Below are 288,358 nucleotides of genomic sequence, written 5' to 3' on the forward strand. Positions count from 1 at the left end.
ACGTGGCAGCACAACCGGAAGTACGTATACACTATTGTGCGACGAGTCGCATACACAATAATGCGACTACCACATAGCCGCATGACAACCTTTAGCTGCGTACACAAAAGTGCGTCTTGACTGTGTGCAAAACTGTGACTCAGCCGCGTGCTCAATACTGCGGCACCCCTCTAAACATACGGTTCTATCAATATAGGAAAACAAACTTTTTCCTCTCATGTCCCTGGATTCTAGTCAGCGTCCCTGGCTCACACATTAAACGGGTAGCGATTTCTCAGCACCGAGCGGTTGCAGGTAAACCCTGTATGTTGCCACTCCACCCTTTGGTGAGATATCGATAACCGTATGTAACGTGTGAGTAGGTAAGTGACTTCACTATGTGCCCCCAACTAAGGATATTGAATTAGAACCTCTATACACTCCTGCCTATACCTTCTAATATCCTGCCTATACCTTCTAATATCCCGCGTATAAACCTCTAAGGATGACGCTATTTTGCGTGCACAGTCATATAGTAAATAAAGACTCCAGACCTTTTACCTGTGGTTCCAAAGCACAAAGTGATATTTCAAGTAAAAGTACAGTCAGTTACACGCTATAATCTAAGTACAATTTAGCGCAAAGAATTATACAGACCCAAGTACAGTTATACATACGCAGCGCTTCTGGACCAGATGTAGGCATCAGCAAGAAACCCCTGTCAATCAGCATTCAGCAAGACGACTCATACTGGGGTCACAACACACACGTTTAGACTCTCACAGAAACAGACAACACAATAGAGAGGCTTGTCGCTGATGCCATTGGTTCCCAGGAGGAAGCATCTGTTGCAGAGCATTTAACAGGTTGATTCAAATAGACACAGTCCAGCCTCTAACAACTGGTTGTCTCTTGTTTCCTGCCTCATACACATCCTAACAGTTTGGATCTTCACACTGACTATATGAAAATGCTGTTGAAAGAGTGCAGATCAGTATAATATCATACATGACTTACTTATGTATTAAACCTTAGCTACCAAATAACCTTTATTTCTCAGCAATTATAATAAATGAACAAACTTGAATCTTATACTTTAAAGCCTCTGAGACCTTTTATGTGAATATGTACTGTGTAAGTATTTGGGGTTTGATATAAAGACGCTAGTTAACTTGGGGCAGATGCGTGCGCATGAAGCTAATAAACAGCGTTTTCATACAGGATCTTATGCATTCGCTAATATGCAACTAGTTAACAGCGCAATTATGCGTATTAACGTGTGTATGAGAAATGGTGAAAGATGCAATCGCATGATGCGAATAGTAATATCGCCATATGTACTTAAGTGTGAGTTTACCTAAAATGGCGCTTGGGCGGCCATTCGCAACATGGCGTATTGCGACCTCGTTTTCTAAAATGGCGTCTTGTGGCCAGTCGCAAGATGACTTCTTTACGATCTAATCTTAAACTGATCTTGTCTCAGCCAATTATCCAGCTTCGACATTGGTTAGAACTTAAATGTCTACAATTTACCATTTTTGTACCTTTTTTTTTTTTTCTTTCAAAAATTGAATGATCCAAGTGCCGCTAAATTCGCTGCCAGTATGGAAACCTGTTAAACACTATATGACTTAGCCAGTATGCTCGAAAGAAGCTCAACCTCAGTCGAATTTGTTGGCTATACGTAATTTTGTTTTCTTCTTTTTGAGCCAATTCACCATTGCCCTGTAAGATACTTAGGCCCTCATTCAGAGGCGGTCGGAGGATGCAAGCGGTTGCTCAGAAACTGGGCGGCTGCTTGCATCCTGACCGCCCGCCTGTTTCGGTCGTTAGGCTGTGGGTTTACACCCACAGCTCTAACGACCGCTCGGGTGATGGTCGCGATGGTCAGAGACCATCGCGACCATCGGGGCTTACGACGAGACCCTAGGGTAGGGTCTCACTTGTCGTAAGCCCCAGAGAGCTTCTGGCTCTGTCAGAGCCAGAAGCTCTCCACTGACATCACTAGTGATGTCAGTGGGGCCTCCCCCATACGGCAGGCATTCCCATGGGAACGCCTTCGTTTGGGCTGTCACCCCCCCCCCCCGGCCCGCCTTCCAAATGGGGCGAGCTGTCAATCAACATCGGCAGCTCGCCCCCTTTGGAAAGAGACCCGCTACGACCGGCGCTGTCGGTCATAGCGGGTCTCACGCATGCGCACGAGGGAGCCGACTCCCTCGTGCGCATGCGCACTGGCCAAACATCGAGGCGGCCGTGCGGTCGTAGACCGTACGGCCGCCTCTGAATAAGGTCCTTAGTGCAGTACTGCTCCACAGTCAGGTATGAGGTACATTCTGGATTTGTTTGAACTCTCTACGATCTTAACATGTGTTTTCAGAGAAGTCCGTTCCAGCAGATAATATGTCAAAGGCCGTTCATTCTTCCCCGTTACCGCTTTCCCAGCTGCATGTACGGCTGTATCCCCTTTATTCATCCATGTATGATGAGACTGTTCATAAAGCCACAATAAAAGGTATTAGTCCCTCCAATGCTGAACGACCACACACATCATACAGCAGGAGATAATCTCTGCTGTCTGGTAACTCTCAGCTTAGCAGAGAGGGAGGGCACGGGAGGTAGTGGGGTTTCAGAATTCACCTGGGCCTCAAACAGATCTGGGAATAAAAGCAGTTGCCTAATCCAATTGAACTGGGATGAAAAGGGAAGGCGGTTTCCGGAGAGACGTGGAAATGGTGCTCTTGAGGCCAGACGGGCGCATTGGCTGAGCTTAGATAAACTTTGCACATCTGGATTTCTAGTGTTTGTGAAGCACAGTTCGGAGAATAGGAAGACAGATGCTACAAACACACTTTAATTCTCCATTATATCAGTCGCTACAGCATCTTCTGTGCTTTTATCGCAAGGGTAAAATATGTCTCCGTGAAAGCAAAACACATCTTACATGAGGCCGCCAACTTCACAAAACAGCTCCCGGAGGGATTGCTGCGGGGGAGAGGGAGGCGGAGGGAAGCGGTAACGACCTCCTCAGCTACAATAACTTGCAGAGCTATAAACATAAGGACGGTGGCAGGTAGACTGCTCATTTGCTTCTATTCCCTCACGGAGATTCCAATAAGGGGTTCAATCATCACGTCGCACAAGGTTGCAATACAAAATTATTTTTCAGGGCAATTTACAAAAGTCTCTTGGCTGGACAGTGCCTCTGATCAAAACAGAGTGTCCCAGCGAAGATTAAACCCTAACTCCAGCACTTTACTGCTGGGCACGGGACTGGCTTGCCGAATGCGCAGCTACCGTGCCGCACATGTGCAAGTGTGAGGTGCCAACTAAAGGGTCGAGCAGAGCCGGAACCCGGCAGCTGCTTCCTGAGACCGACACTGCTGCTTCATGTTCCCTGCATGTGCCGGCTCTCTCTGCGCTAAGAGCCAACTGCGTGAACATCAGCATAGCGTGCAATGCTGACTCAGCTGTGCCTCTTTTGGCTAGATCAGGACAGGTATTGCACATATTGTATAGAAGCGCTAACAACTATGGCTGCCAGCTACAGGTAGGCGGAGAATGCCGCTGAGGAGGGGGATCGTCTCTGGACCTCACTGGAGAAGTAATGTTGAATACCAGTGCCATATTAGTAACACTGCGATACTAAACTAAATGTGCCGGTGGTATTTAGGTTCGTTGTTAAATGGGACCCTTTCACTCTCTCTTTTTAATCTTTTGATACATCTCCCTCTAAAAGAGCGCCTCATTTCAAACTCATTGGGTGGGATGTACTAAAGGCAAAGATGCGGTAAAACTCCTGGCATTTTCGGGGGGTTTTACTGCATTCCCTGAATGTACTAAGCACCTGCTTCGTCCCGATAGGTAACACCACCTTCAGGTGGCGTTACCTAATAGAAGCCTATGGGTTTCTTATCAGTTATCGAGACGCTCCAGGCTGGGAGGGATCCAATTGGATGCCTCCCATGAGCCACCACGGCCAGCGGCCGCCAGAGTAACTTCTTGGTGTTAAATCCAGAAGTCCCTCTGATGGGCAGCATCGCAAATGACAGCTCTTATCGGGAGAGCTGTCCTTTGCGAAATTCTTGGTACATACCGTTTTAATGAACAGTGGAATGTACCTGAAGTGGGAGGATGTACCGCACCGCTAATTCGGTGCATAGTACATCCCGCCCAGTGACAGTTGTAGACAGAGTTGTCTGTACTTGTACTGTGTTGACTAAGGGGCTTATACATTTCAATTTGCCAACTGCCCCCAAAAAATGAAGATTCCATATTGACGCAAAACACGGCAACAATTAAAAAAAATATATTTTTTTACTCAGGGCTATAGATCAGTCTGCAGTCACAGGCTCCAATAGGCCACACATGTGCACAACGGATAAGTGGTCAGCTCCAGCCGCTTAATGTACTGTAAGAGTGTGCGTGGGGGGAGATAAGAAAAAGGTAGCTGGGACCATGCAACACCTAACATTAAAGCTCACTATGTGGCTGCAATACCATCCCATCTCCATCAATGGTTGTGATTTATTGTATTTATTTTTTTCCCAGGGAGATGCTGTGTTGCCTTCTGCTGGAGCAAATGGGGTCCTCTTTTCCTCCCAGAACCCACTGCAGGTTCTCACAGGGACTAGGATCACCAGACGGACTGCTCCAATCATTGGGGCAGGCTCGGCTCTAGTTTAGTTGTCAGGAAAGGGTGGGGGGCTTGACTCTAATTCACCCAATTTAGGATAACAGTAATGGCAAAAATGTGCTAAAGCTTGGGAGAGGCAGACAATGGTCCATATATGGGGCTAGATCCCGTGTGCTTGTATCAGCATACTAATTTCAAATCCTTTGATTGAGAGTTCGTAATATCTCCAACACTTTTTTTTTAATTTATATAACGATTTGTAATTAAGACCACACCACGATGTGAAGATTTCCTGCCATTAAGTCACGTCTCAGCTGTGAAACTTCTCCAAGTGATGAGCTCCCATGAAGTTTTCTCCATCCTGTATGCGGATGTTCTCCTGTTACATATCCCTGATACCCTCTCTCTCCCTTAGGCTTAAATGGGAAGGGGATTTGGCACAGGTAGGAGTGGTATACTACACTAAGCAGTGCTAAAGGCGACATATCATGTGCCAGGTGCCGAAGTGAGGAGTGGGTTCCGGAATTCTGGTAACATGCGGTGGAGGGTATCCGTCATAGTGGAGTGGCGGCCCGCTCATCTATCCTAAAACCCTTTTTGGTATATCCCTTGATCTCTCTTCAGATAATTCTGTATCACAATAGCTTTATAACCCAAAGTGATGGTAGCTAGAACTCAGATGGCCACTGGTTACCCCAGTTTTCATGAATGGGTGGCACTGGTGAATGGCCAGGATAGTTATACACTATTCACACACATGATCAGAATGTGTGTCCAAACATAAAAAAACACAAAACAAAATTATAATCTGGTCCCACTGGACGATGATATCATCATCATCATCAACAGTCTACTGTCCCTACCTGGAAATATATTTGGATATGGGCAGAATATTATTCCTTATATCCTCCCCCCCCCCCTTGTTCCTTGTGGTGTGACTCAGAATGCCATAGGCCACGTTTGCATCTCACCAGGATTCCTGTTGATCTTTATTATTCGCTTGAGCAACCTGCGAGTCTCCTCCAGCTGTGGCCGGTTGAAGAACACAAAAAAAAATACAAAATTAAAATTTAAAATAGTTGCCCAAAAGATATTCTCTACTGCCGTCTCCTATAGTGATGGGACAATCGCGTCAGCAGTCCATGCTCGCCTTTGTTGTTTGACAATTTTCTGAATCCGCACTTTTCCAATTCATGCAAGAACTGCAGCGCAAACTGGCGCCGTCCAACTCTGGCATCTCCCTCCCCTTCCCGGTCAGAGTTGCTGAGAAGTTACCGTTTGGTTGGATCAAAGTTTGGATCTGTTCAATACACCCAAAATATCTAAAGAATTGATTGTTGGGCAACATGCAGATCTTCCTGTGTTTTATCGCCATCATTACCCCCCCAAAGACACTGACAGTAAGCAAAAACCTAAAAAAAAAAAAAAACTAAAAAAAACATCAAAAACAAAAATTTATAATAATGATGATATGAAAATTATATTATTTAAAAAAAAAAATAATCTTGCAAAAATAAAGGATGTGAAGATAATTATTGAATGATCGCTCTCCTGCATGCGACGGTTGGCATCTACAGTCTCGCACAGCGAAATCTTAACTAATTTGGAATTAAAATGAAATTAAAAATATAAAACAAAAGCCAAATAGCTCTTTTCCGATCAGAGCTTTCATCTGCCGACTTTGTTCTGGCGCTATACAGCTCCTTTGTTAGTTTCTTGGTGTGTAATTAACATTAAACCTCATCTTAACATTAACTATCTGAGAGAGGAAATAGATTTAATGGAATTATAATTCAGTTGTACTAGAAATATTGTGAAAAAAAGGAAATAACAGCCAATTCCATATGTAGAAAAATAAATTAAAAAGTATTTTAAGGGTCATGAATGCCAGATTTTTAATTTACTGTGTGCAGCCAGCAGCAGAACAACGTGTCATGTACCCAAAGTCTAACAATCTATTCCTAACTAGAGGTGAATATATTTTTTTCGTCCTTAAGCTGCCATCTGTGTTTGGCATTGATGGGGAAACATCGATGGGCATCGCTGCTGTGGGTCACAGGAAGGCAGCGGACGAATAAGGGAAGGGGAGGAGGCAAAGTGATGCAATGGGGGTGGGGTGAAGCACTATGCGAGGGGGAGGGGGAAAAGCTGCCATCGACCATCAGTGGCAAACCATTAATTGTAGGAAACCAATGTAGGTCATCGGCCATTCTTAACATGATGTGAGTAGGGGGATGGAGGCAGCAGAAAAGCTAAAGACTTATACTCTGTGCTGCTGAGGGACTCTGCTCCTTCCACTATATATCAGGAGATGAGTGATGTGTGAGGACAGGGCTGCATGTGACAAGGGCACTGACATGATGTGAGTAGGGGAACGGAGGCAGCAGGAAGCCACAGATAGTTATATAGTGGAAGGAGCAGGGTCCCCATCAGCACTGAGTATATCAGGACAGGTTTTATTTTATTTAAAACTTGCAATATTAAAATAGATAAAAAAATAGAATATACAAATCACAAATTATAAGCAATTATAAATTCCATCATATAACAAAAAAAAATACATAAATAAACCAATTCCATCAACTAAACCCATCACCTATATACAATCCACTACCTCCAAGGGAAAACTAAGCAAGGATTTAAAGATACTATTTACATCACACAAACTTATCTATACTCAACTACAAATACCCTTCACCACTATCGAACACCCACAGGTAGATGTATGCAAACCTTTCCATCAAAAAAACCATCATCAAAATCTACGGGGGAGTGAAAGAAGAAAATAACACACAGCTGGACATAGAAAAGACTGTCTACTACCCACTCAAGGGGGCTTCAACTGGCCGAACCAACGAGACCAGCTGACAGCATCCAGCCTTTTCATATCCAGATCCATCAACCTCTTCACAAGGGAGGATCCATGTTTACAAGTTATGAAAAGCAAGACATTTTTTACTTTTACCTTGTGCATAAAAACCAAAAGCCACAATCCCCCCCAAAAAACTCAACCCTGCAACTCAGCCCCCCAACATCTTCCATAATCAGGATGCCATCTTGGGAATCCATCCCCCAACAATCTTTGGGTAACACTTCCCCAGTATCCAAGTGTACAGGGTCAGGGGGCTTTGCCATGAAACATCCCCTGGCACTTGGTACCTCCCTTCACCCCATCCTCTTGTCCACTAGGACCTATAACAGACCCTTGCGACAAGTCCACAATATCTTCCTCTGTTTCCACCTTCTGCGTTTCCTCCACCACCCTCTACCGTCCCCTCCTCAATAATACAACTTTCTATAAGCTCTGTCCCTACTGGATCACAGGCAAAGCCCTCCTGCTCTTCCCCCTGAGAACCTTCCACAACTTCCCACAAAAACCCTTCCTTTTCCTTGCAAGTTTGCACTCTTTCCCACCCTCCTTGCTTTCCCGATACCACTCGCCGAGACCAATCTTCATTCATCCCCTATTCTCATCACTGCCCCCTCCTCTGATGGAAAGGCATCAAACCTGTTTGACAACACGATATGATCTTCCTCACTTTTTTTTTTTCCCCCGTCCCCTTTTACCTTTTGAAACGACAATTCCTCCTCTTTCCTACTCTGCAACACCTCCTCCACAATCACCTCTACCTTTTCCCGAGAAACGCTTTCCTATACCTTCTTACCATATGCCTCACCGGACCCTTCTCTACATTATGATTTGCCGTTGGGCATCTACTGTACGGATGCCCCTCCTTTCCACACAGGTTACATCTTACAGTACAGCAGACTTTAGATACATGGCCTACTTTTCCACACAAGAAACGTTTGACAGTATTACAATCAGAACTTCGATGCCTAAAATCTCCACACTTGAAACATGTCCTCGCTGCCCAGGATAAGAACACTGTACCCTATCTCGTCCTATATAGGCAGCCGAGGGAACATGTACAAGTCCAGCCTCCAAATGTCATAATTTTATCTATACTTCCCACGCCCTACCCCAGACTACATCACAGAATCTTTTTAACCAGAATACAATGTCCTCCAACGTTAACGACTTGTTCCTGACCAAGATCGTTGCTTTGACCTTATCTTGTTGAGTAACTAAGTTCGCTATTTACTTGTTCTAAGGGTCTGAATTTCTATATGCCTGCCACTTCACCCAGAATGCCTTCAGACCTTGGTACGTTAGGAAGCTCAAATCATATTCTGGGGTCCGCACTGGGTGAATGCAGGCGGCATATAGATCCACAGCACTAAAACCAAAGTCGAACACCATTTTCAAAAACAGCTTTTCATGTGATGTCCTGGGGATGGTCCTTGGCTGGAATTTTTTGGGGTGTCTTGCTTCTCGGACGTGAACCCCTTAATGTTAGGGACGCCAGTATAGAGGAGCCTTAACGATTGGCCTGGTGCTTATTCATATATTTGCAAATGTATGTAACTAATACCTCTGAATATCTATCATCATGTAGGATTTAAGTATTTTTGATTTTGCTACAGTGTGCTGGGGGGCAAAACCCTTTTTTTGTGTTCAGTGTAAACCCCGCCATTTACAAGCACCTGTGGTATGTCATTAAGCTGATTTGAGCAACTACCATATTTTTTGTTACTAGCTAATTGAAGACTGGCTCCCATCCCCTATGTAACCCCTCCCTTTCCACCATAAGCTCAGTCTAATGTTTTATAAAAGCCTGGAGGAGAGCCATGGAAAGAACTGAGAAACCAGAGAACAACAGGTGTCCAATATGAAAACCAAACAAGGGAGGGACCTTGACATCCCCCAGATGGACTCCAAGGAATAGATTTTATGGCATCTGGGTGATGTCTTACATCTGGGTGATATACCAAACCAATTAAGGGAGGGGAGGGGAGTGTCGGAACCAACCACTCTAACAATTTTCTGCCCAACACTGGAATCCCTTGCACCGAATGTATGAAAGCAGTCAAAATATTGTGAAAGTGTGTACAGATTGACCAGGCACCATGCCGTACAGCCCAAGAGGCTCCGACAGCATGCGTCGAGTGAGCCCGAATTGAGGCCGGAACAGTCACATGAGGACAAATACGCCTGCCTAATAGCAGAAGTGACTCATCTAGCGATGGACCCTTTGGAGTCACGCCAGCCTCTTTTTGGTGCATCAATCAACACAAAACAGGGAATCTATACACCTCAAAGACGCACTACGGTCCAAGTAAATGTGTAACGCACGTACTATATCCGACAGTGCTAAGGAAGAAGCATCACTAGTCACTGAATCCAAGCGAAGAGCTGGAAGGACAATAGCTTGGTTAATGTGGAAAGCCGATACCACCTTTGGCAGAAAGGAAGGTTTGGTGCGTATCACTACCCTATACTCATGAAAAATGATTAGCAGAGCTTATCAGGAGAGAGCCACTATATCAGACACCCTTCTGGCTGAGGTAATTGCCAACAGGAAAACCACCTTCACAGTGAGAGATCGGAATTCTACAGACTCCAAAAGCTCGAATGGTGCCTCCAGAACTAAATTCAAGTCCCAAGGAGGAAGCGGTGGGACATAAGGAGCTTGAATGCGAAGAACCCCCTGCAAGAAAGTTTGAACTTCTGGAAAGGTGGCCAATTTCCTTAGAAACAGGATCGATGAGACCGAAATTTGTCCCTTAAGAGAGAACAATCTCAGACCCTAAACCAACCCCTCTTGAAGAAAAGACAACAGACGAGACACTCTGAACCTTTCCGGTTTGAACTGGTCTTCACACCAAGAAATATATATCTGCCATATCCGATGATAAATCTGGAAAGTAACTGTTTTTTCCTGTATACAACACATGCAATGCCTCTATCTTACAATCTTTATGCGTCGCACATCACATTATCACTGTAGCTACTATATATAAGTATTGCGCCACATTAATCTCCCTTTTATTGTAAATTAAAATGCATTAAAACAGATACTCTGAAAACTCCTTGGTCCTCAGAATTTTGGAATCAAGAAGCATGCAGTCAAAGCCAAGCAACGCAAATTGGAGTGACGGCATGAACCCTGAAGCAACAGATCTGGACGCAGAGGTAGACAATACAGAACGTCTGCCAACATGGTCCAAAGAGTTGTGTACCAATGACGGGAATGGGCAGTCTGGAGCCACCAGAATGATCGCCCGTGCCACCTGTCGAATCCGCAGAATTACCTTGGTAACATTACCAGAGGAGGAAAGATGTAACCCAGCTGGAACAACCAAGGTGCTGTCATGGCATCCACCAGAGATGCCCGGGGATCCAGGGACCGAGATCTGTACCTTGGAAGCTTCTTTTTTAGACGAGAGGCCATAAGATCTATGTCTGAAGATCCCCATCTGGCAACTATTTCTGCAAACACCTCCTGATTTAATTCCCATTCCCCTGGGTGCACACTGTGGCGACTTAAGAAGTCCACCTCCCAGTTGTCCATCCCTGGAATTTAAACTGCTGAAATAGCCGGAACCCAATTTTCTGCCCAATGAAGGACGTGAGAAACTTCCCTCATTGCTAGCCAGCTGCGTGTGCCACCCTGCTTGTTTATGCAAGCAACTGCTAGGGCATTGTCTAATTCGTACTGGTAAATTCTTTAGATATACATTGATTCAGGATCAATGCTATCGAAATGCCCTCAGTTCCAGTATATTGATAGGAAGGACGGTCTCCTGGACATACCAAAGACCCTGTAAGTGCGTGTCCAGAACCACCGACCCCCAGCCTGTTAGGCTGGCATCTGTGGTGACAATGGTCCAGTCTTTTACTGACAATTGGCAACCTTTGTTCAGATTTGCATCCTGCAACCACCACCGGAGAGACCGCCGAGTCTGCGGTGATAATCTGTATATCGGATTTATTTGAGGGTCTGGTTTTACCCATCGATGAAGCAATTGGTTCTGTAGAGGTCGGGCGTGAAATCTGGCAAAAGGAAAAGCTACAAATGAAGCTACCATTTTCCCCATTATCTGCATAGCCCTTAGAACCGAGATACGAGACATCTGTAAAATGGTCCTTATTCGGAATTACAGATCCTCAATCTTTGCCTGCGGCAGTAACACTGACACTGAGTGTCGAAGAGAAGACCCCAAAATACCATCCTCTGAGATGGAATGAAATTTGATTTGGGACAGTTAATGATCCAGCCGAATCTCTGGAGCATGCCTAAGGTAATCTGTAGATGTTGTCGCAATATAGCTATTGAGGGAGCCCTTGGCAACAAATCGTCCAGATAAGCCAACACATTTATCCTCCCACTCCTGAGTAGGGAGATCATGTGTGCCATAAGCTTTGTAAAGACTCTGGGAGCGGTGGCCAAACCTAATGGCAGAGCCTAGAACTGAAAATGCTGATGTCCCACTGCAAACTGCAGAAGATGCTGATGACCCCTCCATATAGGAATATGGAGATAGGCATCCTTGATATCTATGGAAGCCAGAAAATCCTCTCTCCAACAAACGACTAACCTTATTGACTCCATCTTGAATTTCCCCAATTGAATATACTGTAAGCATTTAACTCCCTGAGGTTGAGAATGGGTCGGAATGACCCGTATGGTTTGTATACTAAGAAAATATTGGAGTAGTACCCCAGGCCTTCCTGTAGTACAGGAACAGGAATTAAATTACTCTGGAGTTGGAAACCGAAGAAATTGCCTGCATGAGAGCTGCCTTTTTGCAACAATCCACAGGGAAAGGAGTAGAAAATAATCTTTTTGGAACAGGATCCCCCAGATCCAAAATGTAACCCCTGGTGACTATTCGACTTACCCAAAAATTTGGATTGAAAAGAATCCAATTTTCCCGGAACTTGAGTAAGCGACCTCCTACCAGAGGACGAGTCCCAGTCCCGTGACAGTCATGTGGATCTACCTGTTGGTTTAGCAGCAAACAGACTGGTGCCGTGGCCACCCCGTCCCCTAAAAGTCCCTCTTCGAAGACCCCTATGCACACCATGGAAAGCCTTAAGGCTTCCTTTGCCTTCATTCAGAAATGAACGAAACCTAGGAGTTTTTGTTTTAGGTGTAGCTACAGGAAGACTTTCCTCCTGTAACCTGAAATAATTTTGGTTAACTCTGGACCAAACAAACAAAGACCTTCCTTTCAAAAGGCAATGCCTATAAAGCATGTTTTGATTCTACGTATGCCTTCCATGTTCTAAGCCATAGCCGAACATCTGTCAGAGACAGCGAAGGCTGAAATATGAGACTGTACCTGATTAGTATCTAATAAAGCACCACCTATATAGGTTAGAGCTTACGAAATCTGATCATTTAAAGAGTTAGCTTCAGATTCAACTCATTTGAAAACCAGTAATCATCTGATTTATCCAGGGATCGATAGCATTTATCACCCTGGCGCTGGCCAGAATAGGGCGCAGCGAGACTCCTGACAAGGTGAATAAAGATTTCAGAACAGCCTCATTCTTTCTATCCATAGTATCTTTAAGAGTTACAGACTAAGTTGTGGAAATAACCGGTATTCCTGACCAACCTAGTAATAGGAGCATCCACCATGTTTGGTATCCTCTTCCGAAAAAGGATAAAGACCCTTCCATTTTTTCGGAATAAGATATTTTGAATCAGGTTTTAACCAGGCTTCTATTAATATTTCCTCAAAATGAGAAAATTCTGGGAAAATCTAAACATGTTTCTTCTTACGTTTAAAGAAAGAAACTGCACTAGTCTCTGGCATAGCTGCCTCCTGTAACTGCAGTGTTTCCCTGACGGCATCGATCAACAAATAAACTCCTGAATCTGGCTGGGAGTCACCCTCCCAGTTTGAGGTGTCCTCCCAGTCATAATCCAATTCCCCTTTATCCTGGGAAGAGGCAGTTGAAGCCTCTTCTCCAGGAAAATATACAGATTAATATGAACGTCTTTTAACGGCTGTGGCATCGGCAGACCGTCCCATAACTTGGGCCCATGTGGGCTCTACCGAGGGATCAGCCAATGGAAGAGCTTGAGCACAGGGTATCGTATAATTTTCCTGAAAGTGACGTAATTCACCTATGGCGTCCGCCACAGACCCAGCAGGCATCACAAACTCTTCAGCCGAACATCCTGGTGATGGATTTCCCTGCGAATAACCAGCACAGAGTGACCCTGGGTCCGTACCCTTTGGCATTTTTTTCTCACAATTTTATACAAGAATAAACAGTGATTTGTTTTCTTAGAACCCTTGTCTGGCTTATCCATACTGAGAAAGAAAGACAAATCTACTCCAAACAGATAGCTACCTAAATTCCCATAGAAAAAGTGTAGCCCTGAATGAACAGAAAAGACAGAGGTAAATGAAGACTCTTATTCACCTATATGTTTAAATGCAAAAAAAAATCCAGGCCCTTAAAGACCAAGTTCTCTGCCAATAAACCAAAGGTAAAATAAAATGTCACACACACCCCTTTATATTACTGCACTATCAGAGAAAACAGTGCAGCAAATATGCTTATCTATAAGCCCAGACTACCAAGTTAAATACTGAATAGTAATAATCCCAGTTTTCTGCTTGCCTAGCTTGTCAGCTTCCATCCCCCGGTGCCTGCTGCGAGTTCTACACAGACTTCAGCTGCCGTGGCTTTGCAGCAGCTTACATTTAAATCAAAATAAATACCTGGGGGAGTGGAGGCGTGGCCGGCTGCAGGGTCTTGCTAATTCAGGACACCTGTAATCATAGCCTCTGCCGTCTGCAGCCTGATGACGTCACCGCTGCTCGACTACACGCGCAGCGGCGTCTACTCACTGCAGTCACCCATTCAAATGACGTCACCCGCTGCAGGTGCATCGGCGCCCAATTGCCTCCGGCCACTTGTTCCCTTAGTCTCCGGCGATCCCCGGAAACTATTGTGTGGCCTGCATGTGCAGCGGTGTCCTGGAACCCAGCAAGGCCCCTCTCTATTATAAAGGCAGCAGCATGTTGCTGCTTCTGTAACCCTTCCAGCCCCGAGGATTGAAGCAGTGTGGTGCGGAGCAGCCCCTGGATGTGAGAGACAAGCCGGCTCTGCAGTATCTGTGAGTAATAAAAAGCCCTGGCCAATCTGCTCAAAAGCAGTGTGCTGGGAAGCAGATGAGAGCAGGGAAGCACCCACCACTATACATAACCCGGATGTAAGGCATCCCCCCGGATGGATTAAAAAGGAAAAAAAAAAATTACATTGTAGATGGCATGAGGCCTGCAGGCAGCGGTAAGGGCATCTCTGCTGAAGGAGGGAACAGTGCTGTTCTATCAACACGAAAGTGTACTAATTTGTTACTCTTCCCTTTTAAATCCCCTCCCTTCCTGAACCATGGGTTTACAGATAAAAGTTTCTATTCAAGTATATAGTGCAGTTTCAGGAGCGGCTTACTGAACATTAGCCGAGGCTGGAATCTGCCGTGCAGACCATACTGTATGCAGTTAGTGCTGGCTCAGTAAAGATAGAGAGAGGCAGGCAGGCTGTGCGATGGAAGAAGCTACAGTAGTTACACTGTATATACAGCAATACATCTTCTCTTCCACTGCAGGGGAGTGGGTGCGAGGGTCGGTGGTTAGAAATAAAAATAGCTCAACAAATAATAAAATAGGAGGTGTGTGCAATATAGTATTAATTCAATTCAAACCCACTAACTAATTAGCTGTGTACTTTGCTGGGGACTAGGAATTCAGTATATAGATAATAAATGAAGTGTATATTATATATGTATATTCTATATATATTCCAACAGAGTCTGACATCACTAGAGCCACACAAGCGGAAGGATTTACAGCTACGGTGACAAATACTCCCCCCCCCCCCCCTTCTTCCGTCCCCTTTTCATTCACCTGGGAAACACACGGGCAAGACTCTTGCACCATATACTAATTTCTCAGAAGGTAACCACAATGCCAAACCTCCGTACATTAGCACTGACTGGGTCATTTACTGGTCTACAGCACTAAGATAAAAGGCATGACTACAACAGTAGCAGGAGGTGCACTTCCCCCATTAAAGCCTCCAATCAGTTATGTCATTCACTCAAAAGGGGTCAATTTCATTAGCCGCCAGGAAATGCTGCCAAATGCTACACTTAAGTTAGCTCCGAACTTGCAGAATTTTTGTTTGCAGCCCCATAGGTGAGATCTGGTACGAGCGGAGATGGCATCACTGGGTGTTTCCACACCGTGGCAGCGGCAATTTGCTTAGTTCGCTCCTAATTTAATGGATCCCCAAAGTCTCCTCAGTGGAAAGTAGTTTTCAGAGCTGTTTGCGGAGTGCATTAGGGATACAATATCAGCATCCATCAAATTTGTTTGTGTTACTCAAGTCCATATGCGTTTCTTCACTGGGAAACTGGGACTACTAATGAAGTCCGTAAATATTACATAATATATATATTATATAATTGTACATATATCTATATATTATATAATTGTACATATATCTATATATATATCTATATATACACACACACACAGACAGATTATGCTTAATACTGCTAATAGAATATTCAAATACTTAAAACAATAATGGTTGTAGTTTTGGTGGTTATTAAGTTATTTAGTGAAAGACATTGAGAGTTATTTATCAAAAGTGATATTTCAAAATCTAAGATTTTCTGTGTTTGCCAGTGATTTTTAAAATATTTTGTAAATAAATGTGAAATTTTAAAAACTGTTGATTGATTTGACCAGCAATCACCATTTGATTACAAAATCAACAATTACAATTCTCAGATTAGAACAGGGTATAGGTGTAAAATCATGTGACCAGAACAAAAACTACCCCGGACAAGTGCCATGGTCTCTCTAATTTTATTTAAAAAGAACTTTTTACAATCTCGCTTTTCATCATACATCTGGATCACATTTGCACTGAGATTTTTTTTTTCATCTTTTAAGTTATCATTTTTTACAATATACAAAAAACATACTGTACCAAAAAAAATTGCAGTCCTAAATTTAAAGTATAAGTAGTTCAAACTCAGAATCCCACAGCAGTGAAATGGTTAACCGATCTTCGAATTTACAATGTGTGCAATTGATGGTTTGTTATAGGACATAAAACTATGCTTTAGGTTGAAGCTGTGATTATAAAAAAAAAATTATTATTTTTTTTTAAAATAATTAGACAATTTATAAGGCTGAACACTGCAGATAACGGTTATCGTGGGGTCAAAATGGCACTTTTTCTGAGACATGAATACAATCAAAATGATGGAACGTTATCATGAAAGGTCAGGTTACTTGGAAGAGGAATCTAGTAATACATTCATAAAGAGGAGCAACATAAATCTACGCACCTAAAAACAGACTAGGATCCTTTAATTTTTAAGGATTAATTTAAATCAAATCATTAATTTGCACCCAGTTCGGTTGTAGATGGCAAACTTTCCAATGGAACCAAATAAGCCGCTAGCTAGATTAAATTAAATCTCTATTGAAGATTTAAACAAGATATTCTGCAGAGCCAGTATGAATAAGTGGTCTTAAAAATAAATAAAAATTAATAAATACAAAACCACCACCCTTCCAAAAAGCAGAATAGTTTCAGTTACAACTCATAAGTGTAGCTAATTATGACATAAAAAATTTAGTGTATCTAAATTGACAATTTATGACAGAAAATTATTTAAATAAAAAAGAAAAAACTGTTTTCACTAAATTTTATTTTGCAGTCTTAAAAAACATTCTGGAAATCTTTAACCGCACCCGATATTTTGGGATTCCTGCGACAGGTGCTTTAGATGCTTGTGAATAAAATAACAGACATGAGGTATGTAAAACTATAGTAGCGTAATAAATACAAGCGCCACAACATATTTTCATCTACGGTAAAGGTGAAGCTGGTAAGAAAATCGCTTACACACAGAGTTACTGTACAGGCGCCTAAATAAACTGCAAAAAATACAAGATATTTAATTGTATATTAATAATAATTAAACTATTGATACATCTTGGCTTTCTCAAAGCCTACTTTCTTAATCTATATTTACAGTTGCCTTTTTGAAAAAGAATATATTTTATATATTTGGGGTAAACTGGCTAAGAACATACAGTAAGTAGGCTGGTGATTTGAAAGGAATTATATATATATATATATATATTTTTTTTTTTTTGCCTATACATTATGTAAAACTTACAACTCACTGGTTGTGCCTATTGCCTCTATATGTGCCATCTGCTTACGATATTAGGATTCCCCTACACCATGCAAATGTGTGGTCATATCTAACCAATACTTATTGCAATTAAAATTAACCATAGGTTCCACTCCGCAACACCAGGAGTTAACGTGCAGAGCACGAATATGAAGAGATCATTGCTAATAAGCCCAGATGTGTGTCAATGTTTTATGGACGGTAACAGGCAAGGTAACGTAAGAGATAAGGGTATGTACGAACATCCAAAAGGTCTCATTCGTACACATTTATGAATATTTCAAGGTACCTTTTAAGAGTGGATCAAATTGCGTTATAGGATTAGTGTCCCTTATTATTACTATCAGGGTTCGACGCATTCCATGATGAAGAGATAGTTGACACTCATTTAGTGTCAGCGAGTTAAGCAGCTCGCTTGCCGACACCAGCCTAGTAAAATGAATTAGCAATGGGTGGGAGCAGCCACATCCTATGAATGTGATCTTCAGTAAACAAGTCTAGCTAGAACTGAAATAAGTAACATACTGACGTCAGTTAGAATTGGAACTGGCAGTGGGTTCTCTCATTATTCTAATTTAAAAAAATAATGCAACTGGATAGGAAACAAGTCAGTGTTGGGGAGAACAGCCGTAGGGCAGTGCCCACCAGACAATAAATCTGTCAATAACCATCAACTTGTATATAAAGTGCTTTGCTGCAAATATACAAAATTACGTGAGAAAATAAGTTCTCGCTATTCCAGTATATACAACATCTTTAATGGGACTATATGTTGTGTTATTTACAGCGCTGAATTACATCCAAATTATACGCACTTTTATAATATATTTACATGACGCAGTAGATAAACAAATCTCCTTTGGGCCCCCGGTTTTACTCTAGCACAAACTACTAAGCAAACAAAACCTCAGATACTATAAGTTTTCACAGTTACCTGGGCACTATCAGACGCACAGCTCGGCCATGATAGCAATGCTTAGAAAGGCTATAAGAACACAAACTAAAACAAAATGAGGAATACAGTCCATTATTATAACATAGCCGTGTGTGTAATATAGAAGCTAAACAACGTTTGAAACTGGTCATGCAACCGTAACGTCAGTCCGCCGTACACCTTAGCAATGAACGGGTTACTTATAGCACAGAGTTGCTCTGGAAGGAAGCTTCCAGCCATTTCTGCTCAAGGTCATTCGAGGGACATAATAAAACGCACAAAAATTACAGCGCCATTGTTACACGGATTTCTCTCTTTGGAAGCGTTCCAAATTCCACAGCCGAACAAGGAGGTTAATGCTCCACCGTTACAAAATGATGCAGCATCTTAATTACATTCTAGAGAAGACGCCGCGCTCGGCAGTCATATTGGATTTAGGCATGAGAAGACGCAGGTAGCTGGAGAGGTCAGCGAGCGGCTGAACTTAATTTTTGTGCAATAGAGACATCCAGCTCGGCAAGGCGGAAGGGGAATTCTAATTTACTGACCCGCGAGGCACCAAGTGTCGTAACATCATGGCTGGAGATTGGTGGTTGTCACGGGAATGACAGGACGGGACACAAAGACGCATTGGAGAGATGCTACAATGTGACAAACACGATTTCTCCTCTTGGTTTTAATCATACGTGGGTTTATAAAAGCAAATGGCAAATCATAAATCATGTGCAAATCTTGACATATGAAATGGCTCTTGGGGGAACACAAGACGAGGAATTAAACAGAAGAGTCTCTGGCTTTCGGGATACTTGCCAGACGTATAACTCTGATTAGCACGACTCCGGTGGGGAAAGTCGGTGAAAGAAAAACACTCGCTGGAAGAAAACTTTATAGAAGTTCATCGGCAGTGTCAGGAGAAGAGTACACACATTATACAACCAATAAGACAGTTACAAAATAACAAACGTGCGGGGAATCCAGTATGTAACAATATGCCGGAACCCACTGAGTCTGGGCTGAAAAGCAAACGTTCGGGCGACGTACAGTATTTCCCGGTACACCTGTAAGTGAACGATGGAGCTTAGAGGAATTAACATCAGATGCAAAACATTACTAAACATAGGGAGCCGTGTCGATGGAAGAGTGTAAAAGTTCAAATTGACCTTGTACTACCCTCCCTGTCTGTCACATGCTGCCAGATTTAATCATTACATCGAAAAATCCATCCAAACTGAGCCACCTTCAAATTTACCATCTCAATTAATATGGCACAGATTTTAATGTAAATGTCCTGGAAATTACAACATGAAAATAAATTCTCAATTTGTCATGTATTATATATATGGAACCAGCTGGTTATCTCATTATATATATTTATTTATATGATAACCAGCTGGTTATAAATATATATATATATATCTATATATATATATATATATATACATACATATACATACACACACACACCAGCTGGCTCAATGTCATAACTAGATTGTATAGAGCTGATTTGTATTCGGATTGTTTAGGGATCACACGTTCTCCCCACTTCCTTCAGACATAACATCAATGCTTAGATGACAAGTAAACATCACAGTGCACCTCATATTACATTTTATGGGTTTCTCATGCCAATTAAAACCATATATTGTATATAAAAACAATAAGCCTCATCTGATGAGACCAAGACATAACAGGAGGGAGATGTACTAATGCCGGGTGCACACGAGAAGATATGTCGTCCGATCCGTCATCCATCCAGCACCTAACTCATTTTTCAAGCACAGCCTGTGACATGGCAGTTAGGAGCTGATTGGCTGGTATTTTATCTCTGTTCACTTTATCCCTATTAAAGGCTTAGTGCATATATCTGTTGCCAGTCAGATTGGTGCCATTTGGAAATATTGCATTATAATATAGTTATTTGTGAATACAACCAATATCTCCCCACCTCTTTCACTGCGCATTCGGAAAGACAAGTTGGCCCCTTTAGACTAAGTGCATATGTATCCAGCCCTTTTTACTTACACAGAAATTAGAGTCTACGCATGATATTAAGGATCGGGGCTACGCATCAGTGGCCAAAGACAAGTTACACAAAAATCTCCTGCAAAAGGCTAATTAGCGCTCCGTTCTGCAGTCCCCATTTTTCAAAGGCCATTGCAGCCTGACCCCTATGCACCAAGCTCCAAACAGTGTAGCTTTTTTGGTGCAGCTGCCATCCTGCGATCCCCCTCCTCCAAAAACACCTCTATAGCTATAAAGCGGCTCCATACCTCCAGTAAGGGGACCTCCAGTGAAAGCTCTGAGAGAGCGACACTGCGGGTAGGCGTAGTGTCAGAAACTGTGGAAAAGCCTTTTCGAAAATGACTCCTCCGATGTGCCGGGATGCAAGTCACAGGGACAGCGCTTTTTCCAAACGATGTTGATTGATAATTTGCGGCACTGCCATCACTAATACATAGCCCCCCCAAGGGTGGTACCAAAGAGTGGGGGTGGAGTAAGGGGTCAAGGGGTTTCTGAAAACAATAACAATTTGTATCACATTTATTGCTGTGTTTGCTCACTGATCTGAGGTACAGAACAAACGTCCGCTGTGTAGAGGTAGCAAGTTTGTCAAGTATTGGTAAGATCGGCGGAGTGGCCCATAGCCGGTAGCGAGACGAGAGCCTGATGCTCTGGGGCTAAACACCTGCCATGCTACTACAACAACATAACTAAGCAGCGGAAGAGACTCTTCCCAATGGGCAGCCTTCAACCGCAATGCCATGTTTCTTTCCCCCCTTGAACCTGTGGTCCTATTATCACGTTATAGTAAGAATGCCTAAAAAACAAGTCACGCAAGCATTATATTTTTTTTGTTCTTGCATGTATGAAAACCCCCAGAGAGGCTATAATAATACTATTATCAATCAGTAGTAGCCTATAAAACACAGAAGCAATGACTGCTATAAGATTGTTACCATCACTGACACACACTTAGAGCACTGAATCTGGGGGGGGTTCTTGCCGGTCACGGACGGTTCCCAGGCACGGCGGTTAGAAGTTGTTGTACTTCTGTAGTGTTTTGCAGGACGTTTAATAAACATAAAAATTAAAGTAGAGCGCACGCTTTTATTAAGTCAAAGCTCCCAATGCATGCGCTCCACAGAAACATTTTCCCTTGCCTTCTGGCTTTAAGTTTTAAAAAAAAATATATATATATATTACAATCTAGCAGCATTATAGGGTTAAACATTTATGCAGAGATATACAGTATAGAAACACAAAACGTGCTTCTGTCTGCTTGCCGAACGCCGTTGTGCATAATGAAGGAGCAACGCAAAGTCAGTAAGGCATGCTGGGACTTGTAGTGTCAAGACACAATGCGCACCGCCGATCGAGTCTCCGAGCCGCAATGAGACGGAGCTCGCTGGCAGATCATCAGAACAAGGAGCCCATTTGTCATTATTGTGAGCGTTTAGCACTCAGGTCTCTGACATTGCTGAATAATTTACACTTGTAATCGCTTCTTTTTAAATGAATGAGCACAAGTGACCGGCAGTGAGAACAGCAATATACAACTTTATTACTGGCTACCAAGTCACGCTCTAACAGTCATATTCTTGTCATCTGTTGTAGGACTAGTAATACCAGCATGCCCTGCCAATCCTGTGCTAAAGGAACACGGAATGAGCTGCAGTCTTCTATAGTCTGAATTGAATATTCAGTCATGGCGTACTCAAATTTAGATGATATCTATTTTAGCTGAAGTCTTTTACATGAATTTATACTTTGCAGGAAGACAAACACATAACTGACAGCTGGGGCAAGGTGGAAAAAAAATACACAAAAGAGGCCGATTCAAACTAAAACCTTCCCATTTACACTTCAAAACTCCCTGTGCCAAAGTCACAGCGGGGGTGAATTTGCTCACGGATACCTCCAGGATAATGGCTCTCGCTCCCTTCACTCTCGGAACGTGAGGTTCATTACAGTGAGAGATATTTACAGAATCAGGGGGCTTGAAAAAGTCATACAAAAAAAAAAATGTGCATTTTCAAAGTTACCATTTCAAAGCGCTCTCTGCAATTTGCCAGCTGGAAAGGAAGGCGGCATTGTGTGTGCAGATTACAGCTCAAGACGAGACATGGCCAAACCCCGGCATTACGGAAACCGAGATCTCTCTAATAAATCCAGTATTCGTCTCACCCACTGGGTCAAAAAGACAAGCGTTTAGTTGAAAAATAATGCACAGCTTCATTCACTTGCCCAATCCTAGAATGGGGGCTGAAGCCTGATTTTTCATAAATCTGTAACTGACTTGCGGTCTCCTAGGTAACAGCAATTTTCTATCCAGATCAGTGGGCTAAGCTTTGAATGGACAAGGTCATTCTTTGCTTTTTATGACTGCTGACACATTTTGGCCTTGTATAACATAGGTGATGATTTTTTTTTTTAACAGTCTAACCGCCGGATTAGTTTACTTTTAAAAGTAAAACATTTTTTTTTTGCAGAAAATCATACCCAGCATTTCGTAGTGATGGGGTTTGTAGCCGCATTTCAGAAAGGCAAAAATGTGATCCTGTTACAGCTGTTGATGAACTGTAAATCCAAGCAAGCAGAACTATGTAATTCAACTATGTTAGACCGTGTGCTCATTATACCAGGTATGTCTATAAAATAACGAGACTGTGATTCCACCTAGTAAACAAAGCAGTCAGAACCGGTAACTTTAGGATAGTGGTGACGAGAGAGAGAGAGAGAGAGAGAGAGAGAGAGGATCAGGCTTTAGGACAGTGGTGACGAGAGAGAGAGAGAGAGAGGGGATCAGGCTTTAGGATAGTGATGGAGAGAGAGAGAGGGGATCAGGCTTTAGGATAGTGATGAAGAGAGAGAGAGAGAGAGAGAGAGAGAGAGAGAGGGGATCAGGCTTTAGGATAGTGATGAAGAGAGAGAGAGAGAGGGGATTAGGCTTTAGGATAGTGATGAAGAGAGAGAGAGAGAGAGAGAGAGAGAGAGAGAGAGAGAGAGAGAGAGGGGATCAGGCTTTAGGATAGTGATGAAGAGAGAGAGAGAGAGAGAGAGAGAGAGAGAGAGAGAGAGAGAGAGAGAGAGAGAGAGAGAGAGGGGATCAGGCTTTAGGATAGTGATGAAGAGAGAGAGAGAGAGGGGATCAGGCTTTAGGATAGTGATGAAGAGAGAGAGAGAGAGAGAGAGAGAGGGGATCAGGCTTTAGGATAGTGATGAAGAGAGAGAGAGAGAGAGAGAGAGAGAGAGAGAGAGAGAGAGAGGATCAGGCTTTAGGATAGTGGTGGAGAGAGAGAGAGAGAGAGAGGATCAGGCTTTAGGATAGTGGTGACGAGAGAGGGTCAGGCTTTAGGATAGTGATGGAGAGAGAGAGAGGGGATCAGGCTTTAGGATAGTGATGAAGAGAGAGAGAGAGAGGGGATCAGGCTTTAGGATAGTGATGGAGAGAGAGAGAGAGAGAGAGAGAGAGAGAGAGAGAGAGAGAGGATCAGGCTTTAGGATAGTGATGAAGAGAGAGAGAGAGAGAGAGGGGGGATCAGGCTTTAGGATAGTGGTGGGGAGAGAGAGAGAGAGAGAGAGAGGATCAGGCTTTAGGATAGTGGTGGAGAGAGAGAGAGAGAGAGAGAGAGGGGATCAGGCTTTAGGATAGTGGCGACGACAGAGAGAGGATCAGGCTTTAGGATAGTGATGAAGAGAGAGAGAGAGAGAGAGAGAGAGAGAGGATCAGGCTTTAGGATAGTGGTGGAGAGAGAGAGAGGATCAGGCTTTAGGATAGTGGTGACGAGAGAGGGTCAGGCTTTAGGATAGTGATGGAGAGAGAGAGAGGGGATCAGGCTTTAGGATAGTGATGAAGAGAGAGAGAGAGAGGGGATCAGGCTTTAGGATAGTGATGGAGAGAGAGAGAGAGAGAGAGAGAGAGAGAGAGAGAGGATCAGGCTTTAGGATAGTGATGAAGAGAGAGAGAGAGAGAGAGGGGGGATCAGGCTTTAGGATAGTGGTGGGGAGAGAGAGAGAGAGAGAGAGAGGATCAGGCTTTAGGATAGTGGTGGAGAGAGAGAGAGAGAGAGAGAGAGGGGATCAGGCTTTAGGATAGTGGCGACGACAGAGAGAGGATCAGGCTTTAGGATAGTGGTGGAGAGAGAGAGAGAGAGGATCAGGCTTTAGGATAGTGGTAGAGAGAGAGAGAGAGAGAGGGTTTAGGGGCATTATAAGAAGAGAATTACTGTAGGTAGGGAGCAACGGGAAGATTAACAGACAGCAGAGAGAACGTAGGGGGTGGGGTCCAATTCACTGGCAAAGTTATAACACAAGACGAGGTTTAATCAATGAAAAACAGATAAAATATAATGGGCTCTGCCTAGAGCGAAACTCTCGGAACCAGGGTAGTTTTTATCTCAGATTCCACTTTATAAATGTGAATCGTATAACATGTCTCTTTATCTTACCGATTACTACTGAACAGCACGGACATGATATAAACAAAGCAGATCTACGAGGGCACCGCCGCATTGGTCCAGACATTCAGCGGCCATTCTGAATCTTCGACATTAGTGTTTCATACTAAGACAGCCAGATGGGGTGCACACGTATGAACACACGCATGGTCAGGGGCTGAAATACACTACGTTACAGGTTTTTTTAGGGAGGTCATAGGGATCACCGATGTAGAGCGAAGGTGTCGCCGCGCCCAGAGCCCTGAACTGCTCTAGCAGAGCAATTCCGGCTGACAGGTGAGGAAACGATCGGAGCAAGTGCGTGAGCCGGGACTAGAATGTGATTTCAGATACAGGCCGTTACAGGCAGGAGCGTTACATAGGATGATCAACCGCCGTATAGGCTGGGCGCGCAGAAAGCAGGGTGCAGATTAGCGCTTAAAATGAGTACATACTGTACAGTAATCTGTGAGAAATAGCCAAGTCCTAGCTGGCCGGTGAGATCGTCGCACAGTGCGCACACAGCACTGGGGCTGACCGCTGTTCCAAAACCCCCATGGGCTCTGCTACCAAGAAGAGCGCCTGTCTGGAGAAGCCGTTATCGTACCACAAACACCCCGGTGCATATGCAATCGGGCCAACATGACGCAATTAAAAACGGCAGCTCAACAATCTGTAGGGACTTTTATCATTCTGATGAGACGATAATTGAGTAGCAGAGTAAACTGCAAAATCGGATGTTCATGGGATCGCTTCGGCTCTCAAACAAACGAGTCTCTCGGTCATCGGTCAGGTGTGTCCCTAGCTTTAGACAAGTGAAGGGAATATCGTGGGAGATTGCAGGGGTCATAAACAGGCGGGAGGAGGAAAGGACATGATTATTCATTTCTCATTTTATTAGTAAAGGGGAACTCCAGATACAAACATGGCTACAGTGAACAACAAGTGCTGGGAGCGTACTATATAAATAGTTTAAGCTGAGCCATGTACATTATATAGCTAAACGCAGGTTTCACAATTCTGACCCTCAGTGACCACTAGCCGGGAGCCATAGCTCCTACTCGCAGGCGCTAACTATTCTCAGCTATAATAAAACAGGGACCAGGAACACGATTCATCATCGCTGCACACCAGGGCTGGAGGGAGAATGCTATGGAAGAGAGGTAAAACCCGGAGACTCCGTATTTGCATTGCAGACGGTGGCAGTAAAGCAGCATAATGGCTGATGACAAATGAACGACAGACTGAGGGCATCAATTCTCAGAGACAACGTTCTCATCAGACCATAAACAACCACATGCCAGTTTTGGCACATAAGGAGTAACACTTTAGGATCGGAGTCTGGAGTCGCACAGAACCAACAGCTAGACCCACATTTAGTAAAGTGCATATTCATAGTCAGACATGTATGTTCCCTCATTGGCCATATTCAATTAGCGGTGAAAACTGCTGTTTTTCACACACACACACCCCCCCCCAAAAAAGGCAAAAACGGCAAACAGGCGGAAAAAAAAAAAGTCAGTTTCCGCCGCTAATTGAATACAGCCCTAAGATGGTTATAGACATGGCTGCCATATTGTGGGGAAAACCAATGGCTACCTGCACAGATGCCAGATGCTGGGCTAAAGTTATAGGGCTTCTGTAGACTCCATATTAATAACATATCCCCCCCCCCTTCGCCCTGACTACCCCACCCCTACCGGGATGTAGTCAAGAGACTGGCGGCTGCGAGGGACCGCCGTTCTCTATGCCGACGCTGAAATCCCAACAAGGGAGTTAAGATAGGCGTCAAAATACCGACTCCTATCTTAATCCCGACGCCGGAATCCAGGAGGACAAGTGCCCGAACCAGGTAAGTCTGGGGCGCCCGTCCTGTTCGCCGCATGGGGGGGGTTGTTTAGGTTTAGGGCAGTTAGCGGGGTTAGCGTTAGGTTTTGGGGGGGGAGGTTAGGAGGGGGACTTAGGTTCAGGAACTAACGGGGAGTGTTAGGTTCAGGGAGGGTTAGGCTACAAGAAAGGATGGTTAGGGTTGGGTTTAAGTATACTTACCAGACTCCAGTCGGGATACCAACACACTGTCGGTATTTTCACAGGAGGAATCACGATAACCGGTATTACATAACGATTCCCCCCCTACCTACATCAAACGTCATCTGGAGCACAAATGCAACCTTGGCCCACTCATCCTTTAGCGAGTAATAATTTTCCATCCGAGATATACAATGGATACATCGCCTATCATGACTGTAGAGCCGTTTTCTTTCAAATACAATAACACATACAAAATAATTCATTTTAATGACTACGTGCATTACATCGGTGAATTTAAAAGTATTTGGACATGTTATTAGAAGCTTTGTTTTCCAGCCGATGGCGAATTAAAAAATACAGCCTCCCCAGCAGACCAGGCGCGATTTGCCGGTCCAATGAGCACAAAAATAAATTTATTTAAAAGGGAACACAAAGTGTCATCTTAGGTTAGCACCTTGTCATAAACCACCCTTTTTATCTATATGTCTACAGGTATTCTTCCCTCTGGGTCTATTGCTTGGATAGCAAATTATTACTGGAAGGCTGTGTGAACAAGTAGAATGAGGATGGCGCTTTAACACTGAGACGTTCACCACGAATACTAGCGCTGCTTCTAACACCGACTGTACTCAAGTCCCGACCACGCAGTGGGGCTCAGCCGGTAGCTGAAGCACACAGGGATAAATCCCAGCTGCGCCTACAGGAAGAACATGTGCGATAACGTTCCAACTTTTTAAGTGCACGCCAAAAATGAAAGTTTGTCACTGAAGCTCAATGCTAAATTGTCATCAGTTTTTTTTCTGCTCATATGCCGGACGACTGTTCCCAATAATCCCAATGAATTACGTTCTGATCCAGCATACAAAAACTTTACCCCGAAAAGGCCTTCAATTAGGATAGGTAATGTGTATTTAAATTATCCGAAGCAATCTCGGTTATTGAATCACGACTGTTCAGTGCCCCGCAGTATAAAATCTCCTATAGAGTCACTTCAAGTTCTGCTGGTGTCGAAGCCGATTCTACTTCAGGGGCGGTTGCCCACAGGCTGATTGCAGCAGGCGAACGCATTCCCTTCTGTTGTCAGCGTTGCGCAATAGCCGGACGCAAGCTCTTCATCAATAAAGGACCCAGCCCTGGGGTGGGGTGGAGGCTCTTATTTTACGAAGTACATCCTGCACCATTTCTCCCGGGGTTGGTGCACAAATGGAGGTACTGAAGAGATGATGGACCATAGACCTGAGCAATGGGTTGGTGCGGCTGCGTACAGTTTCTTTGCAGAGAAAATAAGTTAAGATTTATTTTTTTTCATCCAGTCCTTGTCGAGAAATTTACACGATGAAACATACATAAAAAAAAACAAAAACAAAACTGCAATGTCCGTAAAAGGGATCCTCCGGTAAAGTGAATAAAACCATGCAGATGTGGCAAGAGGTTAGGAAGCCCACTGAAGCCTCTCCATTCATAGGATAGATCCCTCCAGCATAGCAATATTCAAATCCCTAGAGTCCGCAAGCCCAACGTCAAATACAGGTTCCAGGCTGTGCCGGCAGCTGCTGTTTCCGGTTTCGGACGGCTCCCGATTTCTCTTTGTACGCTAATGGCATCTGTTGTGATATGTCCACCAAAGCGCTGGCCACTGCTAGTCCTAAGAGAGGGAAGACACGCCGTAACACAGGCTATGTTACACAGAGATGCCTGGGGATTAGATCATTACCCTAAGCCAGTGTTTCCAAACTCCAGTCCTCAGGGACTGCTAACAGTGCATGTTTTCCAGATTTCGTAGTTGATAGACAGGTATATTTTTAATTGCTGGCTGACACATTCCAGAAGATCAAAAGGTGGTGCTAATTATTTCAGTTGACATACTGATGAGAGGTGTAAAACATGCACTGTTAGAGGGGGGTCCCTGAGGACTAGAGTTGGGAAATACTGTTCCAAACATATGTGTGCACAGCCGATTGGTTCCTACAGGCACAGGGAGCAGCCAGTCAGTGAGACTGTGCACAGCACAGATATACACCAGCCAATCAGTGAGACTGTGCACAACAAAGATATACATCAGCCAATCAGTGAGACTGTGCACAGCACAGAAAAACATCAGCCAGTCTCACTGATTGGCTGGTGTATATCTTTGCTGTGCACAGTATCACTGATTGGCTGATGTAGGTCTGTGCTGTGTACTTCCCCAGTGCACAGTCTCACTGATAGGCTGATGTATATCTTTACTGTGCACAGTCTCACTGATTAGCTGATGTATGTCCATGCTGTGCACAGTCTTACTGCTTGGCTGGTGTAGGTCTGTGCAGTGCAGTATCACTGTCTGATGTAGGTCTGTGCTGTGTACTTCTCCAGTGCACAGTCTCACTGATTGGCTGATGTATGTCCGTGCTGTACTCAGTCTCACTGATTGGCTTATGTTTTTCTGTGCTGTACACAATCAGTGAGACTGAGTACAGCACGGACATACATCAGCCAATCAGGGAGACTGTACACAGCATGGACATACATCAACCAATCAGGGAGACTGTACACAGCATGGACATACAGCAGCCAATCAGGGAGACTGTACACAGCATGGACATACGGCAGCCAATCAGGGAGACTGTACACAGCATGGATATGCATCAACCAATCAGGGAGACTGTACACAGCATGGACATACAGCAGCCAATCAGGGAGACTGTACACAGCATGGACATACGGCAGCCAATCAGGGAGACTGTACACAGCATGGACATGCATCAACCAATCAGGGAGACTGTACACAGCATGGACATGCATCAACCAATCAGGGAGACTGTACACAGCATGGACATACAGCAGCCAATCAGTGAGACTGTACACAGCATGGACATACGGCAGCCAATCAGGGAGACTGTACACAGCATGGACATACATCAACCAATCAGGGAGACTGTACACAGCATGGACATACAGCAGCCAATTAGGGAGACTGTACACAGCATGGACATACATCAACCAATCAGGGAGACTGTGGACAGCATGGACATACATCATCCAATCAGGGAGACTGTACACAGCATGGACATACAGCAGCCAATCAGGGAGACTGTACACAGCATGGACATACATCATCCAATCAGGGAGACTGTACACAGCATGGACATACAGCAGCCAATCAGGGAGACTGTACACAGCATGGACATACAGCAGCAATGGTGTTATCTGCTCATACAGGAGCCATTACCTTGAGGTCATAATAAACTGACTTTTTAAAGCACAACTTTAGGTAATTAAAATATTTGAAACAGTTAAACGTCTACAGCGGTGGTTCTGAGATGGACGCCTGACTTCTATATAGGTAAGACCAACGCGGGAAAGCAAATGTGGCAACACACACATGATGCTAAAGATATAAGTATATTTACTAGGTGTGTATTCAGAGTCTGCTGCAAATGATGCACAGATCAGTAACAGAGCTGCATCTCATCTACATAACACACTGCTGAAACCATGCAAATTCTGATGATCTTTCCTGAATATGGTGCCACTAAGTGTCTGTAGTACCGGAGAGCAATAATCACGTTATACAATTATATCAAAGATTAAAATCAGGTCATATAAAAGGGGGCAAATCTGACAATAAGATATTAGATAGTAGGTGCAGTGACTGTTAGAACCAGCGGCCCTCTGTGAGCGGACTTGGTGACTGTGAGCGGACTTGGTGACTGTGAGCGGACTTGGTGACTGTGAGCGGACTTGGTGACTGTGAGCGGACTTGGTGACTGTGAGCGGACTTGGTGACTGTGAGCGGACTTGGTGACTGTGAGCGGACTTGGTGACTGTGAGCGGACTTGGTGACTGTGAGCGGACTTGGTGACTGTGAGCGGACTGGAGACAGGTCTAGTGCAGGGAGAGAGAAGGAGGAGGGCCCTGCTCGTGAGGACTTACAACAAAAACATTCATGACTTACCAGATTGCCCTGGAGGAGGAATGCCGCCAACACCACGTGGTAGCCGTACGAATATAGATAGGACCGCTGCTTTGTTACCGCAACACGGCTCCAAGGCGATCGGCTTAGGAACACACTAAACAAAAACAAACAAACAACGGTTATTGGAATATGAGAACTGCAAGTTGTCTATATACAACAGAGGCAAACTGGGGATCACTGGCTGGGGGGGGACAACATGTTGCAGCCGAGGAGCATGTTCCAGGGGTGGTCAAATAAGCGGGCCCTCCGGCTGCTGTTGAACTACAAATCCCAGCATGCCTTGCAACAGTTTTAGCATGGCCAAATAGAAAAACTGTGGCAGGGCATGCTGGGATGTGTAGTTCTACAACACTTATTGCCCAGCCCTATTTTTGACAGTCCCAGGTTACCGACGTCTAAGGGACAGGTATGTATGATATGTGCTGCATAGGAAGCCTTAGAAAAGGGAACCTTTAAAAGTGCAGCGCAAACTAACAGCGCACAGAGAGTAACATACTTAAAAATAAAGAATAATAAAGTCACTACTTCTTTATTAAATATATATATTTTTTTATTATTTTAGCTACAGTGCATCCGGAAAGTATTCACAGCGCTTCACTTTTTTTTTCCACATTTTGTTATGTTACAGCCTTATTCCAAAATGGAATAAATTAATTTTTGTCCTCAAAATTCTACACACAATACCCCATACATTGATCTTTTGTTAAATATCTCTGATCCGGAAAGCGACTACAATCTATAGCTGCCCTCTGTTATAGTGCTACATTTCTGCTGGCACATATATATTCAGTTTTACCTTTTTATTTAACATTTAGTGCATCTAAACCTTTCTGCCCATCAGCATGCATGTCATAGCTGCTCAAATAATACTCAGACGTGTACCCTAAATCCGCAGATCTCCTGCCGGGCGCGCACCCCCCCACCTCGCTGCAATTAATAGCGAGTAAATTGCAACATTGTTGTGTGGGCAGAAACCAAACAGGCGCCATTAAACCATTTAAAGGCTTATTGGAAAAGCAAATGTCAGGCCGATAAATCAGGGGTCGCAGTATTTATGTCTTCCATTACGCCGACATAATTCTGCTAATGAATTTATGGCCAGCGCCATGCAAATGAGTGTTTTATAACCCGGCGGAAGCATAAAGTGGAGCTGGGAATCGCTTGACGTAGCGTTTCTCATTTTACGGCATCCCACGGACACACCAGAGCTCTACATACGCTAAGCTTTATTGGGCACTCAATCTTCTCCCTGTGTAGTATAGGGGCCCTTTTTTTGGGCGATTAAATCGCAGATGTTCACTTATTACTCACTGTTATTCTACAGAAAAGAAACATTAAAGCAAACATAAGTAAACAAACCAAAAAAAAATAGACACGACATGTAAACACAATACAGGACAGAGGGCCTGATTCAGAGCCGATCGTAAGCGCCCGCTCGTTCGCTCCGAGCGCATACGTATGGGTCGTAATACGCATGCGCCAGTCAGTGCGGTCGGAAAACGTGTGTTCGCAAAATAGCGAATGCCTGCTAATTTGAGTGACAGGATGAGGCGTTTATGGGTGGTAACAGGGGAAGGTGCTTGAAAACGGGGAGTGGAGATCCGAACGCAGGCGTGCCAAACGGTCAAAACGGGCGTTTTAAGGGTGTGCATAATTAACAAAGCAGCGTCATCGACCACGTCACTTGGTTGTTTCTTAGCCTGAACTGTTCGCATGATTGCGTTAGGAAAATCCAACCACAAGCACTGCGAGCAGTTCATACGCCTTTCGATGTACTCGATTAATCTAATAAATAGCGGAGATGACGTAGGATGCGAGCGGCCAGGGGGCGTCTTTACAAAATAGCGAGCGCATGTTTCGTTCGCTCGCTCAGACATAGAGGCATCAACAGACCGCAAAGAGCGAGCGCTCAATTTAAATAGCCGGCCCCTTTTTCTGAACGAGCGAGCGCAAATAGCGTCCGGATCTGAATCAACTCCAGAGCCCTCTGAATGAGCACTTTGTAGGTGTGGAATATATTTTGCAAATAAATTGCTTTACGGAGAGAAGTGCTTCTGCCCTTGTTGTGTGTTTTGTTGATGGGGCAGAATTCTGTATGATTATCAACCAATCGGGTAGCGCGTGGCTCCGGGATGCCAGTATTAGGACCGTGCGGCTCAGCCCTAATAGGACCGTGCGGCTCACCTAATAACTAATCTGAGAGCGATACAACAAGGTACAAGGGGAAAACTTTTTATTTCAGCCTTTATGTAATGATTGAACTGAAGTCAGTAAGTTTGGAAGTACAGTAGAGAGACGATGAAAACCAGGGACCCCTGGGTAGATGGATGCCTGCAGTGGTTGGTGTCTGGCACCCTCGTGTCTTATGCATATAGCTGAAGGAACTAGAATTAGATCATGATAGACCATGCAAAATAAATCAAATTCGGAATATAATGAATTGAACAGTTGACTGTTGCCAACATCACTCACATTCAAAGCTCTTCCTGTCGTTACACATGTACAGATATCTCCGCATACATCTGTACTGAAAATCGCGCAAAAAAGTCCCGCGCCACAGACTTTGCGATTTAGCAGCACCGTGCGACTCTGCATCTTTACACCATGTCCTTTAGCAACCAAAATACTAACCTTATGTTCCGGATATGCTATAAACCAAATTTGTATGCGACTAGGAGAAAATTTAGGAAAAAGTACGAAAGCATGGGTATCTCTACCCATGGCGGAGAGTCTACGTTGTGCCGGTTGTATCACGTAGGAACAGAAAGGCACATCTGTAGGTATAGCGTAAAACAGGCAGGCTGCGCTTTGCTCTTTCCTGCTCCCCTTAGAGTCCTCTGCCTGTACCCCCCTATTCAGCTCTGCTACAGTATGTTGTAACTAAGGGGACTGATTCAGAGCCGTTCGCAAAAAGCGAGCGCTCGCTCTGAATCAGGGCGGCCGCTTTTAGTTTTAAAAAATCCGGCCTCCTGGTCGCTCGCTAAGCTGTGGGTGACCACCCACAGCTTTAGCGAGCGGCCAGGTGATGGGCGCGACATGGGGCTTGCGACGAGACCCTTGTGGTAGGGTTTCATCTTCCGCAAGCCCCAGTGAGCTTCCGGCTCTAATAGAGCCGGAAGCTCACTACTGACATCACTCCGCGCCTCGCGTGCGCAATACACAACCATCGACCCGCTTGCGAGCGGGTCTGAATGAGGCTTTAACACTACTGCCTGCTCCTACTTTACAGTTTCAGGCTGCTACAAGACCCAGCACACAACACAGTAATACAGCCATACAGATGTGTCAGTGTCCTCACTTGTATTTGCTGCAGTTGCGCCAAACAGCCCCCCCCTTGGTGCACCAGGTCCCGTGAAACTCTGCTAGTGCCGGGCGTCTTTTTGTGCCGAAAATGCCTGCAAGTCACAATGCGATGCGACAGACGCACCAGGAGACTGTGCTGATTAATAGGATACGTGACACTTGTATATCTGTGTGTGACTGAGTCTGTCAATAAGTGCGCAAATTGCTACAACGCAGCGTCCGCAGCTTGCTTCCACGCCAAGTTCCGTTTACAGTCTCAGCTGCACACAGATATAAAATGTCACATATCACATTAATCAGCAGCCTCCTCGTGCTTCCTAGCCGCGACGCATTGCGAAAGACATTTTCAGCAAAAAAACCCCCACAAAACACGCCCAATGCACGGGACCTGGGAGCGCACTCCCACCAGGCATATCACGCTGCGTGGCGTATGGAGGCTAGATGAGAACATATCTGTATTTTACTACAGGGCTGTCCGAGCCAACATTCAGGCTTGGTACACACTAGGAGAACCGCCAATGCAATGCCCGTGGTATGGGCTGAACGATATATCGGCTGGGTGGCACACAGACTGCGGTATGCTGTGAACGACCGACCGTTATATATAGTTCACCTGCACCATGCACCTTCCTGGTGTCGGCAGCTGGGTCGCTTCGACGAACCACCCTGATGTCTGCGCAAGGGAGTGCACATAGTGTATCCACACTAGATTATCCGGACGATAAATCGGTCCAATCCGGCCTATTGTCCGAGAAACCTTCCATTGTGTACCCAGCACTACAGATGTTGCAGAGCCTCTCTGGCTGTTGGATAATGAACAATTTAAACAAACAGGTGCCTCGCAGCTTGTGAAATGTCCCCCTCCCCTCCAGACACCCCCCCGCCTGGCACCCCAACCCCCACCTCAAGAACTGTGATTTAGGGTGGTCAACTAGCTCTAAATAGTTTGCCCGATACAGTCTGATGACTTCTGCAAAACATCCGACTCAGAAACTAGGACAAGTCCCCAAAATATCTATTCAGAACTAACTTCCTGGACATCGGCCATTCTCAGAGGACCACTAGAGCAAATACAAATGACCTAGAAAAGGCAGCAGTAACAAGCATGAGACGTTATGTACAAGTTTCCATGCCTTGATGAAACTTGCAATGGTTGACATTTGTAGTTGAGGGCTAGTTATTATGCCGTACTATCTGCGATGTTCTGCAAAGGGTAAGGAAACGTAGCTCACTGCTCTGGCACTCAGCGGGCTTACAGACAGGAAGTCTGCTGTGCATGGGAAAGACACAGACTCTAATCATCTGCTCTCCTTTTCTATCCTCCTAAGATTCAACTATATTAAAAACGGATAACATGAAAAGCGGAGGGGAATAAAAAGCGCTCGTCATTAAAAACCAGAAATGCCGGCTGCGTCCCCAGCGGAGGGGGGGCTTTATTGTAGTCATCACTCGCATTTCCCACAATTACCAACGATAAGGAACGGAATTCATTTCCCAGTGTGGGCCACCGTTCCCCAGATAACCTTCCCGTGATTTAACCCATTGGAGATAATTACTGCAGATTACACCGCTGCACATTTCCAGCAAAAAAAAAAAAGTTAATTAAAAAAATAACAAAACAAAACAAATCTATTGGCGAATCAATGCGGAGACATCGGCTGGTCTCAGAGGTGCATCGTGCTACCCCGGAGGTTTTTCCTCAGAAAAGGTCTAGTGCAATCTGCGTGTCTGCAGATGAAGATAGAACCGGGCTTTTATTCCTCCAGGTCTGCCAGCAGCGCACGTGACGTCTCGCCGCCGTTCAGGAGAAACGGCCATTACAGATTAGATTTTTTTCTTTTTCCAAGTTAATGTTTTGCTGCCAGTCTCCAAAATCAGGACAGCTGGAAGGTACGATATATACATATATTTGTATTCAGCCGCTACCTCCCTGTAATACATCACCCATACCGCGCTCCCCTAAATACATCTCTCTACCGCAGCCTTTTAGCCCTGTAACTCATTTCCGCTCCCGCAGCCTGCACTGTAATTCATGTACCCCTCTGTCTCCCCAGTAACTTCTCCCCCCCCCTACAATGACCTATTCATCTCTCACTGTGATTCAGTACATCTCAGCCCCTGCTGACCTTATAGAGCTGGCAGACATAGAAGGGGGGGGGGGGGGGGATCTACGGTCATGTGATCCCACTGATGACGCTGCTGGTCACTACTCTACAGTGCCTGCGATTGGGAGAATGGCGCTGCGTGGTGATGTCATAGCGCAGCCTACCACTGACTGAGCAGCAGTAAGAGGTGTATAGTTATGATCACATAACTATACAGACTGAGACCCCATCCCCTCGGCTGCTCCACTACTGCGCAGTGTGAGACATTGCAGGGGAGGGTGTGCAAAAATGTGCTTAAATAAATAACCACCACTCCTCTTCCCCGCTGTCAGCCAATGAGGAAGGGGAAAGAATGAAATAAAAACACTGAATGAGTGACATCATGTGCATTAGATGCCCCTAAACGTTGTCGCTCAAGGAGGCTATCTTGGTAGTGCTGGGTCAGCTCAGTAACCTTTATTGCACCCTACCAGACTGTGCAGACTATACAGCAGTGTTATGTGTGGAGTACAACAAATACAGAAGCCCATGGTGACTTACATACCTTATACCGCTCTGCAGAAAAACTCTGTGCTATACCCAAATTGCAGGCGAGTAACGCATCCGTTATAGCAGTACTTCTTAAACTGTGTGTCACTACAGCTTATTGCATCACAAGTTGGTCCCTGCTGTGTCACACTTCATGACGGTGGTCTGGGTCCAGCAGGACGTGCTCTGGGGAGGAGTGTGTGCTTTCCCTCTCCCCAACCTGCTCCAGGATGCACTCCAGCCAATCAGCAGAGCAAGGGGAGGAGAGTGTGCTTTCCCTCTCTCCAACCTGCTCCAGGATGCACTCCAGCCAATCAGCAGAGCAAGGGGAGGAGAGTGTGCTTTCCCTCTCTCCAACCTGCTCCAGGATGCACTCCAGCCAATCAGCAGAGCAAGGGGAGGAGTGTGCTTTCCCTCTCTCCAACCTGCTCCAGGATGCACTCCAGCCAATCAGCAGAGCAAGGGGAGGAGTGTGCTTTCCCTCTCTCCAACCTGCTCCAGGATGCACTCCAGCCAATCAGCAGAGCAAGGGGAGGAGTGTGCTTTCGATCTCCCCAACCTGCTCCAGGATGCACTCCAGCCAATCAGCAGAGCAAGGGGAGGAGTGTGCTTTCCCTCTCCCCAACCTGCTCCAGGATGCACTCCAGCCAATCAGCAGAGCAAGGGGAGGAGAGTGTGCTTTCCCTCTCTCCAACCTGCTCCAGGATGCACTCCAGCCAATCAGCAGAGCAAGGGGAGGAGTGTGCTTTCCCTCTCTCCAACCTGCTCCAGGATGCACTCCAGCCAATCAGCAGAGCAAGGGGAGGAGTGTGCTTTCCCTCTCCCCAACCTGCTCCAGGATGCACTCCTCCATGCTCTAGGACATGCTCTGGCCAAGCAGCAGAGCAAGGGGAGGAGACTGTCCCTTCCCCGCTGACCCCCCTGCTCCCCTGGATAAAGTGTGGACTTGTCAAAACAAAGTACCATCCATACCCTGTCTGCCTGCAGCATTAGAGAGGAGCCGGGAGCAGACAGAAGCCGCAGCAGTGCAAACGTCTCACTATCATGACGTCTGTACGTAGAGGAGCCGGATGCAGGCAGCCGCAGACTCAGTAGTATAGGAGACTAAAGCTAGGTACTCACTATACGATGTATCGTACGATATAGCGCTCTGACGCAGATCGGAACGATATATCGTACACATAATATAATTTGTGCGCTCAATCCGTCGTACATAGCATCTTCCCATCTGCTGTGCAATGAACACTGCGGTGCCGTTACATGACACATGGCGCCGTCATACACCGGACCGTGCAGCGTACACAGAGGGTGTGCTTGTGGCTGCTGCCAGGTAAATGCTATTGCCCAGTTTCCTTTTGCCGGTTCCAATGCCCTAGATAAAGCAAAACTGCAGTAGAACAGAATTCACTTGGCCACAACCAAGACGAGGTAAAATAAATAAATAAATCTAGCAAATACCCGATGTCAGCAATGTTCCTGATCTGTGGTATTACTCTGATAATAGATACAAATGCACAGAAGAGAAAAAAAAACACGCACAAAAAAGGATTTTGCAATGACAATAGAAGAAATATGAAAGCGTAGGAGGACACCTGCTGTGCGGAAGAACGGCAAAAGCAGACGGATTATTACAGAGAGCAGTTTCATATGGCTGACTTGGGGCCTGACGGCATTCTCATGTTTTATTTCCACTGACGTTCTATGGAAAATCCCGGGAACAGAGCCGCGCGCTGGATTAGTAACATCCGAAGAAGTCAAACCCACCATATACTGGTGACAGCCCGGCTTCCGACCAAGCGCCAGCGCCAAACTGTGGCGAGATTGATGGATTGTTCATAAACATTCATTATAAATCGTTTCAGATTTCAGAAACGGAAACTAAACCCATATCACGCTCAACTCTGGCGTGTCATCAGCTGTGGAACTACAAGTCCAAGCAGGAACTGCCAGCTAGAGGCCATACATAGCGGTATGATGGGACTCGTAGGTCAACATCAGCCACCGCAGGTTGTAGTAAAGTCCATGGTCTGACAGGCAGCAATTCAATTGGGCAGAGGGCTTATTTCACAATTGCGTTCAACGATGGGACGAGAAGCAAAGGAAGGAAAAAAAAAACGATGAATCTAAGCTAATCTTTTGTGAATTTGATCCAATGTTTTACGTTCATCACTTATTTTTCTACGGGCCCCCCCCCCCCACTTTACTGACCACAACCACTGCAAGATGTAATTCATCAAATAACTGGTTACCGGCACAATGCCGAAACCTAACACCCGTATAGGACAGCGCATGAAATGGGCTTATTATCTGGACACGAGATTTATTCTAGTGCCGATTATATTAACGGGAGGGAAGAAAAATAAATTGCCCAATAAGCTTCACAGTCAAGTCAGCAAAATTCTCTATATCACACTAGTATTTAATAAGAGGCTGTTGCCATTTCTCTCTCTAAACCAGAGCCTTAAAGGCACACATTATATTCCTGCGCTGAGATATTTACTCCATAATGTCTCAGTCTGTTTCATTTGTCTGATAATAATGTTGCCGGCAATCTTCAGTAACAATGCTCCAGTGTCTGCACAGCTGGGAAGGTTAGGAAAAGGGAAACCGTTCTGCAATGTGGCAGGTACATGGACAGGGGAGATTCTAAATATATTTAACCCATTCAGCAAAATAGTCACCTGCATTTAGCCACAAAATTTAGCAAACTGCCTGTGAATTTTGGCCTCAAGGCTAGACTCAACCGCACCGAAGAGCGTTATGCAATGACGGCCGGCCCTCCCAGCACTATACATGGGCCCGTATTCAATTTGAGGCGAAAAGCCGTTTCCGCGTGTTTTTGGTGAAAACTTTTCACCGATGACGTCATTTTCGCCCGTTTTGATTTTACCCAGCATTCAATTTGAAAGATTTTCCTCCTAGGCGGAAAGTCAATGCAACGTAATAGGCGGAGAAGTTTCGCCTATGAATGGAAGGCGGAAAAAGGTGCAGAATTGGGGTGCAATGTTGCGGGAACGCCCCGAAAACCCTTAGACAGTCCCCCAAAGGTAAACTGTGTCAAAAAATTTTTCAGAAACACCCCAAAAATATAACTTTGAATTTGGGGACAAAAAAAAAAAAAAAATATTGGTGGACAAAGTTAAAAACTACCGAACTTGACTCTGGGGTGTCCCCAAGTATGCCCCAGGTGTTTTTTGGATTGCAGGTGCTTGCGGAAGGTGGATTTTTAAAAAAAATTTCAACTTCACTTTAGCAACTTTTAAATATGCTGTCCCCCATTTTCAAGTACCCCAAATTTTCTGGGATAACTTATTTTCAAGAAAAAATACTCCTGAATACTATTCTGCACCACGTATAGAAAAACGCTATTTAGCAGCTATTGAGCCCGTTTAAAAACACCAAATACCTTCAGCAAGCCAAATCGGGGGGTACCATAGGGAACCCCCATGTCAGAGCATCTTTTGGGGGGTGTCAGACTGATTTCCCCAAATCTGACAGTACTTTCCAAGTTTTGCCGGGTCCCATTTTCACGTACTTCCATATTGAATACGGGGTAAAGCGGGCACGGCCGCGATACTTTTCCGCCTACAATAGGCTTGATGTAGGCAAAAAGTCTGTGAGGCGGAAAAGTATCGCGGATCCGCTCTAATTGAATACGACTCAGTCTGAAAACTCCACAAACACACTGTAGAGTGGTAAAACGAACATCAAATTCACAGTATGACTACCCCTGTCCTGCCCTCCTCCAGCTGGCTCATTCTACGACATACAGTAACACTTAGCCCTAGACGAACCAAACTGCAGCCACGGCACAGCAAATACCCCCGCCCCCGCACGGCTGAGCGCTACACAAGCAAATCTCGCTCCTATAGCTCTGCCCTTTCGCCTGCCAAGCAAATACACTCCACCCCCTCTGCTAACCAAAGCCGCCTGCACCCCCTCATCCTCTCTCACTTACAGAACACAAGTTTGCCACCTACTCCAAAGACAAAACTGGCACCATTCCAAAAATGTTTCTTCAAGCCAAAAACCACATACAACCCAGCTGCTCCTACAGCCTCCGATGTGCAGACAGTGCATGATGTCCAGTAACCAAAGGTGGCGTCTGATAATCTCACCCTACATCCTGCCCCCCTCAATCCGATTCCCTCCCAAATTCTCTGCCCCTTCGCCTCACTGCACACCCGCCTCTGGCTCACTTTTTCCACCAGTCTCTCCCCATTGGTACATTACTATCCTCATTTTAAACACACACACTCATCAATTATAAAGACCCCCATCTCTCCTCCTGACTTTCAGGCCCACCATCACCGTATTTCTCTCCTACCAAACTACCTGAGTGAATACATCCACCTCCCTTCTCTTTCCTCTTCAGTCCTCCCCCGTTCTCTATAACCACTGCACGGAGACTGCGCTCGTAGCGATGCCGCTTCCTCATTGGCCGACAATGGGGAATGGGGCGTGTTCTTTATGATCAAACACCTTCTGCTTTGCTCCCGCCTCTGCCCCAAGTTTCTGGTCTTGCAAAGCAGGTGGGGAGAGGATGGGACAGGGTGGGGGTGTCACTCTTGCTATGTGACCATGCACATCACGCTGCAGTGCCAAGCACGGCAGCATGAGAGAGGCACACTCACCCCAATGTTAGTGAATTTCTGGGCTAAATAGATAAAAAGGATCAGGTAGTTGGACAGTGTACCCATGTGGCCAAGACAGAGTAAGTAACAGTGGGCAGTGGGGTGAGGAGGACACAGCCTGAAGGTCTAGGGTGCCCAGTACAAGCCTTATTTCCCTGAGTGTCATATCCATGGGCTCTTCATAACGGTTTGCCTCCCATCTTCCCCAGCCAAGGTCTTGCCAGAGGCTCTCCTCTGCATTACGTGGCCAAAGCACCGGAGCTTTAACGTCCGATATGGCCTGCGGTTGTACAGCCTGGATTCTCATTGTCCGAGGCCTGAACAGCCTCCTCCAGCCTTTCACTAAGGAGCATCGGTCGGTCTTCTCCAAGCCCGATGATCAAAGTTCTACCATCATCTTTGTGATAGTCACAGACAGGACAACGCAACCGGGACGTGTGATCCCTCATCAGCATTTTATTCCAGGATTCCTATGGTCTTTACTCCTGTTTTTCATGAGCTTATTTACCTTCTATATAAAGTTTTAAGATCACAAAAGACAAATCCGGACACTTGACAATGCATTCACCTGAACCCTATACATTTATAGGTGTGCGCCATCAGAGAAACAGCCTCATATTAATAATAGGTCCTAGTTATCTGTAATACAAGCTATAAGGGTTAGGCATAACCCACGCTGCACATGGGACATTGCCCCTAGTCAGGGAGAGTTATTATGGGTCTCTCAGGTCATCCGCATCTCTATGTACTGGCTGCAGTAGATCTTAATGTTCTGTATTACACCATATTACCCTCATCAGCCTGCCTGTGACATGAGACAGACCAGGACCAGGAAGCGTGCTGCAGTGCCGAACACAGGACACCAGCATGTGCAGTGCACATACACACACATGTACACAGAGTAACAAGCGTGACACGCGTGGACAAGCAGGAGCCTCTCACCTTTACACTCCCACCAATCAGATCGGGCGGCTCCTCGTCTGTTTCCAAAGCAACGTTTACGGAGGCAAAAGGTCGGCTCGCCATCTGCTGCATCTCCCGGATTAGTTGCTGATAAAGAGACAGTGGAGATATATGGTTATTCAATACAGATACAGATATTACATGGGGGAAAGTGGAGGGACGGATAGGGTAGGATGAACAGAAATACAATAAAAATATTCGGCAAGAATAGGCTCAAGAAATAATGAAATTTTTTTTTAAACAAAAAGGTATTTGGTGAATTAACTTCGTTTAATATACAACTGCATTTTATAGGATCGTCAGACGACTATGTGCTGATGGAAAATACGGCTCATTCTAGGATTCCCCTCCTCACATCATGTCACTGCCCCGGTCACATGCATCCCTGTCCTCACTAACACATCACTCATCTCATGATATACTCTGTGCTGCTGGGAGACCCCGCTCCTCCCACTATATAACTCTCAGCCTGTGGCTTCCTGCTGCCTCCATTCCCCTCCTCACATCCTGTCACTGCCCCTGTCACATGCAGCCCTATCCTCACTAACACATCACTCATCTCCTGATATACTCTGTGCTGCTGGGGACCCTGCTCCTCCCACTATATAACTCTCAGTCTGTGGCTTCCTATAACAGTACATGTAGATTATACACCTACATTAGAATACAATTATACACAGTGCAGTGAACATTTTGGCAGACACAGATGACTGACAGGTAGCTTATCCAAAGATGACATGAATGCACACACACAGGCTTCCCTGGCACCTATATAACGTGTCGCTGCCTGGCACGGGAAAGAATCCCCTGTTTGCAAAGCACTGAAGAATTCTGAAGTCCAGTTTAGCAGTGCAGCGGCTCTGAGCCACCTGGCATGCTACATCATAGAAGCCCCAGTCAGATTCATTTACTGATGAGTCTCAGACACGACCCCATGTTGTGTCCACTAGTGATCATGGGTCATGGTAAGAACAGTACAGTATTGTTATATGGTATCACATGTAGTTCTCAGCATGAAGCTTATATGTGGGGTTCTGCACATAACACCTCACCACGAGGAGTTACAGATATAATGCCGCACTCTCTTTTGAACAAACGCCCCTTAAAAAGAGGAGTCACTTATTACACAGAAAACAAATGTGTGTATACAGGTGGTATACATAGACTGGACGGCACAGTCACGACGGGAGCAATCTCCGACATAGCGAGTACACTAGTATAATGCAGACAGACCAGGAATGAAGGAAATTCAGACATCAGAGCACAGAACACACAAGTTACAGCTTCATTCAGACACTACAAGTAAAAACAAAATGAATAATTCAGTAAATGCACAATAAAAGCTGAGCGAGCTAGAAATTGTACAGTAAAAGTTTAATGCAGACCTGGCAGAGGCCACCAGCCCAGTGCGGGGTGTACGGAGTGTAGGAGAGGGGTGAAGGCGAGCTCAGTGCCACAGGCAGGGTGGTACATAGCCCAACACAAAACTCCTAAAGTATTAAAAATGCGGAAGGGCGCGAGCCGATCGCCTGCATACAGATCACACAGCAGGGTTAGGTCTATTTAATGTAATAATTCCAGGTACAGTGCAATGCATACCTCCCAACATTTACATACACCCCCATAGGCATGGCTCTGACCAGACACGGCGGTAACTGTACCCACAGGCGAACCTCTCCTGGTGAGAACACTTTACCAATGTCACAAACTTGTATATTTTGTATTTTTTCGCTGGCTGAAAATAAAAACAATAAATAAAAGGTTCTGAAGCATCGGAGCACTTCACCTAAGTGATAGCTGCGAGGAGCAGCGCAGGACACAGGCCGCTGCGTGCTGGGGGACAATTGCTGCACAAACAACCTGCAATCACGTTCACAAGTGGCTAATCACTCCACAGCCAGAGCGCGCGGTGTCCCCCCAAAGTGCTCACCTCGCCCCCCCCCCCTCCCTCACCTCTGATGTACATGAAAATCAGCAGTGTGAGGAGAAAATAAAAACCAATTGTCCAAATAGTTGTTCATGTCCTTTAGAAAGGAAAAATAATCCACAGAGAGACATTTTCTGGGGCGCTGTAATGATTTCAGAGAGGCACTTCTGCCTCGTGCCTCGGTAATGTCACTAGTGCACAGTGAATTGTGAGGTGCTGGATATTGGGTTACTGCAAAAAAAATAAAAAAAATTGTGGAAAGAAAAGAATGAGCTATCCTGTCATCCATAAACCGTGCCGGCAGCAAGCAAGCTATTCATTTATCAGTAAGCTCCAGGGTCCGCTTTAACAAGGCACTTATTCTGTGGACGGACTAATGCTCATGGGAACGCAGCCTACTCGCCGAGCACGGACACATCATAAAAACGGCTACAGAGCTGCACAGGAGGGGCCACTGGGTGCTAGTGGATAGATAGGCTGCACAAGAGACAGATATATATATATATATACACACACACACACACACACACACACACACACACGTGTATGGATATATGCAACACTTGTATATCGCCACCGAGTCTGTATAAGAAGCACAACAGACCTTGGCGTGGAACAAAACCATGGCCGGAGCATCGTGGTACTTCATATACAGTTACAGACTCCAGTAGCGCACGCAGGGGGGGGTTTCTGAGTAACCAACCCTCCCCTCTCTCTGACAGACTCAAGTGCAGGCAACGTGTTCTTAAGCCCCGCCCCCCTCGTGCCAGTTTTGCCACGATTCGCTGGTCAATATGGAGGAGGCGGAGCCAATTACGCAATTTAATTAAATTCAAGTAATTTGGCCCCTCCCAATTGACCCACGAATCACAGCAATTGCCGCGAGGGGGCGGGGTTTAAGAACATGGTGCCAGCCTACTAGATCCTATCCCTATCAGATCTGCTGCAAGGTAAGCTTTCTGTAGTGTGTGTGTGTGTGTGTGTGTGTGTGTGTGTGTGTGTGTGTGTGTGTGTGTGTGTGTGTGTGAGTGACTGTGTAAGGTATGTGTGACTGCAGCAATAGTGTATATGGACACATCTGTATACGCTTCTATGACATAACTATTTCGGCTCATCATTACGCAGCATCTAACATCATAAACTGCCAGCATTATTCACAATGAACATTACATCACTGACATTTAGCATGTCCTCTTGCCTGGTTTTTCCTGATTGCCTGTAATGGTGTAGCTCTGACATTTCATGGTCATGTCATGTACAGCGTGCCATGTAACCTGTCTGCCATCAGTGCCTCACACATCATGCTTACAGCGCCAAACACAACCGGCATCGAGACCGCAATAAAAACTTTTGTTCAACACACCATTTGGATGGGAATCGCCTATCAGATTTAATAAGGGAGCCACAACTGAGGACGATCTGTTTGACATCACTGAACTGTCATTAATAAGCGATGGGATTATTTTATTCTTGCAAAGTTTAATGACGGCAATGAGCCGAGAGGCTGCAAATGTCTGCGGTTTAGGAGGTGGAGGATGAATCTAGTACATTATAAACGATGGCGCCCAGAAAGGCATTGCCAAACCTGGCTGCGCAACTGGCGCGTATCCGTAATAGTGCAAATTCTGCAGAGAAGGACGACAGGGGTCTTCACTATAGCTTCGTTTTCGGAGCTACCAACATTCCCTGGGTGTCCATGACGAACGGGGAATGCAACTACTGACAAAAACAGAAAAAAGTTAAGCAACATTTGCCCACTTAGGCTGTACATGCGTGTCCCTGGCGCCAGTGTTGCCAGCGACCAGCAGGTGACAGGATAAAGGATGCATTAGAAGACGTTGCAGTGCAGGAGTCATTTGATCAATCAGTGACTGGCACGGCATCTGAAAGTTACACGGTGAGGATTGCAAATTGCCCCCAATGTCTTCACTTCAAATTAGAAACCATTTCCAGGCAGCGCGGACCAGGATATAAATCATTCCATCCTCCTATAAATACTTCTGATCATTGTCTGACTGACGGGTACGGACAACACTACGAGCGGAGGTGCAGGAAATAATCGCTGGGACATAAGATACAGTAAACAGTATTAAAAGTTGTTTTTTTAAAGAAAATCACGATGACGTAGCCGGAGCACACCATTTATTATTACGTTACAAAGCTATTTTCTATGAAAAAGGATGAATAATGTTATGGTATAACAACATTGACCTGTCATTGAGGTGTGCAAATAAGGAATGAATGCGGCTGTCTGCGGAAAGCATTTCCTCTATAGTCACTGTGAGGAGCACTAAGGGGAGGAATGTCAGGGGCAGTGTTCCCAGAATGAGGAAAGCATTTCCTCTATAGTCACTGTGAGGAGCACTAAGGGGAGGAATGTCAGAGGTAGTGTGCTCAGAATGAGGAGAGCATTTCCTCTATATTCACTGTGAGAAACACTAAGGGGAGGAATGTCAGGGGCAGTGTGCTCAGAATGAGAAAAGCATTTCCTCTATAGTCACTGTGAGGAGCACTAAGGGGAGGAATGTCAGGGGCAGTGTGCTCAGAATGAGAAAAGCATTTCCTCTATAGTCACTGTGAGGAGCACTAAGGGGAGGAATGTCAGGGGCAGTGTGCTCAGAAAGAGGAAAGCATTTCCTCTATAGTCACTGTGAGGAGCACTAAGGGGAGAAATGTCAGGGGCAGTGTGCTCAGAATGAGGAGAGCATTTCCTCTATATTCACTGTGAGAAACACTAAGGGGAGGAATGTCAGGGGCAGTGTGCTCAGAATGAGAAAAGCATTTCCTCTATAGTCACTGTGAGGAGCACTAAGGGGAGGAATGTCAGGGGCAGTGTGCTCAGAATGAGAAAAGCATTTCCTCTATAGTCACTGTGAGGAGCACTAAGGGGAGGAATGTCAGGGGCAGTGTGCTCAGAAAGAGGAAAGCATTTCCTCTATAGTCACTGTGAGGAGCACTAAGGGGAGAAATGTCAGGGGCAGTGTTCCCAGAATGAGGAGGGCATTTCCTCTATAGTCACTGTGAGGAGCACTAAAGGGAGGAATGTCAGGGGCAGTGTGCTCAGAATGAGGAGGGCATTTCCTCTATAGTCACTGTGAGGAGCACTAAGGGGAGGAATGTCAGGGGTAGTGTGCTCAGAATGAGGAGGGCATTTCCTCTATAGTCACTGTGAGGAGCACTAAAGGGAGGAATGTCAGGGGCAGTGTGCTCAGAATGAGGAGGGCATTTCCTCTATAGGCACTGTGAGGAGCACTAAGGGGAGGAATGTCAGGGGCAGTGTGCTCAGAATGAGGAAAGCATTTCCTCTATAGTCACTGTGAGGAGCACTAAGGGGAGGAATGTCAGGGGCAGTGTGCTCAGAATGAGGAAAGCATTTCCTCTATAGTCACTGTGAGGAGCACTAAGGGGAGGAATGTCAGGGGCAGTGTGCTCAGAATGAGGAGGGCATTTCCTCTATAGTCACTGTGAGGAGCACTAAGGGGTGGAATGTCAGGGGCAGTGTGCTCAGAATGAGAAAAGCATTTCCTCTATAGTCATTGTGAGGAGCACTAAGGGGAGGAATGTCAGGGGCCGTGTGCTCAGAATGAGGAGAGCATTTCCTCTATAGTCACTGTGAGGAGCACTAAGGGGAGGAATGTCAGGGGCAGTCTGCTCAGAATTAGGAGAGCATTTCCTCTATAGTCACTGTGAGGAGCACTAAGGGGAAGAATGTCAGAGGCAGTGTGCCCAGAATGAGGAAAGCATTTCCTCTATAGTCACTGTGAGGAGCACTAAGGAGAGGAATGTCAGGGGCAGTGTGCTCAGAATAAGGAGAGCATTTCCTCTATAGTCACTGTGAGGAGCACTAAGGAGAGGAATGTCAGGGGCAGTGTGATCAGAATGAGGAAAGCATTTCCTCTATGTCACTGTGAGGAGCACTAAGGAGAGGAATGTCAGGGGCAGTGTGCCCAGAATGAGGAAAGCATTTCCTCTATAATCACTGTGAGGAGCAGTGCAGAGGAGGAATGTCAGGGGCAGTGTGCTCAGAATGAGGAAAGCATTTCCTCTATGTCACTGTGAGGAGCACTAAGGAGAGGAATGTCAGGGGCAGTGTGCCCAGAATGAGGAAAGCATTTCCTCTATAATCACTGTGAGGAGCAGTGCAGAGGAGGAATGTCAGGGGCAGTGTGCTCAGAATGAGGAAAGCATTTCCTCTATAGGCACTGTGAGGAGGACTAAGGGGAGGAATGTCAGTGGCAGTGTGCTCAGAATGAGGAAGGCATTTCCTCTATAGTCACTGTGAGGAGCACTAAGGGGTGGAATGTCAGAGGTAGTGTGCTCAGAATGAGGAAAGCATTTCCTCTATAGTCACTGTGAGGAGCACTAAGGGGAGGAATGTCAGGGGCAGTGAGCTCAGAATGAGGAAAGCATTTCCTCTATAGTCACTGTGAGGAGCACTAAGGGGAGGAATGTCAGGGGCAGTGTGCTCAGAATGAGGAGAGCATTTCCTCTATAGTCACTGTGAGGAGCACTAAGGGGAGGAATGTCAGAGGTAGTGTGCTCAGAATGAGGAAAGCATTTCCTCTATAGTCACTGTGAGGAGCACTAAGGGGAGGAATGTCAGGGGCAGTGTGCTCAGAATGAGGAAAGCATTTCCTCTATAGTCACTGTGAGGAGCACTAAGGGGAGGAATGTCAGGGGCAGTGTGCTCAGAATGAGGAAAGCATTTCCTCTATAGTCACTGTGAGGAGCACTAAGGAGAGGAATGTCAGGGGCAGTGTGCTCAGAATGAGGAAAGCATTTCCTCTATAGTCACTGTGAGGAGCACTAAGGAGAGGAATGTCAGGGGCAGTGTGCTCAGAATGAGGAGAGCATTTCCTCTATAGTCACTGTGAGGAGCACTAAGGGGAGGAATGTCAGGGGCAGTGTGCTCAGAATGAGGAGGGCATTTCCTCTATAGGCACTGTGAGGAGTAGTGCAGAGGGGGAATGCCATGGGCAGTGTGTGCGGAAAGACAGGGGCGGATGGTAAAGGTAGTTTATTTTATTACAGATCCATTGCTCCAAATTATTGAGCACACTCTATATGGACATTCCGGACACTAGTTCAGTCCCCGCTGCAGACACCAGAGAGCGCAGGCAGCCATGAGCGAGTAGTGATATCATGGAGGCACAACGCACTCCTGGCGAAACACCATGTACAGAATACGGCTGCCTCCACGATGGGTAAGCGTCCCACATGTACATAGATGCATGCCGTTTATAATCGTGGCCTGAGCACAGCAATGCTCAATGGTCATTATTATAACAATTACATTTTAGTGAAATACTTAACAATAAAACCCTTTAGAACATACATAGAAAGGCAACTGGGACAGAAGCAATGCATGGGCCTGAACGGCATAGTGCAGTGCCACACAGACTTGCTGTACAATATGGCCAAGCACAAGAGACATAAGCAAGTGAACCAATGACACAGACACTACCGGCAGATGAGGAGACAGAAAACCGAGACTACTACCAGGAAGACCTTATTGTATTTACTGCCTCCCCACTTCATCACTCATGGTGTGTTACCTACTGTACAACAATCATTAGGACTTGAGATAAAAAAATAACTTCTATGCAAACACACACACACAAGGTTCAGAGCAGCACAGAGTATATCAGGAGATGAGTGATGTGTCAGTGAGGACAGGGCTGCATGTGACAGGGGCAGTGACATGATGTGAGGAGGGGAATGGAGGCAGCAGGAAGTCACAGACAGTTATATAGTGGAAGGAGCAGGGTCTCCCAGCAGCACAGAGTATATCAGGAGATGAGTGATGTGTCAGTGAGAGCAGGGCTGCATGTGACAGGGGCAGTGACATGATGTGAGGAGGGGAATGGAGGCAGCAGGAAGTCAGACAGTTATATAGTGTAAGGAGCAGGGTCTCCCAGCTGCACAGAGTAATGCTGCTAGCCTCTTGGCACACTGATGCTGGAAGATTGTGGTGTTACTTTGGAGTGGTACATATGGGAGTGCTAGGCGTTAACGCAGACGACAAATATAAAAAAACATTGCTGTGGAAAGCGGGTGACCACTGAGCCTATCATTTATTTATTACCCAAGAGCGAGGGAAAAAAACAAACAAGAACACAACAAATTTTGCAGCAACAGATCAATTTACAGATAGAGATGTCACAGGGCAAAGTGTGCTTCATACATAGGGACCTGAGGAGCTCTCCGGCTGGGGCCCTTTGGTAGCACATTGTCCATGTATATCTAACAATTACACGTGTGTGTGTGTGTGTGTGTGTGTGTGTGTGTGTGTGTGTGCGCGCTCAGCAGCGCCCTTCTACACATCTCTGCCAGCATCAAAGCTCAGGGATCGCCAACACACATACCAGAGCCCCTAATGCCTGGCACAGCCCTGGGATTCCTCAAGCCCGGCCTCCAGAATTAGGTGTGTCTGTACTAAGCCTTGGAGTGATACAAAGTATCAACCAATCAGCTCCTGTCATTTTTCAAACACAGCATGTGACATGAAAGTTAGGAGCTGATTGGCTGGTACAAGGCTAAGTGCATAGGTCCTTTAGTCTCCAAATGATTTATGGAGGGAGGGGATTGAACATTAGAGACATGCCCTGGAGAGGCCAGCAGTGTAATGGCTGCTACAGGTGGGAGCTGCCGCCTTGCTAAAGATGATAACCTAGCCCATAAAGGAGTACCGTTCTCACTGGGGGCCACAGCTATCAGCAGCGTCTAAAGATGCGGCTTCCATCCTGTGTGCTGCCTGTAACCGCCAGCGAGTTGGCAAACAGGAGCAATTCTCACCATTTAGTGATTCTAAACCTTTTATTTTATTTGGCTGTTATTTGCAAAAATACAAAACCTGTATTTGTTACTATAGCACTGTCCAGCTTCTATTATCAGGTTTAGACATAAGTGAAAGTTACTAACAAGTGCCCAATATTACAGCGTACTCCCCTTTTAAACGCAGTAATGCCAACAACGTAAACAGAGGTCACTATATTCTACTGTAACAGTAAGATCAGCCATTGTGTAGCATATGATAATGTCACAGTAAGGGGTACCCGGTGATACACAACAGCAGTCGGCTTGGCTATGTAGGAAGGTAGCTAAGAGTTGCCGTCGGTGGGGAGTTGCTGGAGAGGTTACAGGAGGCAGCACCCGTACACATCTGCATTAACTGTAGGTGAGGTGCATTAAACGGAACATGAAAGAAGTATAGAAACACGCGATGCAGGCGACTGTTAAAGAAAATTAGAACCTGTAACAGGTTTTCGGACACGTCACGGTGAGACGCTGTAGAACTATGTCCCGCTGTAACTAGCACATGATGTACTGTGTTACAGCGCACATCTCGTACCCATCGCTCAGACCATATCCCTGAATGCTCGCTGCTGAGGCCAGGCTGATTTACAGCCCGGCCTTACTTCCAACAGGCTGACGTACTCCGAAGCTTCAAAACTTTATTAAAAAATCCAAAATGAGTGATGGCGGCCTTAAAATGTAAACTCCAATCTCCTCCATACGGCACGCCTGCGGACTGATGGGGGCTTCGCTCGAGGTCTAACTGCACAGCTGATTACAGCTAAGCATCTGTCGCTAAGGCTGCACGCCCTGACACACGAGAGAGAGAGAGAGAGAGAGAGAGAGAGAGAGAGAGAGAGAGAGAACATGAAATACCTCGACGAGGTCCTCTCCCTTCCCTGCAGGGGAGCACGAGGCAAAGGGCATCAATTAAACCGCACAAGGATGGGGAAGCTGGTCAGTATAGTGCAAGTCTCGCTGCTCCTAACCAGCTCACTAAACGACACCGTCACTTTACAATGCCGTTTCACATGAAAGCACCTGGAGCAGTCTCGCTGTGCACATCAATGAGCATTTAGCCCGGAACATCTAGGACAAATGCTTCAGAACATCTTTACCGATCACTAAAGGATACACGGGCTTTAGTCCCCACGACAAGCAGAGGTGCGAGACAGCCTAATATAGTCTGCGGCGCTCCCATGCTGGTTATCAGCGTCTCCCAACTGACAGTGCTGAAGTGCACACTCTATAACATAACAGTACAGGGGCAGTACAGTGGCCCAACGCTAACCTAGCTGCCTCACAACACCAAGGATCCAAGGTTCGATACCCAACAAGGCCATGTCTGTGTGGAGTTTGTAGGTTCTCCCCACGCTTGTGTGTGGGTTTCCTTCTACAATCCAAAATCATACTGGGAGGTTAAATGGGTTTTGAGAAAAATAAATAAATAATCATCCTAGCGTGCATGTACATGGGATAGGGAATACAGATTGTAAGCTCCACAGGGGCAGGGACTGATGTGAACGACTAACTATTCCCTGCAAAGTGCTGTGGAATGTGTGCGCTATATAAATAACTTACTAAAGATATGACTGACGCATTTATATTACAGACACCAATTGTGCCTGTATCCCTTTAACAACGCGTGTGTCTATATAGGATTGTCTGTGTTTCGTCATCTATTCTGTTTCAGGCTAAGCACAGCAGAGCGCGGCAGCAGCGTAGGGCTTCTCTGGTCAGTGACATGCATCTGAACACATTTCTCTAAACCCACACTTACATATATACGCATGCTTATTAATATAACCTTCTGGAAACTAATACAAAAGTACTTAGACAAGCCATCCAGCTAATACACTATTCAGTATCTACTTACAGCTTGCCATGCATAGATCAACACTGCCATCTAGTGGCTGGCTCCAAATAGAGATTTTTTTTCGGATTTCCAGCATAAAACGAAAGAAAAATTTCCCTTTCCCCATTAAAGTAATTAAGAATAATTAAAAAATGAATAGGAAAGCGTGTGAATGTTTCTCGAGTGTACCGCAGTGAAGGCGAGAAAAAAAAAAAAAAATTGTTTCCCCCCCCGAGTTTGTCACTTCAAAGTCTTGGAGACGCTGAAAGCACCCAGCATAGTCCATTGTGTACAATGACCCTCTGTATGTATTGTCAGCGTACAGCAGATACAAAAGGAAGCTCGCTGTCCCTTACAGGAACAGATGAAGGGTCAGCTAACTGTCAGCTTTCATACTTCTGAATACCGTCAATAGAGGACTGTACAGCTCATAGATCACCAGTGCTCTGCTGCAGGAACCTTACCGTGCTGTGATCTATGAGAATTAACCCTTCGTGAAACACATGGCGGCTGGCGTTACAGAGATGGAGAAGTAGTTCACTTATTATACTGTGGGTTACTTAGCTCAGTGATGAATACATGTCATTTACAGTCCCTGCAGCCATAAAGCACAGCTTATTTTAGATCCTTTGAGTTATAACGCCCACATGACCCAGGATCTGTAAGGACTGAGTCAGGGGATGCACTGCCAGGGGTGAGAGCTGGTGAAGAGAGGAGACAAGTAGAGAGATGGTAAGAACTTACCTTTGTTATCTATGTTTCTACAGGGTCCAGAGGAAACCTTGGGTTATAGGTGATGACAGACATTTGGGCACCATGCAGTTAATTTTTTTCTCCCAAGATGTAATGGGGCCACCCTCAGATACGTAGCAAGCCAAAGGCCGGAGGAGGATAGAAGAAAGAAGAAAGTCTGGAAAACACTAGAATCACATTCTCGCACAGAAGGAGACGGAAAACCGGTGACCAGAGCAAAGCCCATCTGAAGCACAGGCGTGTCAGGTCGGATACCCTGTGGACCTCGAAAAAAAGAGATAACAAAAGGTAAGTTCTTACCATATCCCTACTTTTCTACTTCAGGGTCCATAGAAGGTCCACAGGAAACCCTGGGGATTCATAAAGCAGTACCCTCAAGGGTGGGGATGCTCCTGTGCAGAAAGGAGAATCCAACCGCCCGAAGGAAGCATCCTGAGTGGCAAAGGTATCAAAGGCATAATACCTCAAAAAGGTCTTGATAGAAGACCACGTGGCCGCCTTACAAAGCTGTACAGCCGATTCACCACGACTAGCTGCCCACGAAGGGCCTACAGACCGAGTAGAATGAGCAGTAACAGAGGGCGGGACTGGAAGGCACTCATGAATGTAAACCTCAGAGATAGTCATGCAAAACCATCTAGCCAAAGTTTGTTTATTGGCTGGCCATCGTCTCTTGTGGAAACCATAAGGTACAAACTAGGAGTCCGATTTCCGAAGAGAACTGGTACAATCCACATAAATCCTGAGGGCACGTACCACATCCAGAGAGGCATCCCCTGCCTAGAGGTATAGGGAGTTAAAGGCAGGCACAATAATTTCTCATTAATGTGGAAACTAGAGACCACCTTAGGAAGGAGCCCAGGGCGAGTTCGAAGCACTGCCCTGTCCCTGTGAAAAACTAGAAATGGGGAACGACAAGAGAGCCCCTAAATCAGAAACTCTTCTGGTGGAAGCAATGGCCAGAAGAAAAATAGTCTTGGCAGTAAGCCATTTGATATCCACTGAGCCCAGTGGCTCAAATGGAGGGCTCTGGAGAGCCTTAAGGACAACAGCCAAATCCCAAGGCGCTACAGGAAGGACAAAGGGAGGCTGGATACGAAGGACCCCCTGCAGAAAAGTGTGGATGTCAGGAAGAGGAGCAATCATTCGCTGGAACCACACTGAAAGGGCTGAGATATGGACCTTCAGCAAGGCGGAGACCAAGGTCTAAACCCGCTTGCAGGAAAGGCAACACTCTAGGTATCCTAAACAGCTAGGGGTCACAACTTTTTGGATGACACCATTCAAAATAGGTATGCCACACCCTGTGGTAAATTCTAGCAGATGCAGAATTACGTGCTCTGAGCATGGTGTTAACCACAGAGCCAGAAAACCCCTTGGACCTTAAGAGGGATGTCTCAAGAGCCACGCCATCCAAGACAAATAACCCAGATCTGGGTAGAGGCAAGGACCGCGAGATGACAGGTCCGGACGCTGAGGCAACAGCCATGGAGTGTCGATGGAGAAACTCCGAAGATCTGAGTACCATGGACATCGGGGCCACGCTGGAGCCACCAGCAGGACCATGCCTCCCTCTTGTTTGAACTTCCGCATTACTCAAGAAAGGAGGGAGATTGGAGGAAACGGGTACACAAGCTGGAAAGTCCACTTGACTGACAGAGCATCCACCAAGAGAGCTCTTGAGTCTCTTGTCCTTGACCCATACTGAAGCAGCTTGCGATTTAGTCAAGAGGCCATGAGGTCTACGTCTGGAAGGCCCCACCTGTCCACTAGGAGTTGAAACACTTCTTGGTGAAGTGACAATTCCCCTTGATGCATGTCATGATGGCTGAGTAAGTCAGCTTCCAAATTCAGCACTCCTAGAATGAACACCGCCGATATGGCTGGTAGATGGCCTTACGCCCATGTCAGAATGCACCTCTCTGACTGAGTTTCTCCTTGACGGTTTAGACATTGTCTAACTGTACTTGCACAGGTTTTCCGTGAAGCAACAGCCTGGCTTGCTGCAGAGCCCTGAAGACTACCCGCAGTTCCAATATATTGATTGGAAGCGCATATTACTCTGCGATCCACCTCCCCTGAAAGGAGTGTTGACCCGTCACTGCACCCGAGCCCCGAAGTCTGGCATCCGTCGTCGGAAGGACCCAGTCCGAGATCCAAAAGGGAAGCGCCTTGGTGAGTTGAGCCGTCTGTAGCCACCAGGTCAGAAATAGGCGTACCTCCGGAGAGAGCACCATCATTTGAGTCCGTATATGATGTGGAAATGCGTCCCACTTGGAGAGAATCAATAGCTGCAGAGTCCGGAAATTAAACTGGGCATATTCCACCATGTCGAATGTCGACACCATGGATCCCAGTAACTGCATTGCTGAGTGGATTGACACTCGGCGATTGTGAAGGCATCTGCATACACGCGTCTGCAAAGTGGGGATCTTTTCGGCTGTCAGAAAAATCCTTTGCTGTTGTGAATCCAACAGCACTCCCAGATGGAGCACCCTTTGAGACGGAATCAGTGAGAAATTCTTCCAGTTGACCAACCACCCGTGTACCTGAAGCACACCTATCGTTAGCTTCCTGGTGGTGGTGAAGGACATCTGGAGACCCTGCTAGCAGTAAGAGGTCATCAAGGTATGGTAACAGGTGGATCCCCTGCAGCCGCAGATAGGCTGCCATTACTGCCATGACCTTTGTAAACACCCGAAGTGCAGTTGGAAGGCCAAACGGTAGCGTCTGAAACTGGAAATGTTGTTGTGACACAGCAAACCTGAGAAAACTTTGGTGAGTTGAAGTATTGGAATATGCAGGTATGCATCCTGGATATCCAGAGACTCCATAGAATCCCCAGGTTCCATAGCCAGTATAACTGAGCATAGGGTCTCCATTATGAACCTGGGTACCCTGAGGAATTTGTTCAGTGACCTGATACTGAGAATAGGACAGTGAGAACCATTTGGCTTCTGGACTAGAAAAAGGCTTGAATACTACCCTGTTCCTTTTTGGGACATTGGGACCGGTCCATTGACTCCTGCATGCAGCATGGATTGCCCCACCTGTTGAAAAGCCAAAACCTTGTCCGCATTTTTCGGGAAGCCCTGTGCAAAAGAATTGATGGGGAGGCCTTACCCCACAGAGACCACTTCCCTCACCCAGGAATCCGTGGTAGTTTGACAACAGTGCTGGGCGAACTGAAGAAGTCGGCCTCCCACCCTGGGGTCCCCCAGGAGGAAGCCCGTCCAGTCAAGTGGAGGGCTTGTCATAAGGTTTGGCAGCCGGATGTCTGGTACTCCAAGGCTGCTTTTTAGGCCTGGCAGGTTTATTGACGGTGGATGGCCTGGAAAAGGACTGAGTTCTAGATATACCTGGGGCCCGATAAGTCCAAAAGGACGGAGTCCGAGCCCCTGAAGAAGCTGGAGCCGAAGGTAGACAAGCCGACTTAGCTGCTGCTAAGGTATTCACGATCTTGTCCAAATCAGGGCCAAACAAGATTTACCATCATAAGGCAAACATTCCAACCCCTTCTTGGATTCCACATCAGCTCTCCAAGAACGGAGCCACAGAGAGCAGCGAGCCGCAAAGGCCGCCGAAGAAACCCTGGCATTTAGTTGGCCAATATCCAAAGCTGCCTCATTTATATAGGTAGCAGAATCTCCAAGATTTCCCACCAGATTCAGCTGTTCCCTGGTAGCATCAGAGGCTAAGGATGTTTCAAGGCTGTTAACCCAACATTCCATGGCCCGAGCCACCCAGCAAATGGCCATAGCTGGTCTGCACACAGCCTCCGAAAGGGAATAAACAGATTTAATGCATACCTCTACCTTCCTATCTGTGACATCCTTCAGGGACGACATGGAAGGTATAGGAAGCGTTGCGCTTCTTACCAAGCACGTGACATTGGAATCCACCACTGGTGGAGTCTTCCATTTGGAAAAGTAATTCTCAGCAAAACGGGTAAGCAGAGACTAGACGCTTCTGCGGTCGCAGAGTCAGACTCATCCAGAACGAATCCATCATCAGATGACACATCATCAACCCATATAGTAGATTGGGACGATAGCAAGACCCTTTTAGCTGGTCTGCGGATAGGTGCGTCCTGCTGGCATATCTCAGTCGCACCCTGCAATATAGCAGGATTAACCCACTGAGGGGGCAACTGCTGTGATGGTATAGGAGGTTGTAGCAGATTTTGCGCTGGCAAAAGGGGCTGTTGTTGAAAACTGAACTGTGGACACATAGGAGGGCCTGCTAAACGCCCTGCAATGATTGTTAGAGCTTTTGCAAAGCACTCCCATGGCAGCTCCTGCTGAACAGCAGAAGCCTCAATACGACCCGGAGCAGTGTAACACCGGAAACATAAATCCTCAAAGGCTATGTCCCCTGCCCCTAACACCGCTGTACATTTTTACAGAGCAGTTTAATAAGTGTTATCTTGGTCATATCTCTCTCACTGCCAGACATAGTAAAGAGGATCACTTAACAGAAACTGAGGGCGGGATGTAATAGAGATAGAGTCTGCCGAAGGTGCAGGATGCAGACTGATCTCGATCGTTTTTTTAAAGTTGCAGTCATTTACAAGGCAGCGCCAGTTCGGTATACCCCAGGTGTTTTTTTGATTGCAAGTAGTTGCGGCAGGTGTAATTTTCACGTCTTTTAAAACTTTATATTAGCAACTTTAAAATATGCTAGCACCCATTTTCATGTACCCCAAATTTGACGGGACTACTTATTTTACCAAAAAAAACCTGCTAAATGCCATTCTTCATCACCTTCTTAAAAACGCAAAACAGCCCCTATTGAGACCGTTTAAAGACCCCATACCTTTAGCAGTGCTATTCGGGGGTACCCATAGTAAACCCCCATGTCAGAGTATCTTTTGGGAGGTGTCAGGCTCATTTCCCCAAAAATGACAGACTTTTCGCCGATTTGGAATTGAATACGGGAAATAAGCGGGGACGCGCGGGATAACTTTTCGACGGCAAAACCTCCGATGTCGGCGAAAAGTCCGGCCACGGACTGTTCGCTCCAAATTGAATACGGGCCATAGCGTCTAGTAGGAGAAAAGTGCTACATACACTGACCACCAACCAGACGAGAGGTATGTAGGGGGACCCGTACTCCGCACTGCCTGTGGAGATCAACGAGACGCAGCCAGGAGAATGACAGTCGAAAAACTCACGGGGAGGTGGAGCCGGAAACAAGCTGTCACAGATCAAGCCAGGCCACAGTGGAAAGGCGTGTCCAGCAGCGGGGAGGAGCCAGCTGTTAGGGGAAAGCAGCCTCCTCTGGCCAGCGTTTAACCCCTGGGACGCTGGAGTGTTCCGCAGAACTCCAGTCCCAAGTGGCTTAGTGTGGATGCAGGACTCAGTGCCTGGCCACACTTGCTGTCATCCCCAGGGTGTCCCCCCCAACCCTGGAGGAAAAAGACTGCGTCTCGGCGCGCAGCACCACGGTGCATGTCACTTACCTGCGTCCAGCTGCAGTCTAGGAATCCAGCGGGGTCCCTGCTAGCCAAGACCCCTGAGGCCTGCCAAGAGGCACGGATCAGTACCAGCGGGGTGGTGATGATGTGGCTGTGCAAACTTTCCACTGGACTGTTCACGCTGACCGCACTTAGAAAAAAATTGACATTTTCAGGGCTGTTAGTAACAGCCCCACTGCAATACAGTGACCAGACTCCCGCCGGGCACCAAAAGAAACCGAGGAGCCTCCAGCCCGGGGGCGGGGTATAGAGGGAGAGCCCATTGCATCCTGGGAGAAGAAATTTAACTGCATGGTGCCCGGATGCCTTCGCCATCACCTATACCCCAAGGTTTCCTGTGGACCTTCTATGGACTCATTATCGTCGTGGTAGCTGATGCTGTATCCTCCCCCAAAACACAATGAAGTATGTTGGTGCATAACACAAATGTCAGGTGTAAAATTATATAGGTTGGGGCAGAACACAAAGTAAAAGTCATATACTCATTCATGTGAATTCACTGATCAAGGCATAATTCCACCACAACGGGTATGTGCCCACCAGTCAAATTCACCATTCAAAGCAAAGGCAACGTTTTAGGATAAAGTTCCTTTATAGCGACTTGTTCCTCCAAAAGCCTCTACATGGGTGGCTGCTCCTTTGGTTCTACAGATCACTTACGCCTACACTGGCAAACACTGGGTGGCGTGATGTGGCAAGAGGGCATACTAGACCACCCACAATGACAGACCTAGAGGTAACGTTACAAGGAGGAGAAAAGGTGGATTTTTTATATCAGTTGCTGGTAAGTGATGTCTGATATTACACTTTGTTTTGCAAACAGATTCACCATCATTGCCCGTATTCAATTAGATGTGAAAAGTCGAGATCTACGAAAAAGTATCGCCGATTGCGACTTTTTTTCGCCTATCGGAAAAGTATCGCCGTATTCAATTCCATCCGCTTTTCGCATACGCGAAAACGCAATGCAATGTAATAGGCGAAAAAGATTAGCCTCTGAATAGGTGGAGAAAACAAAGTGCAAAATCGCTATTTTGGGGTGCAAAGGGGGGGAAACTACTCATCACCCTTGGGATAGCCCCCCAAAGGGTAACTGCGTCAAAAAAAAACCCCTCTAAAAAAAAAAAACCTCTAAAAAAAAAAAAAAAACCTATATATATAAAAAAAAAAAAAAAAAGTGAGGAACACCCCCAAAAAGCACTTTGAAAAAGGTGGTGAAAAAGTGCAAGTGCAAAGTGGGGGTACAAACTTAAAAAGTAGCAAAATAGACTTTTGGGGGGTCTGCAAGTAGGGGTGAGGTGCGTTTTTACATCTTTACTTTAGCGACTTTAAACCATGCTTGCACCCATTTTCAAGTATCGCAAATTTGACCGGACTACTAATTTCCACTCCCAAAAAATGCTTAATACTATTCTTCACCACTGTGCAAAGACACTAATTAGAAGAAATTGATACACCTTTAGTACCCCAAATAGCTTTATTAGGGCTATTCAGGGGCATGTACATTGATCCCCAATGTTAGTGCATCTTTTAAAGGGGGTGTCAGGCTGATTCCCCCAATTCTGCATTCGGCGGGTTAAGTTTTCACGTGTTTTGGAATTGAATACAGCAAATAGCGGGGCTGCGCACGATAAGTTTCCGCGGCTAAAACACGCGATATGGGTGAAAAGTCCAGCATTCGAAAAAGTATCGCGGGTGCGAAACTAATTAAATACAGGCCTATGTTTGGAAAGGGAACATTAAGTAGCAGTGACCCCTGTGCATGGAAAACATTTTGCTGCAAAACTCTGGAATAAGAACTGTGGAACACGTGCAAGTCCTTACATCACTCATGTCCAGCACAGATTTCTTATTGGGACACTGAAATTGCCTGGTGCAAATCAGTGGCTATGCAGCTGTTTAACTTGCAGGACATGCTGGGAACAGTAGTTCTACAAGACCTGCCAAGCCACAGGCTAGTGCCTCTGTAATATGGAGTCTTCTTTTATGGACATCTGCAATGTACAGCTCTCATTGGCAGTGTGTGCTGGGAGGGAGGTTATAGCTGTGCCTGGACGTAGATCTGGAGGTTTGTAGTTGGGCACAGAGACACCGTGCAGTATAAGAGAGATCAGCAGCGATATTCCAGCAGCAGCAGCACCTCTAAGACCATGTGCAGATGATAACAAGGCCCAGCCATTGCCGTGATCTTACATAAACTCTTTGTTTTCAGCTCTATGGATTAAGCCGCTGGGTAATTTAGCACAAGTGACATTTTACTTTTAAACTTGCTAAATGTCTTGACTTTGCTCGGGGCCCTGTGCGGCATTTGGAAGCCACCTACAGGCCCGCGATACTCAGTACAGCAGCAACTTGAATGTGACTTTGGGAAGATTTAGGAACAAGAACTGATGAGCCGTGCATGGAGGGAGGAGGTGCGTTCTGTACAGATCCTGGAAATCTACTATGTAATGTTATCCCTATAGAAACCACCACTTCATCACCACCAGAGATCCCGCAATCCAATGAGCGGGGTGATATTACCCAGCCACGGGGTATACCTGCACCTTTCCCAGCTTAGTCCACCCCCCTCCCTTAGTTCTCAGCTTATACACTATGGCACTGAACTCCATCTGACCGAAACGCAAGCAAACTATTTACTAGCCTTTGTATAGTGCCAACTTAGTACATAGCACTCCACAGAGAAAGCCATTAGCATTCTCCCAGCACAGCTGTACCTGGACAAGCCAACACCAAGCTACCAGTATATTAATCCAGACAGTGGAAGGAAACTGGGGCCCGGGTGGAGATGCAGAAAGAATCTCCACATGGGTGGTGCCCTAGTCAGAATCAAACCTGTGAATCCAGCACTGCAATGCTAACCACTGTGCAAGGAACGCCTAATTACACAATACCCGTAATGTGCATCCATCATTGGATCAGTCTAAGGCCTTTGACTGAGTAAACCATGAGTACCTTTGGGCCCTACTGAAATGGTATGGTCTTCCAGAGCGGGTGGTGAATTGGTTGCAGACTATTTATTGTCGGGCCGGAAGCTTCCCACTTGTGAACGGTTGGGTGGGTCTCACTTTTGGTGTGGGCTCTGGTGTCTGTCAGGGATATCCCCTGAGCCCCCCCAATTAAATGTTTTCGTAATCGATGCCTTCATCAGAAGGGTAGAGGGTGGAACTGTGAGGGGGTTGCAGCTGAGCCCAGAGTCCCCACTGAGGGTGGTGGCCTGTGTGGATGATATCACGGTGGTTCTGTCTTCACAGGCAGAGGCTCATGATGTGGAACATCTCATCTGTGAATACTCTGAGGCCTCATGCTCCAGGGTAAATCGTGAGAAGTGTGAAGTTTTCTGGATGGGGGAGGAAAGTGATGACTTCTGCCTTCCGGACAGCTTCCCTCAGGTCAGTCAGCAAATCAAAATCCTAGGCATCAAATTTGACCATGGTGATTACACCTCTCTAAATTGGGATAAAAAGCTGGAAGATGCGGTCATAAAGGTAGAGAGCTTGGAAAAGATGGAAGTTATCTTTGAGGGAAAAGGTTGACCTGTTCAAAACTTACCAGATTCCTATTTTTTTTTGTAGGTTAGTTATGTGTGCTTTTTGCCTCAATCTATGTGGTCCAGGTTGAAATCCTTGTTCTTCCTGCTGTTGTGGGGGAATAAAATCAATATATATCACCTACAGACGAGGAAGACGGGGGTTTAGGCATGGTAAACCCTGTCTTTTTTTCTAACAGCCTTTTTAAAATTTCACGTTGGGAGTATGTTTTTAGATACTCCCCCTTAGTGGGTAGAGGGATTGAGATTGTGGGCGTCTCCCTTCCTCAGTTTGTGAATAGAGGGAGGCCAAGCGAGAAGGTTTTGGATTCGGCATGGTTACCTCCCGATCTACAGCATCCAGAGCTTGAAGGTGATAAGGCAATATGGTGTGGAAGTGGGTGAAGTCAAAAACTTTTCCAGAAGGGAGTTAGGGGAAGCAAATTTTGCGGATCCACTTCCATGTCCCGCTGTCACTGAGGGACTGTCTAGACGATGTCACTTCGGCACGGTTAACTCTGTTAAATTCCCAGAGGATACCGCAGAAGTTTATAGATATAGCCTGGCTCTCTTTTCATGGAAAGCTTTATGTTGGAGGGAACCACAGGTGGAGGAATGCCAGTGATCATGGTTGCCCACAGGAGGAGTGTCCAGGGGTGGAGGAGACGATGGACCATTTCCTGCTTGTGTCTCCCTTTAATGTAAAAATTTATGACGAGGTATCAAGGGACATTGGTATCCCGTGCCTTTAGGCTCTCAGTTACCCTGAGTGGGCTTATGGGGCAGTCAGAAGGTACAGTGGATTTAATTTGAGTACGATTTATTTAGTTAGTTTAGCGGTTAGATTTCACACAAGAAATGCACGGTGTCATGTTACCATAAGGAAAAGGTCCTCCCTTGTGAAGAGGTGGTGGGTTTAATTCTACAAGAGGTGAAGAGGATGATGGATCTGGATAAGAAAAGGCTGAATGCTGTCAGCTGGTCTCGTTGGTGGGGTGAAGTCCCCTTGTTTGCATACATCTACCAGTAGGTGTTAGATAGTGGTGAAGGGTAATGGTAGGTTAAGTTTAGATAGGTTTGTGTGGGAGGTAGATAGTTTAGGGGTGTCTTTAAACCATTGCTTAGTTTTCCCTTGGAGGGAGTGGATTGTATAGGCGGTAGGTTCAGCTATTTGTATTAGTTTCTTTTTCTGGGGAATTAATATGATTAAATATTAAGGTTACATATGCTTTTTTGGTTATGTATATTTATTCTATTTTCTGTATTTAGTTATATTTTATGTTGCAATTTTTAAATAAAATTAACCATGTCCTGATATACTCTGTGCTGCTGGGGGACCCTGCTCCTTCCACTATATAACTCTCAGTCTGTGACTTCCTGCTGCCTCCATTCCCCTCCTCACATCATGTCCCTGTCACATGCAGCCCTGTCCTCACTGACACATTATTATTATAATTTATTTATATGGCGCCACAAATATTCCGCAGCGCCTTACAAAGTACATAAACAAGTTGTAGACAAGCGACTTACAGAACAATACAATACAGGACATGGATAATGCCATATTGCTACATTAGTGACCATAACACCCAGATAAGCAACAGAACATAAGCAACCAAGTGTTAGGTGCCCTAGTGCTGAGTAAGAAGCAGATGAAACTAAAGTAGGGAGAAGCACAAGAGGGTAGAGAGCCCTGCTCGTAAGAACTTACAGTCTAAAAGGGAGGGTAAGACAAACAGGGGTGACACAGATGGGGTAGATGGGGAGGAAGGAGCATGTAGCATGGAGTTAGAATGATAGCTGGAAGGCTTTGATTAAGTAGTGTGTCTTGAGAGCCCGTTTGAAAGATTGCAAAGAGGTGGAGAGTCTAATGGGGAGTGGGAGAGAGTTCCAGAGGTGGGGAGCAGAGCGGGCAAAATCTTGGAGGCGGGAGTGGGAGGAAGTAATCAGCTGGCATGAAAGGCGGCATGCATTAGTTGAGCGAAGAGGGCGGAGAGGAGAGTGAAGGGAGATGAGATCAGAGATGTACAGTATATGGGGGAAGATTGGGTGAGGGCTTTGTGAGCGAGCGTGAGAACCTTAAATTGGGTTCTAAAAGGGAAGAGGAGCCAGTGGAGGGCTTGTAGGAGAGGGGAGGCAGATGTAGAGTGTTTGGAGAGGAAGAAAGGCCGTGCAGCAGCATTAAGGATGGACTGGAGAGGAGAGAGATGGGATTTGGGGAGGCCAGATAGGAGGAGGTTACAGTAGTCCAATCTGGAGATGACCAGTGAGTGTATGAGGGTTTTTGCAGCATCCTGTGTGAGATAGGGTCTGATCTTAGAAATATTTTTGAGATGGAAACGACAGGACTGTGAGAGGTTCTGGATATGTGGTTTGAAGGAGAGGGGTGAGTCCAGGATAGCTCCAAGACAGCGCACCTTGGGACTAGATGAGATAGTGGGAGGTGAGGTTATGTGGGAGGGTGGGAAGTCGATCAGCTCCATCTTAGACATATATTAAAGTTTAAGAAATCGCTGGGACATCCAGGAAGAGATAGCAGAGAGACAGTTGGAGATACGAGTCAGAAGAGAGGGGGAGAGATCAGGGGAGGAAAGGTAGATTTGAGTATCATCAGCATAGAGATGATAATGGAGGTCAAAAGAGCTGATGAGTTCACCTGGAGAGGAAGTATAGAGGGAGAATAGGAGAGGTCCAAGAACAGAACCTTGGGGAACACCTACTGTAAGAGGCTGTGGGGGGGAAGTGGAGAAAGATTGGTCAGAGAGGTAGGATGACAGCCAGGAGAGGGCAGTGTCACGTAGACCAAGGGAGTGAAGGATATTCAGCAGGAGATTGTGATCCACAGTGTCAAAAGCAGGAGAGAGATCAAGGAGAATGAGAAGAGAGTAGTGGCCCTTTGATTTGGCAGCAAGGAGGTCGTTGTTGACTTTCGTGAGGGCAGTTTCAGTGGAGTGGAGAGAGCGGAAGCCAGACTGAAAAGGGTCAAGGAGGGAGTGGTAGGAAAGAAAAGCGGTAAGGCGTTTGTAGACAATCCGCTCAAGGAGTTTGTAAACAAAAGGGAGGAGAGAGAAGGGTCGGTAGTTAGAAAGAAGGTTAGGATCAAGGGTAGGTTTTTTAAGAATGGGGGAGACAAGGGCATTCTTGAATGCAGAAGGAACAAGTGCCTGATGAGAGGGAGAGGTTAATGAGGTGGGCAAGATGGGAGCAGGCAGAAGGAGAGAGAAAGCGGAGGAGGCGGGAGGGGATAGGATCAAGGGGTGAGGTGGAAGGAGGGGAGAACTGGATGAGGGCCATGACTTCCTCTCCAGATACAGGGGAGAAGGATGTTAGAGTTGGTACAGTTGATGGGGAGGGGTTATCTGGGAAAGGAGGAGGTGGAGAACTGGAGGACTGGTTGGATATGATGTCCTGACGTATGGAATCAATTTTAGATGTAAAGTAGGTAGCAAAGTCAAGGCCAGAGAGTAAGGAGGGGAGACGAGGAGGGGGTGGGCGAAGGAGGGAGCAAAAAGTGGTGAAGAGACGCTGGGGATTAGAGGACTGAGAGGAGATGAGGATCTTGAAATATGACTGTTTAGAGAGGGAGAGAGCAGCACTATAGGATGAGAGCATGAATTTGAAATGGAGAAAATCTGCCTTAGAGCGTGATCTTCTCCACTGTCGCTCGGCGGTTCGTGAACACTTTTGCAGGTATCTGGTGCATTGGGAATGCCAGGGTTGAGGAGTAGATCTGCGAGTGTGAGTAGCGATCGCCGGAGCAACAGAGTCCAGAGCAGAAGGGAAGCACTGTATAGGGAAGTGGCTTGGTCAACGCATAGCAGAGAGGTTAGGAGAAAGAAGTGAGTTAAGCAGGGAAGAAAAGGAAGCTGTGTCAATAGCGTCAATGTTACGCTTAGTGATGGTGGCTTTTGGAGGTAGAGAAGGGGAAGGAGAGAGGGACAGGTTAAAAGAGAGAAGGTGATTGTCAGAAAGTCGGACAGGGGAATTGGAGTGATCAGAAATATCACATCAGTGAGTGAAAACCAGATTAAGCAAATGGCCAGTCACATGGGGGGGTGAGGAGGTCCATTGGGAGAGACCAAGTGAGGATGTGAGGGTGAGGAGTTTGGAGGCAGAGGATTCTGTGGGGATATCAATTGGAATATTGAAGTCACCTAGGAGAATAGAGGGAAGGTCTGAGGAGAGAAAGTGAGGGAGCCAGGAAGCAAAGTTGTCAAGGAACTTGGAGGGAGGGCCAGGGGGACGGTAAATGACAGCTACTCGGAGGTGTACTGGGTGGAAGAGGCGTAAAGCGTGGACTGCAAATGTAGAGAATGTAACGGACGGTTCAGGGGGAATGGGTTGGTATGAGTAACCAGGGGATGGAAGGACCCCAACACCACCACCATGGCAACCCCCAGGTCGTGGGGTGTGGGAAAAGGTGAGGCCCCCAGAGGAGAGAGCTGCAGAAGAAGTGGTGTCAGAGGGTAAAATCCAGGTTTCAGTAATAGGAGATTCAGGGAGTTGGAGATGAAAAGGTCATGGGTTGGGACTAGTTTATTACAGACTGACCTGGCATTCCAGAGGGCACAGGATAGAGAGACATAGTTTGTTGTAGAGATTTGAATGAGATTATCAGGGTTGCTGTAGCGTGGAGGTGAGATTGATTTGGGGGACTGAGCTGAATAGAGTGTAGCGATGGTGCGGTCTCCAGTGCTAGAAGGGGAGCCAGCAGAAGGTGGGCATGAAGGGAGCTTAATGATATGTGGATGGATGTGGGGTGAAGGGACATGGAGAGGGGGGTGGGAGGAGGGATTAGCAGTGAGGTAGAAGGACCCCGGTGGAGTATAAGAGAATGAAAGTGGAGTAATGGGAGAAGATGGGGAGGAAGGTAAACAGAGGAGAGGAGATAAGGGGAAGAGGAAGTGGAGGAGACAAGGGGGAAAGGATAAAGGTGGAAGCAAGGGGCAGAACAAAAGATTAGGTAGACACTGAGTGAAGGTGGGAGTTGAAGAAAACATGGTAATGGTAAGGATGATGTAACTAGGGGAAGAAAAAGGTGAAAGTAGGAATGAAGAAAGAATGTCAGAGCAGATTTCCAGAAATGTAAGTAAGAGTTCAGTGTGGGAAAAGTGTGTATGTAAAACAAAAGTTTATTATTGAGTATAATAAAAGTGGAGATTTGGTGGGAGCAGAAATTAAATAATTAAGTAGACGGTGGTTGGAGCTAGATGATATAAGACTTAGAAAAAGAGCTAAGGTAAAAGTACATTATCATAGAGGTAAACTGACATTAACACATCTAAGTATGCATTAGGATTATGTGTAAAGCACAGAGCCAGCACAAATAGTAGCAAGGGAGGCACCAGGTTTATGCAGCCACCAAACAGGGAGTTCAGTGATGAATGTCCTGGTTTTGTAGTCCACAGGATCTAGTAGTATGGAGACTGAACTCACAATAGTTCATCCCACTTTGTCCAAGTAATGTTTGGGTTGTTGTTTGATTGTAGGTTGGTGGGTTTCCCTCTGTTTCACTTCTGTGTAACGCTGATATAACGCCAATAATCGATTTAAAATGTAATTGGTACTTTTAAATCAGGCACTTCTAAGATAGGGCTGTCCAGCCTTCTAATGAACCTTACATAGAAGACCTGGCATGTGAGGCCACTGATTACTAACTACCCCCAAAACACTCACACTAATAATGCCAGCAATAAATTAACTTAAACAAGTACCACATACCATTAAGCCAACATCTGGGTCTATATGTCTAGAAGCGAACAAAGAAAAGTAAAAAAAAAAAAAAAACTATATTCAAAACCATCAGCTACAGATATAGTATGCAGGGAAAAACTGCTTCATTTAACTACTCCTTTGAACAATTAACCTAGAAGTAATGTTATCACTCATCACATCAGTCATCTCCTGATATACTCTGTACTGCTGGGGACCCTGCTCCTTCCAATATATAACTCAGTCTGTGGCTTCCTGCTGCCTCCATTCCCCTCCTCACATCATGTCGCTGCCCCCGTCACATGCAGCCCTGTCCTCACTGACACATCACTCATCTCCTGATATACTCTGTGCTGCTGGGGGACCCTGCTCCTTCCACTATATAACAATCAGTCTGTGACTTCCTGCTGCCTCCATTCCTCTCCTCACATCATGTCACTGCCCCTGTCACATGCAGCCCTGTCCTCACTGACACATCACTCATCTCCTGATATACTCTGTGCTGCTGGGGGACCCTGCTCCTTCCACTATATAACAATCAGTCTGTGGCTTCCTGCTGCCTCCATTCCCCTCCTCACATCATGTCGCTGCCCCCGTCACATGCAGCCCCGTCCTCACTGACACATCACTCATCTCCTGATATACTCTGTGCTGCTGGGGGACCCTGCTCCTTCCACTATATAACAATCAGTCTGTGACTTCCTGCTGCCTCCATTCCTCTCCTCACATCATGTCACTGCCCCTGTCACATGCAGCCTTGTCCTCACTGACATCATGCTACTAGTGTATATACTGAGTGCATCAGTCCCATCAGGCTCCGCTTCTGAAATAGTCTGTGCTGCAGTGAGCATTCCAATGATCTGACCAGGTTGCTCCATCCCCGACCACTTCGAAGCGGAGGACATCCTTGATGAGCAAGAGATGAAGACTGAATGCAATAAGTGCCCAAACCCTGGTCAAAATGTGCCTTAAAAATGTCCTCAATAGGGGAAAATAAAAACCAGTGTTGATCTGTTGGGAGAGCGCTAGAACGTTCACATACACTGCCTCAGCCACCAAAGACGGACAATTAAACCTTTATATCAATTAAAGTCTTACATAAAACACCCCTAACACCAGGTGTATTCTGCATATAACAGTGCAAGATAGTATTCATCCCATTATAGGTCACACTGCGAGAATGCCAGCATGGTGTAAGCGATGTACTGTATATAATTCCTTCCATTTCGCCACCAGCGTATGTTACGTAAAGAGGACAATGGAGCCCAGTATATACGTGAGGGACGAGTGTTTCCTTCGGATTTAATTTTCTCTGTTTTTTTTTTCTATTAAAGCGTCTTGGCTTATTGCAGTAGCCATTTACCACACTGACAGCTTTACAGATAACGCCACTTAGAAAGTAACCGTCATTAGTGGCACAGTCCCTGTGTCGCGCCAGCACGGCGTGTCCCACTTACGGTTACCCTTCCTAAATCTGCTCCTAGGCCACAATGGGTGTCGAGGAAAAAAAAAAAAAAAATGTATTTAAGTCTCTCTTTACCTCTGCTACATTAAACTTGGTCTACTGGAATGCACTTCCACTAGAAAATCAGATAATTAATAAAATTACAGGACAACTAAGGAGCAGCGAGAAATTGGACGTCAACGATAAAAATCTTCTACGTAAACTGAAATTCTCACTTTTATGAAAGAAAAAAAAACCACCCAAACAACTACAAACAGAAACGCACCTAAATGTTTTATTGGGACCAATATTGATTAAAGCGTGTTATGGGACCAATCTATTATTCATGTCATCTTTATAGCACTAGATCCAGATTCTGGCTCAAGTAAGAGTCTTTAACTGGTCTGTTACTGAAACACGATGAATTATTTGTGATATGATTAAGTCCCCGTGACACAGTAAGTCATTAAGAGCCCCAATTAAGAAGCTTCTTATTGAGCTGAATTGTAGAGGAGAAAATAGTGGAACGTTATGAAATGTGGCGCTTAATACGACGCCCATAAATGGCAATGAATAGGAAAACACCCTAAAATAAATCCTAATAACTACCAGCGTACGGCAGAAACTTCCGAGATCATTTATCAGGGCGAGAGAGAGAGAAGACGGGGCTCACACAGACACACAATTCAATAAAAACCATCGGTGGACCAGATATAACCTGCGGCACGGCTGCGGGCTGCACCGATATTCTGGCTATCGGTTAGTGCCTCATGCCTCAGTGATGTAATTGGGCCGCAGTGAACGGATAGGCTGCATTCTGAAGACTCCGCTCACAAAACGTTAAAAAAAAAAATTTCCTTTAAAAAAAATGTGTTTAGGTTCGTGTTTGAAAATGCCAAAAACATTTTCAAAAATGGAATGAGGCACGGGAAATAGTGGGTGTTATAGAAGCATAAATTGCCCGTAGATGGGATTGGGATCGGAGAGAGGTAGATCTGGAAAGCGACACGTGATGGAGTCAAGGTCAGCGTGACATTTCATTCACCTTAACGGCCATTTAACGGTTTGTATTTAGAGAACGGCCCAGGGCAGCTGAGGACTCGAGAACTCCTTCAGAAAATGATGCATTTCCTTATGTGTGGTTCTATTTTATAGAAATAAACTACAGGTAGATGCGATTGGGTAGAAGTAGATCTGCTAAGGGCCCAGGGACTGTGCAGAAGAAAAACTAGCAGGGCACCGGGTCAGAAGGCGCTATAGGCAGCAGGCACATCCTGACAGCTCATCGTCGCGGCATATAGACTGAAAGTCAGACTTATAGTGAAGGGGCAGTTGGCTTTAGATAAGACTGGTGCACTGATTCAGTGACATTACTTCCAGCTGTGACACAGACCACAGCCCTTGAGAAGTGGCCCTTCTGACGCGAGACGTCTGCGATCAGAGATCCAATCCCACAGACGTCCCTGTATCTCCACCCATCTCGCTCCAAGACTCCATGTGTGTGCTGGCTATTGTGTTTATGGAAATCACCACATTAGAAGAACCCCACCATTATTCATCTCATTCACCAAGAGCTTCGGGTCACATCTAGTCATGCTCACAAGAGGTTATGTGACCAAAATCAGATTAACATGACCATTTGCGGTTGTAGAAGGTTCATGGAACTCATTGCTTTACCAACACGAGCAGTGATTCAGCAGAACAAGCCAAGGGGCAGATCTCTGACAAGGCTGACGCCAGTCTGCAGGTACACAAATAGATGGGAGGTACCTATGGAAGCTGAGGTCCTATAATGGGCAGTGACTGGTACTGCTGGAGTCCTATATTGTGTTGTGATGGGTACTGCTAGAAGTTGGAGTCCTAAACAGAGTAGTGACAGTACTGATGGAAGCTGGAGTCCTATACTGGGCACTGCTAGAGTCCTCTATTGGGCACTGCTGGAAGCTGGAGTCCTATACTGGGCAGTGATGTGCACTGATGGAAGCTGCAGTCCTATACTGGGCAGTGACGGGCACTGCTGGAGTCCTATATTGGATAGTGACGGGCACTGCTGGAAGCTGGAGTCATATACTGGGCAGTGACGGACGCTGCTGGAGTCCTATATTGGATAGTGACGGGCACTGCTGGAAGCTGGAGTCATATACTGGGCAGTGACAGGCACTGCTGGAAGTTGGAGTCCTATACTGGGCACTGCTGGAAGCTGGAGTCCTATACTGGGCAGTGACAGGCACTGCTGGAAGTTGGAGTCCTATACTGGGCACTGCTGGAGTCCTCTATTGGGCACTGCTGGAAGCTGGAGTCCTATACTGGGCAGCGATGGGCACTGCTGAAGTCCTCTATTGGATAGTGATGGGCACTGCTGGAAGCTGGAGACCTATACTGGGCAGTGACTGGCACTGCTGGACTCCTATATTGGATAGTGATACTGGGCAGTAATGGTACTTCTAGGCGTTTGATTTCAGTAGTTCCATCACAGAATGCGACCTGCTCTCTGCGCTTCATAAAAACTTAAAAATGCTGCCCCCAGCGTTTTATTATTGATCTCTGCTATTATATCAAGAGGCAGATGAATTAAATCATTTATTTCAATGGAAACATGTGTTGCAGATAGACCTTCACTGGTCTACATGGTGGCGATAGGGTTAGCAGCAATACAGACTGGGTTGCAAGGGACTGTGAATAGCAGCATTGCAGGAAAATAGAACCATCACGTAGAGAAGACAGACTATCACATAGCAAGTTTTAGCAGGCTGTAAGCTCGAGGGGTAAGGCAGCTTGTACACCTGCTGTATCAATGTACAGTATACTGTACATTATCACCCACTCACTATACTGCACAGCTTGTACAATAAGTGTCTTTATTCAATTATGAATGCTAGAGACCCTGTAAAGCACAAACACAACTAAACCAGACTTTTCTACTAATAAATCATAGAAAATGCTTCCAATTCTGCAATATCATCTATTCAGCTCAGCAAGGACAAAAGAAAAAAAAAAAAAAAGGTATATAAACAAAACTAATAAGAATGGAGAAATAAGGCCAGAAAAAAAGTCTCCCCAGATCAGGGCAGTCTCTGGGGAACACACCGGGAAGCAGGTCATCATACGTGTGGCGGGGAATTGGGCCCTGTAATTGTCTATATACATGCACGGTCACATTCACACCCAGGGACAGCGGAAGCTGCTTTCTGCAAGACACGCACAGTGCTCCCCCACGCCACATGGCCTGTTATCCCGGCAGTAATGAGGCCACTGTGACAGCGAGGGAGAGGACTGCCGGCTCTCCTGTGCCATAAACACAGCCGACAACACCGAGAGGCAAACGACACTGACAATGTGGGAAAATAAAGCAGCATTTAGTGCAGAGGGAGAGCAATACCGTATGGTGGCAGGACATTAGACAGGACAGCCAGATGTCATTATATGGAGCATGAGAGCTGTATAAAGCACACATCCTCTGCTATCAAGGTAACGGATTATACCTCTAAGGACACCGCACAAGCCGTAAGCACCACTTCCCCTTTCCCAAATTGTGCTTACATCATGGTCAGTGTCCAAATGAATTTACCATCAGTCTCTATTAAATCCTGACAATCGCTTGTCTTTTTAGGCTCATATAAAAAGGCGCCTTAATTCATTAATCAAAATGTTTAACATATGCTAGAACTGAATACACAGGGTTGCATGAATAGGCCGATGCCATTATTAAGCTGCATACACACGGAACCATCTGTACCACCAACGACGTGAAAGATATCAGTGAAGGCCTCTTGCCCCATCTCTGCACAGGCTCCTGCCCCATCTCTGCACAGGCTCCTGCCCCATCTCTGCACAGGCTCCTGCCCCATCTCTGCACAGGCTCCTGCCCCATCTCTGCACAGGCTCCTGCCCCATCTCTGCACAGGCTCCTGCCCCATCTCTGCACAGGCTCCTGCCCCATCTCTGCACAGGCTCCTGCCCCATCTCTGCACAGGCTCCTGCCACATCTCTGCACAGGCTCCTGCCACATCTCTGCACAGGCTCCTGCCACATCTCTGCACAGGCTCCTGCCACATCTCTGCACAGGCAAAGTGGACAATATCGTGCAAGTTGGCCTGTATGTACGGACGATCATAGATATCGTTATAGCGGGAATGTGCATCGTTGGTCGTTCACTGCATAAAACTGAACGATATATCGTTGAACGATATAGTTATCGTTCAGAGGTATCGTACAGTGTGTACACACCTTTACTAGTTAGACTTTGCCGCTGTTTACGGATAACGAGGAGGATACTGCGCGTGCCTTCCCTGTTTTACTGGCTGTACATGTCCCGCGTAGTGAAAGGACACTGCACTGTATCTGCCATAACTACAAATGTCTGTAAACAGGACACGAGCTTGCACTTATACACACAGCAAGGTTTAATACAGTCTACCAGGATCCGGTAACTACACACAGAGTTTAAATGCATTTTAGCCTTTGTAAAGAAAGCTCTATCATTGTATCATTGTAAGGAAAGCACTAGCATTGCACCATTGTAAGGAAAGCACTAGCATTGCACCATTGTAAGGAAAGCACTAGCATTGCACCATTGTAAGGAAAGCACTATCATAGCATCATTGTAAGGAAAGCACTATCATAGCATCATTGTAAGGAAAGCACTATCATAGCATCATTGTAAGGAAAGCACTATCATAGCATCATTGTAAGGAAAGCACTATCATAGCATCATTGTAAGGAAAGCACTATCATAGCATCATTGTAAGGAAAGCACTAGCATTGTATCATTGTAAGGAAAGCACTATCATAGCAGCATTGTAAGGAAAGCACTATCATAGCAGCATTGTAAGGAAAGCACTATCATAGCAGCATTGTAAGGAAAGCACTATCATAGCAGCATTGTAAGGAAAGCACTATCATAGCATCATTGTAAGGAAAGCACTATCATAGCATCATTGTAAGGAAAGCACTATCATTGCATAATTGTAAGGAAAGCACTATCATAGCATCATTGTAAGGAAAGCACTATCATAGCATCATTGTAAGGAAAGCACTATCATAGCATCATTGTAAGGAAAGCACTATCATAGCATCATTGTAAGGAAAGCACTATCATAGCATCATTGTAAGGAAAGCACTATCATAGCATCATTGTAAGGAAAGCACTAGCATTGTATGATTGTAAGGAAAGCACTATCATAGCATCATTGTAAGGAAAGTACTATCATAGCATCATTGTAAGGAAAGCACTATCATAGCATCATTGTAAGGAAAGCACCATCATAGCAGCATTGTAAGGAAAACACTATCATAGCATCATTGTAAGGAAAGCACTATCATAGCAGCATTGTAAGGAAAGCACTAGCATAGCATCCTTGTAAGGAAAGCACTATCATAGCAGCATTGTAAGGAAAGCACTAGCATAGCATCCTTGTAAGGAAAGCACTATCATTGCATAATTGTAAGGAAAGCACTATCATAGCATCATTGTAAGGAAAGCACTATCATAGCATCATTGCAAGGAAAGCACTATCATAGCATCATTGTAAGGAAAGCACTATCATAGCATCATTGTAAGGAAAGCACTATCATAGCATCATTGTAAGGAAAGCACTATCATAGCATCATTGTAAGGAAAGCACTAGCATTGTATCATTGTAAGGAAAGCACTATCATAGCAGCATTGTAAGGAAAGCACTATCATAGCAGCATTGTAAGGAAAGCACTATCATAGCAGCATTGTAAGGAAAGCACTATCATTGTATCATTGTAAGGAAAGCACTATCATAGCATCATTGTAAGGAAAGCACTATCATAGCATCATTGTAAGGAAAGCACTATCATTGCATAATTGTAAGGAAAGCACTATCATAGCATCATTGTAAGGAAAGCACTATCATAGCATCATTGTAAGGAAAGCACTATCATAGCATCATTGTAAGGAAAGCACTATCATAGCATCATTGTAAGGAAAGCACTATCATAGCATCATTGTAAGGAAAGCACCATCATAGCAGCATTGTAAGGAAAACACTATCATAGCATCATTGTAAGGAAAGCACTATCATAGCAGCATTGTAAGGAAAGCACTAGCATAGCATCCTTGTAAGGAAAGCACTATCATAGCATCATTGTAAGGAAAGCACTCACAATGCACCATTGTAAGGAAAGCACTATCATAGCAGCATTGTAAGGAAAGCACTCACAATGCACCATTGTAAGGAAAGCACTAGCATTGTATCATTGTAAGGAAAGCACTAGCAATGCACCATTGTAAGGAAAGCACTAGCATTGTATGATTGTAAGGAAAGAGCTCTCATAGCATCATTGCAAGGAAAGCACTAGCATTGTATAGTGTTCCTGCTAGGCTGTTTTAGTGGGGAGCTGTGCCCGGCCCGATTTTAATGGTGCAAAATGCACCCTTGCCTTTTAGCGACACCCCGCTAAAACAGCATGCCCTTTGCCTTCCTCACTTGCGGGCCACAGTGTCACGCGGGTGAGAAAAGTTGCGGTGACTGACCATCGCCAGGTGAATTGATGCTGTGCACCAAAGCACCCTGCCCTGTCCGCAAGTCTAGTGCAAAGACTAATTGTATCATTTTAGGGAAAGCCCTTTCATTGTAATGCTGACATACACTATACAATTATCTGTCCAATCTGGCTGGTTGGAATGAAAATCTGGTAGTATAAAGGAGCAAATGACAATCGATCATATGATTTTAAACGCTGGAAAACAGCTCCTATGTGCAGCATCACACCTGTAACTTATTTCACTAGCAGGGGTTATGGGTCTATGTACTAATAATTGTAGCAAAAAGATTGCAAATGACTTGTAACAGCAACCCTTTGAGAAAACAGTCACATGACGGAGAAACGCGTCAGGAACTTATAATTAATACCCATCTAGTGCTCGACTTTTACATTGCCTCCAGTTGGATTGCTTGTATTCCTGTTTGAGGGCAATGGCATAGCTGACATTTCTTCAAGGTGTGCGGCACCATCCCTGGAAGCTCCCGCTATTCATATCTGCAGTGGGACAGGGGAGCTGGATTTCTGTATTGCACCTAGCCAAGAGACAACAGACAGCGGACGGCTGTCACCGGACCAGTCTTACTCCCCAGGGTCCGTGTGGGAATTGTGAGCTGGGTAATTATGCCGGGTCTATGAAATCTATATAAATACTGGCATGTCATACTAGCAGCATCTTGTCACACCTGGTTTTTGCTGTTACAAGCCATTTGCAATCTTTCTGCTACAATTTTTTGCAGACCACACAGACATTGTATCAAGTTTAAAGATCAGCTCATTATTGCTACAACTGCTTACAAGCTAAAGAGACATTTCATCAAACAGTATGATCAGCTTGACACGGCTAAAGATATCAATTAACTGTAGCCCTTATTTTGTTTGAATCTATAAATGGACACAATCGTCTAGAACTGGTGAAACAATCTTTACTACCAGTTTTTGGCTATTTCATTGAACATATTTATTATTCACTTTATGTGATGGTTGTAATTTGTTTTGTATCCAATATATGTTGTTTTATTTTTTAATAAATGTATGTTTTATAACTTTATTAGGTGCACCCTTAAGTGATTGAAATTTAACTTATTTATATGGTTTATGTCAATAGCTGGTTAGAGTTATTTAGTGGGTAGCTGCTTTACGTTTATTCATATACAGTATATAGGTGGAGTCTCCCATATCCAAAATGCTTGGCACCAGGGGTATTTTGGATATCGGAATATTCTGTATTTTGGAATGTTTGCATAAAATAATGAAATATATTGGGAATGGGACCCGAATCTAAACACAGAATGCATTTATGTTTTATATACACCTTATACACACAGCCTATTTTATACTATATTTTTAATTATTTTGTGCATCAAATAAAGTTTGTGTACATACATGAAATTCATTTATGTTTCATATACACCTTATACACACAGCCTGAAGGTTATTTTATACTATATTTTTAATAATTTGTGCTTTAAACAAAGTTTGTGTACATTGAACCATCAGAAAGCAAAAGGTTTTACTTTCTCAGTCATGCTAAATATATTCCATATTTTGCAATATTTGGATATGGGAGACTCAACCTATATATCTATACAGGGCCATAGCTAGGGTAGTGCGGCCGGTGCCATCGCACAGGGCACCACAGGTCAGGGGGCACTGTTTGGGCCTGTCACATTTTTGTTTATTATCATTCTTGCTTGTAGCTTCCTCTTATTTCATCCCCAGCATCTCCTGGCCTCTCCTATCTCTTCCACATAAGGCCATTCCCCTTTTTTGGGTGCATTATGTCCCTCTGAAAAATGAGGGGGGCATCAAAGCTCTTTCTGGCATTGGGCACCAAAAAGTCTAGTTTGTGTGTGTGGGTGTTTTTTTTTTCTTGTTCTCTTCCTATATAATAAAATATATATATATATATATATATATATATATATATATATATATGTGCGCACAGTGTCAGCTTCTGGAGCAGGCCGGGGGCCGCGGGGGAGAGAGATTGAAAGATCTCTCTCCTACCCCTGGAGCCTCCATAGGCTTACAGTCATTTACATCATTTGAAGATGGTGTAAAACTACTGGTGCTAAGCTCCAAGCAGCTTTGAGTTTTGGATTTTGGTACATAGGGGTAAGATCGTAGTTCTCATTGATAGTAATGGGGGCTGCAGTCTGAAGTGCTCTTTTCTGTGATATCTCCTGCATTGTGCCATTAGTACATAGAAATGGTACATTACAATTATTCAGACACTGCAGTTTCTGCATCATTTTATGTAAAAACACAGCTTGATACATAGGCCCCATAGTCTTAATTATGTTTTGTCCTTGGTCTGTGTGTGTGTTAAGCAGTCAGGCCGTCACCTCTTTGTCAGTTATAGCTTCATGCCTTGGTGTACGCATGCTGATCTGAGCGCCTGGTGAATACTCTGTACTGCTGGTATCCTGAATCTGTGTGTGCATTCCAGTTTGATCCATGATCTCCTGCTCCCTGCATCACCTTACTTAATATTGAAATTGTGTCATTTGTTTGCAGTTGCTATTATCCAGCTACCTGTTGGTACAGCTTCTGCTGTTATTGTCAAAATCCACAAGTTTCATTAAACAGTCTCTCACTGTACTCAGGTGTTATTCTACTATTCCAGCATTAACCCTGTGATCACCTGATTATTGTATAAACCTCTACTATACAGAGTTTAAGACCTGACGACATCTCAGTACTGGTGAGACCATATCTCTATGGGAAAAGGGCAGTTGTTACAGGCAGAAGACCTCTGTAGTGTAGTTTTAGAGGGTTTATGCAATTGATTCAGGTGCATCATAACAGTATCATTGTAAGGAAAGCACCATCATTGTATCAATGTAAGGAAAGCACCATCACTGTAAGGAAAGCACCATCACTGTATCAATGTAAGGAAAGCACCATCATTGTAAGGAAAGCACCACCATTGTAAGGAAAGCACCATCATTGTATCATTGTAAGGAAAGCACCATCATTGCATCATTGTAAGGAAAGCACCATCATTGTATCATTGTAAGGAAAGCACCATCATTGTATCATTGTAAGGAAAGCACCATCATTGTATCATTGTAAGGAAAGTACAATCATTGTATCATTGGAAGGAAAGCACAATCATTGTAAGGAAAAGCACAATCATTGTAAGGATAGACCCATCATTGTAAGGAAAGAACCACCATTGTAACATTGTAAGGAAAGCACAATCATTGTAAGGATAGACCCATCATTGTAACATTGTAAGGAAAGTACAATCATTGTATCATTGTAAGGAAAGTACAATCATTGTATCATTGGAAGGAAAGCACAATCATTGTAAGGAAAAGCACAATCATTGTAAGGATAGACCCATCATTGTAAGGATAGACCCATCATTGTAAGGATAGACCCATCATTGTAAGGATAGACCCATCATTGTAAGGAAAGACCCATCATTGTATCATGGTAAGGAAAAGCACAATCATGGTAAGGAAAAGCACAATCATTGTAATGATAGACCCATCATTGTATCATTGTAATGATAGACCCATCATTGTATCATTGTCATGATAGACCCATCATTGTATCATTGTAATGATAGACCCATCATTGTATCATTGTAATGATAGACCCATCATTGTATGGAAAGACCCATCATTGTAAGGAATAAGAAAAGAAGGATCATTGTAAGGAAAGCACAATCATTGTACTGAAAAAGCGGATGGCTATAGTATTGATTTATTATCACAAATGTAAAATAATTACAATAAAACTTTGCTATAAACAACCATAATCATACACAGCATAGCCAACCTTCAAAATTATATATATATATATATATATATATATATGTATATATATATATATACACACACATACATACATATACACACACACACACACACACACACACATACACACTAGTGAAAGATTGTATAATACATAGTATACAGTATTTAATGTACATAATGTGTATATACTATATCACTACTGGCTGCTCTAACTCTGTGCATGGTCTGATCCGATAACTGTTGGAATAGTCATTTACAGAATACTGGCAGTAAGAGTCTTCGTTATGGAGGCTATTATGGATATTAGTTACTGTGGATATTAGTTACTGTGGATATTATGGAAATATTGAGTACATCATTTGAGGGTATTTGTCATAAACAGGTCTGCTAAATATTGTGGAACAACCCCAGTGTGATAGCAGCCTGAAAAATGGCTGTTAATCTCCTCTACCCAGAAGTGTAGGGCACCCCAGTTCACACACTGCACGTCTGTAGGACCTAAAGAGTAGTATTTTGGCGAATGTCATGTCCAATACAAGCGGTGGTATCAGTTGATCTTGTTATAAGTTGGCTGTGATGATAAAATTCTTGCCTGTAAGATTTTTGAAGTGGACGCTCTGGGCGACCTGTAAGGGTTCCACCACATTGATGTCTTCGAGGCCGGCCTCTAGGCATGTTTGGTGTATACAAAGCATGGAGAAGTAAATCATGAAATAACACAGCAGTCAGTGTTTGAGGTCCCCGCAAGGAACGCTGATATATGGGGCTGCAATTAACGGTCACAGTTTCCAGAGCAGATCACATGTTCCAGGTCACCCAGCACAGGGAGAGGTCACCAATGGTCACATTCTCCAGGGCACAATGGTGAAGCATTCTAAATGGCGGATGGACTTTTTTCAGACTGTGGGAATATACAGAATTATGGCATAACATACCTTGGATAATTATTTTTCTTCACAGGATCTCCCTTGGGGGGGAAGGGGGGGGGGGGGTTTAGTTCTTTGGATCAAATCCAATGCACCGAACAGCAAAGCTTTGGAGCTCCTAGCATGCACTAGTCCTCCTCCCTTAATACCCCGACCCAGCCACGGGCAATCAGTTTGGTAGCAAGCCTAACGGCAAGAGACGGAGAGTGGAGAAGGAAGAAAAATTGCACAAGAAACACTCAACATACGAGGAGGGAATCTGTGAAAAAAGGCTGAAGAACAGATGACCAGGTGCGTCAGGGTGGGTGCCCTGTGGACCCTAAGGCCCTCAAAGAAAAAGAATTATCCAAGGTATGTTATACCATAATTCTGTATTTCTTTTACGGGTTCCATAGGGTCCACAGGATCTACCTTGGGGACGTCCTAAAGCAGTTCCCTTACGGGTGGGGACGCTCCTGCGTAGAGAGGAGAATCCGCCACCCAAAGGAAGCATCCTGGGAGGCAAACGTATCAAAAGCATAGAACTTGATAAAAAGTATTAATGGAAGACCAAGTGGCTGCCTTGCAAAGCTGTTCAGCCGAGGCGCCATGTCTTACCACCCACAAAGGTCCAACACAGAGTGGAATGTGCTGTCACCTTGTTAGGAACAGGGAGATCAACCTGTGTATAAACGTGAGAAATAGTAATACGAAGCCAGCAAGCCAACGTCTGTTTGTTCACTGGCCAACCTCTTTTGTGAAATCCATATAACACAAAGAGAGAATCTGATTTTCCTGATGGAACTGGTCCGATCCACGTAAATACGAAGCGCTTGAACCACATCCAAGGAGGCTTCACCTGTAGGACAGGTCTGAAGACGTGAAGGCCGGGACTACAATTTCCTCATTTATATGGAAACGGGAAACCGTTGGGAGGTAGCCCGTCTTAGTATGGAGGACAGCTCTATTTGGATGAAAGATCAAATATGGAGAACGACATGACAATGCTGCCAAGTCAGAAACTCTGCGAACTGAAGAGATGGCGAGAAGAAAAAGTGTCTTCGCAGTCAGCCATCTCAATTCCACCTTATCCAAGGGTTCAAAGGGATGCGACTGCAGTGCCCTGAGAACCAAAGACAAATCCTACGGTGCCACCGGTGGGAGAAACGGAGGTTGCAGCCGCAAAACCCCCTGTAAGAATGTTCTAACATCTGGCAGAGGAGCAATCTTGCGCTGGAACCAAACTGTCAAAGCTGAAATTTGGACTCTCGGGGTAGCCAGACGAAGGCCTAAATCTAATCCAGCCTGAAAAAAAAAGTATTCTTGATACCTTGAAAACTTTAGGATGCGTGCAGAAGCAGGCTTCCTTGCTCTCGGCATCGTCTGAATCACAGAAGCAGAGAAAACCCAGGTCTTTAAGACGGATGACTCAAGAGCCATGCCGTCAAAGCCAGCCGAGGTAAATCCTAGTAAAGCCAGAGACCCTGCATTAGCAAATCCTTTTTTAAGAGGCAGCGGAAGTGGACTGTCTACAGATAGAAGTGTCAGATCGGAGAACCAATGCCTCCTGGGCCAGGCAGGGGCTATTAGTATGATCCTGCCTCCCTCCTGCTTGAACTTTCTGACGAGACTTGAGAGGAGGGAGATTGGAGGAAACAGGTATGCCAATCTGAAGTTCAATCTCACCACCAGAGCGTCCACGAAGGCAGCTGAGGAGTCCTTTGTTCTGGACTGGTACCTGGGGATTTGGTGGTTGTGACGAGATGCCATGAGATCTACATCCAGTAACCCCCACCTGTCCACCAGGAGTTGAATCACCTCCGGATGAAGAGCCCATTCTCCGGCGTGTATGTCCTGGCAACTTAGGAAGTCCGCCTCCCAGTTGGGAACACCTGAAATAAATATTGCTGAGATTGCTGGAAGTGGTCCTCTGCCCACAGCTGAATCTTTGCCACTTCCCTCGTGGCTGCCGGACTTAGTGTGCCTCCTTTATTATTTATGTAGGTCACTCCTGTCGCATTGTCGGACTGAACCTGGACAGGTCTGCCCTGAAGAAGGTCCTGTGCCAGATTGAGTGCTTTGTGCACTGCTCGAAGCTCCAATATATTTATTGGAGATGACTTTCCTGGTCCGTCCATCTTCCCTGAACGGTGTGATGACCAGTCACTGCTCCCCATCATCACAGACTTGCGTCCGTGGTGAGGAGTACCGATTCTGGGATCCATAACGGACGACCCTTGTCTAAATGAGTTGTCTCCAACCACCAAGCAAGGGAGAGCCTAACCTCCGGTGAGATGCGACTCATCTGATACTTTATCCGATGATACTGACCATCCCACTGGGCCAGGATCCACAGCTGTAGAGACCTGGAGTGGAACTCGGTATATGCCACCATGTCGAATGTGGCTACCATGGAGCATAGCCAAGTGAAGTGACACTGTTTGCTTGCAAAGTGAGTAGATTTTAGCACTACAGTCTTGTGTGCACAATCTTGTCCTCTGGAAGAAGAATCCTCTGTCCCAGAGAGTCCAGCAGTGCCCCCAAGTGCACCATCTGCTGAGTTGGAGAAATAAAATACTTTCTCCAATTGATTACCCAGCCGTGCTCCTGTAGACAGACAATTGTCATCTGTAGAGGACATCATAACATCTTCTGAGCTTATGTCACTATAAGGTTGTCTAAATATGGCAGTATCCTGACTCCTTGTTTTCTGAGATGCGCCATCATGACTGCCATTATCTTGGTAAACACCTGATGGGCTGTAGCCAGACCGAAGGGTAGAGCCTGGAATTGGTCATGTTGCTGATCCACCGCGAACCTGAGAAAGGCCTAGTGGGATCTTGCAATTGGGACATGCAGATAAGCATCCTGTATGTCCAGTGAGACCATTAAGTCTCCAGGCTCCATCGCCAGCATAATTGACCATAGAGTTTCCATACGGAATTTGGGCACATGGATGAATCTGTTGAGAGACTTCAGATTCAGGATAGGGCGGTGAGACCTATTGGGTTTTTGAATCAAAAATAAAATTTGAGTAATAACCCCTTCCCTGTTGCGTCACAGAAACAGAGACTATGACGCCTGACCTCAGAAGTGCCCCAATAGACTCCCAGTAGGCCGAAGCTCTGACCGGGTTTGCATGAAGGTTTGTAGCAACAAACCTCTGAGGGGGATGTCTTAGGAATGTGATGGCATAACCCTGAGAGACCAGCTCCCGCACCTAGGCATCTGTAGTGGTTTGCTGCCAGGCCTGGAAGAACTGTAAAAGTCGGCCTCCAACCCTGACATCCTCCAGGGGGAGGCCCACCCCATCAGACAGTAGGCTTACCGTCTGGCTTGGAAGCCGGGCGTTTAGTAGACAAAGGTTTCTTGAGCTGCGGTTTCCTGTGGGACTGACTCTGTCCGGCCGAGGACTGTTTCTTTGTCCTACCCTGTGGACGAAAGGACCGAGATGACGACTGCCTCCTAGAGGTAGACATAGATGGCAATTCCGCAGACTTCGGTTTTGCTAAGGAAGTCATTATGTCATCCAATCCTGGCCCAAACAGTACCTTCCCTGCAAAAGGCAAAGATTCCAGAGCCTTCTTGGACACTGGGTCCACCTTAGAGGTCTTTAGCCAAAGAGTTCTTCGGGCTGCAATTGAGTTAGCAGAGACCCTAGAATCCAGAATGCTTGCATCAATTCCCGCTTCCCCCATATACATAGCTGCTTCCCGCATCTGGACGAGTAGAGACTGCTGTTCTCTGGTTGGATCAGCTATAGTATCCTGCAGAGATTTCATCCACTCCTCCATAGCCTTGGCCACCCAAGCTACAGCCATAGCTGGCCTAGTAATAGCTCCAAATAGAAAACTGGATAATCACTTGAAATCAATGTTTTCACTATCTGTAACCTCTTTTTAAAGAGGATGCTGCAGGAATGGGCAACTTAGCGCTCCCGATTAATCTTGTCACATGATCATCTATTGTTGGGGAAATTTCCCATTTATTACACACTCCTGGTGCAAATGAGTACCAAGAGGTTATATTCCTTGTGGCATGAAAATGCTTACCAGGAGTACACCATGGCTCAGACATGAGATTCAACAGCTGCCCAGACTGAGGGAAATAATCATTAGTCACTGCCTGACGCCTAAAGTTTGGCTCCTTAGATGCCAATGACACCTCCTCTTCCTCCATACTGAGGACAGATCTTACCACTTTTACTAGAAAGGGAACATCCACCAGGGACTGATGGTCCTCTTTCACTGAGACAGACCCAGAACTCTAAATATCAGAGTCTGATGAGGAGGTCGAGTCAGACTCCTGAGGCAACACAGGACGAGAACCTCTTTTAGGCCCCTGTTTTTTTTAACAACCACTGGTCTAGCCACCTGCGGAGAGGCTGAAGATGGCAGTATATTCTGACAAGAGTGAGCAGCCAAATTACCCCAACAGGGATTCATGGGGGGGATATACATAGGATGATGTACCTCCGTGGCTTTGCCTATTAAATAGGACAAAACCTCAAGCGTAATGGCCAGCCAAGGGGACTCCGGTGCTGGTGCACCAGATATATTGGATAGCGGTTTGCAACAGTTATTACACAACCCATACTGGTTAACATTCTGGTCCGATTAGCCTGCAGAACAGGACTTACAGGAAATAAACACTGGATGGCTCTCATCCTCACCTTTACCTTCAGACATGACAATGTATAAATGGTATAAGGTATACAATATCAATTCAATGTGACTTTGTATTAATGAAACATCCCACACACCTTCAGAGGGATGAGGAGAAACACAGTGATAGATGTACCCGACAGTTTAAAAAAAATAGGCAGTGTACACACAGCAGCTAGCACACAGTCACATACAATGCATAAATACGCATATCTGCTAAAGCAAAATGACTGAATGCCTGTGGCTGGGTATATAGGGAGGAGGACCAGTGCATGCTGGGAGCTCCAAAGCTTTGCTGTTTGGTGCACTGAATGCCATCCAACTACATACCCCCCCTTCCCTTCCCCAAGGTAGATCCTGTGGATCCTATGGAAATCGAAGAAGAAAATGTGTATATACTATATGAATATACTAGCTACACTAACCCTGTACATGGTCTGATTCACTGACTGTCAGAATAATAATGTATATATATTATACTAGATAAATTCGGTTTCACCCAGGTAGACCTTACCATTTCCATCTCATCACTCCAATAACACATTAATCCTTTACCTCTATAATAATGCATCACTACTATAGGAAGACATTACCTTCCCTCACCTACTAACACAATCCACTCCCTCACCTCTGTAGTAAGTATTCCCTCCCTCGCCCGTATTGCTGTCCCTCACCTGTGTAGAAATACAATCCCTCCCTCACACCTGTATTAACACAATACCCCCCACCTCTGGAGTAACACATTCCCCTCCCTCACATCTGTAGTAAGACATTACCCCTGCTCAACCCTGTAGAACACATTCACCTCCTTTGCCTGTATTGTAAAGTATTACCCCTGCTCACCCCTGTAGTAACAAAGCCCCCTCCCTCATCTCCGTAGTAACACATTTAACAATACCCTTCTTCACCTGTGTAGTAACCATTCCCTCCCTCACCTGTGTAGAAATACAATCCCTCCCTCACACCTGTAGTAACACATTACCCTACCCCACCTCTGGAGTAACACATTACCCCCCCACCCCACCTCTGGAGTAACACATTCCCCTCCCTCACCTCTGTAGTAACACATTCCCCTCCCTCACCTCTGTAGTAACACATAAGCTCAACCCTGTAGAACAGGGGTGGCCAACCAGTTGGAGGAAAAGAGACAAAAAACATATGCAGTCAAGTGAAAAAGCCGATAGCATGCGCATGCGGCAGGCGCGCGTGCAAAAAATGGGGCATGGCCTGTCACATGGCCACGCCCCATTTTTGTGCGCACGCCTTTGGTATGACATTTGCAGGAGCATGACCTTGTTTTAGTCATGCTGGCGGCGAGCCCAGGGCATTGAAGATACACATTTTACATAATCTTCCCAATATACATTTTTCACTGTTGACGTGAAAGAAAAAGCCAGAGCAACATAGAAAACATTGAAATAGCCACGTTCACATAAGCCACAGAAACAAGCCAGATCCACATAAATGACATATGGAAAGCCAGAACCACATAAAATACATTGAGAATGCCAGTGCCCATTATGCTGTGCCCCCTGTAGTTGTGCCCCATATGCAGTGCCCTCCTGTAGTTGTGCCCATTAAGCAATGCCCCCAGTAGTTGTGGCCATTATGCAATGCCCCTGTAGCTGTGCCCATTAAGCAATGCACCCATTAGTTGTGGCCCTTATGCAATGCCCCATGTAGCTGTGCCCATTAAGCAATGCATCCAGCAGTTGTGCCCCTTCTGCATTGTCCCTTGTAGCTGTGCCCCCTAAGGAAGTGCCCCCAGCACTAGCTCCCCCTCCCCGCCCACATCCCTATGAAGAAACTTACCTTCATGCTGGCACCGCTCCACGCCATCAGGGATCCCGAGTCCCGCCCTCACTACTTCTGCCGCCTGCTGGATCTAACTGGATCCAGCAGACGCAGGGGCTCCACACATCGTGGGTGACGTCACCCGCGCACTGCATTACTGGGAACGCTGGCCTCTGAAGCGATCAGAGGCTTCTTTAATCTCTGATGGCTTCAGAGACAAGTATTCTCAGTACCAATGGGGTCTGCCGAGCCCCAAGCTTGGGAGCCGAATTAGAAGCTCACCTCTGTAGTAACATTCCCCGTCTCACCTCTGTAGTAACACATTCCCCTCCCTCACCTCTGTACTAACACATTTTCCTTTCTCAGCTCTGTAGTAACACATGCCCTTCCCTCACTATACAAATAGTGGAGCCACACCAACTGCCAGTGATGTTTGGCAGCACTTGGGGTGACAGTTGGTGTTTGACTCATCGTGGCTGTAGCAGGGTTAATATTCAGGTCAGACAGGACAATGCACGGGGGGAGGAAACATTTCAGCACTTTTCACCCCCTTAGGAGTCGAATTTCGAAAATCCCCTCTTAGTGGGCACCTACGTCATGGAAGGAATGTACTCCCAGACTTTCATGTTTCTAGGTCTAGGGCAGGGATGGGGAAGCTCAGGTCCTGGGGCCGTATAAGGCCCGCGGAATCATTTGGTCTGGCACTCTGAGCTCTTTTATGCTAGCCTCATCTGGCTAGCAGGGGGTCTAGAATGGCACCCTGCAGCCAGAATCTATACAGCAATGTCGTCCAGAGCGTCCTTAGGACGCTTCAGACAGTCACACCACTGCCCTTACAGCTCATGGTCTGATTCCCTGACTGTGGGTATAATAATGTGTATATACTATATCAGTACTGGCTGCTGTAACCCTGTGCATGGTCTGATTCCCTGACTGTGGGTATAATAATGTGTATATACTAGATCAGTACTAGCTGCTGTAACCCTGTGCATGGTCTGATTCCCTGACTGTGGGTATAATAATGTGTATATACTAGATCAGTACTAGCTGCTGTAACCCTGTGCATGGTCTGATTCCCTGACTGTGGGAATAATAATACTATATTAGTACTGGCTGTTGTAACCCTGTGCATGGTCTGATTCCCTGGCTGTTGTAACCCTGTGCATGGTCTGATTCCCTGACTGTGAGAATAATAATGTGTATATACTATATCAGTACTGGCTGCTGTAACCCTGTGCATGGTCTGATTCCCTGACTGTGAGAATAATAATGTGTATATACTATATCAGTACTGGCTGCTGTAACCCTGTGCATGGTCTGATTCCCTGACTGTGGGAATAATAATGTGTATATACTATATCAGTACTGGCTGCTGTAACCCTGTGCATGGTCTGATTCCCTGACTGTGGGTATAATAATGTGTATATACTAGATCAGTACTAGCTGCTGTAACCCTGTGCATGGTCTGATTCCCTGACTGTGGGAATAATAATACTATATTAGTACTGGCTGTTGTAACCCTGTGCATGGTCTGATTCCCTGGCTGTTGTAACCCTGTGCATGGTCTGATTCCCTGACTGTGAGAATAATAATGTGTATATACTATATCAGTACTGGCTGCTGTAACCCTGTGCATGGTCTGATTCCCTGACTGTGAGAATAATAATGTGTATATACTATATCAGTACTGGCTGCTGTAACCCTGTGCATGGTCTGATTCCCTGACTGTGGGAATAATAATGTGTATATACTATATCAGTACTGGCTGCTGTAACCCTGTGCATGGTCTGATTCCCTGACTGTGGGTATAATAATGTGTATATACTATATCAGTACTGGCTGCTGTAACCCTGTGCATGGTCTGATTCCCTGACTGTGGGTATAATAATGTGTATATACTAGATCAGTACTAGCTGCTGTAACCCTGTGCATGGTCTGATTCCCTGACTGTGGGTATAATAATGTGTATATACTAGATCAGTACTAGCTGCTGTAACCCTGTGCATGGTCTGATTCCCTGACTGTGGGAATAATAATACTATATTAGTACTGGCTGTTGTAACCCTGTGCATGGTCTGATTCCCTGGCTGTTGTAACCCTGTGCATGGTCTGATTCCCTGACTGTGAGAATAATAATGTGTATATACTATATCAGTACTGGCTGCTGTAACCCTGTGCATGGTCTGATTCCCTGACTGTGAGAATAATAATGTGTATATACTATATCAGTACTGGCTGCTGTAACCCTGTGCATGGTCTGATTCCCTGACTGTGGGAATAATAATGTGTATATACTATATCAGTACTGGCTGCTGTAACCCTGTGCATGGTCTGATTCCCTGACTGTGGGTATAATAATGTGTATATACTAGATCAGTACTAGCTGCTGTAACCCTGTGCATGGTCTGATTCCCTGACTGTGGGAATAATAATACTATATTAGTACTGGCTGTTGTAACCCTGTGCATGGTCTGATTCCCTGGCTGTTGTAACCCTGTGCATGGTCTGATTCCCTGACTGTGAGAATAATAATGTGTATATACTATATCAGTACTGGCTGCTGTAACCCTGTGCATGGTCTGATTCCCTGACTGTGAGAATAATAATGTGTATATACTATATCAGTACTGGCTGCTGTAACCCTGTGCATGGTCTGATTCCCTGACTGTGGGAATAATAATGTGTATATACTATATCAGTACTGGCTGCTGTAACCCTGTGCATGGTCTGATTCCCTGACTGTGGGTATAATAATGTGTATATACTATATCAGTACTGGCTGCTGTAACCCTGTGCATGGTCTGATTCTTTGATCAAAAAATACATGAAAAAATAAATACAAATAAAACACTGTACTTGGGAAACAAATGATAATGGAATTTAAGGAGTTAATCCAGCAATAATTACAGTATCTCTACCAAGAATGGCGCCCTGCGGGTCATATTCTCATATCAGTGCCGCCAAACAGAGCTCCCATATAGTCACCACCTCTATGTACTAAATGATTGAAGAATAGTACAAAATTAGTAGCCTATCCAGCCACAATAACAAAGACACAAAGCCGTATGTATAAAGCCTTGTGTCATACAGTGGCGTGTGTGAGAGGCGCCACACAGGTGCTGTGAGACAGCCTATGTAGCTCCAGTATAAGCATACAGTAAATACTCTGGCGTATATTTGGTCATCTCTAACCCGAAACCGAAATGTAACGCACCTCTCTTCTCCTTGAAGCCCAACAGCTCTGTTTGATTTTCCAAACTACGGCAGCAACAAGAAGCAGAGAGAGGAAACAACTGCAAAAGAAATAAAACATGTGAGAAAGTAATATACACAGCTCAAATCACAATTACTAGTGGTCGTATTTACATGCAACCACAAGGTGGCAGCAAACAGCTGAGAATGAAGGAGACAAACCGTATACACTGTGCATGTGTCTGGTTGGGGAGGAGGGGGGTTGGTGGGGGAGTACGGATGCCCTGTGCCCGGGAATCTGCCCTGCGTACCTGAAGAATGTGACAAAGAACTGTACCAAGTCCATAAAGTTGCTGTGCTGAGAAAAGGCGATCTGCAAGAGAAGAGGGCACAATTAATACACCCCACAGCACAAAGCGGCCTCAGGGCCAACACGTAACTAATAAAGATCCATGTGCAGATGGAGCAGGCTTGGTTGTACCAGGACTCATCCATAAAGTCGGCACATGCAGCCCCCTGGCTACAGTACAATAAACCATTGCAGGACGTCCTTGCCTATTGCACTACAGTTACAACAATATTACTTCTGTGTATAGTAAATAATATATATGACGTTTGGTATGGAAAACACCTGAAGTGATAACTTAGCACGCATGCGGCGGTAACAATGACCTATGTTTGGGCCAGCAGAGACATTATATTTCCCAGGGATGGTATGGCAAACTCATACGCACCACATACACATGGGCTAATGTATCAAGCAGTGAAAAGAGCAGTGTGTCTTTTCACTTGGATAGGGGTCTTGGATGGGGTCCTGCCCCGCCTTCGATAGATTAACAACGTGGTGGTGGGCTCAGGGAGTTCGGCGCTCCGGCGGCGTTCCCACCGGCTCCGGACACTGGGCGCCGCCATATTGGTTTTGGTCAGCTGATCGTGAGCCTCCACTGTTGGACCGTACACGCGGTACGATAACATATCAGATTTCAACGATAACGATCCTATTGTTATAGTTAAAATCTGGCAGTTTATAAGCCCAGCTAACGACCGTACGATGGACGATGCGCGTCCACGTATGGTAGTTCACAACGAACTACCGTCGTCTGTGCAAGCAGGCAGACCTGATCGATATCGACCAGGTTAGCCGGTTTACGATAGCAGTGGGGGGGGGGGGTCTGCTGCATGTGGTGGATGCTCGATCCAGTCTGATCGTTGCTGTCGTAGCGTGTTGTACGCAGCATTATCCAGGCCTGTGTCCATCCGACCGCAGCAGCCAATCTCTGTGAGACCCAGAGTATGAGTCCTGCACTGACAGCAGTAGGTGCCTGAGCTCTGCTCCTGGCTAATTATTCTTCGACTTCAGAGTATACGCGCACAAAATATATACACAGTGTCCCTCCTTAAAACCCCACCGTAACGCCAGCACTGCTCACGGGATGCCATCTGGATGTCTACAGTCACTATAATGACCGTGACACGTCTACCCAGTCGCCTTGAAGGCTAAACGTCAGCCTAGACGCCTTCCAGACCCCCCCCCCCCCGCCGACCCAGATGCCTCTGAGGCCCCCACGTCAGAGCACACGTTTGGGTGTTAACAGCACCTCCACTATAACTACTGCTTTGCTTCAGTCTACTTCTCATATTTAAATTATGCTTAGCAAAGCAGAGGGAGGGACGTAATAGTTAGCATATAAAGCAAAGTGTAACAGCAGGATCCAGACACTGTGGAACATATTCAGACGTAAACACAATTTGCAGCTTTTTTTTGTCTGCCACGTGCATTGGTGTGTGTACAGATGTATCCATACACATCTCTGCTGCAGTCACGCCAAAAAGCCCCTCTCGGCGCAGCAGTTCCCGAGCACACAGATATACAGGTGTCACATATCACATTAATCAGCGCAGTCTCCCATATACAGACTCAGGAGCACACAGATATACAGGTGTCACATATCACATTACTCAGCACAGTCTCCTATATACAGACTCAGGAGCACACAGATATACAGGTGTCACATATCACATTACTCAGCGCAGTCTCCTATATACAGACTCAGGTGCACACAGATATACAGGTGTCACATATCACATTACTCAGCGCAGTCTCCTATATACAGACTCATGAGCACACAGATATACAGGTGTCACATATCACATTACTCAGCGCAGTCTCCCATATACAGACTCAGGAGCACACAGATATACAGGTGTCACATATCACATTACTCAACGCAGTCTCCTATATACCGACTCAGGAGCACACAGATATACAGGTGTCACATATCACATTACTCAGCGCAGTCTCCTATATACCGACTCAGGAGCACACAGATATACAGGTGTCACATATCACATTACTCAGCACAGTCTCCCATATACAGACTCAGGAGCACACAGATATACAGGGGTCACATATCACATTACTCAGCGCAGTCTCCCATATACAGACTCAGGAGCACACAGATATACAGGTGTCACATATCACATTACTCAGCGCAGTCTACCATATACAGACTCAGGAGCACACAGATATACAGGTATCACATATCACATTACTCAGCACAACCTCCCATATACAGACTCAGGAGCACACAGATATACAGGTGTCACATATCACATTACTCAGCACAGTCTCCTATATACAGACTCAGGAGCACACAGATATACAGGTGTCACATATCACATTACTCAGCGCAGTCTCCCATATACAGACTCAGGAGCACACAGATATACAGGTGTCACATATCACATTACTCAGCGCAGTCTCCCATATACAGACTCAGGAGCACACAGATATACAAGTGTCACATATCACATTACTCAGCACAGTCTCCCATATACAGACTCAGGAGCACACAGATATACAGGTGTCACATATCACATTACTCAGCGCAGTCTGCTGGTGCGTCCTAGTCAGCAAATTACAAAAAAAAAAAAAAAAGACGCCCACCGCTAGCAGTTGCATGGAACCTGGCGGCTCACTCACGCCAGGCCAGTCGCGCTGTGCGGTGTATTGAGGATGCAACTATATGTGCATGTGTTTTGTGCATACGCCGGTACCAGAAGCAGGAGTGAAATGGTTGTTGTGCAGACAGGAGCAGGGGATGTGCAGACGCAGACAAAATACAGTAAGGGACTATAAAACAAAATATAGATACCCATGTGGGCAAACACAACAGCTGCAACTGTATTTTTAAAAGTTAATTTTCTAGTATATTGAACACGTTTCAAACAAAGTATGGTTCAAGCTCTGTTGGGGGAAGTAGTATGTATACAGTGCTCTCCCCAGAAAAAAATTCCAGCTGGGTGGCATCAAGAAGTAGCCGGGTGGGAGCTATCGCAATAATAAAATAATTTAAACCCTGACCGTATAATGATTTAAACTTGAAATAACATTTTATATATTAAAAATCTCATCTTCTTCTTCTTAGAGGCCCAGTCGTCTGCAGCTTTTTCATAATCAAAGTCTGTAGGATCTGGTCCCTTTAGAGAAATCAGCATCAGGTTATTTAGCGATGGCATCACATAATTATTTTTTTATACAGCTCCCAGATACAGCACCCCCACTTGCAGGCTCCACAGATACAGCGCCCCCACTTGCAGGCTCCACAGATACAGCGCCCCCACTTGCAGGCTCCACAGATACAGCGCCCCCACTTGCAGGCTCCACAGATACAGCGCCCCCACTTGCAGGCTCCACAGATACAGCGCCCCCACTTGCAGGCTCCACAGATACAGCGCCCCCACTTGGAGGCTCCACAGATACAGCGCCCCCACTTGCAGGCTCCACAGATACAGTGCCCCCACTTGCAGGCTCCACAGATACAGCGCCCCCTCTTGCAGGCTCCACAAATACAGTGCCCCCACTTGGAGGCTCCACAAATAGTGCCCCCACTTGCAGGCTCCACAAATACAGCGCCCCCACTTGCAGGCTCCACAAATACAGTGGGGCAAAAAAGTATTTGGACAGCCACCGATTGTGCAAATTGTTGCACTTTCAAAGATGAGAGAGGTGTGTACTTTCCACCATAGGTACGCTTTAACTGTGCGAGACAGAATCAGAACAAACAATTCCGGAAACCACATTGTATGATTTTAAACAATTTGTATATTCTTTCGGAAAAAAAATATTTGGACAATCAAAAAGTTTAACTCAATACTTTGTAATTGCCAACGGAGGTTACTTTACAGAGGTCAAACGTTTCCTGTAGTTCTTGACCAGGTTTGCACACACTGCAGCAGGTATTTTAGCCCACTCTTCAATGCAGATCTTCTCTAGATGTGTCATGTTTTGGGGCTGTCGCCGGGCAACACAGATTTTCTATTGGGTTGAGGTCTGGAGACTGGCTAGGATAATCCAGGACCTTGAAATGCTTCTTGCGGAGCCACTTTTTAGTTGCCCGGGCGGTGTGTTTGAGGTCATTGTCATGCTGGAAGACCCAGCCACGTTGCATATTCAATGCTATTACTGAGGGAAGGAGGTTTTTCCACAAAATGTCACGATACATGGCCCCATTCATCCTCTCCATAATACGGATCAGTTGTCCTTTCCCCTTTGCACCTGTTCCCTTTGCAGAAGAGTATCCCCAAAGCATGATGTTTCCACCCCCATGCTTCACAGTGGGTATGGTGTTTTTGGGATGCACTCATCATTCTTCTCCCTCCAAACACAGCGTGTGGAGTTTAGACCAAAAAGTAAAATTTTGGTCTCATCTGACCACATGACATTCTCCCAATCCTCCTCTGGATCATCCAGACGGTCACGGGCAAACTTTAGTTGGGCCTGGACATGTGCTGGCTTAAGCAGGAGGACCTTTCGGGCGCTGCAGGATTTGAATCCATGATGACGTACTGTGTCACTAATGGTAACCTTTGTGACTGTGGTCCCAGCTCTCATGAGGTCATTGACCAGGTCCCCCCATGTAGTTCTAGGCTGGTCCCTCACTGTTCTCAAGATCATTCATACCCCACAAGGTGAGATCTTGCATGGAGCCCTTGGTCAAGGGAGATTGTCAGTGACCTTGTATTTCTTCCATTTTTTAATAATTGCGCCAACAGTTGATCTCTTCTCACCAAGCTGCTTGCCTATTGTCGAGTAGCTCATCCCAGCCTTGTGCAGGTCTACAATTTTGTCCCTGGTGTCCTTAGACAGCTCTCTGGTCTTGGCCATGGTGGAGAGGTTGCAGTCTGACTGTTTGAGGGTGTAGCCAGGTGTCTTTTATACAGTTAACCAGTTCAAACAGGTGCCATTAATACAGGTAACGAGCTTCCAAAAGAAGAAGTAATAGGTCTGTGAAAGCCAGAATTCTTGCTGGTTGGTAGGTGTCCAAATATTTATTTTCCGCAAGAATATACAAATAAAATGTTTAAAAATCATACAATGTGATTTCCAGAACTTTTGGTTCTGATTCTGTCTCTCACAGTTGAAGAGTACCTATGATGGAAATTACAGACCTCTCTCCTTTTAAAGTGCAACAACTTGCACAATTGGTGGCTGGCCAAATACTTTTTTGCCCCACTGTAATGTGCCCACAGATTTTTTTTCCAGCTCCTACACAAGACTGAGTGGGCACAGGACTACTCTCTTTAATGTGTTCAGGCAACTGTTTCCATCCAAACAGCACGCCCTTGCTTTTATACAGGGGGAGGGATCTCTACCCTCCAGCCTGACACCACCCTGTACTGTGACGGGCCAGAGCTGCACCATCCAGCACTCCCCCAACCCTCCACTGCCCCAATGCGCCACATCCCGTCGCCCAGAACCCTCACTAACTTGTCCTTATTGCCGGCGGACACAGATACCAGACTGACTGGGAGCTTCCGATAGGAAAAACATGTGAAGTCAGCGCATTTGGGGTTTGAGGATGGGGGGGGAGGGGGAGGGGAGGACTGCCGGATGGTGGGTTGTTTCTTGCCGGGTGGTGTACCCGCAAAAAAACAGCCTGGGGAGAACACCGACGTGTATTCTAAAGTGTTACCAAAAAACAGATGATAATTCTATAGGTGTCTCTTTCACATTTCAGATTCCCAGCCTTCTCTAAACGCACAGCGAAACTGCGCACTCTGGTGCCGCATCTGACACGCGTGACAGGGAGGGAGCCGCAGCTATAAAGTTGCACAGGTGACCAACTCCGACTAGGTTTCAAAAAAAAAAAAAAAAAAGGGGACATTTTTGTGAACTCATTGCGCAATTCAAATTTGCTTTCAACTCTGAATACGACCGTGTACTTGAAGGTAGAGAGACTGCACACCGCTCTTAGGCCCAGACATCTATGGTGTAAGAAAACCGTGTAGTAGACGAGGAAGAGGAAAAAGACTGGGAAATCCTCTTCACTGCGACACTGGTGGAATCGACTAGAATTAGCTGTGTGACTGTACAGGGAGGAGAGCGTGTGACGCAACTCGCTATAATGACGCCATCTGCCCTGATCTCAGCCACAGGATCCCCGCGTTCATCTGCACCGAATGCTTACACACAGCAGACAGAACGGTGGCGGGTGTATCTGTCCCTGATGCTGGAACACTGTTACCACTATGCGCAGAGATCACACAGATGATCAGCGATAACCCGCTGTGCAAGCAAATGTAGCAGGGCACGCAGTGGTCCTTTAACCCAGAAAATCATTAATCATAATTTATAATCTCTATAATCTGCGTTAATGTGCTTGCTGAGGCTGAACTGGAGTGCAATCTGCCAGCGCATGGAACCACATTCCAGGCCAAAACTTGCAAACTACCAAGTCTTACATGACAGCGCCCCCCACTGATGGACACACATCAAGTTGATTTGAATGTTAGCTCTTACGAGCAGGGCCTCTACCCTCTTGTGCTTCTCCTTACTTTACTTTCACCTACTTCTTACCCCCCACCAGGGCACCTAACACTTGGTTGCTTAAGCTCTGTTGCTTATCTGGGTGTTATGGTCACTAATGTAGCAATATATATTATCCATGTCCTTGTCCTGTATTGTACTGTAAGTCAGTTGTCAAATTATTTGTTTATGTACTCTGTAAGGTGCGGCGGAACACTTGTGGCGCCATATAAATCAAGGATAATAATAATTTGTACAAATGAAAAACTAATTTGATGACACACCTGAAGATTCTGCTCGTCTTAGAACATACAGGAGTATATGATATGGACAAGCAGTGATGTATGAATGGGAAACTTTTTTTTTTTTTTTTTTTTTTTTTTTTTTTAAAGGCACAACACTATCACATTTGCCGATAAAAAAAACTTGCTGCGTCAAAGTTGCCCAAATCGGGCCACTTTCAGGATATTCGCACAATGTGCTGATTGATTCTGCTGATGTAGGAAAACAAGAGATATGGTAAGAACTTACCTTTGTTATCTCTGTTTCTACGAAGTCCATAGGGTCCACAGGGTTGACCTTGGGGTATAGGTTGGGAACCAAATCCGGGCACCACGCAGTTAAAGCTTTTAGCTCCCAGGATGCACTTGGGTCCACTCTCCCTATAACCCCACCCCCAGCCAGAGGCACCTCAGTTTGTAAGTAGCCAAAGGCCGGAGGAGGAGAAAAAAAGAGAGAAAACTGGAACACTCGATAACCATACTCACAGAAATGGGAGACGGAAAACCGGTGACCAGTCACACAGCCCATTTGAAGCCAGGTGCGTCAGGGCGGGCGCCCTGTGGACCCTATGGACTTCGTAGAAACAGAGATAACAAAGGTAAGTTCTTACCATATCTCTTGTTTTCTACTTCAGGGTCCATAGGGGGTCCACAGGGTTGACCTTGGGGATGTCCCAAAGCAGTTCAACCAAGGGAGGGGACGCTCCTGTGCTGAGAGGAGAATCCGCCGCCAAAAAGGAAGCATCCTGAGAGGCAAAGGAAAACAATGCCTAGAACCTTAAAAAGGTGTAGACAGAAGACCAGGTGGCCACCTAGCAAGGCAAACCAGCCAAGGTGCCACCGCGAGCCACCCACGAGGGTTACATGGCCCGAGAAAAAAAACAAGCAGCAACAACAGAAAGGCCTACCCATGGGTAGGCCCCTGAAGAAGACATACGAGGCCGTCCAGCCAACATATGGCCATAGGCCGGCCATCCTTTCCTGTTAAAACCAGAAATCTCAGACCACCAATAAGGAGTCCGATTTCCGTCAGGAACTTGAATGGATCACATAAATCCACAGAGGCCGGACCACAGTCAATGAGGCCACACCAGCCGAGAGGACTGGGGACTGAATGGCCGCACCATAAGTTCCAGAATAATATGGAACCTGAAAATCACTAAGATGAAACACAGGGTGAGAGCAACTCACACCCTAACAAGATGCCCTCCAGAAGAGGGAGCCACATGAGAACGCTCCCAATTCCGACACTCACCTGGTTGATATAAACTCCCTGATAGAAAGAGAGAAAGCCAAAGCAATAGACCATGTAATGGCTATTACAACCAGCGGTTCCATTAACTTTCCCCGGAGTTAACGAAGAACCACTACTAACTCACAAGGAGACCCTAGGGAGGACAAATGGAGGCATAATCCAGAGAACACTCCAAAGGATGAACTGGATATCAGAGCGGAGCAATTCCATAACCTAATCATACTGACAGTGTAGAGATCTGCACTGTCAGGAAGGCCAGGCCGAGGGAGAAACCCAAGCCAGCCGGAAGGAATGCCAGAAAATCTGGAAATCCTGGACACCAGAGGATCGTATTGATAGGTATAATACCATAAGAATTATGGCTGCCACAGATTGTGGTAGGTCCCAGCAAAAGCTGATCCATGTGCTCCAATCATTCCAACGATGACAAAGCCATGGAAGCCGTAAGACCACTATAGGGACGTAGTCAAAGACAAACGACCCAGGTCCAAGGCAAACCCCAGGACCCTGAGACAACAGGTCTGGGTAGCGAAGCATCAGGAATGGAGTATCGATGGAGAGACTCCGAAAAACCAAGTACCCCTGACATCTGGGGCAATCAGGAGCCACCAGCAGGAAAGCATCTCTGTCTCTATTGAAACACTTCCCTCGAGGAAGAATGGAGACTGGAGAACACAGGTACGCAAATTGGAAGAACCCCTTCACCGACAAAGAGTCACTGAAGGTTGCTTCAGAATCCCCAGAGTTGGACTGTAACACCATAGTGTGATAGAGTCAGAAGGCCATGAGTGTCACCTCAGGAGGGCCCCCCCCCCTGCTCACCAGGAGATGAAACCTCTCTTGGGGAAGAGACTAGTCCCCGGGATGCACGTCGTAACGGCTGAGGACTCCCGCTTCCCAATGGAGAGCACCCGAAATGAACACTGTCGAGATGGTCGGGAGGAGACCCTCAGACAATTCCCGAATGTATGACATACCTGACATTGCCACCCAACGAACAGTATTGCTAAAAAGGAAGCCACTGTTCTGACCCTGTCGGACTGAACTTTTTCAGGTTCACCTGGAAACAAGGGCTATGCCAGAGTGAAGCCCAAGACAGGCTAAAGTTCCAACAAGTTAATTGACAGGGTGGAATCGACAGACATCCAATTGCACTGAAATGGATGCGAACCAGACACTGTCCTTAGCAAAGAATACCCTGGACGAGATGGCCATAGTCACCCGAAAAGGGACCGACTTGCCTCCGGGGAGAGCATCATCGTTTGAACAGTGATCCGACAGAAAAAACTCGTTCCATCTGTAGATAAGCCAATTATGGAAAGGCCTGGAATGGAACTGAGCCCATTCCACCCTTCCAAAGGCAGACACTGAATAGTGGACCATGCATCCCAGAGTGTAAAGACATATGGCGACTGCGCAGACATCCATGTACTCCTAATGGAAGAGTGGAGATGCCGTCTTAAGCCAGAAGAATTCTCAGATTTTGAGAATCCAGCAGGGCTCCTAGGTGAAGAATACCCAGAGAGGGATGCAGGGAGGACTTTTTCCCCATTGATTAAACGTCTGCACCCTGAAGAACCCACAGTCAACCAGACCCGGCTGTAAAGTACCCCGGTGATCCTGCTAAGAGCAGGAGGCCATCCAGGTACAGGAGCATTGGGATATACTGAACAGAAGAACTGTCAGAAAATCCCAAATGCTGGTAAACCCCTGTGGGGCTGAGATCAGTCCCAACAGGCAGAGCCCGAAAAATCGTAAGTGCTGTGATACAGCAAACCTCAGTCCATGCTGAGGTAAGGTCTCTGTAAGTACCCGTAGGCACGCGTCCTGTATATCCAGTGATACCATAAAGTCCCCGGGTTCCAAACATAGTATGATGGAGCATAGGGATTGCTTCCTGAACCCAGGTAGCTTTAGGAACTGGTTCGGGGAATTGAGACAGAGAATAGGCCAAAGAGGACCATTCAGCCACCGCACCAGAAAGAAAGCAGAACAACCAGTCCCTCGCTGAGAAAGTGGGGATGGCCCAATTAGCTCCGCTTACCGCAACAACTGTATAGCTTTCTGGATTTGTAAGGCCCTGTTCCGAATAAGGGCCTGCGTACCATCACATGGAAATAGGCCGCCTGAGCAAAGAGAGGGCGTACCCTCCTACCCACGTAGCCGCGGCAACTAGACACTAGTACCGGGCAAACTGAGAAATCGCCATCTCCCAGTGGTAGGCCTGTCTCGTCAGGCTGACGATATATCCGTTGGTTCAGAAGCAGGATCGGCTGGCAGTCCAGGCCTGCTCGGAACTGGATATGTCAGCCCTTGTAAAGGCCGACAGTCTATGAAAAAACAGACCTTTAGGCTGACCCAGAGGACAAAAAGACTTAATAGTCTGAGGCCCCGTAGTGAGCATAGCTGACGGCGGGAAATTTGTACTGCCACTGTCAAGGTCAGATATACCCTATAGATGGTATCTGCACCTCTGCATTCCCAGAGCGCAGCCATAGGGTATTACGGAGGATACCGTCGCAGCCGGAACTCTGAAAGTTTGGAGCTGGTATCCAATATAGGCATGTCCACCTATGACAACTGCATATATTACGTGAGCGACCAAATACACTTGAACCCCAGACGTGTTGGAGGGGAAAAACATTACAAATACATCAGCTCAGTATGCAATAGTATTACCCATCCTACCATGGCTATAGCATGGTTGGTTAACAACCCCTGAAAGCGAGTATACTGATTTCAGGCAGAGTTACCACCTACGGATCAGAAGAATCCGACCACGCAGGAATGGGATGCGTAGTAACGTCTGTAATCCGACGAGTAACACGCCCATCCACCCCAGGAGGGGCTCATGATGACCCTCAGGGAATTTGGGACAGGAGACCAAACACTGTTGTAATACCTCATATCTGGCAACAGCCAGAGTCCCGCCCTGCGATCCACCCGCTAGTCAGCAACAGGGACCCAGAATGCACGTAATACTGAGGGTGTATGATACAGGTGCAGGTCAACATTCACTCTAACCAGAATGGACCTGCTACCAGCCTGAAAGCAGGGATAATAATACTTGAGATAGGCTTCCCCCCCGTGTAAGAGGGAAAGAGCCCAAAACAGTATCCAGTTCACGGTAGAGCCAAGTGGGAAGTAACCACAGGGCGTCAACCACGCCAATTTGCGTTTCATAGAAAAACGACTTCCACCCAGGGTGGCTGTTGTGGTAATCCCTGCAAGGGGCATGACAGACTATTGTGGCACCAGGGGGAATTCATATACTCGAAAAAACCCCTGTAGGGAGCGGTAGTCTGTGTCACAGGGGAAGAGTGCAAGAAACTGCGAGATACCCTGAGATGAAAAGGGCAGTATGGTGAAGTAACCCCAAGTGAGGTACAACAATGGGGCCCGCCCGGCGATCCGCAATTAAGAGGATCCCGAGAAAACAAACAGCCCAAGGGGGTCGTGAAAGGGACCGGCACCCGATGACGCCACATACAGAACCCTTTAAGAGTTAAATCCTCCGCACTAACACCTGCAGCACATGGCTTGCAGGATAGTAAAAATGGGTGCAGTATAACGCTCTATCTCCTGGTCAGACATATCTGACCAAGCCTTGTGATCAAGCAGCGCTATACTGGTCCTGACTGAAACTAAAAATTAGCTGCAGGGACCCATTTTCAGCGTATGCAACACACAGTTCCACTCAAAATATGGCAACGTGCAGCACGCAACAGTATGTGACAAACCTCACAAATATTAACAAGTATATAAATGTGAGGTCTCAGAACCACCCCAAGTACAGCTGTATTAGGGCAGATAAGGAAAGGGATAGATATACACTGACAGGTGAGAGAATAAAGTACAGTCAGCACTAGCATAAGTCACATACAATGCAGATATACACATATATACATAAACATGTCATATAATATACTGCACTATTACACTGCATGCAACTTACCCAGATTCAGTGTCTGGGAAGGCTACAGCGCTGTGTACACTGACCTAATGGTGAGGTACGCAGGGGGACTGGACTCACTGCCATCTCCAGAGATTTCTGCTGCACCACAGAGAAAATGGCCGCTGGAGACCTCAGAAGAAGCGTGGCCCGCGGAGGAAGCAGCTCAGCGACGCCAGACTATAGATACTGAAAGGCGCGCTGAGCTGAGGGGAGGAGCCGCTGTAACAGGGAAGGCTGTCTCCCCTGGCCGGCTATTAACCCCCGGGACGCCGGCTCCCTGCACCGAACACTAAGTCCCTGGTGGTCTAGTGGACACACGGGGTATGGGGGGCCCGCCGCCACTGCCGGCGCCTCCGGACTGTCCCCAGAGACCGGAGGCACAGGACTGCATTTCAAATGCGCGGATCACCGCAAGCGGTGACCCGCGCCTTACCTGCTCCCCGTGAATCCGGCAGCAGTCCTGGGCGCCCGCAGAGTCCGGCTAGTACAGACTCTGGGGTCCCGCTGAGATCCCCAGATCTGTACTGGCGTCTCAGCGCCAGCGGGGTGACGGAGCGGCAGCTTAGACGTCCTATGGACAGTCTGACGCTGCCGCTCTGAAGAATCCAAAGGAAAAATAAAAAACTCTGTCCTTCAGAAAAAATAAAGCTTAGGGGCTGCTAATCAGCTCCCCACTGCACTAAACGGTGACCCGACTCCGGCCGGGCACAACTTAAACTGAGGTGCCTCTGGCTGGGGGTGGGGTTATAGGGAGAGTGGACCCAAGTGCATCCTGGGAGCTAAAAGCTTTAACTGCGTGGTGCCCGGATTTGGTTCCCAACCTATACCCCAAGGTCAACCCTGTGGACCCCCTATGGACCCTGAAGTAGAAATTAGGGATCACCTCTTAATGGCTCTCTCTCTCTTTCTCTCTGCGATCATACAGTCTGGTAGAGACTTTCCACAAAAATAAAAAAAGAAAATTAGGATGAAGTAGGCAGAACACTCTCTAATCATATGAGAATTCCGAGAAATCTGGAGAAAGGGACCGGGACCATTGCAGAGGCATCTACATCCCTCAGTACTAAGTGACCTACGCTGTACAGATGTGGACTGGGGGCCTGACTCAGACCCGCTCTCAAGCAGGTCAATGGTGGGGTAATGAGCATATGCGCAAGCCCCGGAGCGAGAGAGAAATTCTCTCGCTACGATACTCACTACAAAAGGGGCGGCTGACGGTGTTGATAGACAGCTCACCCAGTTTTGTATGCGGGGGAGTGGCTACACAAACGCAGGCGTTCCCGAAGGAGCGCCTGCCGTTTGTGGGAGGCACCACTGACATCACCAGTGATGTCAGTGGAGAGCTTCCTGCTCTGTTAGAGCAGGAAGCTCTCTGGGGCTTGCGACAGATGAGACCCTACCACGAGGGTCTCGTCGCAAGCCCCGATGGTCGCGATCATCGCCTGGCCGCCCGCAAAAGCTGTGGGTGGTCACCCACAGCTTAGCGAGCGGCCAGGAGGCCCGGAATAAAAATAAAAAAAAAGCACTGATTCAGGGCGAGCGCTCTTAGACAGCGTCCGGCTCTGAATCAGGCCCTGTGTACGAAGCTACTGCCACGCGGTCTAGATCACCACCCCCCCCTCAACTTATGTTGATGCACAAAGGGCTACTGCGAGATCAACTGGGACATTGAGTGAGTTACAGAAGTCAGTAGAAGAAATAGACCATAATCTACATTTCTACATTGCCCATTATACAATCTCTAAGCTAGGGTACACACTTGAACAACGGTGCAAAACAGCGGCAAAATGTAACAATATATCGCATTGCCGTAAACACTTCACGACCCTCCGTACAATATATAGTTACATGTAACACCGCGTCATCTGTAGAATCGTCCAATCTGCCGTGCAGCGCATCAGATGGGACAATGCAATGAACGGCGGGTGAAAGCGTGCTAATTGGTTGTGAAGAACCCCCAGACTGAAAGAAAAAAGAAAATCGTTCTTGCCGGCAAAACGTTTGTGGAAGGACTTTTTGTTCCAGATGCTTAGGTGCTGTGTGCGTCATCGCTCTAGAGCAGAGGTTCTCAAACTCGGTCCTCAGGGCCCCACACAGGTCACAATTTCCAGGTCACCGGGCAGGCGCACAGGTGTACCCATTACTCACTGACACATTTCAAAAAGATCCACAGATGGAGCTAATAATTTCACTTGTGATTCTTTGAGGAGACCTGGAAAACATGCACCGGTTGGGGTCCTGAGGACTGAGTTTGAGAACCTGCGCTCTAGAGCCTAGGCAAAAATCCTTTTGGGGGGGCAGAAGATGAACATGCGTCTCAAAGTTTAAAAAAAAAACCATGTGAAAACATTCTCCGAGGGGCACAGATCCGCTGTGACCGCCGGCAATGCTGACCACAAACATGGCAAACACAAAGGCAGCAACGAGGAATTCTCTATATCATTAGACACACTAGAAAGAGAGTAAGAAACTCAACGCAAATCTCATAACACGTGAGACCACGGAGTGAAACCTGGCAGAGGACCAGGGCCGGACAGGGAAGGTGAGAGAGGATCCGTTGCTAGGTGATCGCTAATCCTTCTACCAGAAATGGTCACCGTTCAGCCGGATCCACAAAGACCCTTTTGTCTGCCTCCGAGAGGAAAGCGCGGGGAAGCCTGGCATACAAATTGCAGGCGGCATTTATGTTCCCTGCAGACATCGTTAATCTCCGCCATGTAGCCGATCTGTGAATGAGTTAATGCTGTTAAATGAACACAAACAGTGCATTTTCTATTCACATAAGTACAGAAGCATCCGGCCTGGGTTGTATACTGTATCACATATGGTCTTTCACCACAAACTCACAGCAATTACATTTCCCCGTCTGGGTACGTCTCACCAACTTGTTAAACAATTGGACGACTGAACTTCTAAACAAACCGAACTTCTATAAATCACTGTTAAGGTGCGTATCCACTAGAGGAGAAAAATGAGTGATTGAACGATTACGGCATCGTAATCGTTCAATCGCTCATAAATCGTGCAGTAAAATGCCGGCAACGACCAGCGATGCGCGTTCCCGTTGAACCTTGTCGCCATTAGTCATCGCCTGAACACGCAGGCCAATCTGTCCATGACGACAGGTTGTGCGTGTTCGGGGATGAGGGAGTGAGGGAGTGTGGGCACATTACCCACTGCACAGGATGAACGATTGCACGGTTACAATGTTGCAATCGTACAGTCGTTCCACTCTCGTGTAGTGAATACGCACCTTTACAGTCTGCCAATGAGCACAAACCAGCCATCTAAAAAGGATACAATATAGCTCTGTATGGTCTCAAAATTAGTCTAAAATGCTCATTGGATTTGCAAATAGACCACCAAACCCCGACGTGGCCAAAGGTCTGAGGTGCTGCACTTCTGACACTCAGCAGAGACCACATGAACAGGAGCACACAGAAGGTACAGTATGCGTCAGCAACAGTACGGCCGGTCTGCGCCATATGGCACATTACATAACCGATGCATTAGCAGCTCACGGTTTATGTATTTTAACATATTGCAAACAAAACTGAGCTTGAAAAACAAATTCCCCTCTCTGTGCGGAATGAATTAGAATTCGGGTTACAATTGGCTTGGAGCCACCCGATTCCTACACTAAAATTTGGGTGCGACTTATTTAATGCAATTAAGCATCGTTTTCAACCGGTATTTCTACCTCTGGAGTAGCTGGAACCGTGGGCTAACCCCAGAATACTGACTGGTAGCTTTATACAGTACCTGTTAGGCCAGCTCATCCACTTTGATGGGGTGTTGCTATATGAAGGTTATAGTATTAGGTGAGGCTTGAAGACTAACCGAGGACAAGTGACAGATTGCTCCAAACATGGATCTTAACCTGCTGAATGCCCTGGTAATCACAGTAATCTCTGTACGGGCAGTTTAAACGTCGAGGGCACCGGTCACCTATACAAAAAGGGGATGCTGTTATTCTGTGGGCTGAGCCACGAGCAGTGACCGCAGCGCCTGCAATACTAGCGGTCACCGATAGTAAGAGCACCATCATTATAGTAACAGGAGACTGGGTGTACACAGAGCAGCGTGACGGAATGGGCCAGGTACACTGTTCCATCACATTACTTGCACAGGCTGGTGTGAGTGCACGCCATCCCTAGTAGCAATCCAGACGTACACACATGTACAACGCTGCATGCCGGCAAATATATGCACGATGTATCAAGTGCTGCCGTACAGGGGAAACATTCACCAATTTACATCCAACCATATTTCAAACCCAATGCATGCAAGCTCCATCTTCCTACACACCTGGGCTCCTCTCCCGGGCGCGGGTCAGCAGGTGCACACAGGCCGCAGCTCAGTAAACCTATCAGAAATGACGGCCACTCAACTTTATATTAAAGCTTTATGTATAAGTGCTGCATGTAACTAGGAGAAATACAAAAATATGTCCGGTGCGTTCGCGTTATATGGTCCCGGATATCTAGGAGCACTTACTGTGACTGTAACAAAGTGCTCTTTCATGTATATGTATAAACGTCTCTTCTAAAGCCTCTCAGCACAGGCTACATCACCTCCATCCAGGCCAGCACCGGGAGTAAAGGACGATTGCAGCGGGTGGCACACGTCTCATAAACCTCTCATATGTAACATTAAAGGGGAAATATTATATCAGCGCAGTGCGCACACTTTCAGCAGCAATTCCTGTAACCAGCGAAATAAAGACACGACGTGACGCACAGGGCGAAAACCCAGCACCAATGCAGGAGCTCGTGCTGTGCCCAGTAGCTGGGGCGGCCAGGTTTCCAATCACAGGTTGCAGGGCTGGTCCTACTGTATTCACAGCTAAAAGCGCCAGCTTTACATTATTCCAGCACGGAGAAGAACGATGTTATCTGGAAGTCTGTGAATAAGCCTATACGACGCTAATCTACTACTTATTGCTGAACGGCTAATCCTCACAGGCACAGCGAGCGACCCCAATTTTATCCAATACATTCATTTTATCCGCAACGAATCCTGCCCAAAACTACTATTTGTACTGCTTGAAAAACTGCAACCTGCCGCTACAAATAACTACACAAAAAACAACAACGCAAGTAGAGAAAACTAAACAATAAACCTCCTCAGACTGAAATGGATTTTGACTACACCTTCCAAAGCCCCAGAAGTGATAACTGGTAAAACTGGTTTCTCCCACACGTGTCGCTCTGCCGAGGAAAGTCAGACGACACTGAGGCAGCGAGAGTTCAAGTGTTGCATATCTCCCACGGGACAGTCCCCCCCCCCCCCAATCGCCGCAATGGCGAAAGGTGCGATAAAAGTGCAACAGACATTACCTCTAGTGAGAAGTCACGCCGCTGTAGCTGCTGTAACACGCTCTTCTGAGAAAACACTCACAGACCCACAAGCAAACCCCCCCCCCTTCCAAAATAAAAAGTCCTTTTCATTCCATAGGCATCCAGAACGCAGCTTTCCAAAAATTCCACATTGTGAGAGCAGGAAGCACTTCAGAGAGGGGAAAAAATATCACCGATCACTGCCAAAAATAAGGCAGGAATAGCTGGGGAGGAAGCATCTGCTTCATGTTTGAAAGTATCACTTACACGCTCTGTTACAAGTCACGGCTGCCCTCCTCCTCCCTCTTCCCTTGTATCCAACAGGAGCTCTGCCAGTCTGCCGGCCCTGGAAAGCGGCGTGTAATTGCATAAATCTGGGAGCAATTATTTACACTAATAAACTTAACTGATTGAAAACAAATTCATTTGCATTCCTGCTTATCCTTCCCCCTTCCTATCGCTGCCTTCTGCCAGCCGCAGAAACTGGGGGACAGAACCCGCTCTTGACGGGTCCCTTGCAACAAATGAAACGTGCAAAGTGACAGCTAAGTGACAACTGCCAAAACAGGAACCCCCCCCTCCTCTCACCCCAGCGGCCCTCCCTATAGATTAACGGAGCTTGTCGAGTCAGTGTTCCTGCCGATCCAGGTAGGGCGAGGTATAGGGTGAGTAATACTATGATATCATCATGTTTATTTCAATTATGCTACACAAGGGACACCTGGCTTTTAGGTCTCTTGGAATTCTCATAACCGCTGTAATAATGTAGCGCCCACACAGGGTAATTAGCCGAAGTTCCATTATGAAAAATATAACTGACAGGTTATTTAGGACGACTATTTTTGGTACCAATTTTACGGTTTATTCTGTTTTAATAAATTATTCAGTTTATAGTATTTTCTCCTGTTGCCTCTTTTTTTTTTTTTGTAAAATCGCACACATTACATTTTCCATATTAATTTATACAGATGTGTCTTCGTACATCTAGCCTCAACGCATCGCACGGCGCGACTTGCCTGGTGTGAGTGAGATATTCTGCTAGCGTCAGGCGCGCCCACACACACAAGATCTCGCATGCAGCCAGAACCCTACAGAAGCCACCGCAGGTTAGTACACATAGCGGAAAGCAACGCTGCCAATATGTGAAAAATACCACGATAAGTCACAAAAATGCACTTATTTTTTCATAACATCTGAAAGGAATCGTTAGGCAATGGCTTTTCTCTACGTTATCTGCTATCATACATACCAAGGTTCCTTGTGTCAAATAGTGCTGGTTATAGTGCACTTTAAGCACTTACCAGCTCTAATTACATCTCCCCCCTTAGTAACATGGACACGGCCAGAGCTGGCTGCTTACTGCTGTTATTATTGATGCTCGGTCAGGAAACAGGAGCAGGTCTGTCAGAGCCCAGCGCCTGTACAAATAACAGAGCAGGCTGCTTCCTCTCTCTGGAAACAAGGTATTTACTCCCCACGATCCTGCAGCTATGCGGTTAGCACAGAGCTGACATTCAGGGGCTGCACAGCCCAGGCTGTGTGCTCCGGCTGGAAGTAGGAATTTGTGGGACTATAAAAATAAAAAAAAACATCCTAAAACATATAGCCTGCCCCCAAACCACTTCAGGGGTATTTATAGAAAAGCAGGGACACGGACAGGGGAAGGTCCTACTCCCCCCTAGCTCAGGCATAGGGCTCCATTCATAGACCGGAGCAGGGAAGAGGGGGAGACACTGTGCGAGGATACACGGCAAACGGCTCTGACTGGGGAAGTGTCGCACACATCCTGGGCTTCCTGTTTATCAGTCCCTGGACTTTGTGGGATCGGTGTCACTGTCCCATAATCAGACAATCATTACGCTGGCCACACACAGGCTGATTCTGCGGCTTGATCAGAATGCCAGGATCAGCAGCCAACTGAGGCGATACTGTATGAGCAGCTTCATGTCCCACAAGCTTTGCTGGTGCAGTCACAAGATAATGGTCATCATTGGAGCGTATATATACCAAAGTGCACAAAAGACTATTTGATTGGTCGCAATTTGGATTGCCTGATATTGGCTCATCATGCACGGCCTACAATGCAGAAATCGTGATGTGAGGGCAGCTCAGTAAAAAGTCTAGGAAGGTTAGAGAAACCCACCAATGCTTGGTACAGATTATGCAATAATCAGGCCAAACAAACGAATATTGCACAGTGGTGTGTACACAGCACCCATGGGCGATTATCAGATCTGCTCATCTGGCCTGCTGCACGACACTGGTCGGAAACTATGAGCAATTGTTGCGCGCATTTTGAAGCGTGTAGATCTGCCTCACATAGTTCACTTAAAAGCGTAGTCTTTGACGACCTTTAGGACATACCACCGTTCAGATAATTCATTGGCGTGAGCACAGGAAATAGGATGTTATTAAGTTCATCTCTACGCTCAGAAAATCGTGGATCGGGAGTAAAATCTTCCAGGTGTGTACTGAGCTTAATTAGCGACCACGTTTGATGGATGACCCTGAAAAACTGACAAGTGCTGGGAACATAAAGCACATTCGCTCCACTTCTCTGTGAGGCAGATGAGAACCACGGAACGCACTTTTCATTTATGCTGCTTGAGTAACAAAAACAGAATAGTAATACGAGGCGATCATAAAAAAAAAAAAAAAAAGAAGCATTGCCATTTTTATTACCTACCTTCCAGTGCTTGTAACCACTGAGAGGAAAATTCAATTAACTGCGCACTTTACCACGCGGCAAAGCCAGCTGCATGCACCTATAGAGGGTGCAAACAGAAATGGACTCAAGTGCTGACTCGGGGTCGGTTGCGAGCCCGCTAATGGAATAGTCCCAGGCACTTTACCCTGGGGCTGAAGCTGCACGGTAATGCCAGTTCTTAATTAAATTCTCCCAAGTTGTTTTTAAGCTGTGCAGCATGAGGCTCTTATCTCAGCATAAAGCCCAAGTTTCAGTAATTACTAATGACACATGGGTGGCGTTACCAATTTTGGGACCCGTGAAGAATTGGACAAGTGTGACAACTGCGTGTTAGCAAAGAGATCAGGTGTTACACACTTGAGTCACCTTATTCTAACTATACACAATATAATGATGTAATATAGCCTCATATACACGAGAGATAATAGCGACCTCCCTGTTCTTAATATGCAAGTCACATTTACCATATAAAATAGAATTACATACAAACATCTGTTTTTCCCTTTAAAAATGAGTGGGAATCTTCTTTCCTGCCGCAGAGGGAATGGAACCACCACTTCATACCATATAGCTCCAGGGGGCACTTACAGACAGAACGCCAAGCTGCGGCGGCGATCTGTAGCTCGCTGTGAGGTCAGTTTGTGATTAATCCATGTTGCAGTTTTCACAATACTGACAGGAGACGTGTCACACGCGCTGGGAGAAATGACAGACAGGCTACAGGCTGAAGGGGGAAGAGGGATGTAACCTTATTACCCGAGGTGGAGTTTCGTTATCATAGATCTGGTGGTGGACGAATGATGCTCCATGAGGTGGCTGAGAATTGGCAAAGGTGATCAGGAAATGTTGCGGCTACAGATGGCGGTCGGGGAGAGGGGTTAAAGCACGGTTGGGTGGCGTCTTGCTTTTTGAATACTGACATTCATGGGGCAGAAATGGCACCAGAGCATCAGCCACAGGTAGCCAGTATATAACCAGGCAGAGAGAACGCCGGGAGCCTGTCACTGTACATAAATCGCAATTCTTACATAGCACTCAACTGTTCAGAGGTGGTTATAAAACACTGTATATATATATATATATATATATGTAAAATACACATTTTACCCTCATGTCCCTTTAAGAAGGAATGGAAAAAAGCATTACTAAGCATGTACAGTATTGCACTAATGTTTTATAAAACCAGACTGTAAGAACAGAGCGACAGTAGGTGACAGGTTCCCTCAGCAGATTGCCTGGGTAAGGTTGCGGTGCTGAGAGGCGTGGTGCCAGCTAGAAGGGGCATTAGAACACTTTGTTATGTACAATGCGTGTCCCGGAACGGTCATTCCTGCTCGGCTTCTTCTGGGTCCATGGACGTCTGGCGATTAGTTTAACAAGGAGATTTGTTACCAACAAGGCACTAGGGCTCAGTGCGCTATGCTCTCACAATTGCCCTATCTACCAACGTTTATCAGGGATTTAAATTGCTGTCTAGACCTTTGTAGAAATAACCCGTCAATGTGAGAAAGCATCCCGCTTCCCTCCATATAACACAGAACACCCTTTATTAGTCAACAATATTCAAGTCCAAATAAAACTGCTTATACACAAGACTAAGAAAATTATAAAGTGGGCAAGGCATAACCCCAAATGTTTCCTTCCCGAGGCACTGCCCACATCAACAGCTGAGGTGCGTTGGGGGCATAAAACGGGCAGCTCTGAGTGTGATCTGGGTTAATCAGGGATGGGATTAAATAGCACCAACTCCAATCATGTAATCGTGTTGGGTAAATATGGAGCACCGGAAGTTATAACCACCCAGAAACAGGTGACTGTGGCAGGGTGACCGCGCTTCCCAAACTAGGTGCCACGGGGCACTTGCAGGGGTGCTATGAAGTGATGGTCCAGGACTAGAGTGTTACACATAAGCACAATTAATATATATAACATTTAATATTCTTGTTGCTGAATTTCTCGATAAGAAACTTGTGCTGAAAAGCTAGTGCGCCGTGATACAAGAACGTTTGGGTACCGCTGGCGTAAGCAGCATTTGGAGATGGGGAAACAGGCAATGAGGATGGCGCAATCTCTCGGCAGTTACCTGAATCTTTATGGGCCAGGTGAAGTTACTGACGTACACAAAGAAAGTGATGTTGGGATTATTGTGGAAATCGAACTTCTCATTGGAGAAGGTGTCCTTGAACTCCTTGATGTTGGTCCTGGAGATGAGGGGGACCTCCTCACCTGTCTGTGTCCCGGCTGCGAGGAAGGTGGAACAAAGCCGTTGGAATAGACAGCAAAACAGATGCAAACACACTAATAGCAGTAACATACAGTACAAAACACCAAGGGGGTATATTTACTAAAGTGAGGGTTTTTTTTTTTTTTTTTTTTTGCAGCAGTGGAGATGTTGCCCATAGCAACTAATCAGATTCTAGCTATCTTCTAGAACAGACCTGTGGCTCTCCAGCTGTTGTGAAACTACAAGTGCCATCATTCCCTGTCACAGTTTGAGCATACCCCAACAGCAAAACTGTGGCAAGGCATGCTGGGACTTGTAGTTTTTCAACAGCTGGAGAGCCACAGGTTGGCCTGGCCTGTTCTAGAAAGTGCTAGTTAAATGTTAAGTAGAATCTGATTGGTTGCCATGGGCAACATCTCCACTTCTAAAAACGCTCACTTTAGTAAATACACCCCCAAGAGTCTGCTGCACATCACCAGTAAATACCATTACCAAGTCACACACTTTATACGGCAGTCTGGCCTCACCAATATCACTTGCTCAGTTTGGCCTTGTACAGAGCGATGTCTATGCTGCATAGGTCACCTATCTGCACGGGATATGAATAAAGCTATAGGGCAACCTGTCTCCTCTTCATATTCTGGACCTTCCTACCTGATCACACCACAAGAGACACATTAATTGCCCTCCTGTTCCTGGGCTACACTCATGTACTGCGGTAACGGCAAAGACTGGCATGTAGGGAATAACGTAAGACACGGGGTGCAGGGCTGGGGCAGGAAGCGGAACGTGTAATCTATACTGTCCTGGCGTTCTGAGCGGGGATATCCCAGCAAAAAATACCGCCAGCCTCATGGGCACCGCGGGTACCCAAAACCACTCGTTAATTCTGGATAAAAAAAAATATGGGTAATGCGCCTTTACTGGTATACCTGGCGAAGAGCAAGTATTTGTACACTATCTACAAGCCCAAGGGCCCGATTCAGCAAGGAACGCACAGGAGAGAACGCACGCACTTGGCCGACGTTGTTGCATGCGAGCATGTAGGCGCGATCGGCAAATGGTACGCAGAGTGCACGCAGTGTGTACGCAGACCCTTCTGAAAATTATTGACAGGTAGTGCCGTTTGTGGGTGGCGACGGGGGATGGTCAGGCGAATGCAGGCGTTGTAACGCCGGTATAGGGGCGTGCATAATTAAAGCAGTGCGGCGGCATACGCAGACATACCGTAAGCTGTACACAGAAAGCGGGAAAAATCCTGCGGCAGGTCAGGTCACCCACTAATATGCTAATGGTTCCGATGGTTCTCGATGTTACCGATGTTTACGCTATCTGGCGTGCTGATCAGGCTGTGAGTAAAGGGAGGTGGGCGGCTTAGTATGAGGCTGGGCGGCTGCATCTTGTGCTGCGGTCTCCGTGCGTGTGGATTGATTAGCATATCCTCGCAGCGGACGGCTGCGTGCGTTCCTTGCTGAATCAGGTCCCAAGACCCCACAATAATGTGATAGCCATTCTCAAATGAAACAGACGTTGCATATATAAGAGATACTAGCTCAAAAAAAAAAAAAACATCTTCAAATAATATTTTACATATAGTAGTAAAAAAAACAAGGCACGAGGAGATGTGGTCATGGAGTAAGCAGAAGTAGGTATACTGGCCATGGCACAGCACATAATTATAGGTAGGCACGCTGATGTGGTAACTCATGAGGAGCGGGCAGCCATGTTATCTGTAATGTAACCATAGGGTCATTCCAGGCCAAATCATCACAGCTTACACCCCGACCAGCTCAGATATTCGGGACATTTGGTAGGATGGTAGACGGCATAAAGTAACTTTCATATGTAACATGTTAGCCCTCAGTGATACACAGTGTTCATGCTACAGGGCTGCAAACCTAATGAAAATATAAAAATGTACGCTGGCATGGTCAACTAAAATGAATCATAACTTTGCTACTAATTGTGGTAGACCTTTCATGTTGGTCTTGTTTTGAAGCTAAGGGACCATAGTTTTCATAAAAAAATTTTTATATTTAAATATAGACTCTTACAGTTCAAGGTCACATGATGTGACCTTTGCTCTTGAATAGCTAAAAAAAAAAAAAAGTATGTTTAATCTTTTTGCACATAAAGTATGTTATACACTTAAATACAACCTGTCTTTGGTCTAAGGGTGCGTACACACTAGACGATTTGCTCCATGAGCGACATTGTCTAGTGTGTCCCCGGCAGGGGTGTGCTCAGTACCGTTAACGACACTGCGCACAAACATTGAACGATATCAGGAACGATATCGGTCAGTACCGGGCTCCCTCCCTCATTCCCGAACATACAACAACCTGACCGTCGTCAGTTTGGCCTGTATGTTCGGGCGATGAACAACAAAGACCAACGACCTTCGGGATATCGTTATGGTGTCTAAAATATCGCCCAGCGTGTATGCACCTTTAGTTTCATTTTGGGAAGCCTTTGGGAACCGGAGTGCACCGGGTGCCGGAATGCAGGGGGTGAAAAAGGACTGACTCGTGGTGGCTTGGGGGCTGCAGATTTAGGTCCTTACTGGTCCTCTAGCGTCTGTCTCCTCCTTGACGGCGGCCATTTTTGGATGGCCGTTTTCAGCAGATTCCATGCGGACTAGCGTCTGTTTGGTCAGCGCAATACAAACAGCGTTCCCAGAAGTGGCGGGAGAAGATGCTGAAAGCTGCATCTTCTCCCATAAAACCCCACGGCAACGAGCATGGAACCCCCACGGCAACGAGCATGGAACCCCCACGGCAACGAGCATGGAACCCCCACGGCAACGAGCATGGAACCCCCACGGCAACGAGCAGGTAATTTTAAAGTAATTAAAAGCCTTACTGTGGGGCATAAAATGGTGTTGGGCACTTTGGTAATAGGCATTACAGTGTGTGGCATAATGTGTAATGGGCATTATGGTGTGTGGAATAATGTAAGTCACTATACCAGGGACGTCTGAGCAGTGGACTGCCTTATGGAGTAGCAAGGACAAAATCCAGGTACGGGAAGGGAGCGCGCGCAAAATTGCTGCCTTGCACCGGGTGACTGGTTTCTGCCCTGTATTAAGAACCCTTTCTACTTCAGGGTCCATAGGGGGTCCACAGGGTTGACCTTGGGGTTATAGCTGGAACAGGATCCATGGGCACCACACAGTTAAGCTTTTAGCTCCCAGGATGCACTTGGGTCCTCCTCTATACCCCGCCCCCGAGCCACAGGCACCTCAGTGTAAGCTGGTGCCCGGCCGGAGTCGGTCACCGCGCAGGGGGGCTGCAGGAGCAGCCCCCAGAAGCTTTTATTTTAAGTTAGATTTTATTTATTTTAATCTCTTTTTACTACAGACGGCAGCGAAGGGCTGTCTGTACAGACGCCCACGCTGCCGCTCTGATCCCCGACTGGCGCCGCGACGCCAGTACTGATCTGGGGATCGCGGCGGGAGGGCAGAGTCCATACTAGCCGGACTCTGTCTACCTCCCAGGACTGCTGCCGGAGTCGCCGGGGATGCAGGTAAGCCGTGCGTCGCTGGCTAGCGGCGGCGCGCGGAATGCCTTAAATGCAGTCCTTTAGCCTCCGGTCCTGGGGACAGACCGGGGGCTGCTGGCAGTGGCGGCGGGCCCCCCCCATAACCCGTGGGACCACTAGACCACCAGGGATAAAGGGGCAAGCGGGAAGCCAGCATCCCTGGGGTTATGGCCAGCCAGGGGAGGAAGCCTTCCCTGTCAGCGGCTCCTCCCCTCAGCTCAGCGCGCCTTTCAGCACGCAGTCTGGCGTCGCTGAGCTGCAGATTACTCGGCCACTCCTCCTCTGAGGTCTCCAGCGGCCATTTTCTCACAGTGGCAGCGCAGATCTCTCAGGGAGCACGCGGACCGGTCCCCCTGTGTACCTCTCCCCTGATTAAGGACAGCGTACACAGCACTATAGCCCTCCCAGACACTGAAACTGGGCAGGTTGATTGTAGTGTAAAGGTGCAGTGAGTATTACTTCTGCATGGTATGTGACTTTTGCTAGTGCTGCCTGTCTGTGCTTATTTTCCGCTTACTGTCAGCTTATACCTGTCCCTTTCCTTCTCCTACAAGCCCTACAGGTGTGTGGGGGAGGGGCGTTTCTACTGACCTCACTTATATAGATCACGTATTTGTGAGGTCCGTCACATACAGTTGTGTGCTACTCAGTGCCATATTGTGGGCTGTTGTTCAGCACACCGGTGAGTGCGTTTTACTTCTACCCTGGTGCCAGATATATAATATATTCTGTTATGTCAGACGAGGAGGTTGAGCGCTCAGTGGCTCCGATGTTGGCCTCCTGCGGACGCTGTTCTGCAGGAGTGGATAGGGAGGATTTGTCACAGGAGGGTCTGTGTAGTCGGTGCCAGGTGGCTCCTGGCCCATCCAGACCTTCTCTGACGCAGGAACCACCGTGGGCGATGTTTTCTCAAGTGCTGGTGTCTATTGCGGACCGTCTATCGGTCCCGACTGCTCTCCCTACTAGGGCGTTACCCCAGCCGACCATCCCCCATTCCCCGGGTGTCCCGCAGTTATTGCGGAGTCCTCCTGGGTCTCAGTCGGTGGGTCCCTATGCGGGGTTGCCTATGTATATACAGGCTTCCCCTGTGCCGCAGCAGCCTGTGGTACCTTTTCAGGCCCCTATGGTGACTCCTCCACCCTGGGTGGATGTGCTCTCCAACTCAGTACAAAATTTGGCGGCCGCTTCCTCGGTTTTTCAGTCAATGTTGCAGACTGACATGCCTTCTAGGGTTTCAAAACGCTCACTCATGGCACGGGCTGCTCAGGTATCGGACTCAGAGGGTTCCTCAGATGATGGGGAGGTCCCTGATGACACTGACTCGGACGCCTCGGTCCAGGAAATGGATACCAAGTCGTCCATTAATGTGCGAGCACTGGTTAGGGCGGTGCGAGCTATTCTTCTTATAGAGGATGAGGCACCGGTTCCTAAGTCGAAGTTTCCTAGTTTCAAAAAAACTAGGGTGGCTTCTGCGGTGTTTCCCCTGTCGGATCAGTTGACGGATCATATGGCGGTAGCTTGGCAGGCGCCCAGTAAGAGATTCCTTCCTCAGAAGCGGTTGGCTTCTAATTATCCCTTCCCTGAGGCACATTGTAAAAAATGGGAAACTCCACCGGCGGTGGATTCCCATGTCACCCGTTTAACTCGGGGCGCTACTTTACCATTACCGTCGATATCCTCGCTGAAGGATCCCACGGACAGGAAAGTTGAGACTTGTTTAAAGTCTATTTACTCCCTCTCCGGGGCGGTGGCCCGACCATCCATGGCCATCTCCTGGGTGGCCAAGGCCATTGAGGGGTGGGCCAATGCATTGGAAGATACCTTCTCGGATGACGCTCCGGATGTCCAGCGGGCGTTGTTGGGACAGATGAGGGACGCTGCTTCTTACATTGGAGAAGCTTCTTTAGATGCTAGTCTGCTGACTTCGCGGGTATCGGCTGCAGCGGTGTCTGCCCGCCGATCCTTATGGTTGCGGTCCTGGAGAGCGGACTCGGATTCAAAGAAGGGCCTGGAGGCCTTACCTTTCAATGGGGAATTACTATTTGGTCCGGACTTGGACAAAATAGTGGACACCCTGGCTAAATCCAAGTCAGCCTTCCTCCCTTCGGCTGCACTGCCTGCTAAGGTTCGGAGTTCGGCTTTTCGTTCCTTTCGGGTTCAGGGGAAGGCGAAAGGTCAGTCCTTCCCGAGACAATCTGCGAGTAAGACTGCCTCTAAGCCCAAGAAGCAAGCCTGGAGTGCACGGCGCCCTTCTTCCAAGCAGGAAGATAAACCTGCGGCCTGATGGGACGGGCCTCCCTCTGGGGGACCTCAGAGTGGGAGGCCGACTTCTTCTATTTGCCCAGTGCTGGCACAATACCACCACGGATGCCTGGGTTCGAGAAGTGGTCTCCCAGGGGTACGCCCTGTCTTTTCGGTACAGACCACCCCACCAGTTTTTCTGCACGAGTCCTTCTCAGGACAAGACCAAGGCGTTACGGATTCAGGAGGCTATAGAGTCCTTGCTGAAAGCAGGGGTCATTGTTCCCGTTCCTCAATCACAACGAGGGACGGGGTATTATTCGTCTCTGTTTCTGGTGCAGAAACCCAATGGTTCTCATCGCCCTATCCTCAACTTGAAGTCTCTGAACAAATTCCTCAGGGTTCCCAAGTTCAGGATGGAGACGTTACGTTCCATCATTCTGGCGATGGAACCGGGGGATTACATGGTGTCCCTGGATATCCAGGACGCCTACCTCCATGTTCCGATAGCACCTTCGCACCAGCGGTATCTGAGGTTCGCTATCCTTCAACACCACTATCAGTTCCGGGCGCGACCCTTTGGTCTCTCCACGGCGCCGAGGGTGTTCACGAAGATTATGGCGGTCATGGCCGCACATCTTCGGAACCAGAATGTACGGCTGCTACCGTATCTGGACGACCTCCTGTTGCTGGCGAGCTCCCCAGAGGTACTGCTTCAACATCTCCACCTGACGATCGCTTGCCTGCAAGCACACGGGTGGTTGATAAATTGGAAAAAGTCCTCCCTGATTCCATCACAGCGGATGGTTCATTTGGGAGCCCTGCTGGATTCGCATCAGCAAAGGATCTTCCTGACTCCGGAGAAGGTCACCTCCCTACAGCTGCGGATACGCAGTTGCCTGAGCAGTTGCCGCCTGTCGGTCCATTCGGCAATGAGAGTTCTGGGGTCCATGGTGTCGACATTCGACATGGTGGAATTTGCCCAGTTCCATTCCCGGCCCCTGCAGGGGCTGATTCTATCGGAATGGAACGGGTTACCTCACCGGATCCGCTCTCAGGTGCTGGTGTTGTCTCCGGACGTTCGGCAAACTTTGGCTTGGTGGCTTCAGACAGCTCATCTGGTCGAGGGGCGCCCATTTTGGATCCCGGACTGGGTCCTGCTCACGACGGATGCCAGTCTCCGGGGTTGGGGGCAGTGACCGGCTCATTGTCTCTCCAGGGTCGTTGGTCTGCGGAAGAAACTCTTCTTCCCATCAACATCCTGGAACTGAGGGCTGTATACAGGGCCCTGCAGTCGTCCGGTCTCGCTCTTCACGGAAGGGCGGTACAGGTGCAGTCCGACAACGCCACCACGGTGGCGTATATCAACCACCAAGGAGGAACTCGCAGTCGGGCAGCGATGTCGGAGGTGTCTCGCATCCTGACTTGGGCGGAGGGTCACATTCCAGCGATCTCGGCGGTCTTCATCCCTGGAGTCCTCAATTGGGAAGCGGACTTCCTCAGCCGTCACGACGTGCATCCCGGGGAATGGTGGCTTCACCCAGAGGTGTTTCAGCTACTCGTGGACAGGTGGGGACTGCCGGAGCTGGACTTGATGGCCTCCCGTCACAATCACAAGTTGCCCGTTTACGCGTCAAGGACAAGAGACGCAGGCGCAAGTCTGGTGGACGCGCTGTCGGTGCAATGGACGTTTCACCTGGCGTATCTGTTTCCTCCGATATCCCTACTTCCTCGGGTTCTGCGGAAATTCAAGCAGGACGGCGGCATGCTCGTGCTGGTAGCTCCGGCGTGGCCCAGACGTCCTTGGTACTCCGATCTCAGGAGCCTCTCCATTGACGCTCCGTACCTTCTTCCTCAGCGTCGGGACCTGTTGTCTCAAGGGCCCTGTCTTTACCCGGATCTGGGTCGGCAGTCTTTGACGGCGTGGCTCTTGAGATAGCCGTCTTGAGGTCTCGGGGCTTCTCCAGTTCGGTTATTGGTACCATGCTCAGGGCACGCAAGCCTGCTTCCGCACGGATTTATCACAGGGTGTGGCACACTTACTTTCAGTGGTGTGAGTCCAGAAATTATGATCCTCAGGTGTTCCGAGTTTCTAGGGTCTTGGAATTTCTTCAATCAGGATTGGACCTCGGCTTACGCCTTGCATCTCTGAAGGTTCAGGTTTCCGCCTTGTCTGTGTGGTTTCAACGGCGGATTGCAATGCTGCCGGATGTTCACACCTTTTTCCAAGGTGTTCTCAGGATCCAGCCTCCCTTTGTGCCTCCTGTGGCTCCTTGGGACTTGGCGGTGGTTCTACGGGTCCTGCAGGGTCCTCCGTTTGAGCCTCTTGAGTCGGTGGAGCTCAAGTGGCTGACATTTAAGACCGTTTTTCTCCTGGCAATTGCTTCGGCCAGGAGGGTGTCTGAATTGGGGGCGCTTTCCTGTCGCCCTCCTTTCCTGATTTTTCACCAGGACAGAGCGGTGCTCCGCACTCGTCCTGAGTTTTTGCCCAAAGTGGTCTCGAAGTTCCATATTAATCAGGAACTTGTTGTGCCAGCTTTTCAGTCCCCTGATGTTTCAGCTGGTGAGACTTCCTTAGATGTGGTCCGGGCACTTAGAATTTATGTGGACCGGACGGCTTCGGTTAGGAAGTCTGATTCCTTGTTTCTCCTCTTTGGTTTTCACAAGAGGGGTTGGCCTGCCAACAAACAAACGTTAGCCCGTTGGCTTCGTTCCGTTATTTGTGAAGCTTATGCACAGGAGGGTTTACCTGTGCCAGCCTCTGTTAAGGCTCATTCCACTCGTTCTGTGGGTCCCTCTTGGGCTGCTAGACGTGGCGCTTCTGCTGTTCAGCTGTGTAAGGCGGCCACTTGGTCTTCTATTCAAACGTTTTTGAGGTTCTATGCGTTTGACACCTTTGCCTCTCAGGATGCATCCTTTGGGCACCGGGTGCTCCTTTCAGCACAGGAGCGTCCCCGCCCTTAGTTGAACTGCTTTGGGACATCCCCAAGGTCAACCCTGTGGACCCCCTATGGACCCTGAAGTAGAAAACAAGAGATATGGTAAGAACTTACCTTTGTTATCTCTGTTTCTACGAAGTCCATAGGGTCCACAGGGCACCCGCCCTGACGCACCTGGCTTCAAATGGGCTGTGTGGCTGGTCACCGGTTTTCCGTCTCACATTGCTGTGTGTATGGTTTCTTGTGTGTTCCAGTCTTCCTTCTCTCTGTTCCATATTCTCCTCCGGCCTAGGATGCTTACCAACTGAGGTGCCTGTGGCTCGGGGGCGGGGTATAGAGGAGGACCCAAGTGCATCCTGGGAGCTAAAAGCTTAACTGTGTGGTGCCCATGGATCCTGTTCCAGCTATAACCCCAAGGTCAACCCTGTGGACCCTATGGACTTCGTAGAAACAGAGATAACAAAGATAAGTTCTTACCATATCTCTTGTTTTTTGCACTAACCATGTAACAGGCAAGTTCAGACTTGTCTTATAGCGTCTCTCTCTGTGTTCTAGGGATAACCATCAATGGTACAATAACAATCTATGGTGAACCATCGATAGTTTGCACCAGTCTGGCTGCAGTTTCTGCATTGAGAACTAGTGATACAAGACATGCTTACCCATGAAGGGGGCTGCCAGGTCAGTATAGCAGCAGGGGAGGGGGCATGGAGCAGCATAGGGGGTGTGGCTGAGGATATTACCCGGCATTAGAAGCAAAGCGCGGGGAGGGGCGTGACCACTCAATTGCATCATTATGACCCCGCCACCACTACACAGAATACCGCCATTGTGAAGCAGGGGGCAGGGCCATGATGATGCGATTCAGCCGGCCGGTAGCCTTGCCAGCTTTTCCGGGGGGCCGGGAGCCCCACCCAATTTTCGGGAGGCTCTCAGCTGTTTCGGAGAGTAGGAAAGGAAGATACAAGGGACTAAGACAGTTTATCTCAGAGATTCCCAAAGTCAGTCCTCAGGGCACCCTAACAGTCCAGGTTTTAAGGATATCCATGCCAGACCAAAAGTGACTTAATTAGTACCTCAGTCAGTTTGATTTAACCACCTGTGCTCAGCCATGGATATCTCTCAAACCTGAACTGTTGGGGTGCCTTGATGACCGTGATTGGGAACCTCTGGTTTATCTAATGCAGATTATCAGTGAATAGTGGTAGTTTGATCAAGAGCGTGACAAATGGATAAGTAGTACATTAGGACTCAGTGCTGTAACCCATTTGATATTAAAAGGACATAGCAGAAGTAGAAAACAATTAAGGAAGGTGCTACAGAAAACAATTAAGGAAGGTGCTACCACGGATGATTAGAATACAGCCACGTGTCAGTAGTGATCAAATGATTTGTGATCACTGTAGGAAACAGATTAAAAGGGATTCTTTAACTGCTGATCAAGCCCATCAATAGATGAGGAAAGTGACACAGAAGTGACAACATGCAGGACTGAATCAGAAAAGAAAGTGTAAGCAGTGTGGGAGCATCACCAGGAAAAGAATGAAAGAAAAAAAAACTATTGCAAAAGGAAAGATGTAAAAATGGCAAAAGTTATAAATAAGGATATATTCCATATTCCATCTGAGGAACCTGCGCCTGATCATTGTTTTCTATTGCTGCTGTGTCCTGTAATATCAAATGGGTTACAGCACTGAGTCTTAATGTACTTATTATCCATTTTCCACCCTCTTGATCAAACTACCACTATACACTGATACACTGTCTTAGGGCCTGATTCAGCAAGGATCGCAATTGCAAAGCTGCACGCAGGCCTATGCTCTAGTGTGTGGGGCAGGCCTATGCTCTAGTGTGTGGGGCAGGCCTATGCTCTAGTGTGTGGGGCAGGCCTATGCTCTAGTGTGTGGGGCAGGCCTATGCTCTAGTGTGTGGGGCAGGCCTATGCTCTAGTGTGTGGGGCAGGCCTATGCTCTAGTGTGTGGGGCAGGCCTATGCTCTAGTGTGTGGGGCAGGCCTATGCTCTAGTGTGTGGGGCAGGCCTATGCTCTAGTGTGTGGGGCAGGCCTATGCTCTAGTGTGTGGGGCAGGTATATACTGTAGTGTGTAGTGCAGGTATATACTGTAGTGTGTAGGGCAGGCATATACTGTAGTGTGTAGTGCAGGTATATAGTGTAGTGCAGGTATATACTGTAGTGTGTAGTGCAGGTATATAGTGTAGTGCAGGTATATACTGTAGTGTGTAGTGCAGGTATATACTGTAGTGTGTAGTGCAGGTATATAGTGTAGTGCAGGTATATACTGTAGTGTGTAGTGCACGCAGGCAGCTCTGCAATTGCGATCCTTGCAAAAATGCAAATGCAGGTGGTGTATGACACCGGAGGTCACAGGCTGGATTCACCATCTCGATCATCAGTGGTCGATGGTGCAGGGTGACTGGACAATTGAGTAAGCCTCATCTTACTCCGGCTGGCCGGCTTGCGAGCCCAGAAGACTGCCTAAGTCCACGCAGTCTCTGGGCTGGCCACTCCCGGAAAATGGGGCGGACACGCCCGTATACGGGAACGCCGTCCACCCCCGCACCGTCCCTTAAATGCCTCTGCCTGTCGTGCACTGCTGAATCAAGCCCTTAGTCCCTTGTATCAGTAGTTCTCAATGCAGAATCTGTAGCCAGACTGAGAAGAACACCGTAAGGATGGCTATCGACCATCAATAGTTTACAAATATCGATGGTTTACTACCAATGCTCAATGGTTTTACCATCGATGGCAGAGAGCCAACTCTTTTCTGCCATCGATGGTAAAGTGGAACCCGATGGTTTTTTTTTCTGCTCATGACAGAGCTTAACCCCGCCACCTGGCTGTCTGCTGAGCCCTGCCACCTAAGCCCCACCCCCTGTTTTTTGATTAGCCCGCAGCTTGCTAGGCACCCGGGAGCCATCGAGTGGTGCAAAGCATCGATGGTTCACCATAGATAGTTATTGCACCATCGATTGTTACCACAGATGGTGCCATCGATGGCGACCATTGATGGAAAACTATGGCTGGCCATCCCTAGAACACAGACAGAGACACTACAAGACAAGTCTGAACTTAGGGCCTGATTCAGCAATGAACGTACAGGAGAGAGCGCACACATTTGGCCGATGTTTTTGCACCGCGCAAACTAGCCAGTGCGATCAGGTTATGGCACGCAGACCCTTCTGATACTGATTGACAGGTAGTGTCGTTTGTGGGTGGTCAGTGAGGCGGCATACACAGTCATACCGTAAGCTGTACACAGGAAGCGGACAAATTCCTGCGGCTGGTCAGGCTAAACACTATTATGCTAATGTGTCCGATGGTTCTCCATGTTACCGATGTTTACGCTATCTTGCGTGCTGATCAGGCTGCGAGTAAAGAGAGATGGGCGGCTTAATATCGCGCTGGGTCTTGTGCTGCTGTCTGATTAGCGGGTGCGAGCGTCTGCTAATGTGCGTTCCTTGCTGAATCAGGTCCTTAGTGCAAAAAGGGTTCAACTGCCGTACTTAATATTTTATTTTTACTCCTGTTGTTCCCAAAGGCTTCCCAAAATGAAGCTTATAGCAAAGAGATTGTATTTACGTGCAGAACATACTTTATGTACAAAAAAAAAATTAAACATACTTTTTTAGATATTCAAGGTCAAAGGTCACATCATGTGACCTTGAATTGTAGAAGTCAATATTTCAATATAAAACTTTTTTATGAAAACTATGGTCCCTTAGCTTCAAGACAAGACCAACATGAAAGTTCTGCCACAATTAGAAGCAAAGTTATGATTCATTTAGTTGACCCTGCAAGCGTAATTTTTTACATTTTTTGTCATGTTTGCAGCCCTGTGGCATGAACACCGTGTATCACTGAGGGCTAAAATGTTACGTATGAAAGTTACTTTATGCCGTCTACCATCCTACCAAATGTCCTCGAAAATCTGAGATGGTCGAGTTGAAGTGTGACTTTTTTTTTGTGACGGTTTGGTACAGAACGACCCCCATGGTGATCACCACCCTGAAGCATTGTGGGAAATGTATTCTGTGACGGCGCACGCCGGAGGTTTCTCTCAGGGCCGGCGTGTGTCACAAACAGCCCAGGGACCATTTGCTCTGCCTCTCAACTTACGAGGGGACGAAGACCTTAACGTGCCTCAGAGAACTCACCGGTCCCGTGGGCCAAGTGTTGGTACAGCCTACAAAATGTCAGCCGCCACTGCCTGGCACGATGTATTAGGTGGCAGAATCTCACTGGAAGAATGTCTGAACAGTCTAGCGAGAGATCTGTCATTTAGGGAATTATGGCATTTGGCAGAACCGCCATAGTGATCTTTAATAAAAAAAAAAAAAAAACACATCTGCCAATGTTCACAACTCAGAAATGTCCTTCTCTAAATCGTCCATGCGGTCCTTTACATAGCTGGTCCTTCCTGTGGTGTTTTTGTCATGTTATAAATAATTACTATTCTTACACAAACCCCCATGGATTTGTGAATGAGGTATACCTATTTGAAAGAAATCTGCGCAACTGATCTCTGCCTGCTGGGGGCGCTGTGGTCTCGGGAAAGCCTGCCTAGTGCCAAGGTGGCCGTCCAGATTCATTATGGACAAATATATAGCTGTGCAGAGAATATGCCTTATATACCCATAGGCTTTACTATGCATTTACGTAGCCCGCCAGCTGCTTCCTCCAAATCAGGCGACAGCAGCCTGTGACTGTGCAGCTAATAGAATCTTTGTAAGAGATGCTGGGACTTGTAGTGGGGGGGGGGGGGGTATTCAAGCTGCTCTTCCTCCATCATCTCACAGATCCTACTGAGGGGCCATATGAAATGCATTCAATGTGGACTGTACTCAATGGAAATCTTGGGAGCCTAGCCATTGCAGCAACATAAACGACAATGAGGGGTTTTCTATATAATATATACGGCCATTGGCAGAGGATATAGAGAAAGGGACAACTGGAAAGATAGTGAGACAAAATGGCCGCTCTGCCCCACGAATGATGGAAATACAGGCGTGTCCTATTTCTACCCTCACCAGACACTAAACCAGATCTGAGCATCACTTTACCCCTCACACAGCCATCTACTAAATACGGAGCCCATGAAAAATATTAAACCCCAGTACAGCTGAAAATAAAGAGCGTTATCCCTACTTTTTTGGCCAGTCTGTTTAAAATGTAAATATCTAATCCGCATCAACATTTAACAAATGAAAACCCATCATACCTGCAAAGCTGGCCGCCCATGTTATATTCAGGTTGAAGTTCTTTGAGGCATTAATGAACATGTCCAGGTCTCGGTTTTGCTGGGAAGAGAAAACAAACTTAAATATAATATATTTATATATAGGTTTTGTTTTATTTTTTTCAGGGTATGACCCCCTTTCTCAAGCCCACACCAAGATTTTGTTTATTGCTTGGTGCGGGCACCTCTACCAAATACACCCATTATTCTTATGGAAAGTCTCCGTGTGCCAGTCTTCTTGGATGTGTGTATAACAAATTAGATATATATATATTATACACACAAATACATACAGTGGAGAGAGGTTTTCTGCAGCTCAAAAGCCATTTCCAGATTCTTTTAGCTCAACTCCGCCAAGCTACTCATTTACGGGTTCCTGTAACTGTTGTGTAACTACAACTCCCAGCACGCTCCGCTAGATACTGAAGAGCCACAACTTGGCTTTGTATGCGCAGAAGAGAACGCAAAAGCCGACGAACGTGCAAAAACAAGCGTACCGACATCGCGTCTACCCCAGATGAATTCGCTATGCCGCACTGGATTAAGGAGCCAGCATCTGACCTCCGAGGGGCAGCTAGAGTCCTATTTTCTGACTGACACCATTGGGGATAGTGTTAGAAAACCAGTGCAGAGCTTTAATGGGACCAGTCACCTGAAAAGTGATTTAAAAATAAAAATGCAATACTGAAATATTTGGCCAGAGCGACCGGGCATCGCGCTGTACAGTCAGCATTACTGACATTCCTGGTACACGGGCACCGCTGCCCAGATACGCCACAATGCGGCTTCCAGCTCAAACCACACTTTGTAGCCGTATTTCCGGCTGTGTAACACGGGAATACAAATTTCCTTCACACATGGAAAATTACTGAGCACTAAAAGGAGAAGAAAAAAAAAAAAAACACCACACACCCTATTTCCTCCAGGGAAACAAAGACGATACTGTACTGGGGTCACCAGAGATGGAAAATATGAGGCATTAGGAGAGAAAAACAGAACTCCGTCTTGTGCTGGAGGTCTCTCATGCAGATCACTTCTCTGGTGCACAGATATTAGACAGAGTATATACACAGCGGGGAGGTTTTATTTTGCTTTGGAGAGCTGCAGACTCCCCAGGAATGAGAATGGACACGAGCCAATCTCTTACAATAGGGCTCATCCTCTCCGGCCTTAGTCTATAATCAGCTCAGAGATTCTCATTGGCTTCTATAGGCAGTGAGATCACAAGAAGGGGCGGAGCTCGTCTACTTTGAAAATCCAGCATTACATCTACGAGTCGTATTCAATTAGAGCGGATCCGCGATACTTTTCTGCCTCCCAGACGTTTTGCCTACATCGCGTCTTTTGTAGGCGGGAAAGTATCGTGGTCGTGCCCGCTTTGCCCCGTATTCAATATGGAAGTGCCCGGCGAAACTTGAACAGGCGGAAAGTACTGTCAGATTTGGGGAAATCAGCCCCCAAAAGATGCTCTGACATGGGGGTTCCCTATGGTACCCCCCGATTTGGCTTGCTGAAGGTATTTGGTGTTTTTAAACGGGCTCAATAGCTGCTAAATAGGGTTTTTCTATAAGTGGTGCAGAATAGTATTCAGGAGTATTTTTTCCAGAAAATAACTGATCCCAGCAAATTTGGGGTACTTGAAAATGGGGGTCAGCATATTTAAAAGTTGCTAAAGTGAAGTTGAAAAAATTGTGAAACATCCACCTGCCGCAAACACCTGCAATCAAAAAAACACCTGGGATATACTTGGGGACCCCCCTAGAGGCAAGTTCGCTAGTTTTTAACTTTGTACCCCAACATTTTTTTTACGCCCCCAAATTCAGTAATTTTTTGGGTTGTTCTTAAGTGTTTTAAAAAAAATTTTTTGACACAGATTACCTTTGGGGGACTGTCTGAAAGCTGCACGGGAAGTTCCCACAACGTTGCACCCCAAAACCCCAATTCTGAACTTTTTTCCGCCTCCCATTCATAGGCGAAAAACTTTTCCGCCTATTACATTGCATTTACTTTCTGCCTCGGCGGAAAGTCTTTCAAATTGAATACGGAGTAAAACCAAAACACGCGAAAACAGCTTTTCGCTTCAAATTGAATACGGGCCTATATTGTACTTCCATCAAATCCTTTCCTCCAAATTCACTGGAGGAGGGAACACTGGACCATGGGGTGTAGAATCTACTCTGGAAATTTACTTTAAAATATTAAGGGGTCTAGTTACTAAGCAGTGTTAGGAGACAGAGTGAAAAGTGATAAGGTACCAGCCAATCAGCTCCTAACTGCCATCTCACAGGCTGTGTTTGAAAAATGACAGTTGGGAGCTGATTGGCTGGCACCTTATCACTTTCTTATCACTTTTCACTCTGTCTCCTAACACTGTTTAGTACATAGACCCCTCAATGTGTTTTGGTCCCCACACTCTCCTATATCCCCCACCCTGCAGGAAACCCCAGATATTTCTCTAGAATTAGCTTCACAGGTCGGAATCAAGAGAGAAACCAACCAAAATAAAAAGAGAAACGTTTAAAATTGGTAACCATTTAATAGAGCGTAGATAGGTGCGTGCTCAGGATTAAGAGAAATGGATTTTATGTACAGACGTATCCTTATACTATTGTCGCAGTTGCGCCAAACACTTAATGTCATGCCAAGTCCAGTGCCACTCGGCTCGCGCTAAGAGTTTGCTTTTCAGCCGGAAAAAGATGTCTTAGTCGCAATACTAAGCGCCAAAACCGCTTAACAAGACTGCGCTGATTTGAGATAGGCAACGCTAGTACATCTGTGTGAGAAAGGGTCCGAATCTGTATACAAAGTGCTACGATGCAGGAGCCACAAGCTTTCAGGGCCCCCATACGCTAGCAATGGATTGTCGCCTTCCTGCGATACAGAGCTGCCGGGTTTTAGGATCGGCGATATCCAACATGTCGGATTTCACAGATTTGCCGATCACGATCAAAATAGGATTAAATTGGTGAAATTTACCGTGTGTGAATTCACCGATCCTCCGTCGGTATTCCAACTGATGAGTTTCCAATCCGATCGCAGGATCGTGCAACGTGTGGCCTAATGTATGGGCCCCTTCACCCACGCTAAGCCGTTGTGCTTCACCTGCGACTTGCAACATATTTAAAACTAATTCCTGTGCAGTTAAAGTCGCAGCCCGGCGTGTCTGGCATAGATTAAGTGGCGTTTTGCTGCGTCTCCTGTCCGATAAAGATGCAAATTTAAAAAAAAAAAAGCCGTTCCACTATGCAGTTTACTTGCGCCAGGCTTCTCGCGGCTAGGTGTTTGAGGACACAGCTACAAGTCTAAAAAATCCAGTTCTACCATTATCCACCTAGGGGACACTGGACCATGGGGATGTCCCAAACCTGTCCCTTTCAGGGGGGTACATGACGCCTTCCAGTTCAAACAGGTGCAAAAACACTAAACCCGTAATCTTTGTTACAGTATGTAACTAAAGTTTTACTAAACTCTAATGTCTTTGGGACTGGTTCAGAGCTGCACACTACGCCAATGTCAGACCTAGTGGAGCGACTTTTCACTATTGCGCATGCGTGTAAGTCACACCTCGCAAGCGTCCCCATTGTGTCCATGCAGAGGCACAGTTCTAGTTTCAGGAGCACGCACGTAAGAAGCATATTGAAAATGCATTGTGCGTTACTGGGCAGTGACCGGGAGGTCGCTTAGTTTACGCACGAAGATGGTCCGTGATATGGGTGTGTTATTGGATTGTTGCAGGCATGACGGTGAAACGCGTTGCATACAAAGAAGTAAGACTGCACACATGGGAGGCCATGTTTAAACGACAAAAACTGCAGCTAATGGTGTGACCTATGGGGATATCATCTAAGGATGCACCATGCGGTATTACAGCCGAGCGCTGACAGTGGGCGTGTCAGTCCTTGCACATCGGGACGCACGGATGAACCCAGGGAAAGGCCTTTGTAGCGGCATTTGCATAAAGTCGCAGCCGGTTCAATGAGGAAAACCTATGGAGGAGCAGCACAAGCCGCATGGCTTTCAATGTTGTAACCATCTTCCCAAGGTCTTTCCCACAGAAGAGGAGGAACGTCGTCCTGAGAGCCTATAGACACCTTACTGGCCACAAGTCTATCTGGTCTCCTGGAAGAGACGCTCTACCGAGTACAGGAAACGCAGCCTTTTATGGCCAGTACAAAAATCCCTTTTCTTCTCCAGCAAAATAGCAGAAGAGAACACGGAGGTGGAGAAAGCCATTCACTATAGCCAAAGGCAGCGTCCACCGATATACACACATTTACCCTCGAGATTTTGTTCAAAGAATGCAAGGCGGACAAAGGGCCAAATAGAGAGGCACACGCAATGCCGATTGTTCACGTGGCGGAGCGATTATTTGCAACTGTGCATGCATGAAAACCCCTACGGGTTACACAAATTCTATTGCGCTCGGGAGAGACGTGATCGGATATTAAGCAGCAGAATGATAGGCGCTCCTGGGTGGTGACTGGGAGGTGGCCTAAAGAGAACGCAAATAAAAAATACGTTCCATGGGCGTGTAATAGGAGTGTTAGCATTCTCAGACGTAGAGCCACAGAGGCCATGTGTAGCTGGATCTGCGGTAGGGCTGGAGCACGCGATGGTGGTGTGTAATAAATCACCGGCGGTGTTACAGCGTACAGATACTGGGTGTCTCAGGGCTTGTGCATTCAGGTGCAATCTAGTACACAAGGGGGAGGCTGATACTACTATTTTTATATTATCGCGCTGCAACTCCGCAAAACCATGCAGTGTTGCTCAACTGCAAACAGGCCCCAAGTCTGTACCCTAAACCTGTCCATGAAGAGCCTGGAACTGGCACACAGACCATACCCTCCCAATCACAGTCCAAAGCCATTTGGATATAAAACTGAGAATTCCCATGAAGTGTCAGGTAAAAAAGGACAGGAAAACACCAGCAGAAAGACTGTGGGCCTGCTTCAGAGCAGGACGCTCTGACCAGAGCGCTCGTTCTGAATCAGGGCCCTCCTACCTAAAATTGGAGCGGCCTCCTGGTCGCTCGCATTGCTGTGGGTGACCACCCACAGCATTATGCGAGCGGCCAAAAAGATGGTCGTGATGGTCAAGACCATCACGACCATCGGGCTTGCGACGAGACCCTGCGGTAGGGTCTCGCTGCCGCAAGCCCAGGAGTGCTTTTGGCTCTATCAGAGCCAAAAGCACTCCCACCGACATCACTAGTGATGTCAGTGGGGCCGGCCCCAGACGGTAGGCGTTCCCATGGGAACGCCTCCGTCTGGGCAGCAACGCCCCCGGCACGCCCACCAGTGAGGTAAGCTTCATGCGTACAAAGGCCTAGCTTTGGGTGCCCTGTGTCTCCTGAAGGGAAAGGCCTCAAAGGCTGGGGGAACAAAGTTAAGAGCCAACAGAGGACACTGGCACGGGACAGCAATACAAGACCCCCATCCTCTCCTCCTTAGAAAAGACCTATGTATTCTCTGGCTAAGACGACCTGCAGGGCCCAGGAAAAAAAACCCAATTCCCTGCTGTCCCTGAGGGTTTGAGTGAGGGCAGGAAATGAGATGGAACTGCCCAGCCCATCAAGCAGCGGCGTGGATGAAGAGGCTGTTGCCTGGCTGAGGTTCCATGAGTGGTGTCCTCCAAAACTCTTCACCTACTTTTACGTGGCAAGAAAACATTTTTGAAGGGCGATATAATAAGTAGGAGCAGAGCTTGGGACTGGAAACCTGATCCCCATCATCTAGGTCTCCTATAACACTGAAGCAGAAGGTGCAAACTTCTCACCCCGCTTCCCTGTGTTCATCGCCTCTACAGAGTGCCATTATTCTGTAACGTGAATATAGACCGTTTTCTTATATCTGATACAGGATTTAGCATTTGTATTACTCCCAGCATGTGCTTAACATCCCTCTAAATGAAGGGGACACATCTCCCAGGTCTGAAGTATCCACTCTCCTAACGCGAGATTGACCAGTCACTGCTATAGGGAAAGCCAGTGGTTCCACCAGTCGCTGTACGGTTACACTCAGGTCACATTACTACAATGCAGTTATTACGTGCTGGCTTGGATGCAGAAGTTGATATAATTGTGTATCTTGCTGATGTGAATAAAGCCCCCCCCCCCCCTCCTTTCCCAGCTGTGAGAGCAGAGAATGGATAACAAAGCCTGGAAAAGACGCTCGTACCCCCGAACAAAGTCAGCATTTCTACAGAGCAGCCAGTGGTATGAATACAGAACGTTATGACTTATATTTAGCTTATATAAAACTCCAGCAGTTATTATTAGATACGACTTTCTGTGGTGCACAATTAGCAGTTACACGGAGAGAAAGAAAGGCTGAACTATGAATAAGACTAACAGAATGAAGAAGAAGACGCGACTTTGCTGATAAGACCCAAACTAAAAAGGAGTCATCAGAGTTCATCCCCATAGCATAACACTTCATCTGAGGCTTTATAGGGAGACATCTACTGGCTGCTGATAGGCACTGCACAAGGAAAGCCATAGAAGTGTACAGGACATACAGCAGAATCCGTACGGTGCAGTGTCAGCAGATGGGAAATGGTACAGGGGCTTTTGTGGACTCTGGAAACGCAATGTACAGGCTTCCTGGCTGTAACAATCATCAACTCTATTATACGGATGACATTATGAAATCACAAATAGCAAGGTGGCTGGTTCAGTATTCCCAGTAACGCAGGTCAATAAGGAAGAGGATGATGACACCAAACACAGACCCTCCTCCAGTTTATGTACTAGATGTAGGACAGACTGAGGATCATCAGTCCTGGTGTATACACAATATATGTCAGATGATCTGCTGCTGACCCACGCAGTATAACCCTATAGGGAGGAAAGAAACTACTGGGAGATGGGGAGGGAGAGCAGGCTGCACGCACAGCGCCGCTCGTCAGCGCACTGACAATGTGGGGTGGTCAATAACAGGATTTTGGTACTTACCGATAAATTCCTTTCTCCGATTCCACAGGGGACACTGGAGTCTCATTACAGTGGGGGTATAGATGTGTGCTAAACGGGAGCTGGCACTTTCAGAATTTAGAAGTGAGAGTAGCTCCTCCCCATCTATACCCCCCCTCCAAGCCCAATCTTAGACAACTGTGCCTGAGGAGAGCTGGAATAGATAACTGTAAAGGAGGAGGAGAAACAAGTACACAACTAAACAGACAAACACATTTTGCGTGCAAAAGACAAAATGAAGAAAAGAGTCAGTTAACAGTAAAATGACAAAGAACAGCACCGGGTGGGCGTCCAGTGTCCCCTGTGGAATCGGAGTAAGGGATTTATCGGTAAGTACCAAAATCCTGTTTTCTCCTTCATCCACTAGGGGGACACTGGAGTCTCATTACAGTGGGGACGTCCCAGAGCTCCCATCCCGGGCGGGAGATCGCCGAGAACCCTGCAGAGCCTCACGGCCAAACCGCGAGACACCGGCCGCAAAGAGTCAAAACAATAAAGTTTGACAATGGTATGTTGGCCTGATCAAGAGGGCGCGCCACAAATCAGAGCCATAGAAAACGCTTCGGCCAGCCGCCTAGGGAGAACCCTCCAAACGAGTGGAATGCGCCCTAATGGAAACAAGAGGCTTCTGAAATTAGGCCATAAGGCCTGTCTGATGATCCGACTAATGCAGCGTGCAATAGCCTCCTGCGTTATCGACTAATGAAGACGAGCCAAATCATACCGGACCAACAGAAAAACCATCTACTTGAGAGATGCCGTCCTTCTACATAGATGATGACTCCGACCACATCCAGGGAACTAGAGGATGGAGAATCCTCCAGAAACAGGAAACACAATAGGCTGAACAGAGACATCACCTAAAGAAAGAACAAGTAAGAAGGACAATGGGAGAGAACCCAAAGTTCTAAAAAACGTCTGGCAGAAAACCAGGACTAAAAGAATAACCACTTGTACAAAATAAGAACAAACAATCTACAATCTGTAACGGATCAAACAGAGAACAGACTAAGAAAAAAAAAAAAGAACTAAATCCAATCTCCACGGAGTCGTGGGAGGAATAAATAGTGGTTTTAACGTGATAACCCCCTGGCGGAAAGTGTGAACCTTCGGAAGCAAAACCAAATTCCTCTGAAAGAAAAGAGAGAGTGCTTAGAACCAGACTGTCTGAAAACCCAGACAAAGGACCACCGAGAACCTGCCTTCAGGAAAAAGAGGAGCCTAAACACCTTGAACTATGTAGCAGGCAAGCCCCGACCTTCACACCAAACACCTACACCTTTCCGATGCAGTGGAAGAGCTGTGAATGAAAGTCCTTCCTAGCTCGGAGCAAGGAAGGAACCAACACAGAAGGAATTCCCTTCAATCTCTGGATAGCCCTTGCAACAGCCACATCATTTTCCAGCAACAGAAGGGTCCCTAGATCGGCTATCAGTAGTAGACGTAGGATGGAGACACCCCGTCCCTCGGGGCCAATGTTTGGTCGAGTCCTGAAGCCATGAGGTCGACCTGCTGAAGACCCTACCTGTTAACCAGCTGTTGGATCGCTTGTGGGATGAGCGCCCGTTCTCCTGGATGAACCTGATAACTAAGGTATTCAGTCTGCCATACTTCCCGTCTTGGGAATAATATTGCTAAAATCACCCTACAAATTTCAGTGTCTAAAGCAGAGAACAGTTTTGCCTCCTTCATGGTCTCTTAGTTTAACCGCCTTGAATTCCAAGCTGTTTATCAGCAATATTGCTTGCAGAGAAGTCCAGCAGCCCTAGGGGTGTCTCCCTAAAGTTACTGCCCTTCTGACAGACTCACTGTGTGAGGAGGAGAATACTGGCCTTCCAACTGGTGAAAAAGTCAACCACCAGAAAGGAACGTTCTAAGTTCTGGGGCCCAACCTCACTCGTTGGTGAAGGAAAAGAGTGATCCTGACCACTGAGCGAGAAGGCCCAATTAAACCAAAGTGGAAAGGATCATATGGAATGGTCTGAAATTATTAATCTTGAGGAGTCAGATGCAGAGGCGCACCGACCTAAGTCGTGTGGAGTTAGACGCACGAACTGTGAAATGGAGGTCACCTTTTCCAGAAGAAGGAAGCCCTTCTAGGCCATATGTGCAAATATTACCACACATGGAAACCTCTAAGTTGGTTGCCGATGATACCTTGGAAAATTCATCCTTAATGTATGAGAAAACTGTGGGTTAACAATCTACTTTTAACAACTCAGTCCTGGAAGGCACATCCAGGAGGAGATAATCTAGATAAGAGACAATAGTCACTTCATGAGCCCGAAGGAAGACTGCCAAGGAGAACCATTATCACTGCCATTACGTAGGCGAATACGCTGGGAGCCGTGGAAAGGCACTGTGCATCCTGAAATGTAGTCAGAAGATCCAAATGTAGAAAAGTGGTAAACTTCTGTGAAAAACAGTGTTTGTAGGTCAAACTTATGCCCCTGGATAATGAGGTCCCAAACCCAAACATCCAGGCAAGAATATACCCACACTGTAAAGAGAACACGTGCTCTCACCCTGTGGTCCCCTAAGTGAGAGGGAACCCATGCGGCAGAGGGTCTGGTAGAGGGCTTAAAGACCTGGGCCCTGATTCAGACCCACTCGCGAGCGGCTGTCCGCTCGCAAGTGGGTCGATGGTCTGTGGGTCGAGGGAGCTCCATCGTGCGCATGCGCGAGACGCGACGAGCGAAGGACTTTCCTTCGCTCGTAGTGTCTGATCAAAGGGGGCGTGCTGTCGATGTTGATTGACAGCACGCCCCCTTTGGTGGGCGTGCCGGCCAGACGGAGGCGTTCCCAAGGGAACGCCTACCGTCAGAAGCCGGCCCCACTGACATCACTAGTGAGCACTAGTGATGTCAGTGGGAGTGATTTTGGCTCTGATAGAGCCAAAATCACTCCTGGCCTTGCGGTTGAGAAACTCAACCGCAGGCTTCTGCTCGCAGTGGCGATGGTCGCGATGGTCAAGACCATCGTGACCATCATCCTGCACGCTCGTATATTCTGTGGGTGGTGACCCACAGCTATACGAGCGTCCAGGAGGACGCTCCATATTTATGGAGGTGGGCCCTGATTCAGAGCGAGCGCTCTGGTCAGAGCGTCCGGCTCTGAATCAGAGCCCTGGTAAGTAGCAGTCGTTGCGCTCTGGAACTGCAAGAAATGGAAAATCCTATTGTGGAACAGCTTCCAAGTCTTCTTAGGGCCCGAAAGACCTAAATAACGATAACGGAAAGCCGAACAGCTGCGAGAATATTGTCTCAGACTTAGCCGACTGTAGTAGCTGCAGCAGAATACCTAAAAAAAAAAAAGGGGGATTACGGACCTCTAGTGAAGCCCTGTCAAGATAAGTAGCCGACCATCCAATATGTTCTGCTAAAGAGATGATGGAGATAGTGTCTAGACCTTTTTAGGCTACAATAGCTCCATCAACTCAGCAGCCCACTAAAGCAGGGAGCCGCTATTGTGTATAAGGACCTTAGGATGTGTCTCTATTTGGAGCATATACGCCCCATGATACACTTCCACCTCTGATAGAAGTACTATGGACAACAGTCTCCTAGAGACCTGTCGTAAAATCCCCAATCCAGACCTCTGGAGAGGGACTGGTAACCCCTCAGTTGCTGCAATAAACAACGCTAATAGGAATTATTTTCTCCTGGACCGGGATCTGGACCCGGGATATCTTATACAGTGAATGATTGCATTAGGCTGCTGAGCCACAGCAGCCCAGCCCTGATAATATTTATAATGTTAAAGTGACAGCATATCCGACAAGTGCCTGTGCCTATATGCAAAAGGCGCTACAAAGTCCTTGCTTTGTGTACATCCGGCACCATCCAAAGACGCTGATATAATCACCTGGTGCCCTATAGAGGCACCATCCAAAGACCCTGATATAATAACCTGGTGCTCTATAGAGGCATCATAGAACACCAGCCCTGTGGCAGCCCCAGTGTATTGAGTCACTGCGCTAGGAGATATTGAGTTGCTGGTTTCCTGACCGGGAATCGAACTCGGCCCCGCGTTGTGAGGACGTGATGGGAAAGAAACCCGGGCTGAGCGGAGTTGCTAAACGGTTAAGCTACGGCTCAATATAATCGAATTGAAAATGTGGCATCCACAAACGGGAACCTAAAACATACGTCTGTATATTTTAGAACTGCACATCTGGAGACTGCCATCTCTTTTGGAGAAGCCTCCAACTGAGCAGTGATTTACAGTTATGTGCTAAAGAGTAGCAATGCTAACCCTAACTCTACAGCACCTGGTAATCCCAGGCGGTCTTTGGGCCTGATTCAGAGCCGGACGCTCTGACAGAGCGCTCGCTCTGAATCAGGGCCGTCCCTCTGTTTTTTTTAGAGCGGCCTCCTGGCCTCTCGCATAGCTGAGGGTGACCACCCACAGCTATAGCGAGCGGCCAGGAAGATGGTCGCGATGGTCAAGACCATCGGCCTTGCGACGAGACTCTTGTGGTAGGGTCTCGTCTGCCACAAGCCCTAGAGTGCTTTCGGCTCTAACAGAGCCGAAAGCTCTACCACTGACAACGCCTCCGTCTGGCCAGCCACGCCCCCAGCCCGCCCACCAAAGGGGGCGTGCTGTCACTCAACATCGACAGCACACCCCCTTTGGTACGAGACCAGGAGCGACGGTTTGCCCGTCGCTATCCGGGTCTCGCGCATGCGCACGACGGAGCCGGCTCCGTCGTGCGCATGCGCACTGGGCCACCATCGACCCGCTTGCGAGTGCATAGCGCTCACGAGCGGGTCTGAATCAGGCCCTCTGTTCAGGGTGGTGTGGTCGAAGACCCCCACCATGCAAGTAGCCCTTCAAGTAGTGGAGATGCCGGGTACAGAACCCGAGGACCCCAAAATTGGAGCCGTTATAACCCGCGTCGTACAAGACGGCGAATCTGACATCACTGCCCCTGTTTTACAGTTAGGGTTCTTTGTGACTTTAAGGACACCATAGCGTTCCTATTAGTCATGATACATACAGACCCCACATAAACAACAGTAAAGTGTAGTGATACAAGGTCAAAAAATGAAGCCCACGCAAGCACAGGGAGAATATACAAACTCTACACAGTTAGGGTCATAGTGGGAATCGAACCCATGACCTCAGTGCTGTGAGGCAGTAATGCTAACCATTACACCGTCTCTGCTGCCCTTCCAATAGCGCTCCTAGCAGTGCTAGAGAACGCTAGGCATGTAAGTAAGCCTGCTCTATTACTCCCCTGCCCCGCCCAACCCCCACTGGCTACTAACAGTATCCGGTTAGGCAATCAGCCATGAAAATGACACGCAACTGTAGCGACATTGCAGAAGAAAAGCCTGGTACCAGCACAGGCTTAGTACATGTAGCAGACTTTAATTATGGCCACCTGCAGTCCTGAGGGAAGCACCGATAGCTGCTTGAATTAGCCTCCGGAGCTAGGCTCCGCCTCCGCTACGGCGCCAAAACTGCGCGCCTGTCCGCATGACTAGCTACTGCTAGTGTTATCTGAGCACAGGATTTCACATAGAGTGCACTGTGTGTTTGTACTGGCTGCTCCTTAATAGGAACAGTCCTGCAATACTGGGAATGTTAACCTGGAAAAACCCCTTAGACGGGGAACCAGATACACTCCCTTGCTGTTCTGCGTGATTAATGCTCGCTGCACGCAGCGGTATGCGGGGCCCCCAAAAGAAGACTGGATAGTCTAAACTGCAGCAGCGTCAGTATGTAATGGCCGCCGGCTGTTAGCTCCATGAGAAGCGGCTGGGAGCAAGGAGCAGATGTTAGTTATAGGCTCCGCCCCCCCCACTATGGCGCTCGTTGTTACAGACAACGGCTATGGACTGCCGCTGCCTAGTTAACACTGCACTTTCTGTTCCTGGCCACCCCGCTAATCGGGAGGCCAGGATTATATTCACAACTCTGCCGAGGCTGCCGGTGGCAGTGAGGCTAATTGGGGGACCGCGACGTGCAGCGCGTCCTACCCCGGAAACAGTGGTCTCCATACCCGAGGACCCCAGCGTGAGCTGCAAGCAGCTGCGATAGGATCCCCCCGGCAGCTCCATCGTCGCAGACAGGCAGGGGGCAGTCAGCTGCCTGTCATCTCCTCAAAGCTTGTAATCGGCATCTTCTTTTTCTTAAAATTAAAATATGTCCTGAGGAGAAGTCAAAAGTATGACCAGCTCCCTTGGGCACATTACTAAGACTGGGCTTGGAGGGGGGTATAGATGGGGAGGAGCTACTCTCACTTCTAAATTCTTAAAAGTGCCAGCTCCCGGTTAGCACACATCTATACCCCCCACTGTAATGAGACTCCAGTGTCCCCTAGTGGATGAAGGAGAAAAATTAAATCTCTGTATTGCCCCCAAACATGTAATCAAACCGTGGAGAATAAAGGGTATATTGGTAGGCTGGTCAGGAACACCATGAGGAAAGATCAGGACGGATACTATAGTGATCATTAATCTAGAAGCTACACATCTGTATGCATGTGGTCACAAAAGCAGTGCCATTATGCTCAAACAGGACCAGACAAGCCGAGCAACAGCTCCGGTCACAATGAGGAAAACTAATCATCTGTCACACATAAAAAGTTACTAACACAATTAACTACAGTACAGTGTACCCCCACGCACCACAGAATGTACATCCCTGCACTTCATGCACCCACACCCCAGTGTGTACATGGTCACACTGCACCACCACACACACACACACACACACCAGAGCTCATATACTGGCACTGTAACCGACCCCCCACCACCACCACCCACTGGCATATCCACATTGCACGGCAACACCCAGAGTGTAACACACGCTCTCCCCCGGCACCCAGTCATAGGTGGGGGGCTGGGGGAGACCTGTAATGTGCACATATAGACACCGCTGTAACTCACCTCCTCAGGATTGGCCACAAAGTTGATAGCTGTGTAGTATCGATCGTCCTCTTGGGACAGGCTGAAGGTGAACTGGTAATCTATCAGCAGCGTGTCTGTACAAGGGAACACTGTATATCAGCACAGGACACACAGTAGGGTTCACAAGACATGGGACACATTCATATACAGACCTTAATAACAATCATGCTTGCTTAAAGGATTACTGTGATATTATAGGCACACAAGACCCCCCCCCATATGGAGAGCGATATATAATACATGATGTAAGGAGTGATATATATAACATGATATCATTATATCAGGGACACAAGCCCCTAGTGTAATACATTATGTAAGGAGTGATATATATGTAACATTATATAACATATCAGGGACACAAGCCCCCACATATAGAGTAGTGTAATACATGATATAAGGAGTGATATATATGTAACATTATATCATGGATACAAGCTCACACATATAGAGAGAGTAGTGTAATACATGATGTAAGGAGTGATATATATGTAACATTATATCATGGATACAAGCTCACACATATAGAGAGAGTAGTGTAATACATGATGTAAGGAGTGATATATATGTAACATTATATCATGGATACAAGCTCACACATATAGAGAGAGTAGTGTAATACATGATGTAAGGAGTGATATATATGTATTATTATATTAGAGACACAAGCCCCCACATAGAGTGTATATGATGTAAGGAGCAATAGATTATCGGAAATTAGTCCTGTTAATTGTTAATCTTATCGTGATAGGAGCCAGTCCCGGAGGTGTGTTAAGTTGCCCATCCACTAGCAGACATGAAAAAGACTGACGATTACGACATTGTAACCGTGCAGTGGTTTATCAGTCTGATGAGCCTGCACTGAACGAGCAGTCATTCAGTGCAGGCTCATCAATCATCTGCAAACAAGCTCAACCTGACGTTATCGTCAGGTTGTCCAGCATGTTTGCCCGATGATCGATGTCTAAACGCTAGCAGGAGCGCGCATCGCTGGTCGTTTTAGACAACAATTTGCAAACGATTAATGAACGATTTACAAACGATAACGATATAGTTATCGTTAAATCGCTCAACTTAATCGTCTAGTGAATGGGCACCTTTAGACCAAATCATCAGTCCCCACATGTGCGAGCAAGGAGTACCGGGAGGGATCTGTCTGAAAAAACTGCAGAATGAAGCCCGTAGGCTGCAATGAATACAGAAGGCATAAGCTACCAGGCCAAGCTCAGGATTTCTTTGCTTGGTATATTTTACAATTAAGGGGCTGGTTTTGCAATCTCAGATATCTGCTGCAGTCCCCCGTACATACATTCTGGTGTTGTTTAATATTTGCAGTTACCTCCCAAAACACCAGATATCCCGCATATATTTTTTGATAAATACACCCCTAAAACATCTTCACTGCAGGGTGGGCATATGTAGAAGTGAGTACCAAAAGTGCTCTAGGAGTCTCTCTGCACCACAGGTCCAGTGTCCTCCAAGAGGATGGAAAATAAATACTACAATGCTTTCCTCTACATCAGTCTACATTTTTCATGTATTGTAGTGCCCTCTTCTAACCTGCAGATGTCACTGTTGCACCTGCATTTGGATGACTACAGCCATAGCCAAATGTTTTGAGAATGACACAAGTATTGGTTTTCACCAAGTCTGCTGCTTCAGGTTTTATGATGGCAATTTGCATATAATCCAGAATGTCATGAAGAGTGACCAGATGAATTGCAATTGATTGCAAAGTCCCTCTTTGCCATGACAATGAACTCAATCCCAAAAACAACATTTCCACTGCATTTCAGCCCTGCCACAAAAGGACCAGCTGACATCATGGATTCTCTCCTTAACACAGGTGAGTGTGTTTTGACAAGGACAAGGCTGGAGATCACTCTGTCATGCTGATTGAGTTGGAACAGACTGGAAGCTTTAAAAGGAGTGTGGAGCTTGAAATCATTGTTCTTCCTCTGTTAACCATGGTTACCAAGGATATTGCTGCTAGTAAGATTGCACCTAAATCAACCATTTATCGGATCATCAAGAACTTCAAGGTGAGAGGTTCAATAGTTGTGAAAAAGGCTACAGTGCACCCAAGAACGTCCAGCAAGCGCCAGGACAATCTCCTAAAGTTGATTCAGCTGCGGGAGGGGGGCACCACCAGTGCAGAGCTTGCTCAGGAATGGCAGCAGGCAGGTGTGAGTGCATCTTCACGCACAGTGAGGCGAAGACTTTTGGAGGATGGCCTGGTGTCAAGAAGGGCAGCAAAGAAGCCACTTCTCTCCAGGAAAAACATCAGGGACAGACTGATATTCTGCAAAAGGTACAGAGATTGGACTGCTGAGGACTGGGGTAAAGTTATTTTCTCTGATGAATCCCCTTTCAGATAGTTTGGAGCACCGGGAAAAACGCTTGTCCGGAGAAGGAAAGGTGGGAGCTACCATCAGTCCTGTGTCATGCCAACAGTAAAGCATCCTGAGACCATTCATGTGTGGGGTTGCTTCTCAGCCAAGGGAGTGGGCTCACTCACAATTTTGCCTAAGAACACAGCCATGAATAAAGAATGGTACCAAAACATCCTCCAAGAGCAACGTCTCCCAACCATCAAGAACAGTTTGGTGATGAACAATGCCTTTTCCAGCATGATGGCGCACCTTGCCATAAGGCAAAAGTGATAACCAAGTGGCTCGGGGAACAAAACATCGAAATTTTGGGTCCATGGCCAGGAAACTCCCCAGACCTTAACCCCATTGAGAACTTGTGAACAATCCTCAAGAGGTGGGTGTACAAACAAAAACCCACAAATTCTGATAAACTCCAAGCATTGATTAGGCAAGAATGGGCGGCCATCAGTCTGTATATGGCCCAGAAGGTGAGTGACAGCATGCCAGGGCGCATTGCAGAGGTCTTGAAAAAGAAGGGTCAACACTGAAAATATTGACTCTTTGCATAAACTTAATGTATTTGTCAATAAAAGCCTCTGACACTTATGAAATGCTGTAATGTTACCTCAGTATGCCATAGTAACATCTGACACTTATGTAATGCTGTAATGTTACTTCAGTATACCATAGTAACATCTGACACTTATGTAATGCTGTAATGTTACCTCAGTATGCCATAGTAACATCTGACACTTATGAAATGCTGTAATGTTACCTCAGTATGCCATAGTAACATCTGACATTTATGTAATGCTGTAATGTTACCTCAGTATGCCATAGTAACATCTGACATTTATGTAATGCTGTAATGTTACCTCAGTATACCATAGTAACATCTGACACTTATGTAATGCTGTAATGTTACTTCAGTATACCATAGTAACATCTGACAAAAAGGTCTAAAAACACTGAAACAGCTTACTTTGTGAAAACCAAAACTTGTGGCATTCTCAAAACTTTTGGCCATGGCTGTAGTTTGAATCATACACGGCAGTGACAATGATAACACCCATAGGCCACATGTCCATAGGAGCCAGGAATGTACGGCTATCCATCTCTCAGTACAGCATATGGTCACAGCTAGGTACACAAGCTATGACTGAGATCTGGTGACCACCATGTACTGAACACTAAACCTCTCTAGAACGGCAGAGGAACACGTGACGTTTTACATAGCGCTGCACTCACAGTAGCAGGTTCCTTTCAGAGGGTTTCCCTGATATCGGTTTTCCACTTCACACCTGGAAAGTATAATGAAAAAAAGTGAAGCGTCAATAAAAAGCACAAAGTCCAGGCTTATATAAAAATACATCGCAACACATAGCAAACAGTTGCGTATTATGGGCCTTATTCCTAATTACCCGAAACTACGAATGCACCAGCATCTAGCGATAATTTACTGCGCACGTGTCCTGTGCTGCGCACGCACCTTTGCAAACGTACGTATAATTCAGAGCCGCGCGCATCTCAGGCGTTTCATCTGCGGCCGTTAAACGGGCGGATTTTGATGGTAACTGGATGGCAGTATTTTGAATGCACACAAGAGAACGGTCTCATGGATGTATCGGAAGCGTGCAGCCGTAGTTCCTCACTGTTCCTGGACGCCAAATTCAGCCGGATCCCCCACACCTAGCATGGGGGTAAGTGCCAAGCGCCTTTAATAATAATGATGACACGCCGCTGTCGTGCATTGCAGAGGGCGTCAAAGTGCCACTGCATAGTTACGTCTGCATTATGGTGCGTACACACGGTACGATCAGTCAGCGAGGACGATATCGCTGACTGATCGCCCTGCACCTTCCCGATGTGCTGGATGATCATTAACGTTCATTCAGCACACCACCAACGGGCCAGCAACCCGCGATCAACGATCGCAGGCCCCTATGTAACCTGGTCAATATCGACCAGGTTGGCCTGCATGCACGGGCAATGGTCGATATCGTTATCAACCACAGGTGCCCGCGCATCGCTGGTCGTTGGGCACCAAAAAAATGAACGATCTGAATAATAACGATCGATATAGGTCGATAGTTATTGTTCATATCGTGCATTTCTATCGTACCTACGCACGATGAGAATGTGTGCATAGTAACATTGGCGCCCTGTTTGCCATTTATGAGCAGCGGCCGGCAGAAGACGAGTTTGCATTACATACCACACAGAATAAGGCCCTATATGCATTACGCTTAGGATGTATTTCTTCTACGTTAGAATGCAGATTGTAGGGCGATATTTACAACTGAACTTGCATCGCGGATTCGCATTTACGAAGTCTACTCCAATTGCCCTTTAGTACATTTAGGTGAAACGACAATAATGTGTGGGAAACACCATTTTTCACTTTATTTTAGTAAAAATAATGTTATAGCTGCATACACACACACAACGATTTTGTTACCAACGATTTTCTGAACGATTTTCTGTCAGATGATCTGTCAGATTTTTTTAAAGTGTAATGAACGATTTTTTGAACTACAAACGATTTTTGCATATTCCCTTACTGAAAATCGTTGAGTTGGTCAGTCTGACTGAACTACAAACGTTAACGCGCATGAACGATAATCGTTCATTGTTTTAACTCAGAAAGTGAACAATTTTTACAAAATCGTTGTGTGTGTGTATGCACCTTATTAAATAGAGCCCTAAATGCTAAAATGTTTTTAGGTTACCCAATTCAAAACAATAGAAGACTGCCCTCTAGTGACCAAAACATACTGAAAAAAAAGTAGTAGGACGACACTTAAGGTGCACACACACAACGATTTAGTAAATAAACGATTTTAGTAAACGATTTTCGTTCATTTTTTCAAGGGAAAAATGAACGAAAATCGTTCAAAAAAATCGTTCATTACATTTAGTAAATGAACGACTTTAGTAAACTACAAACGATTTTTGCATATTCCCTTACTGAAAATCGTTGAGTTGGTCAGTCTGACTGAACTACAAACGTGAAACGCGCATGAACGATAATCGTTGATTGTTTTAACTAAATACAGTGAGTGATTTTTTTCAACGACTGAACGATATCGTTAACGATAATCGTTCAAAAAATCGTGTGTGTATGCACCTTTCCAAATAATTTGTGGGGAAACTGAGGACTATGGGCCTGATTCAGAGCCGCTCGTAAGTGGCCGCTTGTTCGCTTCGAGCGATGTTCGCACAACTGCGCGTGCGTATGGGTCGTAATGCGCATGCGCCAACCAGTCATTGCGGTTGGAAATCGAGTGCTCGCAAAACAGCGAGTGCCTGCTAATTTGAGTGACAGGATGAGGCGTTTGTGGGTGGTAACAGGGGAAGGTGTTTGAAAACGGGGAGTGGAGATCCGAACGCAGGCGTGCCAAGCGGTCAAAACTTTTTTTAAGGGTGTGCATAATTAACAAAGCAGCGTCATCGACCACGTCACTTGGTTGTTTCTTAGCCTGAACTGTTCGCATGATTGCGGTAGGAAAATCCAACCACAAGCACTGCGAGCAGTTCATACGCCTTATGATGTACTCGATTAATCTAATAAATAGCGTAGGATGCGAACGGCCAGGGGGCGTCTTTACAAAATAGCGAGCGCATGTTTCGTTCGCTCGCTCAGACAGAGGCGTCAACAGACCGCAAAGAGCGAGGGCTCAATTTAAATATCCGGCCCCTTTATCTGAACGAGCGAGCGCAAATAGCGTCCGGCTCTGAATCAGGCCCTATGCTTGCTGTGCTCTAAGGAAAGCTCCACAAAAGCAATGGATCAGTAATTTGGACCCCAATGATTGCTCCCTATAGTATCCGTTCTATAATCAGTAAGCCATATATAAAAGCTGGTGATGTAGTGCACACTATCGCGGCTGTCAGCTATGTATCGGTGGCAGAACCAGCAGAGGAAGGTGATTATAGCTTCCGGCTGCTGTCTTAGGACCTCTATAATGACTGGTTTGTGTTTCATGTGCCCAACGCCTCTCGCCAACCCATGCGGAATCCGCCACCGATAGCTGCGCGGAGATGCCAGTCGCTAAATGGCGGCTTTATAATTGATGGCCGTCTCACAGAAACTGCCTGTACTATACCCACCACCAGATACAATTGTTATTCAGCTACCCTCTGTGTCGTCCCGCAGGCTGAAGGCTCACCCCTCCAATGTACAGCGCTGCATAATATGTTAGTACAATATAAATAAGGAACGATCTGAGACTCACAGCTGACACTCTTCGCCTTTGATCCCTTTCGTGGTACAGAAGCACTTGCCGCTGTTGGTGTTGCACATGGACGCGTGGCCGTTACATTTGCAGGCTGTTTGAAAAGAAAAGTCAACATCATAGTAATAACAACAGATAAACACCAGGCGCTGTTTCCAAACAATGCTGCCATGGCGTACGTCACAGATCCCAAATCACAGACGTAACTAACAGCAACCAATCAGATGCTCGTTTTGATCAGTCCAGAAAGCACGACTAAAGAAAGTCATTATACGATTGGCTGCTATGGGTTACAGGGCATGTGGGATAATTCAAAATATTTCCATTACAGAGACAGAAGCAAACAGAACCGGACCTCAAAAAGAACGGGGCGGACTGGATGCTGTCAGTCTAAATCCCGACGTTCCAAGCCTGACACGGGACTTAAGATAGGCGTCGAAATACCGACACCTCTCTGAATCTCGACGCCGGAATCTAGACAGCCGCCATTCCCAACAAGGTAAGCTGAAGGTGGAAAAGGAACAGGATGATGGTAGTCATACGTTTAATGCAGTGGTTCCCAGACAGGCCAGCGTATAAATTTTTTTTTGAACGGGTGGGGAGCTTGCACTGTGACGCAACGGGCAGCGAATCCTGAGGCTCCGTGTTACTGAATGGGGTCTTGCAACGCCATACGCTGGGGGGAGATCAGAGAGAAAGGGTCTGATCTTAGGAGCGGTACTGCAGAACTTCGCTGACGATCACAACTAAATGGTAAAGGAGGGACATGGAGAGGGGCAAAGCGAGAGACAGGCAGAGGGGGGGCAAAGCGAGAGTCAGGCAGAGGGGGGGCAAAGCGAGAGTCAGGCAGAGGGGGGGCAAAGCGAGAGACAGGCAGAGGGGGGGCAAAGCGAGAGACAGGCAGAGGGGGGGCAAAGCGAGAGACAGGCAGAGGGGGGGCAAAGCGAGAGACAGGCAGAGGGGGGGCAAAGCGAGAGACAGGCAGAGGGGGGGCAAAGCGAGAGACAGGCAGAGGGGGGGCAAAGCGAGAGACAGGCAGAGGGGGGGCAAAGCGAGAGACAGGCAGAGGGGGGGCAAAGCGAGAGACAGGCAGAGGGGGCAAAGCGAGAGACAGGCAGAGGGGGCAAAGCGAGAGACAGGCAGAGGGGGCAAAGCGAGAGACAGGCAGAGGGGGCAAAGCGAGAGACAGGCAGAGGGGGCAAAGAGCAACGGGTAAGAATAGCAGTTTTTTTTACGTAACTTATTATAGATGTAGCCACGCTCATCGCATCCCGGGATGGATGGCGCGACTAGTGGGCCCGCATCTATGGCATAGACTTCAATGCGGTGAACGCATGCCGCGTCTAATCGAAGCTCGCCTAGAACCACACGATACTTGCCCATGCACGGCAACAATGCAGGTGGCTACAACTGTACGTCATTTTGACCCAACTATCTATAAAATACAGAACTGCTCAGTAATTATTTGGGCTATGGGGGTGCCCTGAAAAATTATGGAGACCACAATGGTTCCTTCAAACTGAGAAAGTTTGGAAACCACTGGTTTAAATGTCAAGTTCTCTATCTTCCCAGACAGCCAGTTCACGCAATCTGCTTCCTGGGACAGACGGATACAAAACAAACTTGTCCGACATGGAGCTTAGAAAGGGATAACCAAAAATATATACTGCTCCTTATCTATGTAACAGTTACACAGGGACCTTCAAAGTAAAGCAGGTATCAGGCCACACGAGTGTCCTGTAGATGGGAGTCCTCCTATACAAGTGGCTGTAAAGCCGATGAGGCCTAATACTCATTACCAGAGTTGCTCACACTGGATATAAGCATTGATGGAGAGAACGGTCATTATACTAGCGGCTGTCCCCGGAACGGTCTGTTTGTTCCCCCCTCCCTTTCCCTGTGGCAGTTCCTCCTCCACTTACCTTTACCGACAATCCCCATAGTCTTCAGATGCCGCTCTGCTTCTGTCCAGTCACTAGCAGAGCATTTTTAGCCAGTGACGTGCACCAACACGTGCCGGACAATCACAGACTTTTTTGGGGTACCGCGCCCCTCACTTTGACTAAGTATTAGGGACCTCCAGTAAACAGAGACGCTGTGAAGTGGCCTGGAAGCTCAGCCATATTTTTGCAAATAAATGCAACGGAGATCTCCGAGTTACTTACCACCATGTAGTTTTTCACATCTTATAGCTGATAATCTGAGTGCTGGAGTCCACCCTTTTGCTGTTACTTGCACCAACACTGCCTGTGAGGTTTGATGTACGGGTGGCACGCCCGGCGGGTAACAACTGCGAGCAGCATGTGCGTGCGCCATGCTTGCAAGGTCGGACACCAATGCGATAACCTAATGTTATTCAGCGGTCACCTTATTATATAGATTTGTAAAGTCACAGGATCCAGGATACACATGAGAATGCAACAGTCACCGCTGGATACAGAGTGTCAGGAGATGTAACTACTTACGCTGACACGATCCCCCATTGGTCGGGTCGCCGTAGAAGCCGGAGATGCAGGTGTCGCAGTTCTTTCCGGAGGTCAGGTTCTCACACTTCTCACATACGCTTTCGTTGATACACTTGCTGTGTCCGTTACACTGGCAGGCTACAAACACAACAACCAATGACAACGGCATAAAAAGAAGACACTGTGCAAACAAAGTATATTCATAAAGACAGCGTTTCCATGTATTCCACAGACACTAGCGTCTTCAATGCCAGCAAACACCAAGTATTTTATGGTTTGCTTTGTTTTTTGTTTATTTTTTTTAACACCCATTTTACATTAATTCACAACACTTTATACCTTGTGTATTCAGGGGATCTCCTGTGATTTACAGTGTGTTGTACCTAAAATTACAGCAAGGATGTGTATTCCCACCAAAGTAGCGTTATTGGGAAGATGGGAAGAGACTGCTTTTAGTAAAGGGGGGTAATTAAAAGCAGAATGCCGCTTACTTTAGAAAAGTAATTCATGGGGATCAATAACTTAAGATATTGTGTAAAAAGTACATATAATATTTATTAACAAACCAAAAAAAGAAAACTACTAAAAAAAAAAAAAAAAAAAAAAAAATCAACATAATCCCAGCAGCCACTTTATTGAGTCTGCTGGTTTAATGTACATATCTAATGAGTCAAGCATGCAGACATGGTCAAGAGGTCCAGTTGTTGGTTAGAACAAACACCACAATGGGGAAGAAATATGATCTAAGTTACACAGACTGTGGTGCTAGACCGGGTAAGTATTTCAAAAACTGCTGATCTTCTGGGATTTACATACATACCAGTCTAGTGTTTATAGAGAATAATGTGCAAAGAAAATTATTTTAAAAAAAAACATACAGAGATCATCAGTTCTGTGGGCAAAGCGCTTTCTTAATGAGGTAGGTCAGTGGCTAGACTAACAGGAAGGTAACAGTAACTGAAATAACCATTAGTTACAACAGTGGTGGTACACATCTGTGCACATGTTGAAAAAAAATTAACTACAGCAACAGAAGGATACACGGGTTACCACCTTGTCGGCAACTTTATACCAATGGCGCATAGTTCAAATGCCGCAGACAACCTGGGTATTGCAGCTGACAGTCTTCTAATGGCTATTTCCAGCAGTATAATCTCACAAAGCAATTCAGTTAGTTCTAGGGGAAACTATAGAACCAACCCAGTACTAGGAGGATGGCCACAGAGAGTATAATGAAGTTTGTGGGTTCTCTGCGTGTTTGTGAGGATAACGTAAAACAAGAGGGAAACCCACACAGTCCAAAGACCTATTGGAACGGTAATTTGGATGTGGAGATAAATATACCCCTGTGAGTGTGTCCATGTGACTGGGAATTTAGACTGAGCCCCATGGGGACAGGGGTCATTGTGATCAGATATTCTCCAAAACGGCTTCATAATATCACGTTGTAAAAAATATCTGGTAATAAAGTATTTGGTAAAGTCATGGCACAAGAACGTAATGGCAGCACCACCAAATTCCCACTTTATGGAAGATTAGCACCATCTCTGTATAAAAAAAAAATTACTAAATCCAGCATAATTTGGTATTTTCATTTTGTTTAAATTTACATATTGTCAAATATGGAAGTGTTTTGTTTTTTTTAATGGCTTTGAAATGAAACAAACAAGATGTGCTTTAACTGCAGACTTTCAGATTTAATTTGAAGGTAATTACATCCAAATCAGGTGAACGGTGTAGGAATTACAACGGTTTCTATATGTGCCAACCACTTTTTAAGGGGCCAAAAGTAATGGGACAAACTAAACAATCCAAAATCTAATTTTCACTTTTTAATACTTTGTAGCAAATCCTTTGCAGGCAATTACAGCCTGAAGTGTGGAACGCATAGACATCACCAGACGCTGGGTTTCATCCCTGGTGATGCTCTGCCAGGCCTCTACTGCAAATGTCTTCAGTTCCTGCTTGTTCTTGGGGCATTTTCCCTTCAGTTTTGTCTTCATCAAGTGAAATGCATGCTCAATCGGATTCAGGTCAGGGGATTGACTTGGCCATTGCATAACATTCCACTTTTTAGCCTTAAAAACTCTTTGGTTGCTTTTGCAGTATGCTTCGGGTCATTGTCCATCTGTGAAGCGCCGTCCAATGAGTTCTGAAGCATTTGACTGAATATGAGCATATAATATTGCCCGAAACACTTCAGAATTAATTCTGCTGCTTTTGTCAGCAGTCACATCATCAATAAATACAAGGGAACCAGTTCCATTGGCAGCCATACATGCCCACGCCATGACACTACCACCACCATGCTTCACTGATGAGGTGGTATGTTTTGGATCATGAGCGGTTCCTTTCCTTCTCCATACTCTTCTCTTCCCATCACTCTGGTACAAGTTGATCTTTGTCTCATCTGTCCATAGGATGTTGTTCCAGAACTGTTATGGCTTTTTTAGATGTTGTTTGGCAAACTCTAATCTGGTCTTCCTGTTTTTGTGGCTCACCAATGGTTTACATCTTGTGGTGAACCCTCTATATTCACTCTTGTGAAGTCTTCTCTTGATTGTTGACTTTGACACATATACATCTACCTGCTGGAGAGTGTTCTTGATTTGGCCAACTGTTGTGAGGGGGTTTTTCTTCACCAGGGAAATAATTCTTCGGTCATCCACCAGTTGTTTTCCGTGGTCTTCCGGGTCTTTTGGTGTTGCTGAGCTTTCCGGTGCATTCTTTCTTTTTAAGAATGTTGATGACAGAAAAAAGAAAATTGCCCCCCAGCACACTGCAGATAAATCAAAAATACTTGAATCCAACATGATAATAGAAATTCAGAGGTATTGGTTTACATCCTTGGCTGGAATTTTTTGGGGTGCCTTGTTTCTCGGACGTGAACCCCTTAATGTTAGGGACGCTGGTATAGAGGAGCCTTGACGTTGGCCCAGCGCTTATTCATATATTTGAAAATGTATGTAAACCAATACCTCTGAATTTCTATCATCATGTAGGATTCAAGTATTTTTGATTTATCTGCAGTGTGCTGGGGGGCAATTTTCTTTTTTCTGTGTTCAGTGTAAACCCCGCCCTTTACAAGCACCTGTAGTATATCATTAAGCTGACTGAGCAACTGCCATATTTTTTGCTTGCAGTTTTTAGGAATGTTCCAAACAGTTGATTTGGCCACACCTAATGTTTTTGCTATCTCTCTGATGGGTTTGTTTTGATTTTTCAGCCTGATGATGGCTTGCTTCACTGATAGTGACAGCTCTTTGGATCTCATATTGAGAGTCGACAGCAAATGATTCCAAATGCAAATGTCACACCTAGAATCAACTCCAGACCTTTTACCTGCTTAATGGATAATGAAATAACGAGGGAATAGCCCACACCTGTCCATGAAATAGCTTTTGAGTTGATAACCCCATTACTTTTGGCACCTTAAAAAGTGGGAGGCACATATAGAAACAGTTGTAATTCCTACACCGTTCACCCGATTTGGATGTAATTACCCTCAAATTAAATCTGAAAGTCTGCAGGTAAAGCACATCTTGTTTGTTTCATTTCAAAGCCATTGTGGTGGTGAATAGAGGCCAAAATATGAAAATTCTGTCAATGTCCCAATATTTATGCACCTGACTGTATATATTTTAATGTATTTACTCTATCCTGCTATGTGCAATTTCTGAGGACTATATACTGCCTAGAAAATATATATATGCTCGTATTACCTAATATATATGGTTCTAGTTTACGTGGGCCCAGATGGCGCCTATGGGTCCACATTGCATTATCCGCATGGTCTGTGATAGCAGTGGTCTATACATTTTTGTTATTTATATGACTTTTATACTCTCTATATATACTATTTGAGATGATTACTATTATGTGTTTTATCGGGAATTACGATATATTCTATATTTGCTGATATCATTATATTGTCATTTGTTGTATGTTTGTATTTTTTTTGTTTCTCCCATACATTTAATTACATTCTAAAAAGAAATATTGGTTTTTAAATGACCTCCAGAGACCATGATATACTCAGCAAGTTGCGTTATGAAATGAGAAGGGTCTTTTACAAGGAGAACGTGACAAGTGTGCAGCTTATCTAGAGCTCCTGTACCTGGACACATGATAAAAGACCAGGTGTAATTGTTGTCTGCTGGGCACAGGCTGTCATCCAGGACTGGCTCTGAGAAGTTGTTCTTGGCAGGCCCGGATGCACTCGGCACTTTCATCGGTCCTCGGAATGAGGCCTCCATGCACAGCCCCTTCCCCGTATTACTGGGGTCCGTACACCAGCCACATCCAGGCTGCTCCAGGCACTTAGCACAGGTGCGGTACCCAGAGCAGTTTTCAGCTGCAGGCACAAGAAACACTGGAAGTAAATAGCAGCCTGCGATCACTATCCCAATAAAGGGGAATACTGAGCAGTTGTACAGACCGGGAAGGGATATCTACAGTCTGTAGTGGCTGTGCAGTGGGGGGTATTAGCAAAGCCAGTGACGGGGGGGGCAGATAAAGGAAGCCAGCTATAATGATTCTCTGGACAGCACAGTCTGTCCACTGTGGCATAGTAGTACATTACTAGTAATGGAAACCCCATTCCTCTCAGCATGGATTAACACTACACACATCCTTTCAGTGCCATCGTCACAATATTTACAGTGATAACTGTCCAGGTCTATCACTGGGTTGGGTATGAAATTCTGGCTGTCGGGATGCCGCTGTTCAGCATACAGAAAGCGGTACCCCGACAGCCAGAATCCCGACACCCATAGTGACGGTGAGGACTATTGCAATCCCTACCCTAACCCCTACCCTAGTGCCTAAGCCTAACCACCTCCCCCCCCAGTGCCTAAACCTAACCCCCCCCCAGTGCCTAAACCTAACCCCCCCCAGTGCCTAAACCTAACCTCCCCCCCCTAGTGCCTAAACCTAACCTCCCCCCCCAGTGCCTAAACCTAACCTCCCCCCCCAGTGCCTAAACCTAACCTCCGCACCCTAGTGCCTAAACCTAACCTCCGCACCCTAGTGCCTAAACCTAACCTCCGCACCCTAGTGCCTAAACCTAACCTCCGCACCCTAGTGCCTAAACCTAACCTCCGCACCCTAGTGCCTAAACCTAACCTCCGCACCCTAGTGCCTAAACCTAACCTCCCCCCCTAGTGCCTAAACCTAACCCCCCCCCCCCTAGTGCCCAAACCTAACCCCCCCCCTAGTGCCCAAACCTAACCCCCCCTAGTGCCCAAGTCTAACACCACCCCCTCCCCATACCCTAAACCTAACCTCACCCCCCTAGTGCCTAAACCTAACCTAACCCCCCTAGTGCCTAAACTCACTACCCAGTGCCTAAACCTCCCCCTAATGATTAACCCTAACACCGCTACCTAAACCTAACCTCACCCTAACACCCCAATACTTACCTTCGGGATGACAGCGGTAGGGATACTGGTGCCGGGATCCAGACCTGACCGGATTTCGGCGCCAGTATTCAAACAATCGGCATCCCTCACGCCGCGATGCCGACTACATCCCCTATCACCACCATAAATATTACACCTTGAGACACTACCATAGCTGATGTGCTGTATAACACACACGTTATAAAGTACAGATGAGAAATTCATTGCAACCTAAGGGTACTTCATTTCTATACATCCCAGCTGTGTAACCTTATGTCTTTATACACAATCAGGGGAAACTCCTTCTATGCTTCCACAATCTGCCTGCATACAGGCCACGGTGTCATCCAGTAGAGCAGCGACCAGCAGAACGCAGGAAGGAGAGGATTGCGGCCAGCACGGCTGGTGTAGTGGTTAGCATTTCTGCACTCCACTGGGGCAGGGACAGACGTGAATGGGCAAATATTCTATGTAAAGCACTGCGGGATAGGTATGCGCTATATTAATAACTGGTGAAACCTATATTGGTGCCGGAGTAGATGACCTACGTACGTGGGCAGTTGCTCATTGTGTACCACTCCATACACTGTCCATACGGGAAAGAGGCCACGTAAGCGTTGGAGTCCACGCACTGCTTCATGTTGCTACACCACATGCACTCGGAGCTGGCGCTGGTACACTCGGCGCACTGCGACCTGGAGGCACACGGGGTGCGACACTGCTTTGCGCTTTGATTGGCTGCAGGTCAGAAAAGATTAGATCAGTAATAAACACAGAACACAAACATGGACCAAACACTAAAACGTCACCATGTCTAATATCAATAATTACACAACTGTAACAATCTGCACCCGCCAGAGACCTTCTCCTACTGGTATGGCTTCTAGCTGGGATCATGGATACGGAATGGGATTGAAATGCCGGCGGCTACAGCCGACAGCGGCACGTTAATATCCTAAGCCCCCCCCCCCTCCCCGCACCCTAAACCTACCAGGGGGATGCCTAACACTAAAATCCACCCGTGGATACCACCCCCCCCACTTCCCCTAGCCTAACCCTAAATCCCCCCAGGGTGAACTAAACGTAACCCTCCCCCCCACACACCCAAGAGGACGGGCTCCGTGGACTCGTTCGGGCCCACGGCGTCCCGGATTCCGGCGACGAAGTTATGATAGGCGGCGGTATCTCGACGCCCATCATGAATCCCTAGTCGACCTTTGGACTTTGATCTACTTTGAAAGCGAAAAACCCTTTTGTGATCTACCGAGCCCGAAAAAGGGGGCATGGAATGCGAAAAAGGGGCTTGAGCTCACAGCAAGGGGCGTGGGATCTGTCCTCCCAAAATTACACAGTATCCCAAATTCAAATTATGCCACACAGTAACACAATCTTATTCACATTACACCACATAGTAGTGCCCCTAATACACAATGCCCACAGTAGTGCCCCTTATGCAGTGCCTCCTGTAGTAGTGCCCCTTATGAAGTGCCCCCTGTAGTAGTGCCCCCTGCCGGTGCAGAACAGCCCCCCCAACAAAGCAGAACTTACATGGCTTAACGCTGGGCACCACTCCAAGCTGTCAGGGCTCCCGCTGCCTAGATCAAACTGGATCCGTCAGGCATGCAGACTCCTCACATTGCGGGTGACGCGCAATGCATCACTGGGAACGCTGGCCTCTGAAACGATCAGAGGCTTCTACAGCTCCACGAGCTACCGGTAGATCGCGATCAACGTTTTGGCCAGGGCAGATGTACAATGTCTAAGGACATTCACAAAAAGCTCTGGTTCCCACTGCAGGATGTGGCCCTATGTTACCAATCACACAGCTCTGGTTCCCACTCCAGCATGTGGCCCTATGTTACTGATCACCCATCACACAGCTCTGGTTCCCACTCCAGCATGTGGCCCTATGTTACTGATCACACAGCCCTGGTTCCCACTCCAGCATGTGGCCCTATGTTACTGATCGCACAGCCCTGGTTCCCACTCCAGCATGTGGCCCTATGTTACCAATCACCCATCACACAGCTCTGGTTCCCTCTCCTGCATGTGGCCCTATGTTACCGATCACCCATCACACAGCTCTGGTTCCCACTCCAGCATGTGGCCCTATGTTACTGATCACACAGCTCTGGTTCCCTCTCCTGCATGTGGCCCTATGTTACTGATCACCCATCACACAGCTCTGGTTCCCACTCCAGCATGTGGCCCTATGTTACTGGTCACCCATCACACAGCTCTGGTTCCCACTCCAGCATGTGGCCCTATGTTACTGATCACACAGCCCTGGTTCCCACTCCAGCATGTGGCCCTATGTTACTGATCACCCATCACACAGCTCTGGTTCCCACTCCAGCATGTGGCCCTATGTTACTGATCACACATCACACAACTCTGGTTCCCACTCCAGCATGGGGCCCTATGTTACTGATTACACAGCTCTGGTTCCCACTCCAGCATGTGGCCCTATGTTACTGATCACACAGCTCTGGTTCCCTCTCCTGCATGTGGACCTATGTTACTGATCACCCATCACACAGCTCTGGTTCCCAACTCCAGCATGTGGCCCTATGTTATTGATCACACATCACACAGCTCTGGTTCCCACTCCAGCATGTGGCCCTATGTTACCAATCACACAGCCCTGGTTCCCACTCCAGCATGTGGCCCTATGTTACAGATCACACAACTCTGGTTCCCACTCCAGCATGTGGCCCTATGTTACTGATCTCACACCTCTGGTTCCCACTCCAGCATGTGGACCTATGTTACTGATCACACAGCCCTGGTTCCCACTCCAGCACATGGCCCTATGTTACTGATCACACAGCTCTGGTTCCCACTCCAGCATGTGGCCCTATGTTACTGATCACCCATCACACAGCTCTGGTTCCCTCTCCTGCATGTGGCCCTATGTTACAGATCACACAGCTCTGGTTCCCACTCCAGCATGTGGCCCTATGTTACTGATCACCCATCACACAGTTCTGGTTCCCACTCCAGCATGTGGCCCTATGTTACAGATCACACAACTCAGGTTCCCACTCCAGCATGTGGCCCTATGTTATTGATCACACAGCTCTGGTTCCCACTCCAGCACATGGCCCTATGTTACTGATCACACAACTCTGGTTCCCACTCCAGCACGTGGCCCTATGTTACTGATCACAATGCTCACCTGGTCGTTCACAAACGCTGCCATTGATCAGGTGGATGCACGATGCAGCTTTCAGACCAACAGTGGACGGCTCAGCCAGATACCCGCAGAACCCAGCGCCACTAGGCTCTCCGGGCTGCCACTGCAGGGTGGTGTTAGTAAAAGGCGACATGTCTTCCCAACACCAGTAGGAAACGTTGATTTTTCTGAGTCCAACCCAAGGGGTGAGTTCCGTCTTTGGCTGTAAGACAATGGGAGAGAGAGGTGAAGAAGTGCACTAATACCGCGTAATATGGCGCAGGGAGGCGATGCTGGTGTAACCTGCTACCTGCATGGTCTGCAGCTGCTTCACCACAAAGTCCGCCTTCTTCTGGGTAGTGAGCGAGGCCAGCACAGCGTTCTGACTGCGGCAGGCCAACTTGGAGTTGTCGTAATGCTCCTTAGTGTTAACGATCTTCAGGCAGGAACTGTCCACTAGTTGCCAGTTTGCTCCACAAATGTTATCTGGGGGGGTAATTAGAAATGTAAGAGAACCTCACGGGTATGTACAATGCAAGAGAGGAGAATGCTTATGCCCTCAAACTATTGCCGCTGTCACGCCAAACAGCCCTTCTCAGCGCGCCAGGTCCCATGCGACTGTATTCGCAGAGCGTCTTTTTTACACGACTAAGATGCACATTCGAGCGTAAAAGACGCTACACCGCTCGACACAGCTCACGCTCGCCGCATGGCGTATTGAGGCTGGGTGCAAGAGGACACACCTGCATGTCCGTATTAGAAAGAGCAGGACTAGATAAGATCTATGGAGACCAAATGCTAGGACAGTCATTGAAAAGCGGGTTACCTGGGAGCCCAATGCACTCCTGATTGCGGGGCTCCCACTGGCAGTTCTGATCCATGGCACAGCTCTTACAACTCGTCTTCTTGTTACAGTAAAACCCGTAGTTGTTCTTGGGGCATTGCTCGTATTCGGTGATCGCTCCCTGCCAACAGAACATGCATTAGGTACATAGCCCAGGTTACCATGACGCTGTACGTAAGAGACCCCCTTTCTATTCTCCTGATTGTGCGGCCCCATGCTCACTGACCTGGCTCCCTGTGCAGTTGGTGCCCAGCGATATGCACTGGTCGTTACACCACCGACAGCCGTTTGAGTTCTCAGCGCAGCTGAAGCAGTCGGTGTACTGATCACACTTACTATCACTGTCGGGAGCTGTACAAAAAGATTGTTACAATATACAGATTACCGCTTTCAATCATTCACAAAAGGAAACCATGTGGAAGAATAAAAGGTGCACATAACAGGCAGCTGGGGCTTACACAATTATGGGGCACGTTCAGAAACGTCAAACTTCCAGGAGAACTCCATGCAATTATTAGTTTTTCCCCAAATCCACCCCCTCCCCCCACATATTCCCCACCAACTAGGGCAGTGGTAGCCAACCCTGATCCTCGAGAACTTGTTTTCCAGGTTTCCTCACTGAATTAAGTGATATAATTAGCTACACCTGTGGATCTTTTCAAATGTGTTGGTGAGTAAGGACTACACCTATGCACCTGCTGGGTGGTCTGGAAACCGTGAACTGTTACTAGCTCTCGAGGACAGAGGTTGGCTACCCCTGAACTAGGGCATGTGAAACCAGCGTAATCCCACACGCATTTTCTAAACATTTTGGGCACATTTGCCAAACAGATAAACAATAAGCACAAGGGAGCAACTATGTAACTGCAGGGGGTCCTGGCAAACACGAGAAGAGGAAAAAAGCATTTTTTTTAAAAAAACCTATTAAACATTAAGCCGTTTTCTCCAGCAAATCCTCATCAGCCGTCATCAAGATGAATAAAAGGCGATTTCATAACATTTTAAAAGCCTACAAGTCTTATCAAGGAGAATAGGGTTCTGGGAAATGGCATTTACGGGGACACGATATGGGCTCGCTGCTCTGTCACCAATGATGGTAAAAGTAGCGGGATTTAAACTCAGCGCAAGCCTGTGAATGCTCAGAACATAAGTGATATACTGAAAGGGCGGCTGCATTATTTATATGATACATAATCGTATTACCCAGAAGCCTCTTCTCAGGGACATTTGTACATAGTAGCTGGAAGCTTGTTTCAGCTAAACTGACCAGCATGACAAGTATCTCATGTCTTAAGTCTCTATCGTAAGATGCTGGAGGGGAGAGAGAGTTTCGAGAGAATCCACCAGATTTATCACTAAGTAAATGCAGCAAATAATAAAATACCAAAAAATTTAAAAATGTAAAAAAAACTAGCAAGAAAAGTGAACGCCATAAAGTGCTGCAAGATTTGCCATGATTATTGCTGGCAGGGAGCAGAATAGAGACAGTAGCAGCCGCAATGGCGTAACTACCGTAAGTGCAGGTGGTGCGGCTGCTATGGGGCCAACCAGGGCCCTCCCCCTGCCTCGGCACCCTCATCGACTTACCTGCTCAGTGGTTGCGCCCCCCTCCATGGTTGCGTCCTCACGGTCAGCTCCGCCTCTCCTCATTGACCGATACTAGGAGGAGGTGTGGCCGCCTCTTGCCACAGCATCAGTCAGTGAGGAGAAATGGAGCTGACCGGGAGAGCAGGTGGGCCAGCCCTGCACAGCGCGACCATTGAGCAGGTAAGTCGAGGAGAGGGGAGTGAGGAGGGTGCGAAAAGGGGGCCGCGGACCGAAGGGGAGGCCGGGGACCCAAGAAAACTTTGCTATGGGGCCCGCTCTAGGTCTAGTTACGCCCCTGAGCAGCACTGTTTTGGGGCGTCCTGAGAAATCTCTCTAATGGTCTGTATGCTTCCAGTGCCTACTGCTCAACCTCCCCTCTAAACCCACAGTCTGCAGTGTCCCCCAGACAGGACAAAAGGAATAAATTCCAGCTGCGGTCATATAAACCAGTTGACAAAAAGAGTATTACTCCTCTCACATGTTCTACGTGGCACTAAACATTGAAAACTCGTTCTAAAATGGTCAAAGACATTTAAAGTTTAGTCTCATCAGCAGTTTATGGCTCTGGTCAAACAGCGATTTGGCCTGAACTCTTGAGCCAATGTGCCCATTCAGGCCGTCCATATGTGAAGGCAAATCTGCGGGGCAAATCCAGGCATTGTGCTAGTAAGTGGGTTGATCTAATGCTAAAAGATCAGGAAGGACAGAGTGTAGCATGGACTATACACGGCACGTACACTGGATGATGGTACAGAAGTGTGCGCTCTCTTTCCGCTGCTCCGGAGTGGCATGTCCCCACGACAAGCACTGGGAATCGCCGCTGTCCCAGACGCATCGGATTCCTGGCCCGGCTGCCAGGCAGGAGCTGTTACTGGTAAAAGCTTCGCAGCTCTTGGAGGTGAACATCAGGATGTCGCTGAGCAGGAGACTGTTGAACCCTCCAAACACAAACATTGTGCTAAAAGAGAAGAGAAAGGTTAATCTATAAGGTGCGGCTGGATTTATGTGCCCTGCTAGCTGAGTAAGACAAGACTACACCAGCACTCGTCTACCAAACACAAGAGGTAAGCAGGCCATTCCGGCTCAAGGCAGGAAATATCTGTAGTCAGGATAAAGAACAGATATCATGCACGCGCAAAGCTGCGCTGTCACAAGGCCATGTCCAATTATTGTGAGCACACCTTTCATGACATTTGCAGGAGCAGGACTTTGTGTCACACCCCTGTAGTAGTGCCCTTTATGCAATGAACCCTTACGCAGTGCCCGCTGTAGTTGTGCCACTATGCAGTGCTTCCTGTAATTGTGCCACTTCTGCAGTGCTTCCTATGGTAGAGCCCCTTATGCAGTGCCCCCTATGGTAGTGCCTCTTATGCAGCGCTTCCTGTGGTAGTGCCCCTCGTGCAGTGCCCCCTGTAGTTGTGCCCCTCATGCAGTGCCCCCTGTAGTTGTGCCCCTCATGCAGTGCCCCCTGTAGTTGTGCCCCTCATGCAGTGCCCCCCGTAGTTGTGCCCCCAGTACTTACCTGACCACGCCGGGCATCGATGGCTCCACGCTGTCAGGGCTCCCGCTGATTGGATCTAACTGTATCCAGCAGGTGCGCAGGCTCCTCACATCGCGGGTGACGTCATGAAGTCACCCGCGCGCTGCGTCACTGGGAACGCCGGCTTCTTTAGCCTCTGATCGCTTCAGAGGCCAGCGTTCACAGTTGCAGTGGTGTAACAACGCCCCCGGCTCCCCCGTTAATCCCCCCTTGGGAATATAGCCCCATGCTGCACTATTAGAGGTGGACCCCATGCTGTGTGACGTCCTGCTATAGTGAGCAGTCTACTGCTGAATGTGGATAATTCGGGGGGAACTAATTGCTCTTTGTACCCCGACTTTCCCACTAATAGTCCAGCTAACAACAGTGTTGGTTTAAAATTTACATGGGGGGAGGGGGCCAAAATGCTTTTCTCTTTTTACATTTTATATACACACTGACCAGTCATAATATTAAAGCCAGCTGCCTGATAATGTGTAGGTCCCCCCTTGTGCTGACAATACAGCTCTGACCCGGCGAGGTACGGACCTCTGACGGTGTCCTGTGGTATCTGGCACCTAGACATAAGGTCCTGTACAGTACTTGGTCTGCAACAAGCTGCGATGCCCGGTGTGTTCTGAAACCGGTCATAGTCATCATTAACTTTTTCACCAACTAGTGATACAGTAACTATTCTGTAGGATAGGACCACTCCCCATGCACACGCATGACCCTGTCGCCGGTTGTCCTTCCTTGGACCACTTTTGGCAGGTACTAACCACTGCATACCGGGGAACACACCACAAGACCTGCCGATTTGGAGATTCTCTGGCCCAATCCCCTAGCCACCAAAATTTGGCCCTTGTCAAAGTTACTCAGATCCCTACGCTTCCCCATTTTTTCCTGTTTCCAACACATCAACTTCAAGAACTTGCGGCCTACTATATCCCACCCCTTGACAGGTGCCACCGTAATGAGATAATCCATGTTATTCACTTCACTTGTCAGCGGTTTTAATATTACGGTTAATCTGTGTATATAGAGTGATACATATACCCTTGATAAAAGGTTTGAAATTAAACCGAAACGCAATGTATTGATGTTACCAAATCACGCTGCGAGTGCCGGCCATTGAGGTTGAGAAATGTATACACCCACACACATAGCCGACTGTTTGGTGATTACATCCGACAATTTGGGGAAATATTCATAGGAAATTCGCTGGGATTTGTCGCGACTTATAAGTTGCTGCAAATTGGAATTACTGTATATTATAAAAGATACAATGTGATGATTATTAGACAATTATATGAAGTGGTGTGCCTATCTGGGGAAGGGAAGTGTGAGGAATAGACGCCGGCTGAGCACACTATAAATTCAATCAAATTAAAAAAAAATAGGGATTAAATGGAGCGCAGAACAAAAAAAAAGAAAAAAAAAGTGTATTGAAGTCTATTCTCCCTGAATCACATTCAATCCCCAAAAACACCAGTGTCTTCTTATTAGTACAATGTGATTTATTATTATTATGACATCAAAGTAATTAACAGCATATAATAATGTTTATTAAATAACATATGTAAAGCATGCAGGTAATGGGGAAATGTGCAGCCTGACACTGAGGCTGGGGAACCAGCCTGTGGGCCGTATTCAAATAACCGGGAAAACGGCTGTTTTTTGGCCAAAAAAAGGCGATATTTTCGTCAAGAAAACATGCAAAAACGCAATTGGAGAAAAAAAACTGAAGAACACTTTTCTCCATCCCAGACCAGACGAAAAAGAGACGCAAAATCTCTATTTTTGGCTAAAAATGTGGGGATTTCTTTCAGAACCCTTTGGACACCCCCCTCCCCCCTAATGATAAATTACCCCAAAAAAATATTTCGTAAGTTGCGAACTTTGGCAAAAAAACGACCGCACAAATTTTGGGTAATAAAAACAAAAACCGTTAAAAATGGTTTTAATGTATTGGGTCTGATTTCTCCGGGGGCTCCATGGAAATGAGTTTTAAACATCGCACGCGGTTGCAGCTGGCGGTTCTTTACAGTTTTTAAAATGGCGTTTTTAAGACACGAAAATATACTTGCACCCATTTTAAAGTACCCCCAATTTACGTGGAACACTAATTTCCTGGAAAAAAAAATAGCTTTGTATCATTTTCAAAGTGTTTTATTTTTTTCACCCAAAATTGCGCAGTCGTTTTTCGTCAAAGTGCGCAACTTACGATTATTTTTTTAGGATAATTTATCATTAGGGGTGGGGGGTGTCCAAAGGGTTCTGAAAAAAATCCCCACATTTTTAGCCAAAAATAGGGATTTTGGAATTTTTTTCGCCTGGTCTGGGATGGAGAAAACTTATCTCCAGTTTTTATTTTGCCAATTGAGTTTTTGCCTGTTTTTTTGACGAAAATATCGCCATTTTCGCAGCTAATTGAATACGGCCCTATATGGCCTAAGAGCACTTGGGGGATATTACAAGCTAAGGGTGGGTCACAGATCTGTGTCAATAAAACACACGGAAGTGATCGTAGAAGACCTTTATGAATGGTCCTTTACCACACCCCGACCAATCTTTAAACAAAATGACAACGGAAATCAGATGAAAGAGCAGCATTATCTCAGGTTTTACCTGTTTCTTAGGACTGCGGTGTGGCCGAAACGATTAACGTCATGATGTAGGGTGGGAGGAGGCAGCATATACCAATTGTTACAGGCTAAACAGGAAACAGAAAGAGACAGACATTATACAACTGCAAAAGCCCTGACTTTAACTAACAGGAACATATTAGACGTCAGAGAATTCAATGTGGCCTCAGGCATCCCAGTTAGGTCCCCGCTGCCTAAACCTAACCTCCCCCCTAGTGCCTAAACCTAACCCTAACCCCCTTAGTGCTAAACCTCCAACGCTAACCCTTCCCCTGGTGCCTCACCCCCAACGCTAACCCTCCCCCTGGTGCCTCACCCCCAACGCTAACCCTCCCCCTGGTGCCTCACCCCCAACGCTAACCCTCCCCCTGGTGCCTCACCCCTAACGCTAACGCTCCCCCTGGTGCCTCACCCCCAACGCTAACCCTCCCCCTGGTGCCTCACCCCCCAACGCTAACCCTCCCCCTGGTGCCTAACCCTTAACGCTAACCCTCCCCCTAAGCCCAGTATTTACAGTCGGGATGAAGGCGCCAGGATTCCGACAGGCGTTGGGATTCCGGCGCCGGCATTCTATGCGCCGGAATCCTGTCGGGATTATGACCGGATCTCCCCCCTCATGTGGTATCCTATACAAATGCCGGGGCGGTGTGCGAGGGGTGTGTCATGGGCTCAGCAATGCCCCACTTTTGGGCCTGTGTTGGCCAAATAAACAGCGTGATAGCAACAAATGCGCTGTGTTCATTACAATTATATCTTTCTTCTTCAGGGTCCATAGAGCTCCACAGGGGAGACAATTGGGTGTAGGTGGGACCTGGAGGACCGGACACCAACAGCAAAGCTTTTCAATCCCAGGATGCCCCGGTCCTTCCCCCTATACCCCCTCCCACAGCCTGGTTGATGTCCAGCAGGAGCTAAGTCACCGTTTTAAAAGAGGGCTGCTTTTATGCAGCCCGAGCTTATTTTAATGATTAATTTATTTTCATTTATCTACTATGAGCATCAGCACGAGACAGTCCATGGGACGTCTGCACTGCTGCTCCATCACCCCTCCGCGGTGCCGTGACACCAGTCCTCGGCTAGGTACTGGCGGGGCTATGAGGGCGACCTAGCTAGCAGAGGCTCCCGGGACCCCAGCCGGGACTCAAGGGGACAGGCAAGGCGGATCACTGCTCGCGAGGACCAACGCGTATGCGCAGTCTTACCTCCGGGTCTTGAGAGACAGACCGAAGGCGCTGACGTGGACACAGGTTCGTCCGGAACTCCACTAGACCACCAGGGCATTAATAGCACTGGCGCAGGGCATTTGTAAGGCCAGGGGACCTGGTGGTTAAAATCAGCATAGGGGAGAAGGCGCTTTTCCCTGCGGCCCCTCCCCCAGCTCAGGGCGCCATTCCACTGCGGTCTTTCTGCTCCTCCCTCACCCTCCGCCCCCTCTGAGACTCACAGCAGCCATTTTCTGCATTCAGGTCTCCAGGAACGCAGGGTCCAGTCTCCCTGTATACCTCTCCCAAGGGCCAGGTTATACAGCGCTATAGCCTACCAGCCACTGCGGTCTGTGTAGTTGATATTAGTGCCCACTGCAGTTATATTGTATATTCTGCAATGTGCTAGCGCTGCTGTCGGTTTTGTTTTTCATATGACTGTCAGCTTATACCTTTCCCTTTCTTCTGCTATAACCCTGGCATACTAAGGTTCATTGTACCTCACATCTCCATATATGTGTGAGGGTTATCACATACCACATACAGGGCCGGATTAACAATGGGGCGGGTGGAGCTACAGCTCCAGGCCTCCCATTGAAAATAGGCCCACGCAGATTGCATTGCAGTGCAGGCAAGAAAAAATATTTTTTTTTTCTTTCCTGACACTACCAACTAACAGCCCAGGCTACTCACCTAACAGCCGCCAGAACAGCTTAGCTTAGCCCATTCTGACCCCCTCCTCTTGGACGATCCAGCCGAAGCCCCGCCCACACTCGGCAGATGAAGCCCCGCCCACCTTTGGTCCGCCGAAGCCCCGCCCCCTGTTCCTTCCTGCTCTCAACCAATCGCCTAGCTGAAGAGGGAAGGAAGCTCAGCCCAGCTTGTCCGTTTATACAGGTCAGTGTGAACATATTATACATGTATATGTTACATATACATGTGTATCCTGTATATGTACATATACATATGTGTGCATATATATATATATATATACACATATATACATATGAATCCAAAGTACAGGGAGAAAGTGCAGCATTCACTGAGTGAAGTATAGTACAAACGCAGGGGAGCCCTGACAAAGTAATCCTTGCACCACCTACAAGGTTACTTGTATATCAGCCCAGCTTGTCCGTTTATACAGGTCAGTGTGAATATATACATGTGTGTACTGTATATGTACATATACATATGTGTGTATATATTTATGTATATATATATGCATATTATATATAAAAAAATAATTAATAATTGTTTTCCATTAATAATTATTAGTTTTATTAATGTCGTTATTTTCTCTTTTGGGGTTTTATTTGAGTGCGCCATATTATATGTTCACATTTATTTAATATGGTGATTGGGCCATTTGTGTATCTTTGTCTTATATGTTAGTCTGTTTGCCAAGTTTTTGGTGCCTGTCAGACACTCACACTGTTAAGGTGCGTACACACTACACGATATGCTCCCTGAGCGATATCGTGTAGTGTGTCCCTGGCAGGCTGTGCTCAATCTCGTTCATGACATTGAGCACAGCCGCTGAACGATATCATTAACGATATCGTTCAGCGCCGGGCTCTCTCCCCCATTCCCCGACATGCAGCAACCTGACGACATCATCAGATTGTGCTGCATGTTCAGGCGATGGACAATGTTGGAAACGACCAGCGGGAGTGCGCATCGCTGGTCGTTTCCGACATAAAAGTGCACGATTACTGAGCGACTGCACGATTACGATGTTGTAATCGTGCAGTCGCTCAGTAATATCGCCCAGTGTGTACCCACCATTAGATCTTGTCTATGTTTACCTATGTTGATTACTATGGCAACACCTATAACATTTATGTCAACGCCTATAACATTGATGTTCCATTGACTGAAACAAACGTGATGTATGTGAGTCACGTGCTTCAAGCTATTGGTCCTTGTTTGATGGCCGTGATCACATTGCATCGTGTCCGGCCCCCAGGAGACACACTGGCATTGGCCCCTTTGCAGCGTGTTTCTCCCTCTGGGCGGACCTATTATGCCTGACCATGTGTCCGGCTGGTTAGATGGAACTCTCTGGGATTCCGGGACGCGGCGGCCAGCATGTAGTCTGGCCCCCCAGTGACAGGTGAGATCTATGTATGTTTGTTTGATTTGGCGTCACACTCCCTATTTAACACCATGCTTTTACACTTAAGGGGCCTATCCATTAGGTGACTTAAAAACTGAACGACTAGCGTTCAGTCCTTCAGGTCGCCTAGGTGCGGTGCCCGCACTGAACGGCGTTCACTGAACGTCATTCAGTGCAGGAGACCGACCTCCTATCTGAGAACATTCCGAACCTGACGATCATCGTCAGGTTGACGGGCATGTTCCACAGATAGTCGGCGTCGGCAGGGACCCAGCGTGCACGCACATCGCTGGTCCTTGCCGGCTTATCCATTAGATGATTTTCTGAGCGAAGCGACCAAAACCTCCTGGTTTTGGTCGGATTATTCAAAAAGTCTTCTGATGGATAGGCCCATTTACTCTGTGCTCATGATGAAGGTGGTTTGCCACTGAAACGCCTGTTGGGCTCTTGATTGAATATATACATATGGTCACCAGGCACTGATAAGTATAACAGGAATCTACTGCATAGCAGATGTGACGTGCATTTGTGTATAACCCGATTAAGCATGGCTGTGTTTTAATACATTCCATTTTACATGCATTAAGTTAAAGGTGTGCTGGTCTCGTTTTTTGATCCCTTGGGATTGAATATGATATATGCTACAATATGTGACCTCAGCATCCGCTAATTCTATTAAGTGTGTGCGGTTCTTCTTTGTGGATTTTTACACAAATATGCGTGTGTGTATGTATATATATATATATATATATATATATATATATATATATATACATATATACACACGCACATATCTATATATATACACACATATCTCTCTCTCTATATATATATATATATATATATATATATATACACACACACACACACACACATCTATATATATATACACACATATATATATATATATATATATACACATTAAATTAGGTGTGTGTGTATATATACAGTATATATATATATTTTTATATATAGTGCGTGTATATATATTTATATGTGTGTGTATGTATATATGTATATATATATGTGTGTATATATATATATATATATATATATCATATACACACAGTGGTAAATAGGGAGGGTACAGGAGCTTGAGGCACAGTTAAGTGGACTGAAGCGGGTATGGTGTGATATGTCAACATTCATCATGTTGATAGGAGATTGTCAACATGGTCATAATGTTGAAGTTATTCATGTCAGTGATAGAATGTCGACATATCATCCCTGTTGGCCCAGTGCTGTCTAACCTGCTCCTGACGGCTGCAGTGACTCTAGTGCGGCTTCTGGGTCCCAGCGGTCATGACCTCTGCTGCTCTAGCCTTCCTGTGAGAATTCCCCCCTAACCCTAATGCCTACCCCTACCTTATAGGTCTTTACCTTAACCTCCTCCCCCCCGCAGTCTAAAGGCGTGTATCCTCTAGACGATATGCTCCATGAGCAATATCGTCTAGTGTTTCCCCAACAGTGATGTGCTCAATGTCATTAATGACATTGAGCACCCACACTGAACGATATATTGTTCAGTGACGTCACCCTCTCTCATCCCCGTACTTGCAGAACCTGACAATATCGTCAGGTTGCCCTGTAAGTACGGGCAATGATAGATGTCGGCAGCGAACATGGGGTGCCTAACCACCCCATGTAGCCTAATCCTAACCTCCTCCACCCGTAGCCTAACCCTAACCTTCCCCTAGTGCCTAACCCCTGATGTCGACATATTCATGTTAACATAATGAATGTTGACATTATGACTGTCAACATATCTCACCACACCTGCTTCGGCCCCCTTAAGTGTGCCTCAAATTCCTGTACCCTCCCAATTTACGTGTGTGTGTGTGTGGGTATGGGTATGTGTAAATCTGTTTAAGTTTTCAACGCTTCAGAACTTGTATTCATTCTTACATCAGGATTACTGAGAGGACGAATACAAGTTCTGAATTGTTGATAACTTAAATGGATTTTTAGTGTGTTTTATACAATTCGTCCAGAGTGCCTGCCGCCCATTCGACTGCTACATGTTCCCTCCCTTCACAGGCAGAGGTAATTAGGAGGGCACCAGACGCCATAGCACTATACTTTGCACAGGAGTGCCAGCCTACACATAGGCGTACCAGGACCGGCTCCGGAGCGCCCTGTGACGGCCCTGTGATGACGTCATGCTGTCGCGCAAAGGTACTGAGGCCACCGGCACCTGGAAATGCAGCACTGCATTGAGCTCTCCTAAGAGAACGCTGCACAGGCTACACCCCTATGTAAACCCCAACCACACTGCACTGGGCATGACCCCACATTACCAGTCACACTGCTATGGCACTTGTCACACCCCTTGCAGCGGCACACAATAGGCCCATCATAAATTTCAGCTCCAGGCCCATGTGTACATTAATCTGGCACTGACCACATATCGCTGTTGCGCACTACATTGTGCCATATTACACATACATCTGGGTTGCTCACTGAACGGTGTCAGATTGTGTTACATTATTCTTGCAGATATGTCTGGCAGAGGTAAGAATGAATGACAGCCTGCTCCTGGTGTCTTGTAAGTCCTGCTCAGCAGGCTTAGCTTCAGAATTCCTCATTCAGGATGGTCTTTGTGCATCGTGTTATACTGCCCCGGGCCCATTAGCCCCAGTGTCCTCTCCTCAGGACCCACCCTGGGCTACTTTTTCACAGGTACTGGCAAAAATTGTGGACCAGCTAATGGTCCCTGTGGTAGCTCCCCCCTATGGGATGGCCACAGCAGGTACTCAATGCAAATCCTTTGCCTCCCCCATGGGTAGATGTACTTTCTACCTCAGGGCAGAGTCTGGCGGCTACCTACTAAGCGTGCTGTGTTATGTTCCCAGTCCTCCCAGCTATCAGATTCTGAGTTATCATCTGGGGTGGCAGAAGATGCAGACCTCTCTCACTCTGACTCCCCTTCGGGAGATGAGGAACCCCCCTCTAAATTGAATATTCCTGCACTTATAAGAGCTGTAAAATCTATTCTTCAAATAGAAGAGACAGAACCCGCTACTAAGGCAAAAACAGCCATCTTTTACACGACAAAAGATCATTTTACCAGAATTTCCTCACTCTGATCATCTATCTGAGCATATGAGTGAGGCGTGGAATATGCCCAGTAAAAGACTTCATCTGCCTAAGCGTTTAAGCTCCTTTTACCCTCATCCAGCTACTGATTGCACTAAATGGGAAGTTCCCCCAGCAGTGGATTCCCATGTGACACGTTTAGTCAAAAATGCTATCTTACCCAACCTTACTGCAACCTCCTTGAAGGAGACTATGGATAGAAGGATGTAAGCTTGTCTAAAATCTATATACTGTACTCTCTTATAGGCTAAGAACATTGAGAGTTGAGACATTTCCCTCTGATGCTTCGAGGGAACAACTGTCCTACATATCTCACATTAGAGATGCAGCCTCCTATTTGGGTGAAGCCTCCAAGGCATCTGCCACGTCTGTAGTAGCCCGCTGTATTGTTTGGCTTAAAGAAAGAAACTAAAACTAGTCTCTGGAAAAGCTGTTTCCTGTAGATGCAAAGTCTCCCTGACCGCAACAATTAACAGAGAAACTCCTGAATCAGAATGGGAGTCATCCTCCCAGTTTGAGGTGTCTTCCCAGTCACAATCCAATTCCCCTTCTTCCTGGGAAGAGGTAGCTGAAGCCTATTCTCCAGGAAAATCCACAGAGGGATGTCCTGAACATCTCTTAGCGGCTGTGGACCCTGCGGACGTTACCATTTTATTTAGGGACATTGCCATCTGCGCGAGACATCGTCCCATATCCTGGGCCCATCTATGCTCTCCTGAGGGATCAGACAAAGTAAAACTTTGAGCCTAGGGTATCATATAATTTGCCCGAGAGTGACGTAATTCACCTATGGCCTCAACCATAGACCTGGCCCAATCAGGCATCACCGACTGTTCAGCTGAACCTCCCGGTAATGAATCTCCCTGTGAACAACCAGCACAGAGTGACCCTGGGTCCGTACCTTTTGGTAATTTTTTCTCACGTTTTATACAAGTATAAACAGTGACTGATCCCTGTTTTTTTGGAACCCTTGTCTGGCTTATCCATACTGACAAAGAAAGACTAGACAAGTCTAACCAATACAGCTAGCTATCTAAATTCCTATGGAGAAAGTGTAGCACCGATTGAATAGCTAAAAAACCAAAGAGAGGCTAATTAAGACTAATTCACCCATCTGTTAAATGCAAAAAAACTCAGACTCCTAGAAGTCCCTATTCTTTGCAAAAAAAAACAAAGGCAAACAAATCTTAGTACACCCCTGTATGTTACTGCCTAAATTCCCAAGAAATAGTGCAGTAAATGGTGCTTAAATATACATCACAATACTATAAGCCCAACAAAGACCACCAGGTAATACCATAAGTAATAATCCTAGTTAACTGCTCATCTGTTAGGACACAGCCATCCCCCTGTATCTACTGTGAGCAAGCAGAACTTCAGCCGCTCTCATCAGCTGTATTGCTCTGTATTGCGGCTCTGAAGTGTGAGCTGAAGCAACTGAAATACCTGGGCACACCGTCAGCTTCCTGCTTCACTCAGGACACCTGATGTAATCCTAACCTCCGGCGTTCTCTGGAGACTATCCGTGGCCCGGAATGATGACGTCACCAACTGCGCACCCGAAGCGGCGCCGCATTCTGGAAACGATCAAGCCCCTATCTCCAACAAAACCCGGCAGCACGTTGCTGCCCTGTAATCCCCTCCGGCGATCCTCTAAGGGAACAGTCAGGGGGTGCTGTAGAAGCCCCTGGAGAGGTGTGAGACACGTTACCCTACAGTGCATGTGAGTAACAACATACCCGGCCGCTCTGCTCAAAAGCAGCGTTCCGGGAAGCCGTACAATAGAGGCAACAAGGTCTTTTACATATATCTGTATAAAGCTTACCTTCTCTTTGCCAGCGGCCCCCTCAGATGTGTGCCTGGTATGGAGAGAGACCCAGCGAATATGTAGTTTGGTGACTCTCTCAGGGGCCGTCTTTAGAGTGGGATACAGGGTTCACACAAACCTCTATTCTATAACTCCCACTCTGCTAGTGCTGGTCGCCTGTTGCCAGGAACTAAGCACCCAAACAAAAAACTTTAAAAAAAAAGAAATTAAACCTAACTAAAAGCTAGGACCTAGCCAGTGCCTTACTCCAAGGCACTAAACACAAGACTGAGCTTATGGTGGAAGGGAAAGGTTTATATAGGGGGTGGAAGCCAGTTTCAATTAGCTAGCTTCCGACTCCACACCTCACTACGCATAACCCAGAAGTAATGGCATCCAGTTCATCCGCCTGGTTACAACCCTCCTTCTAGCACTTCCTCAGAAGAAACCCACGCACACAGCTGTAAAGAGACTATTCTTTTAAAAGGCAGAACCATCTTTAAAATAAAAAAATGGCTACTCTACTCAAAAAAATAGATGAGAACTGTTGATTAGAACAAAATCGCTGCTCATTATATTCCTCCCCCACGTCTCCAAAACTGGAACTTCCATAGGGCTTATTATTATTATTTCCCATATATCCGGAAAGGACGGCCACGTCCGTGACGGCACTCACCAATGTCGTAAGCCATGAAGTCTTTAGAGAAGCACTTTGCCCCGTGGCTCATTGACGTGTCGTTGTGGGTGTTACCTCCAAACACCAGCATGGTGCCGCTGATGATCACCGCAGTGTGCAGGTAGCGGAAGAACCGGCTGTCTTTTAGGATTCTCCTGCGTGATAGAAACATGAAGCAGATTACTCCAAAGATAGATGTAAAGTAGATGACGGAACTGTATCAGGCAGCGAGAGGAATTTTTTGACATCATGTAATGGGTTTGCTGTATTAGGTTTCCGGGCAAAATGTTGACAATCACTAGGTCGGCAAACGTTGTGCTGACATGTTCGCAATGCAGACACTGACCATGGCGACATTCAGCACGTCAACACTGATGTAATGTCGACATTGCTGAAATGTTGATACTGTGTTTTTAGTTATAACCCTAACAGTAACCCTAATGCACATGTCGACATTTTGGCAGTGCCGACATTTCATGTGTCAACAATATCGACAGCTCTTTTGTGTTGACTTATGAATGTCAACAGGGTGACCGCATCACAATTACCAGGAATCAGCAGTCATCACCCAAACGCTCGTAATCAATGGGTGATTCTACTGGACACTAGGCCTGATTCGGAGGTGCGAGCTAACGGCTCGCAACGCCGATGTTCACGTAGTTAATAAATTTGCTACTGCGCATGCACAAAATATTTTGATAACCTCTATGGCGCATGTGCTACCCTGAGTGTATGCACAATTGTGCTACTGCGTATGGATTCGTTGGTATCAGAAATGGCGAGCTCCTGGGTGTTGGCTTGATGTGAACGCAAATAAAATCATTGCGTGGATGTGTTATGTGAGTGTCTCAGGGGAGTCAGTGAAAGCGGCTGTGATGAATCCCCCTCGCCTAAAGAATGATCTGGTTCAATCTGCAGAATTCTCTCTCAGTACTTGGTGATTGTACTTAGCTACCAGCTTATACTATCACTGCAGAATTCTCTCTCAGTACTTGGTGATTGTACTTAGCTACCAGCTTATACTTTCGTTTGACACATGCGGCTTTTCCTATTAAACACAGAGAACCTGTCCTTACCACTTGCGCGTGTCCACCTCGTACTTGTACAGGTCATCTGCGAGTCGATACTTGTTGGCTGTGAAGGCTTTGTAGCCACCGTGGATATAGATAGACCTGGTATATTCATCGTACACACTGCTATGGCCATAACCTCCTTGTACCAGTGCTCCTTGGGTCTCAACAATATCCCAGTTGTTGGTGTCTAGAGGTAAAGAGGAAATGCACTTTTACGGTCTCCTCGTGAACAGAACACATGGAACAGATCAGGCTGCCTTAGCTTTTTTTTCCCATTTTCTGTGATCTGTGTGTTGAGGTAAGTGGACAAGGCTATCTCCTATAAATGAAAGACTGGGAAAAACCAGGGACAGGCTAGGAAAAAAAAAAAAACAGAAATAGCTAAGGCTGGGTACATATTAGGTCGAAGGGGCGGTGTTTTGCCGACCACCTGATGATTGTTCAGTGCATATACACTTACCAATTGTCCGCCCGAACTGTAGGGCTTGGCAACACAACTGGGCGGGCATTTAAATTTGCCTGCCTAGTTGAGCTGCCACTCACCGCCGGGTCCCTGCAGCATGTGTACGGGCGATGTATCAAATATATCTGTAGATATATCAGCCATCTGCTGTACTGCACAGACAATGTGATATGTCTGAACAACGTCATTCATAGACATATCGGTGGTACAAACCCAAAGACGCGTTCGCGATATATGTCGGCGGTTTGATTGAACAGCTGATATATCACCCAGTGTGTACCCTGTTTCAGAGAAAGGAGGGATTACAACCTTTGGCAAAATATTGTTAATTTGATTATTTTTATGACCATTTGAGGATGTACAGAATGAACGTAGTAAAATATTTATTAAGCAATGGTCAAAACAGCACTAGAAACAATGCTAATAGTAAAATTCATGGATATCAAATCGAAAACACACAAGATGAGTACATAAAAAAAATCTATATTCGACAGCTGACGTGCAAAACTAGCAAAAAACATACATATATGAACTTATTTGTAGCTTATATGAATATGCGAAGATTGGACACCTGGGTACTCGGATAATTTTGTAGTTTTGATAAATCAGAAGGGTCCGGTGGAAAAAAATTGTCCAGCAAATTATGTTACCGGCCGGCTTTAGGCAGCGATGGTGAGGATTCTAACTAGCGATGGTTCCAGGCTGCCTGGGAGTCCAACGCAAATAATAACTTTATAATCCAGGTGTCAGCTCCTATAACGGAAAAGTCGATAACATACAGATACGTCCTTCATACGGTAAGGAGGCCCGGAACAATGAAAGCGCTCTATGAGTGATATCGTCTAGTGTTGGCCCTGCAGTGCTGTGTTCAATGCGTTTAACGATATCGCTCAATGACGTCACCCTCCCTCATTCCCGTACTTGCAGAACCTGATGATATCGTCAGGTTGCCCTGCAAGTACGGGCCAATGAAAGATGTAGTCAGCCGCAGTGCGCATCACTGGTCGTTGATGGCATACACACTGAACGATATTGCAGACGATATCGTTCACATCATCCAATTTATCGTCTAGTGAATACGCGCCTTCAGTTACATTGCCGATACAGTGAAAAGTGAGTGTACTAGAAACACTAGGCTGCAAATTTAACCGCGCAGGAATTGGCGTTACACGTGTACTAAGTTGCAGATGAAACGCCACAGGACTAGCCGGGAGGAAATTCCGAGGCTGCTCCTATCGGAGCCCTTTTTGCACAGATTCAGATTGCGTTGGACACAGAACTACAGAAGCTGTAAGCCCCAGTGTGGTCCGTCTATGCTAACGATGCAGTTTTGTTGTTTTATTTATGCGAATAAGAGGCACATTTTGAGCAAAAAAAGACGCTTGACGTGGGTAAGATCGGGACCTGGCGCTATTTGGCATAACTGAAGCCACAGTATAAAAGGACACATCTGAAGGGTCACCAAAAAGCAGCTATAAAAGTCTCCCCATGGTTGTTGGGCTCCCAGTCATAGCAGCCTTTGTAGCAAAAAACATGGTGCAGATTGACCCCTGCTCTACACTGATGAGCACCACGCAGGAAGAACAAGTCTGTCTGTTGGTGGGACTGTGCCATGGAAATCTGACTCACCAGTATGAGACGTGGGTTTATTTACAAAGCATCGGGTTGTAAAACCTGGCGCTTCTGAAAGTGTTTATGCCCGATATTTAAAAGGGCAATGCATTTACTAGTAAGACACAGCCAGCAAGACGCAGGAAGTAAACACATTACCCTTTTAAATATCAGGCATAAATAAAATACCAGAAGCGCCAGGTTTTCCCAACACAAAGCTTTGTAAATAACCCCACAGGATCTACTTACACAGCAGTAATGAACGTTTCGCCACCTACCTAAGTTATATTGCTGAATGCTGCTGATGTAGCCAAAGAGGGGACAGTGGCCAAAGAAGACCAGCATGACCGTACTGCTGTCATTCAGCGTGACGATGTGCGCGGAGTGGCCCACCACGGCGTACTGTTCTCTGGCCTTTGGGATGATGTGAACCCAGGACTCATTCTGGACATGAAACACCCACAGCTGGTTGGTGACGTTCCCGCTGGCATCTAGCTTCCCCCCGTACATGTACATCTTGTCCTAGGAGGAAGAAGGTTTAGCTTTCACTTGTCCATGTAGAAGGCACTGGATTGTATTATGTGCCGGGGTGCTGACCATAGCTGCCTGGCATGGTTTACTTCGGCAAGCACGCACAGCTAGGCCCCCTCCCCCCTAGGCAGGCACGCACAGCGAGGCCCCCTCCCCCCTAGGCAGGCACGCACAGCGAGGCCCCCTCCCCCCTAGGCAGGCACGCACAGCGAGGCCCCCTCCCCCCCCTAGGCAGGCACGCACAGCGAGGCCCCCTCCCCCCTAGGCAGGCACGCACAGCGAGGCCCCCTCCCCCCTAGGCAGGCACGCACAGCGAGGCCCCCTCCCCCCTAGGCAGGCACGCACAGCGAGGCCCCCTCCCCCCTAGGCAGGCACGCACAGCGAGGCCCCCTCCCCCCTAGGCAGGCACCCACAGCGAGGCCCCCTCCCCCCTAGGCAGGCACCCACAGCGAGGCCCCCTCCCCCCTAGACAGGCACTCACAGCGAAGCCCCCTCCCCCCTAGGCAGGCACTCACAGCGAAGCCCCCTCCCCCCTAGGCAGGCACTCACAGCGAAGCGAAGCCCCCTCCCCCATAGGCAGGCACGCACAGCGAAGCCCCCTCCCCCATTGGCAGGTACGCACAGCGAGGCCCCCTCCCCCCTAGGCAGGCACGCAGAGCAAAGCCCCCTCTCCCCAAAGGCAGGCACAGCGAGGCCCCCTTACATTACATAAGGTAATGCATCTGTTCATGAAAAAGAAATGTCACCAATTTGGAGCGTGCTCCATGTAACGTATGAAACGATCACAGACAATTCATCCTGACCCTCTGACATCTTTGGATGAATGGGCATGTCAGATTATCCCCAAATTATAGAAGTACACATCACAGTCATCGCAAGACATTAATAATGCCATAGCAACCCGCAGACGCTCTCAGCAGTCACAGCAGAAGACTTCCCACCACTGCAGGCGTCACCTTGTATAGCGCCAGAGAATGTCCGTATCGTACAGCGACATCATTCACCGAGCTCTTCAATGGGAGCCACTCACGGGTGTCCAGGTTATACCTGTAAAAAGTACAATCCAGTTACGATGAATATCACATTGCAGGCGGCACAGTCATAAATGTAGCTATGGAGAGAGTCGCATATAATATTCAATTTGCACAAACTTCCTTCTCTCAAGACTCAGTGTCTGATTCCAAGTTACAGTAAGCGCGAGCCAGTGACTGTGCACACCGGTAACACCATGCTGTACTGCAGGTGGAGCAGAGACCTATAGGGGAGGAGCGTGTCCAAAATCAGATCTAAATTACAGTGTAAGAATAAAGCTGTCCAGCATTTGATTGCTGCATGCAACAGCAGCCAGGATTTACCCTGCAGGCCAAAATAAATGTATGTACAGTATTTGCACCCCTTGCATTGCTGCACCGTTAGTCCAGGTGCACAGTTACCTGCTCTCTCAATCTGTTTCCAACTTAGAGCCGTAATCAATTTGAGCCGAGTTGCGATACTTTTTCGCGTCCCGGACGTTTCGCCACTTCGCCTGTTTTGTAGGCGGAAAAGTATCGCAGAGGTGCCCGCTTTACCCCGTATTCAATTTGAAAGTACGCGAAAACCGGGACCTGGCGAAACTTGAACAGGTGGAAAGTACTGTCAAGCTTTGGGGAAATCAGCCTGACATCCCTCAAAAGATGCTGACATAGGGGTTCCCTATGGTACCCCCCCGATTTGGATTGCTGAAGGTATTTGGTGTTTTTAAACGGACTCAATAGCTGCTAAATAGCGTTTTTCTGTACATGGTGCAGAATAGTATTCAGGAGGTTTTTTTGCAAAAAATAACTTATCCCAGCAAATTTGGGGTACTTGAAAATGGGGGTCAGCATATTTAAAAGTTGCTAAAGTGAATTTGAAAAAATCGTGAAAAATCCACCTGCTGCAAGCACCTGCAATCCAAAAAACACCTGGGGCATACTTGGGGACCCCCCCAGAGTCAAGTTCGCTAGTTTTTATCTTTGTCCCCCAACATTTTTTTCTTCGCCCCCATATTCAAAGTGATTTTTTGGGGTGTTCTAAAGTGTTTTTTTTTATTATTATTTTGATGCAATTTACCTTTGGGGGACTGTATGAAGGCTGCAGGGGGGTTCCCGCAACATTGCACCCCAAAACCCCAATTCTGCACTATTTTCCGCCTGCTATTCATAGGCAAAACTTTTCCGCCTATTACATTGCATTGACTTTCTGCCTAGGCGGAAAGTCTTTCAAATTGAATACAGGGTAAAAGCAAAACAGGCGAAAATGACATCATCGGCGAAATAGCTTCGTGGATCCGGACTTTTCGCCTCAAATTGAATACGGGCCTCAGAATCAGGCCCTCGGATGGAAATAGTAAATCCACAAATACACTTCATCAAAGCTACCAGCGACACAATGGTGTGTGACAGTGTGTAAGAACAAACGTGGCTGACAGACTCCTGGCGTAATATAATAGGATAACTAAAGCTGCCCTATACAAGACATAGTACAACACAGTAAAGTAAATAGGGACGTACTGGGGCGTATAATGTAAAGATGGTGTTTAATCTCGCTGGTCACCTGCTGAAAGAGACCGATATACACTAATCCCACCACAGCGACTTCATTCATTTCCAGGAACAGCAACAAAGCGATTTGTGACCGATGCACATGGCAGACATACGGCATCGGCCCTCCGTGTGGCCCAGTCACTGTCTGCGGCCCCCTCCCGGAGTCGTGGTCACAGTGACCGAGCAGAGCCTGGATCTGGTGCATCACACGACGGCTCGTCACCATGCAACTTCCTGCGGAGCATGTGCGGCTTTGGTGACGCGATTTAATAACAATCCAGAATCAGGAGGAATTAATGTATGCTACATGGTTTGTTGGAGTGACACCGTACCTAAATAAGGTGTACAGGGAGAAGATCTCAGGGTCACTGCTCTAAATCGTGTTGTAGTTCTGGAGTTCCTGCGTATAAATTAAGTTGTCTTTCAGTCTTTGTCCAGCAAGTTTGGCGAATGAATGTTATTTCTCACAGCCCTTGACAATACAGTCTCTTCACATTAGTGATGGGAGCCTCACTGCTCTGTGCTGCTGGGGACCCTGCTCCTCCCACTATATACAGTCAGGTGCATAAATATTGGGACATTGACAGAATTTTCATATTTTGGCCTCTATTCACCACCACAATGGCTTTGAAATGAAACAAACAAGATGTGCTTCCAAATGCAAATGTCACACCTAGAATCAAATCCGAACCTTTTACCTGCTTAATTGATAATGAAATAACGAGGGAATAGCCCACACCTGTCCATGGAATAGCTTTTGAGTTGATAGTCCCATTACTTTTGGCCCCTTAAAAAGTGGGAGGCACATATAGAAACCGTTGTAATTCCTACACCGTTCACCTGATTTGGATGTAATAACCCTCAAATTAAATCTGAAAGTCTGCAGTTAAAGCACATCTTGTTTGTTTCATTTCAAAGCCATTGTGGTGGTGAATAGAGGCCAAAATATGAAAATTCTGTCAATGTCCCTTATTTATGCACCTGACTAACTCGCAGTCTGTGACTTCCTGCTGCCTCTGTTACCCTCCTCACATCATGTCACTGCCCCTGTCATATGCAGCCCTGTACTCACTAACACATCACTCATCTCCTGATATACTCTGCGCTGTTGGGGGACCCTGCTCCTTACACTATATAACTCTGTCTGTGGCTTCCTGCTGCATCCACCCCCCCTCTCACCCCCAAATCAGGTCACATGCAGCCCTGTCCTCACTTACAGCCATAAGTTTTGATAATGACAAGTATTCTCAGCATGCCAGGGCGAATTGCAGAGGTCTTGAAAAAAAGTGTCAACACTGCAAATATTGACTCTTTGCATAAACGTAACGTAATTGTCAATAAAACCCTTAGATGTTATGGTATACAGCATTTAATAAGTGTCAGACAGAAAGGTCTAAAAACACTGAAGCAGCAAACTTTGCGAAAACCAATACTTATGTCATTCTCAAAACTTTTGGCCATGGCTCTACACGTCACTCATCTCCTGATATACTCTGTGCTGCTGGGGGACCCTGCTCCTTCCACTATATAACTCTCAGTCTGTGACTTCCTGCTGCCTCCATTCCCCTCCTCACATCATGTCACTGCCCGTCACACGTAAGCTCTGTCCTCACTGACACATCACTCATATCCTGATATACTCTGTGCTGCTGGGGGACCCTGCTCCTTCCACTATATAACTCTCAGTCTGTGACTTCCTGCTGCCTCCATTCCCCTCCTCACATCATGTCACTGCCCGTCACACGTAAGCTCTGTCCTCACTGACACATCACTCATATCCTGATATACTCTGTGCTGCTGGGGGACCCTGCTCCTCCCACTATATAACTCTCAGTCTGTGGCTTCCTGCTGCCTCCATTCCCCTCCTCACATCATGTCACTGCCCGTCACACGTAAGCTCTGTCCTCACTGACACATCACTCATATCCTGATATACTCTGTGCTGCTGGGGGACCCTGCTCCTTCCACTATATAACTCTCAGTCTGTGGCTTCCTGCTGCCTCCATTCCCCTCCTCACATCATGTCACTGCCCGTCACACGTAAGCTCTGTCCTCACTGACACATCACTCATATCCTGATATACTCTGTGCTGCTGGGGGACCCTGCTCCTCCCACTATATAACTCTCAGTCTGTGACTTCCTGCTGCCTCCATTCCCCTCCTCACATCATGTCACTGCCCGTCACACGTAAGCTCTGTCCTCACTGACACATCACTCATATCCTGATATACTCTGTGCTGCTGGGGGACCCTGCTCCTCCCACTATATAACTCTCAGTCTGTGACTTCCTGCTGCCTCCATTCCCCTCCTCACATCATGTCACTGCCCGTCACACGTAAGCTCTGTCCTCACTGACACATCACTCATATCCTGATATACTCTGTGCTGCTGGGGGACCCTGCTCCTCCCACTATATAACTCTCAGTCTGTGACTTCCTGCTGCCTCCATTCCCCTCCTCACATCATGTCACTGCCCGTCACACGTAAGCTCTGTCCTCACTGACACATCACTCATATCCTGATATACTCTGTGCTGCTGGGGGACCCTGCTCCTCCCACTATATAACTCTCAGTCTGTGACTTCCTGCTGCCTCCATTCCCCTCCTCACATCATGTCACTGCCCCTGTCACACGTAAGCTCTGTCCTCACTGACACATCACTCATATCCTGATATACTCTGTGCTGCTGGGGGACCCTGCTCCTCCCACTATATAACTCTCAGTCTGTGACTTCCTGCTGCCTCCATTCCCCTCCTCACATCATGTCACTGCCCGTCACACGTAAGCTCTGTCCTCACTGACACATCACTCATATCCTGATATACTCTGTGCTGCTGGGGGACCCTGCTCCTCCCACTATATAACTCTCAGTCTGTGACTTCCTGCTGCCTCCATTCCCCTCCTCACATCATGTCACTGCCCGTCACACGTAAGCTCTGTCCTCACTGACACATCACTCATATCCTGATATACTCTGTGCTGCTGGGGGACCCTGCTCCTCCCACTATATAACTCTCAGTCTGTGACTTCCTGCTGCCTCCATTCCCCTCCTCACATCATGTCACTGCCCGTCACACGTAAGCTCTGTCCTCACTGACACATCACTCATATCCTGATATACTCTGTGCTGCTGGGGGACCCTGCTCCTCCCACTATATAACTCTCAGTCTGTGACTTCCTGCTGCCTCCATTCCCCTCCTCACATCATGTCACTGCCCGTCACACGTAAGCTCTGTCCTCACTGACACATCACTCATATCCTGATATACTCTGTGCTGCTGGGGGACCCTGCTCCTCCCACTATATAACTCTCAGTCTGTGGCTTCCTGCTGCCTCCATTCCCCTCCTCACATCATGTCACTGCCCGTCACACGTAAGCTCTGTCCTCACTGACACATCACTCATATCCTGATATACTCTGTGCTGCTGGGGGACCCTGCTCCTTCCACTATATAATGCTTAGTCTATGGCTTCCTGCTGCCTCCACCCCAAAATCATTTCTCATTGAGCCCTGTCCTCGCTTACAAATCACGCTATGAACAAGTCTCTGCTTCCCTCATGACCAGTACACTTATTCCATGTGCAGCTGTGGCCACATCAATGACCTGATTAGCTCATAAACCGGTTACACTGAGACAAAGACTGAATACAAAAGCAGCTCAGATCCTAGTCAAACGCACCTTAAAAGTGAACGTTAAGAAAACTAAGATTGTAATAATATCACCCTAGAACTAACTAACGTTCTCAAGGAGTCTGGTGCCCCTGAGATGGCAGGAGGACTTCAAATGTGGCGTAGAGAACTTGGCACCCATTCATCTAGGTGATAAATTACCTGACACCGCTCCCTACCACACACACACAATCTCTCGCTGCCCTTAGGCACTATGCCAGTCCCTGGGGGCGATATTAAAGGCATATCATGGCTACTCGGAGGAAAAGTCAAAAGAGACATTGGAGTAAACATCCGTATGTGATAACAAATAGGGTTCTCACGCCATAACCATCTTGTAATCGGAATGGTCGAACATGTAGCCGCCAACCATCCACATGACATCGTCCAGCATGACGGCTTTGTGAGAGGCTCTGGGCAGCTTGGGCTCGGAGAACTCTTCCCGCATCCAAAACGTCTCGTTTGTGGGGTCTGGAAACGAGCAGCCGGGACCTGAAAAACAACAAACAAAAAGTTGTTAAAAGGATGAATATTGAAAAGTAAAAAATCTGACTGGTTCCTGTATTTGGGTGCTGTGGTCAGGTGACCCAGACTGCATGACCAACACGGCGGAAACAGGATCACGCTGGGTACACACTCAGCGACACGCCAATGCCACGCCAGATGATGCAGACGAATGATGTATCTGGCAGGCGGTGCACACTGCACGATCTGTTGAACGACTGCCCGATATATCGTACAACGGCACCATTGATCTTTCCGGCGTCAGCAGCTGGGTCGCTCCATCGGCAAAGCATGCATGTCGATGGAACGTCCCTGATAAACGACCCGCGGGAGTGTGAATCGTGGGTACACAGTAGACAACGCCCTCAATATGTCTGCCCAATCCGCAGGATTGGACGATATATCATTTAGCGTGTACCCGGCTTCAACTTCCCATGGTCCTGGATCTTCAAGGAGACAGGTCAGCAATAGGCGGCTAATGTAAACTGCATAGGTAGTTATTGTTGTACAATGTACATTTAAATGTCTACATCTTTAATAACACAGACAGTTGTGGTGCCCGGGGGAAGTGTCCGGATGCCTCAGCACCAAGTTAAGCCCTGGCACCCAGGAAATGTTTTAAAAGCAATTCAAATGTTTTAATTAGGCTACATTTTTTTTTGGGTGGCACTGCAGAAACCAGAGTAGAAAGAAGATAAAGCCTGGCGCTGTGCACCAGTTGTACAAAAGTATTTTTTAAACGTATTGAATTTTAGGTAATATTTGACATGATACTCTGCAGAGGCGCCTCGTGTTCCCGGAAGCTGTAGCTAAACCAGGCATTTGGAGGCTTATCCGATGGCGTATCATCAGGCCCAACATTAAATCAGTGTCGCGATTAAGCTGGGTACACCCTGGGAGCTATAACGCAAGCGTGTCAACGGGGTGTGTACCCCCGATATATCTGAACGATGGCGGTCGCAAACACATCACAATGGTTGTGCAGCACAGCAGATGGCTGATAGATCAGCAGATATAATCAATGCATATGCTGGTTTGTACAGGCGACCTGTCAACCGCCCACACACACGCTGCAAGGACCCGGCGGGAAGTGACAGTGTAACTGGGGGCCCAGTTGTGCTGTCAGGCCCGACACTTGATTGGTAAGTGTATAGGTACTTACCAATCATCAGATAGTTTGTTACAACGCCTACCCATGACCAGGAAAGCCATCTCTATATGTTACACCCACCTTAGAGTTAGCTTAGACTATTCACTGTCTTCTCAAGGACTGTCGTAGTGGCTCTGTAACTTTCCTCACCTACGATTGGAGGATTTGCTGAAAGCCCATATACGCTCCTGCAAATTGTTACATTCTACAATGTATACGAAAAGTCCTTAAATACTCTGCACAGAACTTCCTCATCACCCCACAGCGCATCGTAATAGATGCAAAGACCCCATTGGCTGATTTATACCATCGTGTCTGGAAATGACCCTGGATTCAAAGTTTCTGGCTGCAGGTTAAGACCTATGCAGAGGCTTCCTTGGGTCACCTTCCTGCACTCACACCCGAGTTTGGCTATTTGTGGGATTCTCCCTGCTCATCCCAGTATCACCCCTGGGAGGTAGAAGCTTGCCGATGTCTATGGGTGTTGCGGTGCGCAAGGCCATTCTTCAAATGTGGAATCACTCAGCCTCCCCCGTCCTATTTTTAAGGCCAAACTATTTTATCTTTTTCAAAATTAATAGGGTGAAAGTGGCTCTTGATGAGGAATCTAAAACAGCCATTTTTTGATATGTGGGAGAGCTATACGGACACCCTATCTACAGAAATAAAAGGATCAAATGCAAAAGGTAGTTTACATTATACCCCACGGTATCCGCACCGTGTGGTGGCTGGCGATCCTCCTATTTTACTTTAATATGTGTTTGTGGCTCTATGTAACAATGCAGAGGGACTTCCCAGGGGCGGCTGAGAGAAGTAACGAGAGACGAGAATTTCTTTATTGTTGTATTTGTTATTTATATATACTATTACATTATTTTTCTGCTCCCTGTCCGTGACATTTTGTTCCATGTGTCATTTATAGAGCTAATGTTCAAATTGTCCATTTTGAATATTGACGACCGATATTGTATTTCCGTATCCATTACTCTTTTACTACACGTGATACCTCAAAAACAAAAATAAACGAAAAGAAAGCGGCTGATTGGCGGTCTGACAGACACAGGCAATCACATGCTAATTAAACGTTACATCTGAGGAAATCCTTTGGCCTCAAAAAATGCAGGGGCGGGGGTCCTCTGCGACTACTGTGTGTGAGATTAGTGAGGAAACAGAGCACAGGTAAGCTCTAAATTGCATTTTGTAGTTCATGAGAAAAAGCGCCAAAGTAGTTCACGTGCGGCGTCCCAAAGAAAGTACATGCGGCGTCCCAAAGAAGTTGCATACGGCGTCCGTACTTCCTGATGATAAGCTTGACATTGCGATCTCAGCCCAGACAAATACGAAGCACGTGTCTGCCCATTTATACCTAGTGTGCTATTCCATGTGCAAGTATTCTAAAGATGAACTCGGATTGCTGCCAACTGGAGTTTAAACCTAAATCTGGAAGGCATTGATTCTCATGCTAAATATTAGGAGTGAATAGATGTAAAAACATCCAGATCGATTTACATTAAGGATTTATGAACTGATCTGGATGGGCAGCAGGGCTGGATTACTCCCTGCCAATGTGTGTAGTAACACTGTGCAAAAAGGAGCTATGGGAGCCCACGTGTACTCTAGTATCATCTAGATACGCCACCCCGTACCAAAGTGCATCATCTGCGTTCCTAGAGAGTCATTTTCAGGACTGATCATTGATCCCTATACCGAAAGTGTAAGGAACCTGGTGGCAGCATTAGACCGCATTGTCACAGATACACCACTGTACGCTAGTACTAGAAGAAGTCTACTGCTAATGAATGAGGATTAGAGATTTTGAGCCATATTCAATTAGAGACGAAAACACATTTTCACTTGTTTTTTTGCGAAAAAATTCGCCAAATTCAATTCCAAGACAATTTCGCCTAAGCGGAAACAATTCTCCAAAAAAGATTCTCCAATCAATAGCTGGTGAAAAGAAGTGCAAAATCTTTATTTTAGGGTGCAAACATGGGGAAACAACTCAGACCCCTTGGGACAGCCCCCCAAAAGGACAAGTCTGCATAAAAACAGAAACAAAAACCTAAGAACACCCCAAAAAAAAGACGTCATTTTTGGGGTGAAAATTTAAAAAGTGGGGGGATAAACATAAAAAGTAGTGAAATAGACTTCTTGGGGGTCCCCAAGTATGGGTCAGGTGTTTTTGGGATTGCAGGTGCATGTAGCCGGTGGATTTTTCACGTTTTTTAAAAGTTCACTTTAGAGACATAATAATATGCTAGCACCCATTTTCAAGTACTCCAAATATGACAGGACTACTTATTCTCACCAAAAAATACAGCTTTATGCCATTCTTCATCACTTTTTTCTAGACGCTAATAGCAAGCAATTTACACAACTTAAGTACCCCAAATAGCTTTATTAGGGTTATTAGTACACATCTATATTGATTCCCTATGTTAATGTATTTTTTCTGGGGTACAGACTGATTTCCCCAATTCTTTCAGTACTTTTCGCCTGTTCCGCATTCGCCTATTTCCGTTTTCGCCCTGTTTTGTAATTGAATTAGGCGAAAAGCGGGGACGAGCACGGAATAAATTTGTCTCTGAAACAGGCGGATGAAGCGAAAAGTCGGACAGGCGAAAACTTCGCCTCTAATTGAATTCCCCTCATAGGCAGGGGGGGGGGGGGGGGGGAGAAAGACGGGAGGGGGCACAGATATGAAACCACCAAGTAATAATGTCCTCCTTATTACTATGGTTACTAGCGCTCTTTGTGATGTGTACTGATGGTAGATTACTGGGTAAGAGACATTTACCACCAGCCGGTGATCCCTGCCCAGCACCTATGACCTGTAATATATGTAGCCCCCAGGTTGCAATATAGCGGGAGGGGGGGTGCATTACATGCTGCCTTTACCTTTTTTTTGCTACAAACTGTATGAAGGACTATACAGTAAGAGGGTTCAAAATAACCTGGAGAGAGCGGTGTAAAATAAATAGCTAGTTTTAGTACCAGCACCCATTAGGTCTGATACGGTTTATAATCCATAAAGAGAAACAAATAAACTGTGTACCCGCGGCTGCGCTACATTGACGACGGCGTATACCGGCCAGGTCGCATACAGTTTATTATTCATCACACAAAATCATTTCCGCGTCTTTGTTGCCTTAGTCTATGGATAATGAAACGTGTAGACTGCGCAGCGGATGGCGATAACCTGATCACTGTAAAACCATAATGATGTCCAGGAATGTTTTCCCATTATAAAGAAAGGCCCTGCCATATTGCCCTGTCATTACTTATCAGCACCGACACAGTGTCATTGATTTACGGCTGTACAAGAGATCACATCTTCTCAGCCAACTCGAACATAACCTGAAAATCTCTGAACAGACTCCAATAAGAAGAAAAAAGATTAACAAATATAACAGACAGCTATACAGTAATAAAAGCTCAATCTGATTGTATAAAGAAGAGACAAGATTATTTAATCTCCTGGGAGGAGAAAATGAGCATTACTGGGGGACTCACCCTGCCAGCCCGCGTTGCAGATGCAGGCCTTGGTGCCATCCGTACTGCAGTTCCCACGCTCGGGATACCCACAGTTGTCCAAGCAGTACGGGATGTCACATGACTCCCCCTTCCAGTGCTGGGAGCAGTTGCAGTGCATACGGTTATCGTTCCCCAACACGCATATCCCTCGCCCTGAGCAGTTGTTGGGGCACGTGTCAGTGCTGCAAGACAAATGTGCATTTTTGTAAAACGGATGTCAAAAAAGCAGTTGGTTGCAAATTCGCAATTAGGAAAGAAAAAAGAAAAAGGTCAAAATAGAATACACCTAATTGTACTAAACAAACACGAGTGACAGGATCCTCACATCACTATTCGGTGCTGTTAGAGGAGCCTGCACATTGCCCTATAACTATCAGCTTACATTCTCCCATCATGCACTGTCCGTCACCCACAGCTACCAATCGGGCTACTTAACTACGAGTATAGTTCACAAAATGAAAGTAAAAACACCCAATTGGTTACTATGAGCTGTACCATATTTCTATCAGGTACCTGTGGAACAGTGTTTATACACGTGCACCAACACAACACAAGTATAGATTATTCTGCCGCATGAACAGTCCTTAAACAGGACACTGAAAAATAATACAGATGTGTTAGCAAATCCATTAACTAAACTTTCCCCGACATCCATTGGGAACGTGGGATTACATAGAAGGATTACAACAGGTGCTTTGGCTGCTTTAAATCCAAAACCTCAAGCTCCTCAGTTCTGAGACGTGCACCCACATGTGGCCCGGGCATCGATTGTATTGTATGCAGCATTTTCTGCACATTCGTTTTCCAATTTCACCCAAATATGGATTTTACACTAATCATTTACTTTCATTTCATTTCATTTCAAGTTCTCTTAAGTTCCTATATGCTGTACGAAATCTATGAACATGTAGCATACATTAGGAACTATATTATCTGAACAATACTGGAGAAAAGTATATAGGCAACGGCAATATCATCGTAAGACCCCAAGCCTGAGATGTGTGAGGCCGGTGAGGCACAGTTACCTGTAGCTGATGTTAAACCCAGTCAGGTTGTAGGCCGCGTCACTGAAGAAGTGTAACAGCGCAAACCTAGACGTAATGGCCACTTCCGGTACAGAGTCGTTGCTCTCTCTCTCCGGGACAATAAGTCCGCTGAAAACAAGTTACACAATTATGTCAGTGACGCGGAGATAATCACAGCAGATCACTTACGGTTCACAAAATAAGTTGCGTGGGCAGCGCTCTTTTCTCAGCTACTATGTTTGTGATCAGAGACGCTCTGGGCTGTAAGGAAGAGGGGCAACACACAAGGAGGCAGGAGAAAAATAGAACAATTGGGGCTGACATTACTGCTACAGGACAAGAGGACAATTACTGTAACCCCCCTTCCCCGCCACAAGCCTTACCTCACCTGCAAGCAGGGAATGGTAAAGGGAACATCCCTAGTATTACACACCACACGCGTGTGCTCGGCATCACTGATGGGCCACGGTCGACGGAACATTCTGCTCATAGCCAATCAGTGACCAACAGCATAACAGCGCATGATATTAGGACCATTACCTATATACAAGAGGCGAGTAGATGGGGTAAGAGGATGGAGGAGGAAATAGATCCTTAGTGTACTCCTGGGCAGCTCTAATACTACAGGCAGTGAGGGGGGGGGGGCTTTTACATGCTGTGCGTCCCTGCCCTCTGAAGTCTCAAATGACGTTCTACTGCTCTGCCACAGTGACCTGTGAAAGGGAGAGAGCGTGGAGTTCCGGTGTCACTGCGCGCCGAGTCCCGCTACGCTGGTCAGCTGTGCGTGTTGATGGTTCCCGGGGAGACGGCTGCAGACTGTTGGGAGTATTGTCACGGTGGTGTAGTACATAAACACACATGTATATTTTTGAATACATATATATATATATATATATACATATATATATATATATATATATATATATATATACACACACACATATATATATATATATATATATACACATATACATATGCATTTGCTCAGGATGAAGAAAGAGTGCGTGCCTTCACTCATACATGGCCGTATAGTAAATCAGGACGCTTTAAATTCTATTCGGTTTAAAACAATTTGACATGGGAAGTTTACAGTATTTATGGGTGAAGTGAACAAGTGGCAATTTGCTTCTCTAGGGCAGAAAATGACTGCTTGTTTATCTCATTAAATAATAATCTTGCAAATGAGGAATATAGATCAAGGGTCACACAGCGACAACCTGCAAGAGGTGAGACACTTTGTATTACATCATGGAACCTTACTCACAGAGATTGTGTGACCACTAACACTATCAGCTGCCTTAATGCCTTATCCAATACTGGATAATGAGCCTAACAACCAATTATGTCTGTAAAGGCCTGTACAACAGATAACCGTTCAGTTTTATTGTAATATATGGACAATAAACTCCCAGCATTGCTCTCTAATCACTGTATACGCCTTTAATAATTGGGAACGAATTATTGCTGGCTGCTCCCACTCCCGTTGCCTCACGCTGACTAGATCTAACTAGATCCAGAAGGCGCGCGGGTAGGCTCCTCACGTCGCGGGTGACATCATGACGTCACCCGCGCAGTGCATCACAGGGAACGCTTGCCTCTGAAGCGATCGGAGGCTTCTTTAGCCTCCGGTCACTTCAGAGGCCATCGTTCCACAGCGGGGGTCAGCGCCGAGTGATGCGCCCGCAGAAAACAGCCTGGGGAGAACACTGAACAGCAATGTAAATTGAATAGCTCCGGGAACTCCTTCCCTGGCCTAGTCAGCATCATGCTGAACGGAATCGCCACCTTAGAGCTTACAGTGTGCTGGGATAATACTGTAACTACACCTAATGTTTTTAAACTAGAAAACCTCCCTCAGTAAATGAGACAAACCCTTTTTTATTTGATACAAGACCAGGTGAGATCTGGTCTTTAGCTTCCTCCTGACAACTATAAAATAGTTTATATCTTGTGCACCGTCTTAGTCATTATCTGGCGGGACGTCGCTCCCTCATATATATGGTGGCCCAGGGTGCATAGGAGAGAAGGGGAGAGCCCTAAGCTCCTCTTACTCCAGGGGCAGCTGCCCCTCTTCATTTACCCCCCTGCCAGACGCACTCTCCCAAAAAGTATTTTCTCCAATGAGGTCTCCCCTGGAGTGTGGTGCGCAGCAGGTTACATTTAACAAGAGACTCCACTAGGTGCTGGCTGGTATCCCCCGGTACAAGGAGGACGGGCAGAGAGGAGCTCAGTGCAGCCGCTGCCTTGTAATACAGGGAGAGTGTGGAGGGGGCTCCTTGCTGTACGACGTGGGGGTCTTTGCATTAGCTTCAGACTCTCTCATTGGGCATGTACATATTCCAATTTTGGAATAAACAAACTGCTCACCCCTACCTACAGTATAGCACTGTTACCTGAGGAGTCAGAGAGCAGGCAACAGCAGCACAGGAGATGTAGTTACCAGACCGGTGGACGGCATGCCGGCGGTCTGATTACAGGCGGTGGAAGCCTGACACAGGACTAAAGATAAGCGTTAAAATACTGACATATATCTTAATCCCCGACGCCGGAATACAGACGGATGCCAGCCTGAACGAGGGAGCAAGGGAGGAGTGTTAGGTTTAGGTAGCATAGCAGGGTTAGCACCAAGGTTTTTTTTTTTTTTCTTTGATTTTTTTTTGGTGGGGAGGGGGGGCAAGGTTGGTGTTAGGCACCTCTAGTTGGAGGGGGGGGGTTAGGTTTAGGCACGAAGGGGGGAGACTTAAGTTTAGGCATTAATGGGGAGGGTTGGGCTACAAGAAGGGAGGGTTAGATGGGGAAGAGGGGGGGGGGGGGGGAAGTATACCGACCAGTAAGATGTCCCTTCTCCGCCAGGAGCAAAGGAAGATTTTGTCTTTTACTTTTTAAAAGGGACAGGAAAGGGAACCTGAAATGTCTCATTTAATAGTTGTCTGGCAAATCGTTCCAAGGTTATTAATAGTGCTTACAGTGACAGGTGAATCCAGGTCTATATTGGAGTAGCTGAAAACCTGCTACCTTTGCTAGTTCATGGCCTTAAACCGGCAATAAAAGGAGACGCTCGGCGTAGAGTTCAGTTCCGTTCACAACAGATCAAAGTGATGTAAACGCAGGCTGCAATATTCCGCACATATACAACCTGGTCTAACTAATCACCCAGCATCAGGTCATGGCAGCAAGCCGGAGACCGCCATAATTACACCATCGTTCTGCCTCGCTGGCTGCTCAATAATATACAGAGCTAAGTTCTAAGCTGACTGAGCAGCAGGGCTGGACGCTGGACAGTCTCAGAAATCCTACAGAACAAGCTGCAGAGGACGTCTCTCTGTAACAGGCTGCAATGCACCTTTATTACTATAAGGGGACGCTCCAGGGTAACCGGCACAGGCAGCCGATACACGAATGTGTGTGAGGGCAGCCAGCGTGGTAGGAGAGGAATCGGACAAATCATTTTCTACACGTGAAGAAACGCTGTTTGACAGCCGCTGAGGGGGGGCAGTAGCTGAAGCAATCACTGACCTCCGCACCTCTAACCAGTGACAACCTGAATAAGGTGTGCCAGGCCAGGCACACCAGGAGATGGCACAGGCCTGCATTACACCGCCGCAGGATACATGGAGGAGACTCAGAGGTTTTCTAGAGCGATGACTGCCAGAGACATACCAGAGGTTGGTTGGCAGGGGCTAAAGCGCACTGCCGAAACCATCATAATATAGACTACAGATAATGTTGACAGCCAGCACACAGGAATCGCCACTTAAAACACGGAAGCCACGCAATAAACCTTATAGCCCTCACGCTAGATGGGCCGGCCAATAGAAAAGCCACGTCCTATATAAGCTGGTCCTGCGTCCAATTAGGGGGAAGCACTGGGACAAAGTAAATAGGCCTTACTGGTTTATCTATCAAGCAACGAAATGCGTGAAGGGATGGACCAGTGTGGAAATGGACCAGTGGAGATGCCCATAGCAACCAATTAACTTCTACCTATTTTATAAACTGTACTTGCTACTTCAAAGCCGATTGGTTGCTAGGGGCAACTTCTCCACGCATTTCACTTTTTGATACATAAGCCCCTTAGTCGGTTAGTGTAAAATGAGCATTACATTAGCTTTCAAGTCCAGGATCGAGTCAACTAGATTAAGGCAAAATTATTTAAAGGTTACGCAACAGCCAGCAGGACCGCGTGAGTTAACTCGGTAGCCAATTACTACTCTCTGCCAATGAAAGTTGCCAGTAGAAATAACTGGCTGTAAAATGCGCAGAGCGAGCCCCATAGAAGGGACTGTCCCATGTAAATCGGGATAGTTGGGAGGCATGGTTTCAGTTACTGGGGGCATCTGTCCCCGCGCTCTCATTTCCACTGACTGTCGCTAGCATTGCTAACAAAGACCAGATAAAAGTTCAATATATTCAATTAAAACAACAATCTTAATTTGTGGCGATATATCCACTGCAATGACCTACGCAGAGCTACAGGGGAATTCTACGGCTTATAAAAATGTACCTAAATGCAATTTCCTCTGATTCTGCATAAGAAATGAGAACAAACAGCGTTCTCTCTGCCTAATCTCATCTGCTGCATGGTCTGATCAGGGAGACTGCTGACATGAGCCCTCTCTCTCCCCCTTCTATAATGAGAGCCTCACGCCACATTATAAGAGACACTTGTGTTAAGGATTTGCAGAATTAATATGACGGATGTAATCAGGTGCATAGAAGCAGGGGCTGAGTGAGCAGATCGGAGGCTGTAAACACAGTCCTAAGGACCTAAGCTCCATCACTAGTTTTTAGGTATAGGTTTTATAAACTTCTGTTCTCTAATCAGGAATGCAACAACGCTGCGCTACAAAAGCCTGATCGACACTCAGTCAGATCAGCACCAGTACCAAGATCAGCACCAGTACCAAGATCGAGGATTCCAGTAACCAGGGAGCCCATAGATCGAGGGGTCCCGTGACCAGGAGGCCCATCTAGTTTTCAGGGAATGAGCACTCACCCAAACAGCACCGCTCTCTAAAGTCAATGGCTGGCGGAGGGCTGGAGGGCAATGTACAATTAGTTTGGAAAGCAGACCATGGAGCCAACTGGCCTCCAGAAGTGACGTGCACCTGCAGTTACCCTGGTGCGGGATATAGAGGCTCTGTATGGGATCCTTTAGTAATAAAGTGGGGCAATAAAACAAAAGCCGTGGTGACAAACATAACCGATGACATGCTACTAACAAGACAAGTTTCCAGGGTGTGGAAACCCTTCTGCTTTTCCAATTGCAATAACCAGCGCTGAATGCTTAAAAAAAAAAAAATACTCTACGTATGTTTGAGCAATCAAATGTTAGTGAAACCCAGGAACAGGACATTAAGTTCATGTGGACTAGCAGTTCTAGATTAATCTGATGCAAAGCCACGCTTGCATCGTCATAATGAACTCTGGGATAGCAGAAATAAAAGCCAGCCGTTGACAGCCATTATAAACTGGGTAAAGACCTCTGGTCGCAGCTTCATACACGGGCAGGCACTGCGACTCAACCTGATCACCGAGGGATTGCATCTCTGCGCGACCAAGTTGGACAGAAACGGAAAATACATAGCAGCGTCTTACTCAAAACGAACAGTGAGGTCCTATGGGACCAAACTAGTGAGACAACGGATGACTGGTCAGTCAATCTACAGCGATTGGCTGACCAGATTTTCCGCCTGGTCGCTTTAGTGTATAGAGCAATTTTTGCCGAGTGGTTCTTAACCGGGAACCCAAAAGACATTGATGGTCTACTCGGTAAGATGATGCTTTTACATGACGTATTGGTGTCTTGTAGTCTGAGATCCCCCATGGATGGAGACACTTACAGCTGGGCCTACCTGTACTGAGGCTGATCGCAGATTCTGATTACTTCTACCTAGTCATGACAACTTCAAACAGAGGGTTAGACCTTCAATATTTGTTTGGTGGTTCTCCTGACCCATTTAGATATCCCAATATAAACAACATGGCACTTGTTAAAGTAACACCGTCCTTAATGATCTAATAGATCATGCAAACGGAATGTGTCAGTGGTAGGAAATGGGTTTGCTGGAAGAGATACAATTTAGCTCTATAGGAGAACTTGTGCAGCAGTATGTACTAAATGTAACCTGGGGGCGGCTGTATAAAGCAATGAAAAAAAAAGGAGAGGAGTAGTGGACCAGTGGAGAAATTTCCCATAGCAACCAACCAGCTTATACCCATTTCAAAGAATGTACTTGAAAAATGCTTCCGCAAAGCTGATTGGTTGCCACGGGCAACTTCTCTGTTTTCACTGTCTCCTACATCAACTCCCGAGATTCATAACGGTTCAGAAAGCGGACAGAACCAACAACACAGAGAAGGCATTCATGCGCGCCAGCAGCGGAGAGGTGCGCTTACCTGAAAGCAGCGACCAGTGGAGCGTAGATCGAGTCTCCATCGTACACATACAGGTGATCCCAGCTGCATTCTGTAGCAAAGTGGTTGAAGCTGAGACGTAGCCCAGTGCCCCCACTAGAGAGAGAGAGAGACATTGTTATTCTGAGTGGTTACCTGTTTATAAACAAACTTTGGCCAATACTGTGTACTTATTCCCCAGCTGTATATACAGTCTCCCATATCCAAAATGCTTGGGACCAGGGGTATTTTGGATATCGGAATATTCCGTATGTTGGAATATATGCATACCATTATGAGATAGCTTGGGAATGGGACCTAAATCTAAGCACAGAATGCTTTTGTGTGTTATATACACCTTATACACACAGCCTACAGGTAATTTTATACAATATTTGTAATAATTTTGTGCATCAAAAAAAGTGTGTGTACATACATAAAATTAATGTTTCATATACACCTTATACACAAAGCCTGTAGGTTACGTTTATACTATATTTTTAATAATGTTGTGCCTTAAACAAAGTTTGTGTACATCATAAGTTTCACCATCTCCGTCATGCTAAAAATATTCCGTATTTCGGAATATTTGGATATGGGAGACTCAACCTGTATATTAATAGTCTGATCTGTAGATATCCCTCATATAGGGATCCGATAAGTCTCAAGTAACCTGTTCAACCATCCACTGCATTACATGGAGAGCCGGGACATGTAGGGAGGGCAAGGGACATGTAGGGAGGGCCAAGGGAGAGCCAGGGCATGTAGACAGCAGTTCCGTTTCTGGTTACGATTAGGCATTTTTCAGATGGTGACTTCTGGATTTTTAGACAGAGACTTCTGGTTACAGTTAGGCTTTTGCAGCAGGTGACCTCTGGTTACAGTTAGGCTTTTGCAGCAGGTGACCTCTGGTTACAGTTAGGCTTTTGCAGCAGGTGACCTCTGGTTACAGTTAGGCTTTTGCAGCAGGTGACCTCTGGTTACAGTTAGACTTTTGCAGCAGGTGACCTCTGGTTACAGTTAGGCATTCTTCAAACAGTGATTTCTGGGATGCGGTTAGGCGTACTTCAGATGATGAGTTTTGGTTACGGTTAGGTACACTTCCGTGTGTAAGTTCTGGTTACGGTTACACAGTGACTTCTACTGTGTGGTCACTTCAGATGGTGACTTCTAGAGGTGCGGTTGAAGGAAACTTTTCTTTCTAATAACGCTACCATGATGGTCGTGTTCGTTTACCGAGCACCAAAACTCAGCTCCTTCTCCTTCTCAGGATTCTGCTTCGTATATGTAACAGTACCATCAGGGATATTTCTGGGTTTTCCACATTCTCCGTTACTCTAGACATAGCCAAGTGTGTAGATGAAAGTCACTGGTCTTTATTTTAAATATCCTCCGTCTACATAGAGGAGCCCATGGTTGTGCAGTGCTGCTGAGAGGTGTGATGGGTCACATTACTCAGCTAGGAAGGGTCTTCAACTCTTTATTTATGACCTGTCAGTCAATAGAGTTAAAATTGTTTTATTCCCTAACATTTGAATGAAGCAAAAAGTAATTGTGCAGGTCACAGCTACATATGCAACGCTCAGAGACGGTGTTGTCGCCCTTTGTACTTAATGGCTCAGTGAAAAGAAAAAAACGTATGCACACAGCTGAATGCGTGTAATAGAAGTCACACATATACACACACACACACACACACACACACACACACACACACACACACACACACACACACACACACACGTCACTACAGAAGAGCTCCCCCTGCTGGTGTATTTGCTGCAAGTCCCCTGGAACGTGACTAAGGAGCACAGCATTGGGCAAGCACTGGCATCACAAAGTCAACAACAAATAAAGTATTTGTTCAAAGTCTAAAAGGTGACCAGAAATGAAAGTGAATGACTTCCCCAGTGATTAACAGGTTTGTTAGGGTGTAATTGGCCTGTAATATAAGCTGGGTGCATTAAATGGAGCATGACAAACACAAATTTACACGCCAGGGACAGAATAAAAGTTTTGAGCTGTGTGATCTTATAGGGTAACAGGCTACTGGAGAAATGGGTACTTGCCAACTTTACTACTGTTTATTCTGTGTAAAGGACATATCACCTGGGTAGACTGCAATCGGGGATACAGAAATGATTCATATACTGCATGCAATCTCTGGGCCTTATGTTAGATTGGTTACAGTCAGCCAAGGCTTAAACCCTTCTAGGAAATAACTGCTCTGCTTTAACATTTAAGATATTTATCGAAGTTTGGAGAGAGATAAAATTGTGAGAGATAAAGTATCTACCAATCAGCTCCTAACTGCATTTTTTTTTTTCTTTTTAATCATTTTTTATTTAATTTAAATCTGATTTTTTTTCTTTTTAATCATTTTTTTTTTTATTTAAATCTGATTTTTTTTTTTTTTTTTTAATTTAAATTGGATTTTTATAAAAACTATCAAGGAAACAAATAAACCAAGTAAAAACAATAAAACAAAGTTCTTTTAAAATACTTTAACTTTAATATATTTAATTTAAATGACTTGATAGTGTCACCATGAATCTTGGTATGGCACAGCAAACTGCACACAAATCACACAAACTGCAAAAAGAAAGAAACAGCAATGATGTTAAAAGTTACAATAGTTGGTAATTGCCTTGCCTGATTTGTAAATCTGAATAAGCCTACACATTACGTTTATTGAACGTCTTAAAAAGAAACAATAACGTTTGCCAACTTTGTCAGCACCCAAGTGGTTTCTCAGTTTTGACTGCACCAAACCAAAAATGTTCAAAATATTCCTTCTACTGAAGCTGATGATGCTGCAGTGGTTAGCAATTGCTCTACTGCTATCATGATATTTTCATTACCGCTACACTTTCTGAACCAATGTGCATTTTCCACCAATCTATTGGTGCCACTGTTGACACAACATTGTGGTCAACACAAGAGGTCATTAAACGGGGTTGCTTTTTCTTGGAACTCGGCTAGTGTTGATAGACGGGTATTTGAATGTTGATATTTTCTTTGCCAAACGTAAGAGCTTCTAACTTTTCTTCTGCAGTTAAACAACTACCACAGTGACGTGGGTCCATCAAATAAGCGAGAAAATGTGCAGGTCCCAAATGCTTGATTATAACGGTCCAAAAATTTCTTCATGCTTGGTTTGTCCAGATTTACTTCCTTCAAACTATCCTCTAATTCTTAACACAATAGCCATAGATACAGACCTTTTATTAGTAGAGCAGGTAATCAAAAAGGTGAAAGGACTATGGTCCATATTGCGCAGTATGCCAATTACCAGTAACAGCTTGGTAAAAACATGGATGTAGACTCTAACTCTAAGTATAATGTGTATTGAATTCTTGAAACACGACTGTCAAAAATTTTAAATTATCAAAGTTAATTTTAACAATAAACACCTTTATTTTTTGTAATTTTTTTTTTTTTAAACCATGTGATTTAAATCATGATTTAAAGCGTGATTAAAATAAAGTTTATTTAAATCAGCACACTCTGGCGTAGATCTACTATGGGGTCTATTTACTAAGCATTGGATGGAGATAAAGTGAACAGAGTTAAAGTAGCGGCCAACCAAACACAGCCTGTGATATGGCAGTTAGGAGCTGATTGGCTGGTACTTTGTCCGTTCGCTTTGTCTGCAATCCAATGCTTTGTAAATAGACCCCTAAGTCTTGGAGAGAGATAAAGTGGACGGAGATATAGTACCCACCAATCAGCTCCTAACTGTAATTTTTCAAACAAAAGTGACAATTACTATCTGATTGGTTGGTACGTTATCCCTCTTCAAGGATTAGTACATAGATCCCTCAATCTGTAAAATAAGTTAGAAGCTGATTGGTTAGTACTTTACCTCTCACAATTGTTTCTCTCTCCAAGCTTTGATAAATCCCCCCCTAATTCCTGATATATCAGCTAGAAGTACATCAGTTATAAACCCTAAACTTTACTACAAAGCACGAATAAGAAGACTTCATAATATATATGTAAATGGTAGACAGGTAATGTAATATCCCTTAGTTCCGCATTTATAAAACTTTGGTTTCAAAAGTATATGGGTGCTCAAATATCAAAAAAATGTTCCAATCCTCACAAAAAATTACCAGGATTGCAGATCATTATGTCCTTATAAATAGAATAAATGTGAATAAATTTATTTTCTCATACTAATATAGTGACATACACCTTTGTAAGCATCTAGAAATGAAGGCAAACATCCTACCCCTATCTCACTAACGAGAGTGTCCTTTCTTCTAGTCACAAAGGATGAGCAGTGCAACCAGCGCTGTCTACAGAATAAAAACTGCTGTGATCTTCGCTGTATATAGCTACTATAAAGCAGCAATAGCATATAGAATTATTATTAATAAAAGGACTGTGAAAACCAGCTCTGCATTGTACTCATGGCTAAATGGGACAAAGCATGTCTGCTGGCAGATGGAAACACTTTGTGGGAAAAGCGTCTTGTCGGTGAGAAGGTTGAGGGGGTTAAAGCCTCAAACTTCATTTGTAATTCAATACACTGTCCTGTTCCTACTAATGAGCAAATCAAAATCCACCCGTACATATTTCTAGGCAGACTAAAAAAAAAAAAAAAAACAGACTTTATACGATGATTACCTTCCATTAATCAGCCACGTGCATTTTGTTTTATATTTATAATTCCCTGGTCCATCGGTCACAAATCCGCTTGTACCCGTCAACCTGAAAATAGATAGATATTAACAATAATCTGGAGCAAGGTTCTATATTTGCACAAAAAAAAACCAAATAACACTTTACTAAAAAGGTGTAACTACTTCTGTACGACCAAGAGGTTAGAAAGAAAAAAAAAGCAGCAAAAAAAAAGCAGATGAACAGGCATACAACAGTCAAACATACACACGAAAAACATGCATTAGTAACTATCAATTGTAATTAGGAAAGACTAAATACAAAGAAGAAAAAAAAACTTGGGCAGCTTAGCAGGACACAATAGCTGCAATTCAACTCAGAGCAATGATGAACAGCCCCAGGAGGGAGTTAACTTCAGTGGGATGTTTGGTCCGACTAAAGGATTTCTTCTCGCACCCCCCTGGGGGTGCAAGGAGAAATCCGACAAAAGTGCCACACTAACAGCCTCGCGGTCGGCACTTTAGTCGGAGAAAGCCGGTTCTCGCGACTACACACCCAGGTTATGTCGTGAGAACCAGCATTCCCTCCCGTGGCTATTCAGCATCGAGCCAAATTGAATCACCGCCATTGCCCACCACCAATACATAATTTAATAGCGTTCCCCTTAGGCTATTTTAGCGGGGCTCCTGTGCCCTGCCCTATTTCTAAAGGACAAAAAGCACCCTGCCCTCCGGCGCTGCACCCAGCCTGCGGGGGTGCCATCTCCACCCTCTGGGCGCTGTGTCCCACGGTTGTAGAAAACTGCGGTGTAGTGGTCATCGCGGGTGAATGGATGCAGGGCACATGAGCCCAGCATCCATTCACACTGATAGCAGCGCTTGTGTGCAGCCCGGGATGGCCGTAAGTGCCAGGCACTCCTCCAAGAGCGACGAAATGGGGACGCGTCTTAAAGACAATTCCCCAATAGAGCACATCCGTCAGCTAACCACTAACCTCGCTTCCCATTCTTACCCATAGCCACTAAACCCGCTTCCCATTCTTACCCATAGCACACTAACCCCGCTTCCCATTCTTACCCATAGCCACTAACCCCGCTTCCCATTCTTACCCATAGCACACTAACCCCGCTTCCCATTCTTACCCATAGCCACTAACCCCGCTTCCCATTCTTACCCATAGCCACTAACCCCGCTTCCCATTCTTACCCATAGCCACTAACCCCGCTTCCCATTCTTACCCAAAGCCACTAACCCTGCTTCCCATTCTTACCCATAGCCACTAACCCCCGCTTCCCATTCTTACCCATAGCCACTAACCTCGCTTCCCATAATTACCTGTAGCCACTAACTGCGCCTCCCGTGATCGCGCCAAGTATAAAAAATTGTGGGTCCTGGGGACCCCTCACAAAAATCGGGGGGCTACTTCACAGTTTCTGGGTCCCATCACATATTACGGGGGGTGGGGGTGAGGGCAGACAGCAGTTGGGACAGTTCTGGGGCCAGATAGCAGTTGGGGTAGAGGGGGTTAAGGGCAAGCAGTACTTGGGGTAGAGCTGGGGGTAAAGGCAGAGAAAATTCAAATCACCTATGAAATATCCTGATATCCCAAGATCATCCTGCACAGCAGGAAGGACATGCACGCAACACCAATGGCGCTCACTGCCACCATGGAGACTGGACAGACCTGCAGACGACAGCCCTAGGAAAGAGTAGTGGAGCGCAGACTTTGACTGACCAGATATAGGTTTTAAGAAGATTAGCTTATATTTAAAAACATGTTTAATTCATATGAAATGAGAAGCTGTAGTTTAACTGTGAATTCACAGTAAACTCAGTCAAAAGATAAAACACACACAAAAAAAAACAATTCAAAATAAATGAAAATAAAAACCTATACAATTCACAACATGTAATAGAGATCAATCTAATTCAGAATAAATGCAGAGACTTTGTTGCTTGCGGCGTGTAACGCTGGCTACTTCCTGGTGTGACGTCAGGGGGCGTGGCTTAATGGGTTTCTCGGCCAGGTGCCGTTTCGTCAGAAGCCTTTCTGCTACTAACTGAAGGCATACTAACCAATGGGCTGTTGGACTTGCTTGCTTGTGAATGCTAATTAAGCTGGACAGTATTTAGCAGGACTTTTTCACTGCTAATCCTGGTTGACAGAATTTCATTACTGCATTTATTCTGAATTAGATTGATCTGTATTACATGTTGTGAATTGTATAGGTTTTTATTTTCATTTATTTTTCATTCTTTTTTTGTGTGTATATATCTTTTGACCGAGTTTACTGTGAATTCACAGTTAAACTACAGGGTTTTTTAACATTTCATATGAATTACACATCTTTTAAATATAAACTAATCTTTTTAAAACATATCTTGTCAGTCGAAGTCAGCGCTACACTACCCTTTCCTAGCTTTTGTGCATATGGGAAAGATTTCTGGACTGCACAACCTGACTATATATATATATATATATATATAATGGGAGGTGCTACCTGATGAGACTAATTGCAGGCACAGAAACAGACAAATCTCAGGTGCACAACTCCAAATTATTAATGATATATATAAATGCAATAAAATTTTGCAATCAATAGAGGTTTTTAGCATAATCATGGCCAAGGTTATGGGCCTACCCACCATATCCAGGTAACCTCTTTCGGGTAGGTCCCTAACATACTAAGGTTCAAATCCAGAGCGCAGGACCCCCCAAAACCGGCCCAGCCAAGCCGACCCAGGGCACCACCATAGTAAGAAAAGTGCAGTGTAAAGCGATAGTAATATTAATAATTTGGAGTTGTGCACCTGAGATTTGTCTGTTTCTGTGCCTGCAATTAGTCTCATCAGGTAGCACCTCCCATCATATATATAGTCAGGTTGTGCAGTCCAGAAATCTTTCCCATATACTCCATTTAATGTGCTTTATTGCACTTCTGAGGGAAAGGAGACGCCCTCATTCTGGACTAGCACCCTACCTTATTGGTTTAAAAGCATGGAGTCTGGTAATGTATATGCACACTGTATTAGGCACAATTCTAGGTAAGTCCTACAAGTTATATACTGTAGTGCAATTTTGGTTCATTTTTGGGGCGTGGGTCCCCCTGGATTGCATTGGTTGATCTGTTTCAGGGCACCGCATTATAACACATTTTCCTTTATAACACATTTTAACCCTTCACTGTGTGTCTAATATATATGTACTTCACTTTTTTATTTTCATTCTTTATATGCAGCTGCTCCTAACTATCTCTTTACACTGCACTTTTCTTACTATGGTGGTGCCCTGGGGCGGCTTGGCTGGGCCGGTTTTGGGGGTCCTGCGCTCTGGATTTGAACCTTAGTATGTTAGGGACCTACCCGAAAGAGGTTACCTGGATATGGTGGGTAGGCCCATAACCTTGGCCATGATTATGCTAAAAACCACTATTGATTGCAACATTTTATTGCATTTATATATATTAATAATAATTTGGAGTTGTGCACCTGAGATTTGTCTGTTTCTGTGCCTAGCTTTTGTGTATCATTTTTTTTTTTAGGAGGGTCAGCTCCTCCGAGTGGTAGCGAGTGAACTTTATATACATACACCTTATCAAATCGTATCATATCTTTATAGTGCCAAATAGGTATCTCTCCTCTTGTTCACATTTTTTTTTTAAAAGACGACAGGTAAGTAGTACAGATGTCTGGGATTAAGGCAAGGCTAACACAGCATGTGCAGAGCGCATATTACTAGTCTATCTGATAAATCCACTATGGCAGGGTGCACGTCCCACCAATGGCTCCCACTGCTGTGATAGACGGACAGGGCAAGTTTGCCGTCATTGCAGAAAAGGAATAGGCTGCAGCACTGGCCACGCTAACTAATGACCCAGTAAATGACTGGTCGAATACTAGTCCCTTATTTTTGCCAATAAGCGGTATCTCCTGCAAGGTGCCGTCCTGTAACTGGCAGTATAATGCATCATGCCATAGAGGTGCAGGCAGCAATACTAAGGGAGATGAGCGCATGACAGCAATGACCACACTGATGGCTGCACACCTTAATCTCAAAGAAAGAAGACCTTATATAGTTGCTGGATGTTATCATTACATCAGTAGATATATGTAAATATATATGTATACGTCAAACGTGTTCACCCTGTCATTGTTCCACTACGGCCCTAACTGTGTGGAGTTTGGATATTCTCCCTGTGCTTGCGTGGGTTTCCTCCGGGTGCTCCGGTTTCCTCCCACACTCCAAAAATATACTGGTAGGTTAACTGGCTCCTAACAAAATTACCCCTAGTGTGTATGTGTGTGAGCATGTGGTAGGGAATATAGATTGTAAGCTCCACTGGGGCAGGGACGGATGTGAATGGCCAACTATTCTCTGTACAGCGCTGACGGAATATGTGTGCGCTACATAAATAACTTGTAATAAATAAATAATTGTTATGGAACTGCAAGTCCTAGAATGCCCTGCCTAGGTCTATTCCAGGTCTTCACTGAACACAATGGGCTCATTCTATCCTGCGCGATGTGAAAAGCTCCGGGAATCAGCTCCCGGAGCTATTCAATACACCGTGCAGCAAACCCCGACTAAGGATTTCTTCTCCCACCCCTCTGGGGATGCGTGCAGAAATCCGACAAAAATCCCGTCGCGAGGCTGTTTTCTGCCCTTAGCACCGGGAAAACAGCATCGCGCCGAGAGGTTAGGTCTGGGAATGCCCGTTCTCGCGCCTAAACACTCTGTTAAAGGAGCGAGAACGAGCCTTCCCCGACCTAACTTCGCACAGAATTGAATAGCTCCGGGAGCTATCTCCCGGCGCTATTTACATCGCGGGCTATTGAATCGAGCCCAATGAGGAAGCTGCAGATCTGGCAGTCATAAGTACGAGCTCCCTGTTCCCCCTGCAGGCTCTCTCATGGGCTGATACAATCCCGTGGGAGGCCCCTGCGGCTCCCCACTGTCACCTACCATCTCTCCGGGTTGCTACGTTGGTTGCTGCCCCTGACTGACTAGGAGCTTTACGTGAGTCCGAGCAGCAGATTTCGCGAGTGGAGACGCTGAGGGATGTCACTGGGCTGGCAGCTACGGCGCACACACACAGCGCGTCCCTACAGGACCCGGTCAGTTTTAAAAACCGCGTCCCTTAGTGCCTATAGCACGTAGATATGTGCTATAGCGCATATTTCGCGATCACTGCATAAATGTAAGAGGGCCCTGATGGCAAGCTTACAATCTATAGGGAAATAGGTAGTGACACACAAGGATAGGGTGCTACATATTGCATATTTGTCCATCCAGATTGCAGTGGTTCTTGGTGGGCTGTATGATCCGGTCACACAGGGATGTTGGCTTAAGGTTGGGATGATGTCCAAGTGAATAAAGATAAAAATGTGTGAGGTTGCGTGTGGACTGTAATGGAGCGTACACACGGTACGATTTTAACGAACGATAACGTTCATATCGTTCACTTTTTTGCAGTCACCAACCTGACATCGACCAACGATGCGCGTTCCCGCATGGACGATAACGATATCTATGGTCTTCCGTACATGCAGGCCAACTTGGACGATTTCAACACGATTGGCATGCTAAGAGATGACTTCACTGATATATCCATCATAGAAATCCATCAGTGTGTACAACCAAAATCGTTTGCCCTGCACTACAGAAAGTTGAAGGGAAATCTATCAGCGATATCGTTGGTTGTGTAGGTTGTACCATGTGTATGCACCATAAGAAGGGATGTAATTAGATAGGGAATCCACAAAGATTATGTGGGCGGTTCTGGAATCTGATAAGCTTGTCTGAAGGGGCGAGTTTTCTGGGAACGCTTGAAAGTTTGGAGACTAGCGCAGAGTCTTACTGTGCGCATGGAAGGGTAGGTAATTCACTTTCATTTGTGGGACCAAATTAAGAAAATGTGCCAGGGAGTTCAGGTAGGGAATTGAGCAGGTCTCTGGATGAGGAAGAGCATACCATTTCATTTCAGATACTATCAATCTTGTCCTTGAAATAGAAAGCAAGAATTTGTGCACTAATAGTAGCAGGTGGGTTAGGTGAGGGAGGGGTAGGGTTAGAGGCTTGGGCAGAAATGAGAGATTGGAAAGGTTTGTGTGGCAGTGTCCAGAGCATTACTATAAAAGAGTGGTAGACAGTCTTATACAGTCAGGTCCATAAATATTGGGACATTGACAGAATTTTCAGATTTTGGCCTCTATTCACCACCACAATGGCTTTGAAATGAAACAAACAAGATGTGCTTTAACTGCAGACTTTCAGATTTAATTTGAGGGTAATTACATCCAAATCAGGTGAACGGTGTAGGAATTACAACAGTTTCAATATGTGCCTCCCACTTTTTAAGGGGCCAAAAGTAATGGGACTATCAACTCAAAAGCTATTTCATGGACAGGTGTGGGCTATTCCCTCGTTATTTCATTATCAATTAAGCAGATAAAAGGTCTGGAGTTTATTCTAGGTGTGACATTTGCATTTGGAATCAGTTGCTGTCAACTCTCAATATGAGATCCAAAGAGCTGTCACCATCAGTGAAGCAAGCCATCATTAGGCTGAAAAATCCAAACAAACCCATCAGAGAGATAGCAAAAACATTAGGTGTGGCCAAATCAACTGTTTGGAACATTCTTAAAAAGAAAGAACGTACCGGAGAGCTCAGCAACAACAAAAGACCAGGAAGACCACGGAAAACAACTGTGGTGGATGACAGAAGAATTATTTCCCTGGTGAAGAAAAACCCCTTCACAATAGTTGGCCAAATCAAGAACACTCTCCAGGAGGTAGATTTATATGTGTCAAAGTCAACAATCAAGAGAAGACTTCACAAGAGTGAATACAGAGGGTTCACCACAAGATGCAAACCATTGGTGAGCCCCAAAAATAGGAAGACCAGATTAGAGTTTGCCAAACAACATCTAAAAAAGCCATTACAGTTCTGGAACAACATCCTATTGATAGATGAGACAAAGAACAACTTGTACCAGAGTGATGGGAAGAGAAGAGAAGGAAAGGAACTGCTCATGATCCAAAACATACCACCTCATCAGTGAAGCATGGTGGTGGTAGTGTCATGGCATGGGCATGTATGGCTGCCAATGGAACTGGTTCCCTTGTATTTATTGATGATGTGACTGCTGACAAAAGCAGCAGAATGAATTCTGAAGTGTTTCGAGCATTATATGCTCCTATTCAGTCAAATGCTTCAGAACTCATTGGACGGCGCTTCACAGTGTAGATGGACAATGACCCGAAGCATACTGCAAAAGCAACCAAAGAGTTTTTGAAGGCTAAAAAGTGGAATGTTATGCAATGGCCAAGTCAATCCCCTGACCTGAATCCGATTGAGCATGCATTTCACTTGATGAAGACAAAACTGAAGGGAAAATGCCCCAAGAACAAGCAGGAACTGAAGACATTTGCAGTAGAGGCCTGGCAGAGCATCACCAGGGATGAAACCCAGCGTCTGGTGATGTCTATGCGTTCCAGACTTCAGGCTGTAATTGCCTGCAAAGGATTTGCAACAAAGTATTAAAAAGTGAAAGTTAGATTTAGGATTGTTTACTTTGTCCCATTACTTTTGGCCCCTTAAAAAGTAGGAGGCACATATAGAAACCGTTGTAATTCCTAAACCGTTCACCTGATTTGGATGTAATTACCCTCAAATTAAATCTGTAAGTCTGCAGTTAAATCACATCTTGTTTGATTCATTTCAAAGCCATTGTGGTGGTGAATAGAGGCCAAAATATGAAAATTCTGTCAATGTCCCAATATTTATGGACCTGACTGTATGTGCGGAAGTCACTTGAAGTACGAAATTCCCATACTACCTTGAAACTACTAACCCCGCTGCTTCCCATAGTTACCCGTAACCACTATCCCCGCTTCCCATACTTACCCGTAACCACTAACCCCGCTTCCCATACTTATAAGCACACTTACATACACACTTATCTCTACAAAGACTAAGGGAAGTATTCAAGTAGCCCCAAACATTGTTCGGGTGCTAATGGATCCCCCGGGGGTATCCAATTAGCCCCCAAGTCTGCCCAACGCCGGCACTTATCTGGGATTTTTTTTTTTCGGGACCTGATGTGTCCCAAAAAATAATCCACGATAAGTGCTGTTTTTTCACCCCTGAAATGGTGAAGACACATAGGATCTGTGTTTTGGGGTGAAATATCCTATTATTTCGGAGAAATAATAGGGTAGGGTGAGAAAAAAAAAATCATCGAAAAACGGGGATAATCTGCTAAAAATCTAATTTTTTTTGCTGATCGCGTCCAATTGGATACTCCCCTAAGCAAGATCATTGCATGTACATAACAGGAACAGAACCATTACAACACATATATTGGATTAACTCATCTAAATAAATACCATAAAAACACCCCACAAACGCGCACATAATGACACTGCCTCCTCCCACTAATAAAGCCAAAAGGGGGTCCTGCCGCTGTTTGCTGCTGCGGAGCACTAAACACCCCCCCCCCCCCCCCCAACAGCCACCATCTGGAACATTACTCGGGCACTAGCGCCAAGAAAATGACGTTTCCCCTCCAGTGTGTCAGAAACTAACCGGGCCCACGTGTACCCCGTCCTCTGACTGGCTGATGTAAAGGTTCTTTAGGTCTTCTGACAGCTGGAATTTGCCGCAAAACAGATCACTGTAAGCACAGACTGTAGATATCCCAAATGTATGTGAAATATAAAAGACTCAGCAGGTGGTCAGAGCATCCACTACACTTCTGTCAATAATGGAGGTAATTTAATTCCCGGCGCAGGGATGCATCTCCCAGTGCCCGGAGCTATCCAATTGTTCGCATTGTGCCTTGCACTTAAGTCAGGAGATGCAGTTTATGGCGACTAATGTCCGGGGTTGCGATTAACTGCATTTTCCCACTTATGTGCTGGGTGCGATGCTGTGACCGCACGCGAAGCTGCCCCGAGGCACTAGTTATGTCTGATTTGTGCTCGCACCTCAAGAGGGTGCGAACAGAAGTTCTCCAGTCGCGGATTTACAGCGCGGCCAATTGAAAAGCTCCGGCCACTCACCCCAGCGCTGGGAATTAAATTGCCCCCATTGTACAATCATTTTAGAACCCTTTCAGTGTTTTTCAACCTTATTTTTTAAATGTTGTCTAGGTTTCACCTGTATAAAAAAAAACACATCCGTGTTCTGCAGCATAAACCACCAATTGATACGGAACGTGTTATAGTATCACCTCTACGGATCAGTCCAGGTAAAAGTACTACAAAAGCGGACAGTGAACTTGTACTCCACGCAGCGATTTAAAGGTCACCCGTGATCTGGCAGGTGATGTTACACACAGGCGGGAGACAGTGATGGTTTTCCTGAGTGAGGTAACTTTAGTACACAGTCTCAGGCAATCAGCGGGGAACATAATAGTTACTCACAGAATAGACATTTAACATCCTAATTGGCCTGAGGGACGAGTCAGCGCACTATCTACCCATCCGATGCACTGCGCGTGCCCTGCATACAGGAGAGAACCTGCGTCTATGTACTTAAAGGATGAGGATTAAAAGAGATTACTAATTAAGGAGGTCACCATGACTACCAGCATAGGCATTGCTGGGACTTCCAGTACCTCAGCATACCGCGAGAAACAGGTAGCCTACAAGCAAGGTGGGAGGTGCTCCGTGTGCTCACTGACCCCTAAAATGGTTGTAATAACATTTATGTCCGGCTACAAAGATCACAGATCGGGACTATAAGACCAGGGAATGTACTGAACCCTGATAAATAGGTTAAAGGTCACAGGATGAGCGGACATCAGCCTCCAACCATAATTGCTGAGGAGGCCAATGTGGCTTCTTTCACCATAGTCACTATTATTATCACTAGTACTTAAAGCTGCCCCCTCAACGTCCCCTCATATATATCACACCAATTATCCTGCTGCATCGATAATACAGGAACATAGGGGGTCATTCAGACCCACTCGAGAGCGGCAGTACGCTCGCAAGTGGGTCGATGGTCCCCACTGCGCATGCGCACGACGGAGAGAGCTCCGTCGTGCGTATGCGCGAGACCCTGCGAGCGAAGGACTTTCCATCGCTCCGGGTCTCGCACCAAAGGGGGCGTGCTGTCGATGTTGATTGACAGCACGCCCCCTTTGGTGGGCGTGCCGGGGGCGTGTCTGCTAGACGGAGGCGTTCCTATGGGAACGCCTACCGTCTGAAGCCGGCCCCACTGACATCACTAGTGATGTCAGTGGGAGTGATTTTGGCTCTGATAGAGCCAAAATCACTCCTGGCCTTGCGGTTGAGAAACCCGACCACAGGGTTTCACTCACAAGTCCGATGGTCGCGATGGTCAAGACCATTGCGACCATCTTGGTGGACGCTCGTATATGCTGTGGGTGGTGACCCACAGCTATACGAGCGTCCAGGAGGATGCTCCATTTTAATGGAGGTGGGCCCTGATTCAGAGCCGGACGCTCTGGTCAGAGCGTCCGGCTCTGAATCAGGGCCATAGTGTACAGTATGGGAGAGAAGACAGGAGAGGATAGCAGGGACCATCCACATTGTAAAAAAGAGGCTTATGCACATACATTCCCATGCTGCTAGAACCATTTCCAATAAAAGAACAACAACATATACTGAAAACGCAGAAAAATATCACAAGCCCAAAGAACCTGCGAGTATTGTGGACACGATGGACTATACCGACCACAGTAGCACAGATTGTCAGGTCACAATGCACCAATAACATATATAGCCATAGTGTTCATTCTAGCACCCTGCACCTGTCACAACCAGTGCAGTTCATTTTTCCTGCCTGGGAGGTCACTCCCTGTTCTGGTGCTTCTACCACACTCAGCTGATGCAACAAACTGCTGAGATACAGACCACAGTGCGCGAGAAGCACCAGAGCAGAGCACAACACCCCAGGCAGGAAAGAGGAACTGACAAGTGCAGGGTGCTAGAATGGACACTATTAAAGCAGATAGTAGTACGGTTACCGGTGAGCTACAATGATATACCAGCAGCTAGTAGTACAATGATTCCCTCCAAGCTGTAGTTATGTACCAAAAATATCATTACATGTGGGGTTACTAGGGAATCTGCATTAAACACCAGATCTAACCTGCTCCCTATTTCCAAGTTATTAGTGCGGTAAAAGTACAATGCAAGTCCTGCCTAAACCCCACAGAGGTAAAGTTACTCGATAACAACACTTTCCTGGGATTTGCGTACTAGCGGTGATGCCAGAGGCTCTGTGTGCAACCCGCAGAGCACACACACATAGTGAAAGCAGTATGAGGGAGGGAGCTGCAGATTAACCTCACAGACATGTCTGGAATGTTTACTAGAGAGCCGGAGGCTGCACATGGCAGAGAAGAAAGAGAGAGAGAAACAACTGGGTTAAAAAAGTAAACAAAAAAGAGAATTCACGTCTCAGTAATCTGCCACACCTACCGAGTCTAGGCCAATACTACTACACACAGATGCCATGCTGGGAATCATTGCACAAGTCTGACACTACACCCTACAGCAATGAAGGTGCTCATCTCCTCTACCCTCACTATTATGGGTTAGTGTCATCAACACAGCTCTCGCCTTAAGGCAGTGGTTCCCAAACTGCGCGCCGTGGCACCCTGGGGCGCCTCGGGACACTTGCAGGGGGAGCCTCAGGTTGGAGGTCCAGCAACACATCAAATTTTTTATGGTGAATGTAATGTAAATATGTGTACAAACAAAAGCGCAAACCTGTCATCTACTACATAACTGACCCTAATGGTGCATACACACCGTCAGATATGTCAGATGAATAAAAAAATTAATGAAAATTGTCCAAAACTGACTGCAAACACATCAGATGTCAGATATCGTTATCTGACAAACAGGAACGCGCATCGTTCATCATTCATTGTTGCCCACATGTCAGATTTTTCTTTCAGATATGAACCATTTTTAAAATCGTTATCGTTCAGATCTGAAGAGATATCTGACCGTGTGTATGCGCCATTAGGATGACAGGTCAGCACAATTTACTTCGCACTAAAAAAAAATCAGAATTTCTCAATAACAAACTTTTGGCTTAGGAGAGCCGTGAAAACAATACTGATAATCTAGGGCGCCACGATAGATATATATATATATACACATATCAATGTGCAGTCAAGTTCTGGGTGCCGTCACTGCAAAAGTACCTCTTCAACAGAGATAGATAGATAGATAGATAGATAGATAGATAGATAGATAGATAGATAGATAGATAGATAGATAGATAGATAGATAGATAGATAGATATCGCACACACACACACACACAAGTATTGCAGTCTTTATAATAATCAAAATGGCGGGTGCTTGGTCATAACATCTGGACGAAACGGAAATAAATACCAGCACACCAGTGTAAGTATAGTTGCAAATAATTCATATATTGTACATGTTGGCAAAAAAAAAGCAGCATCCAAAATACACCTGCAGTCACATATTACTAAAGAGCAATGCACAAAAAAAAAAAAAAAAAAGATACTAGGGGCCGTATTCAATTTGAGGCGTTAAGTCCGGATCCGCGGTAATTTACCGTCGATGACGTCATTATCGCCCGTTTTGGTTTTACCCCGTATTCAATTTAAAAGACTTTCCGCCTAGGCGGAAAGTCAATGCAATGTAATAGGCGGTAAAGTTTCGCCTATGAATGGGAGGCGCTAAAAAGTGCAGAATTGGGGTTTTGGGGTGCAACGTTGCGGGAACCCCCGTGCAGCTTTCAGACAGTCCCCCAAAGGTAAACTGTCATAAATTTTTGAAAAAACACTTAAGGGCACCCCAAAAATTAACTTTGAATTTGGGGTAAAAAAAAAAATTGGGGGGACAAAGTTAAAAACTAGCGAACTGGACACGATTTTTTTAAGTCACTTTAGCAAGTTTAAAATATACTGAACCCCATTTTCAAGTATCCCAAATTTGATAGTGTTACCCTAAAAAAACTTCTAAATGCTCTTCTGCATCACCTTATTCAAAGCCGCATTTATGCGCCTGCCGCAGCTATTAGAGACCCCGACTTCCTTCAGGAGTTAAAAATGGGGGTACCCATAGTGATCCCCTGTATCTACACATCTTTAGGGGGGTCCCTTGAATGTTTCCTGAAAATTCCCGTTTTGTTTATCCTGTAAAAAAAACGGGGGAAAAATTTACAAAAAAAAAATGACATAAGGTTCCCCCCCCCAAAAGCCAAACCAGCCCCAGGCTTGACAGCCAGTGGTGGTTTCTAAAAATATGGGGAACAAAATGTGTAGAGTTCCACCGTATTTTAGAAACCAACCCAAGGCTGCAGGGACCAGTTCTGGTTTTAAATACAGGTGGAAAAAAAAACGTGGGGATCCCCCTATATTTACGACCAGCACCAGACCCAAACGACTGGGGTCTAAGGCAACAGTCCAGAGACCCAATCACCGGGGCTCCAGGTCCAAAGCATTAGCACCCCCAAATCAGTCAGACTCGGGTGGCTCTGGCCTAGTTTAATTGTGTGTATATTATTTGCAAACATCGATAATTAAAAAAAAAAAAGTATAGAAATCCTGCAAATAAACCTCAGGCTTGTGCCAGGGACTGGCATGGAAAGACGGGCGGCTTAACATCCGATTTTCCTAAAAAGTCGGACACAAGCAATTGGGTCATTTAAGGGGACTATGGCAGCGGTCAGCCAGGCTGATGATTTTAGGCCAGGGGTCCTAACTCACTTTTAATCCAAAGCGCTTAAAGGTGTGTACACACTGGGCGATAAAGTGGACGACTGAACGATAACGATAACGATTCATTTTTAAGCCCAAAAAGATGAACGATGACGACGACGCGCGTTCCCGCGGGTCGTTCGTCATCATCGTTCATCGGGCTGACATGCAGGCCAACCTGACGATCTCGTCAGGTTGCTGCATGTCAGGGAATGGGGGAGAGAGCCCGGCGCTGAACGATATCGTTAATGATATCGTTCAGCGGCTGTGCTCAATGTCATGAACGACATTGAGCACAGCCTGCCGGGGACACACTAGACGATATCGCTCAGGGAGCATATCGTCTAGTGTGTATGCACCTATACTATGTTCATTTAAATGTAATGAACGATTTTTTAGAAGTACAAACGATTTTTGCATATTCCCTTACTGAAAATCGTTGAGTTGACAAGTCTGACTGAACTACAAACTACAAACGTGAACGCGCATGAACGATAATCGTTCATCATTTGACTCAGAAAGTGAACGATTTTTTCAAACGATTATCGTTAAACGATATCGTTTAACGATAAACGTTCAAAAAATCGTTGTGTGTGTATGCAGCTTAAGTGTAACAATCTTCACAAATATCTGAGCTTCTCATTAATAAAGTAAACATTTATCTACACGTAGACATGGAACATCACTATGAAATATAAATCTATTAAGGAGATAATTGAGTTCAACACTAGATCTACCTTGATGCACTCATCATACATTTGTACAGAGACTTTGGCAAATATAAAGGATAAAATAAATTGCTTTGGTGCATGCGTCCCCTTCCTAAAATACCATAATGGCCGTGTGCTATGAAGCCAGGACTATAAGCCCTTATGTTGGATGCTGGAGTCAGCAGAACATAACAGCCACCACCGGGAGACAGGACACAGGCAGGGCAGATGACTAGGAGAGAACACATGGTACTGACGTCAGCACAGCACGGGGAGACTGGGCACCTGCACTAAGGCATCAGAGGTTCTCCTCCCCTCATCAACATTGCTATGCTCATATATATTACCGCACAAATGGGCCATAATCATAATGCAAGAGATTTATAGCAGTAATAAAGCAATAAAATAAACTGGATGTAATAACTTTGTATCACATAGATTTGTATTTATTGCCACAATCTTCCTGTATCTGTGTGACTGGTGTCCCCCATCACTACCTGATGCAGTCAGGATGGCCCTGCTCCTTACACTATATATAATACACAGCTCCCTGTATCTGTGTGACTGGTGCCCCCATCACTACCTGATGCTGTCAGGATGACCCTGCTCCTTACACTATATATAATGCACAGCTTCCTGTATCTGTGTCACTGGTGTCCCCCCATCACTACCTGATGCTGTCAGGATGACCCTGCTCCTTACACTATATATAATACACAGCTCCCTGTATCTGTGTGACTGGTGTCCCCCCATCACTACCTGATGCAGTCAGGATGACCCTGCTCCTTACACTATATATAATGCACAGCTCCCTGTATCTGTGTCACTGGTGTCCCCCCATCACTACCTGATACAGTCAGGATGACCCTGCTCCTTACACTATATATAATACACAGCTCCCTGTATCTGTGTCACTGGTGTCCCCCCATCACTGCCTGATACAGTCAGGATGACCCTGCTCCTTACACTATATATAATACACAGCTCCCTGTATCTGTGTGACTGGTGTCCCCCCATCACTACCTGATGCAGTCAGGATGACCCTGCTCCTTACACTATATATAATGCACAGCTCCCTGTATCTGTGTCACTGGTGTCCCCCCATCACTACCTGATACAGTCAGGATGACCCTGCTCCTTACACTATATATAATACACAGCTCCCTGTATCTGTGTCACTGGTGTCCCCCATCACTACCTGATGCAGTCAGGATGACCCTGCTCCTTACACTATATATAATGCACAGCTTCCTGTATCTGTGTGACTGGTGACCTCCCCATCACTATCTGATACAGTCAGGATGACCCTGCTCCTTACACTATATATAATGCACAGCTTCCTGTATCTGTGTCAATGGTGCCCCCATCACTACCTGATGCTGTCAGGATGACCCTGCTCCTTACACTATATATAATGCACAGCTTCCTGTATCTGTGTGACTGGTGACCTCCCCATCACTACCTGATACAGCCAGGATGACCCTGCTCCTTACACTATATATAATGCACAGCTTCCTGTATCTGTGTGACTGGTGACCTCCATCACTACCTGATACAGTCAGGATGACCCTGCTCCTTACACTATATATAATGCACAGCTTCCTGTATCTGTGTGACTGGTGACCTCCCCATCACTATCTGATACAGTCAGGATGACCCTGCTCCTTACACTATATATAATGCACAGCTCCCTGTATCTGTGTCACTGGTGTCCCCCATCACTACCTGATGCTGTCAGGATGACCCTGCTCCTTACACTATATATAATGCACAGCTCCCTGTATCTGTGTCACTGGTGTCCCCCATCACTACCTGATGCTGTCAGGATGACCCTGCTCCTTACACTATATATAATACACAGCTTCCTGTATCTGTGTCACTGGTGTCCCCATCACTATCTGATGCAGTCAGGATGACCCTGCTCCTTACACTATATATAATACACAGCTTCTTGTATCTGTGTGACTGGTGCCCCCACCACTACCTGATGCAGTCAGGATGACCCTGCTCCTTACACTATATATAATACACAGCTTCTTGTATCTGTGTGACTGGTGTCCCCACCACTACCTGATGCAGTCAGGATGACCCTGCTCCTTACACTATATATAATACACAGCTTCTTGTATCTGTGTGACTGGTGTCCCCCCATCACTATCTGATACAGTCAGGATGACCCTGCTCCTTACACTATATATAATACACAGCTTCTTGTATCTGTGTGACTGGTGCCCCCACCACTACCTGATGCAGTCAGGATGACCCTGCTCCTTACACTATATATAATACACAGCTCCCTGTATCTGTGTCACTGGTGTCCCCCCATCACTACCTGATGCAGTCAGGATGACCCTGCTCCTTACACTATATATAATACACAGCTCCCTGTATCTGTGTGACTGGTGTCCCCATCACTACCTGATACAGTCAGGATGACCCTGCTCCTTACACTATATATAATACACAGCTCCCTGTATCTGTGTCACTGGTGTCCCCCCATCACTACCTGATACAGTCAGGATGACCCTGCTCCTTACACTATATATAATACACAGCTCCCTGTATCTGTGTGACTGGTGTCCCCATCACTACCTGATGCAGTCAGGATGACCCTGCTCCTTACACTATATATAATACACAGCTCCCTGTATCTGTGTGACTGGTGCCCCCATCACTACCTGATGCTGTCAGGATGACCCTGCTCCTTACACTATATATAATGCACAGCTTCCTGTATCTGTGTGACTGGTGTCCCCATCACTACCTGATACAGTCAGGATGACCCTGCTCCTTACACTATATATAATACACAGCTCCCTGTATCTGTGTGACTGGTGTCCCCATCACTACCTGATGCAGTCAGGATGACCCTGCTCCTTACACTATATATAATACACAGCTCCCTGTATCTGTGTGACTGGTGTCCCCCCATCACTACCTGATACAGTCAGGATGACCCTGCTCCTTACACTATATATAATACACAGCTCCCTGTATCTGTGTGACTGGTGTCCCCATCACTACCTGATGCAGTCAGGATGGCCCTGCTCCTTACACTATATATAATGCACAGCTCCCTGTATCTGTGTGACTGGTGTCCCCATCACTACCTGATACAGTCAGGATGACCCTGCTCCTTACACTATATATAATGCACAGCTTCCTGCTATGGTTACACCAGATACAGTAGCGTCCTCACTAACAGGACTGCAGAGGGGACAGAGAATGAGATCAGCGGACTTTGTACGTATTGCCAATGTTTACGGAGTTGAGTGATTATCTGTAAACCGCGCATGCGGTGACTGACCGCCAGGGAGCATTACGGAGAGGTAATGGTGTTTTCAAGGAACGCAGGTGTGTCGCAACCATTTCAGGCACGTGTCACTCCCTGCATCTGCGATCCCATAGCCAAGAAATATGACACTGTTCCCGTGGTCGCTTTTTGGGACCATAGGCTTACACAGGACTGCGATAATCTCATGATCTGGGACCGATGAAGCGGCTTTGTACGCAAATGCTTGTATTTGCAAAGTCGCTGGTGGGAAGCTTTAATACATCTCTCGTCGTCTGCGACATCTGCATATTTTCGCATAGCAGCTGCGTACGCAAACGCTCCAACATTAGTGTACAATATAGGCCCTTTGTGCCCTCCGATGCTGGGAACCCTCCTGTGATTGCATTGCCTATGTTGGGAACATTCCTATGACCAGATGGGATAATTAACAGGGACTAAGACCTGGACACATACCTGCTCAATAGGATTATATTCACCAAGCCTTGTGACAGGTACCCTGTATATCTTGAATCCATATCACCAAAGCACCTACTATATCTCCCTTCTTTTATTCAACATTAGTAAAAGGGACCAGAGTCACCACAGGCTGCCCCCCGGCTCCGTCCCCTCTCTGCTGCGCTGTCCCATACCCTGTACTGGGGCGACTCTCCCTCTCTCTGGCTAAAGTCTGTCCAATCTCCCTGGGCACCACCGGACAGACCACACATGCCCTGGCTTCCACTGCGCATGCATGAGACGGGACAGAATTATTATATAGATATTATAGACGCACAGAGCTATTTTAGGTTCTCTTTTGCTTTTTTTTTTTTTTTAAATGATCATGAAAAAACATTTATGGGCCCCACTAAACCCTACACAGGAACAGGATCTGCTATCCAGAATACCTGCCGGAATTTTATGGTTTTTTTAGATCATCCTGTAACATCAGTGAAATGTACTAAATGATACTTAAATAATTGTTGCAGGGTTCTCAGTGACAGTAATGGGGTATACACACTAGACCAGGGGGTCTTCAACCTTTGGCCCTCTAGCTGCTGTGGAACTACACATCCCAGCATGCCCTGCCACTGTTTTGATACAACAGCATGCTGAAACTGTGGCAGGGCATCCTGGGATCTGTAGTTTCACAGCAGCTGGAGGGCCAAAAGGTTGAAGACCCCTGCACTAGACGATTTGCTTCATGAGCAACATCCTCTAGAGTGTCCCTGGCAGGGGTGCGCTCAATGCCGTTACCGACATTCCCCTCCTTTATGGAATGGTGCAGCAGTGCTCCTCACAGTGTGTATTAGGAGGCGGCACTGCCGTTATCTGTATATAGCTGTTCCCTATGAATTAAACTGGTTAGCAGTGCTCTTCGCAGTGACTGTATGAGGCGGCACGACTTCCACATAAATAAGTATGAGTTACAGTCATTTCCAAGTTGCACACTGGAGAGAGCATTTCAGAGGCTAAAAATAGGCAGATACCACATAAAAATAAAAAGCTTACATACCGCTACATACTAAAGTCACGCATAAGAATATAAGAATGTTGCAGAACAGCAATAACAAAAGGAAATAAAACTTGTTAATCAGGTATAGCACAGCAGGACTTCTAAACATAGGTAGCCCTATACACAGTATAAGAATACTGGAGGGGATGTATCAAATCTTCTAAAGAGGACATGTATAGGCGTTCCCATAGCAACCAATCAGCTTCTAGCTATCATTTTATAGCATTGACTTTATATCGCTATCGATAACCCTCACAGGCAGCTGGATTCGCTTCCGTATGGGTAAGTCTATTAAAACAAGTATCAAATAGGTATTTTACATTGAAATGTTTTTTTTTTAAATAGTTTAGATTATTGTTTTGGACACTGGAGTGTATTGGGACAGACAAAGGGCTGATCTGTGTACCTGACAGACGGAATGAGGACATTGCTGGGTGGCGCATTACAAAGGAAGATGGGAAGACCACAGTCCTCAGGGTCCCCGGTTATTCTGCCCACAGAAGGTGGTGGTGGTAGTACCACCATCACAGATGGTTGAAGTAAAAATAATAAATGTTCCAATAAAGGTCCGTATTCAATCCGTTTCGCACCAGCGACACTTTTCCGCTTGCCGGACATTTCGCCTACATCACGTGTTTTGGGTGCGGAAACTTGTCGCGCGTCCCCGCGATTCGCCGTATTCAATTCCATAGGACGCGAAACCACTACCCGGCGAAACTTACGGAACGGAAAGTGCTGACAAAAATGGAGAAGTCAGCCTGATGCCCCCCAAAAGATGCACTAACATTGGGGATCAATATAGATGTCCCCGATTAGCTCTACTGAAGATATTTGGGGTACTTAAGTGCTGGCAATTGCTTTAAATTAGCGCCTTTGATGAAGTGGTGAATAGCTTTTTGCTTATTTTTAGCGTGAAAATAAGTACTCTTATTTGGGGTACTTGAAAATGGGGGGGAAGCATATTTAAAAGTCGCTAATTTGTTATTTAAAAACACATAAAAAACGTCCCTTCTGCTTCCAAAATAACACCTCATCCCTACTTGCAGATCCCCCAAAAGTTTATTTCGCTACTTTAAGTTTGTCGTTTTTCAAAGTAATTTTTGGGGTGTTCCGCTATTTTTCTTAGGACTTGACGCAGTTACCCTTTGGGGGGCTGTCCCAAGAGTGGTTTCCCCACCTTTGCACCCCTAAATAACGTTTTTGCACTTTTCTCCGACACCTATGCATAGGCAAATCCTTTTCGCCTATTACACTGCATTACGTTTTCGCGTGCACGCAAAAAGTGTTTGCAATGGAATACGGCAAAAAGCTTCCGCCTGGTGAGATGATGTCATCCGTGATACTCTTTCGCGGATTCCGTCTTTCTCGCCGGGAAGTGAATACGGGCCAAAATAAGTAATGTCCGCCAAGCTCTTACTGCCCTAATAGAGAACTTGATCACTTTGCATATGGCGACGTCTCACTGGAGGGTGTCGTAGCCGAAAATGCTGCTCATGAACCATAGCAAGGACATTAAAAAGCAAATACTAATTACATTTTCTGTTGCTGCATTAACTTAGTGGGGCAATTCAGTTAGCGGCTCGGCTCTGCAATATGCAGTTCCGCGAACAGTACACCGCGACCGGCGACATTGGTAGTTTTTCCTGGCAGCCCACAGAGACGCACAGGAAAATTAGCGGTGTAGAGCCTACTGTACAAGGCAGACAGGTGTGCCACCAAACACTGCTCAGTGGCACATTGCTTCTAATTGAACTGGCACCTTTTCTGCAAAGGTAATTGGAGCAGTGTTACACACGGAACGCTCGTAATAGTAGCTCATCGCAACGGTAACACTGCTCGTTTTATGCCCAGCACCCACGTGCCGGTGCGCAAGGAAAATCAGCAATGTTGCGACACCAGATCTCTGAGAGATCTGCACGCACGTCACTGGGATTTGAAGGCCTATGGTACCCGGGATGTAGCAGCGTGAGGCCTATAGTGGTGATGTGTACCGTTACACTGTCTGGGAACTAAATCGCTGCTCCCTGCCACTCTATACTAATAAGTTACATCAGATGGTATCACCCTAAAACACTTAACACATGTACACATAAGTGCAGCAGCAAGATAAAATAAACATATACACAAACCACAAAATGACAAGTCGGTAACTATAAACCGTATTTAGAGCCTTAATGAGAGAGGAATAAAGTATGTCACAAACTTTGTGTCTAAAAGTGACCGACTACCCTTTGGTGTTACAAATGAAATAATCTCATCAGCAAAGATAAAGCTCATTATTGTCCCCGGATACATAAGTAGTTGAATTCACGTCGCCATTTCCAAATCACAACAGGTTACAGCCTGCACCCCTGCAGATGCCACATACCTAGCCCACGCTCCCAAAGACAAACCACTAATAAGTCCCAGTGACTTGCGGGAACGATCCCCATGCAAGTGCATGATATGGCAAAGTCACTGCAAGGTTTTCAGGCATGAAAATACTCTGATATGTACACAATTCCTGTACATGCAGAGAGCACGTTACAGTCCGTGTAGAGCACATATACAACTGAACGGGAACAAACAAGAAAAGGAAAACAAAAAAAAGAAGCTATAAATGGGAAATTATAGAATGAGAGAAAAGGAGCACTTGGGTGAATGGCATAGTATAGGTGATGACATGTAACTATCCCTCCTACTTACAAATGGCAGCAATAGACCTCTTCTAAAACATAGAAGGTTATTTAAACAACCTAATCCTGCAATAAGCAGCAACAGCCATTAGAGGTAATGCAACCAAGCCCCTTTTACCTTTTTACACTGAACGCACCCTAACCAGTCTGCACTAATACACCATATAAGAGACATGAGGCAAAGCACCACTTCTGTGTGTGTTTAGTGTATACGTAGGACATGGGAGTAAATGTATGATATAAGTAGCCTGTGCTGCTGGGGCGGATGTTACAGGCGAGGCGTGACAGGCCGTATGTCACAGGTGTGACAGGCCGTATGTTACAGGCGAGGCGTGACACTGTTCTACAGAGGTTACATATGGACGCCTCTCTGCAAAAGTAACTTGCAGCTCAATAAATCGACCGAGACCCGCGTTACAGGCCCCATTGCCTATTACACACTGGTTACGCGCGAATCCACGATGCTTAGGATTTACCGTTTACTGGACAATGGCTCCCTCACACCCATAACCTGGAGCACCATACCTAAACTGTAATAAATGACATATACATATTAGCGCTGTGTTTTTTTTCCCCACAATGCCATGCTGTTAAACTAGGGCGATTCAATTAGGAGCGAGGTGAATAGCGCAGGGAAGTTGGTTTCGGAGCTTATTCTATTCACCTATCAGTTTAGTCCGACAACAAATCACTTAAGTTGGAGAATGCCAGTTCTCGCGACAACCTGGGTGTTTAGGCGTGAGAACCGGCATTCTCGGACTAAAGTGCCGGCCGCGAGGCTGCTAGCGCAGCGCTAAGCCGGAAAACAGCCTCGCAGCTGGCACTTTAATATGATTTCTCCTGACACCCTCAGGGGGGTGCGAGAAAAAAATCATTTTGCCGCCATAACAGCGCGGTGAATTGAATAGCTCCGGAAGCTCCTTCCAGGCACCATCAACAGCGCACTAAATTGAAACTGCCCCTTAGCGAAAGCAGCTGAAAACGCTCACTGATCGGGGCGAATTTAATTGTTTAGGTGCCCGTCAGCACTGGGTATCCAATGGAGCTGTTCAATCGCTCCAATAGGTTGTGAGTGCTGCGGTTATCGTGCCGAAATGCACCAGGTTTAAGCGTGCAGCAGCTTAACCTGTCCAAAGTACCGTGTAGCGCGCCAAAACAGCACAGACTGAGGACTGCTGCTCCTCACCATAGGACACTGAAAGCAGAAATCAAGCCGCCCGGGGCACTCGCACCCAATCGGAGTAACACTTTAATTCCCCAGAAAAACAAATTGAATTCCCCCCATCATGTCTGTGTCGCATAAGTATTGATATCATTAAAAAACAGTAGTGATCCGTTTGAAACGGTCTAAATATAAAACTGCACTTACACATGCATGTATATATATTTCTGAACAGATTTTCTATATAGCGCTTATACATTGCAAAGCGCTTTACAGAGAGTATCTACATGCTCGGCTTTATTTTGTCAGCGGCCAATTAACCTACCAGTACGGTTTTCGAGTGAAGGAGGAAACCGGAACACACAGAGGAAGCACACAGTGAGAACATACAAACTCCACACCGATAGGGCCGCGGTTAGAATTGAACCCATGACCCCAGTGCTGTGAGGCAGTAATACCAATTACAGTGGTATGTATGTGTATACTATATATGTACTCAGTACCACCTTTTCCTAGACCTCAGCACCGATGCTGTAGTTACATCAACGCTGCACATCTGAGTTTGTGATGGAGCTTTCCTGAACTTTGGGGCATCGAATTTGAAGAGATTTTCCGTAGGGCATTGCGTGGCTGCGCTCATATCGGTCATTTACAGTATTGTCAATATGGCAAGTTCTCCCTCACACCTCTACAGGGACAGGAAGTAATGTGTTATACTGGTACGCCACAGCATGTCAATGCCTTTGAGTGTAAGACGAGCATTACAAATAGGCCATACTATCCCTTTACACCGGGATACTCATGAATTACACAGGTTCTGTGGCTGGCTGGCTTCAAGTGACAGCAAGTGGGGTTAGTTTAGGAACTTATAATAAACTATGTAATCTACACCAAGTGCCCATAACCACACAGAAAATACTACTGTAATCAGCAGGCCAGTCATTCTGGTCGCCCCGAGAAACATAGCACGCGAGTGTAGGCTGTGGGTAACACCATGTTCTGCGGGTAATAAGTCATACCTCTCATACTAAAAAAAAAAAAAGCACAAAGCAATGACAAATACAAATACGCAATACTCTGACAAGGACAGTCATAAACTCACTAAACGCGTGATAAAACGGTCAACGTCCACTGCTGCTACACCCTACTGTATGATTAATCTGATAACCGCTGTAATGGAAACATATAAATGCCATATGAATAGCAGAACTCTCTCTTGGAGGAACTAACACTCAGAGAAAGAAGCAACAGAGCTGTAAACTTTATGCTGGCAAACAACGTCCACGAACCCTTCTATAGCCAGCCCATTCCACACCTGCAGGCCATCCATTAGCTCCTCCAGAATGTAAGCTCTTGGGAACACAACACTCTATACCGTATAAATAGCATAGAGTCTCAGAGATTTGTACAGAGCCACAAGTAATGGCGATTGCAGCCTTCTAGGAGAACGAGTTATTTTGATACCGTGGATTATTACTTTAACCTCAAACTACCTCTTAAGGAGCAAAGGAAAATATATCTTCATTGTCCTCAATATTTAGTCTAATAAGGAAGAGATAATAGGTTACATTATGTGCTGCAGCGGAAGCACCCTCCTGAATACAAGACACGCTCATCAGGCCCCATCAAACCCCACAAGCCGGCTTCTCATCACGCCATTATCAGGCTCTAGAGCTGTACCAGATATTGTGGAAAAGGGGTGGGGGGATTCAATTTAACACATTGGCCGGTGATGGTAGCCACAGCATGGCATGTTTTCTTGCGCACCTCTGAGGAGTACAGAGCAAACCTGTGATGCAGACAGTTTTGAGTTCCCCCTCCATATTGGTTTAAGAACATAGATTATGTTTTAGTGGTAAATATTGTGGATAGGAATAATCAGTCAATGGGGGGAGGTCAAATCAATCAGTGCGACTTGAATAGCACTGGGAATGAGTCCCCGAAGCTATTCAATTATCCCCATTGCACCCTGCACTTAAGACGAATGATGCAGAAAACCGCGCCTTAAGCCGGGTGTTAAAAGTGCCTACCGCGATGATGTTAGCACAACCGCTAAGCCTGAAATCAGCATCGCAACACTAGTTTAGTCGGATTTCTGCTCACTAATAGCGCTGTCAATTGAACAGCTACGGGAACTCATTCCTGATGCGATTCAACATTGCACTGAATGCCCCCCCAATACATGAAAGTGTAAATATTGTGCAGCACTGAGCATAGAACACACTCTAGCTATAACAAAGGAGGAACCTCGGCTGTATATTGTATTGCTATGGAGGTGACTGATGTACAGGTGGACATACACTCAGCCCAGGCACATAACAGTCATATGAGGAAACTCACAACACATGGGGATGGCAGGAAATATTAGGTGCCTCCAACAAACAAAATACCTGGATTACATATACATGTTCCCCATGCTATGCATCACTACAGATAGAGTGACTGATAGCTGGGCTGATTTACACTGAATCAACCAATACACAGTCCATTACTGTATATAGGGGCAGTGACATCACAGCAACACAAATGACTGCAGCCTCAGGTTTTCCTTTTTCCTTAAAATAGATCCAATTAGGGACACAGGTTACCGCTCCCTAATGCAGAGGGCAGGTAACACTTCACTATCTACTACATCTGCAGCAAGACTCAGGAGAACACTGAACGATGAATGGTTCATATTATAACTTTATAGGTCATATCTAACTTCTGGCGGTAAGTGGTATGTAAGTTGTCCATACCCATCATGATGATAGGAGATCCGGCATTCTGCAGTGTATTTAGATCCACAGGCCCATTCTTCGTTAGGTCACCCCACATCACATATCCTACTAGCTAGTATATTACTATATTACATGTCATCTCCTACCAGCCAGCCTGTTACCATATTACAAGTCATCTCCTACCAGCCAGCACATTACACTATTAATTTTCAAGCTAGAAACATCACTGGGGAATGAGGCACAATTTGTAGTTTAGTTCTAGGCAGACCACAAATACAAGTCCGGTGCAGACAAACTCACGTTAATAGATGACAGTTCACAAAGTTAAACCTGACACACAGCAGCCAGTTCAAGGCCTTAACACCCAATAATACACAACAAGAAGCTAAAACAGGTTCTGGAGCTCGGTACCAAGTACACCAAACAGTGCATGTTTTCCAAGTCTCACAAGAGAATTAATTAGCTCCCCCTGTGGAGTACAGAATACACCTGTGCACCTGCTGGTCGACCTGGAAAACATGACCTGTTTGTGGGTCCAGGAGGACGGATTTTGAGAAAAACTGTGCTAGAACATGCAGCCCCCTATGTTTTTAATATTTAAGAATGATCTTGAAGTTATATTACAGGGACAGGCACAAATGAGGCATAATTAGTGAAAAACAGGACAACGACAACCTGCCGTCAGGACTGTAAATATCACACGTGTTCAATCCAAGCCCCGAGGCTTAGGGCACTGCTCATACACCCCACAACCCAATATTCTGCCATGGTGGAAGTGTTAAATCAATTCTAGAAGCCGCGTCTTGTAGTGACAGAGATAACACAATAGATGCTGATGTACAGGTGTCCTTACACCTTCACATTTCAGGTGATCAATCAATTGCTGATGTATGGGGGCCTTTATTTACACCTGTGATTGTGAGATTGAGGTCACCAGTAACTATTTTTTTGACATCCATTGAATACACTGACTACATCTCCTAACAAGTGGAGCACTAATCCCCGAATCCTTCAACTACTCTACAGATAAGAGCTTCCCTATACACAGTACTATAGGATACATTAATTCTGTGATGCTGTAACATCATTGCGACTTATTTACAGAAGCATCAAATTGTGAGCCTAAGTGACTGTCCCGAGGCTGGGAGATAATCACGCTACATGCATTACTGCCTCGTCTGGGGTCTGATGGCCTATTACTTAAAGCTATTTAGGGAATCATTCGTGTATGCACTTCATCCTGTTCTCATAATGTATCTAATATGAAACGCACCATTTACATGACTGTCTATAGTGATCACACAGGAGGCTGAGTGGGATGTATTTATAGTGCTCGCCAAGGGCAGGTGACCTGAAGGTGCATCTGTGGGACAGATGCTCAGTGCTACAAGGGAGATACTGTAATAAGGTCAATAGTGTCTACATCAGGGCCGGCCATGGCGTAGATCGCGATCTACCGGTAGCTCCCGCCAGTAGATCGCAACCAACTTGCTGCGGCGACTGGGAACGCTGGTCTCTGAAGAGATCAGAGGCTAAAGTAGTCCCTGATCGCTTCAGAGGCCAACGTGAGGCGCCTCCTGGATCTAGTTGGATCCAGTCAGCGGCAGGCAGCCTCTATGTGGCAGTGATTCCCAGGTTGAAAAGAGGTAAGTACTGCACAGGGGAGTGGGCACCAATACCGGGGGCACTACATAAGGGGGTACTGTATATATGGATTTATATTTCTAGGTACTATGTAAGTATCTAATTAGTTACATCTATCTTTTTACTGGACACTGATCCCATTTTCCCCAATAGCCTGGGAACGTGATAACGTCTTGACACAATGGGCTCCATTCAACTCAATGCAAATTGAATAGCGCAGGGAATGAGCTCCCGGAGCTATTCAATTCAGCGCGCTGCTAAGCCCGACTAGGGATTTCTGCTCGCATCACTCCTGGGATGCGAGCAGCAATCCCACAAAGGTACAGGTGCGATGGCGTTTTCTGCCCTTAGTGCAGCGGAAATAGCATCGCGCCGGGAAGTTTAGTTGGAGAATGCCCGTTCTCGCGACTAAACACCCTGTTTAAAGGCACGAGGGTCGGGAGAATGGGCATTCCCCGACCTAACAGCACGCAGAATTTTAATAGCTCCGGGAGCTCATTCCCGATGCTATTCAATTTGCGTTGAATTGAATGGAGCCCAATGTTATGATACAGAACAACATGAGGTCCCCAATAACTAGTTTATGACAAGGAACGCGCTTAAGGTGCAACATTTGCCTTCTCCAACTTTTTGAATGAGACACATTTTGCTCAAAAATGACGGTAAATAAACTTACATGGTGCATTCACAGGGGGGACAATACAAGCCAAGGCACATCCTTGTGCGCCGAGCTCCTCACACGGTCACACGCATGAGAAGCAGTACTATAGGTAATATATGTTCCCTTCAAAATTCACAGTACACCATCAACTAAAGGGCTGAAATCCCTCATCCGCCATACTCGTGCCATAGCAAGACACAGAACCCATTCACCAACCAACACCAGAGATTACAGTGTTATATTCAGTATATTACTGTACATGCAGTATGACGGGCAGCTCATCGGAAGACAAACGCATTCAGATTACGCAGAGGATGGACTATGAATTTGTTCAGCGTTTGGAAAATCTCAGTCACTTATCTTTCCAACACTAAGTGGATAGTCCAGTGAGAACCAAGTGTCAAGGCCCTGAGTGTCAGAGACATCTCATACATGTCCCTTTAGCAAACTTTCTTCTACACCTGCTCCGCTATGTCAGTCCTTACATTTTACCGGACCCAACACAAAATACAACATTCTCCTAACGCCAAGGCCATAAACTAGAACGCAAATCTGCTCAAGTCTCAATTATATTTCCCAGCTCACCCCTCTCTGCGCCTCTCATCCACATGCATTACATGCTCCCATTCACGGTTACAGGATCACTTACGGTTTATACAATGTATAAATACGTATGTACACAGTCATAACACACAATAACGTAGCTTCCATGTGACATGTACACACAATATAAAAGGCTACTTAGCATCACATGCTCACAAAATACCACACGGTACAAAGCATGTGCGTATGCACTCACACGGTATACCATAAAGCGCGCACACAGTATAGAACAATATAAGGCCTATATCACAGATGAAGTAGTACATAGCATAAAACTATAAATACTAACACCACATATGGCAGACACAATATAACAAATTATATAGTACAAACACAGAATTACATAGCATAAACACACACAATAAGGCAAAGTGTTACACTTGTAATCATACACAGCCAGCATGGTACTATATTACTCAGAGCATATGCCCACCACACAGCATATACACCAAGCAGGGCACACTGTAGCATATAAACCAGGCAGGGCGCACAGTATATAGACACCAGGCAGGGCGCACAGTATATAGACACCAGGCAGGGCGCACAGTATATAGACACCAGGCAGGGCGCACAGTATATAGACACCAGGCAGGGCGCACAGTATATAGACACCAGGCAGGGCGCACAGTATATAGACACCAGGCAGGGCGCACAGTATATAGACACCAGGCAGGGCGCACAGTATATAGACACCAGGCAGGGCGCACAGTATATAGACACCAGGCAGGGCGCACAGTATATAGACACCAGGCAGGGCGCACAGTATATAGACACCAGGCAGGGCGCACAGTATATAGACACCAGGCAGGGCGCACAGTATATAGACACCAGGCAGGGCGCACAGTATATAGACACCAGGCAGGGCGCACAGTATATAGACACCAGGCAGGGCGCACAGTATATAGACACCAGGCAGGGCGCACAGTATATAGACACCAGGCAGGGCGCACAGTATATAGACACCAGGCAGGGCGCACAGTATATAGACACCAGGCAGGGCGCACAGTATATAGACACCAGGCAGGGCGCACAGTATATAGACACCAGGCAGGGCGCACAGTATATAGACACCAGGCAGGGCGCACAGTATATAGACACCAGGCAGGGCGCACAGTATATAGACACCAGGCAGGGCGCACTGTATATATACACCAGGCAGGGCACACTGTATATACACCAGGCAGGGCACACAGTAGTATATACACCAGGCAGGGCACACAGTAGTATAGACACCAGGCAGGGCACACTGTATATAGACACCAGGCAGGGCACACTGTATATATACACCAGGCAGGGCACACTGTATATATACACCAGGCAGGGCACACAGTAGTATACACACAGAGTATGACATAGCTCCCCCCATCCCGCACTCACTCAAAGCGGCCCCCGCAGTGCTGGCACTGCTCTCCGGTCCAGCCCGGGTCGCACACACACTGGTTGGTGGCCGCCGCACAGACCCCGTTGATACACGGCTTCTCGCACTCGCTCACGCTGATCCCCTGGGAGAGCTGGCACAGCAGGAGCAGCAGCAGGGGGCCCGCGGCCGGCATGTCTCTCCTAGTGTCCGCCTGTGTCCTCCTCCTGTACAGGAGCCGCCGTCACTGCTGCAGCCAGACACACAGGCCTGAGAGGGGGCGTGGCCTGCCGCTACCATCAGCCCGGGAACACCCCTGCCGGCTGCCGCCACATGGTCTGCCCCGTCACCATGGCGACCTGTAATCCAGTAAGGGCAGGCCCCGCCTCCTCCATCCTCCTGTATCCCTGTCTTATACTGTACCCACTCTCCATCCTCCTGTATCCCTGTGTTATACTGTACCCACACTCCATCCTCCTGTGTTATACTGTACCCACTCTCCATCCTCCTGTGTTATACTGTACCCACTCTCCATCCTCCTGTGTTATACTGTACCCACTCTCCATCCTCCTGTGTTATACTGTACCCACACTCCATCCTCCTGTGTTATACTGTACCCACTCTCCATCCTCCTGTGTTATACTGTACCCACTCTCCATCCTCCTCGTGTTATACTGTACCCACTCTCCATCCTCCTGTGTTATACTGTACCCACTCTCCATCCTCCTGTGTTATACTGTACCCACTCTCCATCCTCCTGTGTTATACTGTACCCACTCTCCATCCTCCTGTGTTATACTGTACCCACTCTCCATCCTCCTGTGTTATACTGTACCCACTCTCCATCCTCCTGTGTTATACTGTACCCACACTCCATCCTCCTGTGTTATACTGTACCCACTCTCCATCCTCCTGTGTTATACTGTACCCACTCTCCATCCTCCTGTGTTATACTGTACCCACTCTCCATCCTCCTGTGTTATACTGTACACACACTCCATCCTCCTGTGTTATACTGTACCCACTCTCCATCCTCCTGTGTTATACTGTACCCACTCTCCATCCTCCCTGTGTTATACTGTACCCACACTCCATCCTCCTGTGTTATACTGTACCCACTCTCCATCCTCCTGTGTTATACTGTACCCACACCTCCATCCTCCTGTGTTATACTGTACCCACTCTCCATCCTCCTGTGTTATACTGTACCCACTCTCCATCCTCCTGTGTTATACTGTACCCACTCTCCATCCTCCTGTGTTATACTGTACCCACTCTCCATCCTCCTGTGTTATACTGTACCCACTCTCCATCCTCCTGTGTTATACTGTACCCACTCTCCATCCTCCTGTGTTATACTAGTACCCACTCTCCATCCTCCTGTGTTATACTGTACCCACTCTCCATCCTCCTGTGTTATACTGTACCCACTCTCCATCCTCCTGTGTTATACTGTACCCACACTCCATCCTCCTGTGTTATACTGTACCCACTCTCCATCCTCCTGTGTTATACTGTACCCACTCTCCATCCTCCTGTGTTATACTGTACCCACTCTCCATCCTCCTGTGTTATACTGTACCCACACTCCATCCTCCCTGTGTTATACTGTACCCACTCTCCATCCTCCTGTGTTATACTGTACCCACTCTCCATCCTCCTGTGTTATACTGTACCCACTCTCCATCCTCCTGTGTTATACTGTACCCACTCTCCATCCTCCTGTGTTATACTGTACCCACTCTCCATCCTCCTGTGTTATACTGTACCCACTCTCCATCCTCCTGTGTTATACTGTACCCACTCTCCATCCTCCTGTGTTATACTGTACCCACTCTCCATCCTCCTGTGTTATACTGTACCCACTCTCCATCCTCCTGTGTTATACTGTACCACTCTCCATCCTCCTGTGTATACTGTACCCACTCTCCATCCTCCTGTGTTATACTGTAACCACTCTCCATCCTCCTGTATCCCTGTGTTATACTGTACCCACTCTCCATCCTCCTGTGTTATACTGTACCCACTCTCCATCCTCCTGTGTTATACTGTACCCACTCTCCCATCCTCCTGTGTTATACTGTACCCACTCTCCATCCTCCTGTGTTATACTGTAACCACACTCCATCCTCCTGTATCCCTGTGTTATACTGTACCCGCTCCGCATCCTCTTGTGTCCCTGTGTAATATTGTACCCACTCCCCATCCTCTTGTATCCCTGTGTTATACTGGCCATACACCTGCACGACCAGCTTAAGATAAGATTCACATACGATTCCCTGGAGCTCCTTGGGAGTCCCGGCGGCACGATTTGTTGTTTTCCATTGCACACAATCTGTCCTACGACCAATCGTGTTCCTCACACACTCATCAGGAAAAAGTCATTGAAATTACATGAATGGACGCATGATGCATCACATGCACAAAATACACGGTACAATCTGCACACGATACGATGGACCATATGGGCTGCACATCTGATGATATGATCCATTTTAGAGCTGCAGGAGCGCGCATCGGAATGTATCCTACTCAAAAAATACACGATTCATCGGCAATCGGCCCAAAATCGTGTAGGTTTATGGCCAGCATTATACTGGTATGCAGTCAGAATGCGACGGTCGAACTGCTGAGGCTTCCCGACTGTCTAATCCTGACAGGGTCTAATGACAGGCATCGAAATACCGATTGCCTATCATTATCCCTACGCCAGGAGCCTGATGCCCGGCATACCGAACGAAGGTAAGCCGTGCAGCAGGCGCATAACGATCCCGTTATACTGTACCCACTCTCCCCATCCTCCTGTATCCCTGTGTGATACTGTACCCTCTCTCCATCCTCCTGTATCCCTGTGTTATACTTACGCTCCATCCTCCTGTGTCCCTATGTTATACTGTAACCCTGTGTGACACTGTACCCACTCTCCACATCCTCCTGTATCCCTGTGTGATACTGTACCCACTCTCCATCCTACTGTATTCCCTGTGTGATACTGTATCCACTCCCCATCCTCCTGTGTTATACTGTACCCACTCTCCATCCTCCTATGTTCCTTTGTGATACTGTACCCACTCTCCATCCTCCTGTATCCCTGTGTGATACTGTATCCACTCTCCATCCTCCTGTGTTATATTGTACCCACTCTCCATCATCCTGTGTTCCTTTGTGATACTATACCCACTCTCCATCCTCCTGTATCCCTGTGTTATACTGTACCCACTCTCCATCCTCCTGTATCCCTGTCTTATACCCATTCTCCATCCTCCTGTGTTATTCCCACTCTCCATCCTCCTGTGTCCGTGTTATACCTTACCCACTCTCCTGTGTTATACTGTACCCACTATCCATCTTCCCGTATCCCTGTGTGATACTGTACCCACTCTCCATCCTCCTGTATCCCTGAGTTATACTGTACCCACTCTCCATCCTCCTGTATCCCTGTGTGATACTGTACCCAGTCTCCATCCTCCTGTATCCCTGTGTGATACTGTGCCCACACTCCATCCTCCTGTTATACTGTACCCACACTCCAGCTTCCTGTATCCCTGTGTTATACTGTGCCCACTCCCCATCCTCCTCTGTCCCTGTGTTATACTGTACCCACTGTCCATCCTCCTGTGTTGTACTGTACCAACTCTCCATCCTCCTGTATCCCTGTGTTATACTGTCCCACTCTCAATCCTCCTGTGTTATACTGTACCCACACTCCATCCTCCTGTATCCCTGTGCTATACTGTACCCACTCTCCATCCTCCTGTATCCCTGTGTTATACTGTACCCACTCTCCATCCTCCTGTATCCCTGTTTTACTGTACCCACTCTCCATCCTCCTGTATGCCTGTGTTATACTGTGCCCACTCTCCATCCTCCTGTGCCCCTGTGTGATACTGTACCCACTCCCCATCCTCCTGTATTACTGTATGATACTGTACCCACTCTCCATCCTCCTGTGTTATACTGTACCCACTCTCCATCCTCCTGTGTTATACTGTACCCACTCTCCATCCTCCTGTGTCCCTTTGTGATACTGTATCCACTCTCCATCCTCCTGTTTCCCTGTGTGATACTGAACCCACTCTCTATCCTCCTGTATCCCTGTGTTATACTGTACCCACTCTCCATCTTCCTGTATCCCTGTGTTATACTGTACCCACTCTCCATCCTCCTGTGTCCCTGTGTTAAACTGTACCCACTCCCAATCCTCCTGTATCCCTGTGTTATACTGAACCCACTCTCCATCCTCCTGTGTCCCTTTGTGATACTGTATCCACTCTCCATCCTCCTGTCCCTGTGTGATGCTGAACCCACTCTCCATCCTCCTGTATCCCTGTGTTATACTGTACCCACTCTCCATCCTCCTGTGTCCCTTTGTGATACTGTACCCACTCTCCATCCTCCTGTGTCCCTTTGTGATACTGTACCCACTCTCCATCCTCCTGTATCCCTATGTTATACTGTACCCACTCCCCATCCTCCTGTATCCCTGTGTTATACTCACTCTCCATCCTCCTGTATCCCTGTGTTATACTCACTCTCCATCCTCCTGTATCCCTGTGTGATACTGTACCCACACTCCATCCTCCTGTTATACTGTACCCACACTCCAGCTTCCTGTATCCCTGTCTTATACTGTACCCACTCCCCATCCTCCTCTGTCCCTGTGTTATACTGTACCCACTGTCCATCCTCCTGTGTTATACTGTACCAACTCTCCATCCTCCTGTATCCCTGTGTTATACTGTCCCACCCTCAATTCTCCTGTGTTATACTGTACCTACACTCCATCCTCCTGTATCCCTGTGCTATACTGTACCCACTCTCCATCCTCCTGTATCCGTGTTATACTGTATCCACTCTCCATCCTCCTGTATGCCTGTGTTATACTGTACCCACTCTCCATCCTCCTGTGTCCCTGTGTGATAATGTACCCACTCTCCATCCTCCTGTATTACTGTGTGATACTGTACCCACTCTCCATCCTCCTGTGTTATACTGTACCCACTCTCCATCCTCCTGTGTTATACTGTACCCACTCTCCATCCTCCTGTGTCCCTTTGTGATACTGTACCCACTCTCCATCCTCCTGTGTCCCTGTGTGATACTGAACCCACTCTCTATCCTCCTGTATCCCTGTGTTATACTGTACCCACTCTCCATCTTCCTGTATCCCTGTGTTATACTGTACCCACTCTCCATCCTCCTGTGTCCCTGTGTTAAACTGTACCCACTCCCCATCCTCCTGTATCCCTGTGTTATACTGAACCCACTCTCCATCCTCCTGTGTCCCTTTGTGTTACTGTATCCACTCTCCATCCTCCTGTGTCCCTGTGTGATACTGAACCCACTCTCCAACCTCCTGTATCCCTTTGTGATACTGTACCCACTCTCCATCCTCCTGTGTCCCTTTGTGATACTGTACCCAATCTCCATCCTCCTGTATCCCTTTGTGATACTGTACCCACTCTCCATCCTCCTGTATCCCTTTGTGATACTGTACCCAATCTCCATCCTCCTGTATCCCTGAGTTATACTCACTCTCCATCCTCCTGTGCCCCTGTGTTATACTGTACCCACTCTCCATCCTCCTGTGCCCCTGTGTTATACTGTACCCACTCTCCATCCTCCTGTGCCCGTGTTACACTGTACCCACTCTCCGTCCTCCTGTGTCCATGTGTTATGCTGTACCCACTCCCCACACTCCTGTATCCCTGTCTTATACCCACTCTCCGTCCTCCTGTGTCCCTGTGTTATGCTGTACCCACTCCCCACAGTCCTGTATCCCTGTCTTATACCCACTCTCCATCCTCCTGTGTCCCTGTGTTATGCGCACTAAAATCTGTCATCTTCAGCGGTGAATCCACAATTATCCAAGCAGAAGCGGTTAGCTTGTTCTAGCGACTGTCGTCATCCTCCTGTATTTTCACCTGCGCTGAGGCACTCGCAGCTCATACGTTTTTTACAGGCATAAATATTTTTCAGCATCAGTTCCAAATTGCATGAACACGCCTCTTTCACTCACAAGCAGGCGCCAGGGTCAGATTCACCCAACAAATATCTAATGGAATTTTTATTTATTATAGCTCAGGACAAAAATAGCTCTTTTAATCTGTCTTCGATATAATAAACAGCAACTGTTCTGCAGGGTTGTTGTCTTAGCAGTGGGGGCCGTGGGCAAAGCAATGCACTAGGGCCCCTACCCACCCAATCACGGGAAAAAAATGTAAACGGTCAATAAAATTAAACCCTCCTGCATGCCCATCAGACCTCCCACACATGCAGAGAGACTCTGCCCGACTGGTCTAAGGCCGGCGGACGAAGTAAAACTGGGACTGAGGTGAGTATTCGTCATCGGGGGGATAGGGGGGGTTAGATCAGAATACAGTGCCCACCAAGCCCAATGGAAGAGATGGCCCTGCTGTTCAGGGACTAGCGGATGAAGCAGCGGAATCAGCAGCCTTGGCCTGATCCATGTCTTTTGGCGGAGCTGGGTATCCGAGTTCCCTGCCAAAGTTAAGGGTTTCTGTGGCCTATCTGGTGATGGTTTTTTTTTTCTGTGCACCATCCGCATCTACCAAGTAAAGTAACATTATCTTCTATGGTCTACTGCCAGGGTTTGGCCTAGAATCGTCCGTTACTCACCCCAGCACCGGTTTCCCCTGACTACTCCTGCGGTCAGACGTCCGGTGCGGCGGTGGGTGACGCACTGAGGATTTTGCCTTAGGCGCTCTGGGATTTCCATGTGCGGCTCTGTGTCTTGGTTATCGTCATGGGCACCGCCATGATAGTCCTTCTCACCTGACTGATTCTCCAACCAATGGTAGCATGGTCTCGGTTAGCTGACGCTGTCCTCCTATGAACTGCTACCATAGGGTATATATACTGGGCTCTGGACACCAGGAAGCGGTCTGTACTACTGGTGTATGCTTGCCGTCACTTCGTTCCAGGTTCCTGTTCCTTGCTATCGAGTCTTCTCCAACTTCTCACCCTCCGATGCATCTCCATTCGCACTCCGTGTACTCAGTACTCATCTACTGAGTACAACCTCATCCTCTAGAGCATCTAGCATTGTACTCCGTGTACTCAGTACACTTCAACTGAGTACAACCCCTGTGTCATCCTCCGGAGCATCTGGCATCGCACCCCGTGTACTCAGTCCACATCTACCGAGTACAACCACTGTGTCATCCTCCAGTGTGTCTCAATTTGCACCCCGTCTACTCTGTACAACCATTGAGACATCCTTCTGCTCCAACGGTGCCCCAGGATCCACACTCATCGTGCATTCAGTGCTTGTCTATTCTAGTGCTATCACCATCTTCCTCCAGTGCCAGCAGATCATCCTACTCCTCCGTGGACCTGCCCTCCTGTCTTTCTGTACATCACTTCAGGAAGCAAAATTCCCATTGTGCCAACTCTGTACCTATAGGTATAGAACCTGTATTTGTACTTCTCCAAAGTACTTCCTCTGGGCCGTACCTCTCTCCATTTCCCAGTCATATCGGATACCTGACCAAAGGACCGTGACCTGCTTGCCAGGAGCAGCTAAACCCATATCCTGCTTGGAGGGGTCACTGGTGAACACCTCCTGACAGGTTAGACTCCGCGCCTTTGGTCAGGTCTCGTCAACATCCGATACTTGTGGATGAGGAGGACTTACATTCAGGCCCCTCGCCTCCGATTCCTCCCTCAACCCGGCACCTCAGCTTTCAGCTCCTCAGTAGGGGATTCCTCGGAGCCGGGCGTGACATCTTCTAGCAAGGTTATCCTATCTGTTTGATCCAAGGGTATCACCCTGATATTATTGTCCACCCTCCCCGTCTATGCATAATAGGAAGATATATAAATTAAATTCTTCCCTATATGCCCCCTGAGTTAGCAGAGGCTTGAGTCCCACCCCAAGGACCCCCACAGTCCAGGAGTCCTACTGGCCTCACCCACTGGGTGCAGAATGCTGTTTGTGTTGATATGTTTATACAAAATGTTATTAGCAGACACTAGCGGATAATAGTTGGCAGAGACGCCAGGCGGATAGACTTAATCAGCAATCGGTGTTAATTGCTATGCTCAGTGATAGCGCCGTTCTGCTGATACACAGACATCGCTGATGGAGTGGAGCATACAGAAGTGGTGCAGAGCATACATATGACCAACTAGTCACGTATGTAAGGCAGGATCGCAGGTATTTCAGGTCCCTGCGGAGCCGAGTAGTACACACGTGTGTGTACCACCGCGGTGCTCAAACACTGTGAACAAGATGGCGCCGCAGGTGCGCAGAGTAGCTAACAGTGGCCATCTTGGTACAGGAGAATGCTTCATCCAATGGAGCATTATGGAGGAAAGTGCAGCTCCACACTCCATATAAGAACAGTTTGACCGTGACCTGCTCTCTGTTACAAACTCCAGGGCCCTAGAGCGTTGCTGCCCTGCCATGGGTCCTCTCCCATGCAGCGAAGGCACCTGGCTCCATGCTATTGCTAGTTGGTGGTGAGGACTGGCCGGTTATACACTGATCATTACAACAGCTGCAAAGCAGGAAGCCCCATGGGGGACACTCCATTCTCCATTCTGCATCTGACGAAAAAAAAGACATCCACCCCTCTTATAATGTTACCCATGACTTTGCAAATCGTCTGAGGTATGACAGCAACCCCTGGGGTACAAGGTCTGTAGTTACAGTATGTCAGAGCAGCTGATATAACAATTCCTTCCTCTCTCTGAATAACAGGATAAATGTCACCCGTCTGGTTACTTCCAGAAACCGACCTGCGTCTCACTCTCTGATACAGCATCACCTCCTGCAACCTGTGTGGAACTCGCTAGCACAGCCTGCTGGAGGCAAGCGGTCACTACGAGGAAGTCAGGGCTGCTTTGAACTTTACAGGGGAATTGCGAAAAAACAATAAATGCTGAAATATTATTATTTGCATAGAAATGACAGCAAAATTACACAGTGCATGGGTGGTCACACAGCACAGTACAAACTGTAATTCACAACTTTACAATTATCATACTTAACCGACTTTGCTGCCCCCTCCTCCAGGAGGGGGCAGCCAGGCAGGCACAGAGGGGATGTGATGGCCCCGGCCTTTTCAGGAGAGTAGGCAAGTGTGCAGTTATACATAATTATAATCCATGGGTTGTAGAAACCACAGCGGGAGAGAGGGCCCTGCTCTAAGAGCTGACATTCTACCATAGATTTTAGCTGGAAGGACTATATAGAGTTACTTACGGTCTGATTCTGAGTCGGGCGCAAGTCCAAACACAAACAGAACTCACAGGCATCTGCAGACTGCGCTTGCGCTGCAAAATGCAATCTCAAGACTCTGCAGGTACCTTACCACGCACACGAGCGGAAACTGAAAGTGACGGACCTCTCTTCACGATAAATGTGCGTTTCTGGGCGGTCTAGTGAGGGTGCAGGCCATCTTCTGTGCTCATTTGGGTGGGGTGGATGAAGATGGAACAACTGTTTCTAACAGACCTTTTATAGCCAGCACGTACGTCCCAATATTAATGATGGCGGCCGCGGACAAAAAAACAGTGGGTCGCACAGACTTCCACATGGAAACAGAGAGATAATTGGCATAGACGGGCAGATACTCTCAGTAGCATAAGGCATACTTGCCTAGTACTCTCCCGGATGGTGCGGAGTGTCCTGATTTTTCAGGTAGTCCCCTGCACCCGGAACAGATGCCGGATCTCCCACTTCCTAGTGACGTGGGCAGGATGGGGAGATAATTGTTGAAAAGATAATTGCTGAAAATGAATCTCATCATTTTAGCCCTGCCCATCCCCACGGACTGCGATGCGCTGAATTTTGTTGTGATGCGGGAGGGACTTGACGCAAGAGCCCAGCCCCGCCCCTAAAGTGGTCAGCTGTGTCTCCTCTCGGGCCAGAATAAGGCCTGCAGTTATTTACAGATGTACTAAAACAGAGGTCCTGATTCAGCAGTGCTCGCAAATACAACCACGTACGCAGATCGAGCGATTGTTAGCCATTGCTCATGTATATAAATCGCACTGTGCATGTGTTGCGATCCCACTGAGACTATGCACGAAAAGAGGAGTCCATCACAGAGTGAGTGACAGGATGTCCGAGTTTGAGGGCGGTGATGGGGGAGTGGTCGGAGAAACACAGGCATGCCTGTCCGTTTGAACGCCATTGCTTGGGGCGTGCATAAATTACAGGCTTGCCGACAATCTGGCTGCTTCTTCCGGGAGAAGCAGCCAGCTCGGCATAGCTGGGGGAGGGCGTGACAGCGCAATCCTGTTATAGCAACCCCGCCCCCCGATACACAATGCCGAGATTACCATCATTGTGTTGCCGTGGGAGGGGCCACGATGACGCCATTCAGCACAAATCACGTCCTCAGCTGCCCCCGGACCGGTCAGTTATCAAAGGTGCCTGTGCTACAGATTTTTTAAGTTTTATTTTCTCGGAGGCCTGATTCAGACGATATGAAGCCGTCAGTTTCGCCATAACCGCTCAGCATCGGAGATAAACAGAGCAGCGTCACCCTCATCATATGCAGAGAGATTAGTAAAAGTCGCAGCTAATAATCTCTGCAGATTTGTTGCTCTCCTTCCTCTATTGATTTGCTGGTGGATGATTAGCCCTACGAGCAAAACACCCCTGGGGAAGGCAACTATTTTTAAATCCATGTCATCCGACAGAATGCGCAGCCATTGAATTGCGATTACGCTCATCACAGAGGATTCACTAGCGAAGTCAGCGTTTGAGGGAGGTAACGGAAGGAGGGGGGTTTCTGACCGTCTAAACACTGTTATCTGGGCGACCATAAATTAGCCACTGAGTCTTTGATGGCAGCAGATGATCCCTCTGCAGTGCTGGAGACCCGCTGTGTGCGACAGCTCACACTTACTCAGAAGGCTGATGGCCACCAGATCTGCGTTCAATGTTCCCGGTTTTCTTCATGAGCGGCGCATACATGAGAATCATACTTTCCCTGATTGTCAGGGAGACTCCCTGAAATAGCAGCAATCTCCCTGTCTCCCTGAAGAGTCTAGCAATCTCCCTGATTACACCTTATATACAGTATATATAAAAAAAATCCCAAGCAATATATACAAATGGGATTATTAGCCTTATTTCCCTGCACTGGTTATATAAGGCACAATGATCCTTATGGCGACATGCATTTTTTTTTAAAGTATCAGGAGCTTATTCAGAGTCGGTCGTGAGCGCTGAGCGCTTGCGACCGACTCGATGTTGCCACACAGCGCATGCGCACGACGGAGCCGGCTCCGTTGTGCGCATGCGTGAGACCCGGCTAACGACGGGCACTCCGTCGTTAGGGGTCTCGTAGCAGATGGGGCGAGCTGTCGATGTTGAGTGACAGCTCGCCCCGTTTGCTGGGCGGGCTGGGGGCGTGCCCGGCCAAACGGAGGCTTTCCAGTCAGAACGCATTGCTGATGTCAGTGGGGAACTTCCTGCTTAAACAGAGCAGGTAGCTCCCTGGGGCTTTACGAGTGCCCAGACCCTACCCTAGGGTCTGGTTGTAAGCCCCAATGGTTGCGATGGTCTTGACCATCACGACTATCACCCATGTCGATCGTTAGAGCTGTGGGTGTTAACCCACAGCTTAACGATCGACAAGGAGGCGGCCGTTCAGGATGCAAGCGGCCGCCCTGATTCAGGGCGACCGCTTGCATCTAACGACCGCCTCTGAATGAGGCCCTCAGTGTGTTCCATCAACAAGTAAATCTTACTAACGGCTTTGGGGCTCATTTATATTTGGATGTAAATCAGTCTATGACACGCCTCTCAGATGTAGCAGTACACAGGGCCGTAACTAGGTTAGTGCGACCAGTGCCAGGGCACAGGGCACCGCAGGGCAGGGGGCACTGTTTGGGCCTGTCACTTTTCTTGTTTATTATCATTCTCACTTGTAGCTTCCTCTTCTTTTATCCCCAGCATCTCCTGGCCTCCTATCTCTTCCCTGGCTCTTCCCCATGAGGCCATGGCCCTTTTTCAGGTGCACTATCTTATGTCCCTATTTGAAAAATGGGGGGGGCGCCAGTGCTCTCTCTGGCATTGGGCACCAAAAAGTCTAGTTACGGCTCTGGCAGTACAGTCCACTTTACTGCCGCGCTTGTAGGTGTTGATATCACAATTTCCCTGAAATGCTTTTTCAAAAAGTAGGCAATATGTAGGTATGTGTGAGGTGCTTTCAGTGGCCGTCTTTAAGCACTGGGCGGCAAGTGAGTCTTTAGCATATTTTCGCAAATTGCGAACCGCGAGAGATCGTAGCTGCGATTGCATCACCGAATCAGGCCCACAGCACATTCGCCGCTGTAACAGTGATTTGTGGCTGTGTTATTTTCTTCTCCGCATGTTACGCCTCTAAATTGCTTGATAACAGCTCCATAATTTGTGTAGCGATTTTAAGCAGCAGGAAATAGCAGCAAAAAAAAAAAGAGCTTTTGGCACTAATAAAGGGCCTAGAGTCAGTCCCACTTGTAAATCAATCAAGCCATTTTTCTGTCGACATTGTGGTGTTGAGATTATGAATATCGAACTGGTTACTGCTGTCGATCATCTGACGGGATACCCTTCAATAAACCACTTTCTTCCAACCAGCAAAATGGCTGGTATATTGGACAATGGCCACGTGGTCTGATGGTTCCTGCTGCGTCACCATGACACAGAGCCTAAGTCAGAGATGTAAACCCATCTACGATGTTTTTAGATCTGCACATGATCAGAATTCGCACTGCACATGTGCAAATCTGGGTCTGCGATGTTGCTCACAGTGCCACAAACGCTACAGCATAATTGACCTGCTACAGGCGTTTGGGGGGAGGTGACGTGGCAGCGACACAGAGTGTTCCAGAAAACGTGGACATGTTGGCCCTGTTTTCTGGGTGTGCCAAAGCCAGTGGCTGCATCTATACTGGCCCCAGCAGTGTGATTTTCCCAAACATCCTGAGTACCTGAGGGGTACGCAGATGTCCGATGTTCACACAGATCATCTGATGCTGCGTCCCTGTCTTTTGCATGTTGTAGCGCAGTCGCTGCATACAAAGACACAGCGAGTATGCTAATACGTCCGTTTCTGAGGCAGGCTCACATCAAGAGGCCCGGGAAATAGTCCATTGAATTGTGCCATCAGCTGAGAACGACGCAGGCTGGTGGCTGCGTGTTTTCACATACGTTGGCACAGAGTAACATCTGAATACAGCAGGATATCTGAAAATCTTTGACGATTGTTTAACTATTTATTATTAATGGTTATTTATATAGTAGCTAAGTCATACTGACTTTCTAAAAGTCCTCTCCGGGAGCAGCCAGGAGGGGAGATGCTGCTGTCATCTTCAGGGGGCGTGGCCAGACTATAGATGTTATTTGGCCCCACCCCTTTTTACGGCGAAAACCCGTGATTCGCGGGTCTGGGGGAGTGGGTGATAACAAAATGATGCAATTCTTATAGATTCTAATCAATTGGCTCCGCACCCTCCCCATAGAGCCGCAAATCGCGGCATAATTCTGCAAGGGGACAGGGCTACGAACATGGCTAAAAAAAAACCATTTGGTCTTTCAGGGGGGTTTCTGAGTACTGGCGGGTGCACTACTAGCGGCACCCGGGGTACTGATATAAGGGATAGGGCGGAGGGAGGAGGATGGAAATGATAATAGAGGGTACTGTCCTCTATTACTGTATGTGCCCGGAGCCGATGTCAAGAGGAGCGCCTACCCCCCAACATGACCCCTACCATCCGGTACAATATGCTCTGCTCCTGGGCTTCCCACCTAATTAATGATTGCAGCCACCTGTGTTGAGCAAGTTAATAGGTGAGACAGGTGTTTTCTCACAGGTGGCTGCAATCATTAATTAGGTGGGAAGTCCAGGAGCAGAGCATTTTGTACCTGGTGGCATGGGGCATGTTGGAGGGTAGGGCATTGCCCCCGGACACAAAAGCAGGAGAGGCGGCGGGCCGGCAGGCCCATCAGTCAGCTACACCTGCCACAGTAGTGATCGCACCTGGATGATGACGCTGTGCAGTGTCTGGGGGAGTTTTTGGTGTTACTGACTCCCGAGTCCCAGTTCCAGAGCAGAGAGGGAAGAACGCTGGGGAGGGGGGGCGATTGCTCCAGTCGCCCCCCCCCCCGGATCCGCCACTGCTGCAAAGAGAGGCGGACGGTTATAGCTTCTTTTCTCTCTTTTCTCTGTGTTTCTTACATCAGCATAAATCTAACTATTCAAAACAGAAAAGAGAAGGATTCTACACAGAGGTTTTCATAGTAAACATTGTTAAATTGTTGGGAGTCTGGAGGCTGCCAAATCCCGAACAGGCAGTGTCCGGAAGTCGAAGGCCTTTCTCTTGCTCTGTCTCTGCCTGCCCAGTGGCAGGTCCTTGTATGGTTTATCACCCATAGTGCAACCTTCGTAGTGCGCCCACCATGGCTGCCTCACCTGGTACACTTGTCGATGGGATGAAAAATACATGGGCCTGACGATTATGGTGGGACCCTACTCCTAGCATCAGGACGCTGCAACCACCCATTTTGTGTCATCTCTTCTAGGCATTACCTATTCCACCCAGGGTAATCCTACGTAGTGTGCCCAAGATGGCTGCCTCATCTGGTACCTTTGTGGGTGGAGTATATAGCCCATGGAGTTATTTCCCAAAATGTCTGCACCAACCCCACAATATGCTTATTGTGCTCTCTAGGTTTCGGTTGATTTTAATTATCTCGGTGTGGTTTTCTATTTTTTTGCAACACCAAATCCTTGTACAATGTATCATGTTTTCTGATGTCTGTAAAGCGACTTTGAGTCCTATGGGAGAAAAGCGCTATATAAATAAAATTATTATTATCATTAATTATTATCAAATTATTATAACTTTCCCACGGGCCGGCACCTCCGCCCTCCCCATGGTCTGCCTCTGTTTGCCTCCTCTGACCTGTCTTACACAGTCAGTGACTGCCAGTCTCCGATCCAGGATTGCGCTTCAGTAGGTTGACAGATTTGGTTGCGGCCGTCACAGCACATGGTGGCAGCTTTCTGCATTGCATTGTCCACTGGCTAATGTCAGAGCCAGGGGTATCACATCATAAATGGGTGCAGGGTGAGCAGTGTGCCCCCCTCCTAGACCCAAGGGCCCACGTACAATGCACATTATGCATCCACCTATCTATACATAGTATAAAAATAAAGTCCCCGGTAGACATCTGTCTGTGTGTTCGGGCTAATCTCAAAAAACACTGAATAGATTTTGATGCAGTTGTCACTATCCTATAGAGCATGTGTGGAGGAAGGATTAGGTGTATGACACATTAATGTATGACAGTAGGGAGCAGAGCAGTGATGATTTTAGGGAAGCAAGTCAATGAAAAAACGGACGTCCGAGCACTTTCTTGGCTTACGCTGCCTAAACCGTTAAAGATATATCAGAACGATGGACTTTATTTTATACCATGTAGAGATTGATACATATTATCCGGTTTCTCTAGAAAAATTTATGTAAACCCTGTGTACCGATTAAAATTTTTCCCTTTTATTACCGTTTCTATTTCATTTATGTTAAAGACAATTATTTCTTTTCAAACGAGTCCAATCCCCGGTAAGAGGCTGTTTTGGCATGACAATAACTAAAGCACAGGGAGGGACACTTAACGTGGCTGGTGGTGACCTAAGTGGAGACTGTTTTTCTAATGGATAATTTTACGTGGCCCTTTTGCATGTCACGTCAAAAACGAAATATTTTCTTGCTGAAGTCAGGGGGCAAAAGCGACTAATGTCGTCTAAAAGGCAATCTTAGGCCTCGGTTAAAAAAGACTATTACCGTAAATTCAAAATTACTCCCATGTGAAGCCGGGGCAGGTCGCTAGTCTATATATGCTCATACCAGGGGCGGGATGCACTAACATAGTGCGCTACTTACCGGCACACACCGCGTTGGGATCGGTATGGTTTACCGCTGGTCGACAGCGGGAGCCCGACATGGGTGAAGATCCCAAAGGATGATTAAGGTAAGTAACCCTAATCTTTCCCCCCCTAACCCTTACCCTCCCATTTGGCCTGCCTAACCCTAACCCCCCAGTGCCTAACCTTAATCCCCCCCCCCTCTAAGAGACTAAACCTAACCCCCCCTTCTCTGCAGCCTAAACCTAAGTCTCCCGGAGGGGGAGGTGCCTAACCCTAACACCCCCTTCCCCTAGCCTAAAACTAACCCTCCCGGGGGGGTGCCTAACCCTCCTCCCCCCCGCAACTAACCCTCCCGGGAGCCCCTATCCTAACCCTCCTCCCTCCCTGCAACTGTCTGCGCCCGGCACCCGGCTTACCTTTGATCGGGACGCCGGGCGTCGGGCTCCCAGCGTAGGTAAAATGACAGGCGTCGGGATTTCGACGCCTGTCATTTAACCCTTGCCGGGATTACAGAGTCGGGAAGCCGGCGGTCGGGATTCCGTCTGTCGTAGTGCATATGGAAAATGTGGTAAACCCCGGAAACTGTGTTTTTATCGCATTTTCCAGTTAGTGCATCTCGCCCCATGGGTGTTGTAGGAAAAACACTGAAGAGTTTATATAATGAAATAGATGGTAATAACGATATGGGAGGTGGGAGGGTGGGTGACAAACTGAGGTAGGAATGGGGTCCAGTGCATCATGTTACATATGTCTCTATGGTCCTTGATCAGTGCTGAATGGGCCATCCGTGTGTGTGTGTGCATGTGTGTGTGTGTGTGTGTGTGTGTGTGTGTGCATGTGTGTGTGTCTGTTTCTGTGTTCGTGTGTGTGTGTGTGTGTGTGTGTTTCTGTGTGTGTTTGTTTCTGTGCGCGTGTGTGTTGTTTTTAGCAAACTATCTGACCTTATACCCCTGTGTTTTGCTATGTGTAAATGTTGCTTCATTCTTGAAATACCTCAGACAGGTATCCAGGAACTCTCTGCTTTTGCCATTATATTTCTCACTTTCTGGTGTTTTTATCCTTGTACATATGACCTTTATGCTGTGCGTGGTTACCTGATATTATGACCATATTAGCTGTGACTAAACAGATAAACGACTGAATGACAGGCAGTATAGCATTCGGGATGTAATAGCACAAATGATCCTATTAACCTGCGATGTAAACAGAGCCGGCCCTAGCCAGTTTGGTGCCCTAGGCAAAATTTTGACTAGTGCCCCCTAGCAGATAATCCCACCACCAATCTAGTGTTTATACGCTGACGCTGGAAAATAACACATTGGTTTTAAACTTATTTTTTATTGCTAAAGAAACGTGTGCTAAAGCACGAATTATAGTGTAAAAATAAAGGTACCAAATAGCAATATAAATACCAGCCAAACTATACAATGGGGTAGATGTATGATAGCGGCACTTAACGTGCCGCTATATCGCTTCCTGCTTTGCCTCTTTACCGAGGCGAAGCAGGAAGCACTACCAATGAGATGTACAAACATCTCATCAGCCGGAGCGGGGGAGTAATAACTCCCCCCTCCTGCGCTCCCCGCTAGAGACCGCCGTGCAGCAGCCTAGTGCTGATGCGCTGTGTCTCAGTCCCGGCCGGCTCCACAGAGCATGCGCAGGATCTCGCAAGTATCGCGAGATCCCCGCGTGCAGCCTGGAGCGGGCAGCAGCCGCAGCAGAGACAGCACTGTGTCTGCTGTGGGGATAGGGCAGCGCCAGGCTGTAGCTGTCGATATCGACAGCTACAGCGGGCCGAACGGTCAGGCGATCTGTCATAGCACCCCTGTCAATTACTGCCAAACACCCGATCATACATCGGATAGAAGCGGTATCAGCGCACATCATAACGTGCGCTGATACCGCTTCTGAGCTTCTCACATCTCCCCAATATACAATATATGGACAAAAGTATTTGGCCACACCTGTTAATTTTTTTAATCAGTTGTTTTATTCAGACTCGTTTCCACAGGTGTATAAAATCAAGCACCTGGCCATGCAGTCTCCATTTGCAAACATTTGTGATACAAAATGAGTCGTTCTGAAGAACTCAGTGACTTCAAGCCTGGTACTGTGATAGGATGCGTGGTAATGTGATAGAATGCGTGGTACTGTGATAGGATGCGTGGTACTGTGATAGAATGCGTGGTTCTGTGACAGAATGCTTGGTACTGTGATAGGAAGCGTGGTACCTGAGATAGGATGCATAGTACTGTGATAGGATGCGTGGTACTGTGATACGAAGCGTGGTACTGTGATAGGATGCGTGGTACTGTGATAGGATGCGTGGTACTGTGATAGGATGCGTGGTACTGTGATAAGATGCGTGGTACTGTGATAGGATGCGTGGTACTGTGATAGGAAGCATGGTATTGTGATAGGAAGCGTGGTAATATGATAGGATGCGTGGTACTGTGATAGGATGCGTGGTAATGTGATAGGAAGCGTGGTACTGTGATAGGATGCGTGGTAATGTGATAGGAAGCGTGGTACTGTGATAGGATGCGTGGTACTGTGATAGGATGCGTGGTACCTGAGTTAGGATGCGTAGTACTGCGATAGGATGCGTGGTACTGCGATAGGAAGCATGGTACTGTGATAGGATGCGTGGTATTGTGACAGGAAATGTGGTAATGTGATAGGAGGCGTGGTACTGTGATAGGAAGCGTGGTACTGTGATAGGATGCGTGGTACTGTGATAGGATGCGTGGTACCTGAGATAGGATGCGTAGTACTGTGATAGGATGCGTGGTACTGTGATAGGAAGCGTGGTACTCTGATAGGATGCGTGGTACTGTGATAGGAAGCGTGGTACTGTGACAGGAAGTGTGGTAATGTGATTGGATGCGTGGTACAGTGATAGGAAGCGTGGTACTGTGATAGGATGCGTGGTAACATGATAGGAAGTGTGGTACAGTACTGTGATAGGATGCGTGGTAATGTGATAGGAAGTGTGGTACAGTACTGTGATAGGAAGCGTGGTACAGTACTGTGATAGGAAGCGTGGTACTGTGACAGGAAGTGTGGTAATGTGATAGGATGCGTGGTACAGTGATAGGAAGCGTGGTACTGTGATAGGATGCGTGGTAATGTGATAGGAAGTGTGGTACAGTACTGTGATAGGATGCGTGGTAATGTGATAGGAAGTGTGGTACAGTACTGTGATAGGAAGCGTGGTACTGTGACAGGAAGTGTGGTAATGTGATAGGAAGCGTGGTACTGTGATAGGATGCGTGGTAATGTGATAGAAAGCGTGGTACAGTACTGTGATAGGAAGCGTGGTACTGTGACAGGAAGTGTGGTAATGTGATAGGATGCGTGGTACAGTGATAGGAAGCGTGGTACTGTGATAGGATGCGTGGTAATGTGATAGGAAGTGTGGTACAGTACTGTGATAGGAAGCGTGGTACAGTACTGTGATAGGAAGCATGGTACAGTGACAGGAAGTGTGGTAATGTGATAGGATGCGTGGTACAGTGATAGGAAGCGTGGTACTGTGATAGGATGCGTGGTAATGTGATAGGAAGTGTGGTACAGTACTGTGATAGGAAGCGTGGTACAGTACTGTGATAGGAAGCGTGGTACAGTGACAGGAAGTGTGGTAATGTGATAGGAAGCGTGGTACTGTGATAGGATGCATGGTACAGTGACAGGAAGTGTGGTAATGTGATAGGAAGCGTGGTACTGTGATAGGATGCGTGGTAATGTGATAGGAAGCGTGGTACAGTACTGTGATAGGAAGTGTGGTAATGTGATAGGAAGCGTGGTACTGTGATAGGATGCGTGGTAATGTGATAGGATGCGTGGTACAGTGATAGGAAGCGTGGTACTGTGACAGGAAGTGTGGTAATGTGATAGGATGCATGGTACAGTGATAGGAAGCATGGTACTGTGATAGGATGCATGGTAATGTGATAGGAAGTGTGGTACAGTACTGTGATAGGAAGCATGGTACAGTACTGTGATAGAAAGCGTGGTACTGTGACAGGAAGTGTGGTAATGTGATAGGAAGCGTGGTACTGTGATAGGATGCGTGGTAATGTGATAGAAAGCGTGGTACAGTACTGTGATAGGAAGCGTGGTACTGTGACAGGAAGCGTGGTAATGTGATAGGATGCGTGGTACTGTGATAGGATGCGTGCTACTGTAATAGGATGCGTGGTAATGTGATAGGAAGCGTGGTACTGTGATAGGATGCGTGGTAATGTGATAGGAAGCGTGGTACTGTGATAGGATGCGTGGTACTGTGATAGGATGCGTGGTACCTGAGTTAGGATGTGTAGTACTGTGATAGGATGCATGGTACTGCGATAGGAAGCGTGGTACTGTGATAGGATGCGTGGTACTGTGACAGGAAATGTGGTAATGTGATAGGAGGCGTGGTACTGTGATAGGAAGCGTGGTACTGTGATAGGATGCGTGGTACTGTGATAGGATGCGTGGTACCTGAGATAGGATGCGTAGTACTGTGATAGGATGCGTGGTACTGTGATAAGAAGCGTGGTACTCTGATAGGATGTGTGGTACTGTGATAGGAAGCGTGGTACTGTGACAGGAAGTGTGGTAATGTGATTGGATGCATGGTACAGTGATAGGAAGCGTGGTACTGTGATAGGATGCGTGGTAATGTGATAGGAAGTGTGGTACAGTACTGTGATAGGATGCGTGGTAATGTGATAGGAAGTGTGGTACAGTACTGTGATAGGAAGCGTGGTACAGTACTGTGATAGGAAGCGTGGTACTGTGACAGGAAGTGTGGTAATGTGATAGGATGCGTGGTACAGTGATAGGAAGCGTGGTACTGTGATAGGATGCGTGGTAATGTGATAGGAAGTGTGGTACAGTACTGTGATAGGATGCGTGGTAATGTGATAGGAAGTGTGGTACAGTACTGTGATAGGAAGCGTGGTACTGTGACAGGAAGTGTGGTAATGTGATAGGAAGCGTGGTAATGTGATAGAAAGCGTGGTACAGTACTGTGATAGGAAGCGTGGTACTGTGACAGGAAGTGTGGTAATGTGATAGGATGCGTGGTACAGTGATAGGAAGCGTGGTACTGTGATAGGATGTGTGGTAATGTGATAGGAAGCGTGGTACAGTACTGTGATAGGATGCGTGGTAATGTGATAGGAAGTGTGGTACAGTACTGTGATAGGAAGCGTGGTACAGTACTGTGATAGGATGCGTGGTAATGTGATAGGAAGTATGGTACAGTACTGTGACAGGAAGTGTGGTAATGTGATAGGAAGCGTGGTACAGTACTGTGATAGGAAGCGTGGTACTGTGATAGGATGCGTGGTAATGTGATAGGAAGCCACCTTTGCAATAAGATGGTTTGTGAATTTCATGCCTGCTGGGTAGTCAACGGTCAACTGTAAATGATACCATTAGACAGTGGAAGCGTTTAGAAACAACAGCAACTCAGCCACGAATGGGTCCTTGAAAAAGATGAATGCTTCTACCAAAACGTCCATCCGGCCTACGTATTTTTAAGACAAATGGGATAAGCATGGCCGGACTGGCCATCTGGCAGTTCTGGCAAATGCCAGAAGGGCCGATGCCAAGATGGGCCGGTCCGGCTACTGAGATGCCCGGCCAAAAATCACTCCCAAAATGGCCGCAATGTAATGGGCAGAGGGAGAGATGGGCTCTAGTGCCCGTTAGACAGCACATGTTCAGCTGGAGATGGAGCTATTGCTTTCCTGAGTGCTGCACATCACAGTGCACCCCTCCTCGCGATCACAAGAGCGCCAACACCCCCATGGGTAACCCCCCTCCGTGATCACCAGCCCCCCACGATCACAACTGCGCCCCCCCGCGATTACACCAGTCTGTCTAGCCACAACTCGGCCCACAAGGCCACATCTCAGCCTGTTACCACCTCAGACAGAAAGGGGCTGGCGGGGAGACAGCAGGGTGCTGGCTGAGGAGACAGAAGAGTGCTGGCTGGAGAGACACAGGGATGCTCGATGGAGAGACAGAAGGGTGCTGACTGGGGAGACAGAGGGGCTGGCTGGAGAGAGACATAAGGGTGTGGCTGGAGAGACAGAAGGGGGCTGGCTGGGGAGACAGAAGGGGTCTGGCTGGGGAGACAGAAGGGGTCTGGCTGGGGAGACAGAAGGGTGCTGGCTGGGGAGACAGAAGGGTGCTGGCTGGGGAGACAGAAAACGCCTCTAACGCGTAGCTACTATACTCTTTGATAAAGCTCCGTGGATCCAGAGTGAAACACGTTAGAGGAACAATCTATTGACTTATTTGCTCGGAAAGATTCCTGGAGACCTACCAAGTCCTTTTGGGAACCTGAATCCTATTTGGCATTGAGTCTCCTGGACGGCTGTGTGACGAGGGCTTGCAGAGGAGGAGAGGTAAGGAGAGAGAGGCGGTCACTTGTTGACATTATTACCAGCCTCAGGACTGATCACCCTCCTCACAGAATCTCTGCATACTTACATCTTGTCCCGCTACTTGGGACCATCATCCCATCGGCCCCTTACAAATTAAACATCATTGGAGATTGTTTTGTCCAGCAAATCGGGATTCCATCAGTTTAACGGCTTACCTGAATTATAGGAGGCAATTACAGCTGGAATATATCTAACAGAGCTAGCGCTCATCCGGGACTGTCAAATTCTTGATACCAGTTTTATACATCTCTGCACGGGGAGTCTATTAAAGGAGTGTAATGAGATTCACCCACCATTTATTAAAAGAAAACCCTGTTCTTGGCTTGCAATCCGGTGAGCTGTATATGTCTCGTATGTATGCATGTGTTTTTTTTATAAATGAATGCATGAATTGGACCCCAGTATTTGGGAAAGTCCTTTTTATAGATTATTAGTGGTCTGTTATGACTTCTTAATTATGCTATGTTTTTTAGTACATGTATGATTGTCATATGACATTATTTAAACTATATAAAAAATGTTCATGTTACATTTTGGTGTCCTGAATCTTTTTTTGTCTCTGCCATATTCGGTATCTATATATTTTTATATGAACATTAGCGCAACACCACTAGTAGTTTTTTTGTATTTCTTATATAAACTCCAATCAAGTGAGCGATCACAGAAAGAAGTGTCATGGTATACTAATCTGTTTAACAAATGTTTTATTGCTTCTTATCCAAGAATAGTTTTAGTAATGAGTCCCACAAATATATATTTTGATACTGCATTCATTTCACTAAATGTAGTGTGATTTTCTGCACATATACATATGAAACATCATTACCTTATATAGATTTCTTGCTGGTATTGTTAGGGCTCCCCCAGGAAATCACATCCTAGAATCATGCTACAAAGCTATTTACCTATAACGGCTGCCGTTTTCCCATAGAGATAAATGTATTCTCACCAATACTTGGATGCCGCCAGGACTTAACTCAGTATAGTAGGAGCTTAAGTTAATAACCAGGTGGCAGCAGGCAGTAAGACTGGAGTAGATATGAACTGCAGGCTGGATTGCCAAATGGAACAGGACTGGAGTTGGTGTAAATAATGCAGACTGGAGCAAAGGCAGCAGGACTGGAGTTGATATTGCAAAGAGTAACAGCAGGGGTCCAAAAGCAATACTGAGTATCCACCATAGCACGGGGGCCAGGTAGCAAAACACCGAGGGCATAAAGCACCGACAGTGAGGCTAAAGTTTTAGAGCCTGCTGGGCCAAGCCCCCTGATCAAAGAACTTGCTGCAGCTGCCAGGCGGCAGCCATGGGGAAGGCATCCCAGATGTTTAGCAGCTGCCGGGACCATCCTGTATTGTGGCCGACATGATGTGCCCACCCAGCGTCCCAGTCTACTAACAATGACCGAGACCCGGCGGTAAGCGTGAGCCGCTGCGGCTAGCATGGCAGCTCATAACAGGTATACATCAACCCATTAGTTTCTTTATGTAGCCTGTATGCGGTACATTTTATGAGCTAGTTCTAGTTATTACAAATGTATTCAAATGTCTTCTCAAATATGGATTCTGGAAAATAATACTAATGCATTAATATCCCTATGAGGAGTATGGACTAACCTTTTCTAGCCAGAGGAACATAAGAGAATTATTCAGTATCTGTAGACTCTTAAGGGTATATTTACTAAAGTGAGAGTTTTTAGAAGTGGAGATGTTGCCCATAGCAACCAATCAGATTCTACTTAACATTTATCTAGCACCTTCTAGAAGATAATATATAGAATCTGATTGGTTGCTATGGGCAACATCTCCACTTCTAAAAACTCTCACTTAAGTAAATATACCCCTTAATTGGGCAACAAACCAATGAGTTTGCTAAACTTCTTTGACACTAGGGGGTATATTTACTAAGAATCGAGTTTGGTCGAGTAAGCATTCAGTTTGGACATTTATTACAACTCGAGAATTTACTAATGAAAAAGTCGGGAGAGAATTCTCGTTTGCTACAGGAAAAGTCGGGAGAGTAAGCAAAGATGCTTCAATTCACCATTGGCCAAACTTGCAAGCCTTTCCCCTAGTAAAGAAGATAGGATTCTGGAAATTTACCAATAATCGAGTTACAAAACACTCGTTTCCAAATTCGGGAAAACACTTCACCTGCCTGTGAGTTCTGCAGAAGCCTTTCAACTCGGCAGAGTTTAAGAAACTCTCCCGAATTGTAAAACAAAATCAGGAGAATTTTGCATGTATATCAAATTCATCACCCCTAACCCTCCTTAGGGGTGCCTAACCCTAACTTCCCCCCAAGTGCCTAACCCTAATCCCCCTCCAAGTGCCTAACCCTAACCACCCCCTTCCCCGCTGCCTAACCCTAAGTCCCCCGGGGGGGGTACCTAACCCTAAGTCCCCCCCGGGAGCCCTAAACCTAATCCTCCCCCCCCGCGGCTGTCTGCTCGCGGCGCCCGGCATCACTACGATCGGGATGCCGGGCGCCGGTCCCCCGGCATCGGGGAAATGCGGGCGTCTACATCTAGACGCCAAGCATTTCATCCTTGCCAGGATATGACAGTCGGGAAGCTGGCTGCCGGTATTTAGGCAGTCGGCTTCCCGATTGCATACCTCTCACGCTACCTCACACAGGTCACGGCAGCGTTAGAGCCTCTCATAGACACCTGTATCTGCTTCCCTGGCCAGGATTCACAGTGGCATGCAGTCAATTTAGCTCTTTATAGCATTGCAGGCATGCCAAATGTTCTGGGTGCTGTAGACTGCACACACATTGGGCTGAGATCACCTCAGGACAGGGCACAAGTATATCTAAATTGTTTGTGATGCAAAACTCAAAATCATGAGTGTTGTAGTCAGCTACCCTGGCTCATGTCACGATGCCTTTATTCTCAGCCAGTCGTCCAACCAGAACAAATTTGAAATGCCTGAGGGATGGTTGGTTGGTAAGTTTGTTTGTAACCCCTCTTTCACCTTCACAAACACAATCATATATTTCACTTACTGGTGTTTAATTTCATTCCCTACAGGGGATTCTGGCTATGGCTGTGTAAATTGGCTCATTCTCCCTTGTCGCTTCCAAATTCTCCTGTTGAGCGCAAGTATAATGAGAAGGACACCAGATCAGTGATAGAACATACCTTTTCACCTATTAAAATATAGGTTCAGCTGTCTTGACAAGTCTGGGGGCATTTTGCTTTATTCTCCGTTTATAATATCCAACATTGTGCTGTGCTGCTGTCTTTTGCATAATGTGTTTGCAGCAGCCGCTGATTATGCTATTGACAGTGAGCAGGAAAGGGAATTTGTGGCATCAGGTGATAGTCTGACAACAGAAAATGGGAGGCAGGTCAGGTTGCAAGTCATCAGAGAGCATTTCTCAGGTAAGTATCCTTATAACCATGTTAAATGTAAATGTCAATGTCGCTATTTGCGAGGCTCGCTCTGAATCAGGGCGGGCCGGTTTTTTTCTCACCGGCCTCCAGGCCGCTCGCTAAGCTGTGGGTGACCACCCACAGCTTTAGCGGGCGGCCTGGCGATGGTTGCGATTATCGCGACCATCGGGCTTGCGACGAGACCCTTGTGGTAGGGTCTCGTCCACCGCAAGCCCCAGTGAACCTCCTGCTCTAATAGAGCAGGAAGTTCACTACTGACATCACTGGTGATGCCAGTAGGGCTGCCTACAAACGGCAGGCGTTCCTTCAGGAATGCCTCTGTTTGTCAAGCCACCCCCCCTCCCCGCCTACAAAACGGGGCGAGCTGTCAATCACAATCGACAGCCACCCCGTCTTGTAGTGAGTCCCGCAGCGAGTGAAAATTCACTTGCTACGGGGCTCGCGCGTGTGCACTGCCCAGCCATCGACCCGCTTGTGAGCGCTATGCACTCGCGAACGGGTCTGAATCAGGCCCTATGTCCAAATATCATACTGTATGTTCATAAAGGGTTTTTTTATATTCTTTTCCGGTCAAAATGCAAATTTGTCACATTTTTTGTAATGGTGTCGTTTTATTTTTTGCCTTACCCTTGACCCCCTGACCCCGCCCGCCTTCCACAGAGTCTACTCTACCACGTTTTTTTTTTGGGAGGGGGGTTTATATAAAATTGATCTTGTGGCCTGAGATGTGCTGCTTGTGCTGAGTCCGGCATTTTCACATGAGAAGTCTACAATAATGTGCTAATTTGCCAAGAAACTATCCTTAATACCATAGTCTAAACATTAGCTATGTGCATACATGAAGCATAGCCATTTTACACAATATGATAGCACTATACAGTGTGTGCAGGCTTCCTTTTGAATGGCCACATTACTTAGTTTTATTAGTTTGCAAGGTCTTAAACCAGCTAACCTCACAATTGCAAACATTTACTATAGTTGTTTCCAGGGGTGCCAAGAGGTGGGGGGGGGGGGGGCGGACACTAATTACCCAGGCCCTTGCTTGCTGGAGGGGCACACTTGCCAATTTTTTGTTTCTCTTCCCGGGAGAAGCCCAGGTAAGAGAAGCAGGAGGGTGGCAATGGGGGGCGGGGCCTGTTGTTTTGCGTCATTAAGCCTAGCCCCTTCGGGGTAAATTGCCGCAATTGACTCGAATTTAAATAGGGGGCGGGGCCAAATGGCGTGATTCATGGGGAATTGGGTCATTAAGCCCCGCCCCCTACATGGAGAACCGCGATCGCCGCGGAAATGCTCTCCTAGTGAAGTGGGCAGAAATGCGGGAGAAGTGTCTACCCTTCCGGGGGTGCGGGGGGATACCCGACAAATCGGGAGCCTCCCACGAATTCCGGGAGGGTAGGCACGTGTGTGGAGGTGTCTGGCAGAGGGCCAGGGCTCTGATGCCGCCCCCCTCTTTCCTGTCAGCTGAGCAAACAGAGACTGCTTGCTGCAGTTTCTTCTGCCTGTGTGGGGGGGGGGTAATCATCATGATTGCACCCCCTCCTGAATTTGCACTGAGTTGAGGGACACACAGCGCTCCCCTCCCCAGCGCTCAGCACCGCTACAATTGGCCCCTAACACGATTAGGCCTTGTCCCCTTCACCCGGGCCGGCTCTTAGTGGCCCTGGTTGTTTAACATACACTTTCATATGCTACTTTAAAGACATTAATTACACATATAATATTGCAGCAAAGTTTTTTTATTTTTGATGATTACTTGTGCAAAACACATAATCAAAAACATTATATATGTAAGCAAAAACTGGCCTCTTCAAATATTTGGCACCAATGTCAGAAAACATTAATACTGTTTGGCTGCAACTGTAGAAAATTATGTTTTAAACAGTGCAAATGTTTATCAACTATTGGTATTGTTGATTTTTTATGTTTTTTTTTATTATTTTTATTTTATTTTATTTTTTTTATTTTTTTTGGGGGGGGGGGTAATGTAATGAGATTTACTTTTTCACCTTAGTGTTTCCCTACCACCACGGGACTGTTTTGTGTCTCCTCGAGTACGGGCAGTCCGCCTGGGTGGTGATGACACTGGAGTAGGCGTCTGAGAAGTGCTTCTGGCAGTGATGCTGGTATTCGTGTCAGGTAACCGTCCCAACAGTTTGTAGTGTAGCGTTGTGCTCTCGTACGGCCTCATTTTGCTGCTGCAGGAGGTTGGGAAACTGATCCTGGAAGCCATTTTGAAGTTGATGCTGCCTAAGATCGTCTTGCCGCATTAACTCCAGGGTGTTCGCCACTCGTGTCATTTCCGTACGTAGCCCAACCATGTTTCTATTTAGCCCCTGGTGAGATTTAGCAGGCACGGTATTTTGGTGTACTTGGCTTTGAAGAAGTTGGATCTGCTGATTTTGAGAATCTAAAATTTTAGGCCAATACGATGAGTCTGGCTGTGGTGCATTTTGGTGTTGGTGGAATGATGTTGTTCTGATGCTTGTTGAAGTCAAATAATTGGTTATGATCGTTTGTAATTATTATCTGACGATCTAGTCGTCTGTGGGCCGATTCGCACAAATGCGTATATGTATATCTATATTTATGTAAGGTTTAGTCAGTAATAAGAAACAGGTTCTGTATACAAGTCTGTGACTAGTAATTAAAATACACAAAGATACTGTGAGTGTTTGCATATATATTGAGAAGCTCCGCATACAGATACAAGGAGGGGAATTCAATTAGAGGCGAAAAGCCATATTCGCCTGTTTTTTTGCGGAAAAATTTGCCTACAAAAATTCGCCAAATTCAATTCCAGGACAATTTCGTCTAAGCGGAAACAGTTCTCCAAAAAAGAGGCTATTGGTACACATCTATATTGATTCCCTATGTTAATATATCTTTTTCTGGGGTACAGACTGATTTCCCCAATTCTTTCAGTACTTTTCACCTGTTACGCATTCGTCTATTTCCGTTTTCGAAAAACGGGGAAGAGCACGGAATAAATTTGCCTCTGAAACAGGCGAATGAAGCGAAAAGTCTAATTGAATATGGCTCAAGATGTCTGTGGCAATTGAAGTATAACACAGAGACTGATAGGCACAGAGGAAGTGTTCTGAATGTAAAGTTAGAAACAATTGTTAGAAGTTTGACTATCGTTAGCAATTGTATGTCTTGTGTCCAATGCTGATGTGTTTAAGAAGTACTGACAATTGTATTCTAAATAAGCATAGGAAAGCCTTTGTGGAATTATCAGACTTCTGGACTCCGGCCAAGGCTTGCTTTGTTTTTTTTATTTTATTTTTTTGGAATTTGCCAAAATGGGTTACTTCAAACAGATTGAGGGGCCTATTCATCATCATCGATAAATGGCCCGATAACCATGCGCTTGCTCTCGTAGCTCCGCTCCTTTCTATGGGAAGGACTTCCGGGGATGTGAAGAGGGATCCAAGCAGATCCCTCCACCAGCCTTCTCACAGATTCCTCGGCAGGTATGCGCATGCGTAGCCGGGCCAACAGGGAGGAGGTAAGTATCGCAGCTACTTCTGTAGCTGCAATACTAACCGAGGGGACAGCTGCTTTTTGGAGCAGCTGTCCCCGCACAAGAGCAATGATGAATTGCTCCGGTGTAAACTATCCCCCCGCTGCGAGTTCTGTACTTAAATACGGCCTCAGATGATGAATAGGCCCCTGAGAACTGTTTTGAAAATATGTCACAATTACACTATCTAGCAAAACATTTTTGGCATTATAGTCAATATATAGTTAAATAAAAACACAATTCTAACCAATACAAAGCCATCATTCTTCATGGCAGTCCTTTGTATTCTTATTACCACATGCGTAGACTGTTGCTGCCCATTTACTGTTGTTCTTTGATATCTGAACTGTTCTTCATGTATCGGTATAGTAATAATAATGTAATATGACATTTGAGTCACTATACCATACTTACCGACATTCAGATTTTCGTATCCAGGAGTTGCCCTGAGAGGAGATGCAGATGGCTGGTGATTGGGATGGGGCCAAATGATCATCGTCATTAAACACCGCCCCCTTGCAGTAAAATGATGGTAATCCTGCATATTTGATTAGGGGGCGGGTCAAATGATGCAATTCTCATAGAATCATGTCATTAGGCCCCACCCCCTACTAACGGACCTGCTGATCCCCGAGATAAAATTCTCCCAATGCTGCCCACTTCACTAGGAAGAAGTGCCTACTTTTCCGGGAGGTGCGGGGGGTTACCCAAAAAATCGGGAGCCTCTCGCAGGTCCCGGGAGGGTAGGGATGTATACCTACTGTATGGTCTTCAAAAATACACTAATGTGTGTGATGTAATAACATGCTAATGTAGTGGATGTCAGTCTTAATTACAAGATGCAACACAACTGCTTTTGTATTGTTTGTGGGACACCAAAAATGTATAAATATATATTGTCTCAAAAAGATCAGTTGAGGCCAAATAAGTTTGTTTTTTTTGTTTTGCACCCTTATTTTTCATACCTCCCAACATGACCCTCTCCAGGAGGGACACAATGCTCTGGTCCTGGACTTCCCTGGTAATTTATGATTGGTGGCGGCTCCAGAGGTGGGGCCCAGCACAGTCCAAAATTCAAATAGGGGAGTCACACCAACTGCCAGTGATTCCCAGCCAGTGATGTTGGGCAGCGTGTGAAATGACAGTTGGTGTGGTTCCCCTATTTGAATTTTGAACTGTGCTGCAGCCCCACCTCTTACCAGGGAAGCCCAGGACCAGAGCATCGTGTCCCTCCTGGAGAGGGTCATGTTGGGAGGTATGTTTTTGTGTTCTATGTTGTCCGTGAGCTGTTCCAAATATGTGATTTGGTTTTGTTCACCAACACCAGTTTGTTTGGTTGTATAATAAATATTAGACAAACATTGCAGGTCAGTTTTGATGTTAGCAAAATAAATTATAGCAAGAGAAGGTTCTGCAGCAAATATTTTTTTGAAAGAATGTGGAAAATTATAATTTTATAATGCAATTAGTGTGTTACTGGTAAGCAAAATGGGTGTGTATGTAATGTTTATTTTTGTTTGTTTGTTTTTTGCTCATATACCAACCTTCCAAATGTGGTGACCGTGGTTCGGCTGCTTCGGACGATGTTTCTGGGGAACGTTCCGGCGACACTACCACAAATCTTTGGCCCGGAGTTTGCAAACCTAAAGGACCTACAAGCAAATCATTTTCACAGACCCTTAGGATGTTACATTGCTTTTATGCATGTTAAATTATTTGTCATTTTAATTACCGGCCTGGTTGGATTGATCTTCATCCATCTGGTTTCTCTGACGCTGCTGAGATGGGGGTTGGTTGTTCTGTGAATAATGTTAATAAAATGTAAAACATTATTATTATTATTTTATTAATGAATTAGAAAGAGAACACACTGAAAAAATATAGAATTAATCACAATAATAGATGACAGATCCAAAGTTTTACATCCTACAATTTAACAGATAACATGCTGAATGATAAGACATAATTTGGGGATATTTTCAGCAATAATAATTTTTCTGTTAAAAAGAAAAAAAAAAAAAAAGAAGAGAATATAAGAGAAGAGAAAAGGAGAATATAAGAGAAGAGAAAAGGAGAATATAAGAGAAGAGAAAAGGAGAATATGAGAGAAGAGAAAAAGAGAATATAAGAGAAGAGAAAAAGAGAATATAAGAGAAGAGAAAAGGAGAATATGAGAGAAGAGAAAAAGAGAATATAAGAGAAGAGAAAAGGAGAATATAAGAGAAGAGAAAAGGAGAATATAAGAGAAGAGAAAAAGAGAATATAAGAGAAGAGAAAAGGAGAATATGAGAGAAGAGAAAAAGAGAATATAAGAGAAGAGAAAAAGAGAATATAAGAGAAGAGAAAAGGAGAATATAAGAGAAGAGAAAAGGAGAATATAAGAGAAGAGAAAAAGAGAATATAAGAGAAGAGAAAAAAAGAATATAAGAGAAGAGAAAAGGAGAATATGAGAGAAGAGAAAAGGAGAATATAAGAGAAGAGAAAAGGAGAATATAAGAGAAGAGAAAAGGAGAATATAAGAGAAGAGAAAAAGAGAATATAAGAGAAGAGAAAAGGAGAATATGAGAGAAGAGAAAAAGAGAATATAAGAGAAGAGAAAAAGAGAATATAAGAGAAGAGAAAAGGAGAATATAAGAGAAGAGAAAAGGAGAATATAAGAGAAGAGAAAAAGAGAGGTAGAAGTTGCGGAGCAAACATGAGTGAGAAGTACAAGGATCACGATGCACAATTGCAAGTAATTTAATCTAGGTAATCCACAAAGGTCCAGAAGGAAAAAGAAAGAAGAAGAAAAAATTAGGAATATATAAGAGGGAAAGCTAGAAAAGACGGTGCGAGCTCGGGGAGATAAAGAGAGGAGCCCTACAAACTAAAGAGGGAGGATAAAGGTCACGCCTTGTGACCTGTACCATGGTGGCCAAACTGCAGTAAACGTATTCACCGTGTTATTTTGGAGGCTTGCTATATACTTCATTTTGGGCCACAAACCAAATGCAGTTGTCGAGCTGTGGACGGGTCGGAGGGTGTAGTTGCTTCCAAGATCTAGCGATCTGTAATTTAGCAACGCATGAAATGTGAAAAACAGGTTCGTTTTCGTGTTTGGAGAGCTAGCAAACTGGGGCAAACAGAAGCAACGAGGCTGGGGCAAGCCAGGGGGGAGTCAAGATGGACTAGAGAGGAGATCAAAGATTGGACCATCGACCAGAAAGGGGTGATAGTAGGGCATGTCCACCAGTCATGGAAAAAGGATCCAACTTGATTGCATTGTCTCCAGCAAAGGTCAGAGGTATTAGGGTACATTTGGTGTAAACGCTCTGGGATAAGGTACCATTGGGTGTATATTTTGTATGAGTTTTCCTTAATGGAGACGCTAATAGAACATTTTCGAAATATTGAGGCGGATGGCCTCCCAAATGTCTTCACCCAAAGAAGTGCCTAAGTCCGAATCCCATTGTAGTTCATGGGTTGTTAGAGGTGGAGAGTCCTGGACTAGGATAGAATGGTAAATTTGGGATATAATGCCCTTATCCGTAGGCCTATAGATGCAAAGGCGTTCCATGCCATTTGGTTACGTAAAGAGTCCGAAGAAGAAAGAGATAAAGTAATAAAATTTCAAATTTCTAGGTATTGGTAGAAATAAGACTGTGGAAGAGAGTGTTTCTCCTGTAATTCTGAAAAGGACTGTGAAGCAAATCCTCCAAGAACGTTGTGAAAACGGGTAATTGCACCTGCCGGGCAAGTGGATACCATGTGAGGAGAATGGCCGGGGGGAGGGGGAAGTGTAATGGTGCATACATACGATACGGTCAGACTTGCTAGATCGACGATGAACAATGAATGATTTTACCAACGATTTCATTAACGATGAACGATTTCTGACAGTGTTTAAATGAATGATATCGTCCAAATATGACTGCAAACACAGTCGATATCAGATATGCCCAACATGTCTACGATATGAATGATGTAACGAATTTTACAATCGTTATCGTTCATATCTTCCAGATAATCTGACCGTGTGTACCCTCCATAACATTATTTCATGTGGTAAGTTCAAATTTACAATATGTTTGTTTATCGTGTATAAGCAAATTTACATATTTGTGTCACTACACAATTAAAATCACCTCCAACAAACAATAATAAAATACTGGTTTTCTGAGGTTAAAGACTAAAAGGGTCTGTTGAAATAAATGTCATTCGTGGCCCTGCAATAACAGAAAATAATATTTGAGGAATATCACTATATTACTGTATGTGACTATACAGAGCACCCATTATCTAAATGTCAAATACAGAATAAATCACTGGACTTAAAACAACAGATTTGCAAGTGTTGTTGAAAATCTCCAGCCAGTATGTTGTGACTTTGTGTATGTCCTCATACCAGGGCCGAAACTAGGATATTTGTCACCCCGGTGCAAGGCAGTAATTTTGCGCCCCCTCCCTTCCCGTGCCTGGATTTTGTCCTTGCTCCTCCATAAGGCAGTGCACTAGTCAGACGTCCCTGGTATAGTGACTTACATTATTCCACACACCATAATGCCCACTACACATTATGCCACACACTGTAATGCCTATTACCAAAGTGCCACTTACATATGTGCCCGACACCATTTTATGCCCCACAGTAAGGCTTCTAATTACTTTAAAATTACCTGCTCGTCGTCAGGGGTTTTATGCTCATTACCAGGGGTTCCATACTCGTTGTCATGGAGTTCATGCTCATTGTCAAGGGGTTTCATACTCATTGCCAGGGGGGTTTCATACTCGTTGCCAGGGGGTTTCATGCTTGTTACCCAGGGGTTTCATGCTTGTTGTCAAGGGGTTTCATGCTCTTTGTCATGGGGTTTCATGCTCGTCATCAAGGGGTTTCATGCTCATTGCCAGGGGGGTTTCATGCTCGTTGCCAGGGGATTTCATACTTGTTGCCAGGGGGTTTCATGCTCGTTGCCAGGTAGTTTCATGCTCATTGCCAGGGGGTTTCATGCTCGTTGCCAGGGGGTTTCATACTCGTAGCCAGGAGGTTTCATGCTCGTTGCCAGGTGGATTCATGCTCGTTGCCATGGGGTTTATGCTCATTACCAGGGGGTTTCATGCTCACTGCCATGGGGTTTATGCTCATTGCCAGGAGGTTTCATTGGAGAAGATGCAGCTTTCTGCATCTTCTCCCAGCAGTGCCAGCGTTCCCGGCACTTCCGGGAACGCTATGTGCATTGCGCTAGTCTAACAGACACTAGAGGTCCAGTAGGACCTCTAGTATCTGTCTTCTCCTCGGCGGTGGCCATTTTTGGATGGCCATTTTCAGCAGAGCCCATGCGGACGGAGAAGTCCGCATGGAATCTGCAGCCCCCAAGTCACCGCGCACTACAAGACTGCGCGGGGTGTGAGTCAGCCCTTCTTCACCCCCTGCATTCCAGCACCCGGTGTCCCCTTCCGTGCACCTCTAGTCCCCTTCTAGTTGCGGCCCTGCTAAAATCTGTAATCTCTCTCTCTCTCTACTGGCATCTTTCCATCACTGTTCAAGCATGCAGTGATTACTCCCATTTTGCAAAAAACTAAATTCTGACCCCCAACTCTCTCATATTACAATTCCATCTCCCAGTTCCCATGCCCCTCCAAGTTATTGGAGAGACTTGCCTCACACACTTTCTTAACTCGCCATACTGTTTGGACCCACTTCAGTCAGGCTTTTGTTCCCAACTGTAATGGGAGTGCAGAAAATGACTGCTAAAAGCCATAATGTGTGTGGTGATTTTATAAATGTATCAGGCATTAAATAATGGTCAGACATTAGGAGGTGGTCAGACATTGCATAAGGTGTTTTTGAAAGAAAAAAGCTAAGAAAAGGACAAAGGTCACTGTTTAGTTATGTGACCAGACATACTTATTCCTGAGTCAATAGTGTCTTACCTTCAGCTTATCTGAGTACAGACACCATAAATAGTTGTTGAGATTTCCAATATTCATAATTGAGGTAACAGTGCCCCCTACTGTCGTTTAATATTTATGTATATTTCCAAACATGACCTTTATACTTGTTAAAATGCTTATGTAGGAGTTTTTCTCCTATATAAGCTGTAAATTGTCAGTATACAATCAGCCTATTGCTCGATGTATGAGATTCCAGCTCCAAAGTATTGGAGGGGCTCCTGGGAAGGAAACCATTTATGTTCTGAGCAGATGATCTGACAAGCAAGTTAAGTGTTCATAATTTACTTTTTCTTTTACTTTGTAATAAATGTCTTTTAACTGATATATTTGTTTGTATGGCTTGATTAACGTCTTTGTATCCAAGGATCTTATCTTGTTCCACTGAGAATACCAACACTCCGCAGAGATAGCACTGACTTATGCTGGCCATACACAGTGCGATGCACCGTGTAGTGCGACTGCCGATCCATCAGCAAACATATCATGCTGTCACTGCCGGCATTCGTGTGGTCCCCACAGACTGCACGATATGCCGCTCCCCCCTCCACCATTTGAATGGGATCGTACATCGCATCCCAGGTCAGATGATTTTGCAGGAAGACCTGGGGATGCGATGTACGACCCCGTGGGAGCACGCAGCACGATATCAGGTACGATATCGTGCCCATACACGGCACGATATAGCACCTATATCGTGCCGATCCGACGGATCGGCACGTATATCGTGCCGTGTATGGCCACCTTAGGACAGTGAATGATCTGGTCACTGCTAAGTTTGAAGGCCATTACTCACTTCTAATTCTTCTAGATCTCTCTGCAGCATGTGACACTGTTGACCACTCTCTTCTCATACAAACACTACAATCCCTAGGTCTTCATCCTACCTATCTGATCGCTATTTCACTGTTCGCTTTTCTGATTCTGCCTCCTCTTCGCTACCTGATTCAGTGGAGTACCGCAAGGTGCAGTCTTAGGTCTTCTACTTTTCTCAATCTATACCCCCTCTCTTTGCAAACTAATCAGCTCGTTTGGATTTCAGTATCATCTGCATGTGGACAATAATCAAATCTATCTATCCTCCCCAGAATTGTCACCATTTGTGCTGGTCCGTGTCACTGAATGTCTCTCTGCCATTACATCTTGGATGGCATTTTGCCACCTCAAACTTAACATATCTAAAACTTTTAATTATATTTCCACCTGCCAATAGTAGTTACCAACCTGATCTCTGTCACTGTTGATAACTCGGCAATCAACTCCACCCCACAAGCCCACTACCTAGGTGTCATCCTTGACTCTGAACTGTCCTTTGTTCCCCACATTCAATCGGTCTCAAAATCATGTTACATACATCTAAATAACATTTTCAAAATTCAACCATAACTTACACAAGACACTGCAAAAACTGTAATCCATGCACTCATTATTTCCCGCATTGACTATTGCAATAGTCTCCCTACTGGTAAAGCGGTCAGGATGGGGAGATGGGTCCATAGGGAGGAGGAGGGGCTAATTGACGCAAATTGCATTGTTTAGCCCTACCCCTCCTCACAGACCCGCGATTTTCTGACTTTCCTGGGAAAGGGGTGGGGCCTAAGTACATCTACAGTCTGGCTCCGCCCCTCGAACCAGTCAGACGCATCTCCTCTCGGTAAGTATGTTATAAATATGCCCCAAACTGTCTGAACCTCGTAGTTTTAGTGAGAGGAGGAGGGTGAGGTTAGTGGTTAGTGGAGGTGTGCTGGGGATTTTTCTGTTTTGCAATTTCTGAGTTTTTGTTTGTTTTGATTTCAGTCTCTTGTCATTGTGTATGTGTGTGTGTATGTATGTATGTGTGCGTGTGTGTGTCTGTCTTTGTGCATGACCTGTAGGTTGCACATGCGCACTCCCGTCCCTGCTCCGAAAAGGAGCAGTGAAGCCGTTTGCGGGATAGCTGATTTTCGGATCAGCTGTCACTGTGCCGGAGCAATGATGAATTGCTCCAGAATCCTCAGCGAGTTAGAATGTTAATTAACATCATGAGTAGGCCCCATTGTGTGTTATCTTAGTTATGTCCGTGTGTTGGCCCAATGCTAACACAATTTTCTGACATCTCAAAATCTCAGGCGTCACTCTCGGTTGCTTAGAAACCTCATAGCCGGGTTCTATACAAATCGATAATTCATGCTAGTCTCTTCTTTATAATAATCGTGTCTTCTCTTATAGCAGGCTGGCGGCTCTGACACATTTATGTCTATATTGCTTTGTGGGGCTCTCAGTGTGGCCATTGTCCGGGTCTGTTTAAGTGTGGTGAAAACACTGACCTATATTTTGGCACAACAATCTTAAATACTTTAATGTTAAGCGTAAAGCATTGTAAAGCATTCTACTGTAAAGCATTGTAAAAGGTGAGTGTATTAAACCTTCGAGAGAAGAAAAAGGGGAGACACTTCTATAGAATGGACTCAGTGTTGTCAGCTATCATTTAGTGGTAAATTTACTAAGGATCGGTTTTGCTGTCTGCTGCATTTCATTGTCTAAAATAAACAACTAACCATTGGATTTCTACATCAATGGAAGCCCTGGAGACAATTGGGAACTAAAAGTGGGTGGCACCAAATCAACTGTAGAAGGAACCAACACCTAAGTAGGCGGGAGATATCGGTTATAGGGAAGGCTGAAAATTGTCTGTACACTCTAGGCAGTAATATGCCACGCATCAGTGCACCCAATACATAATATGCCATATAGTTGTACCCCAATATATAATTTTGAAACACATCAGTGGCACAATACACAATATGCCACACATCAGTGCCCAATATGTAATTATGCTGCACATTAGTGCACCAATACAGAAATGTTGTACATTAGTGTCCCCAATACATAATAATGCCATACATCAGTGCTCAACCCAGAATTAGGTCACACATCAGTGCCTGCAATACATTATTATGCCACACATCAGTGCACCAATACATAATATGCCACACATATTACACCCCAAGACAATTCTCAAGTGTATATAAATCAGTTCTTGACTGGTGTCAAAAATAAAACCAATCATGGATCAGTCAATAGAAGAGCAGGAGTCGTAATACAGTACTAGTGCTGCAGCTACTGTCAGTCATGATGGTACATCAACATCTACTAAAGGTAATCAAGGGGAAAGAAGTTAAAAAAAAAGTGGACTTCAAATCTAAACAATATTTCACAATCTACTATATAAAAGCGAAAATTTGTCCTTCTGTCTTTCTATACAAATCCACAGTTTACAAGCCAAGATTGTGAAATTTTACATACGAGCGTATTAAAGCGAAGACAACTAAAAAAAATTAGTTATTAATTACTGTTCATTTTTAATTAATTAAAAAACAAAATTTTTGCATAGCATTCACCCTCTACAGTTCAGGTACGGAATTAGAAAAGGATTTAGCTTATCTACTATTTTTTCTTTTCTCTCTACTATCTCTACTATATAAAAGCGAAAATTTGTCCTTCTGTCTTTCTATACAAATCCACAGTTTATAAGCCAAGATCTCTCATGATTCTACACCTAAAACACCAAAGAAGAATAAAAGCATTGTCCTGTTTGGTTTATTGTTATATGCAGATTTGGACACCATTCTTCTTGGGCCATCTGCAAGGTCAATAATAAAAATATTAAAATGTTATTTTTGTTTAATTTCATAATTTGATTTTCTAACATGCATTTTGCTGACATACTAAGCAATTATGGAATTTTATTCTGTAGCATATAATCTAAGTCTCTGAACATCATTTACTATGGCTCTTGCATGGAGTTTATAGTACCTTTTAAATGCTGTATGAATTTATAACCACTATTGATATTAAGTCAGGCTTATTATGAGTCTAAATATGGTAAAAATTGCTATCTGCATCCATGAGGAGAGATCCATCTGATTAGAATCAGGCCCATAAAGATGGCAACTATACTAGGATGCAAAAACGCAGCTCTGCAGCACAAATTTTTATTTATACTTGCTCATGCATGAGCTTACACAACTAGATGGTGTCAACAGTGGTGACCAAACTTTTTTGTCTACCTCCTTGGTTGCTGGACCGCAATATGGAACGCACAGAGGCTACTTCCGGTTGATTCCTTTGACAGCCCCTGAAGGGTAAACCCGATTGGATGAATCTTATACACCGTGAAGACCCTGAAGTAGTTGCTGTGCATTTCATAGTGCGATCCAGCAACCAGGAAGTACACAGTCATCCTGGTATCAGAGCAACAGAAGCTCTTGGCCGTGTTTACACTGTACATCCGACAAATTTTGAATGCTTCTATCTCCAAAGTTTGCTTTACATCTTTACAGGTCCTACTTCCTTCGAAGACCTTAGGACTGTGGATGGAGAAGTTTGTCACACTTTGCGTGAGGTTTATTGGAGCATGATGTGTAAACAAACATTCTTAATATCCCGGGCAACGCCGGCTACTCCAGCTAGTGTTAAATAAATGTGAAAGCCACGGGATTGGGTCCGGATTGGACATGCCATTGTGCAGAGTATCCACTTAACTACAGATACACGGACAAGCAGTACTGGTCAAACTAGAGATTACTTGACTGTAACAGCCCACCGGGTGGGTGTATTGCCGTAGCAGCAGTATCTAACACACAACGCCAGCTCATTCACAGTCAGGCTACTCTCTGTATCTCCAGCTTCACTAAGAGGCATAACGTTGCCAACCGATTGTACAAAACTCAGGGATATGATTGCAAAATGGCTTACACCACTAAGACTTTCTTCAGGGTTTGTCATTTCTGATAACGCAAGTAACCTATGAGCATTACAACAAGGTAGATTTGAATAAGTATATATGTTTTGCACACTTAATATACTTAGACAGAGCTGTGTGCTTGTTATACATCCCTGCTGCATTAACCCAGTGTCATTCTGTAAACCTGTTCAGGATCTGCCAATGGATATTGCAGACTTGGACTTGTCATCTTTCTTTATGCCCTCTCTGGGAGAGTCCCTGAAGTGGCAAACCCTCTCTCCGCTGGGCAGGGAGCGTCGTGCCACATTCCCATTATTGTGGCCCCATGGGGCTAGGAAGACGCAAGACCAGTCAGTCTTCCAATCTGAAGTAGGCAGCAATGGGAGACTGGCCAACTCTGTGTGGAAACCTGGAAGAGCCCCCAATAAATTCGGGACTCTCCCAGATCTTCCTGCAGAGTTGGCCGGTGTGAAATTATATTTGTGACTAGTCTTCTGTAAAAACAAAAATTAAATCTGGCTTACACATTATTTCATAATTGCCAACTTCTTAGCAGGCGTCTCCAGGAGGGTCCAGGGGTGGGGGGGCAGCTAATTGAGCGGCACGTGGCCGTGGTCAGGGGCTGGCTGGCAACTTTTAGCCTGGGGGGCAAATGCATGCAGGCGGCCCTGGCTGAGGTGTAGCGTGTAGCCAGGGTGCCCAAAGAACGTGCGCCCCCCCCCCTCAAGTGTTCCAGGGAGGAGGCGGGTCCATATGGGATTAATATAAAGTAAAAATAAAGATTAGGGACAGCCCCCTGTCGTAGTGCCCATATGCAGTGCCCCCCTGTGCCCTAGGAGAGGACCCCCTTATGCAGGCCTCCAGTAGTGCCCCCAGTAGTGATCCCCCCTATGTAGTGCCCCTTGTGCCCCCAGTAGTAAGCCCCTTATATAGTGCTCCCAGTAATGGTCCCCCCTGTGCAGTGCCCCTTGTGCCCCCAGTAGTAAGCCCCTTATATAGTGCCCCCAATAGTGGTACCCCTTATGCAGTGCCCCTTATATAGTGCCCCCAGTAGCAGTCCACCCCCCATGTGGTAACCCCTTATGCAGTGCCCCTTAAATAGTGGCCCCAGTTGTAGTCTCCCTCCTATGCAGTACCCCCAGTATTGCCCTTTATATAGAGCCCCCAGCAGTGGTCCCTCAATGCAGTGCCCCCAGTGGTAGTCCCCTCCCCCCTATGTAGTGCCCCTAGTAGTAGTCCCCTCCCCCCTATGCAGTGCCCCTAGTAGTAGTGCCCTCCTCTTGTAGTGCCCCTAGTAGTAGTCCCCCCCTTGTAGTGCCCCCAGTTGTAGTAGTCCCCCCTTTGTAGTGCCCCCAGTAGTAGTAGCCCCCCCTTGTAGTGCCCCCAGTAGTAGTAGCCCCCCCTTGTAGTGCCCCCAGTAGTAGTAGTCCCCAGTAGTAGTAGTCCCCCCCTTGTAGTGCCAGCCCCCCCAGTAGACACACGTAATAAAAATAAAAAAACCCACTTACCTGAATCCCCGCTCCCGCCGCTGCCATCCGCTCCTCCGTCTGTCCTCCCAGGCCGGGCCGCTCTGCATCATGACGCCTCTCCCATTACCCACTGCGGGAGCCGGAAGATGGAGCGGCTCCTGCAGTGGGCGCAGCAGCAGCTAATGAGAGTCTGACAGACTCTCATTGGCTGCTGATCAAAAAAAAAAACACCGCTGCCGGAGCCGGCGGCTGTATGTTAGTCAGTGTAGCGCTGACCGAACTCCGTCCGGGCAGTGCCACACGTACAGTGCAGCCTGTGTCACAGAGACACAGACTGCCCATGGCCCGCATGGCGCTGCGGCCCGGGGGGCACATGGCACCCCGCCACTGGCCGTGGTGCTACAATGGCATCACCATGGCGCCACCTCTACTAAACAAGACTGCGATTCCTGGTTTGGTAAATCGGGGAGGGGGCAGGGCGGCGATGATGCAATTCTGCGCATATAGTGTGTGGAATGGATTCAGCTTGGTGTTCTAAATGTTGTTTAGAGAACCCTGGTCCTTGGTACCATGATAGCATCGCGCATGTGCTGCTGGTATCCCATTCCCATAGGTGCTGTATTGTAGTTAGACCAGGTGGCTGTGGAGGTCGCTGGAGTACACTGAGGACCTCATTCAGAGGCGTTCACAAAAAGCGCTTTTTTTTTTTAACCCGGCCTCCTGGCCGCTGGCTAAGCTGTGGGTGACCACCCATGGCTTTTGCGAGCGGCCAGGTGATGGTCACGATTATCGTGACCATCGGGCTTGCGACGAGACCCTTGTGGTAGGGTCTCGTCTGCCGCAAGCCCCAGTGAGCTTCCTGCTCAAATAGAGCCGGAAGCTCACTACTGACATCACGAGTGATGTCAGTAGGGCCGCCCACAAACGGCAGGCGTTCCTTCAGGAACGCCTCCGTTTGACCAGCCACCCCCCCTCCCCGCCTACAAAACGGGGTGAGCTGTCGATCAACATCGACAGCCGCCCCCCATATGTAGCGAGCCCTGGAGTGATTAAATTTCTCACTCGCTACAGGGCTTGCGCACACACGGCATGCGTGGCGCGTGCACAGTGCCCCACCATCCACCCGCTTGCGAGCGCATAGTGCTTGTGAGCGGGTCTGAATGAGGTCCTGAGCCCATTGTCACGTTTGTGGAACCAGTTGGAGATGACGTTCGCTGTGGGACAGGAGACAGACAGCTCAGACTCTTCTACTTTACATCCTGACTTGACATTTCACTGTCACATGTTTGCTATCCATGTGAGTTTGCCGCTGTTTTTTTCAGTGTGAAAATCCATTTTCTGTTTCGTGGCAAAGGCTGATAGCCGACACTGACGGCACTAATTATATTTGTCTTCTTTAGTTATACAGCTGTCAATCACAAATTCGACCTGAAAATAATACCTGAAAGAAAACGATTTATGCTCTGTACGTAAGTCACGAAAGTTATTTTTAAAACTTTTTTTTTTAAACAAAGCCGTTCTGATTCCAGGAGACCGTCCTGCCATCCGCTAATCACGACTTATACCCCGACTCCAGGACTGTGGATGTCCTGATAATGGGTGTATGTAACGTCATTGAGGTTATTGCTGGAGATGACTCCATTGGTATACAGGGCAAAGCAAAAAAGAAAATGCCCTATCACCAGTAACCAGTGGTGTCATGAGGGGGTTGCGGGGGTTGTGGGCCCACCTGGGTTTCACCCTCGGAGGGCGTGACACCAAGATGCCAGCTTCTCTGCAGTGACAAGAAAGCCTTGTGCTGCAGTGTGACATTCTTCTGCAGTCAAAGAAGAGGAGCCGACAGTGCTGACAGCCCAGTCTCCGGAGCACAGTAATCGGGATCCCCCACGAGGCCACGCCCCTTTGTTTTAGGCGATGCCCCCTTTACGGGCGCGGCCGTGCCTCCGGTGCGCAGGGATACTCAGAGTGCGTCTTGGGTGTCACCACACCTGGTGACGTCTCTGCCGGCAAAAACACTTGTTTCGAAGAAAATAGGACTTTTGTTACTTGATAAATTGGCCTCTGTATCTGCAGGCACCGAGAAGCAGGACACAGAGTTGGTACACGATACATTCTGATAGGCCACAGGTATATTGGGTGCAGTTATAGAATGGAATGGTTCTGTTCATCAATATAGAATTAGCAAAGTCACTGACTAGGAACAGTGTCTAACAGGACCCCTCTGGTCACCAGGAGTCTCCACAAGGTGATATGAGCATCACTGCCAGGAGCCAGCAACTCGCAGCCCTCTAAGTACCCACTAATTTGACTAGCTGGGAGGGTAGGTATAATGTGGCGTGGTACTGAATATAATTACTAAATAATGGTCAGGTGCAGGGTCGGACTGGCCAGGGCCGGATTAAGGTCTGTGGGGGCCCCTGGGCAACAAACATGTGGGGGCCCCTATTAAATGTGACAAACTGGGGGTATGCGCAATGGGGACCTTATGCAGAACCCCCAGTAGTGTCAGTGCCCACAGTGGTAGTGCCCCGTATGCAGTGCACCCAGTAGTAGTGCCCCTTATGCAGTGCCCCTTATGCAATAGTCCCATTAGTAGTGCCCCCTGTAGTAATGCCCTCTGTATAAATGCCCCCATTAGTAATATCCCTGTAGTTGTGCCCCAAATAGTAATGCCCCCAGTAGTAATGCCCCCTGCATGTGCCCAATAGTAATGCCTCCTGTATAAATCCCTCAGTAGTAATACCCCTGTAGTTGTGCCCCCCAATAGTAATGTCCCTAGTAGTAGAGCCCCCAGTAGTAATGCTCCCTGATTAATTCCCCCAGTAGTAATGCCTCCCCCTCCGGGTAATGCCCCCTCCCCAGTAATAATGCCCCCCAGTAATGCACCCAGTAGTAATGCCTCCCCCCTCCGAGTAGTGCCCCCTGTAGTAATGCCTCCCCCCCACGAATAATGCCCCAGTAGTAATGCCTCCCCCCCACGAATAATGCCCCAGTGGTAATGTGCACCTCCCCCGAGTAGTGCCCCCTGTAGTAATGCCTCCCCCCTCCGAGTAGTGCCCCCTGTAGTAATGCCGCCCCCCCATGAATAATGCCCCAGTAGTAATGCCTCCCCCCCACGAATAATGCCCCAGTAGTAATGCCTCCCCCCCACGAATAATGCCCCAGTGGTAATGTGTACCCCCCCCGAGTAAAGCCCCCAGTAAGCCGCTTGCACTAAAAAAAAAAATATAGGAAGCTTATACTTACCTTAAGCTAAGTCCCGCGTCCGCTGCAATCTGCTCGGCTGCTCCTCTGCACTATGGGAGAGACATCATGACTTCACTCCCATAGTGCACTGTGTGAGCTGGAAGTCGGAGCTCAGGAGTGAGCTCCGTCCTCTGACTCCGGCTGCAGGGAGGGAGCCGGGCGCCCGCTGTTTACAAGTAACCAGCGGGCGTCTGGCAAATGAAGCCTCCCTGCAGCGCCGGGGTTAGGTTGGCCGGAGGAGGCGGAACTGGTTCCGTCTCCTCCGGTCCACTTTAACCCCAATAGGTGTGGGGGCCCTTAACGTGTGGGGGCCCAGGGTCGATCGCCCTTGTCGCTCCCCCGTTAATCCGGCCCTGGGACTGGCCCACAGGTGTACAGGGGAAATCCCCAGGTCCCACTGCCTGTGGGCCCCACCATCTACTCTAGCAGGATCATGGATGAACGTGGTTGCTTGAATTGTTTCTATATAAATGTCAATAAATAACAATGAAAAAAAATAGATATATACAGAATTGTCTTCAAAACTGTCTGTATTGTTTTTCTTGAATGCAGAAGTGAATTGAGTTTGGGGCATTTTCTAACTAGAGCTGCAGAATCATAACGCATCCATCGGTCCATATTATAAGCAGTTTGCTTCTGTTGGCAACGTGACCCCGTGGGACTCATCAGTAATGAGATTCCCATAGCACAACAGGATGTGTTAATGGTAATTTAGCAGGAAAACTGTGTGGCAATATTACATAAGATTAGTAAACTGGGACTCTCAGAGAAAGGGAAAGTGCTATAATGATTTTACTGTTATTGAAAACTTCTGCTCAGCAAGTCCCGCCGGACCCTCCTAATGTACGGTGCTGACAGGTTCCCGGGATAGTGCTGCAGAATATCTTTGCATACACACAGACGCCATGGCGGCTGCGTCTTTTTCGCGGTGCCACGGCGGTGATAATCTGCAAATGCTAGTTTCAGCCTTCCCCTTACGTACTAGCATGCACCCGAATATGCAAGCACTGAAATGCTCACTTTCAGCGGTGCTACATGGCGCAACTTCCGGTGATTCAATACACTCCATCATGGGTGCACCATCGCGTGCATCATCGACACTTCCACTCAGGGGCAATGGAGGCGCCGGCTGCCGGACTCCAGCTCTGAAGGGGCACCTCCTCCATTGTCCATAGCATATTCACCACACTTAGGGCTATAACTATGTACCCGGATTGTACCGTCACGGCCACTCAATACATGGCACCTCTTCCCTGCACCTGAGAAGCCACCATACACTAGTGGAGAGCTCCATGTCAGACCATCAGCTGCTGCCTACGTCTATCTATAGCCTGTCTGCATGCGAATTGCTACATTACAGTGTCAGCGGCTGTGGAGGGGGGGGGGGGGCACCAAATTATAACTTGCCTCCGGGCATCTGGGATGAACTTACGCCACTGCTTCCACTGGCCGGCTGCTGTCCTTACTGGTTCCATTCCGGTTCAACTCTGCGGTTCCACTCCAGCTGACTGTAATCCTCTCCGGTTCAAGTCTGCGGTTTCACTCCAACTAGCTGCAATCCTACCGGTTCCATTCTGGTTCAAGTCTATGGTTCCACTCCGACTCAGCGGCTCTTACAACCAGTTCCAGTCCGGTTCAAATCTCCAGATCAAATCCAGTTCCACCGGTAATAATCCGGTTCAAGTAAGGTCCAAGCCTGTGCCTTTTTCCTATTTCCAGCCTTCATTGTAGTCCTGTGTGTCGTATAGACTTTTCCTGGTGATTCCAAGTGTTGAGTCTACTGCCTACAGGGTATGCAGTTGGGAAGCCGGCGAACCTAATCCCGACAGCCGGTTTCCCGACTGCTTTATCCCGGCAAGGGTTAAATGACAGGCATCTAAATCTAGACACCTGTCATTTTACCGATGCCGGGAGACCGGCGCCCGGCATCCCGATCGAAGTGATGCCGGGCGCCGCTGCGGACAGCTGCGGGGGAAGGAGGATTAGATTTAGGGCTCCCAGGGGGAACTTAGGGTTAGACACCCCCCCGGGAGGTTAGGGTTAGGCTAGGGTGAGGGAGGGTTAGGTTTAGGCACCCAGCCGGGGGACTTAGGTTCAGGCAGTGGGGAAGGGGGGGTTAGGTTTTAGCACTTAGAGGGGGGATTAGGGTTAGGTACTGGGGGGGAAGGTTAGGGTTAGGTACCCTAAGGGAGGGTTAGGGTTAGGGGGTTAGAAATAGGTTAGCTAATACTTACTTTCGACGATCGGGATTTCCTCCTCTGCCGGCCTCCTGGTGTCGGGATTCCAACCACTGGGCAGGGGTCCGGCGGTAAATCATACCGATTCCGCCTACAGTGATCCTGACTACAAGCAAGTACAACTCTCCCGCTCAGTTAAGTGGTCTATACTTTCACTGTACTTCAAATTACCTCTCTGCTCTGCAAATTACATTGCTTACTCTCAGCATCACAGCTCCTGACCTACTCTGAGTCCCTCTACTCACTATACCATTGGTACCACTATCAATGGTGGTTGTTGTCCTGAGAGTCCTCTCTTGGGGCTCTATTATTTTGTTTACTACAATAAAGTGAAAAAGGGTGTTTTCACACCCTTTTCAAATTATTTCAGTAAAGGGTAATTATCACATATTTTTAGTAAGCAGATCGCATTTTTCATAATTGTAATGGGAAATGCGATCTGCCAGGGATTTACTAAAAATATATGATAGATAGATAGATAGATAGATAGATAGATAGATAGATATGAGATAGATATATATTAGATAGATAGATATATGATAGACAGATAGATATTAGATAGATACTAGATAGATAGATATGCAATAGATATCTATCTCATATCTATCTATCTATCTATCTATCTATCTATCTATCTATCTATCTATCTATCTCATATCTATCTATCTATCTATCTCATATCTATCTATCTATCATATATCTATCAGTGTGGTATAAAAGAAAGACAATAAAAAAGTCGACAGTCAATCTGCCAACATCAAATGGTCGTTAGATTAATCATACAATTAATAATTATCAAATTCGATTACCTGTTACCAGTGGCGGATCCAGGAGGGGGCGTAACACAACTGCAAAAATATTTTATTTTTTTTCTTCCTCCATAAGGGGGCGTGGGCACGGAACCCGCGATTAGACCACGCCCCCTTGACCCAGCCGGCTCTCTTCAGGGACACGTGCTACGTGTCAAGTGCTCAGGAAGAGGAAGGGCCTAAGGAGCAGGAGCAGTAGGACGCCGAACTGGAAGAAAAAGGAGCAGTCCGGCTGCAGAAATTAAGGTAAATTATAGGGGGCCGTGGAGCGGGTTGGTTGTTGAGGTTACTCGGGGCTGGAGGCTGGAATGACAGGGACCAGGAGGGGAGACAGAATGACAGGGGCTTGGAGGGGAGACAGAATGACAGGGGCCTGGGGGGAAGACTGGTGGCGGGAATGTTAGGGGGCTGGAGGGGACACGAGGCTGGAATGACAGGTGGCTGGAGGGGACACAGGGGGCTGAAGGCTGGAATGATGAAGGGCTGGAGGGGACAGGAGGCTGGAATGACAGGTGACTGGAGGGGACACATAGAGCAGAAGGCTGGAATGTTGAGGGGCTGGAGGGGACAGGAGGCTGGAATGACAGGTGGCTGGAGGGGACACAGGGGGCTGAAGCCTGGAATGATGAAGGGCTGGAGGGGACAGGAGGCTGGAATGACAGGTGGCTGGAGAGGACACAGGGGGCTGAAGGCTGGAATTATGAGGGCTGGAGGGGACACAGGGCTGAAGGCTGGAATGATGAAGGGCTGGAGGGGACAGGAGGCTGGAATGACAGGTGACTGGAGGGGACACATAGGGCAGAAGGCTGGAATGTTGAGGGGCTGGAGGGGGCAGGAGGCTGGAATGACAGGTGGCTGGAGAGGACACAGGGGGCTGAAGGCTGGAATGATGAGGGCTGGAGGGGACACGGGGCTGAAGGCTGGAATGATGAGGGCTGGAGGGGACACGGGGCTGACGGCTGGAATGATGGGGGCTGGAGGGGACACTGGGCTGAAGGCTGGAATGATGAAGGGCTGGAGGGGACAGGAGGCTGGAATGACAGGTGACTGGAGGGGACACATAGGGCAGAAGGCTGGAATGTTGAGGGGCTGGAGAGGACAGGAGGCTGGAATGACAGGTGGCTGGAGGGGACACGGGGCTGAAGGCTGGAATGATGAGGGCTGGAGAGGACACAGGGCTGAAAGCTGGAATGATGAAGGGCTGGAGGGGACAGGAGGCTGGAATGACAGGTGACTGGAGGGGACACATAGGGCAGGAGGCTGGAATGTTGAGGGGCTGGAGGGGACAGGAGGCTGGAATGACAGGTGGCTGGAGGGGACACAGGGGGCTGGAGGCAGGAATGATGAGGGCTGGAGGGGACACGGGGCTGAAGGCTGGAATGATGAGGGCTGGAGGGGACACGGGGCTGAAGGCTGGAATGATGAGGGCTGGAGGGGACATGGGGCTGAAGGCTGGAATGATGAAGGGCTGGAGGGGACAGGAGGCTGGAATGACAGGTGACTGGTGGGGACACATAGGACAGAAGGCTGGAATGTTGAGGGGCTGGAGGGGACAGGAGGCTGGAATGACAGGTGGCTGGAGGGAACACAGGGGGCTGAAGGCTGGAATGATGAGGGCTGGAGGGGACAAGGGGCTGAAGGCTGGAATAACAAGGGGTTGGAGGCTGGAATGATGAGGGCTGGAGGAGACACGGGACTGAAGGCTGGAATGACAAGGTGTTGGAGGCTGGAATGATGGGGGCTGGAGGGTACACAGAGGACTGGAGACTGAAATGACAGAGGTCTGGAGGAGACACAGAGCGGTGGAGACTGGAATGACAGAGGTCTGGAGGGGACACAGGGGGCTGAAGGCTGGAATGAGAGGGCGCTGGAGGGGACACTGGGCTGAAGGTTGCAATCACAGGGGTCTGGAGACTGCAATAATGTAGGGCTGGAGGGGAAAGAGGGGGCTGGAGAGTGCACAGAGGGCTGGAGGCTGGAATTACATGGCTGGAGGGTACACAGAGGGCTGGAGGCTGGAATGACATGGCTGGAGGGTACACAGAGGGCTGGAGGCTGGAATTACATGGCTGGAGGGGACACAGAGGGCTGGAAGCTGGAATGACGGGGCTGGAGGCTGAAGGGAACACAGGGGGCACATTTCTGGTTGAACTTCTGTTGTATGATGATGACATTGGTTATATTCCTACACAAACAGGCATCTTCCGGACCATGTGATCTTCAACGTGAATAGTGACTACTGACTGAGGACACTGGGCCTGATTAAGGGTCTGATTCAGAGCCGGACGCTATTTGCGCTCGCTCGTTCAGAAAAAGGGGGTTGCTATTTAAATTGACCGTTCGCTCTTTGCGGTCTGTTGACGCCTCCATGTCTGAACGAGCGAACAAAACATGCGGACGGTTTTTAGTACAAAACGCCCCCTGGCCGCTCGCATCATACGTCATGTCCGCTATTTATTAGATTAATCGAGTACATCGAACAGCGTATGAACTGCTCGCTATTCTTGTGGTTGGTTTTTCCTACCGCAATATTGCAAGCAGTTCTGGCTAAAAGACACCCAACTGACGTGGTCGATGACGCTGCTTTGTTAATTATGCACACCCTTAAAACGCCCGTTTTGACCTTTAAGTACGCCTGCGTTCTGAGGGCCTGATTCAGAGCCGGACGCTATTTGCGGACGATTTTTTAGGAAAAGAGGGTGGCTATTCAAATGAACCGTTCGCTCTTTGCGGTCTGTTGCCGCCTCTATGTCTGAACGAGCGAACAAAACATGCGGTCGTTTTTTTGAAAAATACGCCCCCTGGGCGCTCGCATCATACGTCATGTCCGCTATTTAATAGATTAATCGAGTACATCGAACAGCGTATGAACTGCTCACTATTCTTGTGGCTGTTTTTTCCTACCGCTATATTGCGAGCAGTTCTGACTTTAAAACAACCAAGTGACGTGGTCAATGACGCTGCTGTATTAATTATGCACACCCATAAAACACCCGTTTTGACCTTTAAGCACGCCTGCGTTTTGAATTCCACTCCCCGTTTTCAAGCACCTTCCCCTGTTACCACCCACATACGCCTCCTCCTGTCACTCAAAATAGCAGGCATTCGCTATATAGCGAACAAACGATTTTCGGCAGCACTGACTGGTTCGCACATGCGTATTACAAACCGTACGCATGCGCAGATGTGCTAACATCGCTCAGAACGAGCGAACGGCCGCTTACGAGCGGCTCTGAATGAGACCCTGATTTCCACTCCCCGTTTTCAAGCACCTTCCACCTGTTACCACCCGCAAACGCCTCATCCTGTCACTCAAAATAGCAGGCATTCGCTATATTGCGAGCAAACGATTTCTGGCCGCACTGACTGGTTCGCACATGCGTACTAATACCCATACGCATACGCAGATGTGCGAACATCGCTCGGAACGAACGAGCGGCCGCTTACGAGCGGCTCTGAATGAGACCCTCAGACCCGTTCGCTATATGCCTGCGCTCGCAAGCGGCCCGATGTTCTGTGTAAGCACACAGCATGCTTCATTCTGCGCGTGCGTGAACTACTCACTGCGATCGCATAATGCTCGCTCGCCCTGCAATGACAGCCCAGTGTAATGAGTGACAGGAGAGGCCATTTGTGGGTGGTAACAGGGGCAGGACACTAATAATGGGGGGTTGGAGATGTGAACGCAGGCGTGCCAGAGTGTTTCAATGCTGCTTTAGAGGCGTGCATAATTAACAGGCAGCGTCATAGTACACATCACTTGCCTTTTTTTTACACTGATTTCCTCGCAATGCTTGCGGTAGGGTAAAGCTACCTCAAGCACTGCGTTCACATCCGATGGTGCGCGATGTTTTAATACACCTCCTGGAGATGACGTGTGCTGGTGGGCGGATCTGCCTGTGCGATTGGGCGTACACATACACAAAGTGGCTGCTCGCTAAGACATGGTGGGCGTGCTTATGCCTTGGCGAGCGATCGCTTCCCATGGCATCACTTTGAGAAGTTCGCATCCAGCGACCGTACGCAGATAGTGAACGTGTCTGAATCAGGCCCACTGTCTGCCCACGGAGGATCAATTTCTTCAGACGTTCCCCATTGCCGAGAAACCACCATATAAGTAAGGTGAGTTTTTATTTAGTACGCACAAAAACAGTAATGATTTTTTTGTCCTTTTAAGTGGGGCACCAAAGGAATTTTCACCCTGGGCTCTACTTGGTCTAGAACCGGCCCTAATATGACACACAAGGTCCCCCTCCTACAGGTGACTAAAACCAGATTAACGAGGAGTCTGAGGACACAGGTGACACGTACCTCACTCCCAGGGGTCCCATTGGGATCCATGACGATGGATGGATCACCGACGCGGTGGCAAGCACATCCTTGCCACCACTACACATACACACACATACACACACATACACCGCCCCCCCTAAAGCAAGAGTCTAGATCGGCCTCTGGCTGTTACCAGAGGTGTATCTAAGGGTCCGAGCTCCCCTGGCAAAGTAAGAGACTGGCACCCCTCCCCCCATCGTAAAAACTAAAAATAAAGGGGCATAGCATCATGGGAAAGGGGTGTGACCACACGTTGATGCCATTTCAAATTACACCACACAGTAGTGTCCCTTATTCACAATATACCAGACAGTAGTCACCTTACATAAAAGTTACATCACACAGTAGTACCCCTTATACACGTTACATCACAGCACTCGCAAGAGGGTGATGGTCCCCCACTGCGCATGTGCATGCCAGAGCTGGCTCCGGCGTGCGCATGCGCGAGCCCCAGCGAGCGACGGCAGCTCCGTCGCTCCTGGGCTCACTACAAGACGGGGCGGCTGTCGATATTGATTGACAGCTCGCCCCGTTTTGTAGGCGGGGAGGGGGGATGGCTGTGCAAACGGAGGCGTTCCCGAAGGAACGCCTGCCATTTGGGGCCGGCCCTACTGACATCACCAGTGATGTCAGTAGTGAGCTTCCAGCTCTATTAGAGCAGGAAGCTCACTGGGGCTTGCAGCAGACGAGACCCTACCACAAGGGTCTCGTCGCAAGCCTGATGGTCGTGATGGATGAGACCATCGCGACCATCACCTGGAGGCCAGCTCCAGTAAAAAAAAAAAAAACGCCCTGACTCAGAGTGAGCGCTCTGAAAGAGCGTCCGGCTCTGAATCAGGGCCTTAGAACCTACCCTGCATGAGCTAGTAGGACTCAGCGATGACTGACAGTGGCGCAAACCAATAAGCAGCTGGCACCTCTGACAGAGTCCCTGTCAGTGGTGCTAGCTGCTGATTGGTTTGCACCACCATTAGTCTTTAAAAAGTGAGGGGGCTGGATTTGGTGGCAGCTGATTGGCTTTTGCTGCCATCAGAGTGGCTATTGGCAGGCACATGGAGCTGTCACTCAGGAGGTAGGACTGGGGAATCCAAGCCATTGGCCGGTCCAGCGGGAACTGTCTGAGTGGGCTACTATGTGATTCGACCCCCTGGCCACAAGTGGCACCGTTGGGTGCCCCCCCCAAGACCGGTGCCCTTGATGAGTGCCATCTTGGCGAAGGGGTAGAACCGCCCCTGGCTGTTACTCTGCCTTGAATCCCTGTGATGTACTGTTTGGCTTTAGTTTCCACTATAAAAATCTCATTGGTGTTTTGGAATCTTGTTTTGCAATAGTGTTTTCCAAGTGTCTGATTTTTTTATTTTAATTTTTTTATAGTTATATTAATACTGTAATCAATCAATCAATCAATTCTTTACCTTGCTTCCACTAAATAGTCCACCTCCATTTAACTGTGCTGGCCTTGGGCATCTGATTTAGTTCTTGATTAATGAAAACATTCTATAGCATTGTATAGTTTATTAAACTGCTATCCTGCCTGCCACTGCAGTGCCACTATGGGGCCTATTCATCATAAATAAAATATTGATGGAGGTAATTAGGTTTAGAACTCGCATGAAGTTCTACCTAATTACCGGAGGTATTCATCATTCCTCCTCTCCATAAGTATCTATTCCGAAAAGCTGTCATTTTTGCGATGACAGCTCTTCGGAAAATAAATGCTTTTCCCTATCTGCTCTAACTTACCGCAGCTGTAAACAGTGCTGCGCATGCGCCGTTATGTTCACAAAAGGGGCGCATGCGCAGTACTGCCTACAGCTGCGGTAATTGACTGGAAGTAAATTGAAATTACTGTTATAGATAAACAGGTCCAGGTTACATGATTAAGGCTGTATTTATCAATTTAAAAAAAATCCAAAACCAAAACTGAACCAAAATACTTAAGGGTGTTTTTTTCAATACCAAAATACGGGGTCCAAGCACATTTTTAATGTATACTGTATACACACACACACACACACACACACACACACACACACACACACACACATATATATATAATATATATATATAGTTATGTTGTCATCTCACGATGAAACGGAAACACTCTCCAGACTTGGTTAGCAGTTGCAATATTAATCAGTTTTATTAGACATACCAAATTAATTTGCCGACGTTTCGGTTCTTGCTGAACCTTTATCACGGCATCAGTATTCTTAACATCAGAATTGTTAACAAAATCGTGGGTAGATACAGTAGCGTCAGCTTATGGTCTAACTGGTCCTCTTATATGGACTCAATACAAACAATTACATCAACACTTAACATATTGGCCCTCATTCAGAGCCGTACGGTCTGAGCAGAGCGCACGCTCTGAATGAGGGCCGGCCTCCATTTTCATGGAGCGTCCTCCTGGACGCTCGTATAGCTGTGGGTCACCACCCACAGGCTATACGAGCGTGCATTGTGATGGTCGCGATGGTCGAGACCATCGCGACCATCGAATTTGCGAGCCGGAGCCTGCGGTTGAGGTTTTCAACCGCAAGCTCCGGAGTGATTTTGGCTCTATCAGAGCCAAAATCACTCCCACTGACATCACTAGTGATGTCAGTGGGCCGGCTTCTGAAGGGAGGCGTTCCCGTGGGAATGCCCCCGTCAGGGAGGCACGCCCCCGGCACGCCCACCAAAGGGGGCGTGCTGTCAATCAACATTGACAGCACGCCCCCTTTGATCGGACACAACGAGCGAAGGACTTTCCTTCGCTCGTCGCGTCTGGCGCATGCGCACGACGGAGCTCCCTCCGTCGGGCGCATGCTCAGTCCATAACATCGACCCACTTGTGAGCGGACAGCCGCTCGCGAGTGGGTCTGAATCAGGCCCATAGATCATTATTCTGAACATTTGTATATGCCAAATTTGTGGTGAATATTGGTGTTAAATATCAGTTGGCTGTACAATTAGTGTGTATACGGGTTCAATGTTGATGGTTGCATCAACTATTTACACTCTTAAATTAGCTGGGTGTCTTATATATATATGGATTCAATATAGTTGATAGCATTAACTCTTTACACACACTGATCATTAAAGGTGATGTACTCACCTTGTGGTGTCATCATTAATGTTAGATCAGGCATTTTTTATCTTATATCATTTGCCTTGCTGGCTGATGTATACATATATAAGAGATATTGGCCCTCATTCAGAGCTGCTCGCTATTTGCGGTCGTTCGTTCTAAAACAAGGGGTGGCTATTCAAATGAACCGTTCGCTCATTGCGGTCTGTTCACGCCTCTAAGTCTGAACGAGCGAGCAAAACTTGCGGTTGTAATTTTGAAAAATACGCCCCCTTGCCGCTCACACCATACGTCATGTCTGCTATTTAATAGATTAATCGAGTACATCGAACAGCGTATGAACTGCTCGCTGTTCTTGTGGCTGGTTTTTTCAGCCGCTATTTTGCGAGCAGTTCTGAGTAAAAAAAAAACAAGTGACGTGGTCAATGACTCTGCTGTATTAATTATGCACTCCCTTAAAACGCCCGTTTTGACCTTTAAGTACGCCTGCGATCTAATTCCACTCCCCCGTTTTCAAGCACCTTCCCCTGTTACCACCCACATACGCCTCATTCTGTCACTCAAAATAGCAGGCATTCGCTATATAGCGAACAAACGATTTTCGGCCGCACTGACTGGTTTGCGCATGCGTATTAAAATCCGTACGCATGCGCAGATGTGCGAACATCAGTCAGAACGAACGAGCGGCCGCTTACGAGCGGCTCTGAATCAGGGCCATTGTGTTATGACCTCCTAAGTGAAAAAGCCGTGTTTTGTACATATGTATATGTCCCCATAGCTCTAATGTCTGGTTAACTCCTTGTCTGTAATAAATCTATAGCACATAGCATGACACTATAAAGTATGCTCAAGTGTCCTGGTGCTGTGTCTTACTTCTTCCAATTGATCTAGGCTATGGCATGCCGTCCTGTGGTAGCTTCAGTACTGGGGCTCCGTTAGAGGTATTTATACCTCAATTGGAAGCAGGTAAGACACAGCACCATGACATGCCGTGATAAAGGTTCAGCAAGAACCGAAACGTCAGCAAATTAATTTGGTATGTCTAATAAAACTGATTAATAAGATAACCGAGGTTCGGATAGAACAGAGGGCACATAAACCCCTAGGCAGGGATGCGTGGGGTTAATAAAGTTACAGGAGGTAGGGGAGTGTTAGTGTTTTATGGTCAGATTGACATTAGGTTAGGATTGGTGGAGTGTTGTGTAAGGGGTGTGGTTAATAGGAGTGTGGCTAGGTCAGCAATGTAATACTGCCTCTTTGGAATCTGATCTCCAAGCTGTACAGTCACAAGGCTGTAATACTCTGGTCTTTGTTTTTTGGTATTTTTCCCCCTTTTTCTTCTCATACATGTCTTTCCTGCTTTCATCCTTATCTCTTATTCTTCTTATTCTGATCTGTTCTTTCCTGCTTTGCTGTTTCTATATCCTATCCATTCCTCTCTACAGTATACCTTGCCCCTGGCACGCCCGTTTTTTCTCCCTGGATGATGCTGCAGATCTGGGTTTCATAGTTCCCCCCCCCCCTTCCCTCCTCACTGTGTGAGCTATTACTGCATGGGCTATCTCTGTGTGAGCTATTACTGCATGGGCTATCTCTGTGTGAGCTATTACTGCA

At 46.6% G+C, this 288,358-nt stretch overlaps 1 protein-coding gene across 2 annotated transcripts; it reads right to left on the reverse strand.

Moving 5' to 3' along the window:
- Window positions 1-26,946: 26,946 nt before the first annotated feature.
- ATRN (attractin) lies at window positions 26,947-231,990 on the reverse strand. 2 transcript variants are annotated; one of them, XM_088450887.1, is made up of 29 exons: window positions 231,691-231,990; window positions 201,641-201,724; window positions 197,012-197,125; window positions 190,613-190,741; window positions 189,567-189,769; window positions 184,723-184,891; window positions 179,121-179,211; window positions 177,912-178,155; window positions 175,563-175,746; window positions 174,487-174,641; window positions 165,573-165,657; window positions 162,163-162,383; window positions 160,065-160,189; window positions 159,821-159,959; window positions 159,305-159,480; window positions 158,998-159,217; window positions 156,372-156,557; window positions 154,538-154,774; window positions 150,421-150,558; window positions 147,956-148,049; window positions 144,969-145,021; window positions 141,331-141,425; window positions 127,444-127,522; window positions 113,345-113,502; window positions 91,228-91,289; window positions 90,939-91,017; window positions 42,570-42,677; window positions 31,037-31,151; window positions 26,947-28,747 (listed from the first exon to the last, which is right to left on the reverse strand). In XM_088450887.1, the coding sequence occupies exons 1-29, from the start codon at window positions 231,864-231,866 to the stop codon at window positions 28,623-28,625; spliced, it is 4,044 nt and encodes a 1,347-aa protein (XP_088307013.1). In that variant the 5' UTR covers window positions 231,867-231,990; the 3' UTR covers window positions 26,947-28,622. The 2 variants fall into 2 exon arrangements, with proteins under 2 accessions (XP_088307013.1, XP_088307014.1); XM_088450888.1 differs by lacking the exons at window positions 26,947-28,747; window positions 31,037-31,151; window positions 42,570-42,677 and adding an exon at window positions 80,349-81,262.
- Between the last annotated feature and the right edge of the window lie 56,368 nt (window positions 231,991-288,358).

This window comes from Taudactylus pleione, unplaced genomic scaffold (genome assembly GCF_031769625.1).
Source record: "Taudactylus pleione unplaced genomic scaffold, aTauple2 ptg000533l, whole genome shotgun sequence".
In the NCBI taxonomy this organism is placed as follows: domain Eukaryota; kingdom Metazoa; phylum Chordata; class Amphibia; order Anura; family Myobatrachidae; genus Taudactylus; species Taudactylus pleione.

Bases quoted from the DNA above. Each gene is read 5' to 3' on its own strand.
- ATRN (XM_088450887.1), bottom strand. From the start codon at position 231,866: ATGCCGGCCGCGGGCCCCCTGCTGCTGCTCCTGCTGTGCCAGCTCTCC. The intron at 159,481-159,820 runs GTAACCCGCTTT...TTACCCCCCCAG, and splicing joins GGAGTGCATTGGGCTCCCAG to ATAACATTTGTGGAGCAAAC. The intron at 145,022-147,955 runs GTGAGTCTCAGA...TATACTTTCCAG, and splicing joins AAAGGCGAAGAGTGTCAGCT to GTGTGAAGTGGAAAACCGAT.